Below are 261621 nucleotides of genomic sequence, written 5' to 3' on the forward strand. Positions count from 1 at the left end.
AGATTTTTTTTTAAATTTAATGATTGATGTCATTGCAAAGTACAATTGGTGATGCAAAAAACAAGCCCTTATATGGGTCTGTAGGTGCAAAATTTAAGAGTTATAGTTTTTAGACAAGTCTCATGCTCAAAAACGTATCCCCTATCTGAAAGCAATCTCCTCCTGTTTGGAGCCCCCGTGCACTAGCACAGGAGCGCGTCACAACCCCTGCACGAAGCAGAGCCCACCACGCCCCCTCAATATAGTTCTATGGGAGAGCCGTTCGGCAATCTTCAGCTCTCCCATAGAACTATATGGAGGGGGCGTGGCTGCCTCTGTTTCGGTCAAGGGTAGTGACTCGCACGGGGGATCCAAACAGGAGATTGCGGGGGGCCCCAGCGCTCGGACCCCCGCAATCTAAAACTTATCCCCTATGCTTTGGATAGAGGATACGTTTTTGAGCATGAGACTTCTCCTTTTAAGGTCTATGGGCTTGGTCCTTAACCACTTAGGGCTCCCTGATACTTACACCGGTGGGAATTCCGGTCCCCCGCCGCTCACCGGGCGGAGACCGGACCGGGATGCCTGCTGAAATCATTCAACAGGCACCCCATGCAAACCCCCCTCCCCCCCATGTCGGTGATCATTGCAGATCGCCGACTGGCGATTTCCAGCCATTACGGGTCTCCAGTGACCCGGAAAATAAGGGGGATCGGGGGTGTCCAAGACACCCACAATCCCCTGAAGGGATAGGAGTGAGGTGACAGGGGTGCCACCCCTCCTATCCCTGCTATTGGTCGGTCAGAAGCGACCGACCAATAGCAGATCGGGGGCGGGGAGGTTAAAGTTCAGTTCCCCCATTCTGCCCGACCACAGTAGTCTGGGCAGAATTGGGGAACTGTCCTGTGACCGGTGCCGGATGGTCACTTACTCACCATCGGCAGCGGGCGACGATGACGTGCGGCTGGCTCCCTGGTGCAGATTACAGAAGCTGGTGAGTTGCCAAGCAACTTCTGGAGGGCTACAGTTTGGAGACCACTATATAGTGGTCTCTAAACTGTAGCCCTCCAGATGTTGCAAAACTACCACTCCCAGCAAGCCCAGACAGCTGTTTGGGCATGCTGGGATTTGTAGTTTTGCAATATTTGGAGGGCTACCATTTGGAGATCACTGTGCGTTGGTCTCTAAACTGTGGTCCTTCAGAGCTTGCAAGACTACAACTCTCAGCATGCACGAACAGCAAACTGGAATTGTAGTTGCATACCTCCAGCTGTTGCATAACTACATCTCCCAGCATGCCCTTCGGCGATCAGTACATGCTGGGAGTTGTAGTTTTGCAACAGCTGGAGGCACACTGGTTTGAAAATGCTGAGTTAAGTAACAGAACCTAACTGAAGGTTTTTCAACCAGTGTGCCTCCAGCTGTTGCAAAAGTCCAACTCCCAGCATGCACGGTCTGTCAGTACATGCTGGGAGTTGAAGTTTTGAAACAGCTGGAGGTTCCCCCCCCCCCCCCCCATGTGAATGTACAGGGTACATTCACATGGGCGGGTTTACAGTGAGTTTCCTGCTTCAAGTTTGAGCTGCGGCAAATTTTCCGCCGCAGCGCAAACTCCTAGCGGGAAACTCATCATAAATCCCCACCAGTGCGAATGTACCCTAAAAACACTACACTACACTAACACAAAATAAAGGGTAAAACATTACAAGAGCACCCCCTTACACTGCCCCACTACACTGTGTTTCCAAAGCGAAGCCTCCAGCTGCTGCAAAACAACTCCTATAATTTCCGGACAGCCACTGACTTAGCAACCGCTGGAGGCACCCTGTTTGGGAATAACTGGCATAGAATACCCCTATTTCCACCCCTATGCAATACCTAATTTAGTCCTTAAATGTGCATGGCGCTCTCTCACTTTGGAGCCCTGTCGTATTTCAAGGAAACAGTTTAGGGCCACATATGGGGTATTTCCATACTCTGGAGCAATTGCACTACAAATTTTGGGGGGCTTTTTCTCCTTTTACCCCTTATGAAAAGGAAAAGTTGGGGTTTACACCAGCCTGTTAGTGTAAAAAAAAAAAAATTTACACTAACATGCTCGTGTTGCCCCATACTTTTTATTTTCAGCAATTCTGACAGAAACGCAAAAAAATAAATACCCACATGTGACCCCATTTTGGAAACTACACCCCTCACGGAACGTAACAAGGGGTATAGTGAGCCTTAAAAGCCCACAGGTGTTTGATGAATTTCGTTAACCCTGTTGGGACCGAACCCCAACTCCCAGCATGCCTGGACAGTCTCGGCATGCTTTGAATTGAAATCTGGAGCGCTACAGTTTGGACACCACTGTATAGTGGTCTCCAAACAGTGCCTTTCCAGATGTTGCAAAACTACAACTCCCAGCATGCTGAGACTGTCCAGGCATGCCGGGAGTTGTAGTTCTGCAACATCTGGAGGGCCAGATGTTACAGAACTAGAACTACAACTCCCAGCATGCCTTCACAGTCTGGGCATGCTGAGAGTTGTAGTTATGCAACATCAGGAAGGACAGTAGTCTCCAAACTGTGGCCCGCCAGATGTTGCAAAACTACAACTCCCAGCATGCCCAGACAGCCAAAGGCTGTTTGGGCACGCTGGGAGTTGTAGTTTTGAAACTTCTAGATACAGCAGTGAAGATCACTTTACGGCAATCTTCACTGCAGTATCTGGGAAACTGCCGCTTCCACCTGCCTGCTGCCTCCTGTCAGGTCCTCGGTCCGCCGGAACCCAGGTAACCGGCGATGTGCGGGGGCCATTGCGGGGACCGCCGACATCCAGGGGCAGGCAGAGCGGGGGAAATGAACGTTCCCCCCCCCGGCCCCTGCCCTGCGATTTGCCGATTGACCGGATCGGCCAATCGCAGGGGATAGGAGGAGGTGGCACCCCGGCCACCTCACTCCTATCCTTTAGGATGATCGAGGCTGTCTCTGACAGCTCTGATCATCCCTATTTTCCAGGCTATCGGGTCATCAGAGGCCCGATCAGCCCGGAATCACTGCGAATCGCTGATCTGAATTGACATAGCCGACATGGGGGGGTGTCTCAGGATCCCCCAGGCATGTGCATGAGATGCATGCTGAATGATTTCAGCAGGCATCCCGTTCCGATCCCCGTCCGGCTAGTGACGGAGATCGAAATTCCCACGGGCGTACAGGTACGCCCTTGGTCCTTAAGTACCATGACGCTGGAGCTTATCCATACGCCTGTGGTCTCCAACAGGTTAAAGCTGGATGGGAAAATGAAAAAAAATTTTTTTTTTTTACTAAAATGCTGGTGTTACCCTAATTTTTTCAGTTTCACAAGGGAAAATAGGAAGAAAAAAAATAATTTGTAGCCCCATTTCTTCTGAGTAAGAACATACCCCATGTGTTTATGTAAAGTGCTCTGCGGGTGCCCTACAATGCACAGAAGAGAAGGAGCTCCATTGGGCTTTTGGAGAGAAAATTTGTCTGGAATTGAAGGCCACGTGTGTTTACAAATCCCGCATAGTGCCAGAACAATGGACCCCCCCCCCCCTCCGCATGTGACCCCATTTTGGAAACAACACCCCTCACGTAATGTAATAAGGGGTACAGTGAGCTTTTCGCCCCACAGGTGTCCGACAGATTTTTGGAACAGTGGTCCATGAAAATGAAAAATGTAATTTTTCATGTGCACAGCCCACTGTTTCAAAGATTTGTCAAATACCAGTGGGGGTGCAAATGCTCACTGCACCCCTTATTAAATTCTGTGAGGGGTGTAGATTCCAAAATGGGGTCACATGTGGAGGGGGGGGGTCCACTGTTCTGGCACCACGGGGGGCTTTGTAAACACACGTGGCTCCTGACTTCCATTCCAAACAAATTCTCTCTCCAAAAGCTCAATGGCGCTCCTCCTCTTCTGAGCATTGTAGTACGCCCACAGAGCACTTTACATCCACATATGGGGTATTTCCATACTCAGAATAAATGGGTTTACAAATTTTGGGGGGCATTTTCTCTTATAACCCCTTGTAAAAAATGGTAAATTTGGGAAAAAACTGTACTTTAGTGGGAAAAAAATAATTTTCATTTACACATCTGACTTTAACGAAAAGTCATCAAACACCTGAGAGGTGTTAAGGCTCACTGTACCCCTTGTTACTTGCCATGAGGGGTGTAGTTTCCCAAAAAATAGGCCATGTGGTTTTTTCTTTTTTGCTGTTATGGCACCATAAGGGCTTCCTAAATGCGACATGCTCCCCAAAAACCATTTCAGCAAAATTCACTCTCCAAAATTCCATTGTCGCTCCTTCCCTTCTGAGCCCTCTACTGCCCCTGCCGAACACTTTACATACACATATGAGGTATTTCCTTACTCAAGAGAAATGGGATTACAAATTTGGGGGGCTTTTTCTCCTATTACCCCTTGTAAAAATTCAAAAACTGGGTTTACAAGAACATGCAAGTGTAAAAAAATTAAGATTTGTAATTTTCTCCTTCACTTTGCTGCTATTCCTGTGAAACACCTAAAGGGTTAACAAACTTTCTGAATGTTATTTTGAATACTTTGAGGGGTGCAGTTTCTATAATGGGGTTATTTATGGGGTATTTCTATGACGGCCCTTCAAATCCACTTCAAAACTGAACTGGTCCCTGAAAAAATTCTGATGTTAAAAATTTCGTGAAATATTAGAAAATTGCTGCTGAACTTTGAAACCCTCTGATGTCTTCCAAAAGTAAAAACATGTCAACTTTATGATGCCAACATAAAGTAGACATATTGTATATGTGAATCAATATAAAATGTATTTGGAATGTCTATTTTCCTTACTAGCAGAGAGCTTCAAAGTTAGAAAAATGCAAAATTTTCAAATTTTTCATGCAATTTTGGAATTTTTCACCAAGAAAAGATTTTGGAGTGGCAATCAGTCCTTTTTCAGTTAGGCTGCACTCGCTCCCTGCCTGTCAATCAGACAGGCGGGAGCGAGCGCATTGGCTCCCCGCCCACTGGCTGGGAGGCCACTCCTCCCGCACATCGCCGCCGCCTCGTTGCCGCCGCTGTCCCTGCACGCCCGCTGCCGGACTCTGCAGTAACTGCAAGTGTAATGAGGGAACGGGGTATGCAGGGTGGGGGGGGGGGGGGGTGTGGTATGGCGAGGATGGAACGGGCTAGTGCCGTAGCGGGGGGGGGGGGGGGGGGGAACGGGCTAGCAAAAAAAATATAGGATGGTGGGAGCTACCCTTTAAATAATGGTGAGCATACAGAAATGTACTTTAGTGGTACACATGGAGGTTATTTAAGAATGTCAATTTAATAAAAAAAATTTAAATAAACCTGCCATCACCTTATTCGAGGTCTTTGAAAACTTGCTGATAACTTTCATAATGTCTTGTGTGCTTGGAGAGACACTTTAAAGGGGTACTCCAGTGGAAAACTATTTTTTTTTTATATCAACTGGTGCCAGAAAGTTTCAGATTTTTAAATTACTTATATTAAAAAAGTCTTCATTATTCCAGTACTTATCAGCTGTTTATGTTCCACAGGAAGTTCTTTTCTTTTTGAATTTCTTTTATGTCTGACCACAGTGCTCTCTGCTGACACCTCTGTCCATTTTAGGAACTGTCCATAGCAGGAGAAAATCCCTATAGCAAACCTATCCTGCTCTGGACTGTTCCTAAAATGGAGGTGTCAGCAGAGAGCACTGTGGTCAGACATAAAAGAAATCCAAAAATAAAAGAACTTCCTGTGGAACATACAGCAGCTGATAAGTACTGGAAGGATTAAGATTTTTTTTTTATAGAAGTAATTTACAAATATGTTTAACTTTCTGGCACCAGTTGATATAAAAAATATTGCTCTAAAGTTAGCATAAGGTATGTGTTCCAAGCACACGTTCTAAGGTAGTGATGATTGTGAAGTGGTGGGACTGAAAAGTAAGACTAATTTTTTTTTTATTGGCTTTTTTTTTTATGTTCTCATGCATAACTACTGTATATGATGACTGTATTGTACATGTAATTTAAACATACTTGTAAACCAATGCAGAATGCAGTTACAGCAGTTTACGTTGGCCACTTGCCACTGCTTGAGGTAAAAACAGGCGTGGATAGTGGCTGTCATCACACATTCTTTTTCTTATTACATTAAAGGGAAACTTACAGATGAATAAACCCCACTAACTTGAATATACAGATGGTTGGTGTATCTGCACCCTTGACACCCTCCCCTAGGTTATGTTCCCGCTGCCCCGCTCATGAATTATCTCCTTCGTGATAAGTGGGGAGATGCGAACGGGGCCCAGGGGACAGCATTAGAGGTGCAGATAGTCTTCAAACCCTCCAAGTTCATTTGCATATTGCAATATTTAGGTAAAGGGGCATGGCTTGAGCTGCAACACTATGGGAGGAATTTATCATTGTTGTCTGTGGTAGATGTGTTTTACAGTCAAAGGGAGGTATTTATGAAAAGTGGAGTAGGTGAACGTCTTTTTACTCCATTAATTCATGTGGTAGAAACTGTGTACCTGCACCTAATTTATCACATGGTCCAGGGCATGTGATAAATCTGGTGCTGATCACATTTCTTACAGCAGTATTCCACTTTGTATGGTGTTTTTCTGCGACTTTTAAATCCGTGCAACAATTATGCGACTTTTTAATAATTCTGTCCACAGTTAGTTAAAAGTGCTTTTTTATTTGGTGGTGATTACCGCCCGTTTTGGTGGGTTGCGTCAACGTATGCAACTTTTTAGTCACATTTTCATAAATCCCTGACCACTGCAAAAAATCAACCAAAAACACATCTACCACAGCAACAAACCAAAACACAGGTAAATGAAAGGTCGCAGGAATAGTCTGAAAAAACACATTGCACCAAGATATTGAGACAAATTTACCCAAGAAAACGAGGATAAAATGCTTCATAAATACCCCCCAAAGTTTTTTAGCTGTGAAAGTGCTGACTTATGTTAAATTTATGACGTGGCACGGGGCATATGATAAATCTGTCTGTGCAATACACCGCTCGGAGAAAATACCTCAGCACAGTCACTTTCAAATGTGGCTGTGATAAGTGCTGTATTGTATTGTTGACCCTCTGCTGACCCCTATAACTTTTCTTATTTTTCCATACATGGGGCTGTTTGAGAGCTAATTTTTTTGCGCCGTGATCTGTAGTTTTTAGTGGTACCACTTTTGGATGTGAAGTTTTGGTCACTTTTTTTGGCGTTATTCTGGGCTTTGGTATATTTTTACGTTTGCTCTATTTACCGCACGGGATCATTATCATTTTATTTGAATAGTTCGCATATTTCCTACCGTGACGATATCAAATAAGTTTTTTTCTTTGATTGTTTTTTTTTTTTTTTAAAGAGGGCAATTTATTTATTTGGAGGGGAGGGGCTTATTCACATTTATTATAACTCGGGGTGCTGGGAGTTGTAGTTGTGTACATATAGACCACTAACTCATAGACTACCAATAGGCAGCCCAAAAAAAACCTTTCTTCCCATATATCAAAGAAGTGTGAAATTAAAAGTGCAATCTTTATTATATTAGGTCCGCACTTAACAATAATGTTTTAAAATTTGGAGCACCATATCGTCCTACTTATATATATATATATATATATATATATATATATATATATATATATATATAGATTGACCATCCGGTCTAATGGAATGAATACACGCCGAAGCAAAGACGAGGTGCCTGCAGAACACCAACATTCATCGCTATGTAGGACAAGGGAACTCAAAGTTAAAAACAATTTAACATGGCCCCCCTCGACATGTTTCACTGCCTCAGCAGCGTTATCAAGAGGTAAGCGGGCACCTCTTGAGTGCCCGCTTACCTCTTGATAACACTGCTGAGGCAGTGAAACAGTACATTTATGGTGCTCTCCACTGAGGAGAACGCCCATAAAGCAGACGGGGAACCTCCAGCTGTTGATAAACTACAATGCTCATCATTTCCAGACAGCCTTTGGCAGTCAGGGAATTATGGGAGTTGTCATTCAGCAACAGCTGGAGGCACCCTGTTCCAAAACTACAACCCCTATGATGGAAGTTGTAGTTTAGCAACAGGTAGAGGCACCCTGGTGCAAGCCGATCCCCGGCTACCCGCCCGCATCTACCACCCGACCGCTAGCTGTTGCAAGACTACAACTCCCAGCATGCCCTTACAGTGAGGACATGCTGGGAGTTGTAGTTGCATTGGCTAGCAGGCGGGTGGGGTGGTAGATGCTGGCGTGTGCTGGAGAGCATATCCAGCTGGCTCACAGAAATATGAAACTACAACACTGTAATATGAAATTTGAAATTACAGTGCTGTAGTTTCATATTTCTGTAAGCTGGCCGGCTCCGCTCCCCTGCCACCCGCCCGCTAGCTGTTGCAACTACAACTCCCAGCATGTCTTCACTGTAAGGGTATGCTTGGAGTTTTGTCCTGCAATAGCTAGCAGGTGCGTGGTAAATGCGGTCGGGTGGCCAGGGAGTGGAGCCTTACCAAAATTCACAGCTGCAACTTTTTCTACGACTTATTAAAAAAAGTGCTCTCCACAGGCAGTTTAGTAAGCCAGGTCTGACCTGGCGGTTTCTTACAACTTTTTAGTGGGGTTTGTGACTTTTTTGCGATTATAAATTGACCACTGCATCAGCATTTGGAGATTTCACTGTAAACGGTGATTTCTGACAAATCTGTGGTGCGGTAAAAAGTTGCATGGATCAAACATGCAACTTTTTTGCAACTTTTTACCGCCAATAAAAACCTCATCTGAATTGTTTGATAAATTCCTGCCCCCTATCTGCCTTGAGTCTGGCACAGTTTATGCCAACTAATTGTGTTCTATACTTAGACTTTGAAGTTTAGTGTGTTCATCCCCCCCAAAATTAAGATTTTACTGTCATTGAATAGTCCCTCCCATTCCTGAGATATTAGGGTTTATAATTTGACAATTCAGGGAAACAGTCAGATGAGCTTGAAGTTATATTTATTAATCAATTCTGAGAACCACTTCACTTAAAGATCTGTCTTGTACAGTTTGTCCATGTTCCTTTAGAGACATTGAGGGACATTTATCAAGGGCTTTAAGCAGTTTTTTTTTTTTTTTTTTTGCTGAAGTCACACAAAAAGCCGCACGTGCGCCTAAGCAATTTTTTGTGCGACTTGTGGGTAAGCAAAAAATACCAACCATCCCTACCTAAGCAATTTTAAGTTTTCACTTTCCAGTGGTCAGGAATTTTTCAAGTGTGAAAGTCGCACGTAAGCAAAAAAAAAAAAAAGTCGCAAACCCTCTTCGAAAAGTCGCAAGTGTAAGCCAGGTCAGACCTGGCTTACAAACTTGCTTTTGACAGCATTTTCAAAAAGCCGCACAAAAAGTCTATTGTGACTTTTTGCACAGTTTCGCTCCCTAGCATCCGCCCGCAAGCTGTTGGGACTACAACTTCCAGCATGCCCGCACTGTACGGGCATGCTGGGAGTTGTAGTCCTGCGGGTGCTAGCATGTGCGACTTTTAGAGTGACCTTTTGTAAAGCTCCGCTCCCTGGCCACCCGCCTGCAGCTATCACCCGTTCGCTAGCCATTGCAGAACTACAACTCCCAGCATGCCCTTACAGTAAGTTATAGCTCTGCAATACCTAGCGGGCAGGTGATAGATGCAGGCGGGTGGCCAGGGAGCGGAGCTTTACAAAAGGTCGCACTAAAAGTCGCACGTGCTAGCACCCACAGGACTACAACTCCCAGTATGCCCTTACAGTGAGGACATGCTGGAAGGGCAGGTGGCCGGGGAGCATAACCGGCTGACAGGAATATGAAATTACAGCACTGTAACTTCATATTTCCCGGGCAGATGTGTGATTGGTCCAGACCTCCTGGCCAATCACAGCTGCCAGTGCCATAACGTAATTTTCCCCACTGGGAAACCAGGGAGCAGAGCACAAGCTGCCCGCTTCCCTGTCACCCGCCCGTGCCGCACTACAACTCCCAGCATGCCCTTACAGTAAGGACATGCTGGGAGTTGTAGTGGTACGGCACAGGCGGGCGGAAGATGTGCGGGCGGTTGATAAGCTTGTCACCCGCCTGCGCAGCACAACTACAACTCCCAGCATGTCCTCACTGCAAGAGCATGCTGGGAGATGCACTGTAGTCATGCAGCAGGGTAAGGTGACTAGCTTGCAGTAAGGACATGCTGGGAGTTGTAATCCTCCGGCGGGAGCGGGAGATGTTCTTGTCACCTGCCCCGCCGCACAACTCCCAGCATGCCTTTGCAGTAAGGGCATGTTGAGACTTGTAGCCGTGCGGCGTAGGCAGGTGACAAGCACATCTCCCGCCTGCACATCTCCTCCTGTCCGAGCTACACGACTCCAACTCCCTGCATGTCCATACTGCAAGGGCATGCAGGGAGTTGTAGTTGTGCCCTGCAAGTGGCTTTTCACCCGCCTGCACATCTCCCATCAGCCTGCTGTCACATGACTACAACTCCCAGCATGCCCTTACAGTGAGGACATGCTGGGAGTTGTAGTCGTGGTGCGGGCGGGAGATGTTCAAGTGGATGAAAATAAATGTACTAAACTATTTTTTTCCCCTTCTCATTTCAGATCCGTATATCCTGTGGACTACTTCGGATTCAGTGGACTATGTCAATGAGCAGCGTTTTTTGTTTAGTGTTAATAAAATAGTTTGTGAGGGCTTGTGAGGGAGTGTTTTTTGGAATAAAATTTTTATTCAACGTGTTGTGATTTTTTTATTTTTTTTATTTACTTTACAGGCTTAGTAGTGGAACCTGTCTTATAGCCAGAGTCCATTACTAAGCCAGGGCTTAACGTTAGCCACAAAAACAGCTAGCGCTAACCCACAAATTTGACCCCGGTGCCCACCTCAACAGGGGTGCCAGGAAGAGCCTTACTAAGCTTATAATGTAAATAAAATAAAAAACACAACACATTTAAAAAACTTTTATGCAACCCCCCCCCCCCCCCCACAAAACCTCGTTAACCATTTTATTAATATTAAACCAAAAAATGCGGGTCATCGTACTCCACCAAATCCAAAGTAGTGCACAGAATACACGGATCTCAAATGAGAAGAAACTAACAAAAAATGGGTTAGTACATTTAGGGGGAAAAAGTGGTAAAAAAATGTAGTAAACATATATATATGGCACATTTTGTTCACAGCTGCGACTTGAGGTGGGAGTTACGAATTGGTGTTCTGAAGTCATTTCTTGGTTTTTGTTTAAGTGTGCTGAAAAAATGGTATTCAAAAGTGATTTATTGTTTTTTTGCTGATGTGAGCCAAATTTATCAACCCCCTGTGATAGTATGATTGATAAATATGTCACATATAAGCAAAACCAAAGCAAAATAAAAATGCCTACAGAACTCGCTTACGAAAGCAACAATAATAAATGATCCCCATTACAATTCAAGCATTGTCAGACTGCCTCAGTTAAGGAGAGCACAATATAATTCATGTGACACAATGCCCAGTAAATTGGCAGAGGTGCCAAGGAATCTCCAATGTGTAATACTTAAATCATAGCTTTTCATGTGAATGGGGCTGTGCTAAAGGCTCATTACATACTGGATTATTTTTCATAGAGGCACCGCCAGTGACCTATTTATATTGTAATCGAAACAAAAAATATAAGGCTACCTGAATATTAATGAAAATCAAGCCTAGGGCTAAAAGGAATATTCTGTTGAAGAGTAAGCGATGGTAATTACATAATGGCATTAGGAAGAATAGTAACAGACCACAATACGAAACAGACAATTGTTTACTCAACATGTACAACAGTCTACACAAATTGTGGCCTTCAATGTTAAGCTGTTAAAGTTGTACCAGGAGAATTAGGCTCCGTTCACATAATTTGCCATATATACCAGGCAATCTTCACTTCATGGAAAGGTGCCAAGAAAGTATCCTTTTAGTGTCTGCTTGGCTGACATACATCCACACTTTTCTTTTTTTACTGTATAAAACTGTGCAGTAGATTAAATTATAACTGTCCCCTCTATATCAGTTACAGAGGTGCAGACTATATCATGAGATATAACAGACTACCTTTTAGTTACTTTGGCCGTGGTTTGTAAACTTACATTCAGGCTGTTTGTTAATTCCAGTGAACAGTCGGAGAGGCCGACCGAGTGGCAGCGGAATGTCTCCTCCCTGAGGAAGTGGTTGTTTTACCACAAAACGAGTTGTATTCTGGGGAAAAAAAACTGTCTTTTACCTTATAATACTGTAAAAGCTCTTTCAGCACTTTCATTCATCCGATATATATTATGCTATGCTCTTTAGGCATATACTTGTTGATGGGAAGGTAGCAGAAAATCTTTGGAATTATGCGGTCCAATGTTGTGCTTAGTTCACACAACCACCCTCGGTAAGCGCTAGATTACACTAAGCATTTACTATGTACTGGTGGTATTATGCTATGGTGCACTTTTATTTATTTTCTAGCTGGCCTGCTCCTAGCATGGAGCCCTGTGCATGAATCGTGCTGGTCAGAGCGAGCAGTAGGTGTGCTGCTGCGGCTCAGCCAGCTTTTTCGCCTGTTCGGCAGAAATACCCAACAGCTGGGATAAAACTTTACAAGGGCAAAGTAACTAAAGGTACGGTCTGCTGCATCTTATTATTTAAGTCTTCAGGCTGTGTTCACATGCTGCATTTTTTTAACATGTTTTTACATCATTTTAGCTGTGCTTTTGCAGTAATATTGACTGAAAAATTATCTTCTTTGATTTGTGAAGTAAAATAGCACAATTTTTGCAACAATTTTGAAAAAACAAAACAAAAAAAAAAACTGTAAACGTGCAATGTGTGAACACAGTCCAGGAGAGGTGTATAACTACTATACAGTCGTGGCAGTAAATGTTGGCACCCCTGAAATTTTTCTTGAAAATGAAGTATTTCTCACAGAAAAGGATTGCAGTAACACATGTTTTGCTATACACATGTTTATTCCCTTTGTGTGTATTGGAACTAAACCAAAAAAGGGAGGAAAAAAAAGCAAATTGGACATAATGTCACACCAAACTCCAAAAATGGTCTGGACAAAATTATTGGCACCCTTAACTTAAAATTTGGTTGCACACCCTTTGGAAAAAATTATTGGAATTAGTCACTACCTATAACCATCAATAAGCTTCTTACACCTCTCAGCCGGAATGTTGGACCACTCTTCCTTTGCAAACTGCTCCAGGTCTCTCTTATTGGAAGGGAACCTTTTCCCAACAGCAATTTTAAGATTCCTCCACAGGTGTTCAATGGGATTTAGATCTGAACTCATTGCTGGCCACTTCAGAACTCTCCAGCGCTTTGTTGCCATCCATTTCTGGGTGCTTTTTGACGTATGTTTGGGGTCATTGTCCTGCTGGAAGACCCAAGATCTCGGACGCAAACCCAGCTTTCTGACACTGGGCTATACCGTGCGACCCAAAATCTGTTGGTAATCAGATTTCATGATGCCTTGCACACATTCAAGGCACCCAGTGCCAGAGGCAGCAAAACAACCCCAAAACATCATTGATCCTCCACCATATTTCCCTGTAGGTACTGTGTTCTTTTCTTTGTAGGCCTCATTTCATTTTCAGTAAACAGTAGAATGATTTGCTTTACCAAAAAGCTCTATCTTGGTTTCATCTGTCCACAAGACGTTTTGGCTTACTCAAGTTCATTTTAGCAAAATGTAGTCTTGCTTTTTTATGTCTTTGTGTCAGCAGTGGGCTGCTCCTGGATCTCTTGCCATAGCGTTTAATTTCGTTTAAATGTCGACGGATAGTTTGCGCTGACACTAATGCTCCCTGAGCCTGCAGGGCAGCTTGAATATCTTTGGAACTTGTTTGGGGCTGCTTATCCACCATCCGGACTATCCCTCTTTTATACCTTTCATCAATTTTCTCTTCCGTCCACGCCCAGGGAGATTAGCTACAGTGCCATGGGTTGCAAACTTCTTGATAATGTTGCACACTGTGGACAAAGGCAAATCTAGATCTCTGGAGATGGACTTGTAACCTTGAGATTGTTGAGATTTTTCCAGACAGTTCTCTTCTCCTCTTTCTGTTCTCCATGCTTAGTGTGGCACACACAGACACGCAAGGAAAAGACTAAGTGAACTTCTCTCCTTCACATCTGCTTTCAGGTGTGATTTTTATATTGCCCACACCTGTTACTTGCCCCAGGTGAGTTTAAAGGAGCATCACATGCTTGAAACAATCTTATTTTTCCTCAATTTTAAAAGGGTGCCAATAATTTTGTCCAGACCATTTTTGGAGTTTGGTGTGAAATTATGTGCAATTTGCTTTTTTCCTCCCTTTTTTTGGTTTATTTCCAGTACACACAAAGGGAATAAACATGTGTAGAGCAAAACAAGTGTTACTGCAATCCTTTTCTGTGAGAAATACTTCATTTTCTAGAAAAATTTCAGGGGTGCCAAGATTTATGGCCATGACTGTATGTCCTGGTAACATGCCTTAATACATCAGATTGCAGCGCAGTAATCACTGGAGAGGTGGCATATGGCTGGCAACTGCTCAGTCGCAGCGTGACTTGTTGACCACAGGGAACCTGGAAGAAGAGCGCACCGGGGACTGCAGCGATACAACAGTTGCATTGGAGTTCTCCTTTATTCATGTGACCACAGTCATGTAATGTAACCTATAAAGAAGACTCCACCAACTGACTGTGTAAAATATAAAATGTATATTTCTTTATTAGGTTTCAGAAAACATCATCACAAACAAAAAAACATCCATGGGTGAAATTGCAACTGCAAGTAAAATGTACTTGTCCAGGATGTGAAATGATGCACAGGCAAATAACACTGGCGTCCTCATTTACTAAGAGTGGAGTGGCGTTTTCTTTGTGGGTTTTTTCCCAACAGGTTTTTTCTCCATGGGATTTACTATTGTATCTTGTATGTGGTGATTTTCCCTATGTGGAAACATTAGTAAATTTGTAGTTTTTTTTAAGACACTCCCCATTTCCCCAATAACCACATCTACTTTTCAGGGTTTCTGAGTAAAGTGGAGAGTTAGTAGTTTTTTTTTTTTGTCAGAAATTCTGGCGCAAAACACGTGCAACACAAAAAAACAAATGATAATCTGTCTATAAATCAATACACAAAAAATACACATATCTTAATTGCGGGGTAATGATATCAAGTAAGTATATAAAAATGAGACCCTTTAAAACTCTTCCATATTGGACATAATGTATTTGACTTATGGGTCAGTGCACTGCAGCATAGTATATACCAGTGTTTCCCAACCAGGGTGCCTCCAGGTGTTGCAAAACTACAACTCCCAGCATCTTAATCCTTCCAGTACTTATTAGCTGCTGAATACTACAGAAGAAATGGTTTTCTTTTTGGAACACAGAGCTCTCTGCTGACATCATGACCACAGTGCTCTCTGCTGCCATCTCTGTCCATTTTAAAAGCTGTCCAGAGTAGAAAATCCCCATAGCAAACCTTTGCTGCTCTGGGCAGTTCCTAAAATGGACAGAGATGTCAGCAGAGAGCTCTGTGTTTCCTCTGTAGTATTCAGCAGCTAATAAGTACTGGAAGGATTAAGATTTTTTAATAGAAGTAATTTACAAATCTGCTTAACTTTCTGGCACCAGTTGATTAAAAAAAAGTTTTCCATGGGAGTACCCCTTTAAAGGCAAGTTCCCACCTGGCATATACGCAGCGTATTTCACACTGCGTAAAATCTGCTGCAGCAGCGGGAAATATGCTGCATATTACTTGCTCACCATACACACAAGGCTTCCTGGCGGCAGCCCTATGTATGTAGTGAGTTTTAGAGGCGGAGCCGCCGTCAGTCACGCCGGCACATGGCCCCCGCCTCCAAAATGCACTGCACACATAGGGCTGCCACGGAAAAGCCTTGTGTGTATGGTGAGGGAGGGATATGCAGGGTATTTCCTGCTGCTGCAGAATTTAAGCAGTGTGAAATACGCTGCGTATACGCCAGGTGGGAACATACCCTAACACTCATTCAGATGTCCCACTAGTAGAAAAGTGCAATAGACAATCTCATGAAACAACAAGAGCAAATAGGTATCAACCTGGAGACAAAACGAGAAATTTGCACCCACCCTAACACTTCTTTTGCAATGCAGCAAATAAGTCTTCATAGCAGGCTGAGCCAAATAAAGAAGAAAAGGAAATATAACATCTCCAAGAAGACGCCACTTGTGAGTCACTGTTAGAGATTAGCAAAGTTACAATGATTTGATTCGTCACAAACTTCTCGGCTTGGCAATTGATGACTTTATCCTGCATAAATGAGTTCAGCTTTCAGGTGCTCCGGTGGGCTGGAAAAGGTGGATACAGTCCTAGGAGACTCTCTCCTAGGACTGTATCCACCGTTTCCAGACCACCGGAGCACCTGAAAGCTGAACTCATTTATGCAGGATAAAGTCAGCAATTGCCAAGCCGAGAAGTTCGTGACGAATCGAATCACACTTTGCTCGTGTCTAGTCACTGTATATAACTGCTCTGTAATCACTTATACGGTTTGCAGCGCCTGGGTAGAGCTCTGGTCACCAGTAAAGGGTCGCTGTATGTGGGTGATAGTTGACTGTGTATAGTGATTTCATTCAGTGTCAGTATGTGGTATTATCTAGTCACTATGTAGTAGTTAAGGTCTTTGTGTGGCAAATTTTTTGTCTCTTGTAAAGCGGTGTTATTGGTCTGTGTATTGTGGTTTTTATTCGTTATCAGTATGGTAGTATTACCCAGTAACTATGTGATGCTAATAGTAGTGGTCATGGTATGGCGGCATATATGTCCCTTGTAGGCTAAGTTTCCACCCACTTGGTTTTTTTTCTGCAAGTTTCTGGAAAAATGCCACTGCAGTTTTTGAGCCAAAGTCAGAAGTGGATCCATAAGGGAGGAGGAGTATAAGTCCTTCCTTTATATGTCCTATTCCTTTTGAATACATTTCTGACTTTGGCTCAAAAACTGCAGTGGCAGATATCCAAAAACTGCCAGAAAAAAAGTGGAAACTTAGCCGTATAGCGGTGTTATTAGTACATCATTGCATGTCACATATCAGTCCATCTGGCAGTTGCAATTTTACCCATACATGTTTATTTGTTTGTGATGATTTTTTTGTGAAATGTAATAAAGGTATATATATTTTTTTACAAAATCCATTGGAGAAGTGTTGTATTTTGAAATATGGCCTCCTGGTTTCATTCTATTAATCCTATGCAGGTGCACATTCATGTGATGTTAAGATGATTGATGAGGTTTAAACAGTAGAATTCCCGAAGAAACATACAAGGATTTTTTCTCCAAAAATTTTTTCAAAATTTGTGACATCCCAATGAATTTTGCTAATGGACGTGCAAGAGAAAAAGATGAAAAACTGAGATGTGCTTTTCCGAATATATTACACAAAGAATGTGCTTCACTACTGTCTACTGCACATTTACTACTAGTATCGTGAGGTCATGTCAATGATATTTAAATATAAAACTAAACCTAAAAACCTACTGTATTTTTCGCCGTATAAGACGCACTTTTTCTTCCCCAAAACTGGGGGGAGGGGAAAGTTAGTGCGTCTTATACAGCAAATACCTGTCCTATCGCGGTGGTCCCTGCGGCCATCAACGGCCGGGACCTGCGGCTCATACAGGACATCACCGATCGCGGTGATGCCCTGTATTAACCCTTCAGATCAAAGCTGACTGCCGCGTCTGAGGCGAAAATAACACTAACCCGGATGTTCAGTCGGGCTGTTCGGGACCGCCGTGGTGAAATCGCGGCATCCCGAACAGCTTACAAGACACCGGGAGGGACCTTACCTGCCTCCTTGGTGTCTGCTCCGTGCCGGGATCCCTTGCATGGCTGGCGCTCTCTCTCATCGTCATCCAATAGGAGCGGCGTGTGGAGCGGCGTGATGGTGGCGACGGAGAGCAAGGATACCGGGCAGCAGAGACGTTCCGGAGCGACGGGGACAGCCCGGGGACGCAGCGACAGCTATGGAGGGGGATATCCAGGGCAGCGTTGACTAGCGGTGACGGGTCCGGAGCGGCGGGGACACGTGAGTATTATCTCCTATAGCAGTGGTTTTCCACCTGCGGACCTCCAGATGATGCAAAACTACAACTCCCAGCATGCCCGGACAGCCAACGGCTGGGAGTTTTAGTTTTGCAACATCTGAAGGTCCGCAGGTTGAAGATCACTGTCCTATACTTTACATTGTATTTGGTTCAGAATCTTTATTTTCTAGATTTTTATCCTATAAAATTAGGTGCGTCTTATATGCCGAAAAATACGGTATATGTTTATCAGAACATGAAAGAATACAGTGGACAAGTAAATAGTATTCAGGCTTATCGCCCTTTAAAAGTGATTTATTAATCATATAATAGTGATTTCCAACATTTAGGACACAATCCCAACCTTTTAACTAGTCACCAGAAATTACAGGTCACGTGTTTTTTAGGGGCACATTCACACAGCTGTATTATAAAACAAGGTTTCATTATTTTCCACATATAAAACCTTGCTGGTTTTGGAAAGAGAAAAAAAAAAATACATGGATAAAACATGGACTGAAAACATTACCATAAAAATACTATAGAAATGCTACATAAGCCAGCACTTCCTAAAATCCTGTTCTTTATTGCAGATGTATAAAACAAAAACAAATCATAAAACAAGTAGCTGAAACAAAGGTTGACCTGTTTCAGATCAGCTGATCCTTTGACAAAAAGGATCAGTTTTTGTTAAATGGGCACTGTCACCAACTTTATTTTTTGATATGTTGTAGTACTTATGTACTACAACTAGAGATGAGCGAATTTACAGTAAATTCGATTCGTCACAAACTTCTCGGCTCGGCAGTTGATGACTTTTCCTGCATAAATTAGTTCAGCTTTCAGGTGCTCCGTGGGCTGGAAAAGGTGGATACAGTCCTAGGATACTCTTTCCTAGGACTGTATCCACCTTTTCCAGCCCACCAGAGCACCTGAAAGCTGAACTAATTTACGCAGGATAAGTCATCAACTGCCGAGCTGAGAAGTTCGTGACGAATCGAATTTACTATAAGTTCGCTCATCTCTAATTACAACATATCTCTAATATACTTTTATTATTATTTTTTTTATTAAAATAGTTTAATTTACATTTGAAAACCGGCCACTAGGGGTCTCCCTCCTAATGGCCGGCTGCAGCCTGGCGTGACGTCATGCCTGAAAAAGGACCGATGCGGCCGGGCACCGGTCCTTTTTCATTCAGCCTGCGCTCGCTCCCTGCCTGTCAATCAGACAGGCAGGGAGCGAGCGCCTTGGCTCCCCGGCCACTGGCTGGGAGGCCACTCCTCCCGCACATCGCCGCCGCCGCCTCCTCATTGCCGCCGCTGTCCCTGCACGCCCGCTGCCGGACTCTGCAGTAAGTGTAATGGGGGGGGGGGGGGGTGTTGTGATGGAGGGAACGGGGTATGGCACGGGGGCGGGAGGAGACAGAGGGGACGGGCTAGCGCCGCATGTAACTAACAGTTTATCTACACAGGTGCCTCCAGCTGTTTCAATACTACAACTCCCAGCATGCCCTGACAGCCAATAGATGTCAGGGCAAGCTTGGAGTTGTAGTGATGAAACAGCTAGAGGCACCCTGTGTAGATGAACTAAGGGCGGAAGTCCCCCCCCAGCAGGCATCAGTGACGTGGTGCCTGCTGGGGAAGTCTGCCTGGTAGTGAGCACACTGCCAGGCAGACAAAAAGCATTTTTAATATAGTAGAAATTAAAATTAAAAGCAGGGAGGGGGTTAGTGATAGAAGGGCAATAGGCAGGGACAGAAAAGAAAAAAATAGGATGGTGGGAGCTACCCTTTAAAGGATGAGCTGTTCCGAAACATGTCAACCTTTGTTCTGGCTACATGATTTTATGTGAAGGTATTTGTTTCATTCATCTAAAAAAAAAAGAACGAGATTTTAAAGGGGTACTCCGGTGGAAAAGAATTATATATCAACTGGCTCCAGGAAGTTAACTTCCTCTATAGCATACAGCAGCTGATAAATACTTAAAGGATTAAGATTTTTTTTTTTATAGAAGTAATTTACAAATGGGTTGGAGTTGTTCTTTTCTGTCTGACTACAGAATTCTCTTCTGCCACCTCTGTCTGTTTCAGGAATTGTCCAGAGTAGGAACAAATCTCCATAGCAAACCTCTCCTGCTCTGGACAGTTCCTGACATGGACAGAGGTGTCAGCAGAGAGCACTGTGGTCAGACTGAAAAGAACTACTCAATTTCCTCTGGAGCATACAGCAGCTGATAAGTAAGATTTTTGTTTAATATAAATAATTTACAAATCTGTATAACTTTCTGAAACCAGTTGATTTAAAAAAATAAATAAAATTATTCCACTGAAGTACCCCTTTTAAGAAGTGCCAGCTTATGTCATGTGTCTACTGTTTTGCTGAGAGTGTCTGTGCACCGCACCCTATGTGAGCTGACTATACCTGCAGTATCATAAAAATACAACATCAATTTTGTTTGCAAATCTGGCGACATTCATGATATTGGCAAACCACTCGACTACATTGTAAATATATTTTTATAACATATTATAATAATTATATTATTTATAACATATTTTCATCTTTAAACAAGGTTTGATAAACAGTAAAATAATGTTTAAAGGAACAGTGGAACAGTTGCCCAAAGCAATCAATCAGATTCCAGCTTTCATTTTTCAGAGGTCTTTTTAAAAATGAAAGAAGCGATGATTGGTTGCTAGGGGCAACTGCTCCACTATTCCACAGTGTAGAATCTACATAAAAATTGGAGTGACTTTGTAAAAACATTGCATTGCTTATTTTGTACTGATCCTGATTTACGGCCTCTGGAACAGTCCCAAGTGGTATTCAGAATTCTGCAGGATTTATAGTTTATTTTCCAGAATGCTTTGTTTGCTAATTTTCCTCATTTTGGAAAGTGTCAACCATATAGTTATGTGATGTGGAAAAGGCCCCATTGTATGCCAAAAATGTCAGCAAGAAGTGCTAACTTTGAGCAGTAAAATGAAAGTGACCTTGATGGAAACCCACCAGGTCCCATAAACGTGGTCTCAGGACTGTAGCTCCCATGAGGCGAGTGAGGCGATTGCCTCAGGTGCGCTGTTGCAAGGGGGCGCAGTGGCCGGGGCTGCATTGGCCTTGGCCGCTGCACCTGCTTGCACAGGAAGTCCAGCACACATTACACTGAGGCATTGATTCCCAACACTCGGGTGGGAAATATAGCCCTAAATTTTTTTGATTTTCCTGCCCAGGCCTGCGCACCTGTGAGTCAAAGGCGTGCATGCTGGGCGAGAGGGAAGTCTATGTGCAGTGTCGGGACGGGTGATGCTGCAACTCCAATCCTCGTGTATCCTCCCTCTCCTGTGGAGCAGCTCTGGACTCTGGATTCTCCCTGGTCCCTCAGCAGAATGATGGGGATGGGGGGGGGGGAGAAGCAGGGGCGGCACTGACAGAGGCCTACTCAGCTTCGGGTAGTGCACCCTCACCCTTCTTTCACTATTCTACACCCCTCTACACCCTTCTGTCACCCCTGTGGGGTAAGGCTGGAGGCATTGTGTGGGTAAGGCAGGAGACATTGTGTGTGCTTGTTGGGGGGGGGCTGGAGGCATTTGAGTGAGGCTGGAAGATTTATCAAAACCTGTGCAGAGGAAAAGTTTCCCAGTTGCCCAGAGCAACCAATCAGATTGCTTATTTCATTTTGCAGAGGCCTTGTTAAAAATAAATGAATCAAGCTGATTGGTTGCTATGGGCAACTGGGAAACTTTTCCTCTGCACAGGTTTTGATAAATCTCCCCCCTTGTGCGTTGTGGGAAGGCTGGTGGCATTGTCTGGAGGAGGCTGGAGTCATAAGGGGAGGATAATGCTGGAAAAGTGCAGAGCCTAATATGTTTGTGTTGCAGGTTCTGACCTGAAGAGTTTTGGCTGGAACAGATTATCATGATGTCCTGGGCCAGATGGGGAAGAAAAAAAAAATGACTCCGATAAGTGAATGTCATTTGTGAGTCGCTGCATAAAACCTGTATAAAAACTGTAATCTATATAAGAAACATATTAAAAAAATAATTCGGTAGGGGTGGCCCGCAATTTATTTTTTTCCTGAGGGGTGCCCAGAGTCCAAATGGGGGAGGGGTGCGCAATTTGTTCTTGCCTCGGGCGCAAAAGGAGCTAACTACAGCTCTGCATGGTCTTTCATATGACAGATTCTGCACTGACATTATTTTTGCTGTTCCTGAACTGTGATGGAGCAGAACTATGGACATGCCAACATGTACAAGCCTTTAAAGGGAGTGTATCATCGGAAAATGACCTATTGCAGTTAAAAAAAAAATGACATTGTTTAAATCGGTTTCTTTGTTAACCATATTTATGGTGAGTTTTCTCCATTTTACTATAGAATTTATAAGAAGTTTTCCATTCAGGCCACTAGGCCTAAAACCAAGCTCAGTAGAGATAATTTCCTGCTCAGTAGAGATCATTTCCCAGTAATGCCTTTCACCTCAGCACAACAGAAGGACCCTAAAATGTGACCCCAGGAGAGATACTACGGTTTTAGGTCCGGTCATAAAACCGGATACGGGTCAAAAATGAGCAGACCGGAGTTACCGTTTGACTCCGGTCAGTTCATTAAAGTAAATGGATTTCAGCACCGGTCCGGCTGGGGTATGGGAGCGCCCGGTTTTCCCTCCCCCCAGCCGTATCCGGCAACCGTGGGCTGAAAACGAGGTATGAATGCAGCCTAAGTACATTTTTGCCCCACTGTATATCAGAACATTTAGGTCCTGTTCACACTACGGAGATTCCATGTGAAATTTGCTTGCAGCAGCCTTCAATTGATCTTATTGCCATTCTGCTGCTCTGATCACACGTCGGAAGGTCCACGACATAACTTCCGATGAGGAATTGGATTCTGGCAGAAAACTAAACACGTTTTATCCTCCAGTAGAATCCACCAGAAAAGCCCCATCTGTCTATGGGACAGAGCTTGTGTCCACAGCAGATTGCCGCAGACATAAGTGCCGCATCCAGATAATTTTAGATTTCCATGCAGAAGGATTACTGATCCACGGTGGATTCCTTGTTGGATTTTCATAGTGTGGACACAACCTTACAGAAAGTTACCAGCTTGATCTAGCCAACATTCAGAAGCCATTTTTGCATTCCTCATTTAAGATTTACCACCAGTACCAGTAGACCAGTCACACACATTTTACCTGGTTTTTCAGTGGTGGTTTTCACTGAATATGTGCCTTTTTTATCTACTTAAAAATGTTAAAAAGTGATTTCACACACACAACATTTTTGGGGAAAAATAATGCATTTTTCTTTAACCAAAACCAGAAGTGGATCCAGCAGGAAGGAGAATGCTCATACCTCTGCTGATCTCTGAGATCATGCAGGTGTACTCTGCACGTCTCCACGTAAACCAAGGACATGCTGCCGACAGCTATCAAAGTGAACAGCCACACAAACAATCCAGCGATCTTTCCAGTGGCTGTACACTTTCAATTATTGGCTTGTCAGCTAAGAAGCAGTAAATTGTAGCAATAGTGATCATACATTTTTTTCATACATCTGGCTTTAGTGTTACCTACCTTTCGTCAAGACAGCACCACCTGAAAGGGGGCAAGAAACCATAGGGACAGGAAACCAGGAGGATAAAAGGAAGTACCCTCCTCTCCAGCTTCAGTGGTTTCCAGTCCCTTGGAAGCCTGGTCTGAAGCAGTAGTCCCTGTCTCAGGTGGGATTTTATTACACAGCTGGTGGGTTGCCAGATTATTCCTAGAGTTGTGGGGAACACAAAGCCTTAACAGACTCCCCTAGGTGGGGGGGGAGGTCTAGCCTTACTCCACAGTTTCGTGTACCTATCTCTTGTAAGAGCCCATGGTACCTGGGTTGTGGTGCAAGGGAACATGGCTGGTGGTCCCAAGGCAGGGTCGGATGATTGTTGCATGATTTTTCGGAGTATTGGCCCGGTCATCAAGGCACATGTTTTTCGGTCCTGCAGTGAGGGACCCTGGTAGTGACATGAAAAGACCCAGCATGCACGTGCGGCTGGAAATGACGTCAGCCGCCCGGCGCAGTAGGAAGACGTTTTACAGGGCCATGGGAAATTATGTCAGACGTCATGCAGAGGGCTGCTTGATGGTATTTAAGCAGCACCCTGTGCTTTATAAGGTCTCCATGTCGATTTGTTTTGTTCCAGAAAGTGACAGCATGAAAGAAATGAGATGACACCATGAGTATAGCCAAGAAAGACTCAAAGCAGGACTGCTAAATTTTCAGCAAAGACCCCAGCCACAGTACCTCCTGGATGACTACTTGAGTGAGTGTATCTTGCTCATGCCTTCATGTGGGGTATTAATGTCAGGTATGGGGCAAATTTAGGTTTAGAGCCTTTTTTTGGTGTAGAAAAGTCACTTAGGTTGGAGAGGAGGGTATTTCCTTTTATCCTCCAGGTTGTCTGTCCCAAGGGGTGGAGTCCCTCTCTCAGGTGGTGCTGTCATGGCTCAGGAAACATAATTACTGGTGAATAGTTCCTGGCTATTCTGATTACCACCATGCTAGGTATATAGTAATTTTAATTTGACCAAAGTCTCTGGGTTTTTACCCTAAATATGCTTTGGTAAAATAAATCAGATAACCGAGACACCTGTTATAAATCTTCTGATAAATCCCATGTAAACCAAAACACATCATACATAGTGATACACAGGGGTTTTTTATAGCTTGGACTACTTTCACACTATAGAAAGTTCCCGCTACTGCCCGTCAGTTGGAAGATAGTGGGAGGAAAAAAAATTGTGCTTGGGACGTCTTTTTCTACCACTATCTTCCGGAGGAATAACTGGTGCAATAACAGAAGTTAGAGAATCCCATTCAAGTGAATTGAATTCTCTGTGCCCATTATGCCTCCCGTTAGGCTCAGTTGCAATAACGGACATTAAGGGCAAAAAAAAAAAGAGCCTTAACGTCTGTTTGTAACGGAGATTTTCAATAGTGTGAAAGAAGCCTAACTCCCTTTTACAGTCAATGACAATTGTACATTATTTGCTATCAAAATCTATTAAATACGAACTAAATAAAAGTAGAGATGGATCAACCTCCTACTAATCTGAATATATAGGTGGTTAGTGTTGGTGATCCTGAGTAAAATTATGTATTCTTTACCCCCCAATCCGTTCAGTCGTTCCCAAGAACACAATCTTGAAATATGCAAATGAACTGTTAACTGCACTTGAAGACTATCTGCACCTCTGACGGCATCCCCCTAGGTCCTGTTCGCACCGGCACACTTATTAAGGAGACAAAGGAGATGAATATTGAGGAGCTGGGCAGCATAAATGGGACCCAAGGGACACTGTCATAGGTGCAGATAATCTTTAAACCTGCTCATGGTGTAGTTAAGAATTGATTTGCCTATTGCCAGATTGTTATATATCTTGGGAACAGATAAAAAGATTGGGGTAAGGAATACATTGCTTTACTCAGGATCACCCACACTAACCACCTGTGTATTCAGGTTAGTGGGGTTGATCCATCTGTCAGTTTCACTTTAGGTGTCTTCAATGGCAAAACTGTTCCCCATCCTCTCTCTAAAATGCTATATATTGCTGGAGCTGGTTAAAAAAATGATACACAAATAACATGACATTACCAACCCCTGGTCCCCTGCACTATAAGCTCTCCTATCGCTTCCTTATGTTTCCCCGGTGCTCCTCCCTTCTCCATGCTTCCAAGACAAGAGGTCAAAACAGGGCCTGCCCACTAAGCCAATTAATGGCCACAGAGGGGTTCGGTCTCTACTAGTGATTGGCTGAGCAGGCAGGCCCTACTCTGACCTCTGGTCTAGAAAGCACAGAGAAAAGATGAGCAGCGGGGTACCAGGGATACATAAGTATCATTTATACTTTTTTCCACTAGACTCAGCAATATATGAATTATTTGGGGACATCCGCATAGCTCTTTAAAGGGGTATTTTGACATATTTTTTTTTAAATCCTTTGTTGCTGGGGTCAGGTTTAAAACAGAAAATAGACCTTCTGTTTTCCTGCTTCTAAGACAAGCACTTAGTGCAACCTGCCTGCTCAGCCAATCATTGGCTGAAGCAGTGTCCCGTCTCGTTCAGTGATTGCAGGTCCTGCACTGAGTGAGGGACTGTATGGAGCTGAGGGGGAGGTGGGCTAGATAAACTCTATTTTATTTTGTTCTATTTTATTTTAACCAGGCCCTAGCAACATACGATTTTTTTTTTAAATGCCGAAATGCCCCTTTAGGGGTAGGGTCACAATTTCCGTATTTTGCATATTTGATTTTGCTACCAATTGACTTCAATGGGTAAGAAAATACGCAGCAGCAAAATACGGCACGTGACCCTACCCTTAATGTTAAGACAACCTATTTCTTATTTATTCAGAAAAAGTCAGCAATATTCTTACTAAACATCTCTTAAATTGTACATTTTCTCAAATTTACTGTAATAAAAAGAAGGTGTAAAACAAATACTCTTCAGATTACCAATAACAGATATAGTGCAATTCTGTAGATGTACAAAAAAAATCACATTGTGATTCATAAAACAGCCATCTTTTGTATCTAAAATATAGAGATTTACTATCTAGGAAACTTGTAACAAGACTCCATAACATTTTGGTTTCAATACATATCAGGTAGTCACTGTCCATGAACAGGACAACAGCTTGACTTGAAGGACTGCTCCACTTACATTAATAGTGAGGCTGTAACATAGTCAAGGAGTAGTAGTCCTGTCCCTTCTACTTACAAAATACAAACCCAGACATATAGCATGACTGCAGCTTACACATATTAAACGTTATCTGTCTTTGCTGGAGGTGGAGTTGCTATATAGTCTTATTGCCTTTCTGCAAATAAGCCGGAACCAATATATCTGTGGAGCCAAAATGGCGGCATTTGTAATGTTGCAATGCAGGGGAATGTTGAAAGGCACTTTGTACATTGGAATCCCAAACTGCTTTCCGTAGGCGTGGTACATAAACGGGAACAGCAGGATGCGGCAGGTGAAAAATGTTATTAGGACGAAAGCACCGTTCACCTTGTGCAATAAGGAGTTCTGCAGATTCAACTGTTGGAAATAAAATACACCGTAAAAGTATGAATGTAAATCTGGTACCAGTCATATTCATAACATGGCATAGTTCATTTTACATTTCCACATGCTAAAATAGTATTATGTTATCCCTCTTTATTGTATGTTAGTATTGAAGAATTATAAACATTGACGTACACACTGACTCCCGTATCGTAGTAGAGCAAGCATTTTTTTTTTCCATCAGCTAATTATTATTATTTTTTATCAACTTTGCCCATTGTTTTTTGTGGATAAGTTGTTGAGTGTTTTCTGATGGTTTAGATGGCACAGAGTAAAATTATTCACTTCCTACACTGATCATAGTTTTCAGAGCAGGACTTAGAAGATACATGTGAGCACTCTCTAAGGGCTACTCAAATGTCAAAAGGGGAGTGGAATGCACACTGCCAGTTATTCTTTATGGGAGCCAAACGCTGTACTCGCTATTTCCAGCAGCTCCCATAGGGAATGAATGAAACAGCAGCACATACGTGTGACCCACCGCTCCATTCCAACTGTAACCTTGGGCCTCCCATTCTTGAGATCATGGGGAGCCCCAGCCACTTAGATAAGGGAAAACTTTGCCTGATGGGGAGCAATGTAGGCAAAACTATTACTATGTTATAAATTGTGTAGACCTTGACTGCTCTTCTCTTTAGGGCTTTTTAATGTATAACTTCTCAAGCCCTGCATTAGTTATTAGTTATAATGCAGTGCATCAGTTTAACCCAGTTTGCACTTTTAAAATGGTATTTTCATCTAAGACGTTCATGGCATGTCCACAGGATTCATCTTAATATTTAAACACTCCACAGAGAAGTGCTCTCTATTGTGAACCATTTCCATAATTTTCATAAACTACGAGAAATAGCTGCATGAATATGCAGCCACCTCATGTCCTTCTCTGTGGAATGCAAAAACAGGGAAAGAGGGCACCCTCATTCTCCCAATCTAGGTGTCACATGTGTAAAATCCCTGCCTTTTAGATATTTATGTAATATACTGTCAATATGCCATAGGCTTCTTTCACACTACCGTTGTCACATGGTAGTGTGACAGTCGTCGGGGCCGCTGGGGAAAATAGTGGGAGAAAAAATACTGCTTGCTTGGTCTTTTCCTCCTGCTACTCCCGCTGAAATAGGGCAGCGCTCGATGGACCCCATTGACTATAATGGGGTCTATTTGGACCTGGTGTTACCCTGCCCTGCTGTTACCTGTTGCGTTATCCGGCCGTTAAACTAAAAAAAAAAAAAAAAAAAAAAAAAAAGTTTGACGGACGTTCTTGGTGGGGCACAACGGCAATGTGAAAGTAGCCTTAGATGTTGTAATATTTATAGGTTCAACTGCTGTAGACCTTGGGAGTGGCACCAATTGTAAGAGTGCCCGTGGAACCAGTAAAGGTTGAGCTGAAGTCATTAAGCATAGCTGTACCCTAAATAGCAGCCTTAGGATAAGTTTCTACTTTAAAAAAAAAAAAAATTTGCAGTAAAAACGCCGCACAGCATTTTTCCTGGTGAAAAAACGCCACAGCCAGATGTTAGCAGTAAGTCAATTGGGAATCACAAAATGTAATACCCACTTGCCATTTTTTTACTGTACATATTAGAACTGTAATAAAAATGTATTAAGGATCTGTAAATAAATGTGTAAATAAATTAAATATGTAACAATAAATGGATAGATAAAAAAAAACTGCAATCTATATGAACGAACACGCCAAATTATACATTCTGAACATAAATCAAACACATCATTCATTCATTAATTTTGTAATATCACAATTCCAATCATACATAATCTCCACCCTTCTCCTTTATTGCTCCTGGCCGCGGCTCTTTGATGTGCCTGCCTGCTCGCAAAAACACTTCTCATCACCCAAATTAAGTTAAAAAAAAAATGTCTACGTACGGAATTGGTTCCCTAACTATCACTACATGCCTCAGGCACCACTGCTTCATTTTTTTTTTTCTGTGGCACCGAATGAAATTCTTAAAAAGATGTCTATGTGCTACCACCACCACTATCATAGATGATCAGGGAAAACTGCCAAAAGCGAAAAAAATGCAATTTTCACACAAAAAGGTAAAAACGCCAGGAGAAAGGCAGGAAAATGCAGTGGCAGTAATGCCAGAAAAAAAAATGGAAACTCAGCCTAACAGCATTTAAAGGAACACATATTTACATAATACATTTCTCTGTTAGATCTGGAGAAATATAACATATTTTCATTTGGAATTATTTCTAAAAAAAATATCAATTGTATTGATATTATTGCTACACACTTGTTATGGTACCCTCTGGTTATCTTTTGAATTCTCTGCCATGGCCAACCAAGGTATCCAGCACGTCAGGACACCACCCGGATTCACTTGTACCGAGTGATTTTTGCTATTGTACAGCCAGCCAATAAGATATAAGTGAAATTAAACATTAGCAGGGGGTGCCACAACAGATATGTAATCACAATAGTTACACACAACATATGGGCTGGAAGCAGTGATCCCTCGATTCAGATGTCCAGTTGGTTCCTGTCCCAAAAATTTCCACAAAATCCAAGAGATTCAGATAAAAGCATCTTCAATCTCCTGTGCTTTGTGCAAAAGAGATCTACAATCTCTAGTGAGAATTAATTGTTAAAATAAATATATATAAAACAAAATAAATATTAATAATTCTCTGATGCACAAACCTGCAGTAAAATCTTTCCAAATGATACAAATGGCGTGCTCAGTTCAACCACTAAGAGACAGCCGACAAAAAAGTCTCCAATTTCTCCTCTTAAAAACTAGAAAATAGAAGAAAAGAAGAAAAAAACATTAAGATCGCATATGCTGGCCTAGCAGGAAGAAATGCATGGTATGACAACTCATGTTGATACAAGTAGTACTCCGAACTTCGTGTAGCTCAAGGTATTTGATTTTGCATGGTGATTTGTGTACAACACACAAACTTGTGATGACATCCTGTATTTGACAAATATACTGAGGCCTAAATGGTACGGTTACTGATACTTTAGTGATGATAGTACGCAACACAACATATACGTAGAGCAGAGTTCACAGAAGCAAATATACAACATCCAAGACAGTAAAAACTGCTGTATACTTTACATATCAGGGAGGATGGCTAAACCCATCTACACCCAGCTCAGGGCCGGTCTTAGGTTAGATGGCACCCTAACCTATTTTATGACACTAGAATTGTTTGGGGTGGGCCACAGGTCTTCTTTGACTTATCCACCATCGACAGGTGTAAGGTCGCAGTTTCACAAAGGATAGGGGATAAGTTAATTTAAGTTGGAATACCCAAATTAAGGTGTTAAGAGAGAAGGGTCAAAGTTCATGAAGTGCAATTGCTTTAATTCAGACAGCGGCTATTCTATCATTAACAATTTGTTAAATATTCTTAATGAGCAACAGAAATAAAAATGTAATATTCAGATCTATTATACCAATGAGATAGATAGATTCCAATCAAGGCGTAGCATATAAGGGCTGGCACCAGAATCTTCTCCCAAAGAGGTGCAGCACCTAAAACATTCCCCCAGGGAACTGGTAGCAGCCGGTAACCAATGGCTCTTACTGCCCAAAGTAGGACAATGTAAGAGGCAGCAATTACTGCTTACTGTTACAGAAGACTACACAGGCAGCAGGGGAGCCATCACAGCTGTCATGTGAGATCTGCTGACGGCTCCTTGCTCCCTGTCTGGGGGAGGAAAGAGGAGCAATGAGGAATAATTTATGTTTGGTTGAAATGAGTAGAGCTGCTCTGACTACCCTTCACTAAAGCAAGGGGTCGCAAAACCTTAAGGCCAGTGCTGCATATAGTATGAGGATGCCGGACGTAAATGTACGTCCTGGTGAGCTGGTACATTTACGTCCTATACATCGGAGCGATGCTCTGGTCATGCACAGCAGGTCCAGGCTGCTGATAGCAGGGACCCGCCGGTAATGGCGGAGATCCGCGATTGCACGGGTGTTCGCCATTAACCCCTCAGATGCCGTGATCAATACAGATCACGGCATCTACAGCATTGCGGACACTAAAATGGTTGATCAGATCGGCCGCAGCGATCCGATCATCCAGCATGGCAGCCGGAGGTGCCCTCACCTGCCTCTGCTGCCTTCCACGGGTCTTCTGCTCTGGTCTGTGATCGCACAGATCAGAGCAGAAGATGACCGATAATACTGATCAGTGCTATGTCCTATGCATAGCACTGAACAGTATTAGCAATCGAATGATTGCTATAAATAGTCCCCTATGTGGACTATTAAAGTGTAAAAATAAAAGTTTAAAAAATAAAAACGTAAATTGTCCCATTTTCCCTATTTCACCCCCAAAAAGTGTAAAAAAAAAATGTATATACATATTTGGTATCGCCGCGTGCGTAAATATCCCAACTGTTAAAATAAAATGTTAATGATACCGTACGGTGAACGGCGTGAACGTAAAAAAAAAAAAGACCAAAATAGCTCCTTTTCTTATAACATTTTATTCCCAAAAAAATTTATATTAAATGTATTAAAAGTTTTATATAAGCAAATATGGTATCAATAAAAAAGTACAGATCACAGCGCAAAATATTAGCCCTCATATCGTCGCTTATACGGAAAAATGAAAAAGTTATAGGTCTTCAAAATAGGGGGATTTTAAACGTACTAATTTGGTTAAACAGTTTGCGATTTTTTTTTAAGCGCAACAGTAATTGAAAAAGTGTATAATCATGGGTATCATTTTAATCGTATTGACCCAAAGAATAAAGAATACATGTCCTTTTTACCGTAAATTGTACGGCGTGAAAACCAAACCTTCCAAAATTAGCAAAATTGCGGTTTTCTTTTTAATTTCCCCACACATAGTATTTTTTTGGTTGCACCATACATTTTATGGTAAAGTGAGTGATGGCATTACAACGTACAACTTGTCGCGCAAAAGACAAGCCCTCATACTAGTCTGTGGATGAAAATATAAAAATTGTTATGATTTTTTGAAGTCGAGGAGGAAAAAAACGAAAAACGTAAAAATAAAAAATTGTCTGAGTCCTTTAGGTCCAAATGGGCTGAGTCCTTAAGGGGTTAAAGTGTAACTAACAGTCACATAACTTCTGACATGTCACAGAGATGTCATAATCAGTGGGATTCTAGCTGATGACCCCCACTAACCACTCACTGTGTCCATACTCCGCGTGGCAGAAACAAAAGGACACAACACAGGGCAAGTAGCGGTACTCCGGTGGAAAACTTTATTTTTTTATTTTTTTTTTAAATCAACTGGTGCCAGAAAGTTAAACAGATTGTAAATTACTTCTATTAAAAAATCTTAATCCTTCTAGTACTTATTAGCTGCTGAATACTACAGAGGAAATTCTTTTCTTTTTGGAACACAGAGCTCTCATCATGACCACAGTGCTCTCTGCTGACATCTCTGTCCATTTTAAGAACTGTCCAGAGTAGAAGAAAATCCCCATAGAAAACATATGCAGCTCTGGACAGTTCCTAAAATGGACAGAGATGTCAGCAGAGAGCACTGTGGTCATGATGTCAGCAGAGAGCACTGTGTTCTAAAAAGAAAATAATTTCCTCTGTAGTCCCTTCTAGCAATCAGTGGGGGTCTCAGCAGCTGGACCCCATTAACCACAATGTGACATGTCAGAAGTTATGTGAACATTTAGATACACTAAAAATGGAGCGTTCTTATTTGAGATAACCTCTGCCTACATACCCTATAAGTATTAATGATGCATGGGGGACATTATCTGCTCAGAATCTGGCCAGAACCTGGACTCCTATATTAATAATTAAAAAATCATTGTACAAAGTGAATCCTAATAATGTACATGATAATGTTGGCATTATAGAAGAAATAAAGGGAAACATTTCCCCCAAAATGAGTTTGAAATAGCCTTACATTTATCAAAGCATTGAGACAATAGACAAGAGTAGTACAAATGTTTGCAACGGACATGGTTTCCTGCTATTGTAAAGGGGTTATCCAGGAAAAAACTTTTTTTTTTTTACATGTCAACTGGCTCCAGAAAGTTAAACAGATTTGTACTGCTATTAGAAAATCTTAATCCTTTCAGTACTTATGAGCTGATGAAGTGGAGTTGTTCTTTTCTGTCTACGTGCTCTCTGATGACACCTGTCTCGGGAACTGTCCAGAGTAGAAGCAAATCCCCATAGCAAACCTCTTCTACTCTGTGCAGTTCCCGAGACAAGCAGAGATGTCAGCAGAGAGCACTGTTGCCAGATAGAAAACAACAACTCAACTTCAGCAGCTGATAATTATTGAAAGGATTACGATTTTTTTAGTTGATAGCCAGTTGATATAAAAAAGTTTTTTTCCTGGAATACCCCTTTAACAATGGCATTCTACCATAAATCTAATTCTGTACTTACCAGTCCTATTGGCACAAGGATTGTCAGGGTAGCTATGTGATGAACAAGCATTAGGAATTCTTTTTGTAGAAGACTGTTCATTGCAGTGGAAAAGTGATCTTTCCCATTTAAGACCTTGCTGTCTTTACACCTGTACCAGTGGCGAAGATACATAACATGTATGTCATACACCATATATGGGACGAACACCCACAAATAAGTTGTAGCCAGCCAGTGTCTGTGGGGAAACAATACACCATTAGTATGCCTTTGTTTCACATGTTGTTTGATACCATTTTATGCTATTATCACTTTGCTTTCTAATCATAAATGAGCATGACCTTTTAGCATTTCTTGGTTACTAAATTTAGGGAACTGTACTTTATTATTATTTTAATGAAATTTCATTTCCTGCAATCTCATGCATGAATGTGGCCACAGATCACTTTGGCAACATCTAATTCTTTATTATTATAAATAATGAAGTAGAATATTATCCCGTTTATTATTATTACATTTTTTTAAATGATTATTTTTTATGGATATTGTATATTGTTGATACATTGCCCATATCCAAAACTATTGTTACCATTTGGATAACATTTAAAAGGTCATCTATCAGTGTCATGATACATACAGAATTGTTTCAAATACATACAATATTTACAATTACCTCTGGGGTTTATGGACAGATAAGCAGGGCTGGTGCAAGGATTTTTGCCACCCTAGGCGAAAGCTAATTTTGCTGCCCCATGACTCTGCCCATTGGCTTAACCCTTTGACACGCCCCACCTTACTACTGGAGTGACACACTGTAACAAACCTCCTCCTCCTCCTCATGTAATCTCCTTACTACTGGGGTGACACACTGTAACAAACCTCCTCCTCCTCCTCATGTAATCTCCTTACTACTGGGGTGACACACTGTAACAAACCTCCTCCTCCTCATGTAATCTCCTTACTACTGGGGTGACACACTGTAACAAACCTCCTCCTCCTCATGTAATCTCCTTACTACTGGGGTGACACACTCTAACAAACCTCCTCCTCATGTAATTTCCTTATACTGGGGTGACACACTGTAGCAAACCTCCTCCTCATGTAATCACCTTATTCTGGGGTGACACACTGTAATAATCCTCCTCCATCTTGCAACGTGCAGAGTGGTGCCCCCATTAAGGGGGCGCTCTAGGTGGCTGCCTATTTTGCCTATAGGCAGAAATGGCCCTGCAGATGAGTATCACTTTTTCTCAATTGCATGCCTAAGCCTGTACACCAGAATATTGGGGGGGTCAAAACAACCACTATAATTCTTTTTTTTTCCTTCAATAAAATGTAACCAACATTGACCCTATCAAAGACATTCAGCTTCATCCGCTATGATATGATAGTCATTTCTATACTATATGCATAAATAATCTTCTGCAATCTCTGACGAACACACTTAGGTTGGGTTCACATTAGAAAAGGCCTGTACTACTGTCACAAGTTAACCATGCCACGCTACATTCAAGTTATTTTATTTTATATTGGTTGTCTAAATGGGTTGCGTAAAAATTTTGTGACTTTATCACCCATTGCGAAAAAATTTGTGAAAATTAACTGTCAAAAATACTGGGTAGTATGTCATCTGTACTGTAATCTAACATGTCAGTTTTACTGTAAAAAAAAGTTTCCGAATTGCATTTTATTTTTTAATAATTTCATGCCACAAATTATTATTTTTTGTTTCGCATACATTTTATGGTAAAGTGAAAAATAAGTTATGCCTTATAGAAAGGGGGAGGAAAAAAAAAGAAAATACAAAAACGAATATATTCTTGGGTCATAAAGGGGTTAACACTACTGTTACTTACCTCTCCAAAAAAAATATAATAGCCACACTTTGAGATAGCAGCCATTGGTAACGCATCCCTTTTATCTAAGGAAGCCCTCCCAGAGAAAAGGCACCACCTAGAGGATATATTTAATTCAGCCCTGGAATATGAATCCATGGACCCCAAAAATGTTTAAACGGTAACTCTCATTAAAATAAATTTTTGCTATTGTACTCCTTATGAAAAATAAAAAATATTTCTAATATACTTGGTTAAAAAAAAAATGAAGTTTTCTATGTTTTGTTTGTGCTTAAAAAAGCTCAAGAGCATATTTTCCCCCATCTTATACACAGACTTAGGACCGAGGTCCAAACACAGAAAGTGCAGCCTGGAGTGCTGAGGTGTCCAGCCTTATCCAATCATAGCTCCTCTCACACTTAACTGCCATATTCTGTTGGTTGGACACACACCCCTCAGCACTCCAGGCTGCACTTTCTGTGTTTGGACCTTGGTCCTAAGTCTGTGTATAAGTTGGGGGAAAATGTGCTCTTGAGCTTTTTTAAGAACAAATAAAACATAGAAAACTTCATTTTTTTTTAACCAAAGTATATAAGAAATATTTTAAATTTTTCATAAGGAGTGCAATAGCAAAAATGAGTTTTAATGAGAGTGCCCATTTAACATTTTGTTTCCTGCAGGCCCCTTTTTCAATGAACTCAACATGACAACTTCCTGTTACTGCTTTTTTAGTACAGTAAATAATCCCCTACTATGTGTAGGAACATCTTCTCTAGACCAGATAGGTGCCTCCTTTATTATAGCGTCATGGGAGAAATTTCTGTATTAAGATTTTATACATTAATATGTGCAAGAAAAATGCACATCAGATAGTTTGGTTTTATCGCTTACTTTGTACATTATTTCGGTAATTTGAAGAAACCTGTATAGCGAGCTTTATAGTTAACACAGGCGTGTCATAAAGCAATTGTTCCTCTTAATTTCTTCAGCCCACTGTTTGGCTAGAGGCATCCCTTATGTTGGAACTTCTTGGATTTACACCAAATTTAATGTAGCTTCAGCAATGACACATAACTATCTCTAATGATGTTTATACTTGTCGTGAGGCGCTGGTTAGTAAAACACCGATAACATCACGAATGATACATAGAAATATCCCTGAGCATGAACTGCTCCAACCTATTCTCTCAATGAAACTAATTTTATGACTTATGTTTTGTGATAAGACATCCATTATGTAACTGCAAAATGACATTAAAAGGGTTATCCAGCGGCTGGGAGGAGGGGGCGGTTTAAAAGCTTACCTGTTCTGTAGTACATTCCAAAATAAACCTTTACTCACCTCCTGCACTCCAGTGATGCCTCCGGTGTACTGCTCCGGCCCCGCACCGATTGCCTTCTTGAGCAGCAGTCTGACGTTTCGGCCTGGGAAGTACTTGGGTCCAGTTTCTGACACTGACGCATTGTGCCGGGGCTGGACAGTCACGCCACAGCTCAGAAAGAGGATTGCTGGGGGGCCTGGAGCAGGGCATCGCAGGAGCACAGGAGATGAGTAAAAGTTTGTTCTGCTATATCCTACAGAACCCCAGCCGCTGGATATCCTCTTTAATGTAAGAATTGGTCAAGTATCTATCCTATATGTGCCTTTGGGTACTTTTTCCTCAGGGTGGAAATGCTGCAGACTTCTTGCCGCAGTTCGATGTGCAAAAAATCTGCACAGTTTCCACAAATACATCATTTGCTGCTGTGGATTTTGGTACTTAAATGGGCACCGTCAGAACCAAACTTTTTACATGTTATATACCTTGGCAAAACATTAACCTTTCTAATATACTTCATAAACTCTGCAACACCAAAAACAAAAGGGGGTGCACCCTGGTGCAGTGCAGTGGAGGATATTTGTGTGTCTTCAATCATATAAAGGTAGACACTAACCTTTTGGAGTTGTGCAAGAGTATAGGCACAACTCTATACCAAGTGTTAGAACACTCACAGTCGCTCCTCCTGGCGATATCTGTAGCCCACTTCACAGGAGGCAGGGAACTCAATCAATATAGCAGATCACAACTAGGACAAGATTGTTAAAACAACAGTGGTTCCCATATGCCAAGGGCCTTCATCAGGCATAAGTGTACATACATACCATCACAACTTAAAGGGGTACTCCAGTGGAAAACTTTTTTTTTATTTTTTTTAAATCAACTGGTGCCAGAAAGTTGAACAGATTTGTAAATTACTTTTATTTAAAAATCTCAATCCTTCTAGTACTTATCAGCTGCTGTATGCTCCAGAGGAAGTTATATAGTTCTGTCCAAAGAAGAAGAGGTTTGCTATGGGGAGTTGCTTCTGATCTGGACCGCTCCTGACACAGATAGAGGTGTCAACAGAGAGCACTGTGTTCAGACTGGAAAGAACTACACAACTGATAAGCAGCTGTAACGACTGGAAGGATTAAGATTTTTAAAGGAAAACTGTCACATGTTTTCTCCCGCACTATCCACAGGTACTGATGGATAGTGCATGGGACGCTGATTCCAATGAGCCCTACCTTACCCGGATCCGCCCGGCCGTTCGCCCGCAATCGTAGTTTTATTCTATGTGGAAATCTTGCTGTAACTGGCATGGGCGGGGCTTCTGCAGCTAACTGTCATTAACGTCAGCGCCGCTTATGAATATTCATCCCCCCTCCCTCCAGTTAGGAGCGGCAAAGAGAGGAAGAGCTGGAGGGAGGGGGGGATGAATATTCATAAGCGGCGCTGACGTCAATGACAGTTAGCTGCAGAAGCCCCGCCCGTGCCAGTTACAGCAAGATATACACATAGAATAAAACTAAGATTGCGGGCGAACGGCTGGGCGGATCCGGGCAAGGTAGGGCTCAATGGAATCAGCATCTCCCGCACTATCAGTACCTGTGGATAGTGCGGGAGAAAATATGTGACAGTTTTCCTTCAAGTAGAAGTAATTTTCATTTTTCTTTTTTGCATCCGTTGATTTAAAAAAAATGTTTTTCCACAGGAGTATCCCTTTAAATATCCATGCCAAATAACTACTTCCTGGGCCATGACCTCAGGAACCTAACAGATAAAAAGTACATATGCAGGTCTAAGTGGCCAAAATCAGGATTTACTGATGATTTTAGTTATATTTTAACTGATTTTTTTTTCACGTGGATGGGAATATCTATAGGTTTATTGATACTTTATATAGCTATATATGCACTTTTAAAATTCATATGTATACCTATTTATGCACTATGGGGGAGATTTATCAAAATCTGTGCAGAGGAAAAGTTGCCCATAGCAACCAATCAGATCGTTTCTTTCATTTTTCAGAGGCCTTGTTGAAAATGAAAGAAGCGATCTGATTGGTTGCTATGGGCAACTTTTCCTCTGCACAGGTTTTGATAAATCTCCCCCTATATACTTTGTATATTTTCCCCCTATTAGTAATAATATGTAACCTGAGCTCTGGGCATATACAGAGCTTTTTGACAACATTGCCCTGGTTGTGATCTACTTTTCTATCAAATGCTTTTTATAAAAAATCGTGGATTAAAAAATAGACTACTAGTGGTCCTTATACTATCTAGAAGAAAATCATGTCTGGCTGCATCATGTCGTCTTTGTCCCAGCTGAAGCAAAGGCTGGGGTAAAGTCCAGAAATTGAAGGCGGGACTAGAAATCATCTCTGCTCACTTCTGTCCTGTCATAGAAGAGGGGGTTAATGAATAGACATAGCACAGCACAGGGCAATCTCAGCATAGGGCGAGCTCAGTGCTTGCCTGGGACATGCTCCCTCTTGAGCACCATGGGTAGGTCCCCCTGTAAATAGTTACGGTAACCCCTGTAGGAAAGTCCTCTGTACATAGTTACCCTATAGGTAGTTTCCCATGTAGATATTTGCCCCCTGTAGGTGGGTTTTCCGGTGTATAATTTCACCCTGTAGGTAGGTCCCTTGTAGATAGTGGTCCTCCAGGGTAGGTATCTGTCCCCCTGTAGGTAGTAGTTCCCTGTAGGTAGTAGCAGCAGAATGACTGAAGGGCAAGGAGTCAACTCTCTGTATCTGAGGAAAGGGATTTAGGGGTATTATTTCAATATTTTTAGGTTGACAGACAATGTCATAGAGCAGCAGGAAATGCTAGTAGAATGCTTTGGGAGGTATTAGCAGTAGAAAGAGGGAAGTGCTCATGCCATTGTACAGAGCACTGGTGAGACCTCACGTGGAGTATTGTGCCCAGTACTGGAGAACATAAGTCCAGAAGGAAATAGATACTTTAAAGTAAAGGGAGTATTACTTTACTGAGAGAGTAGTGGAATAATGGAATAGCCTTCTGCAGAACATGCATGGGATGAGCATAAGGCTATAATTCATATAATAAAGGGCCAGGGACTATTCAGAGTATTCGGAATATTGGGCAGACTAGATGGGCCGATTGGATCTTATTTGCCAACACATTCTATAATCTATATTATATAATCTCTCAGTAGCTCTGTCAAGTGCATGAGGGCGAAGGGCAATTTTAAACCTAGCAATAGTGGTAAGAGTACCTTACCAATAAGGCTAGGTTCAGACTACAGAATTTCCGCCTGCAATTCCTCTTTGAAATTGCAGGCGGAAATTCCGCTGATAAAATGTATAGTGTAGTGAATGGGTTTCCGTTCACAAATTCACACTTCGGAATTTGTGAACGGAAAATCCGCTTGGAAATTTCTGCCTGAAGAATGGCGTTGCTCTTTCTTCAGGTGGAAATCTGCACGGAACACATTGCAGTCTATTGGAGACTTCAGTGTCCACGCGGTCCTAGCGCCGACTGATTCAGTCAGCGCTGGCCGCACTCGGAATCTCCGGGCGGAAATTTTCTGCCCGGAGATTCCGTAGTCTGAACCTAGCCTAACACTTAAAAAAAAAACCTAACTAGAATACAGCATTTTCACAATGCAAAATTGGCATCACATAGGGTCTCAGGACTAAGACTTTATGATTTTCTTGATAAAGTTTTGACACGTCTGGATGACATGTCAAAAGTTTTTTTTTTTAAATGACAAATACTTTAAATGGCCACTGTCAGATCCAACAACTTTTTATATGTTGTTACTAAAATTAAATGGCATAGGCATAAGGCTATCCTTCATATAAGAAAGGGCCAGGGACTATTCAGAGTATTTGTAATATGGTTGTTCAAAATTATTTGAATATATTTAATGAAAATCCCACCACTAGGGGTCGCCATACTTACTGGGACACTAACTAATCCTGCAGCAGTATCAGCTTGTCTTGTTGACAAGAGATGACTCATGGACAAGGCTGCATGACCCCGATACACCAATCACCTCCCACCACAAGGGAGGGACATGCCCCCTTCCCCTGAGGGAATTTCTAACACTGTGAGTTAATGAAAATATGTATAATTATACCGTATTTTTCTTCCCCAAAACTGGGGAGGGGGGGGGGGGGGGGGGGAGTTGGTGCATCTTATACGACAAATACACATTAAAACCCTGTCCTATCATGGCGGTCCCTGCGGCCATCAATGACGGGACCCGCAGCTAATACAGGACATCATTGATCGTGGTGATGCCCTGTATTAACCCTTCAGATGCAGCGATCAAAGCTGACCGCCGCGTCTGAAGCAAAAGTGACACTAACCCTGCTGCTCAGTTGGGAAGTTCGGGACCGCCGCGGTGAAATCGCGGCGTCCCGAACAGCTTACAGGACACCGGGAGGGATCTTACCTGCCTCCTTGGTATCTGCTCAATGCCGGGATCCCCTGCATGGCCGGCGCTCTCCTTCGTCTTTATTCGTCATCACGTCGTCGCTCACACCATCCCGTAATCCAATAGGAGTGGCGTGCATAGCGACGTGATGGCAGCGACGGAGAGCGAGGATACCGGGCAGTAGAGACGTTCTGGAGCGACGGGGACATGGCGACATCGATGGAGGGCAACATCCAGGGCAGCGGTGAAGAGCGGCGACTGGTCCGGAGCGGCGGGGACACGTGAGTATTACCTCCTATACCAGTGGTCTTCAATCTGCGGACCTCCAGATGTTGCAAAACTACAACTCCTGGCATGCTGGGAGTTGTAGTTTTGCAACATCTGGAGGTCCACAGGTTGAAGATCACTGTCCTATACTTTACATTGTATTTGGTTCAGAATCTTTTTTTTTTCTTCTAGATTTTCCTCCTTTAAAATTGGGTGCGTCTTATATGGCGAAAAATACGGTAGGTGATAGAGGCATAAAAATGAGATGTACATGGTCAGAATTAGAAGATGAATTAAATATACATTTTTTTTTTTGTGGGATCTTACAGGTAAGCGTCTTAATATTATATGTTCTGTGATCATTTTGAAAAAAAAAAAAAAAACCTACCACCACCCTTACACACTGCCCTACAGCTAAAAGCTTTTAGTACAAATCATGTGAAATATGGGTGAGCTGAAAAACTGGTTATAAATAAATAAGCAGATGTAATCTTTTTCTATCTTGTTTCCCATAATAAAGGCTATTAACATACTATAGATAATATCATTAAGAACATGGCTAATATATGCAAGCTAAAACATGTTTATCAAACACTCAATCTACATGAATATTGATATAAGGCACCTGAACAAATAAATATTCTAGACCAAGAAATAAGGTGTTAGCGGTGACTAGGCATTCCTCAGCTATACATCCTTGGGAGGCGCTTTCTCTGATAATTTCAAAAAATATACTGCATATACGAAATGTTCTCTTGCACTTACCTGTCAAATTTCACATCTTTACAGGAAGTTATAACAATTATCCCAGAAACAGCAGCAAGAGCTCCTTGAACGCAGGAAACAACTCTGAAAAACAAGAGATGAAAGAGAAGCTAAAATGTGTCTTTATCTTTTGGTCAAACTTTAAAAGGTTGTACAAAACATAAGATATTACTACCAGCCAATGGAGTCAAACTGATTTGATACAAAGGATTAGAAGTTTTATTATTATTATTATTATTAATATGTTGCACAGGGGATGCCTAAGGCTACATTATACAGAATTGTTAGCACTAGCGCTAGTCACAAGGCTCTGCATGTGTTATAACAGCCACAATCCTTTTTTTACCTCCTTTCTATTACACTTTTCTCATAAGGAAACATTCTTGCAATACTTGAAGCTTAACTTTACACTATATTAAAAGGATACTCCTCCCCTAGACATCTTCTCCCCTATCCAAGGGTCCTCTGCAATCTCCCTGCTGCAGCCGGCATTCGTTTAGAGCATCGGGTGCAGTGCCGGAAGCTTGTGATGTCACGACCACGCCCCCTCAATGCAAGTCTATGGGAGGGGGTGTGACGGCTGTCACGCCCCCTCCCATAGACTTGCATTGAGGGGGCATGGCTGTGACATCACAAGCAGGGAGTGACCATGATGTCACGAGCCTCCGCCCCGTATCGACCAGTCATCCGGTACGGAGTGAAGTTCGCTCCGTGCACCGGATGTCTAGGGTGCCGCAGCCGATAGGGATAGGAGATAAGATGTCTAGGGGCAAAGTACCCCTTTAAGGTAGTGTTTCACATCGCAGTTAATAAAGGAAGGACTTACACTTCTCCTCCCCCTGACTTTGGCTCAAAAACTGCAGTGGCAGTTCTCCAAAAACTGAAAGAAAAAAAAAACAAATGGAAACTTAGCCAATCCCTTGTTACGTTCCTTGAGGGGTGTAGTTTCCCAAATAGTATGCCATGTGTTTTTGTTTTTTTTGCTGTTCTGGCACCATGGGGGCTTCCTAAATGTGACATGCCCCCCAAAAACCATTTCAGCAAAATTCGCTCTCCAAAATTCCATTGTCACTCCTTCCCTTCTGAGCCCTGTAGTGCGCTCGCAGAACATTTTACATCCACATATGAGGTATTTCCTTACTTGAGAGAAATAAGTTACAAATTTTGTTGGGCTTTTTCTCCTTTTACCTCTTATAAAAAATAAAAAAAACTGGGTCTACAAGAACATGTTAGTGTAAAAAATGAAGATTTTGAATTTTCTCCTTCACTTTGCTGCTATTCCTGTGGAACACCTAAAGGGTTTACAAACTTTCTGGGTGGGATTTCGAATACTTTGAGGGGTGCAGTTTTCATAATGGGGTATTTCTAACATAAAGACCCTCAAATCCACTTCAAAACTGAACTGGTTCCTGAAAAATTCTGATTTTGAAATTTTCGTGGAAAATCACTGCTATCCTTTGTGGCGCTCTAATGTCTTCAAAACGTAAAAACCCTGTCAACTTTATGATGCAAACATAAAGTAGACATATTGTATTTGTGAATAAAAATATAATTTATTTGGAATGTCTATTTTCCTCACAAGCAGAGAGCTTCAAAGTTAGAAAAATGCAAATTTTTCAAGTTTTTCATGAAATTTTGGAATTTTTCACCAAGAAATGATGCAAGTATCGACCAAAATTTAGCACTAACAAAGTAGAATATGTGACAAAAAACAATCTTGGAATAAAATTCATAAGTAAAAGCATCCCTGAGTTATTAATGCTTAAAGTGACAGTGGTCAGATTTGCAAAAAATGCTCTGGTCCTTAAGGTCAAAATGGGCTTGGTCCTTAATGGGTTAAAGAAGTCTCATTGTATTGCAATAAAAAATACATAACTACAGTAGTATCCTTTTCTTTTTACAAGGTTATTTGATAACATGTTTATACATGGTGAATGAATGAACAGGAAAATAACAGGTTAAGTCAAGAGAGTCATACACACTTACAAGTTTGTAGTGCCCTACTAGTGAAGCCTAAGATCAACGCAATTCAAATACAATCTGACCTTGACAAAGACTATACCTTTCTTTATGTTATCATAGCATAATAATCTCAACTTCACCGCCTGATAACAGTCCAGGCACCAACAAAATATCTGGCAGCTTAAAATAAAAAAAATAAACATATTTGGTATCACTGTGTGCAGAAATGCTATGTCTGAAATTGCTGATTTTTGGTCACATCCCATCTAAAATAAAAAATAAAAAAACACCCTAAAAAAGTGACCAAAACACATATACATAAAAGTGGTACTGTTAGAAACTACAGATAATGGCAAGAAAAATGAGTCCTTAAACAGCCCCATATATGGAAAAATAAGAAAGTTATAGGGGTCAGCAGAGGGTTAGCAATGCAATACAGTAACACACAGCACTAGCTGTCAAATTTATCATATGCTGTACGCCATTTCATGAATTGGACGCACGTCAGCACTTTCACAGCAGAAAATTATAAAAGGATATCAACAAATAAAAGCTTTGTATCATTCACCAATCGCTAGAAAAAAATGGGAGGAGCATTCAGCTAAGTGTTTATCTCCCTGTTGCTTTCCATGCTGTAGGTGATAAGCTCCATAGACTTTCTCTACAATCTGTCTCCTGCAGCAAGGAGAGAGACATAGAACGAAGTGCTAAGCTGAGAGCTTCACTCTACTCATTCAGCCAAACAGTGGGGGTCTCAGCACGCATACCCCGACTGATCGCTTCTCGGCCTTTTGGCTAAGATCAAGTGTAGTATCTGTTCTTATCAGTTTTCATGCTGGTGGGGATGGGTGCTGCATGGAGGATGCAGGTGTACCAGGGCTTTCCGGGGCTGGTTCTGAGGAATCAGCTCGACGGCTGCCCCGATGTGACCTGTTCCCTCCGGGTCTCGCCATGAGGCTGAGAGGGTCTAGAGCCGAAGTACTTTTGTGCCTCGGGGAGTGGTGACCCCGAGGTGCCGAAACTCACTGGGAGGATGGGCTCACTGAGTTGAAGCACGGGCACCATAATCTCTTCACCTTGTGGCACTCACCTCTTGATTCCCGGCCTTCTGGCTAGGATCAGAGAAATTTTTATAGATCCGGCCGGATGTCCGGGCAGTATATCTGCACACATTCACTTATTTATTTCTTTTTGTCTCACTGTGTCACTTTTTGCGTGTTGTATGTTCACAGGATTTGTCAGGATGCGGTAGCCCTTCTGGGTGTCCCTCCTGGCGGTCTAGGGGAGGTGTGTGTGGCCATTAGGTTCCGCACCTCCCTGCAAACACCCTGGGTACTCCTGCTTTGGCAGGGTACCTACCGTTATCGGCTCTGCGGGCAGATACCTTGGCTAACGCCAAGGGGGATGCCGGGAGCATTTGTGGTCCCCTAGTAGCTTCGGCGAAAAGGGACATCGAACCTGGAACCTCGCAGGTACCTTTTGGTCCGGAGGCGAAGGGTAAGGTTTGTTGGGGGCCTCTCTCCTATCGGAGAAGGGCTTGCGATAGACCGCATCCTTTGTGCACGTTTTTTTAGTGTAACACGTTTGCACTTTTTCTTGCACTTTGGGTGAATCGAGAGCACGTTCCTCGGCTTTAAAAAAAATAAAAAATAAATAAATAACCTCGACCGATCAAAACTTTTTACTAGTTTCTATGAAATGTCCAATTTTACCAATACTGCATAGTAAAATCTAAAGCATAAAGTGAAAGTAGATTTAATAAAAAAAAATAAAGCAGATGTAACAGCTACACTTGTTGATATTTTTTCATTGCAAATACATGCTATTTATCAGCTAAAAAAACAACATATAGCTTACACAAGCAAATAAGTAATGCTTTCTTTTTGTGCACCTTACAGTCCTGAATCTGAAATACTTTTTTAAAGGAATTTTCTATTTTAAAGGAATTAAAAAGACATTTCAGCTTAATATACAGTAAGAAAAAAATACACACTCCGAAACAAAAATATTTGTGAAGTGATACCCCTTTGGCATGGAATCTGGATCTCACAAATCTGTAAAACTTTATGGAGAGGGGGCATGGCTCTCAAGTTGAACCAACACATTCACCCGGATATGCAGAGTTTATGTAGTAAGGTGGGGCTGAGCTGTGATGAAGAGATTGTGGTTAAAGGACCTGTGATATGGGGGAAGCAGGTGAATAAGGTGTTTTCGGCCTCAAGCCGAAACAAAAAAGAGGCTAAAAATGGAAGGGTTGTGACTTGCATAAGGGACATGGCGTGTGGGAGGGGTGCGGCTTGCAGGCTGGACAAACTCACTCACCAGGAGATGCAGAGCAGAGCTTGTGGTGTAAGGCACCAGAAAAGTCTCAGACTTGCATGGGACTTTAGCAAAAAACCATGACCCTTGGAAATGGTAAGGTGAGCCAAGTGCGTTTATGGTTGGTATAGCTACAGAACAGGCTAGGGGATAGCCTTTGTCCAATAGTAATAGCTCTTGTAGGGACACATTGTAGCCCATTCTTAAATACAAATGCAAAAGCAGGATCAGCACTAATCATAGGAATATACTTTTGTACAATATAGCATTCTAACTTAAAATCTTTGTCTAGGGTACAGTTGCGTCGGGCTCGTATCATCTTCCCTACAGGCAAATTTTTAGTTACATGGGGGGAATGACACGACCCTGCGTGTAAAATCGAATTTGCCACGGTGTCCTTTTGGTAAGTAGTAGTAATAATTTTACCCGAGGGGCAGTCTCCCACCAATCTCAGATCTAAAAACGGCATGGTTCCTGTATCGTGAAAGACAGTGAAACGGAGATTTACATAATTAGAGTTAAAGTAATACACAAATTCCTTTTTGGCTGATACATCGGATCCCCAAATAAAGCAGAGATCATCGATGTATAGGCCATACCATTGGATACAAGATACTAAAGGATTATGGTGGGCGAAGAGAGTCCCCCTTTCCCACCAACACATATATATGTTCGCGAGATCGGCAGGAAAAAGTTCCCTTCAAACACAAAAATTCAACAACTTAAATAATAAATTCCTGCAGATCACCAATTAATGACAATATGTTGTGAGGAACCAGCTCATTGCAACTCTAGCCTTATCATGTGGTATGACTTGGTGTCACCGGGTGTTGTACCACAAGAAACAACCAAAAGGGACCTATGGATGGAGGAAGTGGGTATCTTGTACCACAAGATACCCACTTTTATTAAAGATGCCAATAGCCACCCCAAGGTTCACAAGGTTTCTGAAGTTCCCGTGTGCAGGTGACGATTGGGTCGCTTTGCAAGGGCGATGTAGATGTAGAGATATCCATCAACATAGTCATATTAAGTTTCCCATACAGACCCTTGTTGAGAATGACTATAGCGCCACCTTTGTCCACTTGTCGGAGACAATGTCGTCCGATTTTTCCAGGTGTTCCAAGGTCTTTCTCTATGAATATGACATATTATTTTTGCTTTGCCTAACCTCTTTAGACAATTTACATACATCCCATTAAACTGCCTCCTGAAAGTTGTCAAAGTCTTTCCTTGACATGACAGAATAAAAATCAGTATTCATGACAATGAATTAAGGCACAGAGTCACTGCTATAAATTGTATGCAATTGTAGGAGGTCAGAGCCCTAAATTCCTCAAAGGAAAAACCTGCTGTTTTACCTGTAACTAAAGATAACTTGAGATAACAAATTATGTTCCTCACACACAACTGCATTCAATTGCAATTCATTTATGTCAGAAGAATTAGGAACATCAAACACAATTATCGGACATAGCAGTCAGGACATTAATAGCTGAAAAATCTTTCCGTAACGTAATGTTTCTAATAAATTTATTAATGTCCCGTTAAGTCCTAAATAGGTCTAAATTAAATGATGGGTAATTGGACAAGCCCTGTGACAGCAATGAAAGCTTCAGAACTTCAGAAAGTAACTTGGCGGACAAGTTAAAGACGGGTACAGATCTCACCTCCTTTGGCTGTAGAGAGTCCCGCATCTTGGCCAGCCGGCGCTTCCCCCTAACTTAGTGTTTTTTGATGAAGTGATGTTCTCCGACACTCTAGATGACGTTGGCAGAGGGGAGGAGGAAGCAGCCAGAGTTCTCGATCCTGACACCACTAAGGCTCTCTCACATCCGCCACAGACTCAGCGGACTCTATTTCTGGTGAGGTAAAACTCACCTTAGAGTCCGTTAGAGTTCAAGTTAATGGATGTCTTTACATACAGGCCCTTGCGAAGCGTCCAAACCGTTAGCTTCACACGGGAACATCAGGAACTTTGGGATGGTTACTGGTGTCTTTAATAAAAGACAAAAGTAAGTATCTTGTGGTGCAACACCCGGTGACACCAATTTTTCATTCCACCCCCAAAGTTCATAAAAACACATTTCCTCCTACAATGCGACCTTTTGTGGCTGCCATTTCATCACTGAACGAACGATTATGTGCGTGGGCCGAAGCCATGCTTCAGCCGTTCATTGGTGAGATGCCAGGCTACATTAAAGCAGATCCAACAAAATTTTTTCTTAAAATATATCACTCAGTACCTAATCCTGACCATGTCCAGCCCATTTTTGGAGTTTGGTGTGACATTATGTCCAATTTGCTTTTTTTCCTCCCTTTTTTGCTTTAGTTCCAATACACACAAAGGGAATAAACATGTGTATAGCAAAACATATGTTACTGCAATCCTTTTCTGTGAGAAATACTTAATTTTCTTGAAAAATTTTAGGGTGCCAACATTTACGGCCATGACTGTATATTAGTCATGACAGATTAAATAAGAGACAGGATGTTATATAACGGAGATAACATCATATTCTTGTAGCCTGTTGTATTTGGTTACTTAGATATTTTCCATTTTTAATATAGTTAGCATAAAAATATGACTATGTCATGATGTGCTTTCTTCACTAATCCACAGGTTTGTCTGTCCGGTTAGTATGCGTGTGTTCACACACTGTTGCTGGTGCACTTTTAAATGCCTATAGGCTAATGGTTTTAGTAAGTTATAATAAAGTTGTTATTAAATATGCTTGTTGCTAGCAATGGTATGAGAATCTCACAGTTTTGTATTCTATTTTCCACAACATTATTATGCTTTTATTGGCTATTTTGTATTTTCTATATTTGAGGTTATTGTGCGTCACTCTGTTACCAATGCATTGTGAACTTGTGTCAGTTTTATATATAAAGCAACACATCATCCAAGAGAGAGCTGCTGTGCTGCACAATCTATTTAAATCTCTTACTATTGTAATATCCTTCTCAGTCTGTACTGTAACAAGTTGTTGACAGATTTACTATAGCATTACTCATCACATGGCAAAGTACATTTACATGTGACTGCTCAACTGTAATAATTCTGTTTTTCAGATATGTGCACATTTATGCAGAAAGAATTTTTCCTAATCTCATGATCCATTTCTCACAGGTTAGTACATTTGCTAGTTGCGGGGTATGCATTTACATAGGCAGAGAATAGAATGTCAATTCATGGCATTCTGTTTCCTGTCACATGGTGATACATATCACATTATCAGGAGATGCTATAAAATTGCCAGTTGTTCTAACAATCCAATTTTAAGCAAATTTTTACTGACAAGTCTTATCCTGTGAAAAATTAGACTGGGACCACGCACAGTATTTTAGTCAGCATTTTGGGTAAAACCAAGAGTGGAACTGAGGCTAGGTTCACATCGCGTTTTTACCAATACGGGACCGCATACGGCTGGGGGGGGGGGAACTAAAACCTTGCGCTCCCGTATCCCTGCCGTATGCCTCCCGTATGTAATTCATTTCAATGAGCCGGCCAAAGTGAGTCGCTGACTCCGGACGGCTCATTTTTGCCCCGTATGCGGTTTTTCCACCGCACCTAAAATCGTAGTAGACCACGGTTTGAGGTGCATTGGAAAAACGCATACGGGGCAAAAATGAGCCGACCGGAGTCAGCGTCTCACTCCGGCCCGTATTGGTAAAAACGTGATGTGAACCCAGCCTTACACAGAGAAAAACTATAATGGAAAGATCTGCAGCTTTTTTGTTGTTTTGAAATCACTCTTACTTTTTCCTAAAAATACTGATCAAAATACTGTGTGTGAACCCAACCTTACCATCAAAATTCCACCCTTAGGCTTATTTCATATGGGAATAATTTGGCTATATTTTCGCATCTATATTATAGCCACCAGTCCCGGACTGGTCACCGGTCTGATGACAGATGTCAGTCCAGGACTTGTGGCTTTAATGTGAACAAATTACACCTGTGTGAAACCCATCCAAAAATAGAAAATATCTGTGATTACGTCTTCAGCTTTAAAGGAGAAGTATCATGTAAAAAAAAAAAAAAAACATATCCCCTATCCAAAGGATAGGGGATGTTTTAGATTGCGGGGGGGTCCAGGCAATCTTCTGTTTGGAGCACCCGGGGGGGGGGGGGGGGGGGGGGCCACACCCCCTCCATATAAGTATATGGGAGAGCCATTTGGCAATCTTCGGCTCTCCCATAGAGCTATATAGAGGGGGCGTGGTGGCCCACGCTTCAGGCTGGGGTCGTGACATGCCGCTGTGAAGGAGAGCCAGGGCTCCAAACAGGAGATCGCAGGGGGCCCCAGCACTTTGACCCCTCGGGATCTAAAATATATCCCCTATGCTTTGGAAGTTTTTTTTACATGATAATTCTTGTTTGATGATTATATTTAGTAATTTTACGTGTAAGCTGCTTATACATCAGAGTATTTTTGTTTACCCTGTTTGCCAAGAAACTGGTATTACAGAATACAATGTTCACCAACTGAACAGAAGTTACTGGTTATTTTTGCAAAATATTATTAGCACCTTTAGAACTTGGGGACTCCTTGATTTTTATAATTGTTACAGCTGTGCATCGCGAAACCTATAACGTTTTCTTCCAACATACCTATATGAGGGTTTGTTATCTGGTGTTACCATTTTAAGGTACACATAATGCATTGGTAAAGTTAGTTAATTTATTTGTGAAGGTAATGGAATGAAAAGAGAGATGGCTCTTTATATCCACACTTAAAATAGAAGTCTTATTGAAGCTGGTCCTGTATACCTGAGCCTCTTGTCCCCAGTTGTGGCTCTCTCATACTTCAGCTCCTCCTCATAGTACCCATCCTGCATAGGAGCAGGGCTCTTGTCCTTACTGACAGGCTTGTGTTTAGGGTCTTATGGATGGATACTTTAGGCTTCTGCACTTATAAAGTAATAGATCCGCAGTGTATTTTACCCTGGGGATCCACTGATGACAGACCCTTTGGTGTGCCTCCTGCTGTTCCTGTGTTGTCTGCTTGTAGTAGCAATCCGCTTCTATGAGCAGACACACAGAGACCTGAGGTAGGCCGAGAGTGGGCGAGATGTCTGAGTACACTGCGCATGTGCACGATGACTTGTATGTCCCTGTGTGTCTGCTCGTCCCTGTGTGTCTGCTTGGAGATTGCTCCTACGAGCAGACAACTCAGGCACAGCAGGAGGCACACTATAGAGTCATCATTGGCAGATCCGCAGTGTCAAATAAGCTGCGGATTAGTTACATGTGAACCCACCCTTAAACAGATTTTAAATGTGACATGTTCTCTTTAATTTAAGATTGGTAAGGACTCCAAGCTTTGAGTGCCAAACTATTAGTGGCTCCCCTTACAGCAGGTGTATGGCTCATGTGTCCCATGCTAACATACATGTAGTGCACCCTTAAACCTGGCATATAGAGAATATTAATCTACTGAATTATTAATAACATCCAAAATACTACAACAATATAATACTCTACCACAAGGGGGTTATCCTTGATAGAACATTTTTTTTTTTTTTTTTTAAAGAATGCCCACATTAAACCAAAAAAAACTGGACTTACCTCCTGCCGCTGCTTTGATGCCTCTGGTGTTCTGGGAACCAGCCCCCACTCCAGTCTTCTTCCTGCTTCTTGTAGTCTTCATGTCACACTGCCACTCAGCTAATCGGCAGCTGCAGCAATGTCCTGCATCGGCTTGTAATAACCTGAGCGGCATTGTGCCGGGGCTCAATAAATCACACTGCCGCTCAGTCTATTACCCGCCAAGGTGGTCAATGTGACGAGTCAACCACAAGAAGCAGGAAGAAGACTGCAGCAGTGGTCGGGATCTGAATATTGGAGGCTCCAGGGAAGCGACGGGAGGTAAGCACAGTTCTTGTATGCTTGGGTTCATTTCATGCCAGCATTCTGGGTAAGCTTGTTTTTTTTTTATAAATAAGTAAAATAAAAAAGTTCTATTCCAGATAATCCCTTTATATATCACTGGAAAAGGAGATCTCCCTATAGGACCACAGATTGTAGGAATACTATTATTATAATGGACATTTTTTTTACACCACTCACACATACAATGAATCCTCTTTGAGACGACCTTTTTGGGCTGTTTTTTACTGATGTAAAAGAAGAAGAAAAAAAAAAAGAAAACTGGCTCAAAAAGTGGTCTATTCACCTTCTAAAGTTTAGAGTAATATGCTAATAACAATGTGGGAGATACACTTTCCTTCATGCTTTCATTTCCACTAAATATACAGGATCTTAATATGATATATAACTAATATAAAAAAAAAACGTATTCATACCAGCATAATGAAAAAGAACAAGGTAAAAATGCTGCACTTGGGTCTTTTTTTGCATGGCTCATTTACAACAAATCATACCTGTATCAGTATACCTGATGGTCTGATCTGTGAGCAGCAAGTTATGGAGCAATAGTAGCTGAGCAGATAGATCTGTAGTTTCGTGGGAAAATTAGTAACGGATACAATTCACTGCTCCCTCTGGGCTTATAACTCCAATGAGTCTAAAATACTACTTCTCAACATAGATGACCCTTCAATCCAGCTATCATTTTATATTACCAGGGGGAAGATTTGGTTAAATACACATTTTCCCTATTTTTGCCACAGCAGATGACATGCAATATTGCGATGTCCATATAATATATGACAGCCCCTATGGCGTCCATATGCCCTAATAAAATATATTAACACTGACATATTTAAGGGACTTTATTAATAAACTTTAAATATGTCCACGTCATAAAAGTGTATATAATCCATTCATCACACTGATCTGTATTAGTACTTTCTGTTGCAGTATTAGCGCATTCAAAAATGCAACAGGAATTGCATAAAAAATTTTTTTTTGTAACAATTTTGGCTCCTAAATTTTTTTTATTTTAAGTTTGAACTTAGGACTTTAGGTACCTAGGTATTTTTTTGTCCCTACTTTGCTACCACTGACCTGAGCACAGATCATTTTTTCTGCAAATATACGGTTTCCCTATGCACATCAATTGGTGTGTTTTAAACAGTATAATGCTCCACATTGGCAGTCCTTGAGTAACCTCTTTTGTGTTTTTGTGAGTGGCGCAGTGGAACCACTGTTTTAAAATTCATGTCACACGGGATTCAACAATATAGCAACCATCCACTTTCTCCAGTGGTTGCTACTTAGCTTTCCCAGACTCCTGAATACCAAATCTGCCAAGTTATGCAATCACACATCTTCCTTGCCCATACCAATCCCTGTATATCTAGAAAGATTTGACATTCAGGAGTCATTAATATAGAAATACCTGTTACAGCCCTACTCATTTACATGTCAATATCTGATGTTAGTATGAGATATTTATGTTTATCAGAATAGAGGTTGACAGGGACAAACAGCAACAGGTGTTAATAAACATAAACCTATGTATTTCATGCTTCTAGGGTAGAAATGTTCCATACATACAGCATCTGATTGTGAAACTGCTCAGAAACTGTGCACTCACTGAAAACTCACAGTACAGTGCACTCACTGTACTACAGACAAGGGTGCAATGCACTACACATACCCCCACCTATATCGGAATGTATATACACACACTGCTATACACATAGGGGGGTATGTGCAGATGTGTTTAGGGCAGGTGTTTTCTACAGACCCTAGGATGCAATGCTCTGCAGTCTGCATACTATAACAAAAAGTAAAAAGTGTAAAAAATAAAATAAAATAAAAAAAAAGTTTAATAAAGTGTGTGTGTTTCACTTTTTTCTCTCTATTTTTTTTAAACATTTTTTAGGTAGTACTACTACTCCCAGCATGGAACAGACTGTTCCATGATGGGAGGGAATAGTAGTACCTGTGCTAATAGACAGATCGCCCCGGGACTCACTCCTGACACCCACTGCGATCGTCCTGTATAATGTATAGATGCGGGCAGCTTTCTCCCATCTAGATAGGACGATCGCATTGGGTATCAGGAGTGACACCCGCTGTGATCTGTCCTAGACTGCAGGTACTACTACTCCCAACATGGAGCACACTCTGCTCCATGCTGGGAGCTGTAGTACCTGCATTAAAAGACAGATCACAGCGGGTGTCACTTTTCACACCAGATGCGATCGTCCTGTATAATGTATAGATGCGGGCGGGTGGCCGTTCTTCTCTAGTCCCACTGTAGTATGAGTATATGCCGTATATATACAGTCATGGCCGTAAATGCTGGCACCCCTGAAATTTTTTGAGATAATTAAGTATTTCTCACAGAAAAGGATTGCAGTAACACATGTTTTCCTATACACCTGTTTATTCCCTTTGTATGTATTGGAACTAAATCAAAAAAGGGAGGGAAAAAAAAAAAGCTAATTGGACATAATGTCAGGCAAAACTCCAAAAATGGTCTGGACAAAATTATTGCCACCCTTTCAAAATTGTGGAAAAATAAGATTGTTTCAAGCATGTGATGCTACTTTAAACTCACCTTAGACAAGTAACAGGTGTGAGCAACATAATAAAAAAAATCACACCTGAAAGCAGATAAAAAGGAGAGAAGTTCACTTAGTCTTTGCATTGTGTGTCTGTGTGTGTGCCTCACTAAGCATGGACAACAGAAAGAGGAGAAGAGATTTGTCTGAGGACTTGAGAACCAAAATTGTGGAAAAATATCAACAATCTCAAGGTTACAAGTCCATCTCCAGAGATCTAGATTTGCCTTTGTCCACAGTGCGCAACATTATCAAGAAGTTTGCAACCCATGGCACTGTAGCTAATCTCCCTGGGCGTGGATGGAAGAGAAAAATTGATGAAAGGTTTCAACGCAGGATAGTCCGGATAGTGTATAAGCAGCCCCAAACAAGTTCCAAAGATATTCAAGCTGTCCTGCAGGCTCAGGGAGCATCATTGTCAGCACAAACTATCCGTCAACATTTAAATGAAATGAAACGCTATGGCAGGAGACCCAGGAGGACCCCACTGCTGACACAGAGACATACGAAAGCAAGACTACATTTTGCCAAAATGAACTTGAGTAAGCTAAAATCCTTCTGGGAAAATGTATTGTGGACAGATGAGACCAAGATAGAGCTTTTTGGTAAAGCACATCATTCTACTGTTTGCCAAAAACGGAATGAGACCTTCAAAGAAAAAAAACACAGTACCTACAGTGAAATATGGAGGCGGTTTAATGATGATTTTGGGTTGTTTTGCTGCCTCTGGCACTGGGTGCTTTGAATGTGTGCAAGGCATCATGAAATCTGAGGATTACCAATGGATTTTGGGTCGCACTGTGCAGCAAAGTGTCAGAAAGCTGGGTTTGCGTCCGAGATCTTGGGTCTTCCAGCAGGACAATTTCAAAACCCAATTCCCTTCAGGGCATAAAGCCCTTCCGGGACTAAGCCCTTTGCTAGGGTTACCCCTTTAAAACATCACTTTTATTATATTTTTATTAAAAATTCCAAAGTTGTGTTCAAAATAATACAAATTGTGTATTAAAATAACAACCCAGGTTTGGGTTCAGGTTCTTAGGACATGTTTGATTCTGGAGATATTTAGTAATGGTTCATATTATTCATATTCTTTTATTCCTTTTATTTGGGTCAATATCTGTTATTCCCTTATATCTGGACCACTCCAAGCCTCATATTCCACCATTCCCAGGTTGCTGAATTAAAATACAATTGTCCCTAGCATCCCCCCTTAACACTTTGTTTTTGAAATTTAAATAAGCCCTGGGTATTCTATGGGAGATTTTTGATATTATATTCCAGTAGGACAATGACCCCAAACATACATCAAAAAGCACCCAGAAATGGATGGCAACAAAGCGCTGGAGAGTTCTGAAGTGGCCAGCAATGAGTCCAGATCTAAATCCCATTGAACACCTGTGGAGAGATCTTAAAATTGCTGTTGGGAAAAGGCGCCCTTCCAATAAGAGAGACCTGGAGCAGTTTGCAAAGGAAGAGTGGTCCAACATTCTGGCTGAGAGGTGTAAGAAGCTTATTGATGGTTATAGAAAGCGACTGATTTCAGTAATTTTTTCCAAAAGGGTATGCAACCAAATATTAAGTTAAGAGTGCCAATAATTTTGTCCAGACCATTTTTGGGGTTTGGTGTGACATTATGTCCAATTTACTTTTTTTCCTCCTTTTTTGGTTTAGTTCCATTACACACAAAGGGAATAAACATGTGTATAGCAAAACATGTGTTACTACAACTCTTTTCTGTGAGAAATACTTCATTTTCAAGAAAAATTTAGGGGTGCCAACATTTACGGCCATGACTGTACCTATTATTCAATCACAGAGAGCTGTGATTGGTTCCAGCTATCTGGCCAATCACAGCTCTCTGCGAGAAATATGAATGAGTGATGTGAATTCTATATATCACTGGCTGGCCGGAGTATAGTGCAGAGATGCGAGCGCAGGAGAAAGCTGCTCCATCTCTGTAATAGAAAGGACAATCGCATGGGGTGTCAGGAGTGACACCCGGGGCAATCTGTCTATTAGTACAGGTACTACAGCTCCCATCATGGAACAGTCTGCTCCATGCTGGGAGTAGTAGTTCTACCTAAAAAATGTAGAAAAAAAAAGTGAAACACAGAAACAGAATATTAAAATACATTATTATAATAAAAATAAAATAATTATAAAAAATATATTATTTTTACATTTAAATGGCCCCTTTCTACATTTTTATTATTGTCGGCTAGAATAAAAAAAATTTTGTCTTTTAATTTTCGGGAGCGGGAAGGTACCAGAAAATTCAGTGCTCAATATTAAAAATGAATGAGGAGTTCATTTCATAATTTATTTTCTAGTTTTCGTTCCAACTCAATTTATTTTTTTTTTTTCACTTTACTTTTTTAGCCCCATGTTTTATATTGAGTGCTGAATTTTCTGTTCCCTGCCCACTCTGGAAAATTGAAAGACAAAAAAAATGGTAATGTTAATTTTTAAACAGGGATCAATTTATGTGGGCGGGCAGGGACCTAAAAATGTAGCCGACAATAATATAAATGTAGAAAGGGGCCATTTAAATGTAAAAATAATACCATTTTTTTTTTTATAATTTATTTAAAATTTTTTATATTAGTAATGTATTTTAATATTGTGTTTAATAAAGTGTGCATGTGTGTGTGTTTCACTTTTTTTTCTCTATTTTGTACATTTTTTAGGTAGTACTACTACTCCCAGCATGGAACAGACTGTTCCATGATGGGAGCTGTAGTACCTGTACTAATAGGCATATTGCCCAGGGTGTCACTCCTGACACCCGCTGCGATTGTCCTTGCTATTGCAGAGATGGAGCGGCTTTCTCCTGCGCTCGCATCTCTGCACTATACTTTGGCTGGCCAGTGATGTGAATAGAATTCACATCACTCATTCATATTTCTCGCAGAGAGCTGTGATTGGCCAGATGGTTCCAGCCACTCACAGCTCTCTGCGGGAAATATAAATAATAGGTATATACAGCATATACTCATACTACAGTGGGACCAGAGAAGAGCGGCCGGCCGCCTGCATCTATACATTATACAGGATGATCGTATCGAGTGTCAGAAGTGACACCCCCTGCAATCGGTCTATTAATGCAGGTACTACAGCTCCCAGAATGGAGCAGTGTGTGCTCCATGTTGGGAGCAGTAGTACCTGCAGTTAAGGACAGATCACCGCAGGTGTCACTCCTGACACCCGCTGCGATTGTCCTATCTATTGCAGAGATGTGAGCGCAGGAGAAAGCTGCTCGCATCTATACATTATACAGGACGATCGCAGGGGTGTCTCTAATGAAGAAATTCCTTATTTTGAATCAAGTCAAAGTTTGGATTTAGTCCGAATCAAATTTTTCATGAAATTCGGAACGAATTTGACTTTGTCTGAATCGATTTGCTCATCTCTAAAAATAATGTATAAAAAAAAAAAAAATTTAAAAAGTATGTGGTATCGCCACGTGCGTAAAGGTCTGAACTATTACAAAATAATGTTAATTAAATTGCACGGTAGATGGCATACAAGTGAAAAAAATACTAAAGTCATTGAGCATTTTTGGTCTCTTCATATGCCATAAAAAAATAAATAAAGTGATCAAAGTGTCCTATTAAAACAAAAATGGTACCAATAAAAACTACAGACCACGGAGCAAAAATTAGCTTACATACCTGTAGGCCAGGTATGTGCAGAGCATTGCATCAGTCATTGACCCAGGGCATACACAGTGACTGCTATTTACATCTGTACATACACTAGAGTGCAATGCTCTGCACATATCCCCCATGTATAGCAGTGTGTGTACTACACACACTGCTATTGCTATACATGGGGAGTATGTGCAGAGCATTGCACTCTAATATCTGTACATTCCTATGTTAGCGGGAGCGGGCGGGATAGGACAAACATTTCAGCGGGAGCGGGCGGGATTGGACAAACATTTCAGCGGGAGCAGGTGGGATTGGTCAACAAAATCATCCCACCAGTCCCACGCAGGGCTCTAGAACACAGTATTGAGATGGGAGAAAACAAGGCTCTAACCTAGAACATTGATCAGGACACTTTGCTATTTCATTAGAAGCCTGGAAAGAATTGTGATCTAGTGGACAGGGCACAGTGCTGCTGAATATTGGGAACTCTCATAGTAGTCAGTCCCTACCCCTTCTGGAGCTAAACTGAGGTAAAATTAACAATCAAAATATAGAATGTGTAAAAGGGAAAACTGTTGTACATTCTACAGGCAACAGAGCTATTATACACACACACACACACACACACACACATTGCCTGGACATTTAAAGCAGACCTGTCAGCAGGTTTTAAAGACATGGCTGTATAGGTCATTTTACCCTGAATCTATCTATCTATCTATCTATACATACCAATAATTGACCTTTCCAGCACAGGTATCAGAGTTTAAAAAGATATTGAGGGAGGTTGAGGAGGTGACAGTGTACAGAGTGGTTGGACTAACTGGTGAAGGGGCCGAACTGTGCTTAAACTTTACAATATACACTGCTGAAAAAAAATAAAGGGAACACTTAAACAACACAATGTAACTCCAAGTCAATCACACTTCTGTGAAATCACACTGTCCACTCAGGAAGCAACACTGATTAACAATCAATTTCACATGCTGTTGTGCAAATGGAACAGACAACAGGTGGGAATTATAGGCAATTAGCAAGACACCCCAATAAAGAAGTGGTTCTGCAGGTGGTGACCACAGACCACTTCTCAGTTTTATGCTTCCTGGCTGATGTTTTGGTCACTTTTGAATGCTGGTGGTGCTTTCACTCTAGTGGTAGCATGAGACAGAGTCTACAACCCACACAAGTGGCTCAGGTAGTGCAGCTCATCCAGGATGGCACATCAATGCGAGCTGTGGCAAGAAGGTTTGCTGTGTCTGTCAGCATAGTGTCCAGAGCATGGAGGCGCTACCAGGAGACAGGCCAGTACATCAGGAGACGTGGAGGAGGTCGTAGGAGGGCAACAACCCAGCAGCAAGACCGCTACCTCCGTCTTTGTGCAAGGAGGAGCATTGTCAGAGCCCTGCAAAATGACCATCCAGCAGGCCACAAATGTGCATGTGTCCACTCAAACAGTCAGACTCCATGAGAGTGGTTTGAGGGCCTGACATCCACAGGTGGGGGTTGTGCTTACAGCCCAAAACTGTGCAGGCATTTGGAATTTGCCAGAGAATGCCAAGATTGGCAAATTCACCACTGGCACCCTGTGCTCTTCACACAGAGCACATGTGACAGACGTGACAGAGTCTGGAGATGCCATGGAGAATGTTCTGCTGCCTGCAACATCCTCCAGCATGACCAGTTTGGCGGTGGGTCAGTAATGGTGTGGGGTGGCGTTTCTTTGGGGGTGTTCGCACAGCCCTCCATGTGCTTGCCAGAGGTAGCCTGACTGCCATTAGGTAACAAGATGAGATCCTCAGACCCCTTGTGAGACCATATGCTGGTGTGGTTGGCCCTGGGTTCCTCCTAATGCAAGACAATTAGAGATGAGCGAACTTACAGTAAATTCGATTCGTCACAAACTTCTCGGCTCGGCAGTTGATGGCTTATCCTGCATAAATTAGTTCAGCTTTCAGGTGCTCCGGTGGGCTGGAAAAGGTGGATACGGTTCTAGGAGACTCTTTCCTAGGAATGTATCCACCTTTTCCAGCCCACCGGAGCACCTGAAGGCTGAACTAATTTACGCAGGATAACTGCCGAGCCAAGAAGTTTGTGACGAATCGAATTTACTGTAAGTTCGCTCATCTCTAAAGATGATGCTAGACCTCATGTGGCTGGAGTGTGTCAGCAGTTCCTGCAAGAGGAAGGCATTGATGCTATGGACTGGCCCGCCCATTCCCCAGACCTGAATCCGATTAAGCACATCTTGGACATCATGTCTTGCTCCATCCACCATCGCCACGTTGCACCACAGACTGTCCAGGAGCCACCTCATCAGGAGCATGCCCAGGCATTGTAGGGAGGTCATACGGGCACGTGGAGGCCACACACACTACTGAGCCTCATTTTGACTTGTTTTAAGGACATTACATCAAAGTTAGATCAGCCTGTAGTGTGGTTTTCCACTTTGATTTTGAGTGTGACTTCATATCCAGACCTCCATGGGTAGATAAATTTGATTTCCATTGATAATTTTTGTGTGATTTTGTTCTCAGCACATTCAACTATGTAAAGCGGAAAGTATTTCATACGATTAGTTCATTCATTCAGATCTAGGATGTGTTATATTAGTGTTCCCTTTATTTTTTTTTGAGCAGTCTATTTTCTGCCTACATTTTCCCAGACCAGCATGTGGTAATAAAATGGCCTGTTACACATCATTGTGATAGGGTAGGATAGGTATCCAGTGAAATACAGAGGAAGGAGAGGTGACCAGCAAGTAGTGAAACAAAGAAGGGTAGGAGGTGAACAATGAGCAGTAAAGTGGAGATTTTATGTATAAATCTTTAGACTTTATTGAAAAGTATTTTCCTCTCATTTCATTTATATTTTCCCAGAACACCCCTTTAATAAGCAGCTGCAGGGAGAACTAATGTGTTCACGAGACAATGAGTCCCAAATGTCAGACCGTTGCTCCCTAAAAGTACTAAATAAGGCACACTCACACCCAAATAATAAAATCTATTAACAACTGCTAACCTGCTTGTTTACAGTTTTCATATGGTAATGGTATATTTTTATCCACTGCACCTAACATAATAAAAATACATTAAAATATGTAATAAAGGACTATAACAAAGATGATACACTTTACATATGCTGACTATTGATCAAAAGTTAGAGCTTCTAGTGCATCTAGCTCCTAAAATAGGCTTGTGAACCTGCACACACAGTGCACTAAGGCTAAACAAACCTGCCCGCTGCAACCGTGTTCTCCTGCGTGTGCGCCATCTGTCAATCAACAGCAAAACTTGCCTTTACAAATGGCCCTTATGTCTAAGATGGACAAGATGGGAGCTGGTCCGTCTCTTTCGCAGACTATCCCAGACATTTTCCGTTCGAGCGCCAGAGCCAAGATGGCGCCAGCTCCATCTCCTGCCCAGATCCTGGAGCTCTTAGAGGAGGAGGAAATTACTGACTCCTTACCACGCACACTGGAACCTGATGATCCTCTTAATGCTGCCGAAGTATTCCGCTCCATCCAGCTAATGTTCAAGGTTGAACTAGCACAGGCAGTGGCTGATTTCACAAAGCACGTGGGTGATCTGGGGCACAGAATATCGGAGTTAGGAGGTCCGCACTGGCGGATGCCATTGAGACTGACCGACAAATCTTTGCAGATCACACTGACCGCCTAGACCTTATTGAATTAAAGCTAGAAGATTTAGTCTAGTCTGCGCTGTTGGATAGCCGTTTTTGCGATGGCCCCAACATAAAAAAGCATCGTATGTTGATGCTGCCTTCAACATACGATGGCCTCTGTGAGGCCATCATATGTTGAAATGATCGTATTTGGGGGCCATCGTAGGTCCCCTTCCCTTCTACTACTACCTTCTTAGCTTCCCCCATACTCCTCCATATGTGTTAGGTACTCTCTCATAATGTTAGGGGGTTTAATTCCCCCATAGCCTTCATAGACTATCTCAGACATAAACCTGACATCTTATGCTTGCAAGAATGCAATTTTACTGAATCCTCCTTTCCTAAACACTTGCATACTCATTTTATATGTCCTCCTATTCTAGTAAATCTTGGGGGGGGGGGGGGTAGTCACTTTACTTCATAATTCCTTCCCCTTCACTCCACATTGTGTCCACAATTACCCTGATGGGCGTTTCCTTATTCTGGAAGGCCTATTTCAGGATTCCGTCTTTGCATAGTCAACTCATATGTGCCTAATAAGGACCCTCTGTCATTTTTTGTTAATCTTGCCTCTTGGCTTGACTCTCTCCAATATGGTCACTTTATCTGGCGTGGTGATTTCAATTTAGTTTTTAATGGGAAGCTTGCCCGCTCCAGTTCTCAGACGTTCCGACGTACTGGGACACAACAGAGGCTCCTCATGAGCACATATGCAGCTCATTAACTTTCTGACACTTGGAGGGAACACAACTGTTCTCAAAAAGGGTACAACTACTACTCCCCGGCCCACAACCTATATAACCAGAATTGACTGGATACTTGCAAACTCAGCTGCACTACTTCACTTACTATATGCCAGGCATATTCATTGCGCAGAGAATGATGTAGGCTGGTCTTGGATGGCCCATAAACCCTATATTAGGGGCTGCCTTATCAAACTAGCAGCTGAACTTAAGTGTAATAGACGTCAAGCCCAGGTTCAACTAGAACGTAAACTGGAGAGGCTTGTAATAGCTCATCAGATTAACCCCACTCTGTATCTTACTCAAGCGCTTCGGACTGCTAGACTACAACTTGATGCTGTCCTGTCGGACCATAATGAGAAGGCATTGCGCTGGACGCAGTCTTCTTATTACAAGTGGGCCAACAAGCCAGATCATTTGTTAGCTTCCATGCTTTGCCAGAAAAAAAAAGGTTGAACCATGTACATTGGATATAGCTCAGAACGAGGATTCCTACCTCTCATCCCTTTCGTATTTATGACGTTTTTCATACTTTCTACTCTTCTTTATATAAAGAACGCTGCACTCCTCATCCCCCCCCCCCCCCCCCCCGTCTGCTATTGATGCCTTTCTCCACACTCTCTCTCTTCCCTCTATTACTCAACTGGATACAAACTCTCTTAATTCTCTTGTTATGGACGAGGAAGTTGCTAGATCTATCTCAGACCTTAATAATGGAAAAGCACCAAGCCCAGATGGCCTTTCTGTGCAATATTATAAGAAATTCAGCCATGTACTCGCCCCATACATTACCAAATTCTGTACCAAATTATTATCAGGTTCCCCTATACCCCCAGAGTTTTTGCAAGCTTCCATAGTAGTTATACCCAAACCCAACAAGGATCCCCTGCTGCCCTCTAATTACCTACCCATCTCCCTGATTAACTTAGACATTAAGATATTCACATCTATCCTAGCCCGTAGACTTAATTCTATCCTCCCATCTCTCATACATAGCGATCAAGTTGGCTTTATATCTGGGAGACAAGCCCCTGACAACATTCGTAAGGTTCTTAATGTTATCAATTGGGCACATACCACCAAAACCACTCTTACGCTATTGGGTTTAGGCATAGAGAAGGCTTTTAACTAAGTTTCCTGGACTTACCTTTTTGAGGTCTTTCGGAAGTTTGGCTTTTCAGGGGCGTTTATTTTAGCCTTACAATCTCTCTATTTTAGTCCTAAAGCTTATCTTAAACTCCCTTCCTCTGATCCTTCTTCCATTTCCATTCAGAGAAGAACTCGCCAGAGGTGTCCCCTATCCCCAGCATTATTTGCTCTCGCTATGGAGCCCCTGTCAACTCTCCTGAGGAACCATCCTGATGTCTCTGGGGTACAAGTGAAATAAAAGTCGCACGTGCGACTACACTCTTTTTTCTGCGACTTTTTGCATGTGCAGTGTCCTAAGCAAAAAATAAAAATCTTGCTTACCAAAGCAAAAAGTGATTTTTGACTTGCAGTGGTCAGAGATTTATCAAGTGCGAAAGTCGCAAAAAAGTCACATGTCATGAAAAAACCTACTAAATTTACTCCAGCTCAGACATTGAGCAGAAAAAGCTACTACCAAAGCAAAAAAAGAAAAATTGCTTATGTGAAAGAAATTTATCAACAGGCTGAAACCAGTTGATAAATAAGTCGCACATAGGCAAAAAAAATAGTAAGAAAAAAATAGCTAAAAAAGGAATACATAAGCAAACATTGATAAATGTCCCCCCATGAGTATAAAGTCAACTTGTTCGCTGATGACCTCCTTCTGATGCTCACTAAGCCAATGATCTCCCTCCCGAATCTTTTTGAAGCTCTTGGCCGCTTTGCCTTGATGTCAGGCTTGGTTGTTAATAGATCTAAGTTTGAACTTCTCTTCTGCAATACCCCTCAGGCCGTACAGGATCTTATCTCCACTAACTTTGATCTCCATCCTTCTTCTTCCTTTCTCCCTTATCTTGGCATCTTGCTCCCTACCTCTCTGTCTCCTCTTTATAAGCTTAACTCCACAAGCTCCGCTCTGCATCTCCTGATGAATGCGTCAGTCCGGCTGGCAAGCCACACACTCCACGCATTTCATGCCCAATCTTGAAAACAAATGTCCACCCTTTAAGCCATTATAATCACAATAACCTAGGGCCTAAGCCAGGGGCACAAAATCCCTTATAGGAAAACCCCCTTATTAAAATGCTACTTTTATTTTATTACTTCTTAAAATCAATGTGACCAGTGACTTTAAAACTATGCAGTACAACCCCAGATATTCCAAATGAATTTGGGATAAACCCCCTTATATGTATGTGCCGGGGTCTGCAGTCCCCCTTCCTAAACTGGGTAGCTGTAGTGCAGGTTAAAATCAGTACTTTGCCCCCATCTACTAGTTTCGGTGTGGTAGGATTGACAGGCAAACACCTCTTTTATTTTCAGTTTACAAAATCTTCATCACAACTCAGTCCCACCTGAGGACAGAATATGATGACTAAAAATGGGGATTAGATATGAGAACAGGATATTGGGACGGGATATGAGGACAGGATATGGGGACGGGATATGAGGTTGGGACATGAGGTTGGATATGGGGATGGGATATTAGAATGGGATATGGGGACGGGATATGAGGACAGGATATGAGGTTGTGATATGGGGACAGGATATGAGGTTGTGATATGGGGACAAGATATGAAGATGGGATATGGGGACGGGATATGCGGTCAGGATATGAGAATGGGACATAAAGGTGGGATATGAGGACAGAATGTGAGGACGGGATATAAGGTCGGGATATGAGGATGGGATATACGGTTGAGATATAAGATCAGGATATTAGGACAGCATATGAGGTCGGGATGTGAGGAGGGCATATGGGGACAGGATTTGAGGACGGGATATGTGGACAAAAGTTTCCTCCTCCCCCACAAGGATTAGGTAGTAAAAACCGGGAAGCGCTAGAATATATAAATATATATATATATATATATATATATATATATATATATATATATATATTTTTTTTTTTTTTAATGTTGGCACCTCTAAAATCTTTCATGAAAAATGAAGTACTTCTCACAAAAAAGGATTGCAGTAACACATGTTTTTCTGCACATGTTTATTCCCTTTGTGTGTATTCGAACTATACCAAAAAAGGGAGGAAAAAAAGCAAATTGGACATAATGTCCCAACAAACTGCAAAAATGGTCTGGACAAAATTATTGGCACCCTTAACTAAATATTTGGTTGCACACCCTTTGGAAAAAATTTGCTTCCTATAACCATCAATAAGCTTCTTACACCTCTCAGCCGGAATGTTGGACCACTCTTCCTTTGCAAACTGCTCCAGGTCTCTCTTATTAGAAGGGCGCCTTTTCCCAACAGCAATTTTAAGATCTTTCCACAAGTGTTCAATGGGATTTAGCTCTGGACTCATTGCAGGCCACTTCAGAACTCTGATTACATTGCTACTGAGGAAGGGGATACCCCAAAATGCGTTTAGCCTATCTGCCTACACAGCCCACCCTGAAGAACACGCCGTTCCTGTTACTTGCAACTGCTGGAACCCCCTGGTTTCTAGCCCACTGCCTTGACGCGCAGTTTACAGTGCTTCTACACGAGGCAGCTGTATGTACACACTCACTGCCGGATCGGCGCTACCCCTCCACCGCCAACCATCTTCAGCCAGTCATCTGTGCCACTCCGGGTTCAACATTCCATCTAGACAAGCTCTCAGAAACTACATCCAGGCCGGCCGCACAGCTGTGCCAGTCCCCAGCAGCGAGGTCTGATCATCCTGGAGAAGCCTGCAAGCGGTGCGGTGAGTGAGTGGTGCACAGCACCAACCTCTTGATCCAAACTTGTCTCAAACGTGCTACAATATCGTTGCTCATTTGTTACAAACTTGCTACTAACTATTGAACTATCCACTATCTGCCTAAAACTACTAATACCTTGGATACAATTAACGGCTTTTCCAACCAACTTACGGGTGGCAGTATTAACTATAAATGATTTTATTGTACTATTATTCCTATCTACTTATACCTGTTTTTTTAATTGTTATATTTATGCCTACAGTCCACCACAAGGGCCCTGCTTGGACTTATACGTTGTGAAATATTTTAATATTAATAAATTTGAACATACTTTAAACCAGCTTTTCTAATTATATATTTAAATTATAAATTTTGATATCTCTTCACCTCTCACATATTCACCACTCACCTATTTTACATCATCCATTCTATTTTTTTTACATTATACATTTTCCCTTTATTTATTTATTTTTATTATATTTTATATAAATTTTTCCATACCACATTTGCACTCACTTTACCTAGCCCATATTTTGCACACAAATCCATTTCATCACCTATATATACCTAGAGGTCTGTCTGTTTCCTCTTTTTATTGTATTGTATCTATCAACACATAGGGTACGTGTATCACAAGTACCTCGGTATATATTATATTCCACTTCAGAACTCTCCAGCGCTTGGTTGCCATCCATTTCTGAGTTCTTTTTGAAGTTTGGAGTCATTGTCCTGCTGGAAGACCCAAGATCTCGGACAAGAAACCAGTTTTCTGACACTGGGCTGTACAGTGAGAACCAAAATCCGTTGGTAATCCTTAGATTTCATGATGCCTTGTACACATTGCCAGAGGCAGCAAAACAACCCAAAACATCACTGAACCTCCATTATATTTCACTGTAGGTACTGTGTTCTTTTCTTTGTAGGCCTCTTCTGTTTTTGGTAAACAGTAGAATGATGTGCTTTACCAAAAAGCTCTATCTTGGTCTCATCTGTCCAGAAGATGTTTTCCCAGAAGGATTTTGGCTTACTCAAGTTCCTTTTGACAAAATGCAGTCTTGCTTTTTATGTCTCTGTGTCAGCAGTGGGGTCCTCCTGGGTCTCTTGAATATCTTTGAAACTTGTTTGGGGCTGCTTATCCACCATCCGGACTATCCTGCATTGACATCTTTCATCAATTTTTCTCTTCTGTCCAAGCCCAGGGAGATTAGCTACAGTGCCATGGGTTGCAAACTTCTTGATAATGTTGCACACTGTGGACAAAGGCAAATCTAGATCTCCGGAGATGGACTTGTAACCTTGAGATTGTTGATATTTTTCCACAATTTTTGTTCTCAAGTCCTCAGACAAATCTCTTCTCCTCTTTCTGTTGTCCATGCTTAGTGTGGCACACACAGACACACAATGCAAAGACTAAGTGAACTTCTCTCCTTTTTATCTGCTTTCAGGTGTGATTTTTATATTGCCCATACTTGTTACTTGCCCCAGTTGAGTTTAAAGGAGCATCACATGCTGGAAACAATCTTATTTTTCCCCAATTTTGAAAGGGTGCCAATAATTTTGTCCAGACCATTTTTGGAGTTTGGTGTGACATTATGTCCAATTTCCTTTTTTTCGTCCCTTTTTTGGTTTAGTTCCAATACACACAAAGGGAATAAACATGTGTATAGCAAAACATGTGTTACTGCAATCCTTTTCTGTGAGAAATACTTCATTTTCAAGAAAAATTTCAGGGGTGCAAAGATTTACGGCCATGACTGTATGTATGTATGTATGTATGTATGTATGTATATATATATATATATATATATATATATATATATATATATATATATATACACACACACACTTTATATGCATCAATAATTTTTCAGAACTACAAAAGCCATGATGACAATGATAGTGAAACTTATGGTCCCTCCAGGTTACGTGGCAAAAGCTAATTTCTAGGCATTCTAAAATATAGTGATCTCAAATAGAAAATTCTAATCATATGATCACCTTTATGAGTAGAGAATATAACTACAATATGGCAATTTCCACAAAATCATTTACATTATCTACTATATGGTTACAAGTAGACAGGTGATTACCTCACACAAGATTAGCACATACAATCCTCTAATACAAGTATCGGATGTGTAGAAACAGTTGATAATCTAATCACCTATGATGGATGTGGACTTGCCTATATTTGCGTATATGTCTGGATGTGGACTTACAACAAGAAACGCCCAGAGAAAGGTTGTCTGGAAAGTGATCTCACCTTTTTCTTAAGACTTTCGGGAATATACTGGGCTAGTGCATAGAAGGGGGCTTGGGCTGTCAATATGCATCTCCCATACCATTTCATAGGCTGACCAACCAGAGGGAGTTTAACCTTGCAGCGGTGGCTCAGCGGTCATAGAATATATAGCAGGCTAAGGAGCTGAGCTTGCTCTATATGCAGCGGACTGCGACCGACTTCAATCCGATTCTGGCAGTTTTACCCTCTGCATGCAACGATCAATAGTGTTCGCAGAATGCAGAGAGTGAACTGACAGGTGCCGAATCGGTCAGGGCACCCCCACAAAGCATTCCAGTGCCAAATTGTTACCATGGCAGCCAGAGGCCTTTTAACCTCTTAAAGGGGTACTCCGCCCCTAGCATCTTATCCCCTATCCAAAGGATAGGGGATAAGGTGTCAGAACGCCGGGGTCCCGCTGCTAGGGACCCCCGGGATCTCCGCTATCATTACTGCCCAGAGCACGCTCGCTCTGTGCGTAATGACCGGCGATACAGTTGCCGGAGCATCATGATGTCAAGGCTCCGCCACCTCGTGTTGTCACGGCCTGCCCCCTCAATACAAGTCTATGGGAGGAGGCGTGGCGGACATCACGCCCCCTCCCATAGACTTGCATTGAGGGGGCAGACCGTGACTTCACGAGGGGGCGGAGCCGTGACATCACGATGCTCCGGCAACTGTATCGCCGTTCATTATGCACAGAGCGAGCGTGCTCTGTGCAGTAATGATAGCGGGGTGCCGCAGCGGAGATCCCGGGGGTCCCCAGCAGCGGGACCCCGACGATCTGACATCTTATGCCCTATTCTTTGGATAGGGGATAAGATGTCTAGGAGCGGAGTACCCCTTTAAGGACACAGCCCATTGTGGCCTTGATGACACAGGAAATTTTCATTTTTTCGTTTTCGTTTTTTCTCCTTGCCTTCTAATTGTGCCATAAAATCTACGGCGCAACCAAAAAAATTATTATTTATGGTTTGAAATTGATAAGAAATCTGCAACTTTTGGGGGGTTTTGTTGTTACGAAGTGCACTTCATGGTAAAGCCGACATGTTCTACTTATTCTGTAGGTCAATACGACTAAAATCTTTACACACCTTTCTATTACTGTCCTACTCTAACTACTTTAACTAAATTTGTATGTTTAAAATTGTCCATTTCTGACCCCTATAACTTTTTTATTATTCTGTATACAGGGCTGTATGAGGGCAAATTTTTTTTGCGCCGCAGTGATCTGATGTTTTTATCGTTACCACTTTTGCTTATATGTGACTTTTTCATCACTTAAAAAAAAAAAAAAATATTCTGGGATGTGATGTGAACTCAAATCAGCAAGTTTGGACTTTGGTATTTTTTTACATTTACACTGTTCACCATGTGGAATTATTCACATAATATTTTAATAGATCGGATATTTACGCACACAGCAATACCAAATATGATGATTTCTTTTTTTAGCTTTTTTTTTTTTTTTTAAATGGGAAAAGAGGGTAATTTTTTTTATTGGCTTATTTACTTTTATTAAACCTTTTTTTTTTTTTTTTTTTTTTTTTTTTTATCTTTAGATTGCAGATACTGATTAGTGCTATGCATATACATAACACTGGTGAGTGTTATCTACGATCTACTTCTCTGGTCTGCTCGAAGTCAGACCAGAGAAGAAGACCCTATGATGACGGCAGGAGGCCATCTTGGCTGATAAGATCAGCCAAAGGAACGGCCACATTGCCACATATGCCATGATCAGTATTGATCATGGCATCTGAGGGGTTAGTGGCAGACATCAGCGGGATTGCGGGTCCCGTGGTCTATGATGCGAGCGCAGCTCCTGCACTGTTGGACTCAGGATGTACAGGTACATCCTGGTATGCTGAGAACCAGGTGCCCAGGGGGTACCTGTATGCCCGACGTCCTCTAGGGGTTAAAAGACTCTGTGGCTGCCATGGCAGATCTGCTTGTACAGTGTGCCACAGACTGTTCTAAAAGATGGACGATTTTACGGTTAATTGTTAAATAGTAGCATGACAGTAAACTGTAAAAGCAATTAAATTTATTTGAAAGAAAATGTAAAATCACCCCCTTTTTATTTTTCAAATAAAAAAAAATAATAATAATTTGGTATCACTGTATAAGAAAATATTACTGATCCTGTTAGCCACCGCGCTTGACAGATCTCGTTTTTTAGATACATTTATCTTGATACTGAGGAGGATTTTTTGATTTCTTGAATTATTATTTTTTTTTTGGAATGTTGTCTATTTTGGAACTATACCCTGTGACTATTTATGCTGTATTAATCAGTCTGTATTTTTGTTATGTTACTTACCTGTGTTACTGACACGTCTTGTCATTACTGCAATTATACAGACTAAGTTGACTAGGGATGCTCCGATACCATTTTTTAAGACCGAATTTTAAGTACGAATACTGATACTTTTTTTTTTAAGTACTCGCCAATACCAATTACCGATACTTTTTTCTGTCATGTGACAGAGTTTTTTTTTTTAAATGGAGAAAAGGGTTTTTTTTTTTTTTTGTTTTTTATTAGAGGAAGGGCTTTTTTTTATATTTAACCCCTTAAGGACCACGGGTTTTTCGCACTTTCATTTTTTCCTCCTCACCTTTTAAAAATCATAACCCCTTCAATTTTGCACCTAAAAATCCATATGATGGCTTATTTTTTGCGCCACTAATTCTACTTTGTAATGACATCAGTCATTTTACCCAAAAATATACGGCGAAACGGAAAAAAAAAACTCATTGTGCGACAAAATTGAAGAAAAAAATGCCATTTTGTAACTTTTGGGGGCTTCAGTTTCTACGCAGTACATTTTTCAGTAAAAAATGACACCTTATCTTTATTTTGTAGGTCCATACGATAAAAATGATACCCTACTTATATAGGTTTGATTTTGTCGGACTTCTGGAAAAAATCATAACTACATGCAGGAAAATGTATACATTTAAAATTGTCATCTTCTGACCTCTATAACTTTTTTATTTTTCTGCGCATGAGGCGGTATGAGGGCTAATTTTTTGCGTCGTGATCTGAAGTTTTTATCGGTACCATTTTTGTATTGATTGAACTTTTTGATCGCTTTTTATTCATTTTTTCATGATATAAAAAGTGACCAAAATACGCTATTTTGGACTTTTGAATTTTTTTGCGCTTACGCCATTGACAGTGTGGTTTAATTAATGATATATTTTTATAGTTCGGACATTTACACACGCGGCGATACCACATATGTTTATTTTTATTATGTTTATGTATTATTTATATGGTGTGTGTGTGTTAAACTTTTTTTAACCTTTTTTATTTTATTTTTATTTTTACACTTTTAGTCCCCTTAGGGGACTTTTAGGAGGAATCATTAGATTCCTCATACAGATCACTATGGTTGTATAGAACCATAGTGATCAGTGTGCTCTGTGCTCGAATGATAAAGCCTCATTTTTTGCGCTGAAGTTTTTATGGGTACCCTTTTTTGTTTTGATCAGACTTTTTGATCGCTTTTATAAATTTTTTTATGGTATAAAAAGTGACCAAAAATACGCTATTTTGGAATTTTTTTGCGCGTACGCCATTGACTGTGAGGTTTAATTAATTATATATATTTTATAGTTCAGAGATTTATGCACGCGGCGGTACCACATATGTTTATATTTATTTTTATTTACATTTTTTTTTTTATGGGAAAAGGGGGATGATTCTGACTTTTATTAGGGAAGGGGTTATAGTCATAGGGGACTATAACATTGCACACACTGATTTCCTACACTGATCACTGCCATACATTAACATGGCATTGATAAGTATTATTGCCGCTTGACTGCTCCTGCCTGGATCTCAGGCACGGAGCAGTCATACAGTGGTCGGACACGCACAAGGCAGGTAGGGATCCTCCTCGTGTCCTGCAAGCTGTTCGCGACGCTGTGATTTCACTACGGCGGTCCCGAACAGCCCGACTGAGCTGCCGGGATGGCTTTGGTTTCACTTCAGACACGTCGGTCAACTTTGATCGCTGCGTCTGAAGGGTTAATACCGGGCATCACCGCGATTAGTGATGTCCGGTATTAGCCGTGGGTCCCGGTCGTTGATGGCCGCTGGGACTGACCCGATATGACGCGGGGTCACTGCGTGACCGCGTGTTATATCGCAGGAGTCGACTCAGGATGTAAATACACGTCCTGCGTCACTGAGGGGTTAAAAGGGGGTATTCAAACTTTTATTAGGGAAGGGGTTAATTCACAATTATTATTATTATTATTTTTTTTTTTTACACATTTGTTTAGTCCCCATAGGACACTATTACATGCAATCTGTAGATTGCATACACTGATCAATGATACACCATAGGATAGAATTGATCAGTGCCTGCCATGGATGGCTGCAGAAAAGGAGTGACGATTGGACGGCATGGAGCACGGTAAGGGACCTCTGGCCAACCTCACAGCTGATCGGGACACAACGATTTAACTGCGGTGATCCCGACAGCTTCTGGGCACGCTGCATAGTTCGGCACCTCTGGGATTCCTTCTGGCGGTATTGGACTAGGTATCAGGGACATTTGCACGATTACAAGTACTTGTACAAATGTCCAGTATCGGTCCCGATACCAGTATCGGTACATCCCTAAAGTTGACAATGGTCAGGATGACTGAAACATCATGAATTGTTATATTATCTGTGGTTCGGATTATCTCTAACGGGGTACTCTTGCCCAAATCTTTTTTTATTCAATATACCCAGGCTGCCAGCATTAAGCATAAAAAAAATGAACCCTTACTTACCTCCTGCCGCTCCCCCGTTTACCTCCAGTAACACGGTCCTGGCAACCAGTGCCACGCCACATTGCAGCTCAGCTAATCGCTGGCAACCGCATTGTCCCACTTCAGCCAGTGATTGGCTGAGCAGCAATATGAAGGCCAAGCTGCATTCTCGCATGTTGGGCACCAATACCAGGAAAAGGAATGAACCAAAAGCCAAGACAACGATACTGGAGGCACCGGAGAAGGGGGAAGGTAAGTAAAGTTTTATTTATTTAATGTTGGCAATCTGGGCATATTGCAGCCCTTTAACACTGGATTGATTTGTTTTTTATTGTCTGAAGTAAATATATTGTATAATTCAGAGCTGCATGGACATTTCTAATACTTGATTCTTTAATAAATGAACTGAAAAGGACTGGAGTACTACTGATTCTTGCATACTGTATATACTCGATTTTAAGCCGAGTATAAGTCATGTGAACTCTCCGCCTGTCAATCCCTTCTCAGTGGTCTTCAACCTGCGGACCTCCAGATGTTGCAAAACTACAACTCCCAGCATGCCCGGACAGCCACTGTCGGGATTTCGATTTCGTCATCATCCAGACCCTCCCCCCCCCCCCCCCCATTTTGTTTTCTACTCACCTCCCCTCGGTGGGAAGGAAGGGTGAGCTGGTTCGGGCCATCTATGCTGCAGAGACCGTCCGGTGGGGAGGGTTTGTCGTTCCGGGCTGTCCATCTTCACCGGGAAGCCCTCTTCTCCGCTCCGGGCCCCGGACTTGTGACGTTGCCTTGACGACAACGCACAGGGACATCCCTGCGCATGAACGTCCCTGTGCGGCGTCGTCAAGACAACGTCACTAGTCCGGGGCCGGAGCGGAGAAGAGGGCTCCCCTAGTAAAGATGGACAGCCCGGAACGACAAAACCTCCCCACCGGATGGTCCCTGCAGCATAGACGGTCCGGACCAGCTCATCCTTCCTTTCAACCAAGGGGAGGCGAGTAGAAAACTAAAGGGGGGGGGGGGGGGATCTGGATGATGACGAAGGCCCGGCAGTGGTCTTCAACCTGCAGACCTCCAGATGTTTCAAAACTACAACTCCCAGCATGCTTGGACAGCCGATGGCTGTCCGGGCATGCTGGGAGTTGTAGTTTTGCAACATCTGGAGGTCCGCAGGTTGAAGACCACTGATTGAAGGGATTGACAGGCGGTGATGATGAAGAGGGGTGATGATGACGGGGGTCTGGATGATGACAGGGTGATGATGACGGGGGTGTTAATGACGGGGGTGTTAATGACGGGGGTGTTAATGACGGGGGTGTGGATGATGACGGGGGTGTGGATGATGACGGGGGTGTGGATGATGACGGGGGTGTGGATGATGACGGGGGGGTGATGTATTTCCCACCCTAGGCTTATAGTCGAGTCAATAACTTTTCCTGGGTTTTTGGGGTGAAATTAGGGGCCTCGGCTTATATTCCGGTCGGCTTATACTCGAGTATATACGGTATGTTTATTGAGCCTAACCAGCATTTAAACACTGAAAGGGTGGAGTGCACGATTATATTGTGGGTATGTAAATGGATATGACTTATAAGCGGTCTATATGAACAAACTCGATATGCAAACAGTCTATATCAGGGTCCTCAAACTACGGCCCGGGGCCACATGCGGCCCGCCGAGGACATTTATCTGGCCCGCCGGGTGTTTTTGCCGCCGCTGATTAAGGACATCCCTGTGTCCCAAAAGATGTTTTTGGGACACAGGGATGCCCCTGTTAACTCTCTGCGGCCCCGCATTTACATTTAAAACGCAAGGACGTCCTGTGCATGCGCCCATAGCAACGGATTTTTGAACAGTATCTGATTCAGTCTGGCAACAAAACTGGATACGGTCCAAAAATTAGCCAACAGGACTCAATGGCAACTATCTAACTTCGTGTGGCTCATTCAAATGAATGGGATATGGTGCAGATCCGGCAGGAATACAGCAGCGGCCTTTTTTTTTTTTTTTTTTTTTTTTTTTTTACTTCTCCCGCCAGATCCAGCAGCCGAATTAGAAAGATAATGATAGAATTCATATGAGGGTGCATAGTGGTAAAAGGGAGCAAAGATACCTCAGGGGCACAGTGTGTGGCAGTATTATACTCAGGGGCACAGTGTGTGGAAGTATTATACTCAGGGGCACAGTGTGTGGAAGTATTATACTCAGGGGCACAGTGTGTGGCAGTATTATACTCAGGGGCACAGTGTGTGGCAGTATTATACTCAGGGCACAGTGTGTGGAAGTATTATACTCAGGGGCACAGTGTGTGGCAGTATTATACTCAGGGGCACAGTGTGTGGCAGTATTATACTCAGGGGCACAGTGTGTGGCAGTATTATACTCAGGGGCACAGTGTGTGGCAGTATTATACTCAGGGGCACAGTGTGTGGCAGTATTATACTCAGGGGCACAGTGTGTGGCAGTATTATACTCAGGGGCACAGTGTGTGGCAGTATTATACTCAGGGGCACAGTGTGTGGCAGTATTATACTGAGGGGCACAGTGTGTGCAGCAGCATAATACTCAGGGGTACAGTGTGTGGCAGTATTATACAAGGAACACAGTAGTGTGTAACAGTATTCTACTTAGGGGCACAGTGTATGGCATTATTATATTCAGGGGCACGGTGAGAGGCAGTATTAACCTCAAGGGCACAGTGTGTAGCAGTATTATACAAGGAACACAGTAGTGTGTAACAGTATTCCACTCAAGGGCACAGTTTATGGCATTATTATATTCAGGGGCACGGTGAGAGGCAGCATTAACCTCAGGGGCTCAGTGTGTAGCAGTATTATACTCAGGGGCACAGTGTATGGTAGTATTATAAAAGGAACACAGTGTGTAACACAAATCATGGGCACGGTGAGAGGGAGTATTATATTCAGGGGCATGGTGTCTGGCAGTATTATACTCAGGGGCACAGTGTGTGACAGTAATATACTTTGGGACATGGTGTGAATACAGTCTATATGAATGAACTTGATATACAGTCTGAATAAATCTATTATACAGTCTAGTTGAATGAACTTGATATAAAGTCTGAATAAATCTAGTATACAGTCTATATGAATGAACTTGATATACAGTCTATGAATAAATCTAGTATACAGTCTAGTTGAATGAACTTGATATACAGTCTGAATAAATCTAGTACTGTATACGGTCTATATGAATGAACTTGATATACACTGTGTATAAGAATGAATCATATACAGTCTATGGATAAATCTAGTATACAGTCTATATGAATGAACTTGATATACACTGTGTATAAGAATGAATCAGATACAGTCTATGGATAAATCTAGTATACAGTCTATATGAATGAACTTGATATACAGTCTATGGATAAATCTAGTATACAGTGTATATATATATACAGTCTATATTAATGAACTTGATATACAGTCTATGGCTAAATCTAGTATACAGTCTATATGAATAAACTTGATCTGCACTGTGTATAAGAATGAATCATATACAGTCTATGGATAAATCTAGTATACAGTCTATATGAATGAACTTGATATACACTGTGTATAAGAATGAATCAGATACAGACTATGGCTAAATCTAGTATACAGTCTATATGAATGAACTTGATATACAGTCTGAATAAATCTAGTATACAGTCTATATGAATGAACTTGATATACACTGTGTATAAGAATGAATCATATACAGTCTATGGATAAATCTAGTATACAGTATATATGAATGAACTTGATATACAGTCTATGGATAAATCTAGTATACAGTATATATGAATGAACTTGATATACAGTCTATGGATAAATCTAGTATACAGTCTATATGAATGAACTTGATATACACTGTGTATAAGAATGAATCGGATACAGACTATGGCTAAATCTAGTATACAGTCTATATGAATGAACTTGATATACAGTCTGAATAAATCTAGTATACAGTCTATATGAATGAACTTGATATACAGTCTATATGAATGAACTTGATATACAGTCTATATGAATGAACTTGATATACAGTCTGAATAAATCTAGTATACAGTCTATATGAATGAACTTGATATACAGTCTATATGAATGAACTTGATATACAGTCTATATGAATGAACTTGATATACAGTCTATATGAATGAACTTGATATACAGTCTATATGAATGAACTTGATATACAGTCTGAATAAATCTAGTATACAGTCTATATGAATGAACTTGATATACACTGTGTATAAGAATGAATCATATACAGTCTATGGATAAATCTAGTATACAGTATATATGAATGAACTTGATATACAGTCTATGGATAAATCTAGTATACAGTATATATATGAATGAACTTGATATACAGTCTATGGATAAATCTAGTATACAGTCTATATGAATGAACTTGATATACACTGTGTATAAGAATGAATCGTATACAGTCTATGGATAAATCTAGTATACAGTCTATATGAATGAACTTGATCTACACTGTGTATAAGAATGAATCAGATACAGTCTATGGATAAATCTAGTATACAGTCTATATGAATGAACTTGATCTACACTGTGTATAAGAATGAATCAGATACAGTCTATGGATAAATCTAGTATACAGTCTATATGAATGAACTTGATATGCACTGTGTATAAGAATGAATCATATACAGTCTATGGATAAATCTAGTATACAGTCTATATGAATGAACTTGATCTACACTGTGTATAAGAATGAATCGGATACAGTCTATGGATACATCTAGTATACAGTCTATATGAATGAACTTGATATGCACTGTGTATAAGAATGAATCGTATACAGTCTATGGATAAATCTAGTATACAGTCTATATGAATGAACTTGATCTACACTGTGTATAAGAATGAATCGTATACAGTCTATGGATACATCTAGTATACAGTCTATATGAATGAACTTGATCTACACTGTGTATAAGAATGAATCAGATACAGTCTATGGATACATCTAGTATACAGTCTATATGAATGAACTTGATATACACTGTGTATAAGAATGAATCAGATACAGTCTATGGATAAATCTAGTATACAGTCTATATGAATGAACTTGATATACACTGTGTATAAGAATGAATCGTATACAGTCTATGGATACATCTAGTATACAGTCTATATGAATGAACTTGATCTACACTGTGTATAAGAATGAATCAGATATCCAGTCAGTGTACATGAGCGGACTTGCTGTCCAGATATATGAATGACCAGGACGTAGTCGTGATGCAGATGTCAGGGGAGATGTGCCCGGCCCTCCTCCATCTATCCCAGCTGGATACATTTCAGCCTCCAGATGTTCCTGCACCGGGGATGTGCAGTCAGTCTCTTACCTGGAGCTGAACAGCGCGTAATCGGCCTCCACCCACCCCGGCAGGGCCCTTCGGGCACATCGACAGCTGAGTTGGTAAAGCCCGGGGAAGAAGAGAAATCCGGCGGCTACGACGTGCCACATCGTGCCCGCTAACACCTCGTCTAATGCCCAAGTCCGGGAGCCGCCTGCCAACATCTATATCCGCCCACATCAACGTCACTAACTCATAGCCCCGCCTATAGGTAATACTTGGCCACGCCCCAAAGGAGTGACTCGCAGACTTCTAAGTCTTAGTCACAGAGGCCGCTCCCAATGGCCGGTCGTGTGGTGGTCGGTGCACGTTCTCTCCGTGCAGGCGGTGGGCGGTCACCTTGTAAGATGATAGGGGCTTCATTAGAGCTGGTAGCTACATGTAGATGGGCGGGAAGAGAAGAATGGTTATAGTGACAAGATATATGCATGAGAAACCGATATCCATAGAAACTCATGAGGGCTCGTGCATGTCAGGAACATAGTGGTATACAGTCACTGTGCTTAAGGGTATGTTCACACATTGGAAATTCTGTGCGGCATTCGATGAGGATGCTTATGAATATTTAAATTAGCCGGCGGGCCTGCCTCAAAGCGCAAGACAGTGCTGGAAGAGGGGGTCCTTTGGGGGACCGGGTATAGGTATAGCAATCTGAGACCCCCCACTATAACCCGTTGGATCGGGTTAGGCTAGGTTCACACTGCGGAATCTCCGGGCAGAAAATTTCCGCCCGGAGATTCCAAGTGAATTTTCAAGCGGATTTTCCGTTCACAAATTCCGAAGTGTGAATCTGTGAAGGGAAACCCATTCACTATACAGTACTATGGGTCTGTGGACCCATTTAAATCAATGGTAGCATAACTCTCTTCTCTGCCTTTTGGTTAAGATAAGTGTAGTATCTGTTCTTATCAGTTTCATGCCGGTGGGAGTCCACTCCGGTGTGGGGCTGGTGGGGATGGGTGCTGCATGGAGGGGCAGGTGTATCGGGGCGTTGGTTCTGAGGAATCAGCTCGACGGCTGCCCTGATGTGAACCTGCTTCCTCCGAGTCTCGCCATGAGGGAGGTGTGTGGCCATTAGGTTCCGCACCTCCCTGCAAACACCCCGGGTACTCCTGCATGGGCAGGGTACCTACCGTAATCGGCTCTGCAGGCAGATACCTTGGCTAACGCCTAGGGGGATGCCGGGAGCATTTGTGGTCCAATAGTAGCTTTGGTGAAAAGGGACATCGAACCTGGATCCTAGCAGGTACCTTTTGGCCCGGAGGCGAAGGGTAAGGTTTGTTGGGGGGCCTCTCTCCTATTGGAGAAGGGCTTGCGATAGACCGCATCCTTTGTGCACGTATTTTTAGTGTAACACGTTTGCACTTTTTCTTGCACTTTGGTTGTTTGAGAGCACGTTCCTTGGCTCTTATGTAGCGTAACTCGCAGCTGGCAACCCGCTGCTAGTAATAGCATGTGGACGCACCCTAAGGCTAAGTTCACACTGCGGAATCTCCGGTCAGAAAGTTTCCGCCCGGAGATTCCGAGTGCGGCCAGCGCTGACTGAATCAGTCGGCACTAGGACCACACGAACACTGCAGTCTCCAATAGACTGTAATGTGTTCTGCGAGTATTTCCACCTGAAGAAAGAGCAACACCATTCTTCAGGCGGAAATTTCCAAGCGGATTTTCCATTCACAAATTCCGAAGTATGAATTTGAGAACGGAAACCCATTCACTACACTATACATTTTAGCAAGCGGAATTTCTGCCTGCAATTTCAAAGCGGAATTGCAGGTGGAAATTCCGTAGTGTGAACCTAGCCTTATAGGAACTGGTGACCAATTTCCTTTAACCCCTTTTGGAAGACACCAGAGGGCTTCAAAATTCAGCAGCAATTTTCCAATTTTTCAAAATCGAAATTTTTCAGGGACCAGTTCAGATTTGAAGTGGATTTGAGGGGCCTTCTTATTAGAGATACCCCATTATGAAAACTGCACCCCTCAAAGTAATCACAATGACATTCTAAAAGTATGTTAACCCTTTAGGGGTTTCACAGGAATAGCAGCAAAGTGAAGGAGAAAATTCAAAATCTTAATTTTTTACACTGGCATGTTCTTGTAGACACAGTTTTTGAATTTTAACAAGGAGTAAAAGGAGAGAAATCCTCCTAAAATGTGTAACCCAATTTCTCTCGAGTAAGGAAATACCTCATATGTGTATGTCAAGTGTTCTGTGGGTGCACTGGAGGGCTCAGAAGGGAAGGAGCGACAATGGGATTTTGGAGAGCGAATTTTGCTGAAATGGTTTTTGGGGGGCATGTCGCATTTAGGAAGCTCCTATGGTGCCAGATAGAGATGAGCGAACTTACAGTAAATTCGATTCGTCACGAACTTCTCGGCTCGGCAGTTGATGACTTTTCCTGCATAAATGAGTTCAGCTTTCAGGTGCTCCCGTGGGCTGGAAAAGGTGGATACAGTCCTAGGAGACTCTTTCCTAGGAATGTATCCACCTTTTCCAGCCCACCGGAGCACCTGAAAGCTGAACTAATTAATGCAGGATAAGTCATCAACTGCCGAGCCGAGAAGTTCGTGACGAATCGAATTTACTGTAAGTTCGCTCATCTCTAGTGCCAGAACAGAAAAAAAACACATGGCATTCTATTTTCGAAACTACACCCCTCAAGGAATGTAACAAGGGGTCCAGTGAGCCTTAATACCCCACAGGTGTTTGACGACTTTTCGTTAAAGTTGGATGTGTTCATGATTTTTTTTCCCCCAAATTTTTACTAGAGGTAATAGGAGAAAATGACCCCAAAATTTGTAATCCTGTTTCTTCTGAGTATGGTAATATATCCCCTGTATGAATGTAAAGTGCTCTGTTGGGAGAGAGAGCACCATTGGGCTTTTGGAGAGAGAATTTGGCTGGAATTCAAGTCAGGGGCCATGTGCGTTTACAAAGCCCCTATGGTACCAGAACAGTAGACCCCCCCCCCCCACATGTGACCCTATTTCGGAAACTACACCCCTCACAGAATGTAACAATGGGTGCAGTGAGCATTTACACCCCCACTGACGTTCGACAGACTTTTGGAACAGTGGGCTGTGCAAATGAAAAATTTTATTTTTCATTTTCGTGGACTACTGTTCCAAAAATCTGTCAGACACCAGTGGGGTGTAGTTTCCAAAATGTCATGGGTTACATGTGGGGGGGGGGGGGTTCCGCTGCTCTAGCACCACGGGGGTCTTTGTAAACGCATGTGGCCTTCAATTCCAGCCAAATTCTCTCTCCAAAAGCCCAATGGCGCTCCTTCTCTTCTGAGCCCTGTAGTGCACCAGCAGAGCATTTTACGTCAACACATGGGGTATTTATATACTCAGTAGAAATGGAGTTACAAATTGGGAGGGCTTTTTTCCTACTACCCCTTGTGAAAATGAAAAATTTGGGATAACAGCATTTTAGTGAAAAAATACAAATTTTTCATTTTCATGTCCAACTTTAACGAAATTTCTTCAAACACCTGTGGGGTGCTAAGGATCACTGTACCCCTTGTTATGTTCCGTGAGGGGTGTAGTTTCCAAAATGTGGTCACATGTGGGTGGTTTTTTTGTGTGTTTGTCAGAACCGCTGTTCAAATCACCTCAAATGTACATCTCATGCTCTCACTCCTGAGCTTTGTTGTGCGCCAGCAGAGCATTTTATGTCCACATATGGGGTATTTCCGTACTGCGCTACAAATTTTGGAAATATCCCATTTGTGACCCTAAACTGTTGCCTTGAAATACGACAGGTCTCCGAAGTGAGAGAGCGCCTAAATTAGGGATTGCATAGGGGTGGACATAGGAGTATTCTACGCCAGTGATTCCCAAACAGGGTGCCTCCAGCTGTTGCAAAACTCCCAGCATTCCTGGACAGTCAATGGCTGTCCGTCAATACTGGGAGTTGTTGTTTTGCAACAGCCGGAGGCTCCGTTTTGGAAACACTGCCGTACCAGATGTTTTCATTTTTATTGGGGGGGGGGGGCTGTGTAGGGGTATGGGTATGTAGTGGTTTTTTACTTTTTATTATGTGTTAGTGTAGTGTAGTGCCAATACGTTTTGTTCAGGTATTGATGACTCTTCTCTCGAGCTTTCACAGTGAGTTTTCCGATGGGAGTTTGAGCTGCAGCGGAAAATTTGGGGGAGGGGCGAACCTCCAGCTGTTGCAAAACTACAACTCCCAGCATGCCCTTTGGCTGTCCGTGCATGCTGGGGGTTGGAGTTATGCAACAGCTGGATGCACACTGGTTGCAAAACACAGTTTGTTACTTAACTCAGGGTTTTGCAACCAGTGTGCCTCCAGATGTTGCAAAACTAAAACTCCCAACATGTACGATCTGTCAATGCATGCTGGGAGTTGTAGTTTGCAGCAGCTGGAGGCACACTGGTTGCGAAACACTGAGTAAGGTACCAAACTCTGTGTTTCGCAACCAATGTGCCTTCAAAAGCTACAACTCTTAGCATGCAGTGAAAGCCGAAGGGCATGCTGAGCGTTGTAGTTTTGCAACAGCTGGATGCATACTGCTACAGCTCCCAGCATGCCTTTGGCTGTCCATGCATGGTGGAATTAGTAGTTAAGCAACAGCTGGAGGCACAATATTTCATAACTACATAACTACAACTCCCAGCATTCCCAGACAGCCAAATGACATGCTGGGAGTTGCAGTTGTGCCTCCAGCTGTTGCAAAACTTTAACTCTCAGCATGCCCTTTGGCTGTGCACTCTGGGAGTTGTTGCTAGGCAACAGCAGGAGGCAAACAGCGCTTACCTCCTGCTGTTAGATCCCTCCGCCAAAGATCGCCAGGACCGCCGCCGCTGGGGACCACACCGCCACTGGGGACCGTCGATTTGGACTGCTACCACAACGGACCCCGGGTAAGCCTCCCCACACCCCCCCTCCACCGCCGATGCCGTCCAGCAGGACGGGTGATTGGTTGGTGGGACCGGCAGACTAATCACGCCAATCGTGAGGTGGCACCGGTGCCACCTCACGCCTGCTGGCAAAGGGTGATAGGTGGCATCTCGGACGCCACCTATCACCCTTTTTTCTGGGTCACCGGAGACCCGATTGACCCGGAATCGCCGCTAATCGCCGGTCTGAATTGACATGGGGGGGGGGGGGGTCTCAGGACCCCCCCCCCCCCAGGGGTTTGCATGTGGTGCCTGCTGAACGACTTCAGCAGGCATCGCGGTCCTGTTCCCACTCTGTGCGTGGCTGGGACCAAAATTCCCACGGGCATACAGGTACGCCCTGGGACCTTAAGGGGTTAAGGCTAGGTTTTTACAAAGATTTTTTTCCCTTTTTTTAACCCCTTCCCGACCTATGACATACCTGTACGTCATGAGTGGGAAGGTGTTCCCGACCTATGACATACCTGTACGTCATGAGTGGGAAGGTGTTCCCGACACTGATAGCCAACCATCTTAACATGCGACCACGGGGGGTTTCATCCCCCACCCCCTCCCAGCGATCGCTGCTATCAGCAAGTCAAATCTGACTAGCTGATAGCAGCGTTTCGCTATGAGAATACTTAGCAGTGCGGGGATCGGGACACACACCGCCCTGCTAAGTGTCCCTGACCCGTCCCCCGGCGTCACTTACCCGGCCATGCGGCGTCCCGAGCGGTCCCGGCGAGAGCAACGTCCTCCTGGCGGTCCCGGTGTTGGTGCGTCTCGGGGGTGAGTTTGCAGCAGCAGGGGCGGCATCTTCATTGGCAGCAGTGAGATCGCCGTAAAGCGATCTCAACGCTGCCTCTGGGAGTTTCAAAACTGCAACTCCCAGCATGCCCAGACAGCCTTCGGCTTTCTGTGCATGCTGGGAGTTGTAGTTTTGCAACATTTGGAGGTCCACAGTTTGGAGACCACTGTATAATGGTCTCCAATCTGTGCTCTGCCAGATGTTGCAAAACTACAAATCTCAGCATGCTCAGTCTGTCCAGGCATGCTGGGAGTTGTAGTTCTGTAACATCTGGAAGAGCACAGATTGGAGACCATTATACAGTGGTCTCCAAACTGTGGACCTCCAGATGTTGCAAAACTACAACTCCCAGCATACCAGACTGCCCAAGCATGCTGAAAGTTGTAGTTTGGCAACATCTGATCCTTCAGATATTGACGAACTACAACTTCCAGCATGCCTGGGCAGTCTGGGCATGCTGGGAGTTGTAGTTTTGCAACAACTGGAGGCACACTAGTTGGGAAACATTGTCCGTTTCCTAACTTAGTGTTTCCCAACCCGTGTGCCTCCAGCTGTTGCAAAACTATAACTCCCAGCATGCACTGACAGACCATGCATGCTGGGAGTTGTAGTTTTGCAACAGCTGGAGGCACACTGGTTTGGAAACACTAAGTTAAGTAATAAACTTTCAGGTGTTTTGCAACCAGTGTGCCTTCAGCTGTTGCAAAACTACAACTCCCAGCATGCTCAGACAGCCAAAGGGCATGCTCGGAGTTTGTAGTTTTGCAACAGCTGTATGTTTGCCCCCCCCCCCCCCCCCCCCCAATGTGAATGTACAGGGTACACTCACATGGGCGGAGGTTTACAGTTAGTGCTGCAAGTTTGAGATGGCGCAAATTTTGTGCTGCAGCTCAAACTCCCAGCAGCAAACTTGCTGTGAACCTCTGCCCATGTGACTGTACCCTAAAAACACTACACTACACTAACACTAACCTAAAATAAAAAGTAAAAAACACTACACATACCCTTACACAGCCCCCCTCCCCAATAAAAATGAAAAACATCTGGTACGCCACTGTTTCCAAAACGGAGCCTCCAGCTGTTGCAAAACAACAACTCCCAGTATTGTCGGACAGCCATTGACTGTCCAGGCATGCTGGGAGTTTTGCAACAGCTGGAGACACCCTGTTTGGGAATCACTGACGTACAATACCCCTATGTCCACCCCTATGCAAATCCCTAATTTAGTCCTCAAATGCGCATGGCGCTCTCTAACTTTGGAGCCCTCTCGTAGTTCAGGGCAACAGTTTTGGGACACATATGGGGTATCGCCGTACTTTGGAGAAATTGCCTAACAAATTTTGGGGGGCTTTTTCTTCTTTTACCCCTATGAAAAGGTGAAGTTGGGGTCTACACCAGCATGTTAGTGTATACAATTTTTTTACACTGACATGCTGGTGTTGCCCTATACTTTTCATTTTCACAAGAGGTAAAAGGGGAAAAAAGACCCTCGAAATTTGTAATGCAATTTCTCCCGAGTACGGAGATACCCCATATGTGGGCGCAAAGTGCTCTTGGGGCGCACAACAAGGTTCAGAAGGGAGAGTGCACCATGTACATTTGAGGCGATTTGCACAGGGGTGGCTGATTGTTACAGCAGTTCTGACATAAACGCAAAACAATAAATATCCATGTGACCCCATTTTGGAAACTACACCCCTTATGGAATTTAATAAGGGGTGCAGTGAGCATTTATACCCCACTGGTGTCTGACAGATTTTTGGAACAGTGGTCTGTGAAAATGAAAAATACAATTTTTCATTTGCACAGTCCACTGTTTCAAATATCTGTCAAACGCCAGTGGGGTGTAAATGCTCACTGCACCCCTTATTAAATTCCATGAGGGATGTAGTTTCCAAAATGGGGTCACATGTGGGGGGTCCACTGTTCTGGCACCATAGGGGCTTTCTAAATGTGACATGCCCCCCAAAAACCATTTCAGAAAAACTCACTCTCCAAAATCCCATTGTCGCTCCTTCCCTTCTGAGCCCTCTACTGCGCCCGCCGAACACTTTACATACACATATGAGGTATTTCCTTACTTGAGAGAAATTGAATTACATATTTTAGGAAGATTTCTCTCCTTTTACCCCTTGTAAAAATTTAAGAATTGGGTCTACAAGAACATGCGAGTGTAAAAAATTAAGATTTACTTCACTTTGCTGCTATTCCTGTGAAACACCTAAAGGGTTAAAACACTTACTAAATGCCATTTTGAATACTTTGGGGGGGGGGGGGGGGTGCAGTTTTTATAATGGGGTCATTTATGGAGTATTTCTAAAATGAAGACCCTTAAAATCCACTTCCAACCTGAACTGGTCCCTGAAAAAGTACGATTTTGAAAATCTTGAAAAAAATTGGAAAATTGCTGCTGAACTTTGAAGCCCTCTGATGTCTTCCAAAATAAAAAACCTGTCAATTTTTTTATGCAAACATAAAGTAGACATATTGTATATGTGAATCAATATATAATTTATTTGGAATGTCTATTTTCCTTACAAGCAGAGAGTTTCAAAGTTAGAAAAATGCTAAATTTTCAAAGTGTTCATGAAATGTTTTGATTTTTTTACCAAGAAATGATGCAAGTATCAACAAAAATTTACCACTAACATAAAGTAGAATATGTCACGAAAAAACAATCTCGGAATCAGAATAACTAAAAGCATTCCAGAGTTATTAATGTTTAAAGTGACAGTGGTCAGATGTTCAAAAAATGCCCAGGTCATGAAGGTGAAAATTGGCTGGGTCATGAAGGGGTTAAACTGCCACTGCAGTTTCTGAGCCAAAGCCAGAAGTGTATTCAAAGGGAATAGGAAATATCAAAATTGCAGTGGCAGTTTTCCAAAAAACAGCTGAAAAAAAACCTGTGTCTCGCCTAAATAAAGGACAGGACATGCATTTCTGGGTGCTGGGCAGGTGAATTTTTAAGGAATGTAGCCCTGCTTTGGGCAAGCAGAGCTGGACCGACAACCCCATCTGATTTGTAAACTATGGTGGTGCACAGGGTGTATGAAGTGGGCTCCTGACTTGAGCCCGCTCCCGACTTGAGCCCGATTTCAGTAGCTGGGGGCCGCCACTAATAGCCAGCATATGGCTGGATATTAACCCTTTTGATTGCACTTTCAAAGGTGACATCGGTGTCTAAAGGGACATTTAAATGGCTCCTGGTGTTCGCAGTGCGATCATGGGGAGGCGATCCACTGTAGAGGTAGCCAGAGGGCTTACCTCTTCTTCCTTGGCTGACATGGATCTGCATTTGATTGAGCCTGCGTGGAGCACAAATGAGCACAGATTACACAGATCCATGGACTCAGGGTTTTTCCTTTTTTTGCACTTTCGTTTTTTTTCTCCTCACATTCTAAAAATCTAAAAAATAAGTTTTCCACCTACAGACCTATATGAGGGCTGGTTTTTACTTTGTAATGACATCAGTCATTTCACCACAAATTCTATGGCGAAACAAAAAAAATAATTTGTGGGACAAAATGGCCAATTTTTATTGGCTTCCATTGCTACGCAGTGCACTTTTCGGTAAAAATGACACCTTACATTTATTCTGAAGGTCCATATGGTTACAAGGATATCTAATTTTTGTAGTTTATAATTTATTTTAAGTTGTAAAATAAAATAAAACTACATGCACCAAAATTAGTATGTTTAAAATTGGCATCTTCTGACCCCTGTAACTTTTTATATTTCCGCATACGGGGCTATAAAAGGGCTAATTTTTTGCGCCGTGGTCTGTAGTTTTTATCGGTACCATTTTTGTTTTACTGGGACTTTTTGATCGCTTTTTATACATTTTATTAGGGTATACAAAATGGATTTTTTTTTTACGTATACGCCATTGACCGTGCGGTTTAATTAACGTTATATTTTTATAGTTCAGACATTTACACATGCGGCGATACCACATATGTTTATTTTTATTATGTTTAAATATTTTTTATATGGAATTTGGGAAAAGGGGGGTGATTTTTGACTTTTAATGTGGAACAGGTTAATTCACTCTTATTAACTTTTTATTTTAAATTTTTTACACCATTTTTTAGTCCCCATAGGGGACTATTACATGCAATCTGCCATAGCATTGACCAGTTTCATCTGTGCTTGATTGCTCCAGCCTGCTGAGACAGACTGGAGCATGGCAGAAGAGATCGGACGGCGAAGAGGCAGGTAAAGGCCCTCCCACTAACCTCTAAGCTGGTCAGGACATTGCGGTTTCACCGTGGTGATCCCAATCAGCCCGACTGAGCTGCCGGGTATGTTTTTTATTTTTTTTTCATTTTAGACGCTGCAATCAACTTTGATTGCCATGTCTAAGGGATTAGTGGCAGGCTTGTGACCCCGCATCATAGCAGAGGAGCGGGCGCAGGACGTGCAGGTACATCCTGCATCCTTTAGAGGTTAAAAGTTCAAATCGCCCCCTTTATCCATAAAAAAATTTGGTATCGCCGTGTGCTTATTTGTCCGAACTATTAAAATATAACATTACATGTCCCATACAGTCAGTCATAAACGTAAAAAAAAAAATACCAAACCCCAGAATTGCTTTGTTTTTTAAACATATCCCAGAAAAAAATTAAGTAAAAAGCGATCAAAAAGTCTGCTTAGTAGCAAAATGCTACAGATCCAAATGACAAATTACAGCACAAAAAATGAGCCCTAATACAGCCCCGTATACGGAAAAAAAAAAGTTTTAGGGGTCAGAAAATGGCAATTACATTTTTTTTATAATTTTTGGAGATTAGTAAAACATAGTGGAAACTATACAAATCTGGTATTGCTGTAGTGAGGCTGACCTAAAGTATCAAAATAACATGTTAGTTTGACCACAAGGTGAATAGAATAAAATAACATATTAAAACAAGCCCTCATATGGGAGTGTAGATAGAAAGATAAAAGAGTTATGGCTATTCTAGGGCGTGGTTGTGAGGGTGAAGGTGGGCTAGCACTCCTCTGTGCTCTCTCCTGTCTGATAGTACTCCTCTGGTGCTCTTCCCTGTCTGATAGTACTCCTCTGGTGCTCTTCCCTGTCTGATAGTACTCCTCTGTGCTCTCTCCTGTCTGATAGTACTCCTCTGTGCTCTCTCCTGTCTGATAGCACTCCTCTGTGCTCTCTCCTGTCTGATAGCACTCCTCTGTGCTCTCTCCTGTCTGATAGCACTCCTCTGTGCTCTCTCCTGTCTGATAGCACTCCTCTGTGCTCTCTCCTGTCTGATAGCACTCCTCTGTGCTCTCTCCTGTCTGATAGCACTCCTCTGTGCTCTCTCCTGTCTGATAGCACTCCTCTGTGCTCTCTCCTGTCTGATAGCACTCCTCTGTGCTCTCTCCTGTCTGATAGCACTCCTCTGTGCTCTCTCCTGTCTGATAGCACTCCTCTGTGCTCTCTCCTGTCTGATAGCACTCCTCTGTGCTCTCTCCTGTCTGATAGCACTCCTCTGTGCTCTCTCCTGTCTGATAGCACTCCTCTGTGCTCTCTCCTGTCTGATAGCACTCCTCTGTGCTCTCTCCTGTCTGATAGCACTCCTCTGTGCTCTCTCCTGTCTGATAGCACTCCTCTGTGCTCTCTCCTGTCTGATAGCACTCCTCTGTGCTCTCTCCTGTCTGATAGCACTCCTCTGTGCTCTCTCCTGTCCGATAGCACTCCTCTGTGCTCTCTCCTGTCCGATAGCACTCCTCTGTGCTCTCTCCTGTCCGATAGCACTCCTCTGTGCTCTCTCCTGTCCGATAGCACTCCTCTGTGCTCTCTCCTGTCCGATAGCACTCCTCTGTGCGCTCTCCTGTCCGATAGCACTCCTCTGTGCTCTCTCCTGTCCGATAGCACTCCTCTGTGCTCTCTCCTGTCTGATAGTACTCCTTTGTGCTCTCTCCTGTCCTATCAGACACCCTCAGTCACTGGACTTTTTACATGCCTGTGCTTCAGCTTGGACAAAGCCATGATTTCTATAGAAAGGAAATGACATTATCTTATGAAGTATATTAAAAAGGTTGATGTTTTGCCAAGATGTACAACATATAAAAAGTTTTTGTATCTGACAGTGCCCATTTAACATCTGCCTATTAAATTTCTATTATTAAAGACCTTATTTACATACTATTTTGGTTGAAATTATTTTGTGCTTAGGACAAGTGGGTTGTCATGAAGGACAAGTGGACTGCCATGAGGGACAAGTAGATTGTGTTCCCGTTCTAGTCTCTTGAACAAGAAGTTTCTTTTCCACACCCCTGAAAGATATACGAAAAAAGTTAATAATTAAAGTACCAATCTCACAATAGTGTAACCAGAGTAAATGTGTATCTTGTGTTTAAGTATGAATAAGAAATTCCTTCATGTATCTAAGGTAAGTATGGGGAATACAAGAAAAAAATGTAGAGAAAAGGAAAATTTGTCCAGCACAACAGCTTGTGCAAAAATCTTCCTTTATTGATAAAATCCACTTGTCACAAGACATACAGAAAAGTGACGCATTTCAATTGAACAAGACAACCTTAGTCAAACAAAGGAGAAAGAAAAAATAAGAAAAAAGCGTGTGACAGAAATGTGAAAGATGATCTCAACATTTAAATTTACCACCTTTCCAAATGATAGGGCATAGTTAGCTGATCAGTGGGGTCTGACCGATGGGACCCCTACTACCGTATATACTAGAGTATAAGCCGAGTTTTTTAGCACGATTTTTTTGTGCTGAAAACGCTCCCCTCGGCTTATACTCGAGTGAACTCTTCGCCTGTCAATCCCTTCATCAGTGGTCTTCAACCTGCGGACCTTCAGAGGTTGCAAAACTACAACTCCCAGCAAGCTCGGCGGGAAGTTAGGTTGAGCTGGTCCGGGCCATCTATGCTGCAGGGACCGTCCGATGGGGATGGTTAGTCGTTGCGGGCTCTCTATTTTCACCGGGGGGCCTCTTCTCTGCACTTCGGGCCCGGTGTGTGACTTTGCCTTGACGTTACTGGAGTTCTGGCCGTTTATATTTCCGTAGCTAGTGTGCTTTTTGTGCGCAATTAAGCCAAAGAGCTGGCTCCCGAGCTCCCCTGCCTCCTCCATATTCACTGCCCAGCCTGCCCCCTTGCTAAATATGCTACTATCTCCATTCTCTCATCAATACGATGTGAGAGCCTGCTGCTGCCTCATTATACCCGGCAAGCTAGTGAATACATTTTTAAGAGGAGCAGGCTGGACAGTGAATATGGAGGAGGCAGGGGAGCTCAGCAAGCCAGCTCCCTGTCTCCATTGCGCACCGAAGTGCAATAGCTACGAAAATATAAACAACCAGAACTCCACAAATACTTCACAAAAAAAGCAACTTTTTTTTTTAAAGGGGTACTCCCGTGGAGTACTTCCAGTACTTTTTAGGGCCTGTATGCTAAAGAGAAATCCAAAAAGAAATGCATTTCCTGTGATATCCTGACCACAGTGCTCTCTGCTGACCTCTGCTGTCCATTTTAGGAACTGTTCAGAGAAGAAGAAAATCCCCATAGCAAACATATGCTTCTCTGGACAGTTCCTAAAATGGACAGCAGAGAGCACTGTGGTCAGGACATCACAGGAAATGCATTTCTTTTTGGATTGCTCTGTAGTATACAGCCCCTAAAAAGTACTGGAAGGATTAAGATTTTTTAATAGAAGTAATTTACAAATCTGTTTAACTTTCTGGCACCAGTTGATTTAAAAAAAAAAAAAAAAGTTTTCCACGGGAGTACCCCTCTAAAGAGAAACTGATAGCTAGTTCACCTGCACTAAACCCAATATATTGAGTTATAGTGTGGGGAAACAGCTTTAACCCCTTAAGGACCACGGGTTTTTCAGTTTTTGCACTTTCGTTTTTTCCTCCTTCACCTTTTAAAAATCATAACCCTTTCAATTTTGCACCTAAAAATCCATATGATGGCTTATTGTTTGCGCCACCAATTCTACTTTGCAGTGACATCAGTCATTTTACCCAAAAATCTACGGCGAAACGGAAAAAAAAATAATTGTGCAACGAAATTGAAGAAAAAACGCCATTTTGTAATTTTGGGGGCTTCCGTTTCTACGCAGTACATTTTTCAGTAAAAATGACACCTTATCTTTATTCTGTAGGTCTATACGATTAAAATGATACCCTACTTATATAGGTTTGATTTTGTCGTACTTCTGTAAAAAATCATAACTACATGCAGAAAAATGTATGGGGCGGTATGAGGGCTCATTTTTTGCGCCGTAATCTGAAGTTTTTAGCGGTACCATTTTTGTCTTGATCGGACTTTTTGATTGCTTTTTATTTTTTTCATGATATAAAAAGCGACCAAAAATACGTTCTTTTGGACTTTGGAATTTTTTTGCACATACGCCATTGACCGTGCGGTTTAATTAATGATATATTTTTATAGTTCGGACACTTACGCACAAGGCGATACCACATATGTTTATATTTTTTATTTACATGGTGTTTTTTTTTTATGGGAAAAGGGGGGTGATTTGAACTTTTATTAAGGAAAGGGTAAAATCACATTTTTTTTTACACTTTTTTTTTTTTTTTTTTTTTTGCGGTGTTATAGCTCCCATAGGGACCTATAACACTGCACACACTGATTGCCAGCACTGTTCACTGCAAAGCAATAGCTTTGCAATGATCAGCGTTATCGGCGGTCGATTGCTCAAGCCTGAATCTTTAGGCTTGGAGCAATCAATCGCCGAGGGGACACGCCGGAGGCAGGTAAGAGGACCTCCGCTCGTGTCCCAGCTGATCGGGACACAGCATTTTCACTGCGGTAGTCCCGATCAGCCACGCTGAGCAGCCGGGCAGCTTTCACTTTCGGTTTAGACGCGGCGTTCAACTTTCTAATGGGTTGATAGCGCGCGGCACTGCGATCGCTGCCGCATGCTATTAGCCCCGGGTCCCGGCATCAGATACATGACGGGACCGACCCGATATGACGCGGGGTCACCGCGTGACCCCGCGTTATATTGCGGGAGCCGGCCAAGGACGTAAATATACGTCCTTGGTCGTTAAGGGATTAAAGGGGTACTCCCGTGAATAATTTATTTTATTTTATTTATTTATTTTTTTTAAATCAACTGGTGCCAGAAAGTTAAATAGATTTGTAAATCACTTCTATTAAAAAAATCTTAATCCTTCCAGTACTTTTTAGGGGCTGTATACTAAAGAGAAATCCAAAAAAGAAATGCATTTCCTCTGATGTCATGACCACAGTGCTCTCTGCTGACCTCTGATGTACATTTTAGGAACTATCCAGAGCAGCATATGTTTGCTATGGGGATTTTCTCCAGCTCTGGACAGTTCCTAAAATGGACAGCAGAGAGCACTGTGGTCATGACATCAGAGGAAATGCATTTCTTTTTTGGATTTCTCTTTAGGCGAGGTTCAGACTACGGAATTTCCGCCTGCAATTCTGCTTTGAAATTGTAGGCGGAAATTCCGCTTGCTAAAATGTATAGTGTAATGATTGGTTTTCCGTTCACAAATTCACACTTCGGAATTTGTGAAGCGGAATTTGTGAACGGAAAATCCGCTTGGAAATTTCCGCCTGAAGAAAGGTGTTGCTCTTTCTTCAGGGGGAAATCCGCGCGGAACACATTGCAGTCTATTGGAGACTGCAGTGTCCGCACGGTCCTAGCGCCGACTGATTCAGTCAGCGCTGGCCATACTCGGAATCTCTGGACGAAAATTTTCTGCCCGGAGATTCCGTAGTCTGAACCTAGCCTTAGTATACAGCCCCTAAAAAGTACTGGAAGGATTAAGATTTTTTTTTTTTTATAGAAGTGATTTACAAATCTGTTTTAACTTTCTTGCACCAGTTGATAAAAAAAAAAAAAAAAAAAAAAAAAAAAGTTTTCCACGGGAGTACCCCTTTTAAGTAGTGAGGTGTGGATCAGACTAGTTTTTCCAACTCATCCCACAGATGTTCAATGAGAGTGTTGAGATTGAGATCTGAGGAATCTGGAGGCCAAGTCAACGCCTTGAACTCTTTGTCACGTTTCTTAAACTAGTTTTGAAATATTTCTGCAATGTGGATCCTCCTGCTGAAAATGGTGTACCATTGCAATGCATGGGTATCCGACTGGAATATCAGACAGGATTTTTCTGTTTATTAATGTGTTCCTGTCATTTAACAAAAGTTTTTACATGTCACAGTTTTGAGTTCTGTGTCTGGATGTTCAGGCCCCTACCCATCATTAGAGTGGGGAGAAGCACGCAGTTGTATGCTTTAGGGTCTATTCACAATGCGAAATTTCCCCTTCGGAATACTGTCTCAAATTAAAGCCCATTGACTTCTATGGGATTACGCACTCCCATTCAACCTTCTGAAATGCTGCTTGTAGCATTTCAGAAGGTTGAATGGGAGTGCAAAATCCCATAGAAGTCTATGGGCTTTCATTTGAGGCAGAATTCCGCATGCGGAAATTCCACCATGTGTATAGACCCTAACTCAACAGCTCACTGTGATTTCTGTCCAGTTGCAGGAGATGGTATTTATTATGAGTCTTTGGGACTTTCTCCTGGAACTGGATGATATGGCAAGATAGGGAGAAAAGTGCACATGCATTTGCTTACTTCTATAAGCTTGTTCTGAGAATTGGTAGGGGTCTTATAACCTGTCACTATGATGTGAAAAGTTATGTTGAATGACAGTACCACTTTAAGTAACCATGGCTGCATCTTTGAGCTATTACCTCTTAGCCTTTGTGGCTAGGGAGCGAGGCAGTTAGGGACCTGGGCCATAAGGGAACCTGATATACAGGACACACAGCATCCAGGCAAATAGTATTAAACAGCATACAGGTCTAATGCAAGTAAAATTTGGCAATATAAATGAAGATTTTAATGTCTTTATTTCTTATGTCCTTGGGCACATAAAGGGTCAAAGACAGAATCACTGGTGATCCATACAGTAAGGGGGCAAATGTAAGGATCCTTAGTGGTCTAGGGCAGTGAGTGGGGTAAAGAAAGGATCCCTGGTTGTTTAGAGCAGTGAAGGGGTTAATATCAGAATCCCTGGTGGTCTATGGCAGTGCTTGTTGCAGAAAATTATTACCCAAATAAATGTGCACCTGGAGTGTGTAGTATGTAAATGTACAGCTACCAGTATGACCTAAATGTTAAAGGTTTTTTTCTGGTAATTTTAAACTGATGGCCTATATACAGGATAGACCATCAATGTCTAATAAGTGGGGTGCTAACATCAAGCACCCCTGCCAATCAGCTTCTTGGCAGACCAACAGCTCTGGTACATATACAATAGGGATGTAAGAAAAAATCGATTCCTGCGATTATCGCGATTTTTCACTTGCCGATACTGAATCGATTCAAAATATTCTTGAATCGATTCTTTTAGTGATGTGGAATTTGTATCTCCTGATGCACAGAAAGCATGTCCCGGGCATCAGGAGATACAAGTTCCACATTTTGTCAGCCAGATCTGACACGGCGGCGGCGGCGCTCTGGATGTATGGAGCGGGCTCCGACTCGTGCCCGCGCCATACTCTGCAGCCCCCGGCTGATTTCAGTATCCGGGGGCCGCTGATGCTTCAGCGCCGCTAGTATCCAGCATGCGGTGCTCTGCAGTGAGTATGGAGCTGGCTCCGGATTCCTGCCCACTCCATACTCTGCAGTCCCCGGCTGTTCTCAGTAGCCGGGGGCCGCCGCTAATAGCCAGCATGCGGCAATCGCCACGGCTGGCTATTAACCCTTCAGATCGCCGCTGTCAAAGATGACAGCGGCGTCTAAAGGGAGATGTGTATGCTCTCCGTGGCTCTGTCATTGATAGAGCCTGGCTGGACCAGGCTCTATCAATGGATCGCAGATAAATGGAGTTCAATAGAACTCTATTCATCTGTCTGAGGAATCTAATGATTCCTAAAAGACTAATAAAGTGTATAAAAAAAATAAAGTTTTAATAAAAGTGTAAAAGACATTGTTTTTTTAGACAGAATCGGGATATATCGCGATGTATCGTCACCTAGACGGTATCGCGATATATCGGGATATATCGAATCGCCACACTGGTATCGGGATAAATAGAATTGCCAAATTCTTGGTGATTCACACCCCTAATATACAATGAGCATCCGGAAGCAGTTGACACTTTCATTGTGTGGTGGTGGCACAGGGTTACTGCAGCACAGCTCCCATTCACCCCTGCGGAACAGCTGATCAGCAAGGGTGCCAGTTGTCGGCACCCCACCGATTAGATATTGGTGGCCTATCCTAAGAATAGCCTTAGAAAAATAATAAAAGCCAGGCCCTCCTAGTGCAGTACCCACAGCTGATTATCAGTGTATATGGTACACAGGTGAAATGCACTCATCTGTAAAGGTTGTGTACACCAAGGCACAACAGTTTTTAGAGCAAAAAGGGGTATTCACATAGGTAATAACTTAGGGCTATTTGGATTCTTCTGATTCGTTTTAAAGGTTCGCTATCTTATGTTCAAGTGCAGGTTTTCCTGCTCCGCTATTTAGTGAGGACGATCTACTAGAGGACAGTCAGCAGCTACTGCCCAGCCAAGAAGTGGAGGAGACATCCGCCGCTTCCTCCGCTAGACGGGCAAGTAGTGATAAGGAGAGTGGTGTGGGAGGTGGAGTTGCGAGCGTTCAGGCTCCTGAAGCAGGCACTGTTTAGTAACCTAAGGAGAACATCAGTGACGTGCAAACACAACTTGATGATGATAAAGCCGATCGTACTTGGGAGCCGAGTGCAGAAGGGGCTTCATCATCATCAGGAGAAGAGGGTTGCAGGTTGCCCATGAGGCAGCAGCTGAGCCAGCAAGGTGGTAGCATGGTTGGCAGTCAGCATGGTGGCAAAAGTGGAAAGTCTGGAGCCAAACATGCCCGGGGTAGACCACCTGCTTCGTGGCAGCCTATCTTCCCGGGGAGTAGTGGAACAGGGGTTCCTGGAGTCGGTGGCAGTAGAAATATATCAGTGTGGACTGTTGGTGGGAAAATCAGCTACTCGGCGATGTGGCAGTTTTTTATCAAGCATCCGGAGGAGGTTAACATGGCCACATGCAAGATGTGTGGCCAGGGTCCCAATGTTGGCACCATGGCCCTGCATCAACACATGCAGCATCACCATAAAGCGGCCTCGGAGTACCGTGGCTCCGATGTCGTGGTCCAGCCTTCTGCATCACCCAGTGGCACACCGCTCCATGTTTAACCAGCCAAGGCTCCACCAGCTCAGCCGAAGGGAGCTGTCTGTCAAACCCATCTTCTGTCGCTCCAGATGCTCCTGCTCCTCCTACTTCGAGTCAGTCATTCCGCCAGCAGTCCATTGGCGAAGCCATTTCCAAGAGACAACAGTATGCGCCCACTCACCCAACGGCGCAGAAGGTGAATGTGCTCCTGTCCAAGTTGCTGGTGCTGCAGTCTCTCCCTTTTCAAGTGGTGGACTCTGCACCTTTCAGAGAACTGATGGCTTTGCCGAGCCAAGGTGGAGAGTCCCAAGCCATCATTTCTTTGCGAAAAAGGCAGTACCAGCCCTGCATAATTTTGTGGAACAGAAGGTGGGCCAGTCCTTGAACCTGTCGGTGTGCAGCGCCGACGTCTGGAGCTGTAACTATGGTCAGGGAGAATACATGTCTTTTACGGTCCACTGGGTGAATGTGGTTCCTGCACAAACACAAGAACAACTTGGACCGGTCACGTCGCTTCTATCTCCACGCTCTCAGGCTGTTGGTCCTGTGACAGTGTGCGACTCCGCCTCCACTGCACAGACAAGTCTTAGTGCCCCTCCAGCATACCATGTGTGCAGGGCACGGCCGTGTCACGTTGTTCTTCACATGGTTTGCCTTGGCGAATGGAGTCACACAGGGGAGGAACTGCTAAAAGTAATTGATGAAGAAACTGAATCTTGGCTTACTCCATGAAAACTGGAAATGGGAACCATGGTGACCGACAATGGGAAGAACATCTTGTCTCTATTGCGACAAGGAAGCCTTTGCCATAGTTATCAAGCGGTTCCTGAAGTGTTCCCCCAATCTGCAAGACATAATAACGATGGGAAGGAAACTTTGCATGCACTTCAGCCATTTGTAAACCACAAAGCACACCCTCCTTGAGTTGCAGCATCAGAACGGTATCTCCCAACATAGTCTGATTTGCGATGTTTTCACATGTTGGAATTCCACCCTCCTATATGTTGGAACGACTATAAGAACAGAGAAAAGCCATCACCAATTTCTTGATGATTCAAGCAGATAGTGGGACTCCCCAGTGTAACTTCAATGTCAACCAGCTCATACGTGACACCTGCCGGTTGCTCAGGCCCTTTGAGGAAACGACTTCATTCCACTGCTTCATTTACTACAACATGTGATGGAAAGGATGGCTGGTCAGGGCACTGGAGATGTGGCGCCTACATCTCACTGCCACATGAGCCCTGTGGGGGCTGAACTGGAAGGGGAGGGGAACAGTGGAGCACAGTTTAGGTTTGGCAAAATGGGTGGTTTTTATAGTCATCTGACAGGAGAGGAGGAGCAGGAGCAGCCAGAGGAGCTAGAGGGTGATGAGGAAGACGAGACAGAGGACCCAGACACACCGTGGCAGTATGCAATAGAGATGGAGGCAGGGAGTCCCTCTGAGTCCCCTGCACAAATGGGATGATGCATGCTCACTTGCTTGCGTAGTGACTGCCGAATTGACCCCATTCAGCAGCGGGATGACTTCTGGTTCTCCACTTTATTGGACCCTCGCTACTGGCACAAAATGGGGGCCTTTTTTACACCCACTGAGAGGGAGGACAAACTGACCTACTACAGAGACATGCTATGTAGTCCTTTGGCCGATAACTATCTGCGCCATTGTCCATCCTCTCGCAGGTCTGATCGCGGTGCCGCACCCTATTAACCCTTTAGACGCGGCGTTCAAAGTTGATCATTGTGTCTAAAGTGAAAGTAAACATATCCCGGCTAGCTCAGTCGGCTGTTCGACATCGCGGCGTCCCGAACAGCTGGAACACACAAGGAGGGTCCCTACCTTCCTCCTGTGTGTCCGATTGCCGAATGACTGCTCAGTGCCTGAGATCCAGGTGTGAGCAATCAAGTGGCGGAATCATTGATCAATGTTATCCTATGGGATAACAATGATCAATGTAAAAGATCAGTGTGTGTAGTGTTCTAGCCCCCTATGGGGGCTATAACCTTGTAAAAAAAAAAAAAAAAAAAGTTTGATAAAGATCATTTAACCCCTTCCCTAATAAAAGTTTGAATCACCCCCCCCCCCTTTTCCCATTTAAAAAAAATAACTGTGTAAATAAATAAAAATAAACATGTGGTATCACCGCATGCGGAAATGTCCAACTATCCAGAAAAATTCCAAAGTCCAAAATAGCGTATTTTTGGTCACTTATTAGGGATGTCCTGATACTAGTATCGGTATCGGGGCCGATACTAGCCATTTACATGGTATCGGGGACTCGTTTAATGTCCTCGATACCATGTCCGATACCTGCTGTGGCTCCGCAGCCCCGTTCTCCGGTCCTCCCGTCCGCTTCATAGTGTTCCATGGAGGAGCATGTGACACACACGTCACTTCGCCTCCTCCCCTGCGCCCAGCGTAACACTACGGAGCAAGCGGAGTGACGTATATGTCACATGCTCCTCCATAGGACGACATGATTCGGACCGGGAGGATGGAAGAACGGGGCAGTGGAGCGATAGCACCCGACGGAGCACAGCCCCAGGTGAGCTGTGTGCTGCTGCTAATGTCTACAGGGGGGTTTGCTGTCTAAAAGGGGGTTCTGCTGCTGCTGTCCAAAGGGGGGTTCTGCTGCTGCTGCTGTCTAAAGGGGGGCCCTGCTGCCGCTGTCTAAACGGGGGGGGGGCCCTGCTGCTGTTTACAGGGGGGCCTGCAGTCTATAGGGGGAGGGGCTGCTGTCTACAAGGGGGACAGCTGTCTACAGGGGGGGCTGCTGCTAATGTCTGCAAGGGGATACTGCCTACTATTGAAGGTAATCTTACAGCAGAGTCACCTGCACTAACTTGAATTTATAAGTAGATAGTGCAGGTGACCCGGTTTCTACCGCTACTCACCATGTGATCATCGGTCTCACGGCCAATGCAAATTCCCTGTTCTGTCCAATGGAGAAGAGAGAAATCTTGGCTCATACTACAGCAGCCGCCTCCATTGCACACAACAAGGACCCACATATCATACGGTAAACAGCGCCAGAAAGCGGGTCACCCTGGTGTCAGATTCCCTTTAAAATAAAAGTAATCGTACTTGGTATCGGCGAGTACTAGAATTAAAGTATCGATACTTGGTCTTAAAAAAATGGTATCGGGACATCCCTACTTATTATATCATGAAAAAAATTAATAAAAAGCTATCAAAAAGTCTGATCAATACAATCCACTAAAAACTTCAGATCACTTAGCAAAAAAAATTAGCCCTCATACCACCCCGTACACGGGGGGTCAGAAGAGACAATTTTAAACGTATTCATTTTCGTGCAGGTAGTTATGATTTTTTCCAGAAGTACGACAAAATCAAACCTATATAAGTAAGGTATCATATTAATCATATGGACCTACAGAATAAAGAGAAGGTGTCATTTTTACCGAAAAATGTACTGCGTAAAAACAGAAGCCCCCAAAATTTACAAAATGGCGTTTTTTCTTCAATTTTATTATAATTATTTTTTTTCCATTTCGCCATCGATTTTTGGGTAAAATGACTGATGTCATTACAAAGTAGAATTGGTGGCGCAAATAAAAAGCCATCATATGGATTTTTAGGTGTAAAATTGAAAGAATAATGATTTTTTAGTGGTAAGGAGGAAAAAAACTAAAGTGCAAAAACGGAAAAAACCCTGAGTCCTTAAGGGGTTAAAAAGGGCAGCCCCACACAGGAACCTCTCCCTATTTCTACCTAAAAACCCTGGGAAATGGCAGTGTTTGTAGGTGGAAATAGGGAGAAGTTCCTGTGTGGGGCTGCCCTTTTTAGGGCAAGTAACACTTGCAAAGAAGGGAATTAATAATGCGAGAGTAGGGCCTTACAGAGGAAGTTTTTACCCCCACCTTTTACAATGGACCATACGTTGTTCCCTTCCACCTTTTCAAGGTCTTTGCATCACATCAATACTTGGTGGTGTAGGTGGCACATGGTGTTTTTTGCACACCTTTCCTTCTGTTTGATTTCCAAAAAATTTTGGGAACATATATTTTATCCTAAGAATATTATTAAAAGTTAAGTTTTACGTAATGTATATCCTCAATACTTACCTGTGCACACTAACACTTTTACAAAAAGACCATTTTCTTCTGCCTACCTGCCTCAGCTACTATTCTTCTTCTGCCACCTGCCTGATGGCACACATCTAATTCCAAGTTCTCCTTTTTTCCACCTACCTTCATCACTGGGTACAGGTATTGCCACCCACTGCCCACTCTGTCACCGGGTCACTTTCAGGACTCCTGATGCTGCTGATGCCACCTCCAGACTGTCTCATTCTGCCACCATATGTTCTCATGTTGATGCCAGCTCCAGGCTGTGTCATTCTGCCACCATATGTTCTCCTCATGTTGATGCCAGCTCCAGGCTGTCTCATACTGCCACCATATGTTCTCCTCATGTTGATGCCAGCTCCAGGCTGTCTCATTCTACCACCATATGTTCTCCTCATGCTGATGTCAGCTTCAGGTTGTCTCATTCTGCCACCATATGTTCTCCTCATGCTGATGCCAGCTTCAGGCTGTCTCATACTGCCACCATATGTTCTCCTCATGCTGATGCCAGCTCCAGGCTGTCTCTGTCAGGGACCGACCGAGGGACAGGGAGAGTGAGCCCTAAACAGACCCTAAAACCGCTCTCCCTGCCTATTTGCCCATCCACCCTAACCGGTGGATCGAAAACTGGGCACCGGTCCCTCCCTGAACTAAAGTGCAGGGCCTAATAAAAACACATACTAACAAATAGTCAGTCACAAACCAGAAACATACAGGAACATAGAACTCCATAGTATAAAAGTTCAGAGGGCACAGATCAGAGAGTTAGTACAGAGGACACTATATCAGCGGTCATGAACAGAGGACTCCATAGATCAGCGGACATGAACAGAGGACTTAGAGGTCATGAACAGAGGACACTATAGATCGGCGGTCATGAACAGAACTCCAAAGATCTGAATAAAGAACTAATAAACATATTGAGTTCAAAACACCAGACAGGAAAACGGATGAGTCTGAATATACTCCAGAACAAAACAGGAATAAGATCAATCCCCTAGAAAATCCTCCGGTAGACACAGGAATAACAATACCCTCTGAGTCCCCACAGACAGGTAAACGGGATCTATCGCTAAACAGGAATTATCGCAATCCCACATAAAACCTCCAGTAGACAAGGTGTCCCCATGGAATGGTAACAGGGATGCCTAGTTACACAGGATTTATTATAGAACACTGTTCACACTGAACACACGACAGGGATAATCGCAATCCCTTTAGAACACCTCCAGTAGATGCAGGAATAACAATAACCTCTGAGTCCCCATGGACAGGTAACAGGGATGCCTAAATACACAGGATGTAATAATAGAATACTATTCACACTGAACACAAGACAGGAATAGCAATCCCTCTGAACACCTCCTGTAGACAAAGAGTCCCCCCCATGGAGCGGTAACAGGGATCTAACATAGGACACTTCACACTGGACACACAAACTGGACACTCCACTAATGAAGTAGCCATTAATAATAAATCCAAATAGACTACTGGCCAGCAGCACATTCACCAGTGTGGACAAGATGCTGGCCCAGTAGGAAAATAGAAATATAAAACACAGAACTTCATAAGAACAGATACAAGAGAAAAGACAGTATGAAAAGACACATAGCAGAAAACTGACTAAACAAACACAGCTTAAAATCTACTAAGAGCATGCCACTTAAATTGGCAAAAAACGGAAAATACAAAGTGAATGCTAAAACAGAGATAGTAGATTAAAAGCTCAAACTAAGAGTATTTAACCCATTAAGGACGCAGGGTTTTTCAGTTTTTGCACCTTTGTTTTTTCCTCCTTACCTTTTAAAAATCATAACCCTTTCATTTTTCCACCTAAAAATCCATATTATGGCTTATTTTTTTTGCGTCGCCAATTCTACTTTGCAGGGACATTAGTCATTTTACCCAAACATTCACAGCGAACCGGAAAAGAAAATCATTGTGCGACAAAATCGAAGAAAAAACGCCATTTTGTAACTTTTGGGGGCTTCCGTTTCTACGCAGTGCATATTTCGGTAAAAATAACACCTTATCGTTATTCTGTAGGTCCATACGGTTAAAATGATACCCTACTTATATAGGTTTCATTTTGTCATACTTCTGGAAAAAATCATAACTACATGCAGGAAAATGTATACGTTTAAAAATGTCCTCTTCTGACCCCTATAACTTTTTTATTTTTCCACGTACAGGGCGGTATGAGGACTCATTTTTTGTGCCATGATCTGAAGTTTTTATCGGTACCATTTTTGTTTTGATCTGACTTTTTGATCACTTTTTATTCATTTTTTAATGGTATAAAAAGTGACCAAAAATACGCTTTTTTGGACTTTGGATTTTTTTTACGTGTACGCAATTGACCGTGCGGTTTAATTAACAATATATTTTTATAGTTAGGACATTTACGCAGGCGGCGATACCACATATGTTTATTTTTATTTACACTGTTTTATTTTTTTTATGGGAAAAGGGGGGTGATTCAAACTTTTATTAGGGAAGGGGTTAAATGACCTTTATTAACACTTTTTTTAAACTTTTTTTTTGCAGTGTTATAGGTCCCATAGGGACCTATAACACTGCACACACTGATCTTTCATGCTGATCACTGCGTGTATTAACATGCCCGTGATCAGTGTTATCGGTGCTTGACTGCTCCTGCCTGGATCTCAGGCACGGAGCAGTCATTCGTCGATCGGACAACGAGGAGGCAGGTAAGGGCCCTCCCGGTGTCCTGTAAGCTGTTCGGGACACTGCGATTTCACCGCGGCGATCCTGAACAGCCCGACTGAGCAGCCGGGTTGCTTTCACTTTCACCTCAGATGCGGCGGTCAGCTTTGATCGCCACGTCTGAAGGGTTAATACAGGGCATTACCGCGATCGGTGATGTCCTGTATTAGCCGCGGGTCCCGACCGTTGATAGCCACGGGGACCGACCCGATATGCCGCGGGGACACCGCGTGACCCGCGGCATATCGCGGGAGCCGGCGGAGGACGTACATATACGTCCTTCGTCGTTAAGGGGTTAACCAAGTGCTCCATACAGCATGTCCAGCATCTTAGCAAGTCAGGATATAATGAAGTCAATCACCAGCCCAGAGGTTATACTGGGCTGACATTAAATAGACACACCCTAGAAGCTATAGGCTAGCAAGCAAAAGGCTATTAACTATTCCCTGACCAGGAAACGTAAGACTGTTTACACACAACCAAACCAATAGCTGTGTGTGTGAACACAGGCCAATACAGACATGACAGTCTCATACTGCCACCAAATGTTCTCCTCATGCTGATGCCAACTCCAGGCTGTCTAATACTGCCACCATATGTTCTCCTCATGCTGATACCAGCTCCAGGCTGTCTCATTCTGCCACACCGCTTGAAGAAGCGCATACCAGCGTGAAACAACTTGTTCCGTTGTGCCCCTGCCTCCGTTTCCTATGCCTGTACTTCAGTGAATAAATCTGTGGATGGTGAGTGCCATCTCTCTTTGTCTCTCTTCTTTGTGGATTTTGCTACCTATCTCGAGCTGCACCACCGTTGTCCACACCTATGCCACACCTGCACTGATATCAGTCCGCGCTCCTGCACCATACCCTAGTCCTGCAGTGCCGGGTCCTCTACTCCACACCAGTCCTCATTCTGCCACTATATGTTCTCCTCATGCTGATGCCAGCTCCAGGCTGTCTCATACTGCCACCATATGTTCTCCTCATGCTGATGCCAGCTCCAGGCTGTCTCATTCTGCCACCATATGTTCTCCTCAAGCTGATGCCAGCTCCGGGCTGTCTCATACTTTCACCATATGTTCTCCTCATGCTACCTCCAGACTGTCTCATACTGCCACCATATGTTCTCCTCATGCTGATGCCAGCTTCAGGCTGTGTAATTCTGCCACTATATGTTCTCCTCATGCTGATGTCCACTCCAGGCTGTCTCATTCTGCCACCATATGTTCTCCTCATGCTGATGCCAGCTCCAGGCTGTGTCATTCAGCCATTATATGGTCTCCTCTTGCTGCCACCAACTCCAGGCTGTGTCATTCAGCCACTATATGGTCTCTTCTTGCTGCTGCCACCTCCAGGCTGTGTCACTGTACCACCATGTGGTCTCCTCATGCTGCTGGCACCTTAAATAAAACTTTTTAGGTTCATCTATTTGAAATCTTCAATTTAAATGTAAAAAAATATCAATTGTGAGGCCCTATGGTCTCGTCAGGCGGTTGCCACCTCCAGGCTGGGTCATTCAGCCACAATAGGGTCTCCTCATGCTGCTGCCACCTCCACGCTGTGTCATTCAGCCACTATATGGTCTCTTCATACTGATGCCACCTCCAGGCTCTGTCATTGTGCCGCTTTGCAGCAGTGATTCTAATAGCGATGCCTCTAAACTGCATGTCATACTGAATAACAGTATTATTTCACTAAACCAGCACACTCCCTTTACGTGTTACAGCAAGGCAAAGTGTTCTACACCCCTATTGAAGCTCTCTGTAGGCCAGAAATAGCTATTTTTAATAGCGATTCGCCGCAAATAAATTTGGACCAAAAAACTTTTGGGAGGAAAATTCAGCGAATCTCTACTAGAGATCTTTGGATACTCACCCTCTATACTAGCTTTGAATATTGCCACACACTGTGGCCCTAAATAATATAGTCAAGGGCAACTTGTCAGCCAGCACTAGAGATGTAAAATTTCCAGAATTTTTTAAGCAAAGTTTCAAAAACATTTCAATACTGGGTGTTGGTCTTGCCATTTTACAGAGAGAAGGAAAAGAAAATTTTAAAAACTAGTCAGTGTTACGCCGAGCGCTCCGGGTCCCCGCTCCTCCCCGGAGCGCTCGCTTCACTCTCCCCGCGGCAGCGCTCCGGTCACGTCCTCTGACCCGGGGCGCTGCGATTCCGCTGCCAGCCGGGATGCGATTCGCGATGCGGGTAGCGCCCGCTCGCGATGCGCACCCCGGCTCCCCTACCTGACTCGCTCTCCGTCTGTTCTGTCCCGGCGCGCGCGGCCCCGCTCCCTAGGGCGCGCGCGCGCCGGGTCTCTGCGATTTAAAGGGCCACTGCGCCGCTGATTGGCGCAGTGGTCCCAATTAGTGTGTTCACCTGTGCACTTCCCTATATCACCTCACTTCCCCTGCACTCCCTTGCCGGATCTTGTTGCCTTAGTGCCAGTGAAAGCGTTCCTTGTGTGTTCCTTGCCTGTGTTTCCAGACCTTCTGCCGTTGCCCCTGACTACGATCCTTGCTGCCTGCCCCGACCTTCTGCTACGTCCGACCTTGCTTTTGCCTACTCCCTTGTACCGCGCCTATCTTCAGCAGCCAGAGAGGTGAGCCGTTGCTAGTGGATACGACCTGGTCACTACCGCCGCAGCAAGACCATCCCGCTTTGCGGCGGGCTCTGGTGAAAACCAGTAGTGGCTTAGAACCGGTCCACTAGCACGGTCCACGCCAATCCCTCTCTGGCACAGAGGATCCACTACCTGCCAGCCGGCATCGTGACAGTAGATCCGGCCATGGATCCCGCTGAAGTTCCTCTGCCAGTTGTCGCTGACCTCACCACGGTGGTCGCCCAGCAGTCACAACAGATAGCGCAACAAGGCCAACAGCTGTCTCAACTGACCGTTATGCTACAACAGTTACTACCACAGCTTCAGCAGTCATCTCCTCCGCCAGCTCCTGCACCTCCTCCGCAGCGAGTGGCCACTCCTGGGATACGCTTATCCTTGCCGGATAAATTTGATGGGGACTCTAAGTTTTGCCGTGGCTTTCTTTCCCAATGTTCCCTGCATCTGGAGATGATGTCGGACCTGTTTCCCACTGAAAGGTCTAAGGTGGCTTTCGTAGTCAGCCTTCTGTCCGGAAAAGCCCTGTCATGGGCCACACCGCTCTGGGACCGCAATGTACTCTGTACACTCCTTCTTCTCGGAATTCCGAAGTGTCTTTGAGGAACCTGCCCGAGCCTCTTCTGCTGAGACTGCCCTGTTGAACCTGGTCCAGGGTAATTCTTCCGTTGGCGAGTATGCCGTACAATTCCGTACTCTTGCTTCAGAATTGTCCTGGAATAATGAGGCCCTCTGCGCGACCTTCAAAAAAGGCCTATCCAGCAACATTAAAGATGTTCTGGCCGCACGAGAAATTCCTGCTAATCTACATGAACTTATTCACCTAGCCACTCGCATTGACATGCGTTTTTCCGAAAGGCGTCAGGAACTCCGCCAAGATATGGACTCTGTTCGCACGAGGCGTTTCTTCTCCTCGGCTCCTCTCTCCTCTGGTCCCCTGCAATCTGTTCCTGTGCCTCCCGCCGTGGAGGCTATGCAGGTCGACCGGTCTCGCCTGACACCTCAAGAGAGGACACGACGCCGTATGGAGAACCTCTGCCTGTACTGTGCTAGTACCAAACACTTCCTAAGAGATTGTCCTATCCGTCCTCCCCGCCTGGAAAGACGTACGCTGACTCCGCACAAAGGTGTGACAGTCCTTGATGTCTACTCTGCTTCTCCACGTCTTACTGTGCCTGTGCGGATGTCTGCCTCTGCCTTCTCCTTCTCTACAGTGGCCTTCTTGGACTCAGGATCTGCAGGAAATTTTATTTTGGCCTCTCTCGTCAACAGGTTCAACATCCCGGTGACCAGTCTCGCCAGACCCCTCTACATCAATTGTGTAAATAATGAAAGATTGGACTGTACCATACGTTTCCGCACGGAGCCCCTTCTTATGAGCATCGGATCTCATCATGAGAGGATTGAACTTTTGGTCCTCCCCAATTGCACCTCGGAAATTCTCCTTGGACTTCCCTGGCTTCAACTTCATTCCCCTACCCTGGATTGGTCCACTGGGGAGATCAAGAGTTGGGGGTCCTCTTGTTCCAAGAACTGTCTAAAACCGGTTCCCAGTAACCCTTGCCGTAACTCTGTGGTTCCTCCAGTAACCGGTCTCCCTAAGGCCTATATGGACTTCGCGGATGTTTTCTGCAAAAAACAAGCTGAGACTCTACCTCCTCACAGGCCTTATGATTGCCCTATCGATCTCCTCCCGGGCACTACTCCACCCCGGGGCAGAATTTATCCTCTCTCTGCCCCAGAGACTCTTGCCATGTCCGAATACGTCCAGGAGAATCTAAAAAAGGGCTTTATCCGTAAATCCTCCTCTCCTGCCGGAGCCGGATTTTTCTTTGTGTCCAAAAAAGATGGCTCCCTACGTCCTTGCATTGACTACCGCGGTCTTAATAAAATCACGGTTAAGAACCGCTACCCCTTACCCCTCATCTCTGAACTCTTTGATCGCCTCCAAGGTGCCCACATCTTCACTAAATTGGACTTAAGAGGCGCCTATAACCTCATCCGCATCAGAGAGGGGGACGAGTGGAAAACGGCATTTAACACCAGAGATGGACACTTTGAGTATCTGGTCATGCCCTTTGGACTGTGCAACGCCCCTGCCGTCTTCCAAGACTTTGTCAATGAAATTTTTCGTGATCTGTTATACTCCTGTGTTGTTGTATATCTGGACGATATCCTAATTTTTTCTGCCAATCTAGAAGAACACCGCCAGCATGTCCGTATGGTTCTTCAGAGACTTCGTGACAACCAACTCTATGCCAAAATTGAGAAATGTCTGTTTGAATGCCAATCTCTTCCTTTTCTAGGATATTTGGTCTCTGGCCAGGGACTACAGATGGATCCAGACAAACTCTCTGCCGTCTTAGATTGGCCACGCCCCTCCGGACTCCGTGCTATCCAACGCTTTTTGGGGTTCGCCAATTATTACAGGCAATTTATTCCACATTTTTCTACCATTGTGGCTCCTATCGTGGCTTTAACCAAAAAAAATGCTGATCCCAAGTCCTGGCCTCCTCAAGCAGAAGACGCCTTTAAACGACTCAAGTCTGCCTTTTCTTCGGCTCCCGTCCTCTCCAGACCTGACCCTTCCAAACCCTTCCTATTGGAGGTTGATGCCTCCTCAGTGGGAGCTGGAGCTGTTCTTCTACAAAAAAATTCTTCCGGGCATGCTGTCACTTGTGGTTTTTTCTCTAGGACCTTCTCTCCAGCGGAGAGGAACTACTCCATCGGGGATCGAGAGCTTCTAGCCATCAAATTAGCACTTGAGGAATGGAGGCATCTGCTGGAGGGATCAAGTTCTCCTGTTATTATCTACACCGACCACAAGAACCTCTCCTACCTCCAGTCTGCCCAACGGCTGAATCCTCGCCAGGCCCGGTGGTCTCTGTTCTTTGCCCGATTTAATTTTGAGATTCACTTTCGTCCTGCCGATAAGAACATTAGGGCCGATGCTCTCTCTCGTTCCTCGGATGCCTCAGAAGTTGAACTCTCTCCGCAACACATCATTCCACCTGACTGCCTGATCTCCACTTCTCCTGCCTCCATCAGGCAGACTCCTCCAGGAAAGACCTTTGTTTCTCCTCGCCAACGCCTCGGAATCCTCAAATGGGGTCACTCCTCCCATCTCGCAGGTCATGCGGGTATCAAGAAATCTGTGCAACTCATCTCCCGCTTCTATTGGTGGCCGACTCTGGAGACGGATGTTGTGGACTTTGTGCGAGCCTGCACTATCTGTGCCCGGGATAAGACTCCTCGCCAGAAGCCCGCTGGTTTTCTTCATCCTCTGCCTGTCCCCGAACAGCCTTGGTCTCTGATTGGTATGGATTTTATTACTGATTTACCCCCTTCCCGTGGCAACACTGTTATTTGGGTGGTCGTTGATCGATTCTCCAAAATGGCACATTTCATCCCTCTTCCTGGTCTTCCTTCTGCGCCTCAGTTGGCTAAACAATTTTTTGTACACATTTTTCGTCTTCACGGGTTGCCTACGCAGATTGTCTCGGATAGAGGCGTCCAATTCGTGTCTAAATTCTGGAGGGCTCTCTGTAAACAACTCAAGATTAAATTAAATTTTTCTTCTGCATATCATCCCCAGTCCAATGGACAAGTAGAAAGGATTAACCAGATCTTGGGTGATTATTTGCGACATTTTGTTTCCTCCCGCCAGGATGACTGGGCAGATCTCCTCCCATGGGCCGAATTCTCGTATAACTTCAGGGTCTCTGAGTCTTCCTCCAAATCCCCATTTTTCGTGGTGTACGGCCGTCACCCTCTTCCCCCCCCTCCCTACTCCCTTGCCCTCTGGTCTGCCCGCTGTGGATGAAATTTCTCGTGACCTTTCCATCATATGGAGAGAGACCCAAAATTCTCTCTTACAGGCTTCATCACGCATGAAGAAGTTCGCGGATAAGAAAAGAAGAGCTCCCCCCGTTTTTTCCCCTGGAGACAAGGTATGGCTCTCCGCTAAATATGTCCGCTTCCGTGTCCCTAGCTACAAGTTGGGACCACGCTATCTTGGTCCTTTCAAAATTTTGTGTCAAATTAATCCTGTCTCTTATAAACTTCTTCTTCCTCCCTCTCTTCGTATCCCTAATGCCTTTCACGTCTCTCTTCTCAAACCACTCATCCTCAACCGTTTTTCTCCCAAATCTGTTCCTCCCACTCCTGTTTCTGGCTCCTCGGACATCTTCTCGGTCAAAGAAATTTTAGCTGCCAAAAAGGTCAGAGGGAAAAATTTTTTTTTAGTGGACTGGGAGGGTTGTGGTCCTGAAGAGAGATCCTGGGAACCTGAGGACAACATCCTAGACAAAAGTCTGCTCCTCAGGTTCTCAGGCTCTAAGAAGAGGGGGAGACCCAAGGGGGGGGGGTACTGTTACGCCGAGCGCTCCGGGTCCCCGCTCCTCCCCGGAGCGCTCGCTTCACTCTCCCCGCGGCAGCGCTCCGGTCACGTCCTCTGACCCGGGGCGCTGCGATTCCGCTGCCAGCCGGGATGCGATTCGCGATGCGGGTAGCGCCCGCTCGCGATGCGCACCCCGGCTCCCCTACCTGACTCGCTCTCCGTCTGTTCTGTCCCGGCGCGCGCGGCCCCGCTCCCTAGGGCGCGCGCGCGCCGGGTCTCTGCGATTTAAAGGGCCACTGCGCCGCTGATTGGCGCAGTGGTCCCAATTAGTGTGTTCACCTGTGCACTTCCCTATATCACCTCACTTCCCCTGCACTCCCTTGCCGGATCTTGTTGCCTTAGTGCCAGTGAAAGCGTTCCTTGTGTGTTCCTTGCCTGTGTTTCCAGACCTTCTGCCGTTGCCCCTGACTACGATCCTTGCTGCCTGCCCCGACCTTCTGCTACGTCCGACCTTGCTTTTGCCTACTCCCTTGTACCGCGCCTATCTTCAGCAGCCAGAGAGGTGAGCCGTTGCTAGTGGATACGACCTGGTCACTACCGCCGCAGCAAGACCATCCCGCTTTGCGGCGGGCTCTGGTGAAAACCAGTAGTGGCTTAGAACCGGTCCACTAGCACGGTCCACGCCAATCCCTCTCTGGCACAGAGGATCCACTACCTGCCAGCCGGCATCGTGACAGTCAGCCAGACTCATAGGCAAATATTATTTGTGATAGGGGAGAACATCAATTGGAATCAGATATATTATAGGTAGGTATAGTAAGGCCTATTTGAGAGGACAGAAAAAACAAGTGTAATACCAATAAGATGGAGCCCAGACCACAACAAAGAAAAAAGGCGTGATTATAAAACTTAACCTTTACTTAGACAAATGATAAAATAATGTACATAATTGTAAACAAAAAGTGGAGAGGTCTGTACTGACCTTAAACATAAGAATAAGGTGGTGATAGGAAGCAGGTACAGGTGATACCCATACACTAACATAATTACTAACCCTACCTAACTTAAACTATCCCTTCCTACTCTATTGTGTGGAATGGGGTATAGAGTACAAATGATAGCTTAATAATCAAAACTATACAATAATAATACAAAATATTAAAAATGGATACACTCCTTTATCCAACACATTTCTCCCAATTCATACTACGGGTTCATCAGGGAACAAGGAGCCAATTATACAATATATAAAGTACAGACAACAATTTCTCAAAATGCAGAAGTTAGTTAGGAACCACTAGATCGCAGTCATGATGTCTAAGTTGGATATGTCAAGTGGTTGTGCAGTCAGCAACATGTAGTGGAAATAACCATTCCGCATATATAAAAAGCATACAGGTGGCAATATGCAAATGATGATAATAATAATTGCCCTAGTTATGCCAGTCGAACAACGAGATATTAAATAATATTAGGACTTACTCTCCAAGTCCTTTTGATGTAGACTATAGATAAGGGTGGCCCATCAAATATTAAAATTAGAATGGCCCAGATACAGTTAAGGGGCCCTAAAAGAAATGTGTACAAGAATGCAATCACATCATGTACGCCAACTAAGTCCAGCAATTCGTAGAGGGAGAAAATTCTAAAGGCTTTCCCAGACCAGGAATACGATTAGGAGTGAAGGAGACCCCCTTGTGTAAATAAGAGATGCCAGGACCGTTGCTGCGGTCTGATCCATGAGCCGGCTTGATTTTATAGTCGGGAATCGCTGAGCCGGAAGTAGCATGATCTTGCATCACTTCCGGTCCCAGAAAGCGCTAAGCGCTTCAAAGATGTAGAAGGGCGCAATCACAGAAACATGCATGTTTGCAAATGCGTTCCACAGCAATATGAGGCGCACAGCGATGAGGTGCAAGATGACACATGTCTGCACCCAAAAAATGCTGTGGAACGCATTCTGTAATTGTGTTTCACCGCGCTGGAGTATATCCTATTGTGGAGCTCAATTGTGCTCCACACATAGGGAATATGAGAGAGAATAACTAGGGGGAATCCTATTGAAAAAGTGCTCTGTACCTAGTTACCAAGTATACCATCAGGGTTGTAGATAGTAGATACCCTTTTTCATTATGTATTTTTGGTGTTTTTGTCAAGATCGAGTCCAGCCACAACCAAACTAGACAGAAACATTTTATCCTGCAGCTCCCCTAGAGACAGAAATTCATATTTCTCTTATTTAAAAGTAGAATTTTTCAGTATTTTAATTGTATTTTGGGATTTGCTTGTCTTCAGATGAGACTCCCAGATGTCTTCTATAAAGGTCTAAATGTTATATCGCTTTTATATCAATATTATACTAGGGGTGAGATGCAGCCATGTAAATATGCAACTGTATCCAATGCATTTTACATTGCTTCAGAATTTTTATTCTATAGACTACTCTAACTTTAGGCTTACATTATTTGCATATTATGTGGAATGCAGCAGCAAATGAAGAGAAAAAGTTAAATAAAGCATCCTTATTAACATTTTACCTAGTTGCTCTTCTTTTGGAATGCACACAAGAATCACTTAAAGTTGTAAAGACCAAAATTTTGAATCTTGGCTCTATAGTGTTCTTTCTTGAGTGTTTTAGATTTCACTACTCTTTTTCTGGGAGCTTATTTACTAATATGTCTCACGTGTCTGTTCCTTTTCTGTCGCATGTTTTTTTTTGTGTCGCACTGGAAAATGTGTCGCACATACTGAGTTAAAAGAAAAAAGTGGGTATAGAATACAACTCATCAATAGCATGTGCCAAACCAAACAAACAAAACACAAGATTTAACGGAAATTAAGCAATAAAATAGAACTAAAGAAATTAAATGGACCTAGACCATCTAATATAGGAGTTTAAACCCTCCCCCCCCCCAAAAAAAAAAAAATATATATATATATACATACAATTAAAGGCATATTTTAAAGTTTAAAATGTATTGCATATTCTAAAAATCCTTGTGTAGAACTGTAAAACAATGAAAAAAAGAAAATCGCTTAAAGGGTACTCCGCCCCTAGACATCTTATCCCCTATCCAAAGGATAGGGGATAAGATGTCAGATCACCGCGGTCCCGCTGGTGGGGATCCCCGGGATTTCGCTCTGTGCGTAATGGCGGGCGATACAGGGGACGGAGCAGAGTGACGTCATGGCTCCGCCCCTCGTGACATCACAGCCCGTCCCCTTAATGCAAGTCTTTGACAGGGGGCATGACGACCACCACGCCCCCTCCCATAGACTTGTATTGAAAGGAGCGGGCTGTGATGTCATGAGGGGCGGAGCCGTGACGTAACGATGCTCCGGCCCCTGTATTGCCCGTCATTACGTGCAGAGCGAACTTCCCGGGGCTCCCCAGCAGCGGGACCGCGGCGATCTGACATTTTATCCCCTATCCTTTGGATAGGGGATAAGATGTCTAAGGGCGGAGTACCCCTTTAAGCACTGCCCATCACATTAAGCTGTGCCTTTGCCAAAATCACTCGCTTTTGGTAGTTTTTACACATCCTCTTGTCTGTCGGTTATTCTGTGAGCCAAACTCACGCTTTTTCAGAAGTGATTTTGGAAGTACTCAGAGTAATTTCTGCTTTTTGTCAGGAACACGGCCATTTTGTTTAACCACGCTCATTTTCTTATGATAAAAAACACTTCGAGTGTTTTCAAAAGTGTAGGTTTTGCAGTGTAAAATTTGGGCGCAGAATTAGTTGCACGGATGGTGCGACGAAAATTTAGGTGCATAAACCGAGAAGAAAAGTCTGTTGGACTTTAGTAAGTCAGGGCCATTGTCTAGGTGAGGGACAACCACACCCTCACATAACTCTGAAAGAACACAGAAAAAAGAAATCAGTCATAATTCATAAGTGATATTAGGGACTACTCCAACCAATGGGTATATCAAGGACCCTCCAACCAACCCTCTTCTGATTATAAAAAAAAGCTTGGAAAACTCTTATTGGATAGCAAACCAAACAAAATTAAATAAATATACATTTTCTCAAAACAAATTGAGGCAGACCTGAAAAATGATGTGACACTGTTTATTACACAATACATTTAAGGGTACGTTGGAATGAAAGAAAAAAAAAATTATAATGGCGGACCTTTCCTTTGAGTTTCACTTGAGTAACCCCTTAAGGATGCAGGGTGTACAGGTACACCCTGGCATCCTGGTACTTAAGGACTCAGGGCGCACGCCTTGAGTATTTCCGGTCACTGGCGCTCAACTGGCAGTGACCGGAATGGCATGCCTGCTGAAATCATTCAGCAGGCATCCCGGTACATTGCCGAGGGGGGGGTCCAAATTTTCGGCGATTCCGGGTGAATTGGGTCTCCGGTGACCCAGAAAAAAGGGTGATTAGTGCTGCCCGAGCCCACTGTTCCAAAGATCTGTCAAAAGCCAGTGGGGTGTAAATGCTCACTGCACCCCTTATTACATTCCGTGAGGGGTTTAGTTTCCGAACTGGGGTCACATGTCGGGGGGGTCCACTGTTCTGGCAGCACAGGGGCTTTGTAAATGCACGTAGCCCTCGACTTCCATTCTAACCAAATTCTCTCTCCAAAAGCCCAATGGCACTCCTTCTGAGCCCTGTAGTGCGCCCGCAGAGCACTTTGCATATGGGGTACTTCCATATTCCATGGAAGAAATGGTGGTAATGGTGTTACAAATTTTGGGGGGCATTTTCTCTTATTACCCCTTGTGAAAATGAAAAATGTGTGGTAACACCAGCATTTTAGTGAAAATAAATCAAATTTTTAATTTTCACATTGAATTCGTCAAACACCTGTGGAGTGTAAATGCTCACTGTACCCCTTATTATGTTCCTTGAGGGGTGTAGTTTCCCAAATAGTGTGCCATGTGGTTCTTTTTCTGCTGTTCTGGCACCATGGGGGCTTCCTAAATGTGACATGCCCCCCAAAAACCATTTCAGCAAAATTCGCTCTCTAAAATCCCATTGTCGCTCCTTCCCTTCTGAGCCCTCTAGTGCACCCCCAGAACACCTTACATCCACATATGAGGTATTTCCATACTTGAGGAAAATGGGGTTACAAATTTTGGGGGTAATTTTCTCCTATTACCCCTTGTGAAAATGAAAAATTTTAGTGAAAAAAATCTAATTTCTCATTTTCACGTCCCACTTTAACGAAAGTTCATCATTAAGAAAGTTCATTGTTACGTTCCTTGAGGGGTGTAGTTTCCCAAATTTTGTGCCATGTGTTTTTTTTGCTGTTCTGGCATCAATGGGGCTTCATAAATGCCCCCCAAAAACCAATTCGCTCTCCAAAATCCCATTGTCGCTCCTTCCCTTCTGAGCCCAGTAGTGCACCTCCAGAACACTTTACATCTACATATGAGGTATTTCCTTACTCAAGAGAAATGTGGTTACATATTTTGGTGGGCTTTTTCTCCTTTAACTCTTTGTAAAATGAAAAAAATGGGTCAACAAGAACTTGTTAGTGTAAAAAATGAAGATTTTGAATTTTCTCCTTCACTTTGCTGCTATTCCTGTGAAACACCTAAAGGGTTAACAAACTTTCTAAATGTAATTTTGAATACTTTGAGGGGTGCAGTTTTCATAATGGGGTCCATTATGGTGGGATTTCTAACAGAAAGACCCTCAAATTCACTTCCAAACTGAACTGGTCCCTGAAAAATTCTGATTGAATTTTTCGTGAAAATTTGCAAAATTGCTGCTATACTTTGAAGCCCTCTAGTGTCTTCATAAAGTAAAAACATGTCAACTTTATGATGTCAACATAAAGTAGACATATTGTATATATGAATCAATATATAATTTATTTAGTATGTCCATTTTCCTTATAAGCAGAGAGTTTAAAAGTTAGAAAAATGCGAAACACGAAAAAACTATCTCTGAATCCGAATGAAAAGTAAAAGTATCCCAGAGTTATTAATGCTTAAAGTGACAGTGGTCAGATGTGCAAAAAAAGGGCTTAGTCCTTAAGGGGTTAAATAGGCATGTGTGCACCCACAGCAATATCAGGTAGTGTTAGTTAGCTAGACAGATTAGAAAAGCTAAGGGGTAAATTGATCAAAACCTGTCCAGAGGAAAAGTTGCCCAGTTGCCCATAGAAACCAATCATTGCTTCTTTAATTTTTAACAAGGCCTCTTTAAAAGAAGCAATCTGATTGGTTGGGCAACTTTTCCTTTGCACGGGTTCTGATAAATCTCCCGCTATGTCTGGGGCTGCTCAGTTGAGACAATTTCCTTAACCTTTTACTACTTTATTGTAGATTTATCTGTTGAATGTGAGACTTAACTACAAGGGTTGTCGTCAGGGAATCACAATGACAGACCTTATGGTGCATGTTAGATGCTTTCATTATAATATGGCAGTTTGTGCAACTGCAGCTGTTGAACAGTGTGTGAAACTTATGTTTAGGGATCTTGAAGCCGGCATAGGCTGTATAGTAATTACAGGTATCACTTAGCTTCATACCACAGGAGATATTTGATTAAAAAAGCAAGGAAGGCACAGGGGATTTCATTCAGCTTGTCAACAGTTTTGTTCCCCCATTCCATTAACCCATTGGTGCCTTTTGAACGCATGCAGTAAATGTACAACACACATTTGCTATTATACTATGAAGCGAGCTATCAGCAGCCAGCACTCACCATTAACAGTCTTTAAAGGGTATTCTGGTGATGCAATTTAATTTTTTATAATGGACTTCGTGTTTAGAAATTTAAAGAGGTACTCCAGTGGAAATTTTTTTTTTTTCTAAAATCTACTGGTGCCAGAAAGTTAAACATATTTGTAAATTACTTCTATTTCTTTTTGAATTTCCTTTATGCCTGACCACAGTGCTCTCTGCTGACACCTCTGTCCATTTTAGGAACTGTCCAGAGTAGGAGCAAATCCCCATAGAAAACTGATCCTGCTCTGGACAGTTCCTAAAATGGACAGAGGTGTCAGCAGAGAGCACTGTGGTCAGGCAGAAAGGAAATTCAAAAAGAAAATAACTTCCTGTGGATCATAACAGCAGCTGATAAGTACTGGAAGGATTATGATTTTTTAATAAAAGTAATTTACAAATCTGTTTAACTCTGGCACCAGTTGATTTAAAAAAAAAAAATTCCCAGGGGAGTACCCCTTTAAAATAAAAGCATACTCTCCTACTCCGTAGAACTGATTCAATCATTAGTTGGCAGACAGGTTCAGATATGTGGTGATTGCAGATTGCTTATGTGATCCAAATACAGGCCAGTTTTACAGTTAGGGAGTGTTCACACGGAGTAAATGAAGAGTAATTCACAGCGAAAAATTTACGGGCGAAAAAAATAATTTTATTTTGGCGGGAAATTTGCACGCAATTCGCGTGCAATTTGCATGGAATTACGTGTGGAAATGGGGGAGAAATTCGCCATTTCCGTGCAAATTCCGCACAAATTGAGCGCGAATTGCGCGCGAAAACGATGTCGGGCGGAATTTTTTTTTACCATTGACTTCAAATGATTTCTGCTAGAGGATTCCGCTTAAAGAATGAACAGGTTTTTTCTTCAAGCGGAACGGAATTCAGCATCGGAATTCCACTAGCAGAATTTCCTGAGTGTTAACAGCACAGCGGAAATAACATTGAAGTCAATGGGCAGAGGAGATGTGCATTAACCTGTTAAGGACCAAGGGCGTAAACTTACGCCCCTAGTCCCGCTCCCGTGATATAACGTGGGGTTAAACGGTAACCCCGCATCATATCGCGGCAGGCCCGGCGTCATAGTGAAGCCGGGACCCGCCGCTAATAGCGTGCGGCACTGATCGCGGTGCCGTGCCCTATTAACCCTTTAGCCGCGCGCTCAAAACTGAGCCGCACGGCTAAAAGTGAAAGTAAAATGCGCCGGTTAGCTCAGGGAGCTGTTCGGGATCGCCGCGGTATAATCGCGGCATCCCGAACAGCTGTACTTCAGGAGGAAGGTCTCTTACCTTCCTTCCTGCAGTCCGATCGCCGAATGAATGCTTCAAGCCTGAGATCCAGGCTTGAGCATTCAATCGCCGAAAACACTGATTGATCCATTCCTATGGAGATCAGTACATGCAAAGATCAGTACATGCAATGTTATAGCCCTCCCTGGGGGCTATAATATGGCATAAGAAAAGTGTAAAAAAAATCATTAAGCCTTTCAATGATCCCTTCCCCTAATAAAAGTTTGAATCACCTGGCATTTCTAAGAATAAAAAAAACTGTGTAACTAAAAATAAACATATGTGGTATCGCCACGTGCGGGAATGTCCGAATTATAAAAATATACCACTTTTTAAACCGCACGTTCAATGGCGTACGCGCAAAAAAATTCGTCAATCAAAAAGTCCGATCAATGCAAAAATGGTACGGACAAAAACTTCAGATCACGGCGCAAAAAATTAGCCCTCATAGCCCCCTGAACATGGAAAAATAAAAAAAGTTATAGGGCTCAGAAATGACAATTTTAAACGTATAAATTTTCCTGCATGTAGTTATGATTTTTTTTCAGTAGTAATACAAAATCAAACCTATACAAGTAGGGTATCATTTTAACCGTATGGACCTAGAGAATAAAGAAAAATGGACTACGTAGAAATGGAAGCCCTGATGTCGTTACAAAGTAGAATTGGTGGCGCAAAAAATACGCCATAATACAGATTTTTAGGTGCAAAATTGAAAGAGTTATGATTTTTTAAAGGTAAGGAGGAAAAAACGAAAGTGCAAAAAACGCCTGGTCCTTAAGGGGTTAATTTGGAGCGGAGAATTCAAGAGGAATTACTCGAGTAGAACGCACCCTTACAATAAAAAGAGATGAAATATTGTACCAATACCACAGTCACATGCTATAATCACAGTCAATATACAAAGAGCAATATGACCAATAATGCACAATGACCTCAGGAGCTGTGAAGACCATCTATAACATTACAGTACAGTTACATCCAGTGATTCACATTTGACATTTTTTCCTTGCCCAGGCAGCCGTGAAGACTTCTTCCAGACAGAACTTGCCTGCAGTTTGTTGTTATTACATATTTTGCTTCTCACTTTTCCAGCACTCTTTCCCATGTTCTTCTAACTTGCATAAAATCCTCTTTGCTGCACATGCTATGTTGTTGCACAGAGCCCCCGAATACTGTGCTTCAGAAATAATCATGTCTTAACTATATATAAGTGGCAAACAGCACCCCTGAAAACAATAATGTGAGATATAGTGCTCCCTCAATAAATAGTGCCCCAAAAATGACTTGTGACCCAGAGGTTAAAAGTGTGCGTTCAATGCATGTGACCAGAGTCCTCTTTTGTTCTTCACACAGTTATAGTGCTCACAAACCCAAATAGTGGCCTTAGTGCCCTAATCAGTAAAAGTACCCCTTTTAGTCTAAACAATATTCCCATCTTAATGCCCTCCTTTGTGCTCCTTACACACAATAATGCCTCTTTTTTTTTTCAACATAGTAACAATGCCATTCTTGTGCACCCACAAAGTATTAATGCGCCTTATGTAACTCCATTGACGGTTGCTGATGCTGTCTCACCGCCTCCAGTGCCTTGCTCCAGGCCAATATCTTCTGTCAATGGGTGGCTCCTTTAACCTCTTAAGGACCAGGCCCATTTTGGCATTAAAGGTGTACTCTGCCGCAAACATCTTATCCCCTATCTAAAGGATAGGGGATAAGATGTTAGATTGCGGGGGTCCCACCACTGGGGACCCCCGCGATCTAACATCTTATCCCCTCCGTTCACTTCTATTGGAGGAGGCGTGATGGCTATGAAAGCTTCCACTTTCCTGACCCGGCCGCTGCCAGCACAGAGATCGTGGAGGTCTCCAGTGGTGAGACCTCCGCAATCTAACATCTTATCCCCTATCCTTTGGATAGGGGATAAGATGTTTGCGGCATAGTACCTCTTTAAGGACCAGGCCAATTTTATTTTAGCATTTTTGTTTTTTCCTCCTCACCTTCAAAAAATCATAACTCTTTGAGGCTGGAATTCTGCCGCATGGCGTTTTTTCTGCCAAAAAACGCTGCAGACAGATATTAGCTGTAAATCAATGAGAAATCGCAAAATTCTTATTCCACTTGGAGTTTTTCACTTTGGCATTTTTAAAATGTTTTTGGCGTTTTTTCACTCTTTTTTGGCGTTTTTCAGATCCTTGGTAATCGCAGCATGTTGAGCCACTGACGATTTTTCTGGTGAAAATCGTGGCGTTTTTCTCCCATAGAAGTCTATGAGAGTGAAAAAACGCCAAGAAAAACGATATGTGGGTTTTAACTTTGGCGTTTTTGCAGGTGGTTTTTATTCTTTTTTGGACTCTAGGGAGCCAAAAAAGTGATGGAGATAACTTTTTTGATTAAAATTTCGTAGGGTACCATTAAAAAATAAAAAAGATACATTAGTGAAGAAAAAAATTGTATCTAACGAAATGTATCTTTGTTATAACAACATTTTTATTACTTTTTAAACAGGGATCAATTTATGTGGGCGGGCGGGGACCTAAAAATGTAGCCGACAGTAATAAAAATGTAGTGTCAATAGTGACATCCGCTGTGATCTTTCCTTAACTGCAGGTACTACTACTCCCAACATGGAGCACACTCTGCTCAATGCTGGGAGATGTAGTACCTGCATTAATAGATCGCAGGGAGTGTCAGAAGTTACACTCGCTGCAATCTGTCTATTAATGCAGATACTGGAGCACAGTGTGCTCCATGTTGGGAGTAGTAGTACTTGCAGTTAAGGACACATCACACCGGATGTCACTACTGACTCCCGCTGTGATTGTCCTGTCTATAGCAGAGATGGCATCTCTGCTCTGTACTACGGCCACTCACTCATTGATATTTCCCTCAGAGCTGTGATTGGCTGCAACCATCCGGCCAATCACCACTATGGGTGGGAAATATGAATGAGTGATGTTCTATTCACATCACTGGCCGGAGTATAGTGCAGAGATGTGTGCGCTGTATAGAGCTGCTCTGCATCTCTGCTATATAATGGACGATCGCATCGGGTGTCAGGACTGAGAACAGGGGCGATATGTCTATTACTACAGGTACTACTACTGGAAGTAGAAGTACTATCTAAAAAAATGTAAAAATAGAGAGAAAAAAAAGTGAAACACACACACTTTATTAAACATTAACAAAAATTTAGTTATAAAAAATGTATATTTTGTTAAAGAAATTTTTTTCCATCACTACTGCATCCTTTCTTTTTTTTTTTTTTGGTACCCAACAAAGGTGCTAAAAATGCAATTTCCACACAAATGAGAAAACGCCATAAAAAACGCTCGAAAAAACGCTAGACACAGGACATTGCACTAGCGTTTTTTCAGGCGTTTTTTTTTTCAATCTAAAAAACGCAGGACAAAAAAACAAGTAGAAACTTACCTTATATTTTCATACACAGACCCATATGAGGGCTTGTTTTTTGTGTCATAAATTTTACTTTGTAATGACATCACTCATTTTACCATAAAATGTACGGCGCAACCCAAAAAATATTATTTATGTGGGGAAATTGAAAAGAAAACTGCAATTTTGGTAGGTTTTGTTTTCACGCTGTACACTTTATGGTAAAAATTACATGTTTTCTTTATTCTGTGGGTCAATACGATTAAAATGATACCCATTTCATGTGCTTTTTTTTTTTTTTTATAATTTTACCACTTAAAAAAAATCTCAAACTATTTGAACAAAATTAGTATGTTAAAAATTGCCCTATTTTGACTATCTATAACTTTAAAATTTTTCTGTAGACGGGGCAGTATGAGGGCTCATTTTTGGCGCCGTGATCTGTACTTTTTATTGGTACCACTTTTGCCTATATTTAACTTTTGAATCAATTTTTATTCATTTTTTTTAATAAAATGTGACAAAGCAGCAATTTGGGACTTTTTTTCATTTAACATTTACGCCGTTCATCATATGGTATAATTAACATTATATTTTGATAGTTTGGATATTTACACACGTGGCAATACCAAATATGTTTATTGATTTTTTTATTTTACGCTATTTGGGGGTAAAATGGGAAAAAGGGACGATTTACATTTTTATTAGGGCTAGGAGATTTTTCACTTTTTTTTTTTTACACTTTCTATGTCGCTATAGGGGGACTATTTATAGCAATCATTTGATTGATAATACTGTTTAGTGCTATGCATAGGTATTGCACTGATCAGTGTTATCGGTGATCGTCTGCTCGATCTCAGATCAGAGCAGAAGACCCCTGGAGACGGCCGGAGGCAAGTGAGGGGACCTCCGGCCACCATGCTGGAAGATTGGATCCCCGTGGCAGCGCTGCGGGCGATCTGATCATCCATTTTAAGTGCCGCACTACTGCTGGTGCCGTGATCTGTATTGATCACGGCATCTGAGGGGTTAATGACGGACATCAGCATGATCGCTGATGTCCGCCATTACCTGTGGGTCCCTGGCTGCTGACAGCAGCCAGGACCTGCCGTGCATGATGCGAGCACTGATCCGGTGCTGGCGGTCATTGCATGGCGTAAATGTACGTCATGGTGCGCTAAGTACCACTGCACCATTGTCGTTAAGGGGTTAAGTTTGCAGCTCACCCTGCGGGCATCCACTTTGAGCCCCGCTTTCCTGCCTGCTGCCATGGTTCTTATTCTGTGTTTAAGCTTTGGCCTAACAAGTACACTTCTAATTCTTTCTCCACCTTTCATTGCTTGATGAAACTCTTGATGAGTGTTCTATCCACCATTTTGTGCCTAAGCATTGTTGGTTTCTTCTGTTCATAATGAAGGTGGGCTGTCCTGACCCTGTTATTCCGTGTATCCTGACCTGTACCTGTTGTCTGGTTCTCGATGCCTTACCCCTTCTGTACCATACTGAGTCTCCTGTTGCAGACCCGGATTGCTGACCTAAACCTGTGCCGCCTGCCTCAACCACAGGCTGTATTTAAGTAAGTATATGCCTTATCCCTGGGTACTGTTCTAACTTTCCTGTGTACGACCGAGAATGATGACTACTCCTACTTGCCTGATCGTTACCCACACTGGGACCATGCTTCTGGATCAACCTGACCTAGAGGGCCAAAAAAACAAGCTTGTTTGGTAGTACAGTGGGTCCATACTTGTTGCCTGTTAAATAAATGGACCTTTGGCTGTGATAATTACCCTTCCTTTCTCAACACAGTAATAATGCCCCCCCCCCAAAAAAAAAAAAAAAAAAAAATCGGCTAATAGAAAAATAGGGTCCACTCTTGAAAAACAGTAGCACCCCCAATAACTAATGGGTGGGTCAAAGTACTTGTGTTTTAATTTTCACCTCTTCTTTTTATGTACATCACCATGGATGCAGTTGGAATATGAATCACTAACTTACTTTATCAATCAATAAGCAATTTTAGCATTTAGTTACAAATAGAAATGGGGACTAAGGAAAGAATTAATCATTGGTTTTACCCAGTTGTTTTTTTTGGAGGTTGGTAAATTGCCACACATTTTTGCACATTTCTGCGCAAAAAAGAAAAAATTGTGACTTTAATGTGTACATTCTTTTTAAATAAGTAGTGTAGTTAAAGTCACAAGAGCTCTTACTTTTACAGTGGTAGCTGATTTATCAAATATAACTATTTAAAAAAGTTGCAAGCGCATGCATGAGCTATTTATTAAGAATGTGCACCTTTTCGATACATTTGAGGGAAGTTCACAGAAAAACAGCAGTAAAAATAACTTTATTAACAGTTACAATGATAAATTCCCCCAGAAGAGCCTACCTCCAATTGTGAATATACGCACTTAACTTTATGATTCCAGGAGATTTATTTTCCGCAATCCTTACATACAGTATTTAACGTTTTGGTCCTGACGACCCTCTTCAGCACTCAGGATTGCTGTGCAGGTGTTGAAAAGATCTATAGGTCACATGTACACATGGCCTTTTTCCTGACATCTAGCCTACGCCTCCCCAGCAATCCTGATTTCTTCCCACTTCTGGAAAAAAAAAGTGCTCTTTGTTTTAAAGTAAGGAAATAGTGGCCCCAATATTCTCTGGAAAATAATAAACATTATAATTAACCTTGCTCGTTTTCACCAGAATTCTAGTGGCTAAGGCCTCCACTGCCCTGTGAAGTCAGTGTCATCCTGGCACCAGTTGGGTATTACCTAATGTCATTGTACTGCATATTGCTGAGATGCTTATAGCACATCTTCTACATTACAAACCTAAAGTGACCTAGGCATAAAGAACGACTGGGGACAGAACCAATTGCTCCCTGCTCTGCTACAGATTTCAACTGTATTCCTTCCGCAGAATGCGAAAACTGTTTAAACTGGAGCTTTTCTTGCAATCTAGGATACCAGGTCAAAAGTCTTGATCCCTGGGCCTCCCCCAATGTCAGCCAAAGTAAAAAGCAGAAAAAAAACTGCATATGTAACTTATAATGTATGAAAATGTTCCTATTTATAGATGGATGAACGGCATGTACAGCTGGACTGTACATCAGGAGGTTGACTCGTTAGGCAAGAAGAGAAGAAGCAAAGCCCCCTATGACCAGCTGTTGTTTTTGAGCCGAATAGAATCCCGGAAAATGCAAAAGACAACAGTCTTCCAGAGTCCAGAGGAATGCTTATCTACATTTCAGTAGCACAGTAAAAATAATCATGGCTTTTTCACTCTTTTTCCCCCACCCCCTTCCTAGTTTAAATACTCCTTTGCAAAGTCTTGGAATTGTTCACTGAGTACATTAGTTCCTTTGAGAGAAATATGAAAAACATCTTTTTTTGTACAGTTCCTTTCTATTACAAGTAGAGCTATCATGAGACACAAAGCCAAATCGTTGCTCTTGACACCGTTTACTAAGCCATAATTTGAACTCCTTAATGCGCCTCTGCCTATCATTCTGAACGTTATGTACAGGCAGAACTTCAGAAAATGAAACAGTGGATGCAAAATCCTTCACCTCTGAAACTTCATTGCAAGCCATAAAGGATAGGATTATGGAACATCTAAAATCCCATGGATTGCGAGATGAAAAACAACATGGGTTTACTTCAGGGAGATCATGTCAAACAAATCTTATAGATTTTTTTGACTGGGTGAGTAAAATAATAGATGGCAGAGGAGCAGTAGACATTGCATATCTAGATTTTAGTAAGGCTTTTGACACTGTCCCACATAGAAGACTTATCAATAAACTGCAGTCATTGAGCTTGGACTCCAATATTGTTGAGTGGATTAGGCAGTGGCTGAATAACAGACAACAGAGGGTTGTAGTCAATGGAGTATATTCAGAGCAAGGTCTTGTTACTAGTGGGGTACCTCAGGGATCTGTACTGGGACCAATATTGTTTAACCCCTTAAGGACCGGGTTTTTTTCTGGTTTTGCATTTTCGTTTTTTGCTCCTTGCAATTTTGCGACAAAATTGGAAAAAAAAACACTGTTTTGTAACTTTTGGGGGCTTCCGTTTCTACGTAGTACATTTTTTGGTAAAAATGACACCTTATCTTTATTCTGAAGGTCCATACGATTAAAATGATACCCTACTTATATAGGTTTGATTTTGTCGTACTTCTGGAAAAAATCATAACTACATGCAGGAAAATTAATACGTTTAAAATTGTCATCTTCTGACCCCCTTTTTGATTTTTCCGTGTATGGGGCGGTATGAGGGTTCATTTTTTGCGCCGTGATCTGAAGTTTTTAACGGTACCATATTTGCATTGATAGGACTTATTGATCGCTTTTTATTCATTTTAAAATTATATAAAAAGTGACCAAAAATGCACTATTTTGGACTTTGGAATTTTTGCGCATACGCCATTGACCGAGCGGTTTAATTAATGATATATTTTTATAATTCGGACATTTCCGCACGCGGTGATACCATATATGTTTGTTTTTATTTTTATTTACACTGGTTTTTTTTATGGGAAAAGGGGGGTGATTCAAACTTTTAATAGGGGAGGGGTTAAATGATCTTTATTCACTTTTTTTTTTTCCACTTTTTTTTTGCAGTGTTATAGCTCCCATAGGGACCTATAACACTGCACACACTGATCTTTATCATTGATCACTGGTTTCTCATAGGAAACCAGTGATCGATGATTCTGCCGCTTGACTGCTCATGCCTGGATCTCAGGCACTGAGCAGTCATTCGGCGATCGGACAGCGAGGAGGCAGGTAGGGACCCTCCCGCTGTCCTGTAAGCTGTTCGGGATGCCGCGATTTCGCTGCGGCTATCCCGAACAGCCCATTGAGCTAACCTGCAGTTTTTGTGCTGCGCGCTATTAGCGGCGGGTCCCGGCTTCACTATGACGCCGGGCCCGCCGTGATATGATGCGGGGTTACCGTGTAACCCCGCGTTATATCACGGGAGCAGGACCAAGGACGTACCGGTACGTCCTTGGTCCTTAAGGGGTTAATAACTTCATAAGTGATATCGCAAAACGTCTCGATGGTAAGGTGTGTCTTTTTGCTGATGACAAAAAGATATGTAACAGGGTTGATGTTCCTGGAGGGATGTGCCAAATGGGAAAGAATTTAGGAAAACTAGAAGAATGGTCAGAACTCTGGCAACTGAAATTTAATTAACAAGTGCAAGATAATGCACCTGGGGCGTAAGAACCCTCGGGAAGAATATAGAATATGTGACACAGTCCTGACTTCAGTATCTGAAGAGAGGGATTTAGGAGTAATTATTTCAGAAGACTTAAAGGTAGGAAGACAATGTAATAGAGCAGCAGGATACACTAGCAGAATGCTTGGATGTATAGGGAGAGGTATAAGCAGTAGAAAGAGAGAAGTGCTCATGCCGCTGTACAGAACACTGGTGAGACCTCACTTGGAGTATTGTGCGCAGTACTGGAGGCCGTGTGTCCAAAAGGATATAGATACTCTAGAGAGAGTTCAGAGAAGAGCTACTAAACTAGTACAGTGGTCCCTCAACATATGATATTAATTGGTTCCAGGAGAACCATCATATGTTGAAACCATCATATGTCGAGTACACATGTCTATGTAGAAATGGTAATTGGTTCTGGGGCCTCGGAACCATTGTATGTTGAATACATATCTCTATGGGAAACTGCTAATTGGTTCTGGGATGACCATTGTATGTGGAGTGTATGGGGAGTGTTTAACAAACCAGGGTTCCTCCAGCTGTTGCACAACTACAACTCCCAGCATGCATGTACAGCCATTGACTGTCTGGGCATGCTGAGAGTTATAGTTTTGCAACAGCTGGAGGCACATTGATAGGGAAACATTGATGTATGGGGTGTATAGTGTGTATATGTATTGTATGTGATGTGTGACATCGCATACAGTACTGTACAGTTCTTTAAATACCTTCAGGGGGGACAGAATGTCCTTCATTACAATCCTGCCGACTACAGCTCTATAGGAAAGGAAGGGGAGGGCAGCCAACAGCTCATTGGATGCCTGCAGCAAGATGCTGCAGGCTATTGGCTATGGCTGCACTGGGGGGCGGGGCTTACACGGAGCTCACAGTGGAAGCCTGCGTGAGTTAGCAGGACAGCATGTGAGTAACAGGAGGCAGAATGGGGCACATGGGGCACATTATACAACTATCTGTCATTTGCTGAAGTTGTCAGTGCTGTCAGATAGCTGTTTGTATGATGGCCCCGACACACAGCAGCATCATATGTCGAGGCTGCCTTCAACATACGATGGGCTCTGAGAGGCCATCATATGTTGAAATGATCATATGTCGGGGCCATCATAAGTCGGGGGATCACTGTACATGGATTGCAGGATAAAACTTACTAGGAATGGTTAAAGGACCTTTAACATGTATAGCTTGTAAGAAAGAAGAGACAGGTGAAATGATAGAGACTTTTAAATACATAAAGGGAATCAACATGGTAAATGAGGAGAGCATATTTAAAAGAAGAAAAACTGCCACAAGAGGACATAGTTTTAAATTAGAGGGGCAAAGGTTTAAAAGTATATCAGGAAGTATTACTTTACTGAGAGAGTAGTGGATGCATGGAATAGCCTTCCTTCAGAAGTGGTCGCTGCAAATACAGTGAAGGAGTTTACACATGCATGGGATAAGCATAAGGCTATCCTTCATATAAGATAGGGCCAGGGACTATTGATAGGATTCAGATTATTGGGCAGACTAGATGGGCCAAATGGTTCTTATCTGCCGACACATTCTATGTTTCTATTTCTACATGTATTGCCCCTTTAAGTGAAGAGCGACTTAATAAAAACAAATACAGATCCCACATTTCTACTGAAAATGAATTTTTCCTGCTCTAGCTCATAGAAATCATTGCGAGTGGGGGCGGCTATTAAATCTATATGCGCCAACATATGAATAGTGAAAACCCCTTTAACTAAGCAAGAAGAATTGTTTAACATGTCTTTATTACAAGAGGAATACAACTAATATGGTCCTTATGAAGACTCTTTATACCCTATTGTGGTACTGATATGTTTAAGCGAACATGGTTGCTATTAATCATTGAGACCATACCAGGTCTGAAGAAACATACCGTATGTGGGATGATATACAACGCAGTGGAAAAAGCAGAACTATCTAATAACCAAGTCTTTCTAGTTACATTTGGAATGTGCAGTCTGAGGATTTCTCATCCCACACACTTGACTGAGAGTGTGTGAATTTATTGTCACATTCTTGTAGCACTCCATCAATCAGTGCAGAAAGGACCTGATTTTTTATTTTATTATTACTGTTGTCTTTGGAAGTTAACTGATTTCCTTCAACTTTACTGTTTTCTGTGCTTTACATTTTATGCTTTGCCTTTTTGTTCAAAAATATTTTTTAGGCATTTTTGGGAGACTGTCTGTTCTATATTGTATTGATCTCAGTAGAGTTACTGTTCACATGGTAATTGTCATTTGTTCCTTATTGGTATAGCCTAAGATACAATATATAATTTGCTGGTCTAATATTTGTTGAGCCATGTGTGAGGAACAGAGGGTTTGTATTTGTTATAACTAGTTATCAGAGAATATCTAGGGCGGCACTGTAGGTATATAGTATGAGTTTACAACCTCTTTAGGAGTATGGTTTATATAAATAATTGAATTAGAATACAATATAGAAACTCTCCAACGATGGACAGAGAAAAATGCCTACATATTTTGATGGAGAGATTGTATACTGTAAACTGTGCACAGGGTTATGTAAAGGTGGTAGGAAGGTATTGTCATATACGATGGCTAAAATATGTATCCATGTTGCATTGTGGCTGCTTGTCATTCTTTACTTGTAATATATGTCCTGCCAAATGTCCATCGGTATGCACACTTTTTAATCCCATTACTTTCTTCTGTGTTAGTATAGCATTTCAAAGAATCCCTCCTGTTTGGTCACCCTGCCAGGAGACGACCGTCTAAGCTATGACTTCCAGTAGCCATTTGGGGGGCAATTAACATAACTGTGCTAATTAATGGACACTGCTTGCCTGGATGGTAAATTTGACGCCTTCACAGCCAAGCAGACTCCAAGGCCTGATGTCAATAGATCAAATAAATGTTTGGGACATATTCCCCCTATATTATATGGTTAGATTCTCCATCATACTACCTTTAGAATGAGTCCTCACATGACCCTTGTGTATTGATCCCTGCCCGAACTGTATGCACTGGGTAAATCATACACAATAAGGGGGTCATGTCAGGTACCCCTAGAAAGAGGATTTGATGGAGAACCCAAATATTAGAAAATTATGTGGGTGCCTGGCCCATGAAAGATGATAAAAGACATTTCCTATTCTTTGGGCATAAAGGTATCATAAGGGAGTGGCAACATCTACCTCTCCTCCTTGTCCTGCCCAGGGGCTGAACATAGAGGTGTCTCCTGTCTATAGCAGGATATAAAACTGCAGACCTGGGGGGACTAGGGGCGCTTGCATGGGGGACAAGATCTAATTTTGGATGCCAGATGCCATTTCCTACCAGACCCCATGGACTAGAACTCTGTAACTTTCTGTAAGTAAGGATTCTATGTTTTTCCCTTTTATTTTATTTTCTGTGTGGTAAAACTTCGTCTTGTTAACATTTATTTTTACATGTACTGTGAATATTTTTCTTTCATAATAAATTATTCATTTATTAAGTACCGCCTTCTGTCTGGTAAAACGGACGTACATTTATCTTGAAGAGATTGAAGTTATAGTCTTAAATTTACTTCGGCTACATTATAGATTTGTATTAATCTTTTTCCTGTTTTTATATACTACTGGGGATAGTAGATCATATTTGGGAATTGTAGCATATCCAGATTGGATTGATAGCTTCCTGTCGGCTTGAAATTGACAGGTGGTGGCAGCGATACCCTTAAATTGGGTGGTGTAAGAGGGATTTTTTTTATCATTATTTTTGGTCTAGTGTAGACAAATAGTGATCTTAGAGATAACCCTTCCATCCGCACGTCTCGGTTCATGACAAACTGGTATCTCTGCATGAAACTTCACAGACGTGTAGAAGTTGGCATTTATATGATACCATCCAAATCGGCACTTATTGGTAGTTATCATATGTCTTTACTAATGTCAGTTGCTAGTACATATGGCCAGGGCTGGTGCAAGAATTTTTGCCAGCCAAGGCAAAAGCTTTGACAAGACCCACCTTACTACTGGGGTAACACACTGTAACAAATCCACTCCTCATATAATCACCTTAGTTTTGGGGTGACATACTGTGACAAACCCCCTTCTCCTTACTACTGGGGTGACACAATGTAACAAGGGCCGGCTTTGGGGAGGGGAGGGGCAACCTGGGCAGTTGCACAGGGCCCCCATCCAAAAGGGGGTCCCTGAAAAGCTTTAGGGCATTACTAACTCTACTGTATTTTGTGCAAAATTGCTGTAAAATCATGGCAATTAAAGTATACAGTAGTCTTAGTATAGTCCTAAAGCTGTAGACAGTACTAACAGACTTACTATGGACCTTCTAGGACCTGTGATGACTCCTATAGGCTAGCACTCTTGATGATGTCATTGCAGGTCTTGGAAGATCCATAGTAAGTCTGTGCTATGTGTGTATGGGCTATATGCAATGGATAAAAAAGAAGGTAATAGGGGAAAGTATTGAGGGGGGGGGGGGGGGAAGGGCTAAATATTCAATTACAGCTCATATGTCACTGCCTAACTAGTGTGGAACCAGTAAAAGATATTGTGGAGGGTGAGTTAGGATTTTAAACCCCTGAGGACACAGCTTATTTAGATTTTTGCCATAACTCTTATGTTTCCATCCACAGACCCATATGGGGCTTGTTTTTTGCACTTAATTGTATTTTGTAATCACACCTTTCATTCTACCATGAAATGTATGGCGCAACCAAAAAAAATTTATTTTGTGGGGAAATTGAAAAGAAAACTGCAATTTTGCAAATTTTGTAGAATTTTAGTTCTTATGCAGTGCACTTTATGGTAAAACAGACAGGTTCTCTTTATTCTGTAGGTCAATATGATTTAAATGATCCCCATGTTAGGCTGGGTTCACACTACGTTTTCTCCCATACGGGAGCGCATACGGCAGGGGGGAGCTAAAACCTCGCGCTCCCGTATGCCTTCGTATGCGCTCCCATGTGTCATTCATTTCAATGAGTCGGCCGGAGTGAAACGTTCGGTCCGGTCGGCTCATTTTTGCGCCGTATGCGCTTTTCCCCCGGACCTAAAACTGTGGTCAACCACGGTTTGAGGTCCGGTCGTAAAAGCGCATACGGCGCAAAAATGAGCCGACCGGACCGAACGTTTCACTCCGGCCGGCTCATTGAAATGAATGACACATGGGAGCGCATACGAAGGCATACGGAAGCGCAAGGTTTTAGCTCCCCCCTGCCGTATGCGCTCCCGTATGGGAGAAAACATAGTGTGAACCCAGCCTCACATGGTTTTCTATTATTGTACTGCTTTTCAAAAACTCAGACTTTTTAACAAAATAAGTTTGAAATCGCCCTATTCTGACCCTATAACTTTCTAATTTTTCCATATTCAGGGCTGCATGAGGGCCCATTTTTTTGTGCCGTGATCTGTAGTACAGTAAAGAGCATGAAGGTGAGCATTATTACACAGTAAGGGGCACAAAAGGGGCATTTGAACAGTGTGGGGCATTAAGAGAAAAACTATTACTGTGTGAAGAATAAAATTATTGCTATTACTGATAGGCAGCACTGAGAAGATCACTGTTATAGTATATGTGGGCACTATTACTGACAGGCAGCACTGAGAAGATCACTGTTATAGTATATGTGGGCGCTATTACTGACAGACAGCACTGAGAAGATCACTGTTATAGTATATGTGGGCATTATTACTGACAGACAGCACTGAGAAGATCACTGTTATAGTATATGTGGACCCGTTGAATTCCATTAGGGGTGATACGCATAACCTCAAGGGTTATACCAGGTGAGAGTCCATAATCCAGACCCTCACTAACCCTTGCCTACTCGCAGGATTACACGAGGTGCTATCCTCGCTTTTTTTGTATTTCTTTCTTATTATCACTCACAAAATGGATGAGCAGCCACTGACCTTCAGCATCTAGTCAGGCGGTTGGGGAGGAGGCGGAGGGAGAGGGGTATGGATAATTCTAGGGTCTGTCCTACACGAATGCCAAGGAGGAGCTTGCAGTGGCAGTAATACACCTCTTTATCCGGGCATAAGGAGCAGCTCTGTCACATCACACCCCCACCGCTACAAACCCTAGCTCCCATAGAAACAGTAGAAATAGCTCCCCCACTAGGGATTAAAAGAAAAGACCTCGGAGACGTGGATGCAGGGGAGGTTGAAAAAAAAATGAGAGAAGACAAAAGAAAGAGAAGCAGGACTCACAAGGACATACAGACTGTTAAAAATGTTAACCTCTCATCATATGTACTCAATGACATTGAAAATAATATTTTGAAAAGAGGCTCTCGTTCTGCCCCACTGGTCGCTCCGATAGTTTTAACCTTTTTTTGGATTTACTTAACTTTGTCAGGAAACTCATCGTCAAAAGATACTTCAATATAAAGGGGGAATCAGAAGCATAACAATTGTCATCCGGCCAGCTGACAAGGGGGGTGGGGTGGTGGTCTTAAACACTGAAGATTATATAAATTAGGCTAACAGTTTATTGTCTGACTCCAAATATTATAACATTCTGTCCTCAGACCCCACCAAAAAATACTCTAATGAAATCAAAACACTGATCAATGAGGGTTTTACAACTGGTATTTTCAACAAAGCTGAAAAACTCATCTCATACTCATCAATGAACCTGCCACCCCGATTTTTTATTACTTACCTAAGGTTCACAAAAACAAGGAGAACCCCCCTGGTTGCCCCATAGTTTCTGGTATAGTTTCTGTCACTTCTAACCTGTCACACTATTTGGATTTGTTATTACATAAATATGTTTTTAACCTAACTTCTTATCTTAAAGATACCACAGATTTTATTTCCTCTATTTTAAAAGCAGAATGGAAAAATGAATACATACTAGTTACTATGGACATTACATCACTATACACTGTTATAGACCACGACCTGGGAATGAATGCTGTGGACCGTTTTCTTAATAATGATCCCGACTTCCCTTAACCCCTTAAGGACTCAGCCCATTTTGGCCTTAAGGACAATTTAATTTTAACGTTTTCATTTTTTCCTCCTCGCCTTCTAAAAATCATAACTCTTTTATATTTTCATCCACAGATTAGTATGAGGGCTTGTTTTTTGTGCGACCAGTTGTCCTTTGTAATGACATAACTTGTTATATCATAAAATGTATGGCGCAACCAAAAAACACAATTTTTGTGGGGAAATTAAAAAGAAAAACGCAGTTTTGCTAATTTTGGAAGGTTTCGTTTTCACGCCGTACAATTTACGGTAAAAATGACATGTGTTCTTTATTCTGAGGGTCAATACGATTAAAATGATACCCATTATTATATACTTTTCTATTATTGTTGCGCTTAAAAAAAATCACAAACTTTTTAACCAAATTAGTACATTTATAATCCCTTTATTTTGATGACCTCTAACTTTTTTATTTTTCCGTATAAGTGGCGGTATGAGGGCTCATTTTTTGTGCCATGATCTGTACTTTTTTTTTATACCATATTTGCATATAAAAAACTTTTAATACATTTTTAATAATTTTTTTTATATATAAAATGTATTAAAAAAGTAGCAATTTTGGACTTTCTTATTTTTTTACGTTCATGCCGTTCACCGTACGGGATCATTAACATTTTATTTTAATAGTTAGGACATTTACGCACGCGGCAATACCAAATATGTCTATTAAATTTATTTTTTACGCTTTTTAGGGGTAAAATAGGAAAAAACTGACATTTTACTTTTTTATTGGGGGAGGGGATTTTTCCCTTTTTTTTACTTTTACTTTTACATTTTTAAAAAAAATTTTTTTACACATAGGGGACTATTCATAGCAATACCATGATTGCTAATACTGATCTGTTTTATGTATAGGACATAGAACAGATCAGTGTTATCGGTCATCTTCTGTTCTGGTCTGCTCGATCTCAGACCAGAGCAGAAGACGCCGGGAGCCGGAAGGAGGAAGGTGAGGGGACCATCGTGCGGCGCTCTGAATGATCGGATCCCCGCAGCAGCGCTGTGGGCGATCCGATCATTCATTGAAATCGCGCACTGCCGCAGATGCCGGGATCTGTATTGATCCCGGCACCTGAGGGGTTAATGGCGGACGCCCGCGAAATCACGGGCATCGCTCCGATGCCCACGGTTATGCACAGGACGTAAATGTACGTCCTGGTGCGTTAAGTACCACTGCACCAGGACGTACATTCACGTCCTGCGTCCTTAAGGGGTTAAGCACAATGTGATTTTATTCTGAAAGGTCTTAGATTTATTTTAACACACAATTATTTTACATTCCAAAACCGTGTATATGCCCAGCATACAGGCACCGCAATGGGGTCTCGAGTAGTGCCCAGTTTTGCCAACCTCTTTGTGGGCCTGTTCGACAGTCATCTACCCTCACCACCTATTTCAAAATAGCATATTTTACAAGCGGTTCATTAACCCCTTAAGGACTCAGCCCATTTTGGCCTTAAGGACTCAGACAATTTAATTTTTACTTTTCATTTTTTCCTCCTCGCCTTCTAAAAATCATAACTCTTTTATATTTTCATCCACAGACTAGTATGAGGGCTTGTTTTTTGCGTGACCAGTTGTCCTTTGTAATGACATCACTCATTATATCATAAAATGTATGGCGCAACCAAAAAACACTATTTTTGTGGGGAAATTAAAACGAAAAACGCAATTTTGCTAATTTTGGAAGGTTTTGTTTTCACGCCGTACAATTTATGGTAAAAGTGACGTGTGTTCTTTATTCTGAGGGTCAATACGATTAAAATGATACCCATTATTATATACTTTTATATTATTGTTGCGCTTAAAAAAAATCACAAACTTTTTAACCAAATTATAATCCCTTTATTTTGATGACCTCTAACTTTTTTATTTTTCCGTATAAGTGGCGGTATGGGGGCTCATTTTTTGCGCCACGATCTGTACTTTTTTTTGATACCACATTTGCATCTAAAAAACTTTTAATACATTTTTTATAATTTTTTTTTTAATAAAATGTATTAAAAAAGTAGGAATTTTGGACTTTTTTTATTTTTTTTCGTTCACGCCGTTCACCGTACGGGATCATTAACATTTTATTTTAATAGTTCAGACATTTACGCACGCGGCGATACCAAATATGTCTATAAAAAATGTTTTTTACGCTTTTTGGGGGTAAAATAGGAAAAAACTGACGTTTTACTTTTTTATTGGGGGAGGGGATTTTTCACTTTTTTTTTACTTTTACATTTTTTTACATTTTTTTTTACACTTGAATAGTCCCCATAGGGGACTATTCATAGCAATACCATGATTGCTAATACTGATCTGTTCTATGTATAGGACATAGAACAGATCAGTATTATCGGTCATCTCCTGCTCTGGTCTGCTCGATCACAGACCAGAGCAGGAGATGCCGGGAGCCGCACGGAGGAAGGAGAGGGGACCTCCGTGCGGCGTTATGAATGATCGGATCCCCGCAGCAGCGCTGCGGGCGATCCGATCGTTCATTTAAATCGCGAACCGCCGCAGATGCCGGGATCTGTATTGATCCCGGCACCTGAGGGGTTAATGGCGGACGCCCGCGAGATCGCGGGCGTCGGCCATTGCCGGCGGGTCCCTGGCTGCGATCAGCAGCCGGGATCAGCCGCACATGACACGGGCATCGCTCCGATGCCCGCGGTTATGCTTAGGACGTAAATGTACGTCCTGGTGCGTTAAGTACCACCTCACCAGGACGTACATTTACGTCCTGCGTCCTTATGGGGTTAATGATATTTTTTTTTTTATCTGGAATGGGTCTATGTTTTCATTGTATCTTAATGACAATTTATGGGGTTTACACTTTACGCAGACAGTTTTTACAGATAATGTTGAGTTTTTAGATGTTTTCATATTCCATAATGACAATGAGGCTTTAAATACAAAAATGTTTTTAAAAAAGTAGATAGCAACAGCTATCTTGATTTTACTAGTTCATATTATAAAAAATGGCTGATTAATGTGCCGTATGGCCAATTTAAACAGATCAGATGCAACTGTCCCAATTTTACTAATTTTAAAGAACAAAGTTCCATTTTAAAGAATAGATTTATAGCTAAAAAGTACCCAAAGGCCATTGTAGAATCATCTTATAAGAGGGCCAGTGCTTTATCACAATCCGAATGTCTAGTGAAAAATGATGCCATCACCAACACGGATAAAGATTGGTCTATTAATTTTAGTACTACCTACACTAGAGAACATAAATCCATCAAAGACATCCTATGCAAACACTGGTCCATACTGATGAACGATCCCTTTTTACGTAACACCATTCCCCACAAACCTGGGGTCACTTTCACATTATAGCCCCCAGTCAATTAAAACCCACAAACCTAATCCTGAAAACTTCCTAACCACAGTAGGTGCATATACAGTAGATGTGGGCATAGCAAATGCAAATGCTGTGCTAACATCAACCACCGAGCTAAGGCATTTTCCTACAAATCCACAGGTAGTCTTTTCCGATCAAAATGCTGTTGAATTGTTCTACTCAATATGTAATATATCTCCTTGAATGTCAGTTTGGGGCACAATACGTGGGGAGCACCATCAGATGTCTATGTGAAAGAATCATGAAACACAGGAAATTATTTTACACAGCATCTCCAAACACATAACTCAGCACCAAATTGCTTCTTTCAATCAGATTGCTTCTTTCGTTTCTTAAAAGGCCTCTGAAAAATGAAAGAAGCGATCTGATTGGTTGCTATGGGCAACTTGGCAGCTTTCCTTCTGGACAGGTTTTGATAAATCTCCCCCTATATGTTCTCTATTTCATCATATACATTTTCTTTAATTATATTATTCCAGTGGCGTCACCATTGCTTAACCCCTTAAGGACCAGGCACATATGAGTACGTCCCTGCGCCCTGGGTCTTAAGGACCAGGCACGTACTCATACGTCCTGGCGAATTTCGCATCCCGCCGCACGCCGGGTGGATTGCGAAACCGGACGCCTGCTGAAATCGTTCAGCAGGCATCCGAGGCAAACGCCGAGGGGGGTCCTGGGACCCCCACATGTCGGCGATCGCCACAGATCGTCCGCGAAATCGCGCGGGCGATCTGTGGTGATTCTGGTCATTCGGGTCAGTGGTGACCCGATGACCCAGAACAAGATGGTGATCGGCGGTGTACGATACACCGCCAATCACCTGCTGTTGCTCGGAAGAGGTGACAATACTGTCACCTCCCCAGCAACGCTACTATTGGCTGGCGATCGTCCAGCCAATAGCAGTGCGGCAGGGGAGGGGTTAACTTGTATGCCCAGCAGTTCATTGCTGTCACGATGCCGGCTGGCAGGAGGTGGATCCTCTGTGCCAGAGAGGGATTGGCGAGGACCGTGCTAGTGGACCGGTTCTAAGTCACTACTGGTTTTCACCAGAGCCCGCCGCAAAGCGGGATGGTCTTGCTGCGGCGGTAGTGACCAGGTCGTATCCACTAGCAACGGCTCAACCTCTCTGACTGCTGAAGATAGGCGCGGTACAAGGGAGTAGACAGAAGCAAGGTCGGACGTAGCAGAAGGTCGGGGGCAGGCGGCAAGGTTCGTAGTCAGGGTGGATAGCAGAAGTTCTGGTACACAGGCTTTGGACACACAAAACGCTTTCACTGGCACAAGGCAACAAGATCCGGCAAGGGAGTGCAAGGGAGGAGATCAGATATAGCCAGGGAGCAGGTGGAAGCCAATTAAGCTAATTGGGCCAGGCACCAATCATTGGTGCACTGGCCCTTTAAGTCTCAGGGAGCTGGCGCGCGCGCGCCCTAGAGAGCGGAGCCGCGCGCGCCAGCACATGACAGCAGGGGACGGGAACGGGTAAGTGACCTGGGATGCGATTCGCGAGCGGGCGCGTCCCGCTGTGCGAATCGCATCCCCGACGGCCATGACAGTGCAGCGCTCCCGGTCAGCGGGACCGACCGGGGCGCTGCGGAGAGAGAGACGCCGTACGCGCTCCGGGGAGGAGCGGGGACCCGGAGCGCTAGGCGTAACAGTACCCCCCCCTTAGGTCTCCCCTTCTCTTTGTCCGGTAACTGCCTCCCCTGGGATGAGGACACCGGGAAAGGATGGAGGGATTCCTCAACGGCAGGCAGTACGGCAGGAGTGGGAATGGGGAGGGAGGGCAGAGGGCGAGGCCTGGCACGGGGCAGTGTGACACTAGGACGAGGGCCATGAGGAGGCACCGAGGCTTGCCTGACTGGACTGGGAGGGGGGGAGAGGCACTTCTTATGGCAGGCAGAGTCCATAAAGACCTTAGGGAGACCGGATACAGGGGGAACCACAGGGTCACGGCAGGGAGTACTGGGAACCGGTTTAAGGCAGTCCTTGAAGCAAGAGGTACCCCAGCTCTTGATCTCCCCTGTGGACCAATCCAGGGTTGGGGAATGGTGTTGAAGCCAGGGTAGTCCAAGGAGAATTTCGGAAGTGCAATTGGAGAGGACCAAAAACTCAATTTTTTCGTGATGAGTTCCGATGCACATTAGGAGGGGCTCCGTGCGGTAACGCACGGTGCAATCCAACCTGGCTCCGTTGACCGCGGAAATGTGGAGTGGCTTGACGAGACGGGTCACCGGGATGCGGAATTTATTCACCAAGGACTCCCGAATAAAATTCCCAGAGGCACCAGAGTCCAGGCAGGCCACGGCTGAGAGGGAAGAGCTGGCTGAAGGAGAAATCCGTACAGGCACCGTGAGACGTGGAGAAGCCGACTTAGCATCAAGAGACGCCACACCCACGAGAGCTGGGTGCGAGCGTGCGTTTCCCAGACGTGGAGGACGGATAGGGCAATCCAAAAAATGTTCGGTACTGGCACAGTACAGACAAAGATTCTCTTCCTTACGGCGATTCCTCTCTTCCAGGGTCAGGCGAGACCGATCCACTTGCATGGCCTCCTCGGCGGGAGGCCTAGGCGCAGATTGCAATGGAGACTGTGGGAGAGGTGTCCAGAGATCTAAGTCTTTTTCCTGGCGGAGCTCTTGATGCCTCTCAGAAAAACGCATGTCAATGCGAGTGGCTAGATGAATGAGTTCATGCAGGTTAGCAGGAGTTTCTCGTGCGGCCAGAACATCTTTAATGTTGCTGGATAGGCCTTTTTTAAAGGTCGCGCAGAGGGCCTCATTATTCCAGGATAGTTCAGAAGCAAGAGTACGGAATTGTATGGCGTACTCGCCAACGGAAGAATTACCCTGGACCAGGTTCAGCAGGGCAGTCTCAGCAGAAGAGGCTTGGGCAGGTTCCTCAAAGACACTTCGAATTTCCGAGAAGAAGGAGTGTACAGAGGCAGTGACGGGGTCATTGCGGTCCCAGAGCGGTGTGGCCCATGACAGGGCTTTTCCAGACAGAAGGCTGACTACGAAAGCCACCTTAGACCTTTCAGTAGGAAACTGGTCCGACATCATCTCCAAGTGCAGGGAACATTGCGAAAGAAAGCCACGGCAAAACTTAGAGTCCCCATTAAATTTGTCCGGCAAGGACAGGCGGAGGCTAGGAGTGGCCACTCGCTGCGGAAGGGGTGCAGGAGCTGGCGGAGGAGATGGTTGCTGCTGTAGCAGAGGCAGAAGTTGCGACTGAAGTTGCTGCACCATGGAGGACACTTCCGACAGCTGGTGGGTTAGATGGGCGATCTGTCGGGATTGCTGGGCGACCACCGTGGTGAGATCAGAGATATAAGGCAGAGGGACCTCAGCGGGATCCATGGCCGGATCTACTGTCACGATGCCGGCTGGCAGGAGGTGGATCCTCTGTGCCAGAGAGGGATTGGCGAGGACCGTGCTAGTGGACCGGTTCTAAGTCACTACTGGTTTTCACCAGAGCCCGCCGCAAAGCGGGATGGTCTTGCTGCGGCGGTAGTGACCAGGTCGTATCCACTAGCAACGGCTCAACCTCTCTGACTGCTGAAGATAGACGCGGTACAAGGGAGTAGACAGAAGCAAGGTCGGACGTAGCAGAAGGTCGGGGGCAGGCGGCAAGGTTCGTAGTCAGGGTGGATAGCAGAAGTTCTGGTACACAGGCTTTGGACACACAAAACGCTTTCACTGGCACAAGGCAACAAGATCCGGCAAGGGAGTGCAAGGGAGGAGATCAGATATAGCCAGGGAGCAGGTGGAAGCCAATTAAGCTAATTGGGCCAGGCACCAATCATTGGTGCACTGGCCCTTTAAGTCTCAGGGAGCTGGCGCGCGCGCGCCCTAGAGAGCGGAGCCGCGCGCGCCAGCACATGACAGCAGGGGACGGGAACGGGTAAGTGACCTGGGATGCGATTCGCGAGCGGGCGCGTCCCGCTGTGCGAATCGCATCCTCGACGGCCATGACAGTGCAGCGCTCCCGGTCAGCGGGACCGACCGGGGCGCTGCGGAGAGAGAGACGCCGTACGCGCTCCGGGGAGGAGCGGGGACCCGGAGCGCTAGACGTAACAATTGCCAACCACCCCGATTCACTTTTGGCCAGGCCCAATGAATGGCTGGCCATTGATGCAGCGGAAATGAGGACATTTTGGGGCCTCATGCTGCATATGGGCCTGGACAAAAAACCAAGTGCCCGTCATTACTGGAGCGGGGACGTCCTCTATCAGACCCCGCTTTACAGTATGGCGATGACACGGAGGTGGTTCGAGGCCATTCGGAAATGCCTGCATTATGCAGATAATGTGGCATGTCCGCCCCGAGGTGATCCTGCCCATGACCGGCTTTACAAAGTGAGGCCGTTCATCGATAACTTTCGGGCCAATTTTTGGAGGCCTACGTACCGCTCAGGGACCTCTCTGTAGATGAGTCGCTCATCAGTTTTAAGGGGAGACTCATCTTCCGCCAGTATATTCCCTCGAAGCGGGCGCGGTATGGCGGGAAGCTCTATAAACTTTGTGAGAGTACCTCCGGGTACACTTGCAAGTTTATAGTGTATGAGGGACGAGATTCCCGTATTGAACCCCCAGAATGTCCCCCCACTCTGGGTGTTAGCGAGAAACTCGTTTGGGACCTTGGGCACCCATTGCTGGATAAGGGTTTCCACGTATACGTGGATAACTTTTATACCAGCATCCCTCTGTTCAAATCCCTTTCCGCCAGATCCACGTCTGCTTGTGGGACCGTGTGGAAGAACCAGAGAGGTCTCCCTCTAAATTTGGTCCAGACGCCTATACCCAAGGGTGAGTCCCGTGCCCTCACCCATGATAACCTGTTGTTGGTGAAGCATAAGGATAAGAGGGATGTCCTTATGCTCACCACTATTCATGGGAACGGCAGCACCCCTGTCCCTGTGCGAGGTACCGTGGGACCGGTCCTCAAGCACGATTGTATTCTGGACTACAATCGGTATATGGGGGGAGTTGATCTCTCAGATCAAGTCCTTAAGCCATATAACGCCATGCGGAAAACACGGGCATGGTACAAAAAAGTTGTGGTCTACATGGTACAGGTTGCCATGTACAAAGCTTTTGTACTATCCCAGTACGTTGGCAACACAGGGACATTCCTCCAGTACCAAGAAGAAGTCCTAAGGTTCCTGATCTTTGGCGACCGAGAAAGATCAGGCCTGACTTCCCAAGGGTCTGGAGTTATAGGCCCCAGGATCGTCCCAGGCCAACGCTTTCCAGGTGTGATCCCCCACAGTGGAAAGAAGGGACGAACCCAGAAAAGATGCAGAGTGTGTAGCAGGAGGGGGATACGGAAGGACACCACGTCTCAGTGCAACACTTGCCCAGATAATCTGGGCCTCTGCATAGGCTGCTTCAGGGAGTATCACACTTCCATGGAGCCCTAAATTTTCCCTTTTCAGTTTAATTTTCCATAATTTGATCAATGTACCAAGTCCAGAGTACATTCCAAATTGTTAACCTCCTAAAACCACTAAATTGCCCCAAAAAAAAACTGAAAAAAAAAAATACCTGATAAGACCTCTGGGGGTGTTTTTTCAAAAATGGGTCATAGGTCACTGAGTCACTATCATCGGGGACTTTTTTATGTTGCCTCAAATGCGCAGTGCTCTCTATCCACCTGAGCGGGTGCACATTTGAGGCAACAAGTTAGGGACGGCCACACATATCACATTCCCAGAATGATGACTCGGAGCATAGGGTTTGGGGTGGGCATATTTTTTTTTTTGTTTTGGCTATGCTCTGGGTCATCATTCTGGGGATATATCCTTTTTTATTATAATTTATAATTTTCTGGCCCACTGTACCCCATATTACGGGCCTCTGTACCCCACCTGTATACCCCAGTTACAGCCCGTTGTCCCCCATAGTGTTCCCCTATTTTAGGGCTCAGTGCTCCCCCCATTAACGCTCCTTGAGGGGGGGGTCCCACATCCTCTGCTATGAAAAGCTCAAGGCCCCTGAGTGACCTCATGCCTATACCAAGACCTGGTGTGCAACAGCGGAGCCAAAATCATCCAAAAATCAGGTATGTCCTTACTCCAAAGAAATGTATTTACAAATTGTGGGGTGTCTTTTCTGCTATTAACCCTTGTAAAAATGTAACATTTTGGGGAAAACCCACATTTTTTTTTTACATATGCAAAAGTCGTGAAACCCCTGTGGGGTATTAAGGCTTACTTTACCCCTTGTTACGTTCCACAAGGGGTCTAGTTTCCAAAATGGTATGCCATGTGTTTTTTTTTTTTTTTTGCTGTCCTGGCACCATAGGGGCTTCCTAAATTGTATTTTATACTTTTTTATTGTTTTCTTAATAAACGGTCCTACTGAGGACTTTTACTCTACCTATCTGGACTTCGCTTCTTCCATCATTAAGAGTCTGCAGCAGAATATTTCAATGGTTCTTTTTCTTCAGCTTCTTCATTTGCACTCCAGGACGACCAAGGTCTTCTCTTGCAACCCATTGGCTGGGCAGCGACTTGCACTTGATGGGGTTACTATACCTGGAGTTACATGCTCTGATTGCTTACACTGAGGTAATCGGCCACCTATAAGCTCCGTGGGGATACTCCCTACACAGCTTCTCTGTATTGCCTAGGGTAACACACGAGGTGCCGTTTTTCAGTCTTTTTTTCTCTATATCTACAGAATCTGCTGGTGTTGGTCCACTGTGCTTCATTAAGTCCAGGGTCAACGCATCTGTCTACCAGGAGATCTTGGAGCACTTCATGCTTCCTTTCCTTTTAAGTTGCAATTATTAAATACAATGGACTTTTGAATGATATTCAATTTTTTTGAGTTTCCCCCGTATGTGATGCTCCTAACTGCCGGATAGAGGAGTCACCGGAGCACCACCGACTTCACAAGAAAACTGTGGCCACAGGTGGTGCCCTCATCAAGGGGGCACTCTAGGCAGCGGCCCCTTCTGCCGATGGCTAGAGCAGGCCCTGCATATGGCCACAATTCAGTATTTCCACGGTGAGCCATACAGCCAGGGCTCATGAGCCCCATGTGACTCCTGTCACACAGGTTGGGAACCAATATTATAATAAATGATGAACAAAATCACAAACTTCCGAGTGTATTTACACATACAGAATCCTGGTGTATATTTGATGTACAGGATTTGAAGTTGCAGATTTCATTGTAAACTGAATGTTTGATGAACACAGCATCAAATCTGCAGCATCAAATTCTGTGCATCAAATATGTACTGTGAATACACCCTAAAAAGGAAACCTCGACCTCAATCACGCCCAACACTCACAGGTGTTGGCCTGACTGCAATGTATAAACTACCATGCATATGGCATCAAAGAAATATGTGTAAATAAACATAAATTAATATTATGATATAATTTTTCCAGGAGCGCATGGCCAGGCAACCAATGTGAACAGATATGTATAAATTAATCCTAATCTGCTCACTAAACATATCTTTATCTACAGAACTGAATATTTTACATACATTAATAATGTCATTCTCCTCTTGTGAGATATTCTATGAAGACTCATTTATATCTAGAGGTATGCATCTTATATATCCTGTTTACAAAATATGATGTTCCAGGTATGTGCATACATGCATATTACAAATTTAAACTGTCTTGCCAAAATTATAGGCATTTTGAAACGGTCAAAATCTTCACAATATTGTAATAAATCATGTATTATTGTGCAACATTTCAAAGAATTAAAAAAAACTCACATGGGACACTAGATACGTCCCTGAGTGTGTGACTTCATTTTAAGTAACTTAAAAGAGCAATCCAGGTATAACTTCTAGTGCAGACCATGAATGATTTGGCTAAAAAAAATTCATCTCCCTTTATGTAAACTTCCTATGGCTAGTTATTATATTATAAAAATAATACTTTTTCTTTGTCCTAGCATTAAAATTTCAATTAATAAGTCTCTATTCTAGCTGCGACACTAACCCTTTCAGAACTGAGCCTTTTATTTATTTATTTTTTTTTTAAAGTTTAGTTTTTTCCTTTGACATAACTCTTTGAGTTTTCCATCTAAACATATGAGGGCTTGTTTTTGTGTCATCAATTGTGCTTTGTAATGACTTCACTTATTTTACCTCCAAATGTACAGTGAAACCAAAAAAAGTTTTTCCATTTTTTGTGCCGTGATTTGTATTTGTTATTGGGATGACACCTTTAGATCGCGTTTTATAAAAAAAATTTCTAGCATATGAAGTGACCAAAAATACACGCATTTCTGAATTTTTTTAAGATTGTGCCTTTCTGCGGTTTATTTATATTTTAATATAATACCACACATGTGAAACACTTACGTTTCTGAAGACAGGAACTCCGGTGTATGTAGATCTGCTGGACCTGTGTGGCAGATGACTCAGACCTTACCAGGGAGCAGAGTCTAAGGTGCCGCTGGTATTCACCAGAGCCCGCCGCAAAGCAGGATGGGCTTGCAGCTGCAGGCGACACCCAGGTCGCTACCCCTGGCACGGCTCGACCACACAGGTGGCTGAGGAGATGCGAGGCACAGGAGGGATGAGACAACTCGTAGTCAGGATAGCAGTAGGTCAGGGCAGGCGGCACAGTAGCGTAATCGGAACATAGCAGGAGTTCAGTAGGCAGAGGAGCAAGGTCAAGTCACAGGAGCAGGAGATCTAGTACACGGCAAGGCAATACAATGGAACGCTTTCTGTAGGGCACAAGGCAACAAAGATCTGGCAGAGAACTGAGGAGGGTAGAGGAATTTATAAATAAGCAACAGGTGGTTGCACTAATGAGCGTACTGGCCCTTTAAATCTTAAAGCTCCAGCGTGCGCACTCCCTAAGGGACGGGGACACGCGCGCCGGAGCAGAGAGGCGGAGGCCGAGGCAGGAGAAACACCCGGGGAGTGACAGACTGGGGATCGCATGCGGGTGCGTCCCGCGATGGGAGTCCCAGCCCCGTCAGCAGCAGAAGGTAAGGGGACCATGCGCTTACGGCCAGCTTGTGAGGCCGGAGCGCATAGCGTAACATGTTTATTGTTTTTTTTTATATTATTTTATTTGAAAAATTGGAAAAGGGGGGTGATTCAAACTTTTATTAGGAAAGGGGTTAAAGCACATTTATTACTTTTTTAATATTTTTTTTTACATTTTCTTTTAGTCCCCATTGGAAACTATAACATGCAATGTTTAGATTGCATACACTGATCGATGTTGCTTCATAGAACAGAATTGATCAGTGTTATCAGTGCTTCATTGCACCAGCCTGCCATGGAGCTTTGGAGCACAGATCGGATGGCAAGGATGATGGTAAGAGAGCTACCGCGATTACCTCCTGGTAAGAGACCTGGCCACGCATCACACACCGGGAGCCTGCAGAGAACATACATATATGTCCATTTGCGGGAAGGGGCTAAGAAGGGTCAGACTTTGGCATAAACAACATGAAAGCACTGATTCATTTTGCCTTGTATTAATGTTTGTTTTTTTCTTGGCATACTTTGGGCATACTAATTGAGCATACTAATTGAGCATCTTTTAACCCCTTAACGACAATGGACGTCGTTAGCACACCATGACGTACATTTACGCGCCGACATGATCGCGAGCACCGGAGCGGTGCTCGCGTCATGCCAGGCAGGTCCCGGCTGATATCCGCAGTCAGGGACCTGCCGGTAATGGTGGACGTCCACGATTGCGCGGATGTCCGTCATTAACCCCTCCGATGCCGTGATCAATAGAGATCACGGCATCTGCTGCATTGCGGTAGTTTGAATGGACGATCGAATCGGCCTTGCTCCGGCTGTCTCCCGGGGTCTTATGCTCTGGTCTGAGATCGAGCAGACCAGAGCAGAAGATCACCAATAATACTGAGCAGTGCTGTGTCCTATACATAGCACTGCACAGTATTAGCAATCAACTGATTGCAATGAATAGTCCCCTATGGGGACATAAAAAGTGTAAAAAAATTTAAAAAAAGTTAAAAAATTTTAATAGAAAAGTAAAAACATGTGAAAAATCCCCTTTCCCAATAAAAAGTAAAACATTTGTTTTTTCCCATTTTACCTACAAAAAAAGCGTAAAAAAAAATTATTAATACACATATTTGGTATTGCCGCATGCGTAAAAGTATGAACTATTAAAATATATTGTTAATTATCCCGTACGGTGAACGGCGTAAACGTAAAAAAAAAAGTTCAAAATTGCTGCTTTTTTGTCACATTTTATTAAAAAAATAATTAATAAAAATAAATAAAAAGTAAAACCTAAGCAAAAGTGGTACTGATAAAAACTACAGATCATGGCGCAAAAAATGAGCCCTCATACCGCCCCATATATGGAAAAATTAGAAAGTTATAGGTGGTCAAAATAGGGCAATTTCAAACATAATAATTTTGTTAAAATGGTTTGAGATTTTTTTTAAGCGGTACAATTATAGAAAAGCATATAATCATGGGTATCATTTTAATCGTATTGACCCACAGAATAAAGAAAACATGTCATTGTTACCGGAAAGTGTACAGTGTGAAAACAAAACCTTCCAAAATTTGCTAAATTGCTGTTTTCTTTTTAATTTTCCCACATAAATAATATTTGTTTGGTTGTGCCATACATTTTATGGTAAAATAAGTGATGTCATTACAAAGTACAATTGGTGACGCAAAAAACAAACCCTCATATGGGTCTGTGGATGGAAATATAAGGGAGTTATGATTTTTAGAAGGCGAGGAGGAAAAAACGAAAATGCTAAAATAAAATTCATCTGGTCCTTAAGGCCAAAATGGGCTTGGTCCTTAAGAGGTTAAACATGAGTCAGCCTACCTGAGTATTGTTGCAGACCATGCCCCGATCTGGTTTCTTGAAAATGACAGTGAGGCCACTGTACTCCATGGAACTCCTCTTTAGTCACCAGATCTCAATCCAATACAGCACCTTTGGGGTGTGGTAGAATGGGAGATTGGATGTGCAGACTCCAAATCTGCAGCAATGCTATCATGTCCATATGACCCAAAATCTCTTAGGAATGGTTAAAATCTCTTAGCAACCTTTAGAAAGGATGCCATGAAGAATTAAGGAAAACATAAGGGAAAACAGGGTCCAACCCAGTACTGCCTAGGCTACTGCAGACAAAGGCTGTCAGAAAGACATCTCTGTTTTGTTCCCTAAGTATGTTAGAAAATTGCTGAGTGGGCTTATCCCTAATTGGAAAAGGTTGATTTTTACATTATGTTGTAACATTTTTTTAACAAGTAATAGCTGGATTATCACTTTTGCCACGAACAAGTCTAATCACTGTCTCACAAGATTATTTCTTATCATGGTTCGGTTCACAGCTTCAGTGTGTTCATCTCTGGCATTCTTCACATACTGTGCTGCACAGATATGAGTCCTGTTTGCCAGATTGTCCATAATGAGGAGACACTTTTGCCATCTATGGCAGCCACAACACATTCCTAAACCCAATCATCGGTGTCACTAGTTTAGCCCTTTAAATAACTAGATTAAGGCCCAGTGTTTCCATGTCTGTTTGCTTTCCAACCCGAATTCCACCAGCAGAAATGTATTCCCTAAGAAATTTCTAAGAAGGGAATTTTAGATTAATTAAGGGGAATCTGTTAGTTGCAAGTAACAGACAGCTCTTTTGGCAGGGAGACACAAGGTTCCTTTCATATATCTGTCTGTGCTTCCATAATGTAGAAAAAGGATTGTATTCTCTCCTACAAAGTGTCAAAGGTTGGAGGCTGAAGGCTGGAACACCTCCTCACTCCCCCTCCACTGCCTATCCCTGCTTGATTGACAGTCTGAGCTCAGCTCTTACTGCCCAGTCCTGTTCCAAATCACCGTTCTGTGCTGTGCAAACAGGTGCAAAATACTAAAACAGGGCTTGGCTTCAATTTGACTGTCAAACAAACAGGGATAGAAGAGGCAAAGAGAAGGTGTCCAACATCTCAGAACTTCAGGGGCTTGAGAATGTTCCTCTGGCATTTGGCACAGGAAAATAAAAGCATTTAAAACTTTAAATTTTCCGTGGTTCTGATTTTTAATGTTTGCCAGGAGGTTATCAAGAATGCAATAGACCACATCCACGGATCCATTTCTATTTATATAAAAGAGTGAATCTTTATTAGAGGTCATCACTGGCATTTCCTCTACAAGGGAGCGTGGTTTGGTATATTTATACATAGGGATACCCTTTTATGTAAATAGGCTCTACTAATAGACTTAGGTGTTGTATAATAAATGTCAAGTAGAAAAAACAAACTTACAATAATTCATGTTTAAACATTAAGCCAAACATGATTAGACTAAAAGTGCACAACATGCATCAACATATAATATATAGCTAAGTAGATTAATGAAAGGATTCCCTACTAAAGGCCCATCTTATAATGTAATGGCATATTGCTAGAATATGTCATCACTTTATGTTTGGTGACAGGCTAACCCCATGACCTTCATCAGTCCTGAAATGAAGAGCCTGCAGTGCTGGTTTAGGGATGTGTTCCTTTCACTGTTTTTCCCTGCGCTGTGGTACACTTGCCACCATCTGTACAGTAAACTTCAGAGCTAAAGTTCACTGCTCAACCTGATGGCCTGGAGTGAAGCTGTGCAGGGAAAGCTGAAAACGGGATGGTATAAAACTGCACCGTATTCTCATAATTGTTGAGGGTCTCAGAATTGGACAATTAGGCTGCTTTCACACTATGAAGTTCACCCGTTATTAAACGTCCGTTTTCTGTGTTAAGACCCGTTATCCCTCATGTATGGCCGAACACCTCTGCCTACAGACTCCCACAGCCAGGACTACTACTACTCCCATCATGGAACAGAGTCTGTTTCATGATGGGGGTTGTAGTACAGAGGCTGAGGGATTGATCGCACCAGGTTTCACTTCTGAGAGCCGATGCGATCTGAAGTTATTAAGCAGAGGAGTGGGCGGCACGGTCCGCAACCCTGCGATGTATCAGTGTGTTGTAACTTTCATTTTTAAATCCCCCGCGGTGAGCACTGAATGGCTGGTACTGAGGAGCCATTCAGGGCTCTCAGCGGGAGATTTGAAAATGAACATTGTGACTAGCAGGGGCCACATGTATATTAATAGGGCTGTGGGGGCAAGATATATAGCGCTGTAGGGGGGGGGGCAGACATATAGCCTATATATCTAGCCCCCCAGCAGCGCATTAAATATGACCCTCGCCGGCGCATTAATAAATATATGCCCCCTGCCGGCGCATTAAATATATACCCCCCGCCAGCGCATTAAATATATACCCCCCGCAGCGCATGTATAATGTAGCCTCGCAGCGCAGCGCTTCAATATACCTATGCCACTGCAGCGCTATATGTGAAAAGCATTCTAGCAGCAGCATTGGCCGCCCGATGCTGCTGATAGAAATACTTTTCACACATAGCACTGCAGCAGCATATGTATATAGAAGTGCTGTGGGGGGCAGATAATGCTATATGTCTGCCCCCCAGTGCTTCTTTATACATATACCCATGCAGCCCTATGAATGAAGTACTTCTATTAGCAGCACATAGTGTCAGGAGACGGCTGCCGGCACTATGCACTCCTTATAGAAATACTTTCCATTAATAGCCTGCAGGGGTATATGTATACAGAAGCACTGGGGCAGACATATAGCGTTATCTGCCCCCCACAGCACTTCTATATACATAAAGTTCAATAGTGTAGGGCGGCACTTAGAGTCGCGTGGTGCACGAGGATAGTAGTAATCATAAGATAAGTAATGAATCCCGGCACTCACTTGTCTTCATGCAGTTATACTTTATTTAAACGCAAGACGCGTTTCGGCTACAGTCGCCTTTTTCAATTGCAAACATATAGCTATATTATGTTTGCAATTGAAAAAGGCGACTGTAGCCGAAACGTGTCTTGCGTTTAAATAAAGTATAACTGCATGAAGAGAAGTGAGTGCCGGGATTCATTGCTTATCTTCTATATACATATGCCGCTGCAGCGCTATGTATGAAAAGTATTTCTATCCGCAGCAACGGGCGGCCGATGCTGCTGCTAAAAGGCTTATCACATATAGCGCTGCAGTGGCATAGGTATATAGAAGCACTGCGAGGCTACATTATACATGCGCTGCGGGGGGGTATATATTTATAAATGCGCCGGCTGGGGTCATATCTAATGTGCTGCTGGGGGGCTAGATATATAGGCTATATGTCTGCCCCCCTGCAGCGCTATATATCTTGCCCCCAAAGCGCTTTTAATATACATATGGCCCCTGCTAGTCACAATGTTCATTTTAAAATCTCCCTCTGAGAGCCCTGAATGGCTCCTCAGTACCGGCCATTCAGTGCTCACCGCGGGGGATTCAAAAATGAAAGTTAAAACACACGATACATCGCAGGGTTGCGGAGCTTGCCGCCTGCTCCCCTACTTAATAACTTCAGATCGCATGGGGTCTCAGAAGTGAAACCCGGTGCGATCATTCCCTCAGCCCCTGTACTACAACCCCCATCATGGAACATACTGTTCCATGATGAGGGTAGTAGTACAAACACTAATGTAGCCTCCCCAGCTGTCTGCAGACTCCCGCAGCCACGGAATTACTACTCCCATTATGGAAACAAGTCTGTTCCATGATGGGAGTAGTAGTAGTCCCTCAGCACTGCAGGAGTCTGCTGATGTCACCTCTTCTGAGCATGCTCAGTAAAAATAACGTCCTTTATAATAACGGGCATTAATGGGTGTATTTACTAACGTCCATTGGCCATAGACTTCAATGTTAAAAATAACGTCTGTTAATTTACCCTTTTCTTGTGATGGATGAAAAATTAGTGCATGTTACGTTATTTCTCCCCTCACAACTAACGTCCGTTAGTCATGACGGGCTATAACGGGTGATAACGGGTAAACGAAAAAACCCATTGACTTCAATGGGGTTGTTTAACGGGCGTTAATGATTATTTTTTAAACAGGTGAACTTCATAGTGTGAAAGCAGCCTTTCCGATCATAAACGGATGGCAAATCTCAGCTGTATGACAACATTTTATAAAATTGTAATGTGTATGTTCAGCACTAAAGAGGTCTCCCCAAGCTACTGCAGCCTAGTGTATGTACGTAAAAATAAAAACTACTGTATATATACAGCACACTATACTTTGTATTTTAAATAATGTTTCAGAAACTCTATCCTATGTACTTCTGTCATCCTGGGATCCATTGTAGATTATATTTATGCTCTAAATTTGTCTCTACCTTTGACTTTTGTGTGACTTTTTATGCAACAATTTTTATGCAACAATGTTTGTGTAGGTAAATCCAAGTCAGGTTGTATTTCTGGAGTAGTCATGAAATTATCATGTGTAAGTTTTTGTGAATTTGGATTGCAAAAATTCCTTAGCCCTGACCTGACTTGCAAAACTGCCTGTGGACAGTATTTAACCCCTTAAGGACCAGGCCATTTTACACCTTAGGACCACAGAGTTTTTTGCACATCTGACCACTGTCACTTTAAACATTAATAACTCTGGAATGCTTTTAGTTATCAATCTGATTCTGAGATTGTTTTTTCGTGACATATTCTACTTTAACATAGTGGTAACATTTTGTGGTAACTTGCATCCTTTCTTGGTGAAAAATTCCTAAAATTTGATGAAAAATTTGACAATTTTGCATATTTCTAACGTTGAAGCTTTCTGCTTGTAAGGAAAATGGATATTCAAAAATTAATTTTTTTTATTCACATTTCCAATATGTCTACTTTATGATTGCATCATAAAATTGACGTGTTTTTACTTTTGGAAGACACCAGAGGGCTTCAAAGTTCAGCAGCACTTTTCCAATTTTTCACAAAATTTTGAACCTCGCTTTTTTTCAGAGACCAGTTCAGGTTTGAAGTGGATTTGAAGGGTCTTCCCATTATAAATACCCCACAAATGACCCCATTATAAAAACTACACCCCCCAAAGTATTCAAAATGACAATCAGTAAGTGTTTTAACCCTTTAGGTGTTTCACAGGAATAGCAGCAAAGTGAAGGAGAAAATTCACAATCTTTATTTTTTACACTCGCATGTTCTTGTAAACCCAATTTTTGAATTTTTACAAGGGGTAAAAGGAGAGAATGTATATTTATATTTGTAGCCCAATTTCTCTTGAGTAAGCACATACCTCATATGTCTATGTAATATGTCTATGTAAAGCGGGCGCAGTAGAGGGCTCAGAAGCGAAGGAGCGACAAGGGGATTTTGGAGAGTACGTTTTTCAGAAATGGTTTTTGGGGGGCATGTTGCATTTAGGAAGTCCCTATGGTGCCAGAACAGCAAAAATAACTCACATGGCATACCATTTTGGAAACTAGACCCCTTGGGGAACGTAACAAGGAATAAAGTGAGCCTTAATACCCCACAGGTGTTTCACGACTTTTGCATATGTAAAAAAAAAATATTTTTTTTCACTAAAATGTGTGTTTCCCCCCAAATTTCACATTTTTGCAAGGGTTAATAGCAGAAAATCCCCCCCAAAATTTGTAACCCCATCTCTTCTGAGTATGGAGGCACCCCATAAGTTGGCATGAAGTGCATTACGGGCGAAATACAATGCTCAGAAGAGAAGGAGTGATATTTGACTTTTTGAGAGCAAATTTTGCTCGGGGGGCATGTCGCATTTAGGAAGCCCCTATGGTGCCAGAACAGCAAAAAAAAAAAACACATGGCATACCATTTTGGAAACTAGACCCCTTGAGGAACGTAACAAGGAATAAAGTGAGCCTTAATACCCCACACGGGTTTCACGACTTTTGCATATGTAAAAAAATATATATTTTTTTCACTAAAATGTGTTTCCCCCCAAATTTCACATTTTTGCAAGGATTAATAGCAGAAAATACCCCCCAAAATTTGTAACCCCATCCCTTCTGAGTATGGAGGTACCCCATAAGTGGACCTGAAGTGCACTACGGGCGAACTACAATGCTCAGAAGAGGAGGAGCACCATTGAGCTTTTGGAAAGAGAATTCGTTTGGAATGGTAGTCAGGGGCCATGTGCATTTGCAAAGCCCCCCGGGGTGCCAGAACAGTGGACGCCCCCCACATGTGACCCCATTTTGGAAACTACACCCCTCACAGAATTTAATAAGTGGTGCAGTGAGCATTTACACCCCACTGGCGTTTGACAGATCTTTGGAACAGTGGGCTGTGCAAATGGAAAATTAAATTTTTCATTTTCACGGATCACTGTTCCAAAAATCTGTCAGACACCTGTGGGGCGTAAATGCTCACTGTACCCCTTATTACATTACATGAGGGGTGTAGTTTCCAAAATGGGTCCATTGTTCTGGTACCATGGGGGCTTTGTAAACACAAGTGGCCTTCAATTCCGGACAAATTTTCTCTTCAAAATCCCAATGGCGCTCCTTCTCTTCTGAGCATTGTAGTGCACCCATAGAGCACTTTACATCCACATATGGGGTATGCTCTTACTCAGAAGAAATTGTGTTACAAATTTTGGGGGGCTTTTTTTTATTTTCCCTTGTGAAAATGAAAAATTTAGGGTGACACCAGCATTTTTGTGAAAATTTTTTTTTTTTTCATTTTCCCATCCAACTTTAATGAAAATTTGTCAAACACCTGTGGGGTGTTCAGGCTCACTATACCCCTTGTTACGTTCGGTGAGGGGTGTCGTTTCCAAAATGGGGTCACATGTGGGTATTTATTTTTTGGGGTTTATGTCAGAACCGCTGTAAAATCAGCCACCCCTGTGTAAATCACCAATTTAGGCATCAAATGTACATGGTGCGCTCTCACTCCTGAGCCTTGTTGTGCGTCCGCAGAGCATTTTACGCCCACATATGGGGTATTTCCGTACTCAAGAGAAATTGCGTAACAAATTTTGGGGGTCTTTTTTTTCCTTTTACCTCTAGTGAAAATAAAAAGTAAAGGACAACACCAGCATGTTAGTGTAAAAAAATTTTTTTCCTATCCAACTTTAATGAAAATTTGTCAAACACCTGTGGGGTGTTCAGGCTCACTATACCCCTTGTTACGTTCGGTGAGGGGTGTCGTTTCCAAAATGGGGTCACATGTGGGTATTTATTTTTTGGGGTTTATGTCAGAACCGCTGTAAAATCAGCCACCCCTGTGTAAATCACCAATTTAGGCCTCAAATGTACATGGTGCGCTCTCACTCCTGAGCCTTGTTGTGCGTCCGCAGAGCATTTTACGCCCACATATGGGGTATTTCCGTACTCAGGAGAAATTGCGTAACAAATTTTGGGGGTCTTTTTTTTCCTTTTACCTCTAGTGAAAATAAAAAGTAAAGGACAACACCAGCATGTTAGTGTAAAAAAATTTTTTTTTTTACACTAACAGGCTGGTGTAGACCCCAACTTTTCTTTTTCATAAGGGGTAAAAGGAAAAAAAGCCCCCAAAATTAGTAACGCAATTTCTCCTGAGATACCCCATATGTGGCACTAAACTGTTTCCTTGAAATACGACAGGGCTCTGAAGTGAGAGAGCGCCATGCGCATTTGAGGACTAAATTAGGTATTGCACAGGGGTGGACATAGGGGTATTCTACGCCAGTGATTCCCAAACAGGGTGCCTCCAGCTGTTGCTAAACTCCCAGCATGCCTGGACACTCAGTGGCTGTCCGGAAATGCTGGGAGTTGTTGTTTTGCAACAGCTGGAGGCTCTGTTTTGGAAACACTGCCGTACAATACGTTTTTTATTTTTATTAGGGGGACAGTGTAAGGGGGTGTAAATGTAGTGTTTTACTCTTTATTATGTGTTAGTGTAGTGTAGTGTTTTTAGGGTACGTTCACACTGGCGGGTTTACAGTGAATTTACCGCTAGGAGTTTGCGTTGCAGTGAAAAATTTGCCGCAGCTTGAAGCAGAAAACTTACTGTAAACCCGCCAGTGTGAATGTACCCTGTATGTTCACATGGGGGGGGGCAAACCTCCAGCTGTTTCAAAACTACAACTCCCAGCATGTACTGACAGACTGTGCATGCTGGGAGTTGTACTTTTGCAACAGCTGGAGGCACACTGGTTGGAAAACCTTCAGTTAGGTTCTGTTACCTAACTCAGTATTTTCCAACCAGTGTGCCTCCAGCTGTTGCAAAACTTCAACTCCCAGCATGTACTGATCGCCGAAAGGCATGCTGGGAGATGTAGTTATGCAACAGCTGGAGGGATCGCAACTACAACTCCCAGCATGCCCAGAGAGCTGTTTAGGCTTGCTGGGAGTTGCAGTTTTGCAACATCTGGAGAGCTATAGTTTAGAGACCACTGCACAGTGGTCTACAAACTGTGGACCTCCAGATGTTGCAAAACTACAACTCCCAGCATGCCCAGACAGCAAACTGCTGTCTGGGCATGCTGGGAGTTGTAGTTTTGCAAGATCTGGAGGTGCACAGTATAGAGATCACTTTGCAGTGGTCTCAAACTGTAGACCTCCAGCTGTTGCAAAACTGCAACTCCCAGCAAGCCTAAACAGCTCTCTGGGCATCCTGGGAGTTGTAGTTTTGCAACATCTGGAGGGTTACAGTTTAGAGACCACTATAGTGGTCTCAGACTGTAGCCCTCCAGATGTTGCTAAGTAACTCACCGGCTTCCGTTGGATCCAGGGAGCTGCGTCGCGGTCCTCTTCTTCCGCCGATCGTCGCCCGCTGCCACCGCTGATCGTCGTTCGCTGCCGTCGCCGATGGGTAAGTGGATCTTCGGCGCCGGTCCCTGTCGGTTTCCCCGTCCTGCCCCGCCTATTTTGGGTGGGCAGGACGGGGAAACCGAAAGTAAACCCCTCCGCCCCCGATCTGCTATTGGTGGTCGCGTCTAGACCACCAATAGCAGAGATAGGAGGGGTGGCACCCCTGCCACCTCACTCCTATCGCTACAGGGGGATCGTGGGTGTCTAGGACACCCGCGATCCCCCTTCTATTCCGGGTCACCGGGTCACCATAGACCCGTAATGACCCGGAATCGGCGCAAATCGCAAGTGTGAATTCACTTGCGATTTGCGCCGATCGCCGACATGGGGGGGTCTAATGACCCCCCTGGGCATTTGCGCGGGGTGCCTGCTGATAGATATCAGCAGTCACCCCGGCCTGATCCCCGCCCGGCGCGCGGCGGGGACCGAAATTCCCACGGGCGTACAGGTACGCCCTTCGTCCTTAAGGGGTTAAGAGTCTCATATTTTGGCACAATGCGATAAGAAGTCGCAAAATTTGTCAAAGCAGAGAGACCATACAAAATTGTGTTTTGAAGTGTTTCTTTTTTTTTTTATAAAAATATGTACTAGCACCATATTTATCACATGCCATGCAACCCTTTAATAAATTTGGCACATGTACACACTAACATTGATAAATCCCCGTTATATTTATAGGAATGTGCTATATATTAATCCTCCAATGACACTCTGATATATCTAGCTGACTGCATTCACTACTAAGCTTACTTGATCTATTTGGTTCCTTCTCAAGCCTCAGGGTCAGCTGGGCTAACTTCTCCCTAATTCTCCCCTTTCTGTTAGGTCTCAGCTGCCCTCATCTCTTCCCGTTAATTTACAGGTTGGACTACCTCCCCCTCAAACTAGACCCCCTTGTGGCCAACACTGAAACATGGCTTCAGAACAGGTCTACTCTCCCTCTTTGGCTGGGAAGGTTAATATTTTTAAAATGGTCTATTTCCTTTAATTTCTTTACTTATTCCATCTGTCGCTGAGATTCTTCTACTGGCAGGGCAAACTCAGTCTGGCTCTTCTCCTCTTTTATCTTTATTTCCTTGCACCTCAATTGGTGTATGCTGCCTTGTTGATAGATATTGATCTCTCCAACATCTGGAGCCCTCATGGGATCTTTCTGCGAGCCTCCCTAGCGCACTGTATAGCTATTCCTCTGCTTCCACTTTCCTTGGTCTTATTAGAACAGTGGCTGGAGTTTTGTCTGTGGTGGCCCAGTACGGCATGGTGTTTCCCCAAATTTCTCCTGCCCTGTCAGGCAGAGTCTCTCCATGTCCCCAGGGCCCCCTTTATGTATTATACCCTGTGTATATAAGTTGTGATATTAATAATGTACTGTTTCTTTAATTGTTATACCATGTGATTGTTACCCAGGAGGCACTAGTGACCAGGTGACCCCCAAGTGACCTATGGGCTCCTTGCACAGCACCCCTATATAACCAGGGGAGGGGCTGCAAGCTCTCTCTTAGTTTCTGAGGTCCAGTGCAGTCAAGTCGTCTCAGTGTGTGTGTCTGGAGCATTGGAGGCCTCAAGCCTAAAGTCTGCAGCCACCTGTCAATTGCAAGTAAGCCAAAGTCATCTAATTGTCAGTCATTAAGTCAGTCAAGTCAAGTCTACGGTTTAGTCACTGTGGCCTGCACCAAAGTCTGTCTAACTACTGCAAGGCCCAGCGCAAGCCTGCGTGTCACTGGTCACCTCCCTGGGATATTGGCTGTACTGCATAGACTGTGTCATCTGTCTACCCTCAGTTAAGCTACCGTTTGTCCGTAACGAGGTGTTGGTGTCATTCATTTCCCCGTGCCTATCCCAGGATCAGCAGTATTACCTTTGGGTGGTTAAGGCTAAAACATGCTCTGGTGTCATGACAAGAAGGGGTTAATAACATCTGCCCCTTGGGGTATAACATCTACCCTGCACCTCACACCCCGAAGCCACAACTTTTTGATGTCACGAACAGGAAGAGGTTAATAACATCTGCACCTTGGGTTATAACATCTACCCTGCACCTCACACCCCGACGCCACAACTTTTTAGCGTCACGAACAGGATACGGTGTGTGCCACATGCCACAAGTCCTCCCCCCTAGTCTGAACTGTGTCCAACACCGTATTCCGATGTGATAGAAGCTTGCGCCATAAAAGTGTGCTGGACTGTTGTCATTGAACATTGTTTTACTCATAGTGCTTGTGAAATAGAGGTGGTAATGAAGGAAAGACTGTTGTTTGCTGCTATTGAATGTAAAGAGTCAGTACCTGAAAGTGTTAAATTGGTCCGGTGTTTCCCGCGCGTGCAAGTGGTCGCAGCTCTGCCCTTTCAGTCGCCAGCGGTAACGCCTCTTCAGTGTTGCGAGGAGGAACCAAAGATCCGGCTTGTGTTGCACAGGGGAAGACTTTACCAGCCGGACCAAAACAGGAAGTTCCCTGGGCACAGCCATATTGGAGGTTCTGGCGGTTGTGTCCAGCTCTGCTGTCTATTACCCGGCACCCACAGCAGCACAGGCTCTGAAAGTACCTACAGGCATCAGTATTCAGTCTCCATTGACGGTAATTAGCCACCTTGACCCCCAAGTGCCCAACAATATTACCGGGTACCTGCAAAATAGAGGGGGAGCGCCCCCCCAGGGTGCTTACGACAGCAAAGACTAAGCCGCTGCAGCAACTCAACCAGCTTCTTAACGCGACAGCGTACTCAATTCATCTTAAAGTGACAACACACTCAATTCTTCTTAAAGCGACGGCGCACTCAATTCATCTTAAAGTGACAGAGCACTAACTTCTTCTTAAAGTGACAGCACACTCAATTCTTCTTAAAGTGATGGCGCATTAAAAAAAGTCTACAATATGTCAGCACCCAGCTCTCCAGATCAACCAGGCGACGGTGCCCCTTCATCAGGGCTGCCATCAGAAATTTTGGGGCCCCTTACACAGTTTAAGGCTTGGGCCCACTAACCCCGAGGCCCACCCCCTAGAGTCCGCCCCCCAGGGTCCACCCACTATCTTCAACATTGTCTATGAAACTTTTTTTTAAAGACAGGACAAGAAAATACCGAGCCCTTTAGTTCAGTGAGGAAGAAAGGAGAAAATATTACCATACATATTACCGCCATACTGTTATTGACCAAATCCTGTATACTGGGACCATTATTACCAATAATACCATTATACAAGGAGGAATATCATCACCATACAGATTACCATTATACAGTTACTGACCAAATCCACTATACTGATACCAATATTACGAATAATACCAGTACACAAGGGAGAATAATGCCGCTATGCCATGACCACTACCATTACCTCCACAAAGTGACTGTATATGAATCACTGAACATAGACCCATACAAAGCATATATAGTGGTGACCCTGGTTCTACCCAGGTGCTGTTCTACACAAACGCTACAGACTATATAAGTGCAGTTACACCTACTGACTCACAAGAGGCATCTTCTTGGAATCATTCTCTTTCCTTTTCTTCTCTGTCTTGCTCAGACCATCATTAAATCTTCTTCCAACCATGACTCATTTCCACAGAATCTGCCAGACAACAAGAATATTAGGCTCTGCACTTTTTCAGCACATTACCCACATGTTCCCTACCCTCAGTGCCCAAGCAATGCCCCCTTGGTGCCCTGTATAGTCTGAGGGAGTAGTTAAGTGTGTTGGGGAGAAAGGGTAGGGGACTGGGTGGTTGTGGGTAGGTAATTTTTCCTCCCCTAATAGGTAGTGCCCCCCCCCCCTGTAGGTAAGTAGCAAATTTCCCCTATAGTAGGTTGGTTATGCCCCAGTAGGTAGTGCCCCCAGGTATACAATGCTCCCAGAAGATAGTAGATAATGCCCTCATTAGATAGTGCCACCCAGGTAGGTAATGGCCCTAGTAGGTCCTTCCCTCTTTGTAGGTTCTGCCCCATGGTAGGTAATACTCTCAGTAGATAGTGCACCCAGGTAGGTCATGCCTCCAGTAGGTAATTCCCCCAGGTATGAAATGCCCCCCAGTAGATAGTGCCTCCAGTAGATAGTGGCCTCCCCTGCGCTGATTTTTGTGGGGGGTGGGGGTAGCGTGTCTCTCTGCTTTCTCCCAGAGAATCAGCGTGGCCACGGCCCCTGCTCTGTTATTAGAGGGCCAGCAGGCTGAATGTTTTAAAACAAATAAATGAAAGAAAATTGTGCTGGCAGCGGTGGGTCCCCTCTCAGACTCCAGTGCCCCTTCTGTTCTGCGGCTGCTGCAGGGGGGTGCAGCGGGGGCCCAGGCCCCCCTGGGAGCCCGGGCCCCTTACTGGAGTACTGGCTGTACCCTCTGAGGCCCTGCCCTTCATCTCCAGCAGCGGCATCATTTGCTGCCCCAGCGGCCGGAATGCTGCCAGTCCTAACTGCAGTCCACATCAACAACCTGGGTGTTCCAGCATTATCACTGGTATTCATGGGGGACCCTGTCCTCCCTACCAACAACGGAGACCTCCTTCACCCTGAGGAATTTTTTAGGAAAGGATCTAGAATCTGTTTATCTTTTACTCTTCCCCTCTTAATCAACAGGTGCCATTGCTGACAGGACAACTATGGGGTCAGCACTAGAGGAAGTTAGGCCCATACCACCACCATCACCGGCCCCCACCCTAGTAGCATCTGCTTTGCCAGTCACCACAGCCTCTGACCTACAAATTGTTAAGTCGGACCTTGAACAGTAGGCTAAGGCATGAAGGAGCTTGCCACCCGGGCCGCTCCGCCTGACCGCGAACAGCCCCCACATAGAAAACCTGTTCCCCGCAATTTTAACCCCCGCAATCCTCCACCCAATAGGCCCTCGGGGACTCAAAGGCCCCTTTGTACTTACTGCAATAAGTCAGGACATTGGAAGATGCAGTGCTGGGATTTAAACGGATTTCCCCTGAGGTCGCAATACCTAAGGGTATTGGCCCTTAGGAAAGCAGTCACCAGGTCCAAACCCCGAACGACCTAAGCCCGGACTCGCACTTTATGTCACCTCCTGCCCCTATGTAAGGTGTACAGTTGGAGGCACTGATAGATACAGGGTCACAAGTGTCTACTATACCTAAAAATGTTGATTTCAGGGTAGTTGCAGGTAACGGGCAACCAATACCCAGACATGGATATTGGGAGCCAACCATTCAGTTAGAAGAGCATGTAGTTAGAGGGCAGGGAGTGATTGTAATTAATGTGTCAGATAGGCTATCTGCTGAGTTTATATTGAGGATGAACATTATAAAAAACTTTCACTGAAGTAGTAGATTCCTTGCATGCCTCTCTCTCCTACAGGTCTCCTTCAGGCCAGCGGGCTGTGCAGCACCACTTAAAGTTCTCCAGGCGGAGCAGAAGTTTGCCAACAAGCAAGGTGAAATCAGCAGAGTGCGAGTACAAGACATCAGGTCGTGTGACCGGGAGTAAGGAACAAGGACTATCAAGCCCTGCTGGAGCCTATGCAACTGGAAGATCATCCCCTCGTCCGAGCTGCGAGAAGCCTTGTCACAGTTACCAATGGGAGAGTCCCAGTCCGGTTAGTCTATCTGTCTGATGCTGCTACTGTGTTACCTAAATACACCCCAGTCGCCCAGCTGTATCTCATAGAGTCAAGGGACATCCTAACAGACTGCAAGGTGGTTCGACAGCGTGTGGCCCAAGTGGCTGAAGGATCCGATGCAAGTACTCCTGAGCCCTGGTGGGCGCAATTCCGAGTAGGAGATGATACTACCCCAAGGGATCAAGTCAAGGGAGTCATCAACGTCGCCAAAAGGTACCACAAGGCTTTTAGTAAACATCCCACAGACTTTGGAAAAACGTTTATGATCCAACACAGAAACCTCACCGGCGACAGTACACCTATTTAAGAAAGACACCGTCCGGTCGCGCCAGGCATGTATCAGACTGTCAAGAAGATGCTGGCCGACATGAAAGAGGCAGACGTCATTCAAGAAACTAAAATCAAAAGAACACGGAGCGCTCCCTGTGTGGACTCAATGGTGGAATCGATGTGGAGGTGATTCCGTTGTGCTGGAGAGGCACAACGCTTGAAAGGGTGTATATATCCAAACAACTGCAGCGGCTTCCCACGTTCGGCACAGAGCGTGCAAACAATGAAGACAAGGAGGAGAAAGGAATCGGAAGCTGGATTGCGCTGTCACGGACACAGGTAGGGTAAATCCTAAATATTGATATAAACTAATTTATTTTGATATAAAGTGCACGCAACACGTTTCAAAACCCAACTGTTTTTTTCATCAGGCGTAATTCAAGAAAGTCAGAGTCCCTGGAACTATCCGCTTTTGTGTTGACTACAGGAAGCTGAACAATGTCACAGATAAGGACGCTTATCCTCTACCAAGAATCAAAGACTCACTCACAGCCCTCAGGTCGGCTGCTTACTTCTGTACCTTGGACTTAACCAGTGGGTATTGGCAAGTACCTATGGCCGTGGAGGACCACCTTTGTGACACCCATTGGACAGTTTAAGAGTATGCCGTTTGGGCTATGTAATGCCCCTGCTACATTCCAGCATCTGATGGAGCTGTGTCTGGGCCATCTGAACTTTCAAAGTGTCCTATTGTACCTGGACAATGTCATCGTGTAATCCAAGTCCTACCAGGAGCACCTCAATCATCTGTCAGATGTCTTCCAAGTCCTGATCAAGCATGGGCTGAAGATCAAGCCATCAAAGTTTCATCTGCTTAAGTGCAGAAGGAGTCCAGCCTAATCCTAAGAAATGGCCTACCAGAAATTTGCCGGCTACCACCGCCACTTCATTCCCCACTTCACCCAGATTGCTGAACCCCTCACAGCCCTCCTAAGGGGTACGGCGAAGGACAACTACAGTGGAAGATTATTAGTTGAATGGGTCGAAGAGCAAGAGACAGCGCTCTGAGCTCAAAAACATCTGCTGACAGAACCACACCCTGGCATCTTGACAAGAAGGGGTTAATAACATCTATCCCTTGAGTTATAACATCTACCCTGCACCTCACACCCCGACGCCACAGTGTCTAAGCACTTTCCTCAACCTCAGCCCTGTTGGCTAATGTTCAATTGCCCCAATTATATGAATTGCTGACTGCCAGCTTCTGGGATAGGCATGGGGTAAAATTTGCTGTTCAATGTTCAGTGAAGATGATACATTTTTGTCCTTCGCTGAAATGCAGACTAAATTTTATATCCCCCAGATTATTGTATGTCCTTTCTGCTTATGCCTTGTATCTTTTTCTGTGTTGACACTGTGAGTTTGAATATATCCTGTCTTGTATCTCAAAAAATATCCTGCCTAGTATCCTGACCTGTGTTCCTTCACATTGTGGAGTTTGGTCTTCTTGTATCTGCTTTTATAGAGTTCATGATTGCTGATCTTTAGAGTTTATAGTACATGCATTGACCATAGGGTACACGATCACCAGGGCCGTTTGAAGGAATTTGGGGGCCCCAAGCAAAATGGACATGGAGGCCCCCCCCCCCCCCTTTGATGTTGACGCACGTCACGCTCTAGGGTCGGCGTCGGGACATAGTAATGCCGGCCCTTGAATTCTGGGAGCGCAACGTGAGCGAACGTCCATACGACGCACATTAGGTGCAGCAGTGTTCCCCCCACATTAGGTGCAGCAGAGTTCCCCACATTAGGTAGGCAGTGTTCCCCCCACATTAGGTAGGCAGTGTTCCCCCCCCACATTAGGTGCAGCAGTGTTCCCTACCCATACCCCCTGTCCAGACCCCCCCCCCAGGGACATTTTTTTTGGTGGGGGTTTGACTGCTGAGACCCCCACCGATCACCTCGGTTAAAGTGGTTCTCCAGCTGTTGGAAAGCTAAAACTCCCATCATTCTGGAGAGCCTCTAGCAATGGGAGTTGTAGTTTTGTCACAGCTGAAGAGACACAGATTGGACACAGTTTTACCCATCATCACTGCAGAACTTACAAGTGACTACAGCTCTGATGGGACAGTCAGGAGAATACACAATGATAGTGACCTCTGAGAGTGACGTCTTCTGACTTGAGTGATATCTTCTCTGTTATCTTTTCTTCTTCATCTGGTCCAGAGACCAGGTCTTCCTCCAGCTCCATCTTCTCTGCAGAGTCTGACATCCAGGCATCATTGGCTCCTCACTGTCAGCAGATCCTCATCCTCTGCATGAAGACAGTAATCATTATAACCTTGCCAGAAAGTGTACTCTAAATAATATACTGCCCCACACTGTACCCTGAATATAATGCTGCCTCACACTGTACCTTGAATATAATACTGCCACACACTGTACCCTGAATATAATACTGCCACACACTGTACCCTGAATATAATACTGCCACACACTGTACCCTGAATATAATGCTGCCACACACTGTACCCTGAATATAATGCTGCCTCACACTGTACCTTGAATATAATACTGCCACAAACTGTACCCTGAATATAATGCTGCCACACACTGTACCCTGACTATAATGCTGGGAAAAAGGAATCCGATCCTGGCGCTCACCCGTGCACGGGTGAGAGCCAGGATCGGATTCCTTTTTCCCCGCTACCACTCATACTCTCAGACCGTCCGGCCGGACGTGTAGATCCGGGCAGCACACCGTGGATTTCCACTTACCCACACCAGTTGGGCCCCTTCAAGCTGCAACAGGTGTTATGCTCTCGGCATAACACCACCAGGTGAGAGCATTCCTTACGCTTCCTCACCTGTCACTTGTAATAAGGATAACGGCACATAGATAGGCGCATTGTCCCTTTTTGTCTTTCATACTTCTCTGACTATAATGCTGCCACACACTGTACCCTGACTATAATGCTGCCACACACTGTACCCTGAATATAATACTGCCACACTGTACCCTGAATATAATGCTTCCACACACTGTACCCCTGAATATAATACTGCCCCACACTGTACCCTGAATATAATCCTGCCACACATTGTACCCCCTGAATATAATACTGCCACACACTGTACCCTGAATATAATGCTGCCACACACTGTACCCTGAATATAATGCTGCCTCACACTGTACCTTGAATATAATACTGCCACACACTGTACCCTGAATATAATGCTGCCACACACTGTACCCTGAATATAATACTGCCACACACTGTACCATGAATATAATGCTTCCACACACTGTACCCCTTAATATAATACTGCCACACACTGTACCCTGAATATAATGCTGCCACACACTGTACCCTGAATATAATGCTGCCTCACACTGTACCTTGAATATAATACTGCCACACACTGTACCCTGAATATAATGCTGCCACACACTGTACCCTGAATATAATACTGCCACACACTGTACCATGAATATAATGCTTCCACACACTGTACCCCTTAATATAATACTGCCACACACTGTACCCTGAATATAATGTTGCCTCACACTGTACCTTGAATATAATACTGCCACACACTGTACCCTGAATATAATGCTGCCACACACTGTACCCTGAATATAATGCTGCCACACACTGTACCCTGAATATAATGCTGCTCGACACTGTATCCACTGAATACAATACTGCCACACATGCATACACATCATATATACATATACACCCCCTCTTATCCTCTGTGTCCTCATCATCCCCATAACCCCCTGCCAAACCTCTCCTCATCATTACTATAACTCCCCCCCCCACACCTCTCCTCATCACTATTATAACCGGGGGGGGGGGGGGGGGGGTGACGAGGAGAGGTGCGGGGGGGGTACCTCTCATGACCCCCATAACACCCCCCTGCATCTCTCATGACCCCCATAACACCCCTCCTGCATCTCTCATGACCCCCATAACACCCCCTGCATCTCTCATGACCCCCATAACACCCCTCCTGCATCTCTCATGACCCCCATAACACCCCTCCTGCATCTCTCATGACCCCCATAACACCCCTCCTGCATCTCTCATGACCCCCATAACACCCCTCCTGCATCTCTCATGACCCCCATAACACCCCCCTGCATCTCTCATGATCCCCATAACACCTCTCCTGCATCTCTCATGACCTCCATAACACCCCCTGCATCTCTCATGACCCCCATAACACCCCCTGCATCTCTCATGACCCCCATAACACCCCACTGCATTTCTCATGACCCCCATAACACCCCTCCTGCATCTCTCATGACCCCCATAACACCCCCCTGCATCTCTCATGATCCCCATAACACCTCCTGCATCTCTCATGACCCTCATAACACCCCCCTGCATCTCTCATGACCCCCATAACACCCCTCCTGCATCTCTCATGATCCCCATAACACCCCCCCTGCATCTCTCATGATCCCCATAACACCCCTCCTGCATCTCTCATGACCCCCATAACACCCCTCCTGCATCTCTCATGACCCCCATAACACCCCTTGCATCTCTCATGATCCCCATAACACCCCCTGCATCTTTCATGACCCCCATAACACCCCCTGCATCTCTCATGATCCCCATAACACCCCCCGTGCATCTCTCATGACCCCCATAACACCCCTCCTGCATCTCTCATGATCGTTGCAGAGGCGGGAGTCTGCTGCTGCTCCTGTCACTGCACGGAGGATGCTGGAGGTTCCCGCGGGGACGCAAGCAGGGACAGGTCAGGTGATTGGCGTAGACGTGCGTGCCTGCGCGGGGCACGTGACGTCTCTACTCCAATCATCCCCTGACCTGTCCGGTGCCGGCCCTGCTTTGTTTCTTAAGGGGCCCGCGCCCCCCAAAAATGTAATTTTGGTGAGGACGGGCAAGCACCGGCTCTGCTCGGGGCCCCCCAGCCAGCTCGGGGCCCCAAGCAATTGCTTGGTTTGCCGGTCCGGTAGCAACGGGCCTGACGATCACTGATCTAGTGCTTCCTCTGTGCTTTACCATTGGACTATAGTGTCCTCTGTGCTTATTTGCTGAACTATGTGATCTGAACTAGTATCTGTTTATGTTAGTGTTCCGTGTATTATATTTCTGTTTCCTTCTAGGCCATTATCCTGATCACACGCTGGAGTGTGCCTTCCGGCTAGAAGTCTATTTGGAGTTATTATTGCTGTCTACTCCTTTTGTGGAGTGGGCTATCCAGTGTGTTTCTGTTGGGTGTCCCAGTGTTCTATGTTCCTGATCAGTTTGGTGTTTAGCATTCAGTTCTTCTGTTCATCCCCTGCATTTCCTGGTTTCTGCTGTGTGCTTATTCCATGCCTAGTCTTGTTCATTTATTCATATCTGCCATTTATCTGGATTCAAGTTTCTGAATTGTTTGATAGAACACTAAATTTTGCCGTTTGTGTTTTTTATATTCTGTCGGTTTGTTTGGTAGCTTTGCCATTATATCGGTCTTCGGCTGTGTTCCTTATTATTTGTTTTACGCCAATTGCACTCTAGCGCAAGAAGGGACCGGCACCGTGGTTGTCGATCTGCCATTTAGGGCGGATGGGCAAGTAGGCAGGGAGAGTGTTATTAGGGACAGCATAGGGCTCACTCTCCCTGTCCAACCTTCCGTTTCATGACAGAAACAGTGAAAGGAGGTGGAAAACATGAATTACTCCCGTGATGGAGACAGGATACACCTGGCTACTGCTGCATTGGTGAGGTGTCCTTTATACCAATTTTACAAAGTGGATGCAGGATATATATATTAAAGGTGTACTCCGGTGGAAAACTTTTTTTTTTTTTTAAATCAACTGGTGCCAGAAAGTTAAACAGATTTGTAAATTACTTCTATAAAAAAAATCTCAATCCTTCTAGTACTTATTAGCAGAGGAAACACTTTTCTTTTTGGAACTCAGAGCTCTCTGCTGACATTATGACCACAATGCTCTCTGCTGACATCTCTGTCCATTTTAGGAACTGTCCAGAGTAGAAGAAAATCCCCATAGCAAACATATGCTGCTCTGGACAGTTCGTAAAATGGACAGAGATGTCAGCAGAGAGCGCTGTGGTCATGATGTCACCAGAGAGCTCTGTGTTCCAAAAAGAAAATAATTTCCTCTGTAGTATTCAGCAGCTAATAAGTACTAGAAGGATTAAGATTTTTTTTAATATAAGTAATTTACAAATCTGTTTAACTTTCTGGCACCAGTTGATTTAAAAAAAAATAAAGTTTTCCCCCGGAGTACCCCTTTAATTCCTTGGGGACGAAGGGCGTATGCATACACCCTCGCTTCCGGTCACTTAACCCCTTCAAGACCCAGCCCATTTTCACCTTCAGGACCTTGGCATTTTTTGAAAAATCTGACCACTGCTACTTTAAACATTAATAACTCTGGAATGCTTTTACTTATCATTCTGATTCCGAGAATGTTTTTTCGTGACATATTCTACTTTATGTTATTGGTAAAATTTCACTAATATTTGCATCCTTTCTTGGTAAAAAAAAATTAAAAATTTCATGAAAATGTTGAAAATGTAGCATTTTTCTAACTTTGAAAGTCTCTGCTTGTAAGGAAAATGGATATTCCAAATAAATTACATATTGATTCACATATACAATATGTCTACTTTATGTTTGCATCAAAAAATTTACAAGTTTTTACTTTTGGAAGACATCAGAGGGCTTCAAAGTTCCGCAGCAATTTTCCAATTTTTCTCAAGATTTTCAAACTCGTACTTTTTCAGGGACCAGTTCAGGTTGGAAGTGGATTTTAAGGGTCTTCATATTAGAAATACCATATAAATTACCCCATTATAAAAACCGCACCCCCCAAAGTATTCAAAATGACATTCAGTAAGTGTTTTAACCCTTTAGGTGTTTCATAGGAATAGCAGCAAAGTGAAGGAGAAAATTCTAAATCTTCATTTTTTTACACTCGCATGTTCTTGTAGACCCAATTTTTGAATTTTTACAAGGGGTAAAAGGAGAGAAATCACCCTAAAATTTGTAACCCAATTTCTCTCGAGTAAGGAAATACCTCATATGTGTATGTCAAGTGTTCGGCGGGCGCACTAGAGGGCTCAGAAGGGAAGGAGCGACAATGGGATTTTGGTGATTGAGTTTTTCTGAAAGGGTTTTTGGGGGGCATGTCCCATTTAGGAAGCCCCTATGGTGCCAGAATAGTGGAACCCCCACATGTGACCCCATTTTGGAAACTACACCCCTCATGGAATTTAATAAGGGGTGCAGTGAGCATTTACACCCCACTGGCGTTTGACAGATATTTGAAACAGTGGACTGTGCAAATGAAAAATTTTATTTTCCATTTTCACAGACCACTGTTCCAAAAATCTATCATACACCAGTGGGGTGTAAATGCTCACTGCACCCCTTATTAAATTCCATGAGGGGTTTCCTAAATAGTTTCCAAAATGGGGTCACATGGATATTTATTGTTTTGCTTTAATGTCAGAACTGCTGTAACAATCAGCCACCCCTGTGCAAATCACCTCAAATGTACATGGTGCACTCTCCCTTCTAGGCCTTGTTGTGCACCCCCAGAGCACTTTGCGCCCACATATGGGGTATCTCCGTAGTCGGGAGAAATTGCATTACAAATTTTGAGGGTCTTTTTTCCCTTTTACCTCTTGTGAAAATGAAAAGTATAGGGCAACACCAGCATGTCAGTGTAAAAAATTGCGGAACACCGCATGGCCGGGTAAGTGACGCCGGGGGACGGGTCAGGGACACTTAGCAGAGCGGTGTATGTCCCGATCCCCGTGATCGGGACTCACACACCGCGCTGCTAAGTATTCTCATAGCGAAACGCTGCTATCAGCTAGTCAGATTTGACTAGCTAATAGCAGCGATCGCTGGGGGATGAAACCCCCCGTGGTTGCACGGTAAGGTGACTGGCTATAAGTGATAGCCACCATTTTACCGGGCGATGCGGGATGCCGTGAGTAGCGGCAAATATGTTCATGATGTACCTGTATGTCATGGGTCGGGAACACCTTCCCACTCATGACGTACAGGTATGTCATAGGTTGGGAAGGGGTTAAGGACGGAGGGCGTATCCATACGACCTCGGCATTTCCGATCACTGCCACTCGCCGGGCGGTGATCGGACCGGGATGACTGCTGATATCTATCAGCAGGCAGCCCGTGGCAATGCCTAGGGGGGTCCTGAGACCCCCCCATATGGGAGATCGCAGCAATTCGCAGGTCAATTCAGACCTGCGATTTGCCGCGATCCGGGCAAATCGGGTCACTCCTGGAAAATAAGACTGATCGGAGCTGTCGGAGCCAGCTCCGATCAGCCTAAAGGATAGGAGCGAGGTGGCAGTGTTGCCACCCCCTCCTATCCCCTGAAATTGGTCTGTCAGGCTTACCACCAATGGCAGGAGGGGGCGGGGGGTTAGAGTTCATTTCCCCCGCTCTGGCCACCGATCGGAAGTCGGTACAGAGCAGGGGAACACGGGCGGAGAAAGGGGAGCATGGCCCGGCTTACCCAGACCTTCGGAGGCGGCATCCACGGAGCAGCGGCGCAAGCAGGAAGAGCGGCTGCCGGAAAGTGCGGCTGAGAAGGCTACAGTGAAGATCGCGATAAGTGATCTTCACTGTGGCCTTCTAAAAGCTGCAAAACTACAACTCCCAGCATGCCCACACAGCCAAAGGCTGTCTGGGCATGCTGGGAGTTGTAGCTTTGCAACATCTGGAGGGTCACAGTTTGGAGACCACTGTGTAGTGGTCTCTAAACTGTGGTTCTCCAGATGTTGCAAAACTACAACTTTCAGCATGCACTGACAGTCTGGGCATGCTGGGAGTTGTAGTTTTGCAACATCTGAAGTGGCACAGTTTGGAGACCACTATATTGTGGTCTCCAAACTGTAGCCCTCCAGATGTTGCAAAACTGCAAATCCCAGCATATCCAAACAGCTGTCTGGGCATGCTGGGAGTTGGCATTTTTGACTGTCTGGGCATGCTAGGAGTTGTAGCCCAGCATGCCAAGACAGTCAGGGATGCTGGTCAGTATAGTTCTGCAATATCCGGCCCTTCAGATGTTGCAAAACTACAACTCCCAGCATGCCTGGATAGTCTGGGCATGCTTGGAGTTGTAGTTTTGCAACATCTGGAGGGATACAGTTTGGAGGCCACTACTTAGCGGTCTCCAAACTGTTCTTCCCCAGTTGTTGCATAACTACAATTCCCAGCATCCCTGACTGTCTGGGAATGCTGGGCTACAACTCCCAGCATGCCCAGACAGTCAAAAACTCCAACTCCCAGCATGCCCAGACAGCTGTTTGGACATGCTGGGATTAGCAGTTTTGCAACATCTGAAGGGCCAGATATTGCAGAACTACACGACCCAGCATCCCTTACTGTCTGGCCGTGCTGGGAATTGTAGTTTTGCAACAGCTGTAGGCACATTGGTTGTGAAACACTGAGCTAGAGTCTGTTTCCTATCTCAGTGATTCCAACCCGTGTGCCTCGGCTGTTGCAAAACTACAACTCCCAGAGTGCACTGACAAACCATACATGCTGGGAGTTGCAACAGCTGGAGGCACATGGGTTGGAATCACTGAGCTAGAGTCTGTTTTCTAACTCAGCGGTTCCCCACCAGTGTGCCTACAGCTGTTGTAAAACTACAACTCCCAGCATGTTTGGTCTGTCAGTGCATTCTGGGAGTTGTCATTTTGCCACAGCTGAAGGTTTGGGGTACATTCACACGGGCGGGTTTACAGTGGGTGGGTACATTCACACGGGCGGGTTTACAGTGGGTGGGTACATTCACACGGGCGGGTTTACTGTGAACCCCTGCCTGTGTGAATGTACCCTAAAAACACTACACTAACAAATAATAAAAAGTAAAACACTACATATACCCCCCCCCCCCCCAATAAAAATGAAAACGGCGGCAGTGTTTCCTAAACGGCGCCTCCAGCTGTTGCAAAACCACAACTCCCAGTGGTGCCGGACAGCCATAGACTGTCCTGACAGGCTGGGAGTCTTGGACCAGCTGCAGGCACCCTGTTTGGGAATCACTGCTGTAGGGTTTTGGTGGAGACAAGCCCCATCCTTGTACCGGGTCCGCCCCTATTGCAAATTCCTTATTTAGGCCTCAAATGCGCATGGAGCTCTCTCACTTCAGAGCCCTGTCGTATTTCAAGGCAACAGTTTAGGGCCACATATGGGGTATCTCCCTACTCAGGAGAAATTGCGTTACAAATTTTGAGGGGATTTTTCTGCCATTACCCTTTGTAGAAATAGTAAATTTGGGGAAAAAAACTGCATTTTAGTGAAATTTTTTTTTCATTTACACATCCGAATTTAACGAAAAGTCGTCAAACACCTGTGGGGTGTTAAGGCTCACCGGACCCCTTGTTACGTGCCTTGAGGGGTGTAGTTTCCAAAATAGTATGCCATGTGTTTTTTTTTTTTTTTTGCTGTTCTGGCACCATAGGGGCTTCCTAAATGTGACATGCCCCCCCAAAACCATTTCAGCAAAATTCACTCTCCAAAATCCCATTGTCGCTCCTTCCCTTCTGAGCCCTCTACTGCGCCCGCCGAACACTTGAAATACACATATGAGTTATTTCCATACTTGAGAGAAATTGGTTTACAAATTTTGGGGGGCTTTTTCTCCTATTACCCCTTGTAAAATTTCAAAAACTGGGTCTACAAGAACATGCGAGTGTAAAAAATGAAGATTTTGAATTTTCTCTTTCACTTTGCTGCTATTCCTGTGAAACACCTAAAGGGTTAACAAACTTACTGAATGTAATTTTGAATACTTTGAGGGGTGCAGTTTTTATAATGGGGTACTTTATGGGGTATTTCTAATATGAAGGCCCTTCAAATCCACTTCAAAACTGAACTGGCCCCTGAAAAATTCCGATTTTGAAAATATTGTGAAAAATTGGAAAATTGCTTCTGAACTTTTAAGCCCTCTGATGTTTTCCAAAAGTAAAAACATGTCAACTTTATGATGCAAACATAAAGTAGACATATTGTATTTGTAAATCAATATATCATTTATTTGGAATGTCTGTTTTCCTTACAAGCAGAGAGCTTCAAAGTTAGAAAAATGCTAAATTTTCTATTTTTTCATCAAATTTTGGAATTTTTCACCAAGAAATGATGCAAGTATCGACAAAAATTCACCACTAACATAAAGTAGAATATGTCATAAAAAAACAATCTCGGAATCAGAATGAAAAGTGAAAGCATCCCAGAGTTATTAATGCTTAAAGTGACAGTGGTCAGAATTCCAAAAAATGCTCCTGTCCTTAGGGTTATAATGGGCATCGTCCCCAAGGAGTTAAGCTTGGGTTGCATATGCAATTGGTGGTGTTCAGCATTTCGAAAGGCAAGTCCAATAATACATCTCAAGTTAAGAAGATAAAATGGAACGACTCACCGGATCTTACTATTAGTGTAGAGCCTTTATTCAGTATAAAACTTACAAAGTCAAGCAGCATGTGTGGGGAGTGGGGAGACAGCAAGGATGGGCGGGGAGGGAGGAGCAACGTTTCACACCTGACAGGGGCTTCTTCCAGCTTCTAATCATTGGAATCATCTCTGCTTCAGATGTTCCGCGGAGAAGGGGACCTTCCTGCATGCAGTGGGGAGCTGTCCTTGTGTTGTTCTATTCTGTATGGAAGTTATGCAGTTCCTCAGTGATCCCGTAGATTTCCTGTCTATCCTTAACCCAGAGGTTTGTTTATTGGGTCTTATTAATGAGGTGGAGTTGGGCGCCCAGAAGATTATAGCCATAACCTGGAAGGACAGTGTTACCCTTTCTGTTTTAAGATGGATTAAACTAGTTAATAAGTATGTGCTGCTATACTACGCTCTCTTCCTTTGCCTTAGTGTCCTAAAAAGTTTGACAAAATATGGATGATGTGGCTTATTTTAGGTGAATCAGTAGATGGTGTTCGTCAAGATGACTTAACTGTGTGAGTTGCTAACTCCCTTTTTCTCTATTCAGGGGGTTGGCGGGCACGAGAGTGTGTGATATGTTGGTGTGTATGTCTATGCTTTTGTGTGTTGGGCACGAATGATAGTGTTCTTATTTACACAGTGTTTGCCTGCTTTACCGCACCTTCCTCAATACTCTTGCCAAGTTGCCTGTCTATATGCTGATAAATGCCTTCTGGTGTTTACCCAGTGATGTTTGCATTTTTGGACAGGTGGACACTGATGCCGATGTTGTAATTGTATTTTTTTTGTCTTCCTAATGTTTGCCTTGTAAAATAACATAAATAAAACTTCGTTTTTTTACATTTAGCCTCCAATATATCCGAAAAGTTGAGCGTTGTAATGTAATAGTATAGGTAACAAAAATTATTTATACAACTAATTGTAATTAGTTGATAAGTAACCATACTTTCTATGTGTAATTGTATTGCCAGACTGTTTTACCTTTTATTTGATATGGGTTTCTGGAGATTAGAAACTTTTTGCCAAGGGTTCCCTTTTAGTTAATAGGTTGTGAACCAGTGGTACAGAAGATGCCACACTGAATTTAATCTTTAATGCCTATGCTACACATGTGCATATGTGATAACATAGTCGCATAAATATACAGACGTCTGATCTAATTAATGTTTATACAAAGTGACTTAAGTAACCAAGCTAAATGTACCCATTCATGCCTTTCATGTAACCTACTTGTGAGTCATTTGCCATTCATCCATAAATTATTGCTATCTTTGTACATTTTGGACTGAAGAAGGTGATAGTTTGGACAGGCTGCTTTAAGTACAGAGTCCTGGCAGCTGCATTCAGAAAGTCTTAAGACCCTTTAACTTTTTTTACATTTGTGTTTTGACCAGGTGCTAAAATTAAGCAAAAAGTTTTCATTCTGCGCTCAATACTTCATAATGACAAAATGAAAGCAACATTTTAGTATTGTGAATTTAAAAAAAAAGAAAGACTACAATATTGGATTGTCATAAGTATTCAGACCCTTTACTGAGTACTTAGTTGAAGCATCTATGGCAGTGATTATAGCCTCCAGTCTTCTTGGGTATGATGCCGCAAGGTTTACACACCTGGATTTGGGAATTTACTGCTGTTCTTCTCTGCAGATTCTCTCAAGCTCTGTCAGGTTGGATGGGGACCATCAGTGGAAGTAAATTTTAGGTCTTCTGAACCTTCAGCATACCTCCCAATCATCCTGGATCCGGTGGAACATTCACATTTTTGAAATCATGAAAGGGCCCCTCATGTCCCGCCTGCAGGGCTGCCGTAAAGGGGTTAGTGGCTCTAGCACTATGGCCCATTCTCTGTAAAATGTTGGGATTTAGCTTTCCCGTTCTCCTGTCCATATAATTGCATCCTATGGAGGAGAATGTGACATCCTTTGGATAGGGGATTAGATGTCTAGTACCCCTTTAAAGGGGTTCTCCATTGTTTGTACTGTTTTTGAGTATTATGTTTGTGTGTTAAGTTATGTTCATTTCCCCTGTGTTTGGTGCGTGTAGAGCTTAGGGATTTCTTGTTTGGTTACCTTCTTTGTGATCCGGAAGATGTGTAGTTTTCTTGCTTTAATTTTCTTGTCGACCACTTTTTCTTTTAATCCGCCGCCATGTTGTGATCGAGACGTCTCCATGCAGGGTGTTGTGTATCTTACAGACATGCCCCTCGCTCGTTTTGTGTCTGCCCCCCTCCCTCATCAATATTCTTTTGTCATAATCCTGTGCCACCTTTCTGGGAAGTGTCTTTTTATTCGCCGAGTCTTTATTGGTTGATAGTTAGCATATCGACGCCGACGCATGCGCTCTTTCATTTCGTTCTAGTCAGTGTCTGCTGCGTCGGTGATGACGTGCTGCTTGTTCGTTAACCCTTACCACGGCTGTCTCCGTTCAGTGTATTTGGTCCAGCTCACTGATGTTTGGTGTCGCCGCTACCCGATGTGTATGCGCATGCCTTCTGCCTTTTTTTTTGTTGTTGTTGTTGTTGTTTATCTGCAGGTGTTGCTTCTTGCTTAGCGTTGTTGTAATATAAAAAAAATGTGAAACAATAAAGTATGTTACTCATGCACAGATCAGTGTGTTTGGTGGTTCTTTCAGTGTGCTATGTGTATTACATATCATCTTGTTTTCTGGTAATTTAGTTTAATATGTTTTTTATTGTTAAAAAATACTACAGGTTTGTTTTGGGGGTGGGGGGATATTTCTTTCATAATTTCTTTCTTTTTAATGCAAAAGTTGTGATGCTGTAATGGCCCATAAGTGTACATAATTTTCTGTAATGTACGATTCAAATTTTCTCTTCTCCTATCTTGAAATCTGCAATGCAAGCTATTTGGTTTTGAGTGTAATGTTGATCGTCCTTTCTGATGAATTGGTGCAAAGCTTGTCTTATACACCCCAATCGTGAATATATGCAACATAAGTGAATATTTTAATATTGGATTTTCTGTATTTGATAAAAAAAAAATTTATATTTTACATTAACCCTCTATATACTTAGTACAAGGTTATGAATTTACATAACCAATTCTGTACTGGAGTTCAATACATTACTATTTATGTAGCCACCTGTCAAATGTGTCTCATGGTCACCGAATTTATCGATTGTTGGGACCATTTTTTTAAAGTATTAACGTTTAACTTTAGAGTGACAATGTTGTAAAGGATACCCTTTATTTATTTATTTTTCATTCTTTCTCAGGTGTATATGTTAGTGAACATTTTGAACTCTATAGGGACCCTTTGTGGTAATATACCATTGAAGTTTGGCCATTTTAAAAATGGTTAGTTAACCTTTCGCTGAATAATTTTTAGTTTACTAATGGAAGATTACATTCGCCATGTAGATTATGCAGCAGAGTTGATGTTATTTTTTACAGATACATGTCTGTGAAAATGTAATAATGTCACAAGTATGTGTTCTCTCACCATGTCTGTTTCACAGATGTATGCCTGATTGGAAGTAGGGCAAATATTGCAAAGACTTAGGATCATTTTTTTTTAGAAAGGTTTATGCAAGGTGAGGTATTTCATTTGTCTGTCAATACTTAGTGCAAACCAGGTAAATAAAAAATCAGCCGGATGCTAGTTTGCCTCTCATTTTAGTTTAAAAATATTACAAAAACAATAAAAATCTGCATATAAAATTAGCAATATTGTTAAGTTTTTGGGTTTGTTTTTCAGGCAATATTTTTGTTTTGATTTCTGTTGTGTGTGAAAAAAATCAAATTTTGTACCCTGTGGCTGTTTTATCACTGCCTTCAGGGTACCACTCAGTGGAACCACTGCTGAGCACCCGGTCCACAGAGTGTAAGGAGATGAGGAGTGCTGTATAGCAAGATTACTCACATTTACCTGTCCAGATAGTATATAGGGTTGCATAGTGTACCCATGTACACTATATAGGAGCCGGGAATCCTGTCACCAGACTGACACCATTTCCTGCTTCTATACCCCATTTAGTCGTTATACAGAAAATGCAGCTATCTATATAACGTAGTATATAGTGTAGACAGAAGACAAGGTCAACTTACCTCCCTCGTTACTTGTCTCCGCCGGTTCCTTGAAACACAGCCCCATAGTGATGACGTCATTAGAGGTAGCGGAGCTACAGACAGGAAACAGGCTGGTAATGGTGGGAGGCTCATTTCACGTTATCCGTTTGATTTAATGTGAAAAGACCTTTTGGACAGTATCCTCCCAGACAGGGAGTCCAGATGTTACAAAACTCCAACTCCCAGCATGCCCAGACAGCTGTATGGACATGCTGGGATTTGCAGTTTTGCCACAGCTGGAGGGCTACAGTTTGGTGATCACTGTGCAGTGGTCTCTAAACTCAGATCTTGCAAAAATACAACTACCAGCATGCCCAGACAGCAAACAGCTGTCTTGGCATGCTGAGAATTGTAGTTGCATACCTCTAGCTGTTGCTTTCCTACATCTCACAGCATGCCCTTAGGCAATCAGTACATGCTGAGAGTTGTAGTTTTGCAACAGCTGGAGCTGCCTTCAGCTGTTGCAAAAGTACAAATCCCATTATGCACAGTTTGCCATGGCATTTTGGGAGTTGTACTTTTGAAACAGCTGGAGGTACAGGGTACATTCACACGGGCAGGTTTACAGTGAGCTTCCTGCTTCAAGTTTGAACTGCAGAATATTTTTCAGCCAAAGCGCAAACTCCTAGCAGGAAACTCAACGGAAACCCCGGCCAGTGCGAATGTACCCTAAAAACACTACACTAACATATAATAAAAGGGTAAAACACTACATATACACCCCCTTACACTGTCCCCCCCCCCCCAATAACAATGAAAAAAATATCATACGGCAGTGTTTCCAAAACCGAGCCTCCAGCTGTTGCAAAACTAAAACTCCCAGCCTTTCCGGACAGCCACTGGCTGTCCAGGCATGCTGGGAGTTTAGCAACAGCTGGAGGCACCCTGTTTGAGATTCAGTGGCGTAGAATACCACTATGTTCACCACTATGCAATCCCTAATCTAGTCCTCAAATGCGCAGGGCGCTCTCTCACTTCAGAGCCCTGTTGTATTTCAAGGAAAAATTTTAGGGTCACATATGCGGTATTTCCGTAATCCGTAGCAATTGCAATATAAATTTTGGGGAGTTTTTTTTCCTTTTACTCCTTATGAAAAGGAAATATTGGGGTTTTCACCAGCCTGTTACTGTAAAATAATAAAAATATGTACACTAACATGCTGGTGTTGCCCCAAATTTAAATTTTCACAAGCAGTGAAAGGAAAAAAAGAACACCCACATTTGTATAAAAATTTTCACTTGAGTACGGAAATTCCCCATATGTGGGCATAAAATGCTCTGCAGGCGCACAATAAGGCTCAGGCGTGAGAGCGCACTATGGACATTTGAGGCCTAAATTGGTGATTTACACAGGTGTTCTTGATTTAACAGCGGTTCTGACATAAACGAAAAATAATAAATACCCCCATGTGACCCCATTTTGGAAACTACACCCCTCACGTAATGTAATAATGGGTGCAGTGAGCATTTACGCCCCACAGGTGTCTGAGAGATTTTGGGGACAGTGGTCCATGAAACTGAAAATGTAATTTTTCATTTGCACAGCCCACTGTTCCAAAGATCTGTCAAACTCCAGTATGTTGAAAATGCTCAGTTCACCCCTTAGTAAAATCTGTGAGGGGTGTAGTATCCAAAATAGTGTCACATGGGGGAGGGGCACTGTCCTGGCACCACGGGGGGCTTTGTAAATGCACATGGACCCTGACTTACATTCCAAACAAATTCTCTCTACAAAATCTCAATGGCGTCCACACATGGGGTATTTCCTTACTCCGAAGAAATGTGGTTACAAATTTTGGTGGGCATTTTTGCCTATTACCCCTTTGAAAAATGTAAAATTTGGTTAAAAATATGCATTTTAGTAGAATATAAAATAAAAAAATTGTACATTTACACATCCGAAAACGAATAAAAAAGTCTAAAAAAAAAATGCCATGATTATAAGTTCAATAAGTAAAATGTACGACTTTGTGGAATATGAAAAATATTTTCAAAAAATTAAGCCCATAAAGAACAGGTTTTAGTTTGGTGTCATTACACATATTTTAGTTTAAAAGTAACCTATGTAGTCTTTGGATTTTAAATTTAACACAATTTAAGAATTTTGGTCCTTGCTATGTTTTTAAATGTTTTTTTTTCTTCTTTATAACAGGAATACATCTTTGCTTGTGTTTCTTCCAAAACAGGTGCAAAGGCAAAAAATTTTTATTTTTTTGTCAAAAGACAAACAAATTTGAGTTTGTTTTTTATTATAAAAAACACAGTTGAAATTTTAACAAAGGAATGTTATTGTTTTGTTTATAAAAATGGTAAAATTTTAAAATGAAAAATTTTAATTGTGACTTAGGCCCTAACACATCTTTTGCATAGTGCATTATTTTATTGATAGGGGGTTTCTCAGCGCAGGTAACCCACTGGAATAAAAATAAATACATTATTTTTAAAAAGTATAAAAAACATTGATCTGAGTATGATTACTCACCATTATGTGTTCACAGTATACTGACATAACCGCTACGTCTCTGTGTAAGGTCAGGCTACATCACCTCAATGCAAGCATATTGGTGGTGGCGTGGTGGATGCCGCGCATACTCCAACTCAATTGCATTGAAGTGAAATATCGTCCCATCACATAGCTGCAGAGCTGTTATGTGAAGCTAATCATGTCCCATGATAGTAATTCATCATAACATGAGCGATGCTCGATATCGAGGATGATGATAGTTTATTGTTGCAGGATAGATTGTGTTGGTCCTCTGTGTCCAGAGCACCACAATCAGACATTTTACAACATAGCCTTTGGATAGTAAATAAGATGTATTAGGGCCGAAGTAAACATGTAATATTTTTTTTTTGTGTGGTGTTAACTCTTTGGTTACTAAAAAATGTTTGCACTTTTTAAAATGTTTTCATAAAAAACACACTGGTTGCTTGGTATTGTTTGGACAGTAACAGTATGATGGTGATAGGAGTGTGATAGCTGAAACCAAATGGTACAGTTGCCTGCTGGTAGTGGTGAGTGTGTTAAAGGAGAAGGCTGTGTATGATTGGGACTGGTTAGGGGTGTGATTGAGGGTGTGGCTTGATCTAAGGGCTCTAGCCCCCGGTCTTCTGGAGACCTAGCAAGGCCCCTGCCTCTGTTTAAAAAACTTCAATCTAAACCCTGGAAAGATCCTCCCTAGGTGAGAACTGCCTTCACACCTTATGACTTCCTTAATCCTCTACTCCTCACTCTACCTTTAATCCTCTTTTGATGTCCTCTATCTCTTTTGCCAGCTCATCTTATTCCTTATACCCCCTTCCTTCCCTATAGGCTCTTTAACAAACACACCCTTCAGGACCTCTTCCCCTCAAGGCCTTACTTCCTCAGACGTCCATACCCAATCACTGGTTAGCCCGCACCATCTTAGCTTCCTCCAATTACATATGATTAAGAGTACATGCCCCACCCTCATGTCTAAATTTACCATGCCCAAAGATCCCAGCTGGTTAGAAAGAGCCTGCCTCTCCAGAGCCACCTTCAAGGTACGCCTTTCTTATCATACTGCACTCCTCTCTGAAATCTCTCCCCTCCCACCACCATATCTCTCTTCTTGGGAACAAGAACTACACCTAACTCTTACGGAAGGAGATAGGAGTTTTGTTCTCCACAACTCCCATGGCTTCTTAAGATACATCAAAATTCAAGAGAACCATTTTAAACTTCTTTCCCGCTGATACAACACACCTATACGATTACACCACATGGGGCTCTCTGTCCACTTCTGGGATTCACCCCTTGCACACAAGCCATAAAAAGGCCAAACATTCATCACTGAAATTAGTTAGCTGGTGTCTACATCTCCACTCTCCTATTTGGGGGGGGGGGGGCACATTTAGGAAATTCCCATGGTACCAGAACAGCAAAAAAAAGAAAAAAAAACACATGGCACACTATTTGCAAAATAACACCCCTTAAGGAACGTAACAAGGGGTACAGTCAGCCTTAACACCCCATAGGGGCTTTACGAACTTTCATTAAAGTGGTACGTGAAAATGAAGTTTTATTTTTTTCATGCAGATGCTGGTGTTACCCAACATTTTTCATTTTCACAAAGGGTAATAGGAGAAAAAGTCCCCCAAAATTTGTAACCCCATTTCTTCTGGGTATGGAAATACCCTATATGTGGACGTAAAGTGCCCTGCGGGCGCACTACAAGGCTCAGGAGAGAAGGAGCTAAATTTTGCTTTGTGAGAGCAAATTTCACTGAAATGGTTTTTGTGGGGCATTTCCCATTGAAGAAGCCCCCATGGTGCCAGAACAGCAAAAACATAACCATATGGCACACCATTTGGGAAAATACACCCCTAAAGGAACATAACAAGGGGTACAGTGAGCCTTAACCCCTTGCGTTTTTTAATTTTTCCTCCTCACCTTTTAAAAATCATAACCCTTTAAATTTTCCACCTAAAAATCCATATTATGGCAAATTTTTGGTGCCACCAATTGTACTTTGCAGTGACATTAGTCCTTTTACCCAAAAATCCACGGCAAAATGGAAAGAAAAATCATTATGCAACAAAGTTCAATAAAAAACGCCATTCTGTCATTTTTTGGGGGCTTCCGTTTCTACGCAGTGCATTTTTCTGTAAAAATGACACATTATCATTATTCTGTAGGTCCATACGGTTAAATTGATACCCTACTTATCTAGGTTTTATTTTGTCATACTTCTGGAAAAAATCATAACTACATGCAGGAAAATTTATTAGTTTAAAAATGCCCTCTTCTGATCCCTATAACTTTTTTATTTTTCCGCATATGGGGATGTATGAGGGCTAATTTTTTGCGCCGTGATCTGACGTTTTTATCAGTACCATTTTTGTTTTGATTGGACTTTTTGTTTGCTTTTTATTCATTTTTAATGGTATAAAAAGTGACCAAAATACGCTATTTTGGACTTTGGAATTTTTTGTACATGTACGCCATTGATCGTGCGGTTTAATTAATGATATTTTTTTATATCAGTTTGGACATTTACGCGCGCAGCATTACCAAATATGTTTATATTTATTTTTATTTACATTGGGTTTTTTTTATGGGAAAAGGGGGGTGATTCTGACTTTTATTAGGGAAGGGGTTAAATCACATTTATGAACACTTTTTTTTTACTTTTTTCTTTTGCAATGTTATAGCCCCCATAGGGGGCTATAACATTGCACACACTGATTTCCTACAATGTTCACTGCCATGCATTAACATGGCACTGATCAGTGTTATCGCTGCTCGACTGCTCCAGCCTGGATCTCAGGCACGGAGCAGTGATTTGGTGATCAGACACGCAGGAGACAGGTAGGGATCCTCCTGGTGTCCTGCAAGCTGTTCGGGACGCTGTGATTTCCCTGACTGAGCTGCTGGGATGCTTTCGGTTTCACTTCAGACGCGGCGGTCAACTTTGATCGCCGCATCTGAAGGGTTAATACCCTGCGTCGTTAAGGAGTTAATACCCCACAGTTGCTTGACAAACTTTTGTTAATGTGGAACATAAAAATGAAAAGTTTGATTTTTTTCATTAAAATGCTAGTTTTTCCCCAAATTTTTCATTTTCACAAGGGGTAATAGGATAAAATGCCCTCCAACATTTGTAATCACATTTCTTCTAAGTATGGAAATACCACATATTTGGACTGCTCTGAAGGCGAACAACACGGCTCAGAAGAGAAGGAACACCATTGGGCTTTTGGTGAGAGAATTTGGCTGGAAATCAAGTCAGGGGCCATGTGCGTTTACAAAGCTCCCATGGTGCCAGAACAGTTCACTCCCACATGTGCCATCAATTTGGAAGCTACACCCCTTAAGAAATGTAACAAGATGTACAGTGAGTATTTACACATTACAGGTGTTTGGAACAGTGGCCCATAAAAATGAAAAAGTAGATTTTTTTCTCACTACTTAGTACGATATCTACTGTATCTATGCTTACCAACAGTACCTTACCAACAGTATGTTTTGTATTTTATACCCTTGTGATCTGGGTAAGCCCAGTGTTGTTCTTTTATATCTTGAAAATATGAATAAAAACTACCGAAACAATAGTTCCAGCTTAAATGCTGGTTTTACCCCAAATTTTCATTTTCACAAGGGACAATATGATAAAATGCTCCCCAATATTTGTAGCCCAATATCTCCCAAATAAGGAAATACCACTTATGTGGATGTAATTGTGTGGGTGCACAACAGGGCTCAGAAGTGAGAGAGCACCAATCACATTTGAGGCCTAAGGTGGTGATTTGCACTGCAATAGCAGAGGTGCAATAGCAGAGATGACCCCGGCAAGTGACCTCAATTTTGAAACTACACCCCTCAAGGAATGTAACAAGGGGTACAGTGAGTATTTAAATCTTACAGATGTTTGGAACTGGGCTGTAAAAATGACAAATGCAATTTATTTACACTAAAATGCTGGTGTTACCCCAAAGTTTTCATTTTCACAAGGGGTAATGGGAGAAATTGGGTTACATATTTTGGAGGGTTTTATTTTCCTGAGTATGAAAATACATCCACATATGGGGTAACATGCTGTGTGGGTGCACAACAGGGCTCAAGAGTCATAGAGCTATATTCACATTTGAGGCCTATGACATATCAGTAGCTGACAATTACATACATTCAAAAGAAAATTAAAAAAAGGAACACCTACATGTGACCCCATTACAGAAAGAATGGATTAAGTGTAGTTTGTGAAAAATTAAAATTGCAATTTTTTATGCCAATTAATTTTTATGCCAATTATATTCCCAGAATAATGACCCAGAGAATGGCCAAAGGAAAAACTGTGCCTGCCCCAAACCCTATGGTCCGAATCATCATTCTAGGAATGTTTTGTGTGTGGCCGTACCTAACCAGTTGCCTGCAATGAGGCAACTTGCAAACCCCCGATGCAAGTGACTCATTGACCCATTTTTGGAAAAAATACCCCAAGAGGTCTTATGAGAGTTATTATGTGAAGGTTTTTTTTTTTTTTTTTGGGAGGGGTTTGGGGTTTTAAAATTAAAATGGGGTAAGAGGATTATAAATTTAGTGCTCCATAGAAGTGGGGTACTCCACTTTTTATGCAGAGACTTGAATGATCGGGGCATGCGTCCTTCCTTATCCTCCTCCTGCGGCACACTCTGCATTTTTTCTGGGACTGTCCCTTTTTTCCAGAGTGGGGGATCTCACCTGGAAAGTGTCTATCCTGGGTCTATCCGGGCACCTACTGTTCCAGTTCCAGAGGTACTCCGGCCCGCTCTTTCCCGGTCACCAAAGATCAGGGCCTTGAGGAATTCCTCTTGGATCTGGAGGAATGACCCTGTGTTGTCAGCATACTGGGACAGTACAAAAGAGTTGTACATGGCAACCTGGAGCATTTAAACTGAAACCTTTTTTGTACCATGCTCGGGTTTTCCTGCATTGCATTATATGGCTTGAGGACTTAATCAGCGAGATCGACTCCCCCATATACTAATTGTATGCCACGATACAGTCAGGCTTGAGGACCGGTCCCACGTTACCTCGCACAGGGACAGGGGATCTGCCGTTATCATGAATTGTGGTCAGCATAAGGACATCCCTCTTGTTCTTATACCTGACCAGCAATAGGTTTTTACTGGTAAGGGCCCTGCTCTCACCCTTGGGGATAGGTGTCTGGAGGGGATAGGTAGAGAGGCCTCCTTAATTCTTCCACACAGTTCAACAAACGACTGTGAATCTGGCGGCGAGGGATTTGAAAAGAGGGATACTGGTATAAAAGTTATCCATGTAAACGGGGTAACCCTTATCCAGCAGTGAGTGCAAAAGGTCCAACATGACTTTCCCGCTAACATCCAGGATGGGTGGACATTCTGGGGGTTCAATATAGGAATCCCGTCCCTTGTACACTCTAAACTTGCAAATGTACCCTGAGGTACTCTTGCAAAGGTTATAGAGTTTCACTCTGTACCTCGCCCGCTTAGTGGGGAATATATTGGCGGAAGATGAGTCTACCTTTGAATAAAAGACTCATCAATAGAGACCTCCCCTTTGTTTTACGTAGGCCTCCCAAAAATTTGGCCCCAAAGTGATCGTTGACCGTCCTTAGTTTGTACAGGCAGTCATATGTTTGTACAGGCGGTCATCACTTCGAGGGGAACATGCTGTATTATCAGCGTAATTCAGGCATTTCTGTATGGACTCAAAATGTCCCTGTGCAATGGCCATACTGTAGAGTGGGGTCTGGTAGAGGACGTCCCCACTCCAGTATTGCCTGACACTAGGTTTTTTGACTGGACTAAACTAGCCAAAAGGGACTCTGAGTGCTGGCTGGGAGACGAATTGTTGCACAAACAGGTTTGTCTGCCACACCATTAGATTAACAAAGTCATCACTTAAAAAAACAAAAAACTGAAAAAGTCAATTTCTGTGAATCCGACAATGTCAATCTGGATTCCTGAGTCTCCAACAAACTCAGGAATCATGGACTGATATGTGGTGTCCCGGTACAGGACCTTGTCCTGTTCTTGCATTAAGTCCCCTCAGGAAGAGTCCCTGCAGTCCATAGGGCTCTCCTGCAGGGCTTCTCCCCTTGCTTATCAGATACTGCTTCATATAAATGCATTATAAATGTATTGTGTATATTGTTTAATGTATAAAGGTTGTACAAATGTACAAAATGCCTAGGGCCTTCCTGGGTCATGTGATACTGTCATGTGATGTACCCAGAGTTCCCTGGGTACAAGACCTCCAGGCTTTGCAACCAAAGGGCTTTAGTCCAGCCCCCCTAGTATATAAGGGTCTGTAGTCTCTAAATTCACTCTCTTGTTCCTGACTACCAAGCAAGCACAATCTCTGCATCTACTAAATTCATCTCATCTAGGCCAAAGCCTAAGGAACCTGCAGCCACTACAAAAACGTGAGTCATCAAGCTCAATCTACAATTCTAGTGACTAGTGTTGAGCAGCATAGGCCATATTCGAATTTGCAATATTTTGCGAATATATGGACGAATATTTGTCATATATTCGCTAAATTCGCATATTCGTAATATTCGCGAAAATTTGCATATGCTAAAATTAGTATAAACAAAAATTTGCATGTGCGAAAATTAGCATATGCGAAAATTTGCATAGCCAAAAATTTGCATATGCACAAATTAGCATAAAATTCGGACGCCAGTCTCACACAGTAGTATTAGAGCCTTCTTTAGACCACACAAGCTGGAAGCAGAGAGGGGTGATCACTGTGATGTGTACTATGAAAAAAAAATTATAATAATGACAATATTCGTAATTACGAATATTTAGTGCTATATTCGCAAATATTCGCGAATATGCGATATTCGCGAATAAAATTTGCATCGCAAATATTCGCGAGCAACACTACTAGTGACTACTACTCAACTCAAGTATACAATTAGTAGCACAGTGGCCTGCATAAATCTCCATACTACAAGTCCCAGCAAGCCTGTGAGGTATCCTGCATCCCGGTTGCCTCTAGAGAAAATGCATAACTGTAAAGACTGTTCCATAAGAAGTTTAAGTAAAAGTTCCAGTTATTTCATAATTCCTGCTGTGTACATTCCTGCCGTTTTTGGGTTGGTTGTTGGCAGGGCCTTCTACCGAAAACAACCACATCTTGGCGTCATGACAAATCAGGGGTTAATAACACCTTACCCCACAGGGTTAATACCACCAGACCCTGCTATTGCAACACTCCAGCTCACCACAGATAGTTCTCTGAGGTACTCCAGACAAGTTCACCTGTAGGGGGCACAAGTAAACTTGTAGTATGGGCTCCAAGGTGTCCGAGGGTGTGTGCGCACTAATTAACCGTGTGTGGGGAGCAGACCGCAGCACCCTTAAAGGGGTATTCTGTTAATTTTAGTTTTTTCTGTGCCCTACTGTGTTTCTAATTGTCAGCTTACCTTCCCCTTTACTATAGTTCTGTGTTGTACCTGCAGCACGCTTTGTCCTCCGTTCATTTTGGCTTGTTTGTGTAGTTCAGCGTGACTTCCTGTGTTCGGGGTTGTTGTGTACTACATTTCCCAGTAGTGCTTTCGGCCGCAGCGTCATTCTTGCTTCTTTTTTTTCTTAGGTCAAGATCGGCCCTCTTTTCCACATTATCATCCTTTTTTTTGTTTAGCTAATTTGCCTAATCTTGCCTCCTCTTTGTCCAATCAGCACGCATTGCGTCTGTGTGTATTCTGCCTTGTCAGTACACAAACCGGCACCTCAGGAAATCAAGCTGGCAAAGACTGTACACGGAGCATATAAAGAAGATTTGCGCATGCGCATTCAAAGCAAATGTAAGCAGCACAGGCCAACCAAACTACCTAACGCAAAATCTCAACAACAAAAAAACAAGAACCTCACAGAAGAAGCATGATTGGATAACATCCATCCAATAACAAAGCAGCAAATAAAGTAGGAGGTGTCAAACAGCGCTACTAATGCATATTCATCATGGGGGAGAGCCGAGAAGATGACGCTGGGGGCCGGCGCATACTCCATCAGAAAGAGGAAGAGACACGTTCCGACCGCAACATGGAGGACGTGTCGACAGCAATGAGGGCACACAAAAACTACACAACGTCTGGCCAGACAAAACAGGTAAATTAAAAACCAAATTATCCACAATAGCGCAACCAAAGACAAATAAACACATACAACAATAACTAAATGGCACATAGACAAAAAACACACAAGCAACAGAGTAACCCTTTAAGTAGGGCCCGGGTCACACAGCTAAAGGTTCTGCGGACCCTCGGACAGCTCGTATACCCTGGCACCCGTACTAGTGGTCCGACCCCCCAGAAAAGTTTACCTGGGCCCCCTACCGGTGAACTTGTCTGAAGTGCCCCAGAGAACTATCAGCCCGTAATTCCTGCGTTTTATGGCGACGGTCCCTCCAACCAATAACAGTGCTCCTGGAGGTGGCGTCACTGCCACCTAGGTACTGAGGGTGATCGGTGGTGTGTATCACACCACCGATCACCCTCCTCTTTGAGGTCATCGGAGACCCGAATGATCTGAAATCGCCGTGATTCGCCAGTCAAAATTTCAGGACCCCCAAGGCATTGCCACAGGATGCCTGCTGAACAATTTCCTCCCGGTGCACAATGAAGTCTGGAGGGCATATAGGCACGCCCCCAGTCCTTCAGTACCAGAATGCAAGTTCGTACTTGTACAGGTTTTGTCCAGGAGGGGTTGAGGCTAGGTTCACATCCAAACTGTTACGGGTCCAATCGGCTCAAAAAAATGGGTACTATTGGGTCCTGATGGAGCACTTGTATAGGGTCTGTCGGTGATCCGCTAATTTTACAGGAATTTAGCAGAGAAAAAAGTAGTGCTTGCACTATTTTTTTCTCCACTAAACTCCCATCTTTTTGGCCAGATTGCTGACGGAACTCCGAATAGCGGAGTCCAATGGCAATGTGATCAATGCCTAACCCGCTTATCCCAGAGACCCATCTTTCTTAACTTATTTTTGATTCATAACTGATCTGGATTTTAGCCACAAGGTGGCAACATAACAGTAGATTTACTTAAAGGATTGCTTCTCCATACTTTCATTGCTTTTGTAAAGTAACTACACAAACTAGTGGTAACACTGTTCATGACATCGTAAATGCGCATTCCAGCTAATTTGCTGTATTGTTCTTCTATGGTAAAAATAACCCCAGATAGATTTCATAAGGCCTGTAGCTCATTATTATTGATAAGAGGGAAGAACCCCGACCTGCTTAGGTCCTACAGATGCATACCTTTTTTAAATATGGACTTCAAACTCTTCAAGAAATGCTGACCACATACCTGCAGTACATAACTCCTGAATTACTAACACCTTTACACATTCTTGCAGGTTCTTGCATATGAGGTTAATAACTTTCATGATAAGATATGCAATTGGAGCTATAGTCTCCACTCTGATGTGTAAGCAGGATCATACTCATCTAAGAAGTTTAGATGAGGACACATATAAAATATTTTCTATTTTGACAAAAAGTTTTCTTGATGCTATGCAATTAATTTATAGCAACCAATTATCTACACTGAACAGTTGTTGTTTTTTTTTATACAAAAGCTGAAGCAAAGGCATAGACAAAATCAAGTAAGTAAGGGTGGGACTAGCATTTCTCTGTGCTCACTCCTGTTATCAGACTGTAGCATGAAAAGGAAGGGGTTACAGAGCAGCCTGCAGTGATTGGACCTTTGGATGAGTCATGAAGAGTGAGGACAAGTATTTGTGAGAAAAATATAGATGGAAGACACATAAAAATTACATGTGCATGACCAGGGTTAGGTATTCAAATTTTTTTTTTTGGAGGGCTGGGGATATGACAGGTACTCTTTTTTAGCATACAACAGCAAATTTACATAATTATTTAGTATTTTTTAAACAATATTATGGGGCTTTTTCCATTCAGTAGCTTTACTATGTCCATCTAGGTGCCTAGGTGGACACGCGTGCTTAGCCTTGCCTCTTCCTCTCCTCCTCCAGATATGCTGGAATCCTAAGTGTGGTAAGCTAGATGTCTCTGAAGCTGCAGGGTCTTCTCTGCTTGGCAGAAGAGGAGATTGCAATTGCACCCATTTTGTATCTCTTCTGACATTTACTGGTGGACATTGCAAATATAATGAAAAGACACAGCAGGTGGGACTATGCTAACATTATTCCTCTACAAAAACTGTTCATAATTTATCTATGAATAATATTTTTTGAGGGAGAACCCCACATAAATAACTTATCACCTATCTGCGGGATATGATATGTGTTTTTTTTTTTTACAAGTGTCTATATGCTGGGAAAACCAGGAGCCGCTATTTAAATGGAGCAGCAGTCGACTGTGCACTGCCACTTCATTCTAACACTATAGAACTGCATAAAGATAGAAAAGCATAGCCCTTTTCCCACAACCAATTTTAGCACTCCATAAATGCAAATGGTGGTTTTATTCTTCTGATATAAAACTTTGCTCACTTGTGGCACACTTAAAGGGGTACTCCCATGGAAAACTTTTTTATTTAAATTAACTGGTGCCAGAAAGTTAAACAGATTTGTAAATCACTTCTATTAAAAAATCTTAATCCTTCCAGTACTTTTTAGAGGCTGTATACTAAAGAGAAATCCAAAAAATAAATTAATTTCCTCTGATGTCAAGACCACAGTGCTCTCTGCTGTCCATTTTAGGAACTGTCCAGAGCAGCATATGTTTGCTATGGGGATTTTCTCCTACTCTGGACAGTTCCTAAAATGGACAGCAGAGGTCAGCAGAGAGCACTGTGGTTATGACATCAGAGGAAATGCATTTCTTTTTTGGATTTCTCTTTAGTATACAGCCCCTAAAAAGTACTGGAAGGATTAAGATTTTTTAATTGAAGTGATTTACAAATCTGTTTAACTTTCTGGCACCAATTGATTTAAAGAAAAAAGTTTTACACGGGAGTACCCCTTTAAAGGCTATGGGCAACTTTGAAAATAAATTTTTATTTTATTTATTCTTTTTATGCTGCAAAAATGTATCTGCATAGACTTCAGCAGCCTCTAATGGGACATTTATATGGCACCTGGTGGTGTGGTGGGGCAATCCACTGCAGAGGTAGCTGGAGGGCTTACCTCTTCTTCCATGGCTGCCATGGATCTGCATTTGACATCTCTGTCCTCATTATTGGTTGGTATTAATGGTCCTGCAGCTCGCAATCCTTCCGATCGCTGTCCTAAGTCATTGGTGATAGTTACGTGCCAAAAAGTTGAAAAAACAGATTTTTTTCTGCGGAGCTGGACCAAGAGGTCAAAAAGAGACTATGCTCTTGGTATTAAAACAACATAGCATTTATTACATACCACATACAACGCGTTTCAAGCCCGTAATGGGCCCTTCCTCAGGACAAGGTGCTGGTGTACTGGCATGAGCATCAACAATATGTACACACAGGGATGGTTAGCACACAGGATATCATTCACAGAAAATTAGGGTATTCACAAAAAGCAATTAGGTAAATGACGTAACTGTGTGAGGTTCACAGTACAGAGATAGATCTAAATGAATGTCAAAAAACAAGTTCAGTGGTATGAAGTCAGGATTAGCATACCCCCATGATAACCAGAAATATGATATAATGCTATTTCTTGAAGAGAATGAAAGATGCAGTTACTAGAGGAGAAAGCCTCCTTGTGTATTAGGTGAATTGACGTAAATGCCAAACGGTTCCGGTCAGTTCAGTGTTATAAAACACAAATGTACAAACTTTGATTTATTGAGATATGGATAGGCGATGTATTGTGACATAAGGATACATTATGCCCTGAGATGTGGGGCAGAAATAAGCCAGTATTTATTTTTATTGAAAATTTAATTTTAAGAGAGAGCTATATAGTGGCGATATGAGCTAAGGCTGGGTTCACACTACGTTTTGTCCCATACGGGACTGCATACGGCAGGGGGAGCTGAAAACTTGCGCTCCCGTATGCCTTCGTATGCGGTCCCGTATGTAATGCATTTCAATGAGCTGAGCGGAGTGAAACGCTGACTCCGGTCGGCTCATTTATGCCCCGTATGCGGTTTTCCACCGGACCTAAAATCGCAGTCGACCACGATTTTAGGTGCGGTGGGAAAACCGCATACGGGGTAAAATGAGCCAACCGGAGTCAGCGTTTCACTCCGGTCAGCTTAATGAAATGAATTACATACGGGACCACATACGAAGGCATACGGGAGCGTAAGTTTTCAGCTCCCCCTGCCGTATGCGGTCCCGTATGGGACAAAACGTAGTGTGAACCCAGCGTAATGTCAGCACTGGCATAGTACTATCAGTACTGACATCGGCATTTTTACTGAGGTGACAAGGGGCAAAAGGGACTGTAATATGCGGGAGTTTCTTCTATTGCCGAAGGGAAACTATGCAATAGTAGCGGAGGAAATAGGGGGCGGGCCTTTGGATGTGATAAACAGAGGTGAGCGCTCTCATTGGTCTTAAAGGCTTCAGCCAGTGCCTGCTGCTGTCGGGACAGACGTTGTGCTGTCAGTGCTGACGGGAGTGCTATATTGAAGTGGCGAAAGATAAAAGGGGCGGGGTTACTATGCGGCTAGATGTGTAAGTTCTGCTGACATGTGTGAGCAATCCGTTCAAGGTATTAAATGACACAGTAGGTTTTAGGCTCGGATAATAGGGCAATATGAGTGGTTACTAAATGGACAGAGTGTATAAGTTGCAAGCAAAGAAGTATATAGTCCAGCTCACTCCCTCAGCCCGTCGCGCCAGGACCGGTGTGGGCAACACCGACTGGAACCAACAAACAAAAGCAAAATATCCAGCGCGAATATCAAGGAACAGGATGTTTTATTCCAATAAAAGCCAAAAAGACCAGGAGAACATGACAAGGTGACGCGTTTCGGTCCTAAAACTGGACCTTAGTCATTTATGACTAAGTTCCAGTTTTAGGACCGAAACGCATCACCTTGTCATGTTCTCCTGGTCTTTTTGGCTTTTATTGGAATAAAACATCCTGTTCCTTGATATTCGCGCTGGACATTTTGCTTTTGAGTGTATAAGTTGGTAGTATATAATTAGAGAGGTGTTGAAAGATACAGTAAACCTGAAGTAAACAATTGACATGAATAACATGAAATCTGTGGATTAAAAGAGCATATTTCCAATGATATGTGACTAATATGCATAAGATATACAGGGAGTAAATAAAAAATTTTGGCATATATAAAAGGTATTTAAACATGTTATTCATAATATATAAACATTTTGCATCGAACATATGCTAGGTAATAGATTAAAATGAAACTTTAAACCAAAATAGCCTCCGAGATCTCATTCAGCCCCTGGGGGAACAAGGGATTGAATTTTATAAATCCAAAAAACTTCCAAGCGTTTTAGGGCTTCAAATCTATTTGAACACCGGGTTGGTACTGAATCTATTGGTATAATAGAGTACGGATTCTTGGTATCACTGTGGGATGAAGCGCAGAGGCTGTGCATCTGGAATTGTATTTTCACATTGTGACAATGTTTATTCACCCTACTTCTTAATTTTTGTGTAGTGCGGCCAACGTATTGCAAGTTGCAGCAGCAATCTATGAGGTAGATGACACATTCGGTGTCACATGTAAGATGGGATTTTATTTGTAAAATTTCACCAGTGGTATTGGATTTGATTGTATGCTTGTGTTTGATCTCTTTGCAGCAGAGACATCTGGTCCTCCCACATTTGAAACTACCTTATTGGCCTGGGTCTATTCTACTTTTTTTGTGTTGCTTTAGTTGGCTCGATGCCAAGATATTCTTAAGAGGCAGTGCTCTACGAAATGTGACCTGTGGGCGTTCTGGAAGTGAGTCTTTAAGAAATGTATCCATTTTTAAAATATGCCAATGTTTTCTTGAAATATTTCTTAGTTCGGGGGCAGATGTGTTAAAAGTGGTAATAACATTTTGGTCTCTTTTAGGGTGTCCTTCCTTTTGTTTTTCTTTTTCTTTCGGTATAAGGCACTGCACTTGGGTGAGATTTCTTGTTTTCTTGTATGCTTGGGAAATCAAAGGTTTTGGATACTTCTTGGCTTGAGTGCATTTTTCTAAGATCCTAGCCTGGATCTTGAAGTCTTCGTCTGTAGAGCAATTTTTTCTAATTCTCTGATATTGGGAAAAAGGTACATTTTCAAACCACTTCTTGTAATGGCCGCTGCTAAACTCAATATAACTGTTTGTGTCGACACTTTAAAAAAAGGTTGACGTGAGGAAGCGGTTTTCATCATGGGTAATCACAAGATCCAGAAATTCTATGGATTGTTGACTGGAGTGCATGGTAAAATTGATCACCCAATGATTGGTGTTCAGATGTTCTATAAGTTTATGTAGGGTAGATGGGGGACCCTTCCATATGAATATTAAATCGTCTATATAGCGATGATAAATTGCTATATTTTCCAGGAGGGGGGCATTACCCCATATATATTGGTCCTCAAACGCCCCCATAAAAAGGTTGGTGTAGGAGGGTGCCACTTTCGCCCCCATAGCCGTTCCCTTTTCTTGGTGGTAGATATCACCATCATAAATAAAAAAGTTATTGTATAAAATAATTTTGAGCCCCTCCAAAAGGAAGGTGCGCTGGGACTCCGGAATGTTCATATCCTGAGGAAGGGCCCACTACGGGCTTGAAACACGTTGTATGTGCTATGTAATAATTGCTATGTTGTTTTAATACCAAGAGCTTAGTCTTTTTTTGACCTCTTGGTCCCGCGCCACAGAAAATATCATTTTTTTCTACTTTTTGGCACATACCTTCCATTTGAGGAAGCCTCACAAACAATAAAATAGTGTTTAGGTCCCTGATGGAATAGTTTCTGAGTAGGCTACGGACCAGCCTGCGGCAGTCCTGGATGGACATCCTCTCCGAACTTATAATAAGGCATTTCCTGGCAAACCACAAAGCATCTTTATAACAGTTAATAAAGTGCTAGGCCTCCAGGATAGTCCAAATTGTGCAACCTCCAGGACATAGTCTGTAAAGCATTGAGCAAAATGATAGACTACACCTGGGAACTGGATCATAGGCCTTTTCCAAATCAAGACTGATCAGGGCCATGGACACACGGCGGTCTTTGACATATTGCACGGTTTCCCTGATGAGGGCGAGGCAGTCTGTTATCCTACAACCAGGAATGATCCGGTGAACTTCAGCAGATCGGCTAGCACCTTGGCTATGGCTCTGCAGCTGACCCAAAATTACCTCTCCCAGCATGTTACACTATAACCTATACTATATTACTAAATAGTGCAACATCCTAGTAGTTGTAGTTTTGGTTTGGGTTGCTGCAAAGCCATAGGCCGTGTAAGGGTATGCTATGAGTTGCAGTTAGTTATTAACTACAACTCCCAGAATGCCCTGATACAGCCTATGGCTCTGCAGCTTCTCGAACCAAAACTACAACTCCCAGCATGTTGCACTATAACTTATACTATACTACTATATAATGCAACATGCTGGGAGTTGTAGTTATGGTTTGGGTCAGCTGCAATGCCATAGGCTATATCAGGGCATGCTGTGTGCTGCTATGTAGTCAATAACTAACTGCAACTCCCAGCATACCCTGACACAGTCCAAGGCTTTGCAGCTGACCAAAAACTAGTACTACTTTTTTATACATTTTTTTAGTTATTGGAAATAATTTTTATTAAATTATTAAACTAATTAACAGAGATGTATGAACAGTACACATCACAAAAGAAACAGAAAACAAATGTATAACATGGTGGAAAAGCTGGCTAGCACACTTCTCAAAAAATAAACATAAGCACGCATTCTAGGAGGATGACCAAAAATATACCTATATACAGTGGTCCCTCAACATATGATATTAATTGGTTCCAGGAGAACCATCATATGTTGAAACCATCATATGTCGAGTACATATGTCTATGTAAAAATGGTAATTGGTTCTGGGGCCTCGGAACCATTGTATGTTGAATACATATCTCTATGGGAAACTGCTAATTGGTTCTGGGATGACCATTGTATGTGGAGTGTATGGGGAGTGTTTAACAAACCAGGGTGCCTCCAGCTGTTGCACAACTACAACTCCCAGCATGCATGTACAGCCATTGACTGTCTGGGCATGCTGGGAGTTATAGTTTTGCAACAGCTGGAGGCACACTGATAGGGAAACATTGATGTATAGTGTGTATATGTATTGTATGTGATGTGGGACATCGCATACAGTACTGTACAGTTCTTTAAATACCTTCAGGGGAGACAGAATGTCCTCCATTACCATCCTGCCGACTACAGCTCTATAGGAAAGGAAGGGGAGGGCAGCCAGCAGCTCATTGGATGCCTGCAGCAAGATGCTGCAGGCTATTGGCTATGGCTGCACTGGGGGGGCGGGGCTTACACGGAGCTCACAGTGGAAGCCTGCGTGAGGTAGCAGGACAGCATGTGAGTAACAGGAGGCAGAACGGGGCACATGGGGCACATTAAACAACTATCTGTCAGTTGCTGAAGTTGTCAGCGCTGTCAGATAGCTGTTTGTACGATGGCCCCGACACACAGCAGCATCATATGTCGATGCTGCCTTCAACATACGATGGGCTCTGAGAGGCCATCATATGTTGAAATGATCATATGTCGAGGCCATCATGAGTTAGGGGGTCACTGTATACAAGTTTAGAAATATATGATGGTTCTGAAACATTTAGTATACATGGAGTGAATGGACGGAGGGGAGAGGACCAAATTAACCCAGGAATAAAACAAGTAATACCCACACAAAATATTACTAGAGATAACTCTTTTGAGGCTGAGAAAGACTATTGTTTAACATGTTACTATAGTCACCTTATTAGCAGTTAAAGGAAAAATGTGGCGCAAAACTTTTAACTTCCCCTGTGCCCAGGCTGCAAAAACTAAAAAAAAAAAACTTTAACTCACCTTCCTACGTTCCACTGTTGCTATGGTATCGGCATCCCGTTCCTTCCGCACTGCTCAGCCAGACATCGCTGCAGTCGGTGATACGCTGACTGCAGTGTGACATTCCGAGCCTAAGAAGCAGGGAGCTGAGCCGCACTGGACGACCGGGACGCCGATACCGGCGCAACGGAGGAACGTAGGAAGGGGAGTTAAAGTTTGTTTTTTTAGTTTCTGCAGCCCGGGCACAGTGGAAGTTAAAAGTTTTTTGCTGCATTTCTCCTTTAACATTACTAACTGGTATAGTTATAGAACATAATATAACATAACCATTAATATGTATACTAACAACATACATAAAGTTGCTATGGAGAGCAGTGAAGCGAACTGCTCTTTATTGAAATTATTCGAATGCAAATCATATTCCTTATTCTGTTGTTGTTTTTCTAATTTTATCTGAGTTGTCTACATAAATTTGCTGAAGAAATGAGAGGTAAATATATATATGAAACATGGCATTGCTGAAGTGAATCCTGATAACTTGCTTCAGTTTTTTCTGTTTCTTTTATGATGTGTTTATACATCTCTGTTAATTATTTTCTTTTCTTTTTTTAAATGGGTGGGGCAAGTCATTTACGCTTTCCGTTTTTGGCCCTTACTAGCTAACTACCTACCTAGCTATAGCCCTAGCTACCTACCTGGTGCCCTACCTAGATATATACCTACCTGCCTGTCTACCTACCCGGCTACCTTATAACCTACTGTACCTTGATAGCTACCTGGCTATCTACCTAGCTAGCTAACAAATTCCTAGATAGCTAACTACCTGGCTATCATCTGCCTACCTAAGAAGCTACCAGCCTAACAACCTACCTACAGGGCTACCTACCATCATATTTACCCACTTGGAGGGGAGATCAAATTACCTACCTAATACGCTCGTGTGAATGTACCCATAAGGTACGTTCACACATGCGCATTTTTGCTGCAGATTTGCTGCTGGAGATTTTGCTGCCCATTTACTTTAGAGGGTAGCAAAATCTGCTACAGCAAGTCTGCAGCAGAATATATGTAAAGTTGAAAGTACCCAAAGGGTATGTTCATACATACAGGATCTGTGGCATATTTTGTGAATCTGATTTTGCTACCAATTGAAGTGAAAGGGTAGCAAAATCAGCTGCACAAAATATGCAATGGAAATATGCAGCAGATCCTGAACGTATGAACGTACCCTTAGGGTAAATTCACATGATCAGTATAGTACTTAAAGCTGCAGATTTGATGCTGTGTTCAGTCATTTAGTTTACATTAAATTCTGCAGGACAAAATCTGTAGCTTCAAGTATGCACATCAAATGCGCAGCAAAATATAGCATGTGTGACCCTACCCTATGGTAAACAAATCCTGTGTACAGCCATATATGATCCTGTATATAATGACTTATATAGTATACAGATCCTGTGTACAGCTGGTATATACCTCTGTATGAGGGAATAATAGTCTGTGTTTACTAATTTTGTGATGTAAAGTCATGGCCGTAAATGTTGGCACCCCTGAAATTTTTGAAGAAAATGAAGTATTTCTCGCAGAAAAGAATTGTAATAACACATGTTTTGCTATACACATGTTTATTCCCTTTGTGTGTACTGGAACTAAACCAAAAAAAGGGAGGGAAAGAGCTAATTGGACATAATGTCACACCAAACTCCAAAAATGGGCTGGACAAAATTATTGGCACCCTTTCAAGATTGTGGAAAAATAAGATTGTTTCAAGCATGTGATGCTCCTTTAAACTCACCTGGGGCAAGTAACAGGTGTGGGCAATATAAAAATCACACCTGAAAGCAAATAAAAAGGAGAGAAGTTCACATAGTCTTTGCATTGTGTGTCTGTGTGTGCCACACTAAGCACAGACAACAGAAAGAGGAGAAAAGAACTGTCTGAAAACTTGAGAACCAAAATTGTGGGAAAAAATCAACAATCTCAAGGTTACAAGCCCATCTCCAGAGATCTAGATTTGCCTTTGTCCACAGTGCGCAACATTATCAAGAAGTTTGCAACCCATGGCACTGTAGCTAATTTCCCTGAGCGTGGACAGAAGAGAAAAATTTATGAAAGGTGTACATGCAGGATAGTCCGGATGGTGGATAAGCAGCCCCAAGCAAGTCATGCTGGCTTGTTTGGGGCTGCCAAAATGAACTTGAGTAAGCCAAAATCTTTCTGGGAAAAAATCTTGTGTACAGAACAGATGAGATCACGGTAAATCTTTTTGGTAAAGCACATCATTCTACTGTTTACCGAAAACGGAATGAGGCCTACAAAGAAAAGAACACAGTACCTACAGTGAAATATGGTGGAGGTTCAATGATGTTTTGGGGTTGTTTTGCTGTCTCTGGCACTGGGTGCCTTGAATGTGTGCAAGGCATCATGAAATCTGAGGATTACCATTTTGGGTTGCACTGTACAGCCCAGTGTCAGAAAGCTGGGTTACGGCCGAGATCTTGGGTCTTCCAGCATGGCAATGACCCCAAACAAATGTCAAAAAGCACCCAGAAATGGATGGCAACAAAGGGCTGGAGAGTTCTGAAGCAATGAGTCCAGATCTAAATCCCATAGAACACCTGTGGAGAGATCTTAAAATGGCTATTAGGAAAAGGCCCTTCCAATAAGAGAGACCTGGAGAAGTTTGCAAATGAAGTGTGGTCCAAAATTCCGTCTGAGAGGTGTAAGAAGCTTATTGATGGTTATAGGAAGCGACTGATTTCAGTTATTTTTTTTCCAAAGGGTGAGCAACCAAATATTAAGTTAAGGGTGCCAATAATTTTCTCCAGACCATTTTTGGAGTTTGGTGTTACATTATGTCCAATTAGCTTTTTTTTCTCCCTTTTTGTCCCTTATATCCAAAGTCTGTGTATGAGTTGGGGGAAAATGTGCTCTTGAGCTTTTTTAAGCACAAATAAAACATAGAAAACTTCATTTTTTTTAAACAAAGTATATTAGAAATATTTTTCATTTACCATAAGGAGTGCAATAGCAAAAATTAGTTTTAATGAGAGTGCCCATTTAAGCATTTGTGAGGCGACCAGCATGCCCTCTCCATATATCTCTATGGGAAAGGTGATACCACATATGTTTATTTTTATTTACACAGTTTTTTTTTTTTTATATGGGAAAAGGGGGGTGATTCAAACTTTTGTTAGGGAAGGGGTTAAATGATCTTTATTCACTTTTTTTTCCACTTTTTTTTTTTTTTTTGCAATGTTATAGCCCTGCACACACTGATCTTTTACATTGATCTTTGTTATCCCATAGGATAACATTGAACAATGATTCTGCCACTTGTCAGGCACTGGATGTCAGGCGCTGAGCAGTCATTTGGCGATGCAGGAGGCAGGTAAGAACCCTCCTTGTGTCTGCCAGCTGTTTGGGATTTCACCACAGCGGTCCCAACAGCCCACTGAGCTAACCGGCAGTACTTTACTTTCACTTTAGACGCGGCGATCAACTTTGAAAGAGGGTGTACAGGGTTAATAGCGCGTGGCACTGCGATCAGAGGCACACTCTTATCCCAACCCGCTATGACAGGGGCCACGCCCTGAGTCCTTAAGTGGATATACACATTGCATTTGTCTGATTTTTCTGCTATACTATACCTTACTGCTTTTGTTATTTTACGCATGGTTGTTTTCATTTATGCTATACAAAGTAAGTTTTATGTCAGTTTCATTATTCTCTCAGAGATATTCCCAACATGACCCCATAGGCATATGCTGGATGCTCCTTTAGGTGGAGGCTCTGCTGCAGATATGTACTCCCGCTCTATGGTAGCGGAGACTCAATATGTACTCCAGCTCTATGGTAGCGGAGACTCAATATATACTCCAGCTCTATGGTAGCGGAGACTCAATATGTACTCCAGCTCTATGGTAGCGGAGACTCAATATGTACTCCAGCTCTATGGTAGCGGAGACTCAATATGTACTCCAGCTCTATGGTAGCGGAGACTCAATATGTACTCCAGCTCTATGGTAGAGGAGACTCAATAGGTACTCCAGCTCTATGGTAGCGGAGACTCAATAGGTACTCCAGCTCTATGGTAGCGGAGACTCAATATGTACTCCAGCTCTATGGTAGAGGAGACTCAATAGGTACTCCAGCTCTATGGTAGTGGAGACTCAATAGGTACTCCAGCTCTATGGTAGCGGAGACTCAATATGTACTCCAGCTCTCTGGTAGAGGAGACTCAATAGGTACTCCAGCTCTATGGTAGAGGAGACTCAATATGTACTCCAGCTCTATGGTAGCGGAGACTCAATATGTACTCCAGCTCTATGGTAGCGAAGACTGAATAGGTACTCCAGCTCTATGGTAGTGGAGACTCAATAGGTACTCCAGCTCTATGGTAGCGGAGACTCAATATGTACTCCAGCTCTCTGGTAGAGGAGACTCAATAGGTACTCCAGCTCTATGGTAGAGGAGACTCAATATGTACTCCAGCTCTATGGTAGCGGAGACTCAATATGTACTCCAGCTCTATGCTAGCGGAGACTCAATATGTACTCCAGCTCTATGGTAGCGGAGACTCAATATGTACTCCAGCTCTATGGTAGCGGAGACTCAATATGTACTCCAGCTCTATGGTAGCGGAGACTCAATATGTACTCCAGCTCTATGGTAGAGGAGACTCAATAGGTACTCCAGCTCTATGGTAGTGGAGACTCAATAGGTACTCCAGCTCTATGGTAGCGGAGACTCAATATGTACTCCAGCTCTATGGTAGAGGAGACTCAATAGGTACTCCAGCTCTATGGTAGTGGAGACTCAATAGGTACTCCAGCTCTATGGTAGCGGAGACTCAATATGTACTCCAGCTCTCTGGTAGAGGAGACTCAATAGGTACTCCAGCTCTATGGTAGAGGAGACTCAATATGTACTCCAGCTCTATGGTAGCGGAGACTCAATATGTACTCTAGCTCTATGGTAGCGAAGATTGAATAGGTACTCCAGCTCTATGGTTGCGGAGACTCAATAGGTACTCCAGCTCTATGGTAGCGGAGACTCAATATGTACTCCAGCTCTATGGTAGCGGAGACTCAATATGTACTCCAGCTCTATGGTAGCGGAGACTCAATATGTACTCCAGCTCTATGGTAGCGGAGACTCAATATGTACTCCAGCTCTATGGTAGCGGAGACTCAATATGTACTCCAGCTCTATGGTAGCGGAGACTCAATATATACTCCAGCTCTATGGTAGCGGAGACTCAATATGTACTCCAGCTCTATGGTAGCGGAGACTCAATATGTACTCCAGCTCTATGGTAGCGGAGACTCAATATGTACTCCAGCTCTATGGTAGCGGAGACTCAATATGTACTCCAGCTCTATGGTAGAGGAGACTCAATAGGTACTCCAGCTCTATGGTAGCGGAGACTCAATAGGTACTCCAGCTCTATGGTAGCGGAGACTCAATATGTACTCCAGCTCTATGGTAGAGGAGACTCAATAGGTACTCCAGCTCTATGGTAGTGGAGACTCAATAGGTACTCCAGCTCTATGGTAGCGGAGACTCAATATGTACTCCAGCTCTCTGGTAGAGGAGACTCAATAGGTACTCCAGCTCTATGGTAGAGGAGACTCAATATGTACTCCAGCTCTATGGTAGCGGAGACTCAATATGTACTCCAGCTCTATGGTAGCGAAGACTGAATAGGTACTCCAGCTCTATGGTAGTGGAGACTCAATAGGTACTCCAGCTCTATGGTAGCGGAGACTCAATATGTACTCCAGCTCTCTGGTAGAGGAGACTCAATAGGTACTCCAGCTCTATGGTAGAGGAGACTCAATATGTACTCCAGCTCTATGGTAGCGGAGACTCAATATGTACTCCAGCTCTATGGTAGCGGAGACTCAATATGTACTCCAGCTCTATGGTAGCGGAGACTCAATATGTACTCCAGCTCTATGGTAGCGGAGACTCAATATGTACTCCAGCTCTATGGTAGCGGAGACTCAATATGTACTCCAGCTCTATGGTAGAGGAGACTCAATAGGTACTCCAGCTCTATGGTAGTGGAGACTCAATAGGTACTCCAGCTCTATGGTAGCGGAGACTCAATATGTACTCCAGCTCTATGGTAGAGGAGACTCAATAGGTACTCCAGCTCTATGGTAGTGGAGACTCAATAGATACTCCAGCTCTATGGTAGCGGAGACTCAATATGTACTCCAGCTCTCTGGTAGAGGAGACTCAATAGGTACTCCAGCTCTATGGTAGAGGAGACTCAATATGTACTCCAGCTCTATGGTAGCGGAGACTCAATATGTACTCTAGCTCTATGGTAGCGAAGATTGAATAGGTACTCCAGCTCTATGGTAGCGGAGACTCAATAGGTACTCCAGCTCTATGGTAGCGGAGACTCAATATGTACTCCAGCTCTATGGTAGCGGAGACTCAATATGTACTCCAGCTCTCTGGTAGAGGAGACTCAATAGGTACTCCAGCTCTATGGTAGAGGAGACTCAATATGTACTCCAGCTCTATGGTAGCGGAGACTCAATATGTACTCTAGCTCTATGGTAGCGAAGATTGAATAGGTACTCCAGCTCTATGGTAGCGGAGACTCAATAGGTACTCCAGCTCTCTGGTAGAGGAGACTCAATAGGTACTCCAGCTCTATGGTAGAGGAGACTCAATATGTACTCCAGCTCTATGGTAGCGGAGACTCAATATGTACTCTAGCTCTATGGTAGCGAAGATTGAATAGGTACTCCAGCTCTATGGTAGCGGAGACTCAATAGGTACTCCAGCTCTATGGTAGCGGAGACTCAATATGTACTCCAGCTCTATGGTAGCGGAGACTCAATATGTACTCCAGCTCTATGGTAGCGGAGACTCAATATGTACTCCAGCTCTATGGTAGCGGAGACTCAATATGTACTCCAGCTCTATGGTAGCGGAGACTCAATATGTACTCCAGCTCTATGGTAGCGGAGACTCAATATATACTCCAGCTCTATGGTAGCGGAGACTCAATATGTACTCCAGCTCTATGGTAGCGGAGACTCAATATGTACTCCAGCTCTATGGTAGCGGAGACTCAATATGTACTCCAGCTCTATGGTAGCGGAGACTCAATATGTACTCCAGCTCTATGGTAGAGGAGACTCAATAGGTACTCCAGCTCTATGGTAGCGGAGACTCAATAGGTACTCCAGCTCTATGGTAGCGGAGACTCAATATGTACTCCAGCTCTATGGTAGAGGAGACTCAATAGGTACTCCAGCTCTATGGTAGTGGAGACTCAATAGGTACTCCAGCTCTATGGTAGCGGAGACTCAATATGTACTCCAGCTCTCTGGTAGAGGAGACTCAATAGGTACTCCAGCTCTATGGTAGAGGAGACTCAATATGTACTCCAGCTCTATGGTAGCGGAGACTCAATATGTACTCCAGCTATATGGTAGCGAAGACTGAATAGGTACTCCAGCTCTATGGTAGTGGAGACTCAATAGGTACTCCAGCTCTATGGTAGCGGAGACTCAATATGTACTCCAGCTCTCTGGTAGAGGAGACTCAATAGGTACTCCAGCTCTATGGTAGAGGAGACTCAATATGTACTCCAGCTCTATGGTAGCGGAGACTCAATATGTACTCCAGCTCTATGGTAGCGGAGACTCAATATGTACTCCAGCTCTATGGTAGCGGAGACTCAATATGTACTCCAGCTCTATGGTAGCGGAGACTCAATATGTACTCCAGCTCTATGGTAGCGGAGACTCAATATGTACTCCAGCTCTATGGTAGAGGAGACTCAATAGGTACTCCAGCTCTATGGTAGTGGAGACTCAATAGGTACTCCAGCTCTATGGTAGCGGAGACTCAATATGTACTCCAGCTCTATGGTAGAGGAGACTCAATAGGTACTCCAGCTCTATGGTAGTGGAGACTCAATAGGTACTCCAGCTCTATGGTAGCGGAGACTCAATATGTACTCCAGCTCTCTGGTAGAGGAGACTCAATAGGTACTCCAGCTCTATGGTAGAGGAGACTCAATATGTACTCCAGCTCTATGGTAGCGGAGACTCAATATGTACTCCAGCTCTATGGTAGCGGAGACTCAATATGTACTCCAGCTCTATGGTAGCGGAGACTCAATATGTACTCCAGCTCTATGGTAGAGGAGACTCAATAGGTACTCCAGCTCTATGGTAGCGGAGACTCAATAGGTACTCCAGCTCTATGGTAGCGGACACTCAATATGTACTCCAGCTCTATGGTAGAGGAGACTCAATAGGTACTCCAGCTCTATGGTAGTGGAGACTCAATAGGTACTCCAGCTCTATGGTAGCGGAGACTCAATATGTACTCCAGCTCTCTGGTAGAGGAGACTCAATAGGTACTCCAGCTCTATGGTAGAGGAGACTCAATATGTACTCCAGCTCTATGGTAGCGGAGACTCAATATGTACTCCAGCTCTATGGTAGCGAAGACTGAATAGGTACTCCAGCTCTATGGTAGTGGAGACTCAATAGGTACTCCAGCTCTATGGTAGCGGAGACTCAATATGTACTCCAGCTCTCTGGTAGAGGAGACTCAATAGGTACTCCAGCTCTATGGTAGAGGAGACTCAATATGTACTCCAGCTCTATGGTAGCGGAGACTCAATATGTACTCCAGCTCTATGCTAGCGGAGACTCAATATGTACTCCAGCTCTATGGTAGCGGAGACTCAATATGTACTCCAGCTCTATGGTAGCGGAGACTCAATATGTACTCCAGCTCTATGGTAGCGGAGACTCAATATGTACTCCAGCTCTATGGTAGAGGAGACTCAATAGGTACTCCAGCTCTATGGTAGTGGAGACTCAATAGGTACTCCAGCTCTATGGTAGCGGAGACTCAATATGTACTCCAGCTCTATGGTAGAGGAGACTCAATAGGTACTCCAGCTCTATGGTAGTGGAGACTCAATAGGTACTCCAGCTCTATGGTAGCGGAGACTCAATATGTACTCCAGCTCTCTGGTAGAGGAGACTCAATAGGTACTCCAGCTCTATGGTAGAGGAGACTCAATATGTACTCCAGCTCTATGGTAGCGGAGACTCAATATGTACTCTAGCTCTATGGTAGCGAAGATTGAATAGGTACTCCAGCTCTATGGTTGCGGAGACTCAATAGGTACTCCAGCTCTATGGTAGCGGAGACTCAATATGTACTCCAGCTCTATGGTAGCGGAGACTCAATATGTACTCCAGCTCTATGGTAGCGGAGACTCAATATGTACTCCAGCTCTATGGTAGCGGAGACTCAATATGTACTCCAGCTCTATGGTAGCGGAGACTCAATATGTACTCCAGCTCTATGGTAGCGGAGACTCAATATATACTCCAGCTCTATGGTAGCGGAGACTCAATATGTACTCCAGCTCTATGGTAGCGGAGACTCAATATGTACTCCAGCTCTATGGTAGCGGAGACTCAATATGTACTCCAGCTCTATGGTAGCGGAGACTCAATATGTACTCCAGCTCTATGGTAGAGGAGACTCAATAGGTACTCCAGCTCTATGGTAGCGGAGACTCAATAGGTACTCCAGCTCTATGGTAGCGGAGACTCAATATGTACTCCAGCTCTATGGTAGAGGAGACTCAATAGGTACTCCAGCTCTATGGTAGTGGAGACTCAATAGGTACTCCAGCTCTATGGTAGCGGAGACTCAATATGTACTCCAGCTCTCTGGTAGAGGAGACTCAATAGGTACTCCAGCTCTATGGTAGAGGAGACTCAATATGTACTCCAGCTCTATGGTAGCGGAGACTCAATATGTACTCCAGCTCTATGGTAGCGAAGACTGAATAGGTACTCCAGCTCTATGGTAGTGGAGACTCAATAGGTACTCCAGCTCTATGGTAGCGGAGACTCAATATGTACTCCAGCTCTCTGGTAGAGGAGACTCAATAGGTACTCCAGCTCTATGGTAGAGGAGACTCAATATGTACTCCAGCTCTATGGTAGCGGAGACTCAATATGTACTCCAGCTCTATGGTAGCGGAGACTCAATATGTACTCCAGCTCTATGGTAGCGGAGACTCAATATGTACTCCAGCTCTATGGTAGCGGAGACTCAATATGTACTCCAGCTCTATGGTAGCGGAGACTCAATATGTACTCCAGCTCTATGGTAGAGGAGACTCAATAGGTACTCCAGCTCTATGGTAGTGGAGACTCAATAGGTACTCCAGCTCTATGGTAGCGGAGACTCAATATGTACTCCAGCTCTATGGTAGAGGAGACTCAATAGGTACTCCAGCTCTATGGTAGTGGAGACTCAATAGATACTCCAGCTCTATGGTAGCGGAGACTCAATATGTACTCCAGCTCTCTGGTAGAGGAGACTCAATAGGTACTCCAGCTCTATGGTAGAGGAGACTCAATATGTACTCCAGCTCTATGGTAGCGGAGACTCAATATGTACTCTAGCTCTATGGTAGCGAAGATTGAATAGGTACTCCAGCTCTATGGTAGCGGAGACTCAATAGGTACTCCAGCTCTATGGTAGCGGAGACTCAATATGTACTCCAGCTCTATGGTAGCGGAGACTCAATATGTACTCCAGCTCTCTGGTAGAGGAGACTCAATAGGTACTCCAGCTCTATGGTAGAGGAGACTCAATATGTACTCCAGCTCTATGGTAGCGGAGACTCAATATGTACTCTAGCTCTATGGTAGCGAAGATTGAATAGGTACTCCAGCTCTATGGTAGCGGAGACTCAATAGGTACTCCAGCTCTCTGGTAGAGGAGACTCAATAGGTACTCCAGCTCTATGGTAGAGGAGACTCAATATGTACTCCAGCTCTATGGTAGCGGAGACTCAATATGTACTCTAGCTCTATGGTAGCGAAGATTGAATAGGTACTCCAGCTCTATGGTAGCGGAGACTCAATAGGTACTCCAGCTCTATGGTAGCGGAGACTCAATATGTACTCCAGCTCTATGGTAGCGGAGACTCAATATGTACTCCAGCTCTATGGTAGCGGAGACTCAATATGTACTCCAGCTCTATGGTAGCGGAGACTCAATATGTACTCCAGCTCTATGGTAGCGGAGACTCAATATGTACTCCAGCTCTATGGTAGCGGAGACTCAATATATACTCCAGCTCTATGGTAGCGGAGACTCAATATGTACTCCAGCTCTATGGTAGCGGAGACTCAATATGTACTCCAGCTCTATGGTAGCGGAGACTCAATATGTACTCCAGCTCTATGGTAGCGGAGACTCAATATGTACTCCAGCTCTATGGTAGAGGAGACTCAATAGGTACTCCAGCTCTATGGTAGCGGAGACTCAATAGGTACTCCAGCTCTATGGTAGCGGAGACTCAATATGTACTCCAGCTCTATGGTAGAGGAGACTCAATAGGTACTCCAGCTCTATGGTAGTGGAGACTCAATAGGTACTCCAGCTCTATGGTAGCGGAGACTCAATATGTACTCCAGCTCTCTGGTAGAGGAGACTCAATAGGTACTCCAGCTCTATGGTAGAGGAGACTCAATATGTACTCCAGCTCTATGGTAGCGGAGACTCAATATGTACTCCAGCTATATGGTAGCGAAGACTGAATAGGTACTCCAGCTCTATGGTAGTGGAGACTCAATAGGTACTCCAGCTCTATGGTAGCGGAGACTCAATATGTACTCCAGCTCTCTGGTAGAGGAGACTCAATAGGTACTCCAGCTCTATGGTAGAGGAGACTCAATATGTACTCCAGCTCTATGGTAGCGGAGACTCAATATGTACTCCAGCTCTATGGTAGCGGAGACTCAATATGTACTCCAGCTCTATGGTAGCGGAGACTCAATATGTACTCCAGCTCTATGGTAGCGGAGACTCAATATGTACTCCAGCTCTATGGTAGCGGAGACTCAATATGTACTCCAGCTCTATGGTAGAGGAGACTCAATAGGTACTCCAGCTCTATGGTAGTGGAGACTCAATAGGTACTCCAGCTCTATGGTAGCGGAGACTCAATATGTACTCCAGCTCTATGGTAGAGGAGACTCAATAGGTACTCCAGCTCTATGGTAGTGGAGACTCAATAGGTACTCCAGCTCTATGGTAGCGGAGACTCAATATGTACTCCAGCTCTCTGGTAGAGGAGACTCAATAGGTACTCCAGCTCTATGGTAGAGGAGACTCAATATGTACTCCAGCTCTATGGTAGCGGAGACTCAATATGTACTCTAGCTCTATGGTAGCGAAGATTGAATAGGTACTCCAGCTTTATGGTAGCGGAGACTCAATAGGTACTCCAGCTCTATGGTAGCGGAGACTCAATATGTACTCCAGCTCTATGGTAGCGGAGACTCAATATGTACTCCAGCTCTATGGTAGCGGAGACTCAATATGTACTGCAGCTCTATGGTAGCGGAGACTCAATATGTACTCCAGCTCTATGGTAGCGGAGACTCAATATGTACTCCAGCTCTATGGTAGCGAAGACTCAATATGTACTCCAGCTCTATGGTAGCGGAGACTCAATATGTACTCCAGCTCTATGGTAGCGGAGACTCAATATGTACTCCAGCTCTATGGTAGCGGAGACTCAGTATGTACTCCAGCTCTATGGTAGCGGAGACTCAATATGTACTCCAGCTCTATGGTAGCGGAGACTCAATATGTACTCCAGCTCTATGGTAGCGGAGACTCAATATGTACTCCAGCTCTATGGTAGCGGAGACTCAATATGTACTCCAGCTCTATGGTAGCGGAGACTCAATATGTACTCCAGCTCTATGGTAGCGGAGACTCAATTTGTACTCCAGCTCTATGGTAGCGGAGACTCAATAGGTACTCCAGCTCTATGGTAGCGGAGACTCAATAGGTACTCCAGCTCTATGGTAGCGGAGACTCAATATGTACTCCAGCTCTATGGTAGCGGAGACTCAATATGTGCTCCAGCTCTATGGTAGCGGAGACTCAATATGTACTCCAGCTCTATGGTAGCGGAGACTCAGTATGTACTCCAGCTCTATGGTAGCGGAGACTCAATATGTACTCCAGCTCTATGGTAGAGGAGACTCAATAGGTACTTCAGCTCTATGGTAGCGAAGACTGAATAGGTACTCCAGCTCTATGGTAGAGGAGACTCAATATGTACTCCAGCTCTCTGGTAGAGGAGACTCAATATGTTCTCCAGCTCTATGGTAGCGGAGACTCAATATGTACTCCAGCTCTATGGTAGCGGAGACTGAATAGGTACTCCAGCTCTATGGTAGAGGAGACTCAATAGGCACTACAGCTCTATGGTAGTGGAGACTCAATATGTACTCCAGCTCTATGGTAGCGGAGACTCAATATGTACTCCAGCTCTCTGGTAGAGGAGACTCAATATGTACTCCAGCTCTATGGTAGCGGAGACTCAATATGTACTCCAGCTCTATGGTAGCGGAGACTCAATATGTACTCCAGCTCTATGGTAGCGAAGACTGAATAGGTACTCCAGCTCTATGGTAGAGGAGACTCAATATGTACTCCAGCTCTCTGGTAGAGGAGACTCAATATGTTCTCCAGCTCTATGGTAGCGGAGACTCAATATGTACTCCAGCTCTATGGTAGCGGAGACTCAATATGTACTCCAGCTCTATGGTAGCGGAGACTCAATATGTACTCCAGCTCTATGGTAGCGGAGACTGAATAGGTACTACAGCTCTATGGTAGCAGAGAGAGACTCAATATTTACGCCAGCTCTATGGTAGCGGAGACTGAATAGGTACTACAGCTCTATGGTAGCAGAGAGAGACTCTATATGTACTCCAGCTCTATGGTAGCAGAGAGAGACTCAATATGTACTCCAGCTCTATGGTAGTGGAGACTCAATAGGTACTCCAGCTCTATGGTTGAGGAGACTCAATAGGTACTCCAGCTCTATGGTAGAGGAGACTCAATAGGTACTCCAGCTCTATGGTAGCGGAGACTCAATATGTACTGCAGCTCTATGGTAGCGGAGACTCAATATGTACTCCAGCTCTATGGTAGCGGAGACTCAATATGTACTCCAGCTCTATGGTAGCGAAGACTCAATATGTACTCCAGCTCTATGGTAGCGGAGACTCAATATGTACTCCAGCTCTATGGTAGCGGAGACTCAATATGTACTCCAGCTCTATGGTAGCGGAGACTCAGTATGTACTCCAGCTCTATGGTAGCGGAGACTCAATATGTACTCCAGCTCTATGGTAGCGGAGACTCAATATGTACTCCAGCTCTATGGTAGCGGAGACTCAATATGTACTCCAGCTCTATGGTAGCGGAGACTCAATATGTACTCCAGCTCTATGGTAGCGGAGACTCAATATGTACTCCAGCTCTATGGTAGCGGAGACTCAATTTGTACTCCAGCTCTATGGTAGCGGAGACTCAATAGGTACTCCAGCTCTATGGTAGCGGAGACTCAATAGGTACTCCAGCTCTATGGTAGCGGAGACTCAATATGTACTCCAGCTCTATGGTAGCGGAGACTCAATATGTGCTCCAGCTCTATGGTAGCGGAGACTCAATATGTACTCCAGCTCTATGGTAGCGGAGACTCAGTATGTACTCCAGCTCTATGGTAGCGGAGACTCAATATGTACTCCAGCTCTATGGTAGAGGAGACTCAATAGGTACTTCAGCTCTATGGTAGCGAAGACTGAATAGGTACTCCAGCTCTATGGTAGAGGAGACTCAATATGTACTCCAGCTCTCTGGTAGAGGAGACTCAATATGTTCTCCAGCTCTATGGTAGCGGAGACTCAATATGTACTCCAGCTCTATGGTAGCGGAGACTGAATAGGTACTCCAGCTCTATGGTAGAGGAGACTCAATAGGCACTACAGCTCTATGGTAGTGGAGACTCAATATGTACTCCAGCTCTATGGTAGCGGAGACTCAATATGTACTCCAGCTCTCTGGTAGAGGAGACTCAATATGTACTCCAGCTCTATGGTAGCGGAGACTCAATATGTACTCCAGCTCTATGGTAGCGGAGACTCAATATGTACTCCAGCTCTATGGTAGCGAAGACTGAATAGGTACTCCAGCTCTATGGTAGAGGAGACTCAATATGTACTCCAGCTCTCTGGTAGAGGAGACTCAATATGTTCTCCAGCTCTATGGTAGCGGAGACTCAATATGTACTCCAGCTCTATGGTAGCGGAGACTCAATATGTACTCCAGCTCTATGGTAGCGGAGACTCAATATGTACTCCAGCTCTATGGTAGCGAAGACTGAATAGGTACTACAGCTCTATGGTAGCAGAGAGAGACTCAATATTTACGCCAGCTCTATGGTAGCGGAGACTGAATAGGTACTACAGCTCTATGGTAGCAGAGAGAGACTCTATATGTACTCCAGCTCTATGGTAGCAGAGAGAGACTCAATATGTACTCCAGCTCTATGGTAGCGGAGACTCAATAGGTACTCCAGCTCTATGGTAGAGGAGACTCAATAGGTACTCCAGCTCTATGGTAGAGGAGACTCAATGTGTACTCCAGCTCTCTGGTAGAGGAGACTCAATATGTACTCCAGCTCTATGGTAGCGGAGACTCAATATGTACTCCAGCTCTATGGTAGCGAAGACTGAATAGGTACTCCAGCTCTATGGTAGCGGAGACTCAATATGTACTCCAGCTCTATGGTAGCGGAGACTCAATATGTACTCCAGCTCTATGGTAGCGAAGACTGAATAGGTACTCCAGCTCTATGGTAGCGGAGACTCAATATGTACTCCAGCTCTATGGTAGAGGAGACTCAATAGGTACTCCAGCTCTATGGTAGTGGAGACTCAATAGGTACTCCAGCTCTATGGTAGCGGAGACTCAATATGTACTCCAGCTCTCTGGTAGAGGAGACTCAATAGGTACTCCAGCTCTATGGTAGAGGAAACTCAATATGTACTCCAGCTCTATGGTAGCGGAGACTCAATATGTACTCCAGCTCTATGGTAGCGGAGACTCAATATGTACTCCAGCTCTCTGGTAGAGGAGACTCAATATGTACTCCAGCTCTATGGTAGCGGAGACTCAATATGTACTCCAGCTCTATGGTAGCGGAGACTCAATATGTACTCCAGCTCTATGGTAGCGAAGACTGAATACGTACTCCAGCTCTATGGTAGAGGAGACTCAATATGTACTCCAGCTCTCTGGTAGAGGAGACTCAATATGTACTCCAGCTCTATGGTAGTGGAGACTCAATATGTACTCCAGCTCTATGGTAGCGGAGACTCAATATGTACTCCAGCTCTATGGTAGCGAAGACTGAATAGGTACTCCAGCTCTATGGTAGAGGAGACTCAATATGTACTCCAGCTCTCTGGTAGAGGAGACTCAATATGTTCTCCAGCTCTATGGTAGCGGAGACTCAATATGTACTCCAGCTCTATGGTAGCGGAGACTCAATATGTACTCCAGCTCTATGGTAGCGGAGACTCAATATGTACTCCAGCTCTATGGTAGCGGAGACTGAATAGGTACTACAGCTCTATGGTAGCAGAGAGAGACTCTATATGTACTCCAGCTCTATGGTAGCAGAGAGAGACTCAATATGTACTCCAGCTCTATGGTAGCGGAGACTCAATAGGTACTCCAGCTCTATGGTAGAGGAGACTCAATAGGTACTCCAGCTCTATGGTAGAGGAGACTCAATAGGTACTCCAGCTCTATGGTAGAGGAGACTCAATGTGTACTCCAGCTCTCTGGTAGAGGAGACTCAATATGTACTCCAGCTCTATGGTAGCGGAGACTCAATATGTACTCCAGCTCTATGGTAGCGAAGACTGAATAGGTACTCCAGCTCTATGGTAGCGGAGACTCAATATGTACTCCAGCTCTATGGTAGCGGAGACTCAATATGTACTCCAGCTCTATGGTAGCGAAGACTGAAGACTGAATAGGTACTCCAGCTCTATGGTAGCGGAGACTCAATATGTACTCCAGCTCTATGGTAGCGGAGACTGAATAGGTACTACAGCTCTATGGTAGCAGAGAGAGACTCAATATGTACTCCAGCTCTATGGTAGCGGAGACTGAATAGGTACTACAGCTCTATGGTAGAGGAGACTCAATAGGTACTCCAGCTCTATGGTAGAGGAGACTCAATGTGTACTCCAGCTCTCTGGTAGAGGAGACTCAATATGTACTCCAGCTCTATGGTAGCGGAGACTCAATATGTACTCCAGCTCTATGGTAGCGAAGACTGAATAGGTACTCCAGCTCTATGGTAGCGGAGACTCAATATGTACTCCAGCTCTATGGTAGCGGAGACTCAATATGTACTCCAGCTCTATGGTAGCGAAGACTGAAGACTGAATAGGTACTCCAGCTCTATGGTAGCGGAGACTCAATATGTACTCCAGCTCTATGGTAGCGGAGACTGAATAGGTACTACAGCTCTATGGTAGCAGAGAGAGACTCAATATGTACTCCAGCTCTATGGTAGCGGAGACTGAATAGGTACTACAGCTCTATGGTAGCAGAGAGAGACTCTATATGTACTCCAGCTCTATGGTAGCAGAGAGAGACTCAATATGTACTCCAGCTCTATGGTAGCGGAGACTCAATAGGTACTCCAGCTCTATGGTAGAGGAGACTCAATAGGTACTCCAGCTCTATGGTAGAGGAGACTCAATAGGTACTCCAGCTCTATGGTAGAGGAGACTCAATGTGTACTCCAGCTCTCTGGTAGAGGAGACTCAATATGTACTCCAGCTCTATGGTAGCGGAGACTCAATATGTACTCCAGCTCTATGGTAGCGAAGACTGAATAGGTACTCCAGCTCTATGGTAGCGGAGACTCAATATGTACTCCAGCTCTATGGTAGCGGAGACTCAATATGTACTCCAGCTCTATGGTAGCGAAGACTGAATAGGTACTCCAGCTCTATGGTAGCGGAGACTCAATATGTACTCCAGCTCTATGGTAGAGGAGACTCAATAGGTACTCCAGCTCTATGGTAGTGGAGACTCAATAGGTACTCCAGCTCTATGGTAGCGGAGACTCAATATGTACTCCAGCTCTCTGGTAGAGGAGACTCAATAGGTACTCCAGCTCTATGGTAGAGGAAACTCAATATGTACTCCAGCTCTATGGTAGCGGAGACTCAATATGTACTCCAGCTCTATGGTAGCGGAGACTCAATATGTACTCCAGCTCTCTGGTAGAGGAGACTCAATATGTACTCCAGCTCTATGGTAGCGGAGACTCAATATGTACTCCAGCTCTATGGTAGCGGAGACTCAATATGTACTCCAGCTCTATGGTAGCGAAGACTGAATACGTACTCCAGCTCTATGGTAGAGGAGACTCAATATGTACTCCAGCTCTCTGGTAGAGGAGACTCAATATGTACTCCAGCTCTATGGTAGTGGAGACTCAATATGTACTCCAGCTCTATGGTAGCGGAGACTCAATATGTACTCCAGCTCTATGGTAGCGAAGACTGAATAGGTACTCCAGCTCTATGGTAGAGGAGACTCAATATGTACTCCAGCTCTCTGGTAGAGGAGACTCAATATGTTCTCCAGCTCTATGGTAGCGGAGACTCAATATGTACTCCAGCTCTATGGTAGCGGAGACTCAATATGTACTCCAGCTCTATGGTAGCGGAGACTCAATATGTACTCCAGCTCTATGGTAGCGGAGACTGAATAGGTACTACAGCTCTATGGTAGCAGAGAGAGACTCTATATGTACTCCAGCTCTATGGTAGCAGAGAGAGACTCAATATGTACTCCAGCTCTATGGTAGCGGAGACTCAATAGGTACTCCAGCTCTATGGTAGAGGAGACTCAATAGGTACTCCAGCTCTATGGTAGAGGAGACTCAATAGGTACTCCAGCTCTATGGTAGAGGAGACTCAATGTGTACTCCAGCTCTCTGGTAGAGGAGACTCAATATGTACTCCAGCTCTATGGTAGCGGAGACTCAATATGTACTCCAGCTCTATGGTAGCGAAGACTGAATAGGTACTCCAGCTCTATGGTAGCGGAGACTCAATATGTACTCCAGCTCTATGGTAGCGGAGACTCAATATGTACTCCAGCTCTATGGTAGCGAAGACTGAAGACTGAATAGGTACTCCAGCTCTATGGTAGCGGAGACTCAATATGTACTCCAGCTCTATGGTAGCGGAGACTGAATAGGTACTACAGCTCTATGGTAGCAGAGAGAGACTCAATATGTACTCCAGCTCTATGGTAGCGGAGACTGAATAGGTACTACAGCTCTATGGTAGCAGAGAGAGACTCTATATGTACTCCAGCTCTATGGTAGCAGAGAGAGACTCAATATGTACTCCAGCTCTATGGTAGCGGAGACTCAATAGGTACTCCAGCTCTATGGTAGAGGAGACTCAATAGGTACTCCAGCTCTATGGTAGAGGAGACTCAATAGGTACTCCAGCTCTATGGTAGAGGAGACTCAATGTGTACTCCAGCTCTCTGGTAGAGGAGACTCAATATGTACTCCAGCTCTATGGTAGCGGAGACTCAATATGTACTCCAGCTCTATGGTAGCGAAGACTGAATAGGTACTCCAGCTCTATGGTAGCGGAGACTCAATATGTACTCCAGCTCTATGGTAGCGAAGACTGAATAGGTACTCCAGCTCTATGGTAGCGGAGACTCAATATGTACTCCAGCTCTATGGTAGCGGAGACTGAATAGGTACTACAGCTCTATGGTAGCAGAGAGAGACTCAATATGTACTCCAGCTCTATGGTAGCGGAGACTGAATAGGTACTACAGCTCTATGGTAGCAGAGAGAGACTCTATATGTACTCCAGCTCTATGGTAGCAGAGAGAGACTCAATATGTACTCCAGCTCTATGGTAGCGGAGACTCAATAGGTACTCCAGCTCTATGGTAGAGGAGACTCAATAGGTACTCCAGCTCTATGGTAGAGGAGACTCAATGTGTACTCCAGCTCTCTGGTAGAGGAGACTCAATATGTACTCCAGCTCTATGGTAGCGGAGACTCAATATGTACTCCAGCTCTATGGTAGCGAAGACTGAATAGGTACTCCAGCTCTATGGTAGCGGAGACTCAATATGTACTCCAGCTCTATGGTAGCGGAGACTCAATATGTACTCCAGCTCTATGGTAGCGAAGACTGAATAGGTACTCCAGCTCTATGGTAGCGGAGACTCAATATGTACTCCAGCTCTATGGTAGAGGAGACTCAATAGGTACTCCAGCTCTATGGTAGTGGAGACTCAATAGGTACTCCAGCTCTATGGTAGCGGAGACTCAATATGTACTCCAGCTCTCTGGTAGAGGAGACTCAATAGGTACTCCAGCTCTATGGTAGAGGAGACTCAATATGTACTCCAGCTCTATGGTAGCGGAGACTCAATATGTACTCCAGCTCTATGGTAGCGGAGACTCAATATGTACTCCAGCTCTCTGGTAGAGGAGACTCAATATGTACTCCAGCTCTATGGTAGCGGAGACTCAATATGTACTCCAGCTCTATGGTAGCGGAGACTCAATATGTACTCCAGCTCTATGGTAGCGAAGACTGAATAGGTACTCCAGCTCTATGGTAGAGGAGACTCAATATGTACTCCAGCTCTCTGGTAGAGGAGACTCAATATGTACTCCAGCTCTATGGTAGTGGAGACTCAATATGTACTCCAGCTCTATGGTAGCGGAGACTCAATATGTACTCCAGCTCTATGGTAGCGAAGACTGAATAGGTACTCCAGCTCTATGGTAGAGGAGACTCAATATGTACTCCAGCTCTCTGGTAGAGGAGACTCAATATGTTCTCCAGCTCTATGGTAGCGGAGACTCAATATGTACTCCAGCTCTATGGTAGCGGAGACTCAATATGTACTCCAGCTCTATGGTAGCGGAGACTCAATATGTACTCCAGCTCTATGGTAGCGGAGACTGAATAGGTACTACAGCTCTATGGTAGCAGAGAGAGACTCTATATGTACTCCAGCTCTATGGTAGCAGAGAGAGACTCAATATGTACTCCAGCTCTATGGTAGCGGAGACTCAATAGGTACTCCAGCTCTATGGTAGAGGAGACTCAATAGGTACTCCAGCTCTATGGTAGAGGAGACTCAATAGGTACTCCAGCTCTATGGTAGAGGAGACTCAATGTGTACTCCAGCTCTCTGGTAGAGGAGACTCAATATGTACTCCAGCTCTCTGGTAGAGGAGACTCAATATGTACTCCAGCTCTATGGTAGCGAAGACTGAATAGGTACTCCAGCTCTATGGTAGCGGAGACTCAATATGTACTCCAGCTCTATGGTAGCGGAGACTCAATATGTACTCCAGCTCTATGGTAGCGAAGACTGAATAGGTACTCCAGCTCTATGGTAGCGGAGACTCAATATGTACTCCAGCTCTATGGTAGTGGAGACTCAATATGTACTCCAGCTCTATGGTAGCGGAGACTCAATATGTACTCCAGCTCTATGGTAGCGAAGACTGAATAGGTACTCCAGCTCTATGGTAGAGGAGACTCAATATGTACTCCAGCTCTCTGGTAGAGGAGACTCAATATGTTCTCCAGCTCTATGGTAGCGGAGACTCAATATGTACTCCAGCTCTATGGTAGCGGAGACTCAATATGTACTCCAGCTCTATGGTAGCGGAGACTCAATATGTACTCCAGCTCTATGGTAGCGGAGACTGAATAGGTACTACAGCTCTATGGTAGCAGAGAGAGACTCTATATGTACTCCAGCTCTATGGTAGCAGAGAGAGACTCAATATGTACTCCAGCTCTATGGTAGCGGAGACTCAATAGGTACTCCAGCTCTATGGTAGAGGAGACTCAATAGGTACTCCAGCTCTATGGTAGAGGAGACTCAATAGGTACTCCAGCTCTATGGTAGAGGAGACTCAATGTGTACTCCAGCTCTCTGGTAGAGGAGACTCAATATGTACTCCAGCTCTCTGGTAGAGGAGACTCAATATGTACTCCAGCTCTATGGTAGCGAAGACTGAATAGGTACTCCAGCTCTATGGTAGCGGAGACTCAATATGTACTCCAGCTCTATGGTAGCGGAGACTCAATATGTACTCCAGCTCTATGGTAGCGAAGACTGAATAGGTACTCCAGCTCTATGGTAGCGGAGACTCAATATGTACTCCAGCTCTATGGTAGCGGAGACTGAATAGGTACTACAGCTCTATGGTAGCAGAGAGAGACTCAATATGTACTCCAGCTCTATGGTAGCGGAGACTGAATAGGTACTACAGCTCTATGGTAGCAGAGAGAGACTCTATATGTACTCCAGCTCTATGGTAGCAGAGAGAGACTCAATATGTACTCCAGCTCTATGGTAGCGGAGACTCAATAGGTACTCCAGCTCTATGGTAGAGGAGACTCAATAGGTACTCCAGCTCTATGGTAGAGGAGACTCAATAGGTACTCCAGCTCTATGGTAGAGGAGACTCAATGTGTACTCCAGCTCTCTGGTAGAGGAGACTCAATATGTACTCCAGCTCTATGGTAGCGGAGACTCAATATGTACTCCAGCTCTATGGTAGCGAAGACTGAATAGGTACTCCAGCTCTATGGTAGCGGAGACTCAATATGTACTCCAGCTCTATGGTAGCGGAGACTCAATATGTACTCCAGCTCTATGGTAGCGAAGACTGAATAGGTACTCCAGCTCTATGGTAGCGGAGACTCAATATGTACTCCAGCTGTATGGTGGCGGAGACTCAATATGTACTCCAGCTCTATGGTAGCGGAGACTGAATAGATACTACAGCTCTATGGTGGCAGAGAGAGACTCAATATATACTCCTGCTCTATGGTAGCGGAGACTGAATAGGTACTACAGCTCTATGGTAGCAGAGAGAGACTCTATATGTACTCCAGCTCTATGGTAGCAGAGAGAGACTCAATATGTACTCCAGCTCTATGGTAGCGGAGACTCAATAGGTACTCCAGCTCTATGGTAGCGGAGACTCAATAGGTACTCCAGCTCTATGGTAGCGGAGACTCAATAGGTACTCCAGCTCTATGGTAGCGGAGACTCAATAGGTACTCCAGCTCTATGGTAGCGGAGACTCAATAGGTACTCCAGCTCTATGGTAGCGGAGACTCAATAGGTACTCCAGCTCTATGGTAGCGGAGACTCAATAGGTACTCCAGCTCTATGGTAGCGGAGACTCAATAGGTACTCCAGCTCTATGGTAGCGGAGACTCAATAGGTACTCCAGCTCTATGGTAGCGGAGACTGAATAGGTACTCCAGCTCTATGGTAGCGGAGACTCAATATGTACTCCAGCTCTATGGTAGCGGAGACTCAATATGTACTCCAGCTATATGGTAGCGAAGACTGAATAGGTACTCCAGCTCTATGGTAGTGGAGACTCAATAGGTACTCCAGCTCTATGGTAGCGGAGACTCAATATGTACTCCAGCTCTCTGGTAGAGGAGACTCAATAGGTACTCCAGCTCTATGGTAGAGGAGACTCAATATGTACTCCAGCTCTATGGTAGCGGAGACTCAATATGTACTCCAGCTCTATGGTAGCGGAGACTCAATATGTACTCCAGCTCTATGGTAGCGGAGACTCAATATGTACTCCAGCTCTATGGTAGCGGAGACTCAATATGTACTCCAGCTCTATGGTAGCGGAGACTCAATATGTACTCCAGCTCTATGGTAGAGGAGACTCAATAGGTACTCCAGCTCTATGGTAGTGGAGACTCAATAGGTACTCCAGCTCTATGGTAGCGGAGACTCAATATGTACTCCAGCTCTATGGTAGAGGAGACTCAATAGGTACTCCAGCTCTATGGTAGTGGAGACTCAATAGGTACTCCAGCTCTATGGTAGCGGAGACTCAATATGTACTCCAGCTCTCTGGTAGAGGAGACTCAATAGGTACTCCAGCTCTATGGTAGAGGAGACTCAATATGTACTCCAGCTCTATGGTAGCGGAGACTCAATATGTACTCTAGCTCTATGGTAGCGAAGATTGAATAGGTACTCCAGCTTTATGGTAGCGGAGACTCAATAGGTACTCCAGCTCTATGGTAGCGGAGACTCAATATGTACTCCAGCTCTATGGTAGCGGAGACTCAATATGTACTCCAGCTCTATGGTAGCGGAGACTCAATATGTACTGCAGCTCTATGGTAGCGGAGACTCAATATGTACTCCAGCTCTATGGTAGCGGAGACTCAATATGTACTCCAGCTCTATGGTAGCGAAGACTCAATATGTACTCCAGCTCTATGGTAGCGGAGACTCAATATGTACTCCAGCTCTATGGTAGCGGAGACTCAATATGTACTCCAGCTCTATGGTAGCGGAGACTCAGTATGTACTCCAGCTCTATGGTAGCGGAGACTCAATATGTACTCCAGCTCTATGGTAGCGGAGACTCAATATGTACTCCAGCTCTATGGTAGCGGAGACTCAATATGTACTCCAGCTCTATGGTAGCGGAGACTCAATATGTACTCCAGCTCTATGGTAGCGGAGACTCAATATGTACTCCAGCTCTATGGTAGCGGAGACTCAATTTGTACTCCAGCTCTATGGTAGCGGAGACTCAATAGGTACTCCAGCTCTATGGTAGCGGAGACTCAATAGGTACTCCAGCTCTATGGTAGCGGAGACTCAATATGTACTCCAGCTCTATGGTAGCGGAGACTCAATATGTGCTCCAGCTCTATGGTAGCGGAGACTCAATATGTACTCCAGCTCTATGGTAGCGGAGACTCAGTATGTACTCCAGCTCTATGGTAGCGGAGACTCAATATGTACTCCAGCTCTATGGTAGAGGAGACTCAATAGGTACTTCAGCTCTATGGTAGCGAAGACTGAATAGGTACTCCAGCTCTATGGTAGAGGAGACTCAATATGTACTCCAGCTCTCTGGTAGAGGAGACTCAATATGTTCTCCAGCTCTATGGTAGCGGAGACTCAATATGTACTCCAGCTCTATGGTAGCGGAGACTGAATAGGTACTCCAGCTCTATGGTAGAGGAGACTCAATAGGCACTACAGCTCTATGGTAGTGGAGACTCAATATGTACTCCAGCTCTATGGTAGCGGAGACTCAATATGTACTCCAGCTCTCTGGTAGAGGAGACTCAATATGTACTCCAGCTCTATGGTAGCGGAGACTCAATATGTACTCCAGCTCTATGGTAGCGGAGACTCAATATGTACTCCAGCTCTATGGTAGCGAAGACTGAATAGGTACTCCAGCTCTATGGTAGAGGAGACTCAATATGTACTCCAGCTCTCTGGTAGAGGAGACTCAATATGTTCTCCAGCTCTATGGTAGCGGAGACTCAATATGTACTCCAGCTCTATGGTAGCGGAGACTCAATATGTACTCCAGCTCTATGGTAGCGGAGACTCAATATGTACTCCAGCTCTATGGTAGCGGAGACTGAATAGGTACTACAGCTCTATGGTAGCAGAGAGAGACTCAATATTTACGCCAGCTCTATGGTAGCGGAGACTGAATAGGTACTACAGCTCTATGGTAGCAGAGAGAGACTCTATATGTACTCCAGCTCTATGGTAGCAGAGAGAGACTCAATATGTACTCCAGCTCTATGGTAGCGGAGACTCAATAGGTACTCCAGCTCTATGGTTGAGGAGACTCAATAGGTACTCCAGCTCTATGGTAGAGGAGACTCAATAGGTACTCCAGCTCTATGGTAGCGGAGACTCAATATGTACTGCAGCTCTATGGTAGCGGAGACTCAATATGTACTCCAGCTCTATGGTAGCGGAGACTCAATATGTACTCCAGCTCTATGGTAGCGAAGACTCAATATGTACTCCAGCTCTATGGTAGCGGAGACTCAATATGTACTCCAGCTCTATGGTAGCGGAGACTCAATATGTACTCCAGCTCTATGGTAGCGGAGACTCAGTATGTACTCCAGCTCTATGGTAGCGGAGACTCAATATGTACTCCAGCTCTATGGTAGCGGAGACTCAATATGTACTCCAGCTCTATGGTAGCGGAGACTCAATATGTACTCCAGCTCTATGGTAGCGGAGACTCAATATGTACTCCAGCTCTATGGTAGCGGAGACTCAATATGTACTCCAGCTCTATGGTAGCGGAGACTCAATTTGTACTCCAGCTCTATGGTAGCGGAGACTCAATAGGTACTCCAGCTCTATGGTAGCGGAGACTCAATAGGTACTCCAGCTCTATGGTAGCGGAGACTCAATATGTACTCCAGCTCTATGGTAGCGGAGACTCAATATGTGCTCCAGCTCTATGGTAGCGGAGACTCAATATGTACTCCAGCTCTATGGTAGCGGAGACTCAGTATGTACTCCAGCTCTATGGTAGCGGAGACTCAATATGTACTCCAGCTCTATGGTAGAGGAGACTCAATAGGTACTTCAGCTCTATGGTAGCGAAGACTGAATAGGTACTCCAGCTCTATGGTAGAGGAGACTCAATATGTACTCCAGCTCTCTGGTAGAGGAGACTCAATATGTTCTCCAGCTCTATGGTAGCGGAGACTCAATATGTACTCCAGCTCTATGGTAGCGGAGACTGAATAGGTACTCCAGCTCTATGGTAGAGGAGACTCAATAGGCACTACAGCTCTATGGTAGTGGAGACTCAATATGTACTCCAGCTCTATGGTAGCGGAGACTCAATATGTACTCCAGCTCTCTGGTAGAGGAGACTCAATATGTACTCCAGCTCTATGGTAGCGGAGACTCAATATGTACTCCAGCTCTATGGTAGCGGAGACTCAATATGTACTCCAGCTCTATGGTAGCGAAGACTGAATAGGTACTCCAGCTCTATGGTAGAGGAGACTCAATATGTACTCCAGCTCTCTGGTAGAGGAGACTCAATATGTTCTCCAGCTCTATGGTAGCGGAGACTCAATATGTACTCCAGCTCTATGGTAGCGGAGACTCAATATGTACTCCAGCTCTATGGTAGCGGAGACTCAATATGTACTCCAGCTCTATGGTAGCGGAGACTGAATAGGTACTACAGCTCTATGGTAGCAGAGAGAGACTCAATATTTACGCCAGCTCTATGGTAGCGGAGACTGAATAGGTACTACAGCTCTATGGTAGCAGAGAGAGACTCTATATGTACTCCAGCTCTATGGTAGCAGAGAGAGACTCAATATGTACTCCAGCTCTATGGTAGCGGAGACTCAATAGGTACTCCAGCTCTATGGTTGAGGAGACTCAATAGGTACTCCAGCTCTATGGTAGAGGAGACTCAATAGGTACTCCAGCTCTATGGTAGAGGAGACTCAATGTGTACTCCAGCTCTCTGGTAGAGGAGACTCAATATGTACTCCAGCTCTATGGTAGCGGAGACTCAATATGTACTCCAGCTCTATGGTAGCGAAGACTGAATAGGTACTCCAGCTCTATGGTAGCGGAGACTCAATATGTACTCCAGCTCTATGGTAGCGGAGACTCAATATGTACTCCAGCTCTATGGTAGCGAAGACTGAATAGGTACTCCAGCTCTATGGTAGCGGAGACTCAATATGTACTCCAGCTCTATGGTAGAGGAGACTCAATAGGTACTCCAGCTCTATGGTAGTGGAGACTCAATAGGTACTCCAGCTCTATGGTAGCGGAGACTCAATATGTACTCCAGCTCTCTGGTAGAGGAGACTCAATAGGTACTCCAGCTCTATGGTAGAGGAGACTCAATATGTACTCCAGCTCTATGGTAGCGGAGACTCAATATGTACTCCAGCTCTATGGTAGCGGAGACTCAATATGTACTCCAGCTCTCTGGTAGAGGAGACTCAATATGTACTCCAGCTCTATGGTAGCGGAGACTCAATATGTACTCCAGCTCTATGGTAGCGGAGACTCAATATGTACTCCAGCTCTATGGTAGCGAAGACTGAATACGTACTCCAGCTCTATGGTAGAGGAGACTCAATATGTACTCCAGCTCTCTGGTAGAGGAGACTCAATATGTACTCCAGCTCTATGGTAGTGGAGACTCAATATGTACTCCAGCTCTATGGTAGCGGAGACTCAATATGTACTCCAGCTCTATGGTAGCGAAGACTGAATAGGTACTCCAGCTCTATGGTAGAGGAGACTCAATATGTACTCCAGCTCTCTGGTAGAGGAGACTCAATATGTTCTCCAGCTCTATGGTAGCGGAGACTCAATATGTACTCCAGCTCTATGGTAGCGGAGACTCAATATGTACTCCAGCTCTATGGTAGCGGAGACTCAATAGGTACTCCAGCTCTATGGTAGAGGAGACTCAATAGGTACTCCAGCTCTATGGTAGAGGAGACTCAATGTGTACTCCAGCTCTCTGGTAGAGGAGACTCAATATGTACTCCAGCTCTATGGTAGCGGAGACTCAATATGTACTCCAGCTCTATGGTAGCGAAGACTGAATAGGTACTCCAGCTCTATGGTAGCGGAGACTCAATATGTACTCCAGCTCTATGGTAGCGGAGACTCAATATGTACTCCAGCTCTATGGTAGCGAAGACTGAAGACTGAATAGGTACTCCAGCTCTATGGTAGCGGAGACTCAATATGTACTCCAGCTCTATGGTAGCGGAGACTGAATAGGTACTACAGCTCTATGGTAGCAGAGAGAGACTCAATATGTACTCCAGCTCTATGGTAGCGGAGACTGAATAGGTACTACAGCTCTATGGTAGCAGAGAGAGACTCTATATGTACTCCAGCTCTATGGTAGCAGAGAGAGACTCAATATGTACTCCAGCTCTATGGTAGCGGAGACTCAATAGGTACTCCAGCTCTATGGTAGAGGAGACTCAATAGGTACTCCAGCTCTATGGTAGAGGAGACTCAATAGGTACTCCAGCTCTATGGTAGAGGAGACTCAATGTGTACTCCAGCTCTCTGGTAGAGGAGACTCAATATGTACTCCAGCTCTATGGTAGCGGAGACTCAATATGTTCTCCAGCTCTATGGTAGCGAAGACTGAATAGGTACTCCAGCTCTATGGTAGCGGAGACTCAATATGTACTCCAGCTCTATGGTAGCGAAGACTGAATAGGTACTCCAGCTCTATGGTAGCGGAGACTCAATATGTACTCCAGCTCTATGGTAGCGGAGACTGAATAGGTACTACAGCTCTATGGTAGCAGAGAGAGACTCAATATGTACTCCAGCTCTATGGTAGCGGAGACTGAATAGGTACTACAGCTCTATGGTAGCAGAGAGAGACTCTATATGTACTCCAGCTCTATGGTAGCAGAGAGAGACTCAATATGTACTCCAGCTCTATGGTAGCGGAGACTCAATAGGTACTCCAGCTCTATGGTAGAGGAGACTCAATAGGTACTCCAGCTCTATGGTAGAGGAGACTCAATGTGTACTCCAGCTCTCTGGTAGAGGAGACTCAATATGTACTCCAGCTCTATGGTAGCGGAGACTCAATATGTACTCCAGCTCTATGGTAGCGAAGACTGAATAGGTACTCCAGCTCTATGGTAGCGGAGACTCAATATGTACTCCAGCTCTATGGTAGCGGAGACTCAATATGTACTCCAGCTCTATGGTAGCGAAGACTGAATAGGTACTCCAGCTCTATGGTAGCGGAGACTCAATATGTACTCCAGCTCTATGGTAGAGGAGACTCAATAGGTACTCCAGCTCTATGGTAGTGGAGACTCAATAGGTACTCCAGCTCTATGGTAGCGGAGACTCAATATGTACTCCAGCTCTCTGGTAGAGGAGACTCAATAGGTACTCCAGCTCTATGGTAGAGGAGACTCAATATGTACTCCAGCTCTATGGTAGCGGAGACTCAATATGTACTCCAGCTCTATGGTAGCGGAGACTCAATATGTACTCCAGCTCTCTGGTAGAGGAGACTCAATATGTACTCCAGCTCTATGGTAGCGGAGACTCAATATGTACTCCAGCTCTATGGTAGCGGAGACTCAATATGTACTCCAGCTCTATGGTAGCGAAGACTGAATAGGTACTCCAGCTCTATGGTAGAGGAGACTCAATATGTACTCCAGCTCTCTGGTAGAGGAGACTCAATATGTACTCCAGCTCTATGGTAGTGGAGACTCAATATGTACTCCAGCTCTATGGTAGCGGAGACTCAATATGTACTCCAGCTCTATGGTAGCGAAGACTGAATAGGTACTCCAGCTCTATGGTAGAGGAGACTCAATATGTACTCCAGCTCTCTGGTAGAGGAGACTCAATATGTTCTCCAGCTCTATGGTAGCGGAGACTCAATATGTACTCCAGCTCTATGGTAGCGGAGACTCAATATGTACTCCAGCTCTATGGTAGCGGAGACTCAATATGTACTCCAGCTCTATGGTAGCGGAGACTGAATAGGTACTACAGCTCTATGGTAGCAGAGAGAGACTCTATATGTACTCCAGCTCTATGGTAGCAGAGAGAGACTCAATATGTACTCCAGCTCTATGGTAGCGGAGACTCAATAGGTACTCCAGCTCTATGGTAGAGGAGACTCAATAGGTACTCCAGCTCTATGGTAGAGGAGACTCAATAGGTACTCCAGCTCTATGGTAGAGGAGACTCAATGTGTACTCCAGCTCTCTGGTAGAGGAGACTCAATATGTACTCCAGCTCTCTGGTAGAGGAGACTCAATATGTACTCCAGCTCTATGGTAGCGAAGACTGAATAGGTACTCCAGCTCTATGGTAGCGGAGACTCAATATGTACTCCAGCTCTATGGTAGCGGAGACTCAATATGTACTCCAGCTCTATGGTAGCGAAGACTGAATAGGTACTCCAGCTCTATGGTAGCGGAGACTCAATATGTACTCCAGCTCTATGGTAGCGGAGACTGAATAGGTACTACAGCTCTATGGTAGCAGAGAGAGACTCAATATGTACTCCAGCTCTATGGTAGCGGAGACTGAATAGGTACTACAGCTCTATGGTAGCAGAGAGAGACTCTATATGTACTCCAGCTCTATGGTAGCAGAGAGAGACTCAATATGTACTCCAGCTCTATGGTAGCGGAGACTCAATAGGTACTCCAGCTCTATGGTAGAGGAGACTCAATAGGTACTCCAGCTCTATGGTAGAGGAGACTCAATAGGTACTCCAGCTCTATGGTAGAGGAGACTCAATGTGTACTCCAGCTCTCTGGTAGAGGAGACTCAATATGTACTCCAGCTCTATGGTAGCGGAGACTCAATATGTACTCCAGCTCTATGGTAGCGAAGACTGAATAGGTACTCCAGCTCTATGGTAGCGGAGACTCAATATGTACTCCAGCTCTATGGTAGCGGAGACTCAATATGTACTCCAGCTCTATGGTAGCGAAGACTGAATAGGTACTCCAGCTCTATGGTAGCGGAGACTCAATATGTACTCCAGCTGTATGGTGGCGGAGACTCAATATGTACTCCAGCTCTATGGTAGCGGAGACTGAATAGATACTACAGCTCTATGGTGGCAGAGAGAGACTCAATATATACTCCTGCTCTATGGTAGCGGAGACTGAATAGGTACTACAGCTCTATGGTAGCAGAGAGAGACTCTATATGTACTCCAGCTCTATGGTAGCAGAGAGAGACTCAATATGTACTCCAGCTCTATGGTAGCGGAGACTCAATAGGTACTCCAGCTCTATGGTAGCGGAGACTCAATAGGTACTCCAGCTCTATGGTAGCGGAGACTCAATAGGTACTCCAGCTCTATGGTAGCGGAGACTCAATAGGTACTCCAGCTCTATGGTAGCGGAGACTCAATAGGTACTCCAGCTCTATGGTAGCGGAGACTCAATAGGTACTCCAGCTCTATGGTAGCGGAGACTCAATAGGTACTCCAGCTCTATGGTAGCGGAGACTCAATAGGTACTCCAGCTCTATGGTAGCGGAGACTCAATAGGTACTCCAGCTCTATGGTAGCGGAGACTGAATAGGTACTCCAGCTCTATGGTAGCGGAGACTCAATAGGTACTCCAGCTCTATGGTAGCGGAGACTCAATAGGTACTCCAGCTGTATGGTAGCGGAGACTCAATAGGTACTCCAGCTCTATGGTAGCGGAGACTCAATAGGTACTCCAGCTCTATGGTAGCGGAGACTCAATAGGTACTCCAGCTCTATGGTAGTGGAGACTGAATAGGTACTCCAGCTCTATGGTAGCGGAGACTCAATATGTACTCCAGCTCTATGGTAGCGGAGACTCAGGATTGGTTTGGCCAGGATAAGGGACCACAGGAATATAGGTGCAAACTTTAATGCTCTGTGTATGGTTTGAGTTAGCGCAGTATGCAGCAGGAGGGCGGGTCCGAGGAGGCTGTGGGTTGGAGGAAGGAGGTGCTGGGAGGTGAGAAGGCGTGCTAGGAGAGAGGGGTGTGTGTAAACTGGCCAATCCTGCCGAGGGTTTACCACCCTGTCAGATCGGTATCATCACAGAACCTCTGCTGTTGTCAGAGACAGCCAGTGAGCTACTGATGACGTCAAGGAGAACCATAAAAGTGTTCATCTGCAGACTGGAGCTCCCTTCTCGACAGGAAACATGTGACCTCCACTTCACATTTTGTTTGCAAAACTCATTGAGCTCCAGTCTGCAGCTAGACCCTCGTCTGGTTCTCAGTGACGTCAGCAGTAGCTTACTGGCTGTCTCAAGTAAGGAGACCGCGCCCCATTTCCCGGGACTTGGCCACGCCCCTGATGCCTCTAACCGGTGGAGACGTCACTGCTGCAGCCGGAGCGCGCTTTGCGTGTGTCTCGCTCCCGCGAGAGATTAGAGCAGGCCGGGGTTAAGATGGCGGCGCCCGTGCTGAGAGTGTCTGTGCCGCGGTGGGAGAGCGGGGCCCGCTATGCCGTGTGCGTTCTCGGTATCGTTATGTCCCTCTATGCTTTCCACGTGGAAAGAGAAAAGGAGCGGGACCCTAGCTACCAGTCTATCTGCGACCTGAACCATTGGGTGCGCTGCTCCACCGTCCTCACATCCAGGTACCGGCACTTTGTGTTCAGGGATGGTTAGTGTGTGGTACCGCCCTGGACTGAGGGGTGTGAGTCACCGGGGGGAGTCTCTTGGGTGTGTGAGTGGCACATCACAGTGTGGGGCTGGGAGGAGGCTGTATATGTGCCACAGTGTGAATGGAGGCCACGTCGTCAGTGGAGCTGTCAGTGTGTACGTGGTGTGAGAAGGGGCAGCTGTGTGACCTCTGTACCTGCACCAATTGTGGGGCAAAGGTGAACTAGAGTGTGCTGGCATGGGGAGCACCCAGGATGCTCGGGTCACTCAGTGGCATCAGGTGTGAGAAGCTTGACTGGGCATAGTGCCATCCTGTGCCACACCCCCTCACACTTAGGGAATGCCTGAGAGCAGGTGAGGCAGGAAGTAACTCTTGGGTTAGCTACATAGCTATAGGTGCATTTTACTGACACTTTACACCGGTGTTCCCCAACCAGGGTGCCTCCAGCTGTTGCAAAACTACAACTCCCAGCATGCCCGGACAGCCGCAGGCTGTCCGGGCATGCTGGTAGTTGTAGTTTTGCAACAGCTGGAGGCACCCTGGTTGGGGAACACTGCATTACACTATTATAGATTTAAATAGCAAAGGCTATCCTTGACCCCAGTGTGACTGTGCCAGATGTTTATGTTGGCTCGTGGCCCTTGGTTTTCTAACACAGGTGACATTTGAGAAGTTTATAATGCAGTATTTCCCAACTGGAGGGCCTCCAGCTGTTGCAAAACTACAACTCCCAGCATGCTGGTGATAGGATAGTGCTGGGTGGTATACCGATTCATACCCAATACCGAAATTATTTTCCTGCACGATATGAATCCCTCCCCCCCCGAATGAGTGAATTATCCGCCGCAGCGCGCTGTCCCCACATCGGGCAACTAATCATATGTGACCTGTGAGTGCTGTTCTGCTTTTCTTTCGCCCCCCAATGAATTATCAGCTGTGCTGTCCCCACATCATGTCCCCCGCAATCGCTCCTCTGCTCATCCTCCTATGAGTTGCGGACCGCCGGAGCTAGAAATCTGTACTGTGCTACAAATAACGTTTCCCGGGCTGCAAAAATAAACAAAATTAACTTTAAATGGGCACTGTCATGAAATAGAAAAATTCATATGTTGTAGTACTTAAGTACTACAACATATCTCTAATTTACTTTAAGTGATTTTAAAACAGTTTAAAATCACTTTTAAATTCGGCCACTAGGGGTCGCCCTCCTAGTGGCCGAATGCATTCAGCAGTGACGTTACTAGTGAATTTCGACTCATTGAAGCCTGGCAATGAGTCGGAATTCACTCACTGCAGAGCTCGCTCCCGCCTGTCAATCAAACAGGCGGGAGCGAGCGCTGAGAACAGAAGAAGCGCATTGGCTCCCCTGCTCCCTGGCCTTGCATGCCGGCCCCGCCTCCTGGCATCCCGTCGCTGCACTGTCCTGGTATGTCTGGGGGGGAGGGGGGTGTTCGGGTAGCAGGGTTCAGGGGAGGGGTAGCGGGGTTCGGGTTGCGCCGTGGCTATGTATTGTTTTTAACACGGGGTGCCTCCAGTTTTTCACCACTACAACTCCCAGCATGTCCTGACGGCAAATAGATGTCAGGGCAAGCTGGGAGTTGTAGTGGTGAAACAGCTGGAGGCACCCTGTGTAGATGAACTAAGGGCGGAAGTCGGCCCCAGCAGGCATCAGTGACGTGGTGCCTGCTGGGGAAGTCTGCCTGGTAGTGAGCACGCTACCAGGCAGACAAAACTGCATTTTTATATAGTAAAAAAAAAAAAAATTAGGCAGGGAGGGGGTTAGGGATAGATGGGAAATAGGCAGGGACAGAGAGGGGGGGAAAAAAGGGATGGTGGGAGCTACTCTTTAACTCACCTTCAGACGTTCCCCCGTTACCAGCCTCACGGTCCCTCCGCTGCGGTCCTGGGGATGGGAACGTCACAGAGCCGTCAGCCTATCACCGGCCGCAGCGATGTCCCGCCTCGGCCGCTGAAAGGCTGAGCCCACTGTCATGTGAGGAGCAGGCCGGCTTCATACATCACAATGCGCTTAGCCTATCACCGGCCGCAGCGATGGCCCGCCCCGGCCGATGATAGGCTGGCGGTTCTGTGACTTTACCGTCCCAAGGAAACAGCAAGAGGACCACAGCGCAGGACAGTGAAGACAGTACCAGATACCAGAGCAATGGGAGAACATAGGCAGGTTAGTTAAAGTTTATTGTTTATTTTTGCAACCCGGGAAACGTTAATTGTAGTACAGTACAGATTTCTAGCGCCGGCGGCCCACAACTCATAGGGGCATGAGCAGAGGAGCGATTGCGGGGGACATGATGTGGGGACAGCGCAGCTGATAATTCATTGGGGGGGGGGGGTTGGAAGAGAAGCGGCGCCCAGGACACATGGGGGGGGAATACCGTGGAACCGCCATCACTTACAAAAATACTGTGATAAATGTTTTTGCTCATACCGCCCAGCTCTATGCTAGGAGTTGTAGTTTTGCAACAGCTGGAGGCACACTAGTTGGAGAACACAGTTCTAGATATTGGAGTGGCTTCTTGTACTCCTTTTGTAGTAAGATAAAAATTCTTAGTTTAACCCTTTTTCTTTTTTTTAGCAAAGTCACATTTATTTTATTCTCCACCAGAATCCTGTTGGTAACAGGTAATGTTGACATGGGCGGTGGCCCGGTTTGGCTTCTGACATGTTGCCTTTCTGCGTTAAGCATTCTCATTCCTGCCTTGGGATATGAGTCACATGAAACACAATGGTTGCCAGAAGTAAGCTGCCTGACAACTCCAGCAGCTGACATAGGCTTGAGTGCTGCTGTGTCAGTTTTACTATGTTGGCTTTTATAGTTTCTTTAAACTTTTTCCAAACTATAATAAAGTGACATTCCATTCATGTGTCAGGTTAGATCCTGTGGAGAGAAAGTGCTGTCGTCCTCTTATGGCTCACTCATACTGCAGAATAAATCATTCGGCACTAGGACCGCTTAGACATGCGCCATCTTCATTGATGGCAATGCATGTGTCTGGAAATTAAATTTCCACAGCATAATAATCCTCCAGCAGAAATTCTGCCATGTGCATGGTACAGCAAAATCCCATTGTACGAATTTTTACTGTATTCCACTTGTAAATACGACCATCTGAATGGGCCCTTAGGCTGCGTTCACAGTGGAATTTCTGTGATTCTGCTCACATTCCTTTCTGCCAAGCTGTTATATTTTTTTGCAAATTCCATTCAAAATGTGCGTGGAATTTGTGCTCAATTTATACCGAATTTCTTGTGCTCAACAGATTCCAGACTTAATTCACAGTCCCATTGACAGTGCTGATTAATTTAGCAAAAACTATAGACAGGGTCAATGGGGAACATTTATCAAAACCTGTGTAGAGGAATGGTACAGTTGCCCATAGCAACCAATCAGAACGCTTCTTCAATGTTTAAAAAGACCTCTGAAAAATGAAAGAAGCTATCTGATTGGTTGCTATGGTTAACTGATCAATTTTTCCTCTGCACGGGTTTTGATAAATATTCCCCAAAGTTTTTGCAGATTTTCCATAGTGGAAAATCTGCTGTGTAAATGGGACAGCGGAAATTCCATTCACATACAATGTTAAAGGGGTACTCTGGCGCAAAACATCTTATCCCCTATCAAAAGGATAAGATGTTAGATCACGGGGGACCCCTGCGATTGCCGGCGCAGCACCCCGGTCATCTGCGCAAAGAGCGAACTCCGCTCCGTGCTGGATGACTGGCGACTATAGCAACCTTGCCCCCTCCATTCAGGTCTATGGGAGGAGGTGTGACTGCTACGTACTACCTGCCACGCCCCCTCCCATAGACATAATGGAGGGGGGCGTGGGGTGGCGTGACTTCAAACACTGGAGCTCCACACTCCCGTGTTCTGGACGCCACTGGGGTGGGGGGAGGTTCCCCTGCAATCTAACATCTTATCTCCTATCCTTTTGATAGGGGATAAGATGTTTTGCACCGTTGAACCCCCTTTAAGTTCCTTTAGCTGAATTTCTTAGCTGAGTTATTCCTCCGTATTCTGTTATGTGAACGTAGCCTTAAGCGAATTTAGCATCTTTAGAAGAACTTCTGCATCGAATTCCGACCGAGGATTCAACATCTTTGGCTGGAATCCAGTAGTAAAAGCCTGTAAGTCTATGGGGCCTGAATGATTTTCCTCTTTCTGATTCAAGAAGAATTCAGTGAGGACATTTTCCTCACTGAATTACTCTTTGTATCAGGGTACGAATCTATGGCTAGGTTCACATTGCCATTCAAATCCAACCTGTTAAAGGGGTTGTGTGCTGCCCTGACTTTCGGAGCTCCGCTCACAGCGTCCGGAAGTTCATTACTCCGAACGCTATGTGAGCAGGCTTCCGTGTTCGCAGCCGCGACATCTCGCCCGCCCCCTCGTGAAGTCTCGTCCGCCCCCTCAACGAAAGTCTATGGGAAGGGGGCTCGACCGCTGTCACGCCCCCTTCCCATAAACTTTGGTAGAGGGGGCGGGTGAGACGTCACGAGGGGCCGGGCATGACGTCACGCCCGGCGGCCGCGAACACGGAAGCCCGCACACAGCATTTGGAGTAATGAACTTCCGGACGCTGTGAGCGGAGCTCCGAAAATTAGGGCAGCGCACAACCCCTTTAAGGGTCCGATTGGCTTTTTTTTGTTGTCGTTTTGTTTATAAAGCTGGGTCGAATGCAAATTGCTACTACCGGGTCCTAACAGACCCTATTACTTGCATGGGGTCAGTCGGTGTAGTGCATACACTTTTTTTTTTTTCCTCGCAGTGCTAAACGCCCTGTCCTGACCGGATTGCCAGTGGAACTCCGAATAGCAGAGTCCGACAGTAATGTGAACGAGGCCTAAGGAAAACGAGGCAGAAATTATACTGAATCCACACTTGATGAGTACTTGAGTATCCTGTGAAAAGGGGATAAGCATCTGATGACGTGGGGTCAGACTGGTGGCATTCCGACTTCCTCCATGCATGGAGCGACCTCCGCTCTGTGCATGGATTAATGTTGAAAATGGCAAAAAGCGGTGGCCGACACACCCCTCCATGTAGGTCTATGGGAGAGCCGTACGGGATTATTAACATTATATATTAATAGTTTTGGACACTTCCGCAAACAGCAATACCAAATATATTTTTTTTTTTTTGTAAAAAGAGAAATGTTGTTTTTTTATTGGGGAGGGGCTTATTCACTTTCATTAACATTTTTTCCATTTTTTTTTTCTTCTTTTTATTCCCCAAAGGGACTATTTATTGCAATCTTGTGATTGCTTTTACTCCTCAGTGCTATTGGCCATCTACCTCTCTGGTCTGGTAGAAGGCAGACAAAAGTAAAGATTGCAGCAGACGGCCAGGCGCCGCTTCTGGTGAATCCCCCCCCCTTCCACTTTGAGCCACACGGATAGTTCAGATGCCGTGATCAGTATTGATTCCAGCATCTGAAGGGTTAATGGGCGGGCATTAGCGTTACGGCTAATGTCTGCCATTATCTGTAAATCCCTGGCTGCTGATATCATCCGGAGCTCACCTACTATGTAACGAGTGCTGCTCCTGCACTTGCATAATAGCTGCACCGTAAATGTATTGCGCTGTGCTCAAAGTTACTTGCTGCAGCGCCATAAATTTACGGCGTGTGTCCTTAAGTCTCCCTTTCATTATACAAAACCTTCTGACATAACGTAAGGACGGTCTCTAAATATAGCCAGGTGTAGTGCATGGTACCATAGACTTATAATGGAGCAGTCTCCTGCAATTGAATGGAGATTGCGGCAAGCCAGAAAGTGAAGCATGCTATTGTGTTCTTCCTTCAGCTATACAGTGGGGGGGGGGGGGGGGAAGTATTTAGTCAGCCACCAATTGTGCAAGTTCTGCCACTTGAAAAAAAAAAAAAAAAAGCCTGTAATTTTCATCATAGGTATACCTCAACTATGAGAGGCATAATGAGAAAAAAAAACATAAAATCACATTCTCTGTTTTTTTAATAATTAATATGTAAATTATCGTGGAAAATCAGTATTTGATCAATAACAAAAGTTCATCTCAATACTTTTTTTATATACAGTTTGTTGGCCATGACAGAGGTCAAATGTTTTCTGTAAGTCTTCACAAGGTTTTCACACTGTTGCTGGTATTCTGGCCCATTCCTCCATGCAGATCTCCTCTAGAGCAGTGATGTTTTGGGGCTGTCGTAGGGCAACACAGACTTTCAACTCCCTCCAAAGGTTTTCAATGGGGTTGAGATCTGGAGACTGGCTAGGCCACTCCAGGATGTTGCACGGGTGGTGTGTTTGGGATCATTGTCATGCTGAAAGACTCAGCCACGTTTCATCTTCAATAACCTTGCTGATGGAAGGAGGTTTTCACTCAAAATCTCATGATACATGGCCCCATTCATTCCTTCACACGGATCAGTTGTCCTGGTCCCTTTGCTGAAAAACAGCCCCAAAGCATGATTCCACCCCCATGCTTTACAGTAGGTATGGTGTTCTTTGGAGGCAACTCAGCATTCTTTCTCCTCCAAACAGGATGATTTGAGTTTTTACCAAGAAGTTCTACTTTGGTTTCATCTGACCATATGACATTCTCCCAATACTCTTCCGGATCATCCAAATGCTCTCTAGAAAACGTCACACAGCCCAGACATGTACTGGCTTAAGCAGGGGGACACGTCTAGGACGACGTGATTTGAGTCCTGGCGGCATATGTGTTACTGATGGTAGCCATTGTTACTTTGGTACCAGCTCTCTGCTGGTCATTCATTAGGTCCCCCCGTGTGGTTCTGGGACTTTTGCTCACCGTTCTTGTGATCATTTTGACACCAAGGGGTAAAATCTTGCATGGAGCCCCAGATTGAGGTAGATTATCAGTGGTTTTGTATGTCTTCCATTTTCTAATAATTGCTCCCACAGTTACATAGTTAGGCTGGGTTCACACTACGTTTTGTCCCATACGGGAGCGCATACGGCAGGGGGGAGCTAAAAGCTCGCGCTCCCGTATGTGACCGTATGCGCTCCCGTATGCCATTCACTTCAATGAGCCGACCGGAGTGAAACGTTCGGTCCGGTCGGCTCATTTTTGCGCCGTATGCGCTTTTACAACCGGACCTAAAACTGTGGTCAACCACGTTTCACTCCGGTCGGCTCATTGAAATGAATGACATACGGGAGTGCATACGGTCACATACGGGAGCGCGAGGTTTTAGCTCCCCCCTGCCGTATGCGCTCCCGTATGGGACAAAACGTAGTGTGGACCCAGCCTTAGTATGGTTGAAAAAAGACATACATCCATTAAGTCCAACCAGGAAATTGAAGTGAAGGGTGTAAGGGTGTAAGGGGATAAGGGAAAGGGATGTAGTTTTATAATTCTGCATAAGCATTAATGTTAGTTTGTTCCAGGAATGTATCTAACCCTGTTTTAAAGCTGTTAATTGTTCCTGCTGTGACCAGTTCCTGAGGTAGACCGTTCCATAAATTCACAGTCCTCACGGTAAAGAAGGCGTGTCGCCCCTTTAGACTAAACCTTTTCTTCTCCAGACGGAGGGAGTGCCCCCTCATCCATTGGGGGGGGGGGGGGGGGTTTAACCTGGAACAGTTTTTCTCCATATTTTTTGTATGGGCCATTTATATACTTATATACGTTTATCATATCCCCCCCTTAAACGTCTCTTCTCAAGACTAAACAATTGTAACTCCTTTAATCGCTCCTCATAGCTAAGATGTTCCATGCCCCATATTAGTTTTAGTCGCGTGTCTCTGCACCCTTTCCAACTCCGCAGTGTCCCTTTTATGAACAGGCGACCAAAACTGAACAGCATATTCCAGGTGAGGCCGTACCAATGCTTTATAAAGGGGGAGTATTATGTCCCTGTCCCTTGAGTCCATGCCTCTTTTGATACATGACAATATCCTGCCGGCTTTGGAAGCAGCAGCCTGACATTGCAAGCTATTCTGTAGTCTGTGATCTACAAGTACACCCAGTTCCTTCTCTACCAGTGACTCTGCCAGTTTAATCCCCCCTAAGACATACGATGCATGCATGTTATTAGTACCCAGATGCATAACTTTACATGTATCCACATTGAACCTCATTTGCCAAGTGGATGCCCAGACACTTAGTCTATCCAAGTCATCTTGTAACTTATGCACATCCTCTATAGACTGTACCGTGCTACAAAGCTTGGTATCATCTGCAAAGATAGAAATAGAGCTGTTAATACCATCCTCTATATCATTGATAAATAAATTAAACAGCGGGCCCAGTACTGAACCTTGGGGTACACCACAAATTACCGGGGACCAATCAGAGTACGAATCATTGAACACCACTCTCTGGGTATGATCCATGAGCCAGTGTTCAATCCAGTTACAAACTAAAGTTTCCAAGCCCAAAGACCTTAACTTACCTGTCAGACGTCTGTGAGGGACAGTATCAAATGCTTTGGCAAAATCCAGAAACACTATATCCACAGCCATTCCTCTGTCAAGGCTTCTACTCACCTCTTCATAAAAGCAAATAAGATTGGTTTGACAACTTCTATCCTTAGTAAACCCATGCTGGCTATCACTTATAATACTATTATCCCCTATGTATTCCTGTATGTAATCCCTTATAAGTCCTTCAAACAATTTACCCACAATGCACGTTAGACTTACCGGTCTATAATTGCCTGGCGAAGACCTAGAGCCCTTCTTGAAGATTGGTACCACATTAGCCTTGCGCCAGTCCCTTGGCACAATACCAGACACCAGAGAATCTCTAAATATCATGAACAAGGGTACAGATATTACTGAACTTACCTCTCTAAGAACTCTTGGGTGTAGTCCATCCGGCCCTGGAGATTTGCTTACATTTACTTTACTTAACTTACCTTGTACCATATCTACATTAAGCCAGTTCAGTACATTACATGATGTGTTACCAGCACTGACCTGGCCAATGTCAGCTCCTTTTTCCATAGTGTATACAGAACTAAAGAACCCATTCAGTAGCTCCGCCTTCTCTTGATCGCTCGTGGCAACCTCCCCATTATCATTATTAAGGGGTCCTACATGCTCTGTCCTTGGTTTTTTTGTATTTATATATCTAAAAAAATATTTAGTTGACCTCTTCACACCAAGCTGCTTGCCTATAGCAGATTCAGTCTTCCCAGCCTGGTGCAGGTCTACAATTTTGTTTCTGGTGTCCTTCGACAGATCTTTGGTCTTGGCCATAGTGGAGTTTGGAGTGTGACTGTTTGAGGTTGTGGACAGGTGTCTTTTATACTGATAACAAGTTCAAACAGGTGCCATTAATACAGGTAACGAGAGGAGGACAGAGCAGACTATCAAAGGGGTACTCCGGTGAAAACCTTTTTTCTTTTAAATCAACTGGTGGCAGAAAGTTAAACATATTTGTAAATTAACAATTCCAAAGCAAAGGAATAGACAACTCTGGCACAGCTCAGTGCAAATGTCCCATGCACACTGCGGCGCTGTTCAACGCTAGGAAGGCACAGTCTAATGGTCCTGGGAAAACGTGTTTGAGTGTGAACTGTGTCAGATACGATGGTGCTGCACGTGTAGATAGAATCAAATCACATCTTCTCCAAAGAACAAAGAAACGGAGCACTCTCCTCCAATATGCAGACACAGAAGCAACATTTATTGAGACTCGCAGATGACAAGACACATCAGGACATCAGCGGGAGGGCAGGTGGATGGAAGACACAAGCGGGGGTTGTTCTCACATCACAGCGGGCGACAGCACTGTATCGCGCCTTAGCGCTTCGTCAGGAATTTACCAATTTAATTCATTAGAAATCCTACAATGTGATTTTCTGTGTTCTTTCCCCCATTCTATGTCTCATAGTTTAGGTATACCTATGATGAAAATTACAGGCCTCTCATCTTTTAACCCCTTAAGGACCGGGGGTTTTTCAGTTTTTGCATTTTCGTTTTTTGCTCCTTGCCTTTAAAAAATCATAACTCTTTCAATTTTGCACCTAAAAATCCATATGATTGCTTATTTTTTGCGCCACCAATTCTGCTTTGTAATGACGTCAGTCATTTTGCCCAAAAATCTACGGTGAAACGGAAAAAAAAAAACGTGAGACAAAATTGGAAAAAAAACCCTGTTTTGTAACTTTTGGGGGCTTCCGTTTCTAAGTAGTACATTTTTCGGTAAAAAGGATACCTTATCTTTATTCTGTAGGTCCATACGGTTAAAATGATACCCTACTTATATAGGTTTGATTTTGTCGTACTTCTGGAAAAAATCATAACTTCATGCAGGAAAATTAATACGTTTAAAATTTGTCATCTTCTGACCTCTAACTTTTTTTTATTTTTCTGCGTATGGGGCGGTATGAGGGCTCATTTTTTGCGCCGTGATCTGAAGTTTTTAACGGTACCATTTTTGCATTGATAGGACTTATTGATCTTTTTATTCATTTTTTCATGATATAAAAAGTGACCAAAAATTGAAGGCCACGTGTGTTTACAAAGCCCCCATAGTGCCAGAAAATTGACTCCCCCCACATGTGACCCCATTTTGGAAACTACACCCCTCATTTAATGTAATAAGGGGTGCCGTGAGCATTTACGCTACACAGGTGTCTGACAGATTTTTGGAACAGTGGTCCGTGAAAATGAAAAATGTAATTCCCATTGTCGCTCCTTCCCTTCTGAGCCCTCTAGTGCACCCACAGAGCACTTGACATCCACATATGAGGTAGTTCCTTACTCGAGAGAAATTTGGTTACAAATTTTAGGAAGATTTTTCTCCTTTTACCCTTTCAATTCAAAAACTGGGTCTACAAGAATATGCCAGTGTAAAAAAATGAAGTTTTAGAATTTTCTCCTTCAATTTGCTGCTATTCCTGTGAAACACTAAAAGGGTTAACAAACCTTTTGAATGTCATTTTGAATACTTTGAGGGGGCAGTTTTAATAATGGGGTCATTTATGGGGTATTTCTAATATGAAGGCCCTTCAAATCCACTTCAAAACTGAACTGGTCCCTGAAAAATTTCGATTTTGAAAATTTTGTGAAAAATTGGAAAATTGCTGCTATTCTTTTGAAGCCCTCTGATGTCTTCCAAAAGTAAAAACATGTCAACTTTATGATGCCAACATAAAGTAGACATATTGTATATGTGAATCAATATATAATTTATTTGGAATGTCCATTTTCCTTATAAGCAGAGAGCTTCAAAGAAAAAAAAACATATGCAAAATTTTCATTTATTTCATCAAATTTTGGAATTTTTCACCAAGAAATTATGCAAGTGTCGACAAAATTTTACCACTAACATAGTAGAAAGTAGGGATCGACCGATTATCGGTATGGCCGATAATCACGATTTTGGGCATTATCGGTATCGGCAATTACCATGCCGATAAGCCGATAATGCACCGCCCGCACCGCGTCGCACCCCCCACCGTGATGCTGGGCGGTATACCGGTATAGATTTTTGCCCATACCGCTATACCGGTCGGGCCCCTCCCCCACCCCCCGAGTCAATAAAAAAATTAAACTTACCCGTAATTGGGGTGGTCCAGGCCATTCATCCTTCCTTCCTGTAGTGTCCGGGGGCGTTCCGGGTGAACCGGTCCGGGCTGTCCTTCTCTGGCGGTCATCTTCTCCACTCCGGGCAGGCTCCGGCGTAGTACGCTGCATAGACGCCGCTGTGCAGTGACGCCCGTGCGCAGCGACGCACCTGGCGACACAGCGTAGCGGCGTCTATGCAGTGTACTAGGCCGGAGCCTGCCCGGAGTGGAGAAGATGACCGCCGGAGAAGGACAGCCCAGACCGGTTCACCCGGAACGCCCCCGGACACTACAGGAAGGAAGGAAGGATGGATGGCCCGGACCACCCTGACAGGTAGGGGGAGAGAAGCAGGTGGTGGCGGCGGCGGCATATGGCCCCGCAAAAGCCACTGCAGATCATTGATTTAAAGCGCCCGCTTTAAATCAATGATCTGCAGCAGTGTCACAGGGGGTTAAATAGCCGATAACTTATACCAGAATATCGGTATAAGTTATTGGCTATCGGCCCTAACCTGCACCGATTATCGGTATCGGCCCTAAAAAAACGATATCGGTCGATCCCTAGTAGAAAGTCACGAAAAAAACAAAATCTGAATCAGAATGAACGGTAAAAGCATCCCAGAGTTATTAATACTTAAAGTGACAGTGGTCAGATGTGCAAAAAATGGCCAGGTCCTACACTGAAAATTGGCTGGGTCCTTAAGGGGTTAAAATTGTGATGTTCTGACTCCTGTAACTTTTTTTTATATTTCAATGTATGGGGCTATCTATATGAGGGCTTATTTTTTGCGCTGTGGTCTGTAGTTTTTATCGGTACCATTTTTGTTGGGACTTTTTGATCGCTTTTTATTAATATTTTTATGGTATATGAAGTGACCAAAAATTCACTATTTTGGACTTTTTTTTTTTTTTTTTTTTAGTTTTCGCCATCGACCGTGCGGTTTTAATAGTTTGGATTTACGCATGCGGTGGTACCACATGTGATTATTTTTTAAAATTATTTTATTTAAAAAAAATAGGCAAAGGGTGGTGACTTAAACTTGGAGGGGGCGGGCTTATTCACATGTATTCATATATATATATATATATATATTTTTTTTTTTTTTTACTACTTAACTTTTTTTGGGGGGGCCCCTTAGAAGGCTATACCATGCAATCTTCTGATTGCATAACTGATCACTGCTATGCCCTATACATAGCATTGATCAGTGTTACCGGCGCTCTGCTGCTCTAGGCATGGAGCAGTAGATTGCCAATCGGACAATGAGGAGATAGGTAAGGGCCCTCCCCTCGTCCAGTAAGCTGATCGGGACATCGCGATTCTGTCGTGATAGTCCAGATAAGCTCAGCTGAGCTGCCGGGATAGTTTTACTTTAAGTTTAGATGCCACGATCAACTTTGATTTTGGCATCTAAAAGGTTAATGCTGGGCATCAGCCCGATCGGCGGTGCGGGGCATTAGCCTTGGGTCCTGGCTGCCTGTAGCAACCAGGACCCACGGGATTTAACCCATTCTCCGCTTGTGAGAAAGGTTTAAACCCAGTTAGCGGGACACAGGACGTACAGGTACGCCCTGAGTCCTTAAGGTGTTAAAGTGAGAGAACTTGCCCAATTGGTGGCTGACTAAATACTTTTTTGCCCCACTGTATCTGGAGAACGATAACGGTCTGAATAATCAGACCCTGACAGATTAAACCTTTGAGATGTCCCTGCAACACATTAAAAGTTTTGTATAATGACAGCACACTTTAACCCCTAGAGGACGCATGACATAAATGTACATAAAGATAAAAAAATTTAGTATTCCCTATTTTCCATAACCAGCTAGACACACTAGACACAAAACAAATTGCAGCATCCTGGTGTTACCAGGGTGGCAAGGGTTGTTTATTTTGACAATTGCTAGCCCGCTATCGCCCTATAATGTAATTTTTTTTTTTTTTTTTTTTTCTTTAAGTCCAGACCTACTTGGCTCTTTACCTGATGCCAGTGGATAAGCTCTGGTTTAGTAATGGACCTTTGGACTTTTGCAAATTAGTCAGTTAATTTTTTTTTTTTTTTTTTTTTTAAATAAGAGCTAACAAGGGGTCTGAAAGTTTTAACTTAAATTTCATACCCCTTGTTAACTCTTATTAAAAAAACAAACAAAAACTTACTGTGTACACCAGTGTTGGTTTGCTGTTGTGCTGGGAAATCCACTATATAATGCACTACACTGCTCTACGCAGACTAGGACACTTGGATGATGCGCATCATTCCAGTGCCACATGTTTGTGCTGGCTAAATGTAGTAAGGTCCCCACATACAACTCTTCTCTGTCCTGAACACTCCTCAGAATCCCTGTAGCTCAGCCCTCTCTACCAAGCACTGCGTATGTAACACAGGTATGTTACAGTGCACCGTGAGTGCTCTGCAGGGGAAGGCAGAGCCACAAGAACTCCATGTAGCCATCCAGACCAACATAGGAGTGGTAAGGAAAAGCTTTGTCATGTGCACGCTCAATAAAACGAATGCTCCTACACATCATCATAAGGGGCTAAGCTTGGTCTTCTCAAAGCATCTAAGCCAGGCACTTGATCACATAAGCGTCTCCTCACTGTGCATCGTTCCCACCGTGCTGTCACAGGAACAGAGGGGGGGACCTGATGTGCCCTGCACAGCAATGTGAGGGATTCCGGGAAATGTAGTTCTTGGCACAGTGCGCAATGCGTAAGTAACTGAATTCAGCCGCTGAATAGGGGACTTTATTGGGGGCCCAACAAGGGTGAATTTTTGGGAGAAAATTTTTATTGCTCAGAAAGTTGTATAACACTTTAATATTTTTTTATAGCACTTTTTTCGAAGAAATTGTAAAATATGGGTGTTAACAAGCTTTATTTCTGCGTAAAGACTCTTCATGTTTTTTAGTGTCCTCTGTAAGTTCTATGACTGTTCACAAACTGTTCAGGCTTTTCTTCCCTCAGAGCTCGACTGAGTCATATTCACGTGGAGGAGACTTTAGACTTCTTTGTGTCTCAGTTCAGTTTATCTTGTGTTTTGCCCTCTTTCAGTTCTTGTCTGGCAAGATTTGCAAATCTTGGATTTTTGTAACGAGTTGTGACACCCTTCTTGTAAGCCCTGTTATAAGCGGCTCTACTAGAGCTCCCCATGGATCTCTGTGACACTGAGGTGACACAGGCCTATCTCTGTGTTTTGGGTTCCTTGTTTTGGCATACAAAATCTGATACAGCTTCAGGCCTAGGTATAAAAAGGCTGCTAGAGATCTCTGTATCTGTACTATCCATTTATATTCAGTGCAATGGCAGAAAACTCCCCAAATTCAGGTGTGCAACCCTTATGGGATCATAGCCAAGAAGACTGGCGGCTGTAATCACTGCAAAAGGGGTATCAACAAAGTACTGGATAAAGGACTTGAGTACTTTTATGTCCATGCAATAAATTTAGTACGGCGCTGCAGCGAGTAACTTGCATCAATAGCAATCAAAGCATCTACAACCTAAACGGAGATACCTGTGGTCTTATTGGACTCCAGCTGTGCAAATCCCCCCCCAAAAAAATCGCTCCCTTTTCCCATAAAAAAAAATATTCCACTACATATCTGGTATTGCTGTGTGTGTAAAAGTCCGAACTTTCAAAATCCAATGTATGTTCCACACGGTGAACAACATAAATGTAAAATAAAAATAAAAAAAAACACCAGAATTGCTGATTTTTGGGCACATCAAGTAAAAAGCGATCAAAAAATTCCTTCAAAACAATAAATGGTACAGATTAAAACTACATATTACAGCGCAAATTTTTTTTCTGAGTAATATATATATATATATATATAGCAAATTGATAAAGACAGCACCTCAGTCGTCCAGAATAGAAGTAAATGGGGTGCCCGCATTCCTGGAACCTGCGTCCACTGGTTCCTCAATCCAGAGAAATAAAGATGATGCAGCACTCCACAAATATGCAAAAGGTGGTTGTTTACTCCATCATGTGCAAAGACAGCGTTTCACCAGTCTCACACTGGCTTTCTCAAGTAACTGATAGTGACATAAGTGGGTTTAGATAGACCTCCCACTTAGTCATGTGACATAATTAGCAAGACAATTTACATAAAGTGCATACATAATCAAAAGTGAATATCATGAACATCCCATAACATATAGAACATCATAGTATATATGCATATAATACATTGATCAGATATCAAATACTCATCATAGTAATCATACAAATAAGAGTGTAAATGCAATATGCGTGCAGCCGTGAATAACTTATGGGGTCCTCGCCATGATGCCTGTGTGGAGAAACGCTGATGCAGCGTGATGTCCAAATGATTCGCGGCTATTAGCATCGCTTCCGAGTCGGGAAACACAAAGGACAACGTCAGGCGGAACAGGTTTCCCACTGTCCTATCTTCCAATGGGGAATCTTAACTATCTTCTCTATATAAGCACCCACTAGTGGTGAAGTGCTTGACTAACTACTTACCACAGACAAGTTCAGCATGTAAACATGGCCACTGGAGCCGCTGACAAATCCCGGTTACTAGGCTACTAAGGTACGGACGCATCTGTTGCCAAGGACGTGGCCGACAGTGCGCATGAGCAGTTTCTCCGTTACACCTTGCAGGCCTATTACGCATGCGCTGATGACGGTGAGAGGTTTCTATGGTAGCAATGACGCCGCTACCCTCTCCCGACCAGGAAGCGATGCTAATAGCCGCAAATCATTTGGACATCACTCTGCATTGGCGTTTCTCCACACAGGCATCATGGCGAGGACCCTGGAAGTTATTCACGGCTGCACGCATATTGCATTTACACTTTCTTATTTGTATGATTACTATGATGAGTATTTGATATCTGATCACTGTATTATACGCATATATACTTTTGCTTATGTATGCACTTTGTTTATTTATGTAAATTGTCTTGCTAATTATGTCACATGACCAAGTGGGAGGTCTATTTAAACCCACTTATGTCACTATCAGTTACTTGAGAAAGCCAGTGTGAGACTGGTGAAACGTTGTCTTTGCACATGATGGAATAAACAACCACCTTTTGCATATTTGTGGAGTGCTGCATCATCTTTATTTTTATATATATAATAAAAAATTTTGACTCCTTATGATTTTCTTGTTTTTACGTATACGAGGTTCAATGAAGACTTTTGCGCTGTAATCTGTTTTTATTGGTACCGCTTTTGCATAAAAGTGACTTTTTGATCACTTTCTATAAAAAATTTTTTTTCCTGAGATGTGACCATAAATCAGCAATTTTTATAGTTTGGACAGTTCTGCTCACAGCAATAACAAATATATATATACATATATATATATATATATATATATATATATATATATATATATATATATATATATATATATAAAAAATAATTTTTATTTGGGGGGGGGATGATTTTATAAAAAAAAAAAATTTTTATTAGGGGTGGGGCTCAGTTATATTTAAAGGGTTTTTAATTACAGAAGGCACACCATAGACAATTACTGAAGCCGGCCGTGCTGAAGTAAAGGTGAGGCCTGGTGGCCTCTATCCAACTGTTGCTGTCTCTGGCCAAAAGTGTTTGTTTAGCACCATGGAGGCACCAATTAAGCCGCAAAAGGTATGGCTGCATTATGCAACTAAACAGCTTTTACATACTGGGCATAGTTTTAAAGGGGTAGTCCAGTGGGGAAAAACGTATCCCCTATCCTTAGGGGATAAGTTTGAGATCACGGGGGGGGGGGGCAGGGGGGGTCCGACCGCTGGGGCCCCCTGCAATCTCTCTGTAGGGGGGCCAGGCTCTCTGGCCAGATAGCGGGTGACGACCCCCGCACGAAGCGGCGGCAGACACGCCCCCTCAATACATCTCTATGGCAGAGCCGGAGATTGCCGAAGGCAGCGCTTCGGCTCTGCCATAGAGTTGTATTGAGGGGGCGTGTCGGCCGCCGCTTCGTGCGGAGGTCGACACGCCCCCTTCCCGCGGGCTGTCGGGGCTCCGTACAGGAGATCGCAGGCGGCCCCAGCGGTCGGACTCCCCGCGATCTCAAACTTATCCCCTATCCTTTGGATAGGGGAGAAGTTGTTCACCACTGAACTACTCCTTTAACCCCTTAACGACCACGGTCGTAAATGTACGTCCTGGGTTGGCGAGACTTCCCGCACCAGGACGTACACTTTCGTCCTGTGTATGACCGCGAGCATCGGAAGGGTGCTCGCGTCATACACGGCAGGTTCCGGCTGCTAGCAGCAGCCGAGGACCCGCCCGTAATGGCCGACATCCGCGATCCCGCAGATGTCCACCATTAACCCCTCCGATGCCGTGATCAATACAGATTCCGGCACTTTGATTGGATGATCTGATCGCCCGCAGCGCTGCTAGCAGCGTGGGAATCCGATCATCCAGCATGACAGCCGGAGGTCCCCTTACCTAGCTCCGGCCGTCTCCCGGGGTCTTCTGCTCTGGTCTGCGATCGAGCAGACCAGAGCAGAAAATCACCGATAATACTGAGCAGTGCTGTGTCTTATGCATAGCACTGCACAGTATTAGCAATCAAAGGATTGCTTTAGGTAGTCCCCTATGGGGACATAAGTGTAAAAAAATTAAATAAATAAATAAATAAAAAAATAAGTTGAAAAATGTAAAAATGAAAAGTGAAAAATACCCTCCCCCAATAAAAATGAAAATTGTCAGTTTTTCCCATTTTACCCCCAAAAAGCGTTATTTTTTTTTTTAATAAACATATTTGGTATCGCCGCGTGCGTAAATGTCCGAACTATCAAAATATAATGTTAATGATCCCCTAAGGTGAATGGCGTAAGCGTAAAACATTAAAGTCCTAAAATGCTGCTTTTTTTTGTCACATTTTATTAAAAAAAAAATTCATAAATGATCTAAAAGTTTTATATATGCAAATGTGGTATCGAAAAAAGTACAGATGACGGCGCAAAAATTGAGCCCTCATACCGCCCTATATACGGAAAAATGAAAAAGTAATAGGTGGTCAAAATAGGGAGATTTTAGATTATTGATTTTGTACAAAATGTTTTTTATTTTATTTTTTTTTAATTTTTTTTTTAAGCGGTACATAAATATAAAAGTATCTAGCCGTGGGTATCATTTTAATCATATTGACCCACAGAATAATGAACACATGTCCTTTTTACCGTAAAGTGTATAGTCTGAAAACACAACCCTCCAAAATGTGCAAAATTTTGGTTTTCATTTAAATTTCCTCCCTAAAAAAATTTTTGGGGGGGTTTGCCATACATTTTATGGTAAAATGAGGTTTCAGTACTAAGTACAATTGGTCATGCAAAAAACAAGCCCTTATATGGGTCTGTAGATGGAAAAACAAGAGTTATGGATTTTAGAAGGCGAGGAGGAAAAAACGAAAACGCAAAAATAAAATTGGCCTGGTCCTTAAGGGGTTAAAGGGGTATTCCAGTGGAATTTTTGAATTTTTTTTTTTTTTTTATAAACTGGTTCCAGAAAGTTAAACACATTTGTAAATTACCGTATTTATCGGGGTATACCACGCACCCTCATTTTACCAAGGATATTTGGGTAAAAAAAGTTTTTTACCCAAATATCCATGGTAAAATGAGGGTGCGTGTGTGCGCGTGTATACCCCGATACACCCCCAGGAAAGGCAGGGGGAGAGAGGCCGTCGCTGCCCGCTTCTCTCCCCCTGCCTTTCCTGGGGTCTAGAGTCCTGCTGCCGGCCCTTCTCTCCCCCTGGCTATCGGCGCCACTGCCCGTTCTGTCCCCCTGACTATCGGTGCCGGCGCCGACAGCCAGGGGGAGAGAAGGGGCAGCGGCACCCATTGCTGCTGCAGGCCTCCGGCGCGCGTCCCCTGCGTCGTTGCTATGCGCGGCGCACTGACATCATGCGCAGTGCAGCGCATAGCAACGACGCCGGGGACGCACGCCGGAGGCCTGCAGCAGCGCGGACCCGACCCAGGTAATTATGCCACCGGGGATGGGGGGAGGCAACGGGGCAGCGGCGCCGGCAATGGGTGCCGCTGCCCTTTCTCTCCCCCTGGCTGTCGGCGCCGCTTCTCTCCCCCTGGCTGTCGGCGCCACTTCTCTCCCCCTGGCTATCGGCGCCGGCAATGGGGCGCCGGCACCGATAGTCAGGGGGACAGAACGGGCAGCGGCGCCGATAGCCAGGGGGAGAGAAGGGCCAGCAGCAGCGCTCTAGACCCCAGGAAAGGCAGGGGGAGAGAAGCGGGCAGCGACGGCCTCTCTCCCCCTGCCTTTCCTGGGGGTGTATTGGCGTATAACACCCACATAGACTTTAGGCTAAAAAATTTAGCCTAAAAAGTGCGTGTTATACGCCGATAAATACGGTACTTCTATTTAAAAAATCTTAATCCTTCCAGTAATTATCAGCTGCTGTATGCTCCATAGGAAGTTGTATTTCTTTTCAACAACCTACATAAATAAGACCCCCTATCACATAAGTATATATACTGCTAAAGGCGAGAAGAGAAAATTATTAGTAAACCTACAAAAGTGTCTCAGCCCCTAAGTAATGAAACAAATAATGTATTGAACAATGTTTAGTCTTTATTAGAAACCCTGAATAAATGACATAATAGGCCCTCCCCTAAAAAACATATATGCACATAGACATAATAAAAACACAGCAGCAGTGGGGGGAACACAGTCACAAGTTAATGCATCATGATCCAAAAATAGAAAATTCATATGTTGCATGCTAGGAACAAATTCATAATGGATTATAGCCCTAGAATCTTGGCCCAATATAAGTTAGGTCCCAGCATGCACCAAATAAAGTGCAATCGTGCATATAGCAGCAAAAAAAAGGGTGTACTAACAATTATGTGTCACTAATTCTCAGCTGCTCATGTTGCACACTTGCCATTTAGAAATACATGCAAAGCATATCAAATACAGACCCAGTGGTACGTGGCTCAGACGGACTCGTCCGGGAGTGATGATTTATTTCTTTTGTCTGACCACAGAGCTCTCTGCTGACACCTCTGTCCATGTCAGGAACTGTCCAGTGTAGAAGCAAATCCATATAGAAAACCTATTCTAAGTGTCAGCAGAGAGCACTGTAGTCAGACTGAAAAGAAATACATCATCACTCCCGGACGAAGCGGGGCGAAACGCGTTGTAGTGTGAGGTGCTTTGCATGTATGGAGCATACAGCAGTTAAGGACTGGAAGGATTAAGATTTTTAAATAGAAGTAATTTACAAATCTGTTTAACTTTCTGGAACCAGTTGAAAAATTGTTTTTTCTTGAAAAATGCCAAGAGTCCAAAAGATGCTCCCCATCAGTGAACTATTGTGTTATTAAAAAATTGAATGGTAAGGGTAAAAACCAGGGGTGTGGAGTCGGACGAAATTTTGGATACCTGGAGTCGGCAAACAATGCACAGACTCAAACTCCTACTAAATTTAGATTGGAATAAAAAAAAAAGTTTGAATGTCCCAATTCACAAAAAGTTATAATTAATGACTTCTCTACTGTAAGAATAAAGACCAATGCATGCAGTGCCTCACATAAGCGCAAAACTAACACGTTAAGTGGCCGTGAAGAAGCATGCTTTTCATGTGCTTTACTATATGGCACACAACGCACAATTAGGAGCAGCAATACTTATACTTTACATAGTGTTGTGTTCTGCTGTTACAGGGAACCCACTGGTAACCTAGCCTCTCACTGATAAGTTAATATGTTTTTGCAGGACCAGAGACACTTGTATAAGTGAAGGGAATGGAGGGTCAATGGTTCAATACTGAAGCTGTAAACCATTGGAAAAACTGCTGCCATTCAGCTAAGGCTATAAAAACTTGTAAACTCTATTGTTAGCTTAAAGGGGTACTCCGCCCCTAGACATCTTATCCCCTATCCAAAGGATAGGGAATAAGATGTCAGATCGCAGGGGTCCCACGCTATAATTACTGCACAGAGAGAGTTTGCTCTGTGTGTAATGACGGGCGATACAGGGGCCGGAGCATCGTTACGTCACGGCTCCGCTCCTCGTGATGTCACGACCCGGCTCCTCAATACAAGTCTATGGGAGGGGGCGTGGCGGTCGTCACGCCCACTGCCATAGACTTGCATTAAGGGGGCGGGTCACAAGGGGCGGTGCCATGATGTCACGCTGCGCCGTCCCCTGTATCACCCGTCATTACGCACAGAGCGAACTCGCTCTGTGTAGTAATGAAAGCGCGGTGCTGCAGTGGCGAGATCGGGGGTCCCCAGCAGCGGGACCCCGGCAATCTGACATCTTATCCCCTATCCTTTTGAATAGGGGATAAGATGTCTAGGGGCGGAGTACCCCTTTAAACTTTAAACATGACTATGGGATTCTACTAGGTAAATCATGTTTTATAATAAATGCCCCTTCCTGGATCCTCCCATTGCCCTATCTTCAGCAGCAGATCAGCACACAAATTGTTCAATACAGTAGACTGTTGGTTTCCCAGCCAGTAGTCCTGTGGTAATGACATGTATGTTGCCTTTCTTTCCTTCAAGGAATGTATAAAATACATTCGCATAATACAGAGGAGTCGGGGAGTCGGAGTTTGAAGTAAAATAACTCGGAACATTTATCTACCGACTCCACAGCCCTGGTAAAAATGTAAGGGTAATTTCAAGTGACAGTTGTGCTTTAGGGGGTTAAAAGGCAATGAAGAAAAAAATTTAAGATGAAAAAATGGAACAGGTGCATTTTGAAGGGGTTACTCTTGAAAAAAAAACATATATATGTATATATGTGTGTGTGTGTGTGTGTGTGTGTGTGTGTGTGTAGCATCAAGACAAGAGAGGAAAAGACGCTGCAACTCGCCACTTTCAAGCTTTCTCTTTATTGCCGTCACATCTCATGTCTAGGGACTTCCCCGCAGCGTCCACATTGCCCTCTCTCCACAGCCCCGATGTCGGTCCACCACAAGCAGTACTTGTACTGAGGATGTGACGGCAATAAAGAGAAAGCTTGAAAGTGGTGAGTTGCAGTCTTTTCCTCTCTTGTCTTGATGCTACATACAAGTCATTTGCTGTATACGCTATTGCACCCCACTAAGCTACGGGACTGTTTCAGCAGTAGTCCTTCTAGGAGTCACAGATTCACACGCAGTGCCTGGATTATTTTCTTCTGTTGATACACAGCTGTAATACACATATATAATGTGTATGTTTTGCAAACTGGAAGGTAGTTAAAGGGGTACTCGGGTGGCAAACTTTTTTTATTTTTTTATTATATAATATCAACTGGTGCCAGAAAGTTAAACAGATTTGTAAATTACAATTCAGGTAGTGCACATCTACAATCAGATGGTGCACATCTACAATCTTGTATAATGATCAAATTGCTTCTCAGCATAATATCAAAAACTAACAGGTTGTTAGTATACATTTTTGATCAAAAAGTACAAGCCCACTCGCCACGTCAAGGCCACCTATTTAAAGTGGGTCCCTAACGTCCCTAGCATAAAATGGCGCAGCACTGGGCGGTGACCACCACCGCCGCGACACCAGTGCCCACGGGTGGGAAACGACCCACTGGCAGAGCGGCCCCAATGCCACTCAAACCAGACACGGCGGCAACGGACGCCGCACAGTATATACTAACAACCTGTTAGTTTTAGTAATTATGCTGAGAAGCAATTAGATCATAATACAAAATTGTCGATGTGCGCCATGTCTGTTTTTTCTACCAGGATTCACATTGTGTATTCTATTCCCGCCTTCTTTTTTTTTTTTTTTGTTCCACTTGGCCTGCACTCCTCCCCACCCTCTCAGCCCAACCCTATAAAAGTAGCAGACAGCTACACCTGGGCCCTTTCATTTCTGGCAGCCTCCCAGTCTGACTGGGAGCACATGGCAAGTGTGCTGTTACACCTTGTTCACACTGGTGTGGTGCTTTGCGGTGTCCGTTGCTGCCGCAGCGCCGTGTCTGCGGCGGGGGGGGGGGGGGGGTTGCGGCCTGGTGACTGGTTTGGGTGGCACTGGGACCGCTCTGCCAGTGGGTCGTTCCCCCTGTGGGCACTGGTGTCGGGGCGGTGGTGGTCGCTGCCCGGTGCTACACCATTTTATGCTAGGGACCTTAGGGACCCACTCTCAATAGGTGGTCTTGACGTGGCGAGTGGGCTTTGTACTTTTTGGTCAAAACGTATATACTAACAACCTGTTAGTTTTTGTAATTATGCTGAGAAGCAATTATATCATAATACAAAATTGTGGATGTACGCCATGTCTGTTTTTTCTACCAGGATTCAGATTTGTAAATTACGTCTATTAAATAAACTTTATCCTTCCAGTACTTATTAGCAGCTGTATGCAGAGGAAATTGTTTTTCTTTTTGAATTTTTTTAGTCTTGTCCACTTTTCTTAAAAAAGAAAAAAGAATTTCCTTTGTAGCATACAGCTGCTAAGTAGTACTGGAAGAATCTATTTTTTTAATAGAAGTAATTTACAAATCTGTTAAACTTTCTGGCACCAGTTAATTTTTTCAACCGGAGTACCTGTTTAAGTCCCTGCCATCACAGCTGTTAATTGGCCAGGATTAGAGTTCTTTCCTGAGCCTGCGCAATCGATATCCTGTATTTGTGGTGTTTCATATTAAGTAAATCAGTGTTGTAGGGTGTGGAAGGCTTAAAACCACTTTGATCTGCTAGAAATAAGCCAAGCAGTATGTGAATAAAGTGGCATGATATTGCATTTTGGGGAATCTAGTAAACAGTTAAGAGAATTCCGATGAAACTTTTTTTATCATCAGTTGTGCCCAAGCTGGGAAAAGAAAAATAACAAACTTTAACTAACAGATACCGCTCTTCTGGGCTAGTTCCTCAGTGTAACCTGTCGGGCTCCGCATCCTGGAGCCTTACGTGTTACATTGTTGAATTATTGCACGGCCACAGCGTTGTCCTCCCTCAGTCAGTGATACACTGAGTGCAGTGTCATGTAACTGGCCTAGGCAGCAGGATGCAGGCCCTCTATGCAACACTGCGCTCATTGTATCACTGGCCAAAGTGGGACAACGCTGCAGCTGGCGATAAGCTGACCGCAGTGTGACGCGTCTGACTCCAGGATGAAGAAGAGGATCGGGCCCAGAAGAGAGAGATCTGCGCACTGGTTGAATGGCGGAAGGTGAGCTTAGCTTTATTTAACTTTTTGCAGTCTGGGCACGGTGGACAGTTAAAGTTTCATTGGAGTACTCTTTTTTTTTAAAGGGTTACTCCAGTGGAAAACAATAATTTTTAAATCAACTGGTGCCAGAAAGTTAAACAGATTTGTAAATTCCTTCTATTATCTTAATCCTTCCAGTACTTATAAACTGCCGTATGCTCCACAGGAAGTTCTTTTCTTTTTGAATTTATTTTCTGTCTGACCACAATGCTCTGTGCTGACACCTCTGTCCATGTCAGGAAATGTCCAGAGCAGGAGAGGTTTGCTATGGGGATTTACGCCTACTCTGGACAGTTCCTGACATGGAGAGAGGTGTCAGCAGAGAGCACTGTGGTCAGACTGAAAAGAATTCCAGAAAGAAATAAAACTTCCTGTGGAGCATACAGTACTGTAAGGATTAAGATTTTTAAATATAAGTAATTTACAAATCTGTTCAACTTCCTGGCACCAGTTGATTAAAAAAAATAATTATAATTTCCCCCGGAGTACCCCTTTTTAAGTTTTGCCTGAATGCATATATTACATGTACTTGGGAACAAGCGGGTGGATATAACATATATGCCAAACTGGAATTGTTTGAGAGTCCCCTATTTTTAATCTTTTGCTATTTTTACTTGAGTGTCTAAATATGATTGACTACTCCCTTTACTTCACTATACGATGTGGGTGACTGTACTGGATTGCCTATTTGCTAAACATCTATCCATTTGATAGTATATGGTTACTCCAGCACTGGAAATGGCAAAAATATCATTAAACTTTGTGACTGTGTTAGGGCTTCTCACCTTATCTTTGTTTTCTGTCCTGCAGATGGGGTCGAGGATTTGGTCTTTTGGGGTCCATATTTGGAAAGGATAGTGTAATGAATCAACCAAACAGTGTCTTTGGACTTATATTTTATTTTCTACAGATACTGCTCGGTGAGTACATTTATCATGTCACCATTTAAGTAGTGAGATGGGATTGCTAAGCCTCAACTACAGTCATGGCTGTAAATGTTGGCACCCCTGAAATTTTTCAAGAAAATGTAAATGAAAAAGTGTTTCTCACAGAAAAGCATTGGGGTAACACATGTTTATTCCCTTTGTGTGTATTGGAACTAAACCAAAAAAGGGAGAAAAAAAAGCTAATTAGACATAATGTCACACCAAACTCCAAAAATGGGCAGGACAACATAACCTAAATCAGTCTCTTCCTATAACCATCAATAAGCTTCTTAAACCCTTCAGCCGGAATGTTGGACCACTCCTTTGCAAACTGCTCCAGGTCTCTTATTGGAAGGACACCTTTTCCAACAGCAATTTTAAGATCTCTCCACAGATGTTCAATGGGATTTAGATCTGGACTCTTCAGAACTCTCCAGTGCTTTGTTGCCATCCATTTCTCGGTGCTTTTTGACGTATGTTTGGGGTCATTGTCCTGCTGGAAGACCCAAGATCTCAGACGCAAACCCAGCTTTCTGACACTGGGCTGTGCAGTGCGACCCAAAATCCCTTGGTAATCCTCAGATTTTATGACGCCTTGCACACATTCAAGGCACCCAGTGCCAGAGGCAGCAAAAGGACTCCAAAACATCATTGAACCTCCACCATATTTCACTGTAGGTACTGTGTTCTTTTCTTTGAAGGCCTCATTCCGTTTTCGGTAAATAGTAGAATTATGTGCTTTACCAAGAAGCTCTATCTTGGTCTCTTGTCCACAAGACATTTTCCCAGAAGGATTTTGGCTTACTAAAGTTCATTTTGGCAAAATGTAGTCTTGCTTTTATATGTCTGTCAGCAGTGGGGTCCTCCTGGGTCTGCTTCCATAGCGTTTCATTTCATTTAAATGTCCACGGATAGTTCGCGCTGACTCTGATGCTCCCTGCGCCACCAGGACATCTTGAACATCTTTGGAACTTGTTTGGGGCTGCTTATCCACCATCCAGACTATCCTGCGTTGACACCTTTCATCAATTTTCTATTCCGTCCACGCAGAGGGAGATTAGCTACAGTGCCATGGGTTGCAAACTTCTTGTTAATGTTGTGCACTGTGGACAAAGGCAAATCTAGATCTCTGGAGATGGACTTGTAACCTTGAGATTGTTGATATTTTTCCACAATTTTGGTTCTCAAGTCCTCAGACAGTTCTTTCCTCCTCTTTCTGTTGTCTGTGCTTAGTGTGGCACACACACACAATTCAAAGTCTAAGTGAACTTCTCTCCTTTTTATCTGCTTTCAGCTGTGATTTTTATATTGCCCACGCCTGTTACTTGCCCCAGGTGAGTATAAAGGAGCATCACATGCTTGAAACAATCTTATTTTTCCACAATTTTGAAAGGGTGCCAATAATTTTGTCCAGCCCGTTTTTGGAGTTTGGTGTGACATTATGTCCAGTTTGCACACAAAGGGAATAAAAACGTGTATAGCAAAACATGTTACTGCATTCCTTTTCTGTGAGAAGGATTGCAGTAATACACAAAAATTTCAGAGGTGCCAACATTTACGGCCATGACTAAGTGTGGTCCTATCATCAAGGATGGCATGAATGTGAATTACATGTGACCTGTTATTTTATCATGTTGCAGATAGTGATTCTTTAGGATCAATTACATCACCACATGGCTTGTCCTGGATTATAGATAAGCAGCATATGTTGGTCATATGTTGCTCTTTATGGGATTGTCTGGGATTGGTATGGAATGGTAATAACATGTTAGGATCCTGCTGCAGTCCTAAAAGGATATATTAATAGGCAGATTTGTTGCAAAAATTTGTTCTATACAACTGATGTTGGTGTTCCTGGATCATGTGCATATATTTTGGCAAACCTCCTTCAAAGATTATTCAGGAGAGAAAAGAGAGGGACCTGGAGACTGAGCCATCAGGTGGGACAGAGCAGCCTGTAATGTTTATGAAAATATGCAGGGTGCAGAAGAGAAACTGAGCAAAAATAATTACAAATTAATAACAAAGGTTTCTATAGCCTTTATCATACGGTGAGTCTGTTCTTTGCTTTTAATTTGTACTCTTCAGCCTAAAAGTTTGCTTTATCTCCAGTCCTTTTATGTAGTGTATAACCCCTTTTCTGGAAACCTTGTAGTTGTAACGACGTTTAACCCCTTAACGACCACAGACCTAAATGTACATACATTTTCCTCCTCTACATGACCACGAGCATCGGAGCAGTGCTCGCGTCATGCACTGCAGGTCCCGGCTGATATCAGCAGCCAGGGACCCGCCAGTAATGGCAAAACATCAGCGATCACGCTGATCGCCATTAACCCCTCAAATGCTGTGATCACAGCATCTGAGGCAATGTGTGTCTTTAAATGGATGATCGGATCGCCCACGACGCTGCCCGCGGATATCCGATAATCTAAAATGGACGACGGAGGTCCCCTCACCTGCCTCAATCAGTCTTCTGCTCTGGTCTCAGATCGAGCAGACCAGAGCAGAAGATCGCCGATGACACCCATGAGTGCTATGCCCTATGCATAGCACTGAACAGTATTAGCAATCAACTGATTGCTATAGATAGTCCCCTATGGGGACAGAAATGAATATAAAGAAAATTGTGGAAAATCCCCCTCCCAATACAAATGTAAATTGTCCCTTTTTTCCATTTTACCACCAAAAAGCGTAAAAAAATATAATATTTATAAACATATTTAGTATCGCTGCGTGCGTACATGTCCGAACTTTCAAAATGTTAATGATCCCATACAGTGAATGGTGTAATCATTAAAAAAAAGTAAAAAATTGCTGCTTTTTTTGTCACATTTTATAATAAAAAAATGATTTTAAAAGGAGTACTCCGGCGTGCACTTTTTTCATTTTATCCCGTCCGGGGCTGCAAAATTAAAAGAGAACACACTTTCTCTTACCTGCAAACGAGCCACCGGAGCTCCGGTACAGGTGTTCGGTCCCCGGGCTGTATTCTTCTTACTTCCTGTTAGCCCGGCACGTCACACGGAGCTTCAGCCTATTGCTGCGGCCGGTGACATTGCTGCAGCCAGTGATAGGCTGAAGCTCCGTGTGACGTGCCGGGTTAACCGGAAGTAAGAAGAATACAGCCCGGGGACCGATCACCTGTACCGGAGCTCCGGGGGCTCGTTGGCAGGTAAGAGAAAGTGTGTTTTCTTTTATTTTACAGCCGGATGGGATAAAATGAAAAAAGTGCGCGCCGGACTACTCCTTAAAGTTTCATATACGCAAATGTGGTATTGATAAAAAGTACAGTTCACGAAACAAAAAATGAGCAAAAAATACAGCCGCGTATACGGAAAAATTAAAAGGTTCTAGGTGGTTAAAATAGAGTGATTTTAAACATAATGATTTTGTGTAAAAAAAAAAATATATATAGTATTTTTTAAAAGCCATACAATAGAAAAAGTATGTAAAAATTGGTATCATTTTAATCGTATTGACCCACAGAATTAAGAAAACATTTTTTTTTTTTTTTTTTTTTTTTACAGTAAAGTGAGAAAATTAAACCCTCTAAAATGTGCAAAATTGTGGTTTTCATTTAAACTTCCTTCACTTTATTTTTGGGGTTTTCTGTACATTTTATGGTAAAATGAGGTGTTATTTCAAATTACAAGTGGTCACACAAAAAACAAGCCATCATGGGTTTGTGGATGGAAATATAAGTAC

The 261621-nt window shown here is 43.6% G+C and overlaps 2 protein-coding genes, 1 long non-coding RNA gene and 1 pseudogene across 4 annotated transcripts in view; 3 read left to right on the forward strand and 1 right to left on the reverse strand.

Moving 5' to 3' along the window:
• Positions 1–19320: 19320 nt before the first annotated feature.
• On the reverse strand, positions 19321–79506 carry TLCD3A (TLC domain containing 3A). Of its 2 annotated transcripts, none has more exons than XM_056556912.1 (5): positions 79188–79506; positions 42085–42168; positions 33525–33741; positions 29816–29911; positions 19321–27120 (listed from the first exon to the last, which is right to left on the reverse strand). In XM_056556912.1, exons 1-5 carry the CDS (start codon positions 79361–79363, stop codon positions 26851–26853), a joined length of 843 nt encoding a protein of 280 aa, XP_056412887.1. In that variant the 5' UTR covers positions 79364–79506; the 3' UTR covers positions 19321–26850. The 2 variants fall into 2 exon arrangements, with proteins under 2 accessions (XP_056412887.1, XP_056412889.1); XM_056556914.1 differs by lacking the exon at positions 79188–79506 and adding an exon at positions 74447–74561.
• LOC130355973 (uncharacterized) lies at positions 37914–126554 on the forward strand. Its single transcript, XR_008888720.1, has 5 exons — positions 37914–38206; positions 42109–42232; positions 49441–49498; positions 124646–124804; positions 126313–126554. It is a non-coding gene; the product is annotated as an uncharacterized LOC130355973 (long non-coding RNA).
• Positions 44822–44981, forward strand: LOC130359146 (U2 spliceosomal RNA; annotated as a pseudogene).
• Positions 126555–231839: 105285 nt separating the features above from the next.
• VKORC1L1 (vitamin K epoxide reductase complex subunit 1 like 1) overlaps positions 231840–261621 on the forward strand; it is a 37798-nt gene continuing 8016 nt past the window's right edge. The window contains exons 1-2 of the mRNA XM_056556915.1: positions 231840–232259; positions 257798–257907. Of these exons, the coding sequence (XP_056412890.1) occupies positions 232069–232259; positions 257798–257907 (301 nt within the window). The 5' untranslated portion in view covers positions 231840–232068. The remainder of the gene's footprint in view (positions 232260–257797; positions 257908–261621) is intronic.

Source organism: Hyla sarda, chromosome 2 (assembly GCF_029499605.1).
Source record: "Hyla sarda isolate aHylSar1 chromosome 2, aHylSar1.hap1, whole genome shotgun sequence".
Classification (NCBI taxonomy): domain Eukaryota; kingdom Metazoa; phylum Chordata; class Amphibia; order Anura; family Hylidae; genus Hyla; species Hyla sarda.

Excerpts from the sequence above, each read along its gene's own strand:
- TLCD3A (XM_056556912.1), bottom strand. The coding sequence starts at position 79,363 with ATGTTGGCAGGCGGCTCCCGGACTTGGGCATTAGACGAGGTGTTAGCG. Across the intron at positions 42,169-79,187 it reads TACGCGCTGTTCAGCTCCAG|AGTTGTTTCCTGCGTTCAAG; the intron begins GTAAGAGACTGA and ends CTTGTTTTTCAG. Across the intron at positions 27,121-29,815 it reads TTGGAAAGATTTTACTGCAG|TTGAATCTGCAGAACTCCTT; the intron begins GTTTGTGCATCA and ends TATTTCCAACAG.